This window comes from Anser cygnoides, chromosome 1 (assembly GCF_040182565.1).
Source record: "Anser cygnoides isolate HZ-2024a breed goose chromosome 1, Taihu_goose_T2T_genome, whole genome shotgun sequence".
NCBI lineage: Eukaryota > Metazoa > Chordata > Aves > Anseriformes > Anatidae > Anser > Anser cygnoides.
The window spans coordinates 99,675,069-99,884,480 of NC_089873.1; the positions used below are offsets into that span (position 1 = coordinate 99,675,069).

General features: G+C 42.8%; 2 protein-coding genes and 2 long non-coding RNA genes across 12 annotated transcripts; 1 reads left to right on the top strand and 3 right to left on the bottom strand.

The window, feature by feature from the left end:
• Positions 1–4,408: 4,408 nt before the first annotated feature.
• Positions 4,409–16,753, bottom strand: LOC106037428 (uncharacterized). Its single transcript, XR_007158114.2, has 4 exons — positions 15,129–16,753; positions 11,119–11,253; positions 6,042–6,213; positions 4,409–4,546 (listed from the first exon to the last, which is right to left on the bottom strand). It is a non-coding gene; the product is annotated as an uncharacterized lncRNA (long non-coding RNA).
• Positions 4,416–38,669, top strand: CFAP91 (cilia and flagella associated protein 91). 5 transcript variants are annotated; one of them, XM_067004014.1, is made up of 16 exons: positions 4,416–4,550; positions 7,248–7,331; positions 8,840–8,896; positions 9,787–9,968; positions 10,642–10,819; positions 11,141–11,298; positions 11,560–11,742; positions 11,853–11,995; positions 18,027–18,143; positions 21,813–21,884; positions 23,658–23,804; positions 26,872–27,093; positions 28,183–28,331; positions 29,564–29,655; positions 32,755–32,958; positions 37,193–38,669. In XM_067004014.1, the coding sequence occupies exons 1-15, from the start codon at positions 4,417–4,419 to the stop codon at positions 32,943–32,945; spliced, it is 2,109 nt and encodes a 702-aa protein (XP_066860115.1). In that variant the 5' UTR covers position 4,416; the 3' UTR covers positions 32,946–32,958; positions 37,193–38,669. The 5 variants fall into 5 exon arrangements, with proteins under 5 accessions (XP_066860115.1, XP_066860118.1, XP_066860122.1 ...); XM_067004017.1 differs by lacking the exon at positions 37,193–38,669 and adding an exon at positions 35,350–36,372; XM_067004021.1 differs by lacking the exon at positions 37,193–38,669 and adding an exon at positions 35,347–35,410.
• Positions 29,600–32,876, bottom strand: LOC136791723 (uncharacterized). The gene is made up of 3 exons (XR_010834294.1): positions 32,739–32,876; positions 31,612–32,135; positions 29,600–29,713 (listed from the first exon to the last, which is right to left on the bottom strand). It is a non-coding gene; the product is annotated as an uncharacterized lncRNA (long non-coding RNA).
• Positions 38,670–38,684: 15 nt separating the features above from the next.
• On the bottom strand, positions 38,685–192,353 carry GSK3B (glycogen synthase kinase 3 beta). 5 transcript variants are annotated; one of them, XM_048047669.2, is made up of 13 exons: positions 167,324–167,428; positions 156,890–156,971; positions 137,159–137,352; positions 110,522–110,605; positions 96,010–96,120; positions 93,091–93,221; positions 91,118–91,224; positions 81,616–81,713; positions 70,375–70,470; positions 60,168–60,206; positions 57,600–57,786; positions 51,422–51,520; positions 38,685–44,465 (listed from the first exon to the last, which is right to left on the bottom strand). In XM_048047669.2, exons 1-13 carry the CDS (start codon positions 167,411–167,413, stop codon positions 44,398–44,400), a joined length of 1,386 nt encoding a protein of 461 aa, XP_047903626.1. In that variant the 5' UTR covers positions 167,414–167,428; the 3' UTR covers positions 38,685–44,397. The 5 variants fall into 5 exon arrangements, with proteins under 5 accessions (XP_047903626.1, XP_066860142.1, XP_047903624.2 ...); XM_067004041.1 differs by lacking the exons at positions 156,890–156,971; positions 167,324–167,428 and adding an exon at positions 191,197–192,353; XM_048047667.2 differs by lacking the exon at positions 167,324–167,428 and having other exon boundaries at positions 156,890–157,199.
• Positions 192,354–209,412: the final 17,059 nt, after the last annotated feature.

Below are 209,412 nucleotides of genomic sequence, written 5' to 3' on the forward strand. Positions count from 1 at the left end.
TTCTTCACTCAGAGGGTAACGAGGCACTGGAACATGCTGCCCAGAGAAGCTGTGGGTGCCCCATCCCTGGAGGTGTTCAAGACCAGGTTGGACAGGGCTTTGGGCAACCTGGTCTGGTGGGAGGTGTCCCTGCCCAAAGCAGGGGGGTTGGAACTAGATGATCTTTAAGGTCCCTTCCAACCCAAGCCATTCTATGATTATAGCCAGCTGGTTATCTTTACAACATGAATCAATCCATTACGTAAAGCAGTGACAGCATTTCTTATTTCAGTCTTCAACTGACCCACTTTGACCTATTACCCTAAGAATTATGTTGCTGCTTCAAACAAGCATCAGGCCTTGAAGTAGAGTAAACCAGCATTGATTCATGAATTCATTGAGTCATGAAATTTGGAACTGTAGTCCTCATGTCTCTCTCCTGTGATAAAGCAGTGAGGGACCAAAATTTTCCATCAGACATACCATGTTGCAAATAATGATTTGGTATACAAAATAATGAATTCAATGAATAATGAATGCTACTTTAAGATTATAGGCAAAGGAGATGGCCCATTTGCAATTCCACTGCTTTTTGTGTCCTGTTCTGCCTAAAAGAATAGTCTCAGCAGCGTTGCTTCCAAATACCCTTAGACTGACAAAAGGAGAGCTCATCCCATTTAACAACACCAGTGTTTCTAGATTTGCTCCTCTGAGAAGGTGACAGCCATCCTCATTGCAAAAACATTAATGCATCTCAATAACAGAATAATGCTTATTTGTAATCCTTTGTGCATGTCTCTTCAGATGCTTTACAAATGCAAAAATACCTCCAGCTGCTCCACCTAGCCTATTTTCACCCCTTTATAGTAAGGGATGTCCTATAGTCATGAGTAGTGCCAGGAATAAGAATATCCAGGCTTGAGTCCAGTCCTCCAGCATAATTGCTAGACCAGTTTTTCTTAAGCACTAAGCAAGGATCCAGGGGAACTGGAGAGTATCATACAAAATAACTTGAGCAAGAGCTGTTGAAAAGCAAAACCACCCAGCCTGTCCCCCCTCCCTTTTCTCATCTGAGCACTCCCTGCCCTCCTCAAGCTACATACAAACCACATCTATGCCTGTTTCACCATGCAGCCCTTTACAACTGTGTAATGGGCCCACTTTGAGTGAGCAGTCACCACCTGGAAAGGGAGTGAAGGCTACCCCTCACACAGGGCCCTGAGGTGGTGGTACTGGTGAAGGACTTGTTGAGGTGATAGTGAAGGAGTTCTGGTGGTGAAGGACTTGTGGAGGTGGTGAAGGACTTGTGGTGGTGGTGAAGGAGTTGTGGTGGTGAAGGAGTTGTAGTGGCAGTGAAGGACTTGTGATTAAAGGGTGGTAGTGAAGGACTTGTGCTGGTGAAGGACTTGTGGTGGTGGTGAAGGACTTGTAGTGGTGAAGGAGTTGTAGCGGCAGTGAAGGACTTGTGGTGATTAAAGACTTGTGGTGGTGCTGAAAGAGTTGTGATGAAGGAGTTGTGGTGGTGAAGGACTTGAGGTTGTAGTTGAGGACTTGTGGTGGCGGTGAAGGACTTGTGGTGGTGAAAGACTCATGGTGACAGCGAAGGACTCGTGGTGGCAGTGAAAGACTCAGGGTGGCGGTGCCGGCACCGAAGGTCACCCAGCACTCTCCACCCCCCCGCGCCCACGTCACTCCGCCAGAGGCAAGTCCCCGCGGCCAGGCCCGCCCCTGTCGCTGCCGGTCGCCACGGTAACCGCTCACGGCGCGGTGCGTCCCAAATGGCTTCCGGCCGGCCCCTCGGCTGCCTCCACGGCACCGGCCCCGCGGCGGGGTCGCGGAGCCCCTGAGCTGCGAGGCGGGGCTAGAGGGGCATTGCGGGCCCGGGGCGGTGGGCTCCCGGCCCCGGGGGGGGAGCTGCGAAGCTGCTGGGGCTGGCTGCAGGTTGTGGGCGGGGAGGGATGGAGGGGAGCCGGGTCTTCCTCCACATCCCGCCGCGCTTGGTGGCATGAGGGCTTTCGAGGACTCACCGTTGTCCAGTCCTTTATTTCTGCTTCATCCTTTGTCTGTTTCACTGGCAGAGCTTGCAAAAAAAGTATTCTTTGCAGATTTGACTTCTTGCATGCGCATGCAGTTGCATGTCAGCGCTGAGGCTCCTTTGTGTGATAGCAGAGTTTAGTTACTATGGAGTCGTGTTTCAGTTCTTTCTTTCTTTCCTAGTTTGGTTTATAATCTCTTATGGACAGACTTAAAGAGAGAACTAGAGCCTAAGCAACACCTCATGCTGGTTCCTCCCGTATGTGACTGGTTCCATTTGTTTACTTATCTTTCAGACCCGCTGTACACTGTCAAGTGAGAAGGACCATCCAAAGGCAAATATCCAACTTGTCGGTGATAAATTGGTAGGTGTTGGCCAAAGACAGCTCACACATACACCTTATTTTTCTGTGTGTATGCATGCACATGGATAGAAGCTTGCTTACTTTCTCAGTTCTAAGCTACTCCATTAAACAGCAAAATACAAAGCAAAGGAAGCAGTTTTACCTGATACAAGAAAACGCTGGAAGCAACTGCAAGCACAGCTGTTAAAATGTGTTATTTCACAGTGCCCTCTCGCTTACCTTGGGATATACTTACACTACAGCTCAAGGTAGCATACTTAAACAGCTTAAAAACACCTAGATGCCACCAGCTACGCAGCCCGTAACAGGTTGCAAACCTATCCTCATTCTTCATACTAGATTAGAACAGTTTAACTTCCTAGCTAAGCTCTTGGCTAGTTAGCCCACGCTTAGCTCCCTGCTGGCTTTGCCCCCCTAATACCCGTACTCAGTCTAGGTAGTTTAAAACCAGCTAGGGCATGTCCCTAGGGAGTTACAGTCACACCTTTAGACAGTGATTGTTGTCTGGACAGGCTGCATATAGGTAGAATGCCAAAGAAAAACAGACTTGCTCCAACTGCACAATGAATTGGATTTTAAACAGAGTCTTGCTGAAACTACACACTTGACTGAGCCTGCAAGGCAGATATTCTGAAGTCTGAAAGTCTGTTCCTGTACAGCAATGAGACATTCCTTAGAAAGCATTCCAACAACGGGATCAAAAAACTTTTTTTGGGAGAATGTTTCTGGATGTCTCTTACATAGTTATCTCTGGCTCTTTTATATGTAAATACATATCTACATGAAAGAAATGCCTGTTTGTCTGCAACTCTGTGCTGAGACACGTGCAAGGAGCTGGAAATTGTCATCATAAAGATGCCTGCAGCGGTATGGCTGTTCTAACAGTTCAGGACAGACAAAGTAAGCAGACATACTGTTACTAAGGTTGTGAATGTCACCGATGTAATGTTGCAGAGGGGCATGGTGACGTACTCCGATTTGTATAGAACATGTTTTAAGCATATGAATCAACAACTGCGTAATCTGCAACACAAAACAATATGACTTTGAATTCTTGGTCTATAGCATCACAAAATGAGGCAGACAGAGGATGAAATAATACTAGTTTATAAGCTCTTCCAAAGTCTTAGAAATTTAATTCCCTTTCAAAAGAAGTAAAAAGAAAGTGCAGTCTCATGCACAGCGAGCAGTTACTCATAGTAGTTTGCCTAGGACTTCATAATCTGACACTCTTACACTACAGTGAGTTTGGGTGCTTGAAATGTCACTATAATCCTATATGCATTTGAGTTAGCACCCCCTGAAATGAAAAGAGTCAATGCACAATTCAAAACTGATTTCAGGCTTTACGGAAACTCAAGCCAGTATAGCTACATCACTTATAGTAGAGACACAATTCCAAAGATTTATTGGCAACCATAAATTTTGAGATTTAAGGCATGTCTATCCAGGGAAATCAATGCTCCAGAAGGAAGGGTGTGGATTTTTAACGTGATCGTTTTTGTGTGCTAACACCCATCAAGATATTTTTAGCACATGCTAAAATTGTTATAGTATAAAACAAAGTAACTTTACTCTGTAAGTGGAATGTGTTACTTCACTTCTAGAGCACATGAAATGGGAGGGAGTTACGTGGGATAAAGTGTTAGAAGTTCACATTACTGCATACTCACTGTTAATGCACACTAACCTCTTTATGTAATGAACTGTTAGACCCTTAGATATTAAGTATAAGTTTAGACACTGGAAAACAGCCACAAGACATATCTGCGCATCTGCTGCTAGTCTGGTATGCTCCACATCTTGAGAAGTACCATCTAACCAGCTGACATCATTAACATATGTATGCCACCTTCTTTCCTCATCCCAAATGTCCTGCAAATAACACCAAGCTTTTCTATGGGCTGCTCATATGCATATAGTTACCAGCATCAGCTGAAATTCTGATCTCTTTGATGCTATTTGAAATCACTAAATCACTGATCCTCCTTCTTTGTGTCCACACAAACACTAGGTAAAGGTACCAATTTTCACAAGTATGTTTAGTAGCTTGATACATTTCCCGGGCTACAGTCTGTGCTTGGACGGCAAAGATCCAGTGCCTCCATTCATTGACCGAAGATGGAGAGGGAGGGCTCAGCAGCGCCTGGAGGCTCTTCAGCAGCTTGCTGTGTAAGTGTTCCATGGTTGGATAATTTAAAATACACATGCAAACAAAAACAACAAAAACCCTTACACACTGAAGTGGAGATGACTGCAATTTGCTCCTACTTATATTTCCCTTGAAATTAAGAGATTGCAGCTGTTGTGGAGTATGTTTGCCCATCTGTTTCTTATAGGGTGGATGTTACACATTCCTTCATCCTTGTGCTATCTGCTCTGCAACGGTTGCCGGCAAAGTGGAGAGAGTTATTTCAATCTCTTATAGACCAGACAAGTTACAAAGACTTCAGTGGCTCATGTGTGTTACTTCAGTGGTAGCTGTTTCCTTTTAGTCCCATGAAGTTGCAGCTGGCTGGATTGCTTTTGCTGCACATTCAAGCGAGTATGGGTCTTTAACTAGGGCACCACATTTTTAGTTCAGGGGTTTCTTATATGAACTTTCTCCTGGCATTGCAATTTACGTTTCTGATTCAGCAAATATTTAAGCAATCATTTATGTGTTTTGCCACACCATGCATCTTTAGGAGTCCTCTTAGAGCTGTATTCAAGACTGCAGGCACCAGCCTAACTAGTTGTTTTCCGATTTTTTTTTTCTTGCCTAGCTAACTTTAGACCATGGACTTTTCATATGGTGTGTTCTCTGATATTGTTGTGAACTGAGTTTTACCATTTGCCAGACAATAATCAAGAATGTTTGAGTGATAACTAAGTATTTCACATGTGTTTCTGTTCAGTTTCAAAAGCATATGCTTTTTGTTTCTACGATAAATTAATAATTTTGGAATTTTTTTTCTTTGTTAATTTCAGCAGTTCAAACTGTCCCCAGCACATGCAAACCTCAGTGGCTTCTTCCATTTTGCCTGTTATTCTGTAACAGGAACTTAATTGACACCTTAGCTGCTTTAAAATTACATTTCAGCAACATGTATTTGCAAAGTATCTTGCAATTAACAAAAGGTGAGAAATACATCCCCTCTTTTTCAACCTGCACTGAGTGACAGTGTTGCTGATACAGAAGATAGAATATTTTCCAGCTGTCTTTGCAGTATTTGTATTGCTTCTGCAAGGTTATCATGAGTAAATGCTCATTTATTTCAGCAAAGTCAGCAAATACAAGTCAAGGACATGGAAGAGGCAGGATCTGAGGCAGGATCTGTGGAATAAAAGGGGCTGTTTCACTGGGTTCCCATTGTGCCTATAACTATATCATAATAGGATGAACAGCTTATGCTAATAAAGTTAGATCATAAAAATAAGTGCCCACCTGTGCTGAGTGAAACAAATCCATCTGGACAAAGGAACACTAATACCTAGAGACCACTACTGGAACAAGCCATCAGCTCAGTTAACTCATTTGAATTACAAACATGACTTTACAGTAATAGGTTAATTAGTGCTGAGCAAGTATCTCATGTTACTGCACCGCATCCCAAACCCTTCCCCTCTATTTTGTTACATGTTATGACGGAAAGTGCTGGGAAGAGATGACTTTAAGCTTACCTTGGCAGTAAACTGTCTGTCACATGAGGTTAAGGCTTATCTCTCTTCAGGCTCTGCTGTAGTTGGTAACCATACAGTTGGCTCCCCAAGTTCCACATCACAGCTCACAGGGCTTACATGAGGTCTTTGAAGGCAGTTGATCTCAGTATGTGGTCCTCTGTTTTCATCGCAGCTGTTGAGCAACATTATGTATTATTAACTTTATCTCTGTAAATATGCCTCTATTTAAAATCGGTCAACAGTAACAAACTCCAGTACACAGAATCCCATACATTTGAAGTCAGGATTCTTACAAGTTGCCAAGAATGGTCTTAGGAAAACATGACCTTCAGCACTGGCCTTATGTGCAACTTAAGGGAAGGATTTACCTTAATAGCATGACATGGACTTTTCTTTAAATAACTTTCTTGGTTTTAACGAGCTTGCAGGTTGAGAAGAGTAAGATTGTAGTATGAAGTAGTTGTGAAATCAAATAGCAGTCCTGATGCATAGCTTTCAACGAACTGAGTTCTACCCATTCTCTCACTGATTGCCTCTGTAGACCTCATGGTTATCCAAAAGTTTACAACAAAGAAATCCAAGATGTTATAGTGAAAAAATTAAACAGTCTACATGCTTTGTGGGGAAAGATGGGGAAAAAATGAAGACAGACTGTTCTTGGAAAAGATGCACTAGTCTCAGCATATTTTTTCCTCCTGTATTGGATAATTGAAATTGAAATTGCTGATTTTAAGTTTTTTCACAGTTGCTCAAAATCTTTTTAGCTACTTTTTGAAAGGTAGCAAATGGTGGTCTTCCACTTTGTTCACTATACTGCTTTCTGCATATTTTGTGTTATGGAAAGTTTTTCACTCTTATGGAAATGAGCTTGCCCCCCACAGTTCAAGTGGACAGTCCTTGGCATGCCAAGCACATAAGGAAGTTTTATTAAAGACAGACAATGACCATCTTTGCCCATGCACTGGAAGGAACATAAATAAAGTGTAAAACTGTCTTGCTATTTCTATAGCAAGTATGAAAAAAGCCAAATATAAGTGCTTGCATAGGTATGGGGATTTTGTAGAATTTGTAATGTGTATGTTTTGATTGTGCAACCAGAGAAGTAGAGATAAAAAATAAGTAATGAAGCATAAGAAAAAAAAAAACAAAACTGATCTGAATGTACTTCTTAAGTGATAGTAAAGAATCCTGTATTCTGACTTTTAGAGGTCAGCCTTCTCTTCAAATACCCCAAATCGTGTATGAAGATCCTGAAGTCAGTGGAAGGAATCGTTACAAATATTTTGCACGGTAAGGAATGACCAGATTTGAAACAGAGTTCAGAAGCTTGCTTTTTTGAAGTTTAAAATGCACCTAAATAAATGCCACAGCCTTTTTAAAAAAAAAAAAAAAAAGCAACCCTGAAAAGATCAAACCATAAATAAGTCAAATAATTAATAAAACATATACAAAATTTTGTGAGCACACTCAAAACTAACTTCTAATTACTGTCTTGTTTTGCAATTCCAATTGGAAGTGTAGCAAGACGTAAGCAGCAACCTCATGAGCATAAGGCTCTCAGGACATTTCTCTACAAGCAGCAAAGAATTCCAATCCCAAACACATTGAAATACCTGTTTCTAAATGTAGACTTCTCTGAAGCATCAAAACTCAGGCTAATAAACTCATCAAGAGTAATTCTGGCACAGTGAATTAACAGTCTTAGAGAAGTTTTACATCTTTATCTTATGTGACAACATACTATGTCTTTAAAAAAAGAGTTCACATGCAGAACTGAATGCTGCCAGGTACAATAGTAGGGTCTGATAGGTCAGCTCTAATAGGGTCCACTCCTGATGGGAGCTTGATGTTAGGTTGACTTATCTATGACATAGACATTTACTCTTTGGAGGAGGACAGGTAAAAGACCTTGAGAAACTGGACTAGGTCACTTGCAAAAAGTCTCATGCACAGCTTTTGTTATTTCAAAGTTTTTAGTTCATCTGGTTACTTTAGAAAAGGAAAATAAAGAATTATATGTTAAGGGGGGAATCAGAAGGAAAGTATTCCTACTCAATTAGTTGTTCTTTATAAATTCCATTCAATCTTGACTGTAAATACAAAGCATATCTCTTTTCTGAAAACTGTATGGTTAAAAACGTATTACAAAACATTGGTTTTCCACCTTTTCCAAATTGCAGACTTGTAAATTTTTCCAGTCGTAATATATTTTAAGTCTCTCAGAGACTAAGCAAAATTGACATGGAACAGCAATATACAAACCATAGGAATTCTTAAGGAGGAATTCTTAGTATGAATACTTTTCCTTTGTGTCCAGTCTTAGCGTAGATCATTGTACAACAAATACAGTAGGCCTACTTCTTAAGTTTCTTCTAATGGACCATTTGCAAGTAGTCTACTGGTGTCCAGGATCTCCATCCTGCTGAAAATCACTGAATTTAGTTTGCCTTATCTGTGACTCCCCACTTCTAGCACAGCACAGACTATTGTAATTGCTCTAATACCATAAGTAGACCAATATCAAAAGCTGAAGGGAAAATCAAGTTTTTAGAATGAGAAAATATATTTTTTTTTCCTTCTTTGTCAAAGGAATAGTACTCCTGCTGTTGAAGTGTTACCTGTGGCTCGTTATCTGTGAAATAATTCTTTAATATTCAGGCGCAACATGCAGGTACAGAACTTGAGTTGTGGAAAATCAATCCACTAATTTCAGTGAAGTTACACTGCAGTTTTTCTAAATTGTAACCATCTTTTGTGCCTCATGGCTGTTGTCTTACCTCTGTGTTCTCTCTTTTCAGACCTCTCATCCCTTCTAATAAGCTACTTCCACCAAACGTTTGTTATGCAATGGAAATGTAAGTACTGACTTATGGAACAACACTGTTGTAATGTGTCACATCTCACCAGAAAATGATTGCTTAACTATTTAGTTGGTGATCAACAGTTTTCATAATGAACAACAGGAAAACTCATTAAGAGGTAGAGTTTGTTCAGTGTTGAGAATTCCTGGAGAAACAGGTGACTGCATGGTTCAGAATTGGCTTGCAGCGGGTAAGTAGTGCTTTCTGGGTAAAAGAGGTGTGTGTCACGTATGTTATGATTACAAGGCCTGAAGCAGAAAGCCAAGAGAAGCTGATACAGATGATTCTCCAATACATCAATATAGTTGCAAATTCTTCTGACATTTTCTTACAATGCCTGTGATAGTTGCAATACTGTTCAATGATATAGAGCATCCAAGATATAGTCTAATGTGATAGCCTGATCCCCGTTTTCAGTGGGAATCAAATTTTAAGGAAACATAAGCACATGCAGTTTGTAGTAGGATCTATAGTTGCATGTGCTTAAGTCGGAACTGAGTTTTGTTCTGGAAATGTTGGAAAAGCAGACACGTAAGTTAAGTGAAACAGTCCTCCTTCATTTTATACTCAACCATTAGTTTTTTGTGCCTATTAAAAGCAATGCCTTATAATGGATACATAGGGAAGATTTGCATGTAAAAATTCAGGAGAGCTGAAGTAGGAAGATTTCTGGATTGCTTTCCTAAGGAGAGAGCTTTCAAAGGACTCAGTGTTGTCTCGGTCTGCTTTTACTAAAGATAATGGAGTTAACATCAATGAGAGCAATGATAAGATAAAACAGCACAACTGAATATCTTACCTTTAACTTAGTGCAACATTTCTGATTTGTTTTCTTCTTTTAAATGAATGTGACAAATGTTCTTCCATATTGCATTTCTTTTTAGGACAGAGCCCTTTATCCTTTCAGCTACAAGAGACAGCAAGATCTTTGGTCCCAAGTTACGAACTTTGGGCACACAGACAGATTACAGGGATGGTGAAGCCCAAACGGATCCCTATTCCCCTGAATATGTAGTTCCCAGTGGCTCAGTCCCTGAACTTCTGACACTTGCTACTCTCACTTGGGGTGAGTTGTGAAATCAAGATAAATTATAACAATTGCATGCCCGCTGTAGCAGGATGTGCTCTTTTATTCAGTGTCAGGTTTCAAGTCTATTGCTGGCTTTGGTAGACCATTGCTGTCTTCCTTTAGGGCAGATTATTTTAGCTATTTTTAAAATATGTGTGATATTTACCTGCTTAATAGTGCTATTCTGAGGCATTTCATAAAGAGTTTTGAGATCACTCAAAATTAAAAGATTGTATGTTTTACTAATAGCAGTTTTTCATTTATCTGATGTTCCTCAGCTGTTCTGAGTTCGACATCAGAAAGAAAACAGTAAGAACGCTGCTGCCCCAGAACACAGCCTGTGATCCTCATGTCCCAGGGTTCCACCTGCAATAGTGATGGGTACTGGACATGCCAAAGAAAGTGTCCATTCTCAGAAAATGTCCTCCTTTCCAGCCTGCTGTAGAGGAATGAAGAGCTAGTGTTAATGTCAGCTAAGCTATAGTAACTGTAGGTCCAACCTTCACTCATTTTGTAGAATTTCACCAGCCTTAGAAGTATTTACTTCTGATTATTGACCGTTCTGCATTGGTATAACATATGAGCATGTGCCCATGAAGCCCTCTAAAAGCTTAGTGTACTGGTGGATTCACAATTCTTCTAAAGAGCTACTACTTCTTGTCCTTGTAAGGTCGGGGGCTACCAGCAGGACTAGCCGAGGTGGAGATGATTGAACGTGCCCGGGAAAAACGTGCGTGGGAAGCAACTCTTCCAGCCATGGACAATGCCTCACAAATTGCGAAGAGGAGGAAAATGATGGATGATATGGAGAGGAAGGAGTGGGCCTTTAGAGAACAGGAAATAGAAAAGTAGGAGTCCAGCTATACACTATTTATTTTCGTTATCACCCCAACAGAGAATAAACAAGAAGGTTTAGGGGATTGGTCAGAGGGTACACACCTGTGATTTCTGTGAAAATCCCCTGATTTTCCCAAGGAATATTTTTGATAAATTCAATATTAGAGACTGCTACCACAACAGTTTTTCACTTTTCAAAATGAAAGATTAAATATGAAATATGCAGTATGAACTGTCTGTAAAGTAGTGGTATGTGGGATTTGATGATGACAGCATTGCACAGAACACTGCAAAATGCTTTAAATCATACCTGGCCTTTCTTTTCCTTGCAGGTTGCAGGAGATTCGACTGAGAGTCTTAAAGAAGCTGCTGCAGAGGCTACAGGAGAAACAGAATGAGCTAGATGCCAAACGCTTGGATGACCACTGGCAAAATCATCAGAAGGCTAAAAAAGAGAAAATGAAAAAGATTCAGCATGACTTTGTACGGAGTAAGTTTGAAAACCAGGGAGAGGGCAATACAAGACAGTTTTCAAACAAGCCCTTTCTATCTGTAGAAGACAGAAAGTTGCAGTCTTTATTGAAGATGAAACAGTTCGCAGCCACAATATAGATATGCATGGCCAGCATTTGTTCTGTCAAACAGCTTATATTTTGTATTACCCAGCAAGAACCTTTGTGAATTTCTGAAGATGAGGCTTTTAAGAATTATTTGTATGAAGAAACTTCTTAAATATGTGTTTCCTTTGTAGTGCTTAGGAAACTGATAGCTAAGAGGAAGAATGTGATGGGGAAACTGGAGAGACGAGATATCATCAAAGAGTATACTGACTTTGCATCGCAAACATATGCTCCTTTATCTAGGATTGGTTATTTCCCAGACAACCATTCTGAACGCTTTGTTGTAAAAAACTTCTATCTTAACACCTTTGCAGGTAAGGCATTTCGGAAGATTTAGTTTTTATGACTTATTTATTAAAAATGTTAACAGAACTGAAATTTTTCTCCATCGCTTCATTAGTTAGTCATTCTTTGTGTCTCTTAGGACTGTGTGAACTGGAAGCAGCTCTCCCACATTCTGTCACCCAGGCTGAGATTAAAGCTCCAAAGCCTAAGTACACTACTACTAAGACTGGATTTATTAAAAGATCAGCAAGACTAGAGGTGGAGCTGGCACAGGTTCACCAGGTATGGAGCTGTATCCAGCAGCAGAATGTCAGTTCCTCTCAGGTTTGAACTGTTCAGAGATGCTTTGGGGAAGATACACATGTAAGCTTTCTTCCAATTTGCTGTGCTAAATTCATATTTTCTGTAAGACAACTTGAAGGACAACACATCAGACTATCAGACTGTTGCAGGCATGAACAGCACTGCTCTGGAACACAGTCTGTCAGTACTCTGTCTCCCAAACATCTGTGCTTCTGTCCAGCCTTATAGAAAACAAGTATAGCTGTTTCTGTATCACTACAGATCAAGTATCTTGACTAGAACATACTACGTCACTTAGAAATTGTCTCCTGCCATTAGCTCATTCCCTTTTCTCCCATGCACGTGTGGTAGGCCTGCTTGTTGCACCGTCAAACTACTAATAAATAAGGAAATCAAATCTGGATTCATATTCAAAAACTCTTTACATTTTTAAAACATACATTCTAAGTACCTATTGTAAAAACACCTGCAGCAAAGAATTATTAAAATGACCCCACTCATGAAATTGGATCAGAATAGGGGCTGCATATCACTGTTGTTCCCTAACAACAGTATCTGATTTGCAAACATGACCATAATGTTTTGCATATCTTAATTTTTCACAACTGTTCATGCAGATGAGGTGCCCATATATGCAATTAACCACTGAGGAAAGAAGTGCCTCATTTGCATCTACAATCACAATATTTGTAAATTGCATGTATTTTTAAGTGTGCTCTTTATGATCCTGTTGAGGGTTACCTTTCTTTAAAATCAAGCCTATTCTTGCTCGATGATGCATCTCTGAAAAATACTAATTTCATTTGTAAAGCTGGGCAACTTTCACTTACACTTTCTTTAGTAAAGAAGTATTTCATAATTGGAAATTATGTGTATAGCTTTCTTGTTTTAGTGTAATTTAATAATACTCGATACAGACAGTGACTTTCTGCTAATGAATGTTAGATTTAAATCTTTTTCTGAAAACACAATATTATTTCAAATTTAAATTCCACTGGGTCTTGTAAAAGATGAAGCATTGCATCTGATTATTTTTCAGAAGGGAACTTTTCAAGGAAAATATTGAGTGCTACAGGAAGTGTTCAAGAACTAAGGATGTTGGTTCACTAAAGATTTAGAGAAGATGACACAGCACTATTGAAGCGCTTTGAGTTTGGGTGCTTTTCATGTAAAATCAAAGTAGTGACTATATATAGTCATGATCATGACACTTGTGGCAGCTCTCATAGGCAGCAGGATGTTAGCCTGTGCTTTCAGGGCTGAAATCCAATTACAACAATTGTATTTTGTTTGTCCAAAATACTTTTCATGGTTTGAAAGACCACAGTGGAGTGTCTAAACTGTAGTTACTGATAAGAAGTGTGCCCTAATGCTGGCTGTTTATGTAATAATGTCTCCTCAAAGAAAAATTGATAGCCAAAGAGAATGGAATGCTGAACAAAAGCAGACAATACTGGCTATTTTCTTCTGTAATCAATCATTTGGTTGGTATAAATCATACCTTGATTTATACCATCTGAGGGACTAGTATAACAAATACTCATTTCACCTCCACAAAAAGGCAAAACGTATGTTCTTTTAAAATTGCAAAACATTTCCTTTGCAGATAAAGATAATAAATCCACTGTGCAACATTTAACTACTAATTTTAGATATACAGAAGTAGTCACCAAACTGGTCAATTCAGAGATGCAGAAGGTAGTGACACTGCTGAAGACCCAAACTGCCTCAGCCATTGTTAGATTTAAACAGATTTTCTGCTCAGAGCAACAAGAAAAGAAACAGTTTTATCATAACAGTCAGCTTACAGGTCTGCAAGTATTACTGCCCTAGTTAGCTCTTAAGCTCTGTGGTTACGCTGCTGATTGCTTCTCTGGGCAGAGTCTTTTTCTTCTCAAGTTTGGCAGCTGTAGCACGTTCTGGCTTAGCTGAGCCTCTCTGACAGGTCCACCTCGTTAGCTACAGGTGCTGTCAAGAAGCGAGCAGTAAAGGCTGCAGAGTACTTGACTTAACAGAATTTACCACTTGAGAGGACAGCTGCCTGACCACTTGGCATAAGCAGTCCCAATCCTGCCAACAGCCTCCTCTGGCACAAACAGCATGAAAGAGGTTTAAAGCAGGCAATTAGAGATCATCTGAGAAGGGCTGTGTTGCTTTGCATTATTTCTGTAGCTTAGCAGCTAGACCAGTTATCTCTTCAAAAGCCTCTTTTGAGTACTGTCCTAGCACTCAATCTAGACATTTTCTCCCATAATGCTGGAAATGAAGCAGAACTCTAGAAAGTTCAGAGTGCACAGTCATCTGGCTTTGGAATGAGTTTCTTTTATTTTCCCTGGTTAATCTGTAGAAGAAGGTAGCAAACAGAGGAGGAATGCTAGACCTTAGCATCAGAAGAAATCATTTTAATACAGGAAATTTCCAAGGCATGCTTCTCTGGCAAAATGAGTGGCAAGATGGCCTAGTCCTCCTCATTGTTTACCTCTTGGTTTACCATACTGAGAGTTTCCCTGAGATTAGAGGCTGTAAAAAGGGACAAGAGATGATCCAGAGAACTACAAAAAGGATGTGTCCTCTTGAGAATAATAGCTTCTTCCAGACATGAAACTAATCAAAAAAGAAGTGATTTTAGAGGAGTATCCTGAATCCTTTTGCAGGAGTATTATGTATGCTCAGTATTCTTTGAATACTTCTCTAAAACAAGAGAACATGGCAGAAACAGGGGTGACTTATGATTTACAGTAAAAACAATGAGCTGTATCTTAAGCCAGATCTTTAAAAGGACAAGGAAAGCCAGTTCTTAGCCAGCACAGATTATAGTGATTAAAGCAGTATAAGTGAGCCATTATATAGACAGCCTTAAGTGAAAATCCAAGGCATTAATTTAGTTCAAGAAAGAGATAGCGTACTGATACAGCAAATTACTAGGAAAGAAAAGCAGCTAGGGAACTGAATACATCAAGGAACAGAGGAGCGACTAGAAGAAATCCCAGTGCAGAACAATACATGAGTTCAAGCCAACTCTGTGATGCTCTGGTGACTCAAGGTGGGGATGAAGTGTCAGGTGGTTTCAAAGTGCTGGATCCAAATGATGTCAGAACAAATAATCTCTCACCTCAGCATTAAGTGCAACTCTCATCACGTCTATGTTCTTCATCCTGTTGCTGGAAGGAGGCAGAGAAATAGGAGGGCCAAGAATATCTCTGAAGAAAATCTGTGCCAGCTTCAAAGAGCAGGAAAACCTGTTCAAGCAGTTACTTCATCAAGAACAGATCTCCAGCACAGTTTTAGTTGGCTCATGCTCAGACAAGCTCTAGGAGCTATTATGTCAGTCTCGATCAGCCAAGATGCAGCAGCCATGCTGCATTGCAAAGTAGGTACTCACTCTGTCCTTGGTGATCTCACCTTCCTCATTCACGGGCAAAAAGGAAGGAAGAGACACGTGTCCATATACTGTGTGCTATACATGAAAATATACACACTGTCCTGTGAAAAAGAAGATTAAAGAGAAGATAATGAAGAAATCTAAGGAATTATTTATGTGAACAGAGAGTTGTTTCTCAAGCCACTATCCTGTCAAGAGTTCTGCTTCCATCAGAAGCCAGCAGAAAAGCTAAAATGTATGGCCAAAAGCAGGGGTGCCATTTCCTGTTCACTGCTTTCACCAGGAAAATGAAAATAAGTTGGAAGATTTAGCTGGTCCTTCACTGTCCAATCCTATCAGATTATACCATGACTCTGAACCTACTACCTGAAAAAAAACAACATAGTCTGCCCTCAGAAAAATCAACGCATGATATGTAGGCAGTGCCATTTGAAGTGTGTTGTTCAGAAATTTAGCATCTTCTTTTTTAAGTTTTAAGAAAGTATTGTACAGCAGTTCTTCGGTTCTGGTCTCTCTGTTTGGAAAATGGTAATTTAAGTTACGTAGAAACAGTTACTGTAAAAAACATACTTTTGTTTTGTACGTTGAAGTTGTAAAATAACTTAAAACATCAGATTAGTGAAAGCAAATGGTAACCAGTTTTTAATTTATAAAGATAACAAAGCAGGCACAAGCTTGTGCTGACACGAATACTTACAACCACTTTTGGGAACTACAGTATTTCTCAAATCTGCTTTTATAAGAATTCCCTCTTGTCAGAAACGCTCATATATTTTTCTGCCTTTAAAAGTTGTAATTCTGGTTGCGTTTTGTTATTCTGGTTAACAAGAAGTATTTTTAGAGGATAAGGTATTAGAAAAATTCTTATGAATGCAACATTGTATTAATAAACATAGGAGCCACTGTTTTGAAAATAATCACAATTACAAGTGCTTTTTTCTCTTACTTTTCCCCTGTCATGCAAAACACCTTATAAATCATAGCAAGCAGTACTATAATCTTCATACCAGAGAGCCGTAAGGTCATTAAATACAAGAAACAGTTTAGAAAGTCTCGTAACATTTTTCAGCTATAATCATTCCACGTGGCTTATAAGCAGTTTATAGGCTTTGATTCTTGCATTATTAACATGGTCCATTTCAGAAGTCTTCAGTAATAAAGCATTTTACACCCTCCACCTAGAAATCTCTGTCCTTTTCTGGAGCCATTAATAATCCTAGCTGTAAAGTTCAGCTCCAATATACAAGAAGAGTTTTATACAATGACTACTGTAGTTTCAAAATTTCATTAATTTTGCAATTAAATTCAGTGCGAGTGCCATCAATTTTCCGTTACTGGAGAGAGAAATTCAACATGAGATTTTTTTCCTTACACTTTTCTCCAGTTTTCCTCCCCAATGAAATACTGTAGTTGAACATATATTTCTAGCATGCCTTCTCTGTTAAAAATAAAGAAAAAAAAAAGAGAAAATAAACTATTCCCTGCTGGAATACATTTGTCCTTTCAGTAATAAGGACTACAGATCCAACCGATGCAGTAGTAGGATTACATTTTTGAAGGAAGTTTAGATGCATGTACTCTCTTCCCTTTTTTCTTGCAAGCTGCAGTGAAATGTCCTACAGCAGCCAGGTGCTGCAATGCAGCTGGAAGAGATTATTTGATTATCTTGCTCTAAGCAGCTTGCAGCGGGCAGCTGGCAGGACTTTGGCTCTATAAGCACTTTGAAAATGTCTTAAAGTGGCCAAAGCCTAGGTGGCAATTTCAACTCCTTTGGCTGACAAGTTTTGTCATCTGACACCAAACAGCTGCAAGCAGGGTAAAATCTGCCTTTAATAGACTTGTGGATTTTCCCAGTAGAAGGAAGTTCTCAGGCCAGTTAGTCTCCCTTTCTCCCTCAGTCCACTTACGCAGTTGCTCTGGATGCCACGGGGCAGAGAAGAGTTTCGAAACATGTTCTGCAAGGAAGGGGTCCTGGATCATTTAGTTCAACCCTGTGCTGTAACAGTATATCATACAAAAATACCTCACTGAGGAAGGACCACAGAACCTTGACTCCCTTCGTAAAATCTCCTGACTCCACAACACTTTCAACCCACAAAAACAATCGTTACACCAACAGTTAAAGGCAAAAAGTTATAACCACTCTGTATTGATATGCAAACTGCAATTACACTGTGTTATTTCTACCTATTTTTCACATTTTGAAAGAATCTTACCTCTATCATAGGAAAATGATTAATGTTTTTATTGTTATATAAGGCAAGGACACCACTAACTCTGCTTGCAGGTGGGTCAGTGTTTAAGCGGTTCAATGAGAGTCCCATTTTAAAATGAAAAAAAACCAACAATCTGCTTTTAAAAATGTATTATTTTAGTTTGTACTAAATGAACAAGTAATGATCAAGTTTGTAGAACTTCTGGATTAATTTTAGGTGACTTGCCCTATGCAATTGTTCAGTTTTTCAACTGATATGCAAATGAGAAAATTGAAGGCATAAGCCTGCAAAATGCACATTACTTTCAACCCTCTAGAGTCAGTGTGATCAGGAGCAGTCGGCATCTGCAAGAGTGGCCTTGATGTCTTGTTCTATCTGGCCCAGTTCTGATTAAATTGTATGACTCTTGCAGGCACTATTGGAGAAGAAGAATAAAGTCAAAGAGCCAAAGAAGCCCCCTCGTTTCCTTGAAAAAATAGAAAAGCCTGTTCCTCGCCCCCCCACTCCAATTCTGGAAAAACCATCAGTTGTAAGTGAAATGATTGGAAATGATTCTAGCATTTTTTTTTTCTTCCTGTTGATCCTTGATTGTTCCTTACCGAGTTGTTAAAGGAATGTCCAGAAAAGGAAAAAAGTTAGTTTTATCTCTTTGTGTATCTGTATTTGTCGTAGAAATAGCCAGCCACCTTAAGACTCTCTTATTTGTGTATTCTTTAAGGATACTAATAACCAAAGAAATGAAAGTCTCTTTCATTATCTGTTGGCCAAATCCTTAAGTTAGCTTTATTTATAAAGAAATAAATTAGTAGACATGTTGTTCCCTTGTTCTTAGAGAACAAAAAGGCAGAATCATATACCTCTGCAAACATGGATTTATTCAGTGCCTTCCATCCTTCTGATCTGACAACACTATCATAATCCAGTGCGCAATTAAGTTTAGTCCCATTGAAGTCAGTGAGACTTTGGGTGCTTAGCACTGCACACGCACTTCATTAATTTGCTGGAGTGAAGCTCTAATCATTATGTAGGACTCAGTCTTTGATGAGCATGATCCATTTAATTGACAGTTCACAGAAAATGATTCTTTTGCAGAGATCAGAACAGCAGTAAATGGATGTTGTGATATGTTGTAGGAAAAAAAACAATTTTTAGAGGAGCTGCAACTTTTCCTTTCTTGAAATAGTGTGCTTAAGAGGTGTTTGCCCCAGTGGATTTCTTTGTCTGCTTATTAACACCATTTTCATGATGCAGTAAGAATCAGACACAATTGCTATTTAAACTTGTGAATTTAAGAGTCATACAACCATGAAAGCAAGAGAGGGAAAGTCTTATTAGACCATCCATGCCATCCTTGTGCAGTATGATTGTCTTACGTTTTATACACTCCATTTTAAGATGACTGAAACAACATCTCCTCAGGAAGAGCTTTTTACTAACACTAAAAAGCAGTTTTACTAACTCCTAAGTATTAGGTACTGTAATGCAGTGGCAGATTACACTATTTAGATAAAGCTGTTTGGCAGATTGCTACAATGAAAAAAAAACAGAAGGATTTATCCCCCCGCTTATAGTCATTTTGAGGCTATTTACAGACCACAGTTTGTGTGTTTTTTTTTTTTTGAAAGAGTTCCAACACAACAGAATTCCACCTAAGTTAAATCTGTCAATGTTTGGTTTATTTTCAAATATCTTTGTAAGTGAATACATAAAAGAGAGTATCTCTGCAGTGAGGCTCCATCTGTAAAATCAGGGGAACTTCAGCCACTGAAGAGCATCTCTGTAACATCTCCCACCTTGCAGAATCCAAGTAAGGTTTCTCCTACCAGCTGGCTGTGAGAAGCACTAATAGCAAGGCTTTTCTCTGTCATTAGTGCATCTCTTCCTGCCTTTTATGAATACTAGTGCCAACTGCTAACTTCACCAGCTTCTTCCTGCTGGAATTGAGGACCTCAAAAGGAAAGCATGCCAGAGTGACAGGCTGGTGACATGGACCACAAGGAATATGAAAGAAAGTAGAGAGAACAGAGGCACTACTGCAGGCCTCCTCAACACTTCTTCCCCAGTCATTTTTCATAGAATCATAGAATCATTCAGGTTGGAAAAGACCTCTAATATCACCTAGTCCAACCTTTAACCTAGTACTGACAAATCCACCACTAAACCATGCTACTAAGTTCATTCTAGATCTACACAATTTTTGAAGACCTCCAGGGATGTTGACTCAACCACTTCCCTGGGCAGCCTATTCCAATGCCACACAACCCTTTCGGTAAAGAAATTTCTCCTGTCATCCTACCTAAACCTCCCCTGGTGCAACTTGAAGCCATTTCCCCTTGTCTTATCACTTGATACTTGGGAGAAGAGCCTGATCCCTACCTTGTTACAACTTCTTTTAAGGTAATTGTAAATTACAGTAAGGTCTCTCCTGAGCCTTCTTTTCTCCACGCTAAACAAACAACCCCACCTCCCTTAGCCGCTCCTCATAAGACTTGTTCTCTAGACCCTTCACCAGCTTTGTTGCCCTTCTCCGGATACATTCCAGCACCTTGATGTCCTTCTTGTAACGAGGTGCCCAAAACTGAACACATTATTCAGGGCATGTCCTCACCAAAGCCAAATACAGAGGGACAGTCACTGCCCTAGACCTGCTGGCCACGCTATTTTTGATACAAGCCAGGATGCTGTTGGCCTTCTTGACCACCTGAGCACACTGCTGGCTCATGTTCAGCTGGCTATCAACCAACACCCCCAGGTCCCTTTCTGCCGGGCACCTTTCCAGCCACTCTTCCCCCAGCCTGTAGCGCTGCTTGGGGTTGTTGTGCCTCAAGTGCAGGACCTGGCACTTGGCCTTCGTGATCCTCATACAGTTGGCCTCAGCCCATGGATCCAGCCTATGAATACCCCTCTGCAGAGCCCTCCTCCATCATTTACATCACTGTACAATACAATGTACAGAAGATTGCACCCCACAAAAATTTAGACTAAATCTTGAAGTAGTTTGCCTTACCTGTCCAGTATATGTGCCAGTCTCCATGTCCAGAATTCTGTCCTGAAGGGGTTGTGGTCCTTACTTACCTCTGCTGCCAGGTGACATGGTATAGTTTAGCTTTCTAACTGGACTTCATCCCTTCTTTCCAGAGGAAAAAAAACACACTCTATCATAAGGCAGTCCTTTGGCTCGTTCTGCTTTGCTCCTCTTGGGTAGTGTTATGGAAAGGCAGGAATGCTTCCTTATGCTTTTGGAATACTTAATCTGCAACACCTAAGAAAAAGCAGAAAAAATCAAGCCTACACCATTTCTCTCATCCCACACTCTTCCTGGCACTTCTAAAATAGCACATTTCAATTCAGACCTTACATGCTTTTTATTAAAAAAACAACAACAACAACCTCCTTTCATTTTTTAGAATTTTTTTGTCTTTCCCAGGCAGCTGATGGACTTTCCTCTCCTGCTACTGTCAACTCAGCAAAACCCCCTCAGCAAGAAAAAATGCCAGTTGTTCCTCTATTTAAAATAAGCCCTTTTTTGATTGTTTTTCTTCTCATGTGGTCATGTTCTCTTTCTCACTACACTAAATCATTCTTCCAAGTTGGTATCAGTTACACAATGCTAGGCCAGTAAAATTCTCAAAGAGACAAATTGCAATATAATGTAATTTATTTTACTTCTAAACTATCACTTTCTGAGTCTTAAATTTACTGAGTTACTCTGATAAAGGTCACCACTGGCATAAATATCAGATGAAAAATTGTATATGTTGCCTTTTAATCCCTTTTTTTATGGTTAACAGCTCTCTTGCACCTCCTTAAATAATTCTTCTATCGTCTCAGTGTCTTGACCTGTAAATTCATGTAGTTGATGCTCATTTTGCCAACTCGGTCAAGCGACAAGTAGTACTTTTAATGCATACAGTCATTTTCTCCATCAATATCTCTTTACTGTTAGGTACTCCTCTAGTACCTTCTAAAATCTCGGATAGATTACATAGACTTACTTCCCCACCTTTTACAAAACATGGAAGTGTGTATTATTCTGACTTACCTTCTTTTCCCTAGAAATTAGAAGGATAGCGTTCAGAAACAATTGAGAAATTGGATACAAATTTGACTTTTTGATATTTAGGTGGGTGATTCATAGAACACTCAATCTCCAAAAGAATAATTAATTATTGTGTGGTTATTTGTTTTGTTTTGACAGAAGGAAGAGGAAATAGAACTGGCAGTGATCTGTCTGCAGAAGTTGCTCCGAGGAAGGGCTATTCAGAACTTGGTATTTTGTGTCTCTTTGTTGATGTCTGTCTTCAGAATGGTGGTGGGAATGATTGAAGGTGTGTTTGCAGTCTTTATTCCCCAGAACTAATCAAGGGTAATGAGGCTTATGCAGCATATCCTCCTGTATGTCCTCTGAAGTCGTTCAAGGCTGAAATCATTGCTCTCTAGCCCAAATTTGTTACAGGTCCTACACATTTGTGAGCATCTCCCTGTTCCTGCCATCCCCTACACTCAGATGTTTCATTAGATGCTTCATAGTAGAATTAATCAAATAGCAAATTCTAGACTAGATCTGGACTGTAAGTACATTTTGCCTTAATTATGCTTTATGCTTATTAATTAAGATCCCAGACATATAAAACTTCTCACATGCCAGCAGGACAGCTTGTATTTCACTCCATCTTCACAGTTACCTGTGATGGTGAGCTGATCATTCTTGGGTGTGGAGCAGTTGACACATACCACCATGATTTCCAGCAAGTGCAGGACGCATTGTTCTGCTTCCAGCAGAGTAGAATTGTGCCTAGGTAAAAATTAACTGAGTAGCCATGCCTCTTGGGTTTTCTTGGGGGGGGTTTACATTAAGCAAGCCTGTCACTTTTGATCAGACCAGTCCAGAGGGTTGGGTTTTCAAGCCTGCTGCTTCTTTCTGGCTCATTGATATTCTCTCTTGCACTAATTGTTTAATGTCTGTGAAGTGTTCCCATGTGGGACCCTGACCTGAGCTTTAGTAAACAATGCAATACCGTGAAAGTGGCTTGAGGTGGAGTTTAAGCTTCCCAAGACTTCTCCAGTTCTGCAGTGATCTGTGAGAAGGATGCTCGAGTCCATTACAAAGCTGTTGACTTCCACAAGGTTTTTGAGAGTCATGAAATGTCCCATAATTTTTAGGAATCTCCTAAAAAAAAACCTGTAATAGGGACAACAGCAGTTTAAACAACCTCCCCATCAACTTACTGCTTTGAACTGTTGCTGGACTCCCTCAGAACGAAGGTCGGAGACCATTAGATGTTGAAACAGGGGTTGTCTAACTTAAGTCTGAGGAAAAGGGGCAGTGCTCACACTGGGAAGGTTTGTCACTGAGGTTGGTATAACAGGATATCCAAAAGAATATTGCCCTGTTCTCTTGACATTGGTTTTGCTGTTCTGCATCCCAGCAGTCTGAGTTCTGGGTGAGTCCAAACAGAACAACAACAACAACAACAATCTTTTGTGATATTGTAGCAGGGCATCATCTATACCCCACGGCAGAAAGTCACAACTTTCATCTTCCATGCAGCAAGGCTTAGGCAAGCTTTACCTCACAGCTGTAGTGTAGGTTTTGGGAACAGGTGGCCCTGCAGCCTGGAGGCTGAGAGGCCACCCCATGGCTCTCTGCAACTCCCTGAGGAGGGGAAGCACAGAGGAGGTGCCGGCCTCTGCTCCTGTCACTGATGATGGGATGCATGGGAAGGGCACGACGCTGCACCAGGGAGGGTCAGACTGGACATTAGGGAAAATTTCTTTCCCGTGAGGGTGGTCAAACACTGGAGCAGGCTTCCGGGAGAGGTGGTTGATGCCCCATGGCTGTCAGTGTTCAAGAGGCATTTGGACAATGCCCTCAGCACTATGCTTTAACTTTTGGTTAGCCCTGAAATGGACTTAACTTTGTAGGTCCCTCCCACTGAGCAATTCTGTTGTATTCCTGGAGAAAAAGGGTGTGCTCTGCTGGCAAAACATGTTGAATATATTCTCCATTTAACATGCCCGGTTGCTTAACTTTATTTAAAAGATGTTTGAAGAGAAGGAGAAGCGGATGGAACTGATCCAAGAGCTGCGCACCACTCACGCACTCCAGGAAGATGGACAGCTGCTTCGGAAAGCAGAGGAGCAAATGACACGGGCCTTACAGCAACAGCGTGACTTGCAAATGCAGGAGGTTGGCATATAAACTGGGGAGGCTGATTCCCCACACTCCTCTAATGGGGTGCTCTTTGCTTGCAGCAGCACCAGTGCTCTAACATTTAATTCCTTTATGTTTTCTGTTATCCACAGTACAGAAAGCACTCCAAGTAACTCAAATACTTTGTTTGCACAGACCAAACATTGAACACCCGAGGGGCTAAAAATGTTTCTGAGATTCCCCAGAGCCTGCAGAGCAGCTCTGAGCAGATTGAGGCACCCTGACCACAGCTGCTGCCCAGGCTGTACTTGTTTATTTATATTTACAGGGCTCTGAACAAACTGCACTGTTAGATGAACCTCAGTTTACCCACATTTCAGTCCGTTTGTTGCTGTGACCTGGCATCACAGTACATGCTTGTCACTTGCACCTGTCAGATGTTTTACTGAATGTGTGTTTCTGCTGTGTCATTTCCCTGTTCTTTTTCTACCTTGGCACCCCTTCAAGCTCTTCCTCAGGCATAAAGCATCACAGAAGAAACCAATGTTGATTTAGTTTGTAAGTCTGGTAGGGACTGAGACTTCTAGACCTTAGCAGTGCTGCTGTAATGGTGTACTTGCCACTATTCTGGAAGGCAGGGAAATTCTGGGCCCCATCCTCTACCAAGAATCTTGTGAGAGTCGGCGACACGAATTCTTATCCTATTTCCTTGGAGGGCAACAGATTTCCAGAGCAAAATGAATCAAATGACAGGTGCTGGTCTGGAATGCATCATAAAGAAATTTTGTTAAGACTTGAATGCATCTCAGATATACAGTATCTCCCACGTTTCTGCAGGTTTACGTATTGTTTTTACCACTCTTACGGTGTTTCACTGACCACCTGTGAGGCAATTCTGCAGGCTGTTATGTTATGATAACAGCATCTACTAGCCACTGGCCTGGCAGAGATGATGTCAAATTACTGCTTCCTGCTGGGTGGACAGCAAAAAAATTTCTCCATAGATCTCGGTAAAAATGGAGTGGGGTGACTGTGTTTTGCTGTTTATCATTTCTAGATGTTCCCTCATACATAGGGAGCCCAAGTGTAGAATGCAAGAATACAGCATTAATCTGCTGAGAATATAAGAAAAAAAAATTAAATCCTTAGGCATTAGGAACTGGAAATTGCTCCCTCTCTTCTGGAAACACAGGTAGGAGTGAAGGAGAGAGCAGTTCAGACATCATAACACCATTCACAGAGAAGGGGAGAGAGCAAATGGTAAAAGATGCTGACCTCTGATCTCAGAATTTCCTTCTGGGAGAGCCACTATCCCCCTCTGCTGGTATCTACCTCCTCTGCTCTCGCTTTTTTTTTTCTTTTTTTTTAAAGAAAGAAACAAACAACAACAATAACAAAAACATCAAAAAACAGTCTGAAGGCACACAATCCAAGGCTCAAATCTAAATATTTTGAACTTTAAGACTCTGGAATGAATGTGCAGCAGTTTTCTATGTGTGTGCCTATTTTAGAGTCACTGATGTTTCACAATTCTTTAGTTCTTGTTGGTCACAGGTTTTTCAGTTTTTTGACATTACTAATATAAAAAGGGGCATTTTTCAAGAAATATTTTCTGTGTAAGGAAGACTAAAATTCTAGATAGAATAGGCAAAGATGAATGTTGCTAAGCTGAAGTATAGCAAAATCATAAGACAGGATTGTTCCTGGGTTGTTTTCCTCCATTTCACACAGGTTTTAGATACAGCACTTTAATCAATAAAGAGAAAGAAGCAGGTTAGTTCCTTGGTATCTCCTTGTGAGGGGATGCAGCGACTGCATTGCTGTCCTCCATCATAAACACCCATGGGCTAAGCACTGTCACTTCTAGGTGCACGCAACACTGACGGTCCCACTTCTTTTTGAAACATTGATTGAGCAAATGGCACAACAGTATAAGAAAGCTGATTTATTTCTATTTGTCAGGGATATTTCACCTCTGTTTTTCACCTCTTGCTTTGAGTTCTATGCTCAAGTCTGGTCTCTTATTGCCCTTTTATTCCAACAGAGGCACAGCATCCCAGCCAGCTCCAGAGATAATGAACGTACCATAGATCCTGTCATTTTCTGAATTGCAATCACACATACCAAACCCATAAAACATGATGTGCTTGGAGTAAGGTGTGAATGGCACAGCAATGCCAAACTCTGGTCTCAGTTCTGTCACAGACATGACGATTTTCCATTACCTGGAGTTTTGAGTTCTTGTTTGCACATCTGCAAACTCAATATAATTACTGTTGCTTTGAATTTGATAGCATCTAGTATGTAACTTGTACAGTTTTAGGTAATAACTCAATATCTAAATCAGCAGGGTCTCTCAATTCCTGTGTTACCTCAGCAAGTTATATCACTTTGGTTGCATCGTGAATGTCCAACCAAAAATGTACCATTTCACTGAGGTGGCTTTGAACTGTAACAAACATCGTGAATCTTCAAAATAGCATAAAAATGTGTCCGTACTCAAAACTGTAGTTTCCTAAACCTTTACTCAAGCTCCCTAGTCATAAGAATTGAGGCTTTACTTTCCAGATGTTAGAAACTGTATTTGCCACTTATGATCCTATTTTTCTATTCTGGTCTAGCTAAGCTTAGCACGGAAGGATGAAGGATATGTGGTTGAAATCATTTCATTGTCACTTTTGTACCTCCCCTTTCGTGGTCTGGGAAGTGGAGCAGTTCCCCAGTAACAAAAAGATGGCCTCAGTGACTATTCTGATTATACCCACAGACAAAAAAAGCAGCTCATAATAGCAGGAATACAGTGCATCTAGTGTTTTATCTCCTCCCACTCACTCAAGAGAGGCAGCTGCTTGTCCCAGTGCAACAGGATCAGGCCTATCCCCATACTGGCCAATTTTTGGCCCCTTTATGCTAGCAGAGCGTGTATGCAGGAACATTACATTATGCAGAATCCAAGCCTGTGCATGTAAAACAAGAATGCAAAACTCCCCACGATTGGTGTGAGGGGATGTTGCAGAGCTGTTTCACATGCCTGTGGCAGTCCTGGGACTCGGAGAAACATTCCTGAGGTTTGTAACGCAATTCTTTGCATTTTTTTTTAAAGCTGTCATCAATGGAAAGCCGCTTGGCCCAGGAAGAAGGAAGGGCACTGGCAAACATGTTTGATTTCCTGTCCAAAGAGCTGTTGAGGCTGCAGGAAGAGCGGAAGATCCACGCTTTTGTCATGCTGGCTGAGAGGCAGAGGCGGATGCGGGAGGCGGAAGAGAGCGGACGCCGTCAGGTGGAAGAGAGGCGTCGGCAGGAGGAAGATGAGATTTTCAGACAGGCAAGAGAAGGAGACTGGTGGGACAGCGGGCAGCCTGTGGGAACTACCTGCTGCTTGTGGGAAGGTCTGGATGGAAGGGAAGTGCTTCAGTTGTCACTGATGCTCCTAACTCATCTTTAGGATTAGTGTTTTGTCACAACTTGGTCTGCCCAGCAGAGCTGTTGGGTGCTCTCCCAGGAAGGGTGCCTTTAAACAAGTTTTTGGAAAGATTTCACCGTGCAGAAGTGGACTGCAATAACAATGGGTACCATTAGATGAATTGTTTTGAAGCAGTGATAATGGATAACATAACTGTGAAGTCTAGAAATTAGTCCTGAGATTACCCTATTCCGTAACTGCTGAATAGTCCTGCTCCTATTCCCTAGCTCCTGGCTGCATGAAGCCTATTTCTCCCAGCTGAAAAGAATGAGTGGGAGCCTAATTGACTAAACCAATAATTTTCAAACTTTGTGGGAGGAGGTTAATACCAGGAGAGTCTGAAATCACATTTATTTTTCTTTTAATTTTATCTTTTCCTCTTTTCTGTTTCTCTGAGTGGCAAGCAAGGTGGGTCAAAATGCAGTAAGCTTAGGCCCTTAATACTAGCAGAAAGAAAATACCTATTTCTAGAATCTCTGCTCTACATCCAATGTAAGGAAACCAATAATTTTACCTTGGTTTTATTCTTGCTACTTTATCTGGCTTGATGAATGTTTTTTCCTCCAGCTTAAATGAAAGCTGATTAATTTACTGAAGCCAATAATGACAATTGTCATTTGGCAGCTGTTGTTCATGAGAAATGAAGAAGCAACTGCTATAGGATTAACCTGCTGCAGAAGAATTGTATCTGCAGATAAGTTTTGTATCTCACACTGGTTCCTTCCTGAACTTGTTTCTATGAGTTTGTTCTCAGATAGAGTGATGAGAGAAGAGGCTTTTACACAAGTTATTCTTCACAGAAAGCACCTCTGAAACCAAACCTCAGGCTGGTCGGCCTGAAATTAAGAGCATCTGGTGAAAACCTGTTGTTCTTATTTCTCCAGAAATCTGGTTCCATCCTCTTAGCAAATCAGTAGGCAGTAAGAATAACAGCTTGGTGTTTTGTTCCAGGTGGTGAAGGTGCAGCAGAGCACTATTGACTCCTACTTGGAAGACATTATCCTGAGTACCATGGAGAACACAGCTGAAGAACAAGCCAGGGAAGAGATTCAGAGAATGGCCGTAGAAATCAATGACATTGCTTATGAAATGGAAAGTTGGTATGTTCTTAAAAGGCACATTGGAGGCCACTTGTAGCAGTGTAGAACCTGCCTAACTATCTGCATCTGTGGGTACATGTATAATTTAAGACATAGGAAGGGTAGAGCAATACTGTTCATGACCACCTCTTTAGTGTGACTGCTGTATGGGAACCACACCATTACTATCTGGTACACACATATAAATCCATCAGAGCTTTATTTCTATACAGCATGCGCCAGACTCCCTTTGCAAATCTCTTGTGGGATCTGTGAATCACCCTTTTTAGACTTCTCCATGCCAATGTGATGCTGTGACTGAGCTTTAAGTGAATCTGGGAACTGCCTAAAGCAATACCCCATTCATACTAGTCTTTTCATTTATTTACAGTACTACAGAAAATCAGTTTGAAAGAGATGCTAAAGATACAGCTGTACAGCAGTCTCATTCTGGGGTGGCTGTTCTTTAAGAAACTGCCAATTTCCATGGGGGTCAGTCATATTGATGGCTGCCTGACAAAGCGCTCTGGGTAGAGTAACTTGTTGAGAACACCACAGTCTTGTGTTTGGCTGGGGCATTAGCAGTGAATACTTTTTAGGACCTGCCAAACCTCCGATTCAGTTTCTATGCTCTTTTTTTTGGAACTGAGCCATAAAAATCCCAATGACACAGTGACTCTCCTCTGGTACAGCAGCTGTGTATTTTGTAACTAGATGAATACAACCAGAATGTTGAAATCCTTGGGGAGAATGAAGCGTAGATAATGCATGCAGCCCTTGGGCCAGTTGGGAACCCACCAAACACTGGCATGGAAAAGAACATGGGGACCAGCCAAATGCAAAGTCACAAAAGGGAAGAATTTAGCAAACTCAGCAAAGGGCCAAAAACTAAATTGTGAAAGACCCAAATCCTTGGAGCTATGTGTGTGTCTAACTCAGTTTGTCATCTGTGAGAGCTGGGCTCCTAAATACCTTGGAGGATGAGGAGTCTAGGGTGATCTTATCCCCAGAAATACTGCTTTCCCATTGCAGTATTGAACACATTGGCAGTGCAATGCAGAGGACAATAGTCACACTGTCATCGCAGTGCACCAGTTTATAGGATAAACAGAGACTCAGCTGACAATTACTGCCATGACAATGCACTCACTTGAAAATAGTGAGAATATTTACAAGGGAGTTGTGTGTTTGCAGAGGTAATCTGGAAAGAAAATTATAAAATACTAATATCACTCTATGTATCTGTTCTTTAGTCGAACTCACCTACAGTCAGAAGAGATTGTAGCAGAGCTGGTTTATGCTTTCCTGATCCCAGAGATTGAGAAAACCTCTATCAGAGAAAAAGGTAAGGAGTCCAGTTTTATGCTGTTCTCCAACTGCTTCAGCCTCCTCACTTTAGCTCACTGAAAGGAAAAATGCAGTGCCAAGGGTTATCTCAGTTCTCTGAGATACTTCTTTTGCACTCTGCAGTTAGAAAGTTAAGTCCTCTGATCCTTTTTCACCAATTTCTCATGGGCTTTAGTCTTTTAAAATGATGGCCTGAATTCAGATCTGATGCAATTTGATGTAACTGCAACAATAAAAGTACATGTGTTGAAAAAAAATCCATTGTACCTTCAAAAAACAAACTGAAAAAAGCCTGTAAGTGTAGCATGGTTGCAAATTGTCTATAATATGGCAATTTGTAAAATCTGTAGAATTCTTTACCAAGCAGATTACTTAAATATATTCCATCTGTGAAAGGAAGATTACATGCTTTCCCATGCTTTTTCCCCCGGTTGGTTGAGAACTAGAATCAAAAATAAGGTTTTAGAGTTGGCTATAGTGTCAAGTTTTAAGGAGATAATTTTGCAATTGTAAAGACTATTTCTGTTTAGTCAAAATGGAATAGTAGCTGTCAAAATAGAGAGGGGAAGACACTGGAAACCCATGTATTATATAGAGGATCATGAATGGATGGCTGTTTTTAACTCAGAGGCTTCCACTAACCAGCATACTCAGAAGACTGTGACTAAACCAGTCAAAGTGGATATAACTTATGAAAAGCAGTTGTATCACTGCAGAGTCTGAAGTGGTCCTTGCCTTATTATACTTCTCTGACTTGAGAACAAAGGCACTCAATTTATTGTTTTTTTTTTTTTTTTAATGAAAATACAAATCATGCAAACACTTTTTGTCACCAATGAATTGTGCAAACCTCTTTCTTCCTGGTTTGTGTATTTATCAGAACAACAGTATCTATTCAGCAGCTGGCAATTCTGTGTAAGCTTAAATCAGCTCTTTTCTCCTCAGCCTTGCTTCTGCAAGCCTACCAAGGCAGGATGATGTCATTTTAGTCAATGAAGCCTGCAGCTCAGGTACTAACACACACAGGTTAGCCTGCCAGAAACGAGAGCAGGCCACGCAGAGATGGCATGTGATTCTGGACATACAGAGCTACCATCACGGAAGGGAATACATACTGTGCTTAAATACAACAGCAGCTGATGGACAAAGCACCCCATAAGTGCTCCCAAGCTGCAGAGGAAAAAAATGTTCAAAATATGAGACAGCTAGAGTGGATCTGCCTGGAAAGGAGAGCTAGATACAGGCAAAATTAAAATGGAGTCTAAAAGAAGAGCAAGAACAATAGGTGATAAAGTACAAGAGCTCCTTCAAACGTGTTCAGGTGAAATTTGCCACAGTATTCTTGTGACAGAAGCCATCACAAGAGCTAGCTGAATGATACCAAATGTATTCTCTGATGAACAGGCCCTGCCATAAATCTCCTGCACAGTGAGACCTTCGGAGGAGCAGAATCAGTAACTATTCCGTACAAATCCAAAGGGAATATTATCAAAGAATGTCATTAGATCTCACGAGCCCATCAGTGTATTGCATTTCTGTGGCAGCTTTTAAAGCTTTCCCTGTAGTGAGCCAGATTATTCATTATGAAACTGTGTGTTTTATCAAGCTGGCACATTCTTGAGCGCACACCTTCCTTGGAACTAGCAGGGAGTGATCTGAGAACACAGTTCTCTGGCCTGCCAGAGGAGCAAGTTTATTTGTGTAACAAAGATCTGAGGGCCTCCATGTTCAGTCTTTGCCTACACTTTAGCTTTCCCTTAAGTATCTCTGTTTTGCTGTTACCTAGACTCTTCTCTCTTTTCCCCTTTCTTTCTCCTGTTCCTATGCATAAAAGCAGGAATTGCCCAATACTGGCTCATCCTGAGACACCTTTGCAGCTCACTTCTGAACCCTACCTCACTGGATGTCAAAGTGCTGATGTGAAAAAACTTGCTTTTAAAAGGACAAAACTCACCCAGCAGTTTGAGCCCTCTTTTTAGATGGAATTCACTGCGAATGGAGGAACAGACTGCAGCAATACCAGGAGAGTATTCCTGATATAGTTCATGCAGTACGTGCATACACAGCTGGAGCCAAAATGCCTTGGACAGAGGAAGCTCTCCTGGGAATCGAGAGCTGGCTGGTGACGGTCGGCTTATCGGATGCAAGTTAGATCCAGTTGTGTTCATGGTCAATGAAATGGACCTGGAAGATGGATAAACGTAAACAGGCTGGGTTAGAAACATTGAGCAACTGGGTCAGCAAGTGTGGGCTCTCTGAACAGTCACAGTGAGAGCATGCAGGACACCAGAGGTTCAGTGTCACAGTTAAAGTACAGCTGAGCCTTACAATGCAAACAGACCAAAACAAGGAAGTCTTGGGCTTTTTCAGGGAAGCGGCACGATGACAACCACGGAGCTCATTCCTGAAACATTCCCCATGTCCTCCTACAAGTACGCTGTATTTCAATCCCCCTGATTATTTAGCAGCATCTCAAATCTGGAGGGAGAAAGAGGGAACAACAAGAGTAAAGAGAAATGAAGAGAATTGTGGGGTCAATGATTTAGCTTGGGTAATTGTTTCCCAAGAGGTGGGCTGGAAATATATACAAATTAGATTGGCTGAAAAACATAAAACACAGTAAAGAACAATCCTGCAGTAGCAAAAGGGAGATGATAAGGCAGGTGGCTTAACGAATCTGTGCTGTCTCCAGGTCTAACTTGAACTCTTTCTCAGTACAGGCAAAATCATAACACAGGAGAGAACAGATTTCAGCTGTAGTCTTCTAGAAACCTGCTACAATTAATAGACGCTGAAAGAAGTTAATTTAAAGCCTGATAACCTGAGCAGTTATGCCCTAAGCTGGAAAAGGAAACACTTGCACAGTGCTTTACACTGGGGGGGCGGGGAGCTCATCTTCAAAGTGAAATGCAAAGTTGGTTGCTGCTATTAGGTGGCAGTAGAACGCTTTCAGCCAAAGTTAGCAGGGCGTTATTTTTTCCTGAAACAGGCTTTTCCGTAGCTGCAGAAAGGCTAAGAGCTACCCCTCCCATCTCCCCTACAGAGAACGCTTTGCAGTATATTTCCCAGTAAAAGCCTTACCTCTTTTTATGCACAGTGAGGCAGTCCCAAAGAAAGCACATCTATGCTGCTCATCAGATAATCCACAGAAGCACAGAAGAGTTATTGGCTGATCCAGCACTACATCAGGAGACGTCTGCCAGCAGGATAGAGGGAGATCCTCCAGCTGGGACAGGTGGTGGTCTGAGCCCTTCTGATGGGTCAGACAAGGATGGCACAGCCTCCTAGAGACACAAGCAAGGTGAGTTTCCCTTCCTTTCTGTGACCCGAGCTCAGAACATGGTGAAAGAGAGGGAAGCGCATTATATTTGCTTTTTTACAGGGCATCCAGAATGCAAAAGCACCTCTCTCTTCTTTGGTCTGTGCCTCCTGCTGCCCACCAGCAATATTGTCCTGGAACCACGCTCTGTATATTTCAGTGTGGCAGCCCCAGTCCAAGCCCAGCCCCCCAACTAGCTCTGGACCTCATAAGCTAATTCTCCTCTTCTAATTATTAAGAGAAGCTTGAGTGAGAGACCAGTGTTAGCACTCCTTGTTTGTCTTCCTGCCACAGGCCAACAGAGATCTGCACCCGAGCTTTTGATGGTATTTCCTTTTATCAATAACATTAAATGAAAAAATGTTCCAGCAGTGGGAAATTTTGCATTAAGACTGTACAGGGAGTCTTTTCTCAAGCATGTCCCACTGATTTCCTTAGTGGAGTAAAGCAAAGAGTGGATTGCTGTTTGAGCACCACTATTGATAAGCATTGTAGTTGAACGAAAACTGTCCTTGACAAGCTACTAATGGGGGTCAGGGCTTGCATCCTCTTCTCACATAGCTCGCCGTCACATAAAGAAAAGGTGCTCTTGCCCTCAGTAGAGTGGTTCCTGCCAACCAGGCAGTGTCTGTCACTAATAACCAAAGCTAGGTGACAGCAGAATGACACTGGGGCTGGTGTACCTTGGGTGAAGGACCCATTAACCAGTGTTTATGGCTTTTTCAAAGATTTTGCTCTTGGGGCTGACCTCTTTTTGCTTTTTCTTATCCCGAAGGAGAACAATTCTGGAAAGAATCTTATTTCTTAGAACAGCATTAGTCACTCTGGCTTTCCGTCTCCAGGGGGCTATGCAGAGAGGATGCTGGCTTTGCCTTGTTTGCAAGCATGGGGGTGCTCCAGCTCAGGATGTCAGAAACCAGCAGGCTGCAGACAAGCGCAGTGCATCTGATCAGAGAGCTGTCAGGGACTTGCTCAGCTCTCAAGTACTCACCTGTCAAAATTCCTCAGGTCTGTGGGTTTAGCATCTCAAAGGTACATTTACGCCAATACCAACATCAAATGCACCAGTTTTTGGAGGGGCAGGCATGGCCACAACTAAACACCCAAAATGCTTACTCACTGATGCTCTGGCTACAACTCATGCAATAAATAGCAGTGTTAGCTCTCAATGCTAATGTGATAACAGGCTGATATCTGTGTACTTCCATCATTTCTCTGAAACTGATAGCCCCTGCTTTGTGTGGGGTCTGTAAAGCTTCGGGTGTAGTCCAGCTAGCTAATTCTGAACATAGCTCTGGTCCTTCAAAAAACAGAAACCAGCAGCTGCTCAAAAATTCAGGTTCACTAGGGCATTCTGGGGAAAAAACGTGCATCACATTTGTTTTGTGGACTAGGGGGGCAAGGGTCAGATAGAAGAAAAAAAAAAAAAACAGTCTGAATACCCCTGTATTCCCCTGAGCTGTAAATGAGAACTGGGGAGAGGAAACAGAACTGTGCCATAAAACCATTGCTGGGCTCTCGGTCACTGAACCAGGGGCACTGGATGACTGGTGGGGGCAGGCAGCCTCTCCAAATGTTGCAAAATCCAGCAGGAGTCAGAGATGGGAGGTGAGTTTTGGTTAGGATTCTGTGAGGATGAGCCTGGTAGGTCTGGGGGATTTGGGAAAATGCCTCCGGCATACCTAGCTAGTCGCTAGAAGTGAAGGTAGCAAATGCAGAAACATAAAAAGAAACTCTCCGCAGCGTGGGAGGAGAAGCTGTGTAGGGTACTGGCTCTTTTGCCTCAGGCCACCTTGGACAAATTTAGCCTGGTTGAAAGAGAGGGGATAACATGAATCACAAGATCCAATGTAACAAGAGAGACATGGAAAACTTGATGCAGCAAAAGAGTAGAACAGGAAGACCAATCCAGTGAAGCATTTTCTGTATTTCTGAGGTTGCATGCAGAAATAAATATCCTCCTGGTGGCTTACTGCACAGTCTGACGTGGTTTTAAAAAGATAAGAAGTATTCTAACAGGTGTGGGAACGAACGTGGGTTGCAGCGTCCTGGTCTTCTCCAGGGAGTCAGCCCTCTGCCCGACAGCGAGGGGGCAGGGGACTCTGGGTGTTATGCACAGGCTGAGCTATAAATGTCTTGGCTCCTGTTATGATTTAAGGGACACTGTCAGGGTAAAGCCATCTCTTCCACATGACATTGCGTTGCATATAGACTGAAGGCCATGGCAGGGTTCCTGCGGGAAACTGCTTTCAATTGTCATGTGCGGGCTTTTCCAGGCTTTGCAGAATGTGCTTTGAGGAAGAAATGAGCACAGTGAGAGGGAATTGGGATCATAAATCAACAGCACAAGAATGCACTATTCCCTCCTAGCAGGAACCAGAACAACCCTGGGGAGGAGCCCGGATCCGAAACAAACACAGCAGATGCCTCCAGGGCTGCACCAATAAAGTGGAAACACTGGGGAAATTCTGCTCGTCCTGCTTTTCTTTCAGCAGCTGCCCACCGGGAGCCTGCCTGCTTCTGCATCCCGACAGGTGTGGGAGCCCGGCTGAACCGAGGGGGAGCGGGCAAAACGCAGCCTCTGGGGTCAGCTCGCAGGGGGCTGAGAATGGCTAAAAATTGGTCTCTTTGGAGTAAAAGAATGAATGCAGACTGGCTCAGGTCTTCCCTGCTGATACGGCTCTTGCCATGCGGAATGAGGAGATCCTTTTGCAGTAACTACAGTTCTGACCAGCAAAAAGGACTATTTATAGGATAACGTGAAGCCAGCACACCTTTTTCCCCAGACACATACTATCTCTTCATTTTTGTCAGCGTAGAAACACAACAAACCCCTACTCCTCTCTCTCTCCTGCCTCCTTTAAAAGCAACATGACCATCACAAAGTTGCTGCTGTTAAAAGAGCGTGCTCCTGCCACTCTCTGAGCACTGCTGTTTTCTCTGCTCCTGGTCTCACAATCACTCAGGCTTTACCTGCTGCATTATTGGGCTCGGTTCAGCCCTCTCACAACTGGGGAAAGCATAACCCTACGAGTGTGGTTCTCCCATGCCAAAGGCTTTTAGCAAGGTCCAAGTGTGCTGTTACCACTAACCCCTCCTCCCCGTCCTGTCTCCCTCCTTCAGCCCAAACCCTGCTCACGCAGCGCTCCCTGCGCTGTCCTGAGCGGTGTCAGTATCTGCTCAGCATCTGCCAGCTTCCTCATGTTGGTGCCTCCAGAGCCGGCTCTGGGCTTGGAAGAAGAGCTGTGGGTTCATACCTGTGCACTCCACCCCACCAGGGATGCAGGAATTGTTCTGCCGTAAATGCTAGCTTCCTGGGACAAGGCGTACAGCCAGACTAGTAAAGTCAATCTGCCTGGGACCGCTCTTCAGTGCTGAAACCAGTAGGCACACAGCGGCCTGAAGGGGTGCCTCTCTCCTGCCTTCTGAAACAGAAAGGCTGCACATGAAATGCCAACAGGCATTAAATAAAAAAAATATTAAATTTTATAAAAATAAAATCTCGAAATAAAATCTCAGGGGTCCGGTGTGAAGCGTTCATGCTGAAGCCTAGAGAGGAGAGGCCGCTGCATGGCCCAGCCCTCGTCCCGCCACCCGGGACTCAACACATCCAGTTCTGCTGACTTTTGCAGTACGCTGCTCTCCTGGTCTGTCCTGGAGCTCCCTGGTCAGTGCTGGGTGCGGGGATGCTCGTCCTCGTCCTCGGGGTGTAGGCAGGAAGCGCGGGGAGCTCCCTGCGCTGCCAATGGCACCGAGCTAACTGCAGCTGCGCAGCAAGGAGCCGGTGCTGTTGCTCTTGGTGACAACGTCAGCTCCGAGCGTGAACAACACCGGTGCTCTGAATACAGATGCAGTGAGAGGCTTGAAATATTTAATCAGTGCTTCTGCGTCCCTAAATGGTGAGAGCACCCACCCTTCCGCTCTCCTAAATATCCCGTTTGGCCAGCATCTTCTCACTCACCGCTTTACCTCTCTAGCATTTGGAAAGCAGCAGCTCTCACAGCATTGTGGAGCTGCATTCACTCCTCTCTCCTTAACTTGCTGCAGGACTGATCTAACAATGAATCTCTTTTTTTTTTTTTTCCTATGAGTCAGTAATAGCCAGCACTTGTAATTAAAGCCTTTTGCAAAAACCATGCTGGTCCCTCACCTATCGAATCCACCAGCCCACATAATTTTCCCACCTCTACCCAAACCTTTTTTCGTTGCTGTGCAGGCCCCAAATTTGTCATCTCCAGCAGAACCAGCTTCCATCGACCAACCCGTTCTCATGCATGAAAAAAAATCTTGAGAGGAAAGGAGTGCAACTTGGATGGTCCAAAGTCTCCCCACCTAGGGAGCCCCCTTTACGTCCCAAGACTGCAAGCAAACAGCAGCACCACAAATAACACCAATGATCCCCTTTGGGTCGCTAGCAAAAATACCCTCAAACAACCCGGGTTTTCCGATGTCCTGAGCACTGTCACCTGGCACGGGATTTGGACATATGTAGAAGGCGCTGAAGGGAAAAGGAAGGCATGGCAGGATTCGGACCCCACTGCCAGCAGCCTGAAAGCTGCCCCTTCCTGATAACAACCACTGCTGGTGGCCTTGGCTTGGACTTTTAATTTCACCCTCAATGGTTGGAAGTTTGGTTGATACAGACGATGTCAATGGAGCAGACTGCTGTAATGCAAGCAGCTTGGTGCCACTTCGCGTTTCAGTTAGCTTCTAAAAGGATTTGAAGGTGTCGTGGCCTACAAGGAAGTGGACTTGAACCCGTTTTATGGACAGGTAAACCTGGAAAAGTATTTCCAGACAAGGAATGGTGAGAGAATGACTGTTCCCTGGAGGGTCGTGCAGGGCCTGGTCCTTGACACTGAGGTTTTCTATTACTTCTTTTTAAAGAGCGATTGGGAAGAAACTATAAAAGTCCCATCGATAATGTTTGCAGGGATTGCAGTGGGAGAGAGCGATGGACAACTGCAGCCTTCCACACGGAAGGGTGAACGCAGTCCTCAGGTAAGGACACAGAGGTGCACTAGGTGAAACGTTTTCCAGTGTCTGCATTGGACACCGGGGAGACTCATAGGAAATCTCTGTCCAGTTTTGGCACCCACTGCTTAAGGAAAGTATTAAAAACAATTGTGGAGGTACAGAGGGAAAGATTGGAAGGAAGTAAAGGAGCTAAAGGTGCCCTTCCAGTCAGCAAGAAGTGACAAGGTGACTTGGTCCTTGTCAAGGGGCATTTGTGGTGACAGGAATTCAGAAAAGACGCGGTGCACCAGCTCATGCATCTACAAAGTGCTCAAGGACAACTATCCACGACCCCAAATGGCTGAAGATTGCAACAAATGACAAAATTCAAACCAACACGAACTCACCCAACAAGGCGCTGCAGGCCAAACAGCGATGTCCTGGAGATGCGATGGGCCGCCCTTGACGCCACCCTCGAACAGAGCGGCCCCGGTCCCAGCAGCTGATGTCCCGGCCTTGTCCCCTGCCACCTAGAAACCCTCCAGAGCACCAGAGACCACAGAACAGGACCACTGCCCCCGCTGGGGAGCTGGGGTGGCCCGCCACCGTGTCACCCCCTCAGCCGCCACCCTGGGGACCGGAGGCCACTGGGAGGCCGCGGCCGATGGGCGCAGGAGGCCGGTGGGCTCCGGTGGGCTCCGTCGGGCCCGGAGTGCACTCGCGTCCCAGGAACAAAGGAAGAGGAGCCTCTGTGCAATATAAATTTGTTTTTATTGAAGCAGCAGTCACATGACCTTGCATCTAGCCTTTAGGATAGCGACAGAATGGATTCGGCCAGGTCAGCCAGCCCAAAAAAGGATTTTTTTATTCTTTTTTTTTAATTTTTTTTTTTTTTTACTTTTGCGCTAATAGACATGTCATGTTTAATACATACATTATCCAGTACCGGAAACCCAACTCAGAGATAGCTACGTGCTGATTTGCTGGAGGAACGGTCCACTGGACGTGGTCTTGACAAACTTTACAGATCACCACCAAATAACATTACTAATGGGACCAAATTAAAAAAAATAATAATAATGAAACAAAATCAAAACAATGAGTGCAGTATTCAAAGCCAGCAGTTTACACAGGTTCTTAGGTTTGTATCTATAGGTGGACAGCAAAGGAAGATTGGTTGGTTTTAGTTTGAAATATCATGTCCCAGGGTTCCTCTCTCCATCAAATCAAACGGCATCAGAGACAACAAGCTGGCATCTCTTGGAAAAATATCATGGAATAACACAGCTCATTTAAGAAAACATGCTTATTTCTTGTGTTTTGTTTTTTTTTTTTTAATTTTTTATTTTTATCATTATTACAAAGATTCAATGTCCACCTATTCTTGCGGAGTGGAAAGAGGTGTGAGGGCAAGGAACAAGGGGCAGAGAAGGAAGAAAGGAGGAGGAAAGAAAGGGGCAAGATTTTGAAATAAAGACCACACACTTTGTAATTTTAAATTTCATTTCCAGGCTAACCTACTTTTTATTTAATGCAAATTACAGTACCAGTTAACTATTTCCGAACCGAGTCACACAGAACAAAACGTATTTACAAGGGGAATGGGGCGGGGGAAATAATAAAACATTAAGCATACTTTCCACAAAAAAAGTTTATATTTAAAATGAAAAAAAAAATCAGTCACAGAGGCATTCAAGTAGTAATAATGTTATACAGGTTTTGCTTTTCCTTTAAATCAAGACAGATTTGCACAAGTGTATGCAATAGTTTGTATACAACCCACAGTCCTTAATATATATATATATATTTTAGATTTCTGTTTTTAAGATGGAAGTGGTCACGCTAATTGGTGTGTACAGGCCCAAGTGATCCATCAGCAACACATTAATGAACGCAAATTTTACAGGCAAGCAAATTATATATATATAAATATATTTTATATATATATATATTAAAAATAAATTGAGAAAGACCAACACAAGGAAGCTACTTTTCTCAAGCTAACCCCTTAGGTACTGTTTTCCTTTCTGGTCGTTTTGCTGTTATTGCAGTGTTGCAAAACGAAACGAACTATGGACAAAACTGGCTAAAAGCCCCGTGGAAATACACTGGGACCCCAGGGATACCTTCTCACAGTCTCCGAAAGGTAGACCCCAGACTGAATACTCTACTGTGCTTTTCGGTATTGGCTTTTTTCTTTTTTAATCTTCAGTGGCTGAGGCCCCTCGCGCAGGCGAGTCCGTCAGACTGCTTTGCGTCTGCTTTTCGCAGGGAGCATTGAAAACCTGGGGGAAATTTTTTTTACGCGCTCACCAGTTGCACGCCGCAGGCACCTGCCGCTATACTTTTTAGGCAAAGCTTTGCTTAAAAAATAACTGGAAAAAGTGATCAGGGATCTTCGATTAGCCAATTTCCTTTTGTAGTTCGGTTTTTGTCCTAGTAAGGTAGGCGAGTTCGGTATTAAGAACAGCAGTGTCTCGGTCAGGCGTCCAGCGGGGGACGCCGACCGCCATCAGTTCCGTCTCAGAGACCTACGCAGCTGTGGCGTTGCCAAAGGACAGACCAAGACCATACTTCATTAAAAATGAGCCCGAAACAGAAGAAAGTAAGAGTAACAGCTCTGAGCGGACTGTCCAAAACCAACCTGACGTCACTGACCTTCGTGTCACCAGAAAAAGTGCAGCCTCTGCTTCACCGGAATGAACACGAGATGCTTCAAAATAAAACAGCAACCTTTGGTTTGGTAAAAGAGTTAAGTGTTTTCCCATTCAAGACAATCTTATGTGGAATACTAACAAGGTAGTAAACACAAGCGGACTAGTTTCAGAAACAAGGCCTTCGTGCTGGGCACAAGAAATCAAAGAAGTAATGCTAAATTCATCATCTCACGAAGAAAAACGTGACCAGGGAGGGGGGCGGGTGGGCGCGGGGAGCTCCCGTGGGGCTGCCTCGGCCTCGGGAGCCCACGCGCGGCACCACCGCGCCGGGGGGCCAAAGGACCGAGCCTCGCGGAAGCTGCTGCTGTCCAGAAGACTTCTGGGCGCAGGACTGGGGACAGACGAGCAAAGCCGAACTCAGCCGCTAGCCACTGGGCTAACTCCGGGCTGCCGCCGGAGGGGCGAGTGCAGAACGAAACCGGTCGCTGCTAGCAGGGGCGGGGGGGACGGGGCAGGGTGGGCAACTTCGGAACATCCAGAGCAAAGCCACGGCTCGAATGAAATGGGAGGGCGACGATGGTTTCCTTTCGTTCCACTACGGATCATGGTATCACTGAAACCTTACAGCACTCAAAGAGTTAGAAAGCGGGGGGAGCAAAGATGCGGCTGTGTGTGGGAGACGTTGTTAATCGAGGAGGGAAAAAAAAAGGGAAAAAAAATCCAAAAAATCATGGAAGCGAAGGCACTCCAAACTATATAGATACACTATACATCGCTAGAGTTATTGTTACAATAATACAGGCCGGTACCTACTGTACAGAGTTAAAACTATATGGCTTTAAAAAGCTCGTCTACATTTTGTCTGATTATTAAACAGAATCACTGCCCTGAACGGTAACTTTTTGCTCATTAATAACAGTTCCTGGGTCCACATATTTACATACAAAACAATAAAACTCAAAATTTAAAAACAACCAAAAATAATAATGTACAAGCTTGAATTTGGTGAGGAGCTTTGTGGTTTTTTGTTGTTGTTTTTTTTTCTTTTCTTCTTATTTACAAAAAAAGGTTATTCAAAGACCTGGATCTAACTTGTATAAAAGAGTTCGTGATCCTGCCATGATCCTTGAAAAAAATAAAACCACAGGGGCGCCCCGACCCTCCCCAGCTAACACCCACACAAGACACACAGACGCCTGCACAGTCACAAAATCAGAGAGAAAAGCTCTTCACTCTCCTCCGCTAGTCTTAAATGAAGATAAAATGACCAAAAATAAAATAAAAAAAGAAGAGAGAAGCCACAATTCCTGGAACAAGCAGTGATTTTTCTTCATTATTTTTGCTTTTTTAAAGACGTGGTAATCTACTGCCTCCAAATAACAGCATCTATGGCCGATGCTTCAGCAGTCTCGTCTACACAGCAGATCCATACCCTGCCTCTGTCCTACTTCGCGGGTCTCCTGCGTCTATCTGGATCACTGGGTCAACCAAGCCCCTGAACTTACCTTTCGGGACACTCGCTAGCTGTGTTCTTTCATTAAGCTGCTTCTCAGCCCTTTTAATTACATCGCGCGCGAGGGTTTTGAAAGCCTTCAGCTTTTTAAATGTCGGTGTGCTCTCTTTTTACAGTCAGCCAGAATTTAACGACAGCTGTTTTAAAGTATATATATATACATATGTGGTTTTTGTCCAACAGCAAACTGATGAGGAGCGTAACGTAAGGGCTTATCGGTTTCACGGTAGGCGTTCGCTCACCTCTTGAAACAGCTCCTCCCTCCCCAAAATCCACTGTTTATCAGGCAGGACAGGGAAGGCAGGGCTTGTTAACAGCTCCAGGGCTGCTAAGAGACAAGTTTCCAAAAAAAAAAAAAAAAACAAAAAAAGAAATCCCACACAAACAGGGTAAAATGTACAAGAGGAAATGCACCTGGCCTGTGAGCAAAACCCCTGCTGCCCTGCAGTGGCCGAGTTTGCCGAAGCCGCTACTGCCGGCTACTCCTGGGCCACACAAAGGTTCGCCCGTTCCCAACAGCTAACCGACTGCCTCAGAGATCCACAGGTCACAGAACGGCTCGTGAGCACCAAGGCGGCTGAAGTTTCTCTGAAGGAGCGTTAAGGCCCGGGCGGACGCCGGCCGCGAGCGCACGGCGAGATCGGGTCTCCAAAGCCTCTTCCTACGCGGCGGCCGCGCCCTGCCCTTCCCGAGGAGTATTGCTTTGACTTCAGAAACAGAGACGTGGACTCATACAGCACTCACCCTCACAGGGAGGAAACCCAGACCCTGGACAGATGGACTAGAACAAGCATTCACCTCATGCTTCAGTCAGACTGATTCGAGATCGTAGACAAAACAAAAAAGAACAGTATTGTATCTATGTATACATGTATATATTTATATAATATATATACACACACACTCATATGTAGCCAGCTTTCCTACAAGTCAGCAGGTACAAATTACTGTTGATAGCACTCTGATGTGTATTTTATTAATACTCTACCAATGTAAAAACATAATGGCAATGTGGCAACGCGCATCAATAAATAGAGATCAAAAAAGCAAGAGGTTAAAAAGATGAAATTTAAATACAGATTCTAGCTGTGGATTTAAAATCAGAGCTACCATAGCATGTGGCATCCTGCAAGTTAAAGCTGCAGTTAAAAAATATTACAAAATAAACCAGTAGACTGTTACAGTTCACATTATAAACCCTGGTGTCCTTTTCCTGTACGTATCTCGGGAAAGGGAAGCCTGTCCAAATTGAGAGACTTGGAAAAAACGCTTTTCACAGTGGCCACTTTCCAAAGAGTCCCTTACCACCCCCGGCTGGGCGCCCTCGTCCCCTCGGAGGGCTTTGTTCGCCCGCTCCTCCCTGCCCAAACGGGAGCCGAGCCGCCACCTGCCCTCTCGCACCACGCCAGGGGCAGGAGCTCCGAGCTCCGTCTGGGCAGCCGAGCCGCTGCAGCAAAGCCAACCGCTTGTGTTCGCGCATGTGTGTGTATTATATTATATATAACCCACCCGGCAGCCTCGTCCCGCAACGAAGCTGCGGGTGTCTTCGTTGCTAGCACTGATTTTTAAAAGGAAAGTCTGCCACTAGCAGTTCAAGCCGTAGACACACGGTAAACCCTCCCCCCCGACCCCTAGGCAACCTATTTCCTACCGCGCCGCCCGCGCCCCACGCCGAGCCGAGCCGGGGGCAGCTCTTCGGACAGCCCGGGATATGGATTCGCTGACACGAAACGCTGAGCTCTGTTGAATTACCCCTGCTAAGCTCCCGACCAAATTCAAGCTGTGCACTACATCAAAGTCCGAAACTTCACTTAAAAAGAAAATAAAAAAAGAGGTTAAAAAAAAAGAACTTCAGCAGAGAATGAGGTTTGGGGGTTCTTTTTTTTTTGTTTTGTTTTGTTTTTCCTTCTTTCCGTTGTGGGAGAGGGCATGAGGCAAGAGTCCTGGTTCTGAAGTACACAACAGCAAACTTCCAACATGAAGAGATTGTCGAGGGGAGAGACATTGGTGTGTTGTATTGCTCCACTTTCCCTCCTCCCCCCACCTAGTCCCCTGCCCCGGACACCCTGCAGAGTGAGAATACAATGAAACTGGTTTGTATTTATAGATATTTTACAAGGTTAAATAAGAACAACAATAATAATAATAAAAAATTGAACACTAAAATGAACAGGTTGGTTGGTTGGTTGTTTTTTTTTCCTCTTTTTAATTTTCTTTCCAAATGTGACCAGTGTTGCTGAGCAAGACTCAAATTACTGGTGATTTTTCCTGTGCAGCTGGCTGCTTGGTACCGGTTCAGGTGGAGTTGGAGGCTGATGCTGTAGCTACACTATTGGTCTGAACTCGTTCTCCTGCATTAACATCTGCAAATGACAGGCAAGAGGAAGGAAAGAAAGAACAACCAGGATTACCTCCAAAGCACAGACATTAGGAACAACAGCTATGACATTTTCCGCACAGGGAAACCCCCAACGCCCACCAACGTGCTCTTTGGTTATAGTGCTCTCCCGACTTCACTGGGTGCCGATGGAGCGGTTTGCTCTGGGGACAGGGTGGGAAGGCGACCTTTCAGCAGGAGAAAGGTGATTTCAACAGCTGGGGGTTGCAAACACCATGTGGGATTTAGCAGGTCTGGAGGGATGTAACCTTGCCCAGGCAGAGGCAGGTCACCCATCTTGCATCCCGGTAACGCCGGCTGCCAGATGAGGCTCACTAGCATCACCAAGGCTAACACACGAATATCCACGGCCACTACACGGTTGGTGCTGAAGTCTCGTATCGTTAGGCCTTCTTGTAACAAAGCCATCTGTTAATTGTGTGAACGAGCACAGACAATGAACGCAGCAAGCCCGCTTCCCTGGCAGAAACAGCTTGCGTGTTTGTGTGCAATTCACGCACTTGTTGCCTCAGAAAACGTCTTCCAAGTCTACTGCTTGGTTCTGTGTTGCTCAACCAAAGTTGGATCTGCCACCCTCTGAACTGCTGAAGCAGATTAACATCAAGGCCTGAAGCCAGGAATAAGGTTTACACAAGCAAAAGGCATTGTTACGGGATCAGGTCCCTGCAGTACATAATCTCCAGCTCCTCTTCTCTGGGAGGGACAGAGCTCCACGCAGAGGCAATTCGCAGGGCCACAGGCATGTGTCAAAGGGCATCCAAGAAAACACAGGGTTTGCAAAGAAACACCAAAAGGAAATTCACTGTGTTTTCAGGTGCCATTCAGGAGGGAAAAATGGAGTTGCTTCAGTCTGTAACAAAGGGTTAATTAATGCAGGAGAGTCTTCATTAATAACATGCAAAGGCCCTTCCAGAGCCCGTCAGGTGTTCTGTTACTGGGTATTTAAGAACAATCCAACTAACTGGGGCAGGCTTGTAGTAAGGCTGGAAATGGAGTAAAGTAAGAGCCATGCTGCTAATAAACATACTAACATACTGAGAACAACAGAACAGTTGGATGGCCAATTAACCTCATACATTTTGTATTTTCTCTAAAAAAAAATAAAAGCTTTCTGAACATCAGAAGAATTTATAGGGGAAAAAAGTACCGACTTCATCTGGAGCCATCCTATGTAGTATCTGATCAGCACAGTCACAAAAAGGAAAGTGGATGAAATGTTAAACACACAAAATACTTGCCACAATAAATACAGGACTGGAAAAAGATATTAAGTGAGGTTTTCTAAGAGGCAGCATCATGCATTTCTCCCAGTTAATTTAAGAAAGGTTAACTGCAAAGCTATCAATACCGCAACAAGAAAAAATGACTTATTATCTCAGTACAGAAGAGGGCAGACTGGGCAAACAGTGCATTTGAAAGACACGGGGAAAAGGGCTCATAAAAGGAAAGAACAGATTTACCAAGCTCAGACTCAAGGACAGTATGACTAGTATAAAAAATAGGTAAGATAAAATGAAACTGGGGGCGGTGGGGTGCATTAATACTTCTCCAGCAGAGAAGAGCTCGCAAGGCAACGTAGCTGGGCAATGCCCTGCATTCACCTGTTAATGCGACCCATCTCTCCAGCCACGTTGACCTGACCATAGCTGAAGTGCAGCCATGAGCAAAATGCAATGAGGTGAATGAGAGTCCAGGAATGGGCAGCACCAGTTGAGCGACAAATCAAGAAACATACACAGACTGAAACAAAAAAGGGCAATCAAACCAACAAGAGCATCCAGGAATAAAAGGGATAAGTGGGAAGAGGGGATGATGCCTCTTTGGAAAGGACAGGCTAGAAGGAGCACGGGGGAAGAAAGGGAAATCCTTCTGTGGGCAGAGGATCCTACATGACTGCTCTGGGAGTTTCCCATTCTCTTTCCCCTCACCTCAAAGTAACCTCCCAAAGGACTGACCACCAAAATAAAAAACAAAGCTCATGCAGCTAAAACACCAGGGCAACACAGTGACAGTAGCAGTATCAGTTGGAAAACTAGCCTCAAATGGGAGAAATGTCATCCTAGGAGGAGAAATTACTCTGGAGGAGCAGCTCCCAGACTACACATGCACGCAGACCGATGATGACCACAGAAATCGAAAGTGACCCAGCCAGACAGCTAATAGTTTCCACACTTTAAACTGTGCCTGTTGTAGATTAACTTTCAGGTACAGATAAACTCTACCTAAGGCAACATCTGCTGTGCCTGATGTGAACAGTGCAGCTGGAGTCTTTACTGTTGGCGGAGGATTTCTCCGTGAAAAAGTGCATGTATTTCATCTGCTGAAACCAAACATACCTTTTGATCTCCTATTCCTGAAGACAGCAGAGGCTGAAATCATTATCATTATATTGCTACTAACCAGAGATAAAGAAGAAAGAGGAGGGGATGGAGCTACTTCATGTAACATATGTAACATATGCTCCTTTTCTATCACCACTCCAATGGGGGAGTTCCTGAGATATATATACACCATATGGCAAGAGGAAATAAGGTGACGCAGCCCAAGCCCGTCTATGGAGGGCTTTTCACAACAGTAAGCAACAGTCCTCGGCTGGGATGGAGCACGGGCTGCTCAAGGCTGTGCTGGCTCCAAACCTGCAGGAAAACGCAGCGTTTTGACATTCCCACTTGTTCTGTGACTCCGCATTGATGGGACATTTAGGGAACAGAGAGGGGCTTGTTTCAGTGGCTCTTTGCTGGAGAGCTGGAAAAAGCGTGCAACTGGAGTACAAGGGTCTCTGGACATTCAGTTACTCCCTGTCACCATGAGGAACTGGTACTCGGGCATAAGAGAAGAAAATCTAGGCCTTCAGCAACACTGCTAAGATGTCTGCTTTGCTAAGCAGCTGCCTGTGCCACCAGTGAAGCTGTACTTGGGAGCGGAGCTACGAGCTCGCACTGAGCTTTCTGGTACGGGGCAGATGCGTACAGCAGGAAATCACATTAGGGCTCAAGTATCATCCATTTCTAAAACTTCTAACAAACAAAGGGAAGAAGCTATCTCTCATCAGAGTATTCTCCTTCAATTCAGCTTCTCCCTTTGAGGAATATCTCTGCTTTCTCAGAGGGTACAAGGTACTCCTTAGAAACTGCCCAGGAAGGAAATATGGGGCTATAGTTCAAAGACTGAGACACCAACTCAGCCACAGAAAGCCCATTAACACTAATGACAGCATTAGCTGATTGGATTTGTAGTGCTGACAGGCTGCGCAGCTCTCTGCAAAGACAGAGAAACGAAACTACAAGCAGTTCTGGAGTCCTCATAAGGCAATGGAGGAGACAAGTGGAAGTAGGAGAAAAGCCCACTTTTCCTATAGTGTCTATGGATGTAGAAATCCAGGGCTCAGCACAAAACCTGAAGCCTGGTAAGCCTGAAACGCACAAGTTGTACTCCTGTAACTGTCACGTTTGCATCTCTGTGCAGAGCCCTCTTCTCCTGCCAAAGGAATTAAATTTTTTCCAAAATTCCTTCAATAGGAACACCATGTACTTCCTAAATCTTATTTTACCGGAGTGCTGTGGGCTTTTTCAACTGCCCCACACTGGCAGGTGACACCAGCTCTAATCTGTTTTGTAGCTGAAAGTTCAGGCACACCATCTCGTTTGGGATTACACGGGATCATCACAGCAGGATGCCTAACACGACAACCCCAGCATCCCTGCTGGCACACCTCCCCTGCAGATGGCAATTACACCCTTCGCATCCTAGCACTGACTAACAGAGAGGTAACTACTGCTGCTGGCTGATCCAGGAAGAAAAACATGTAGTCACACAAGCAGATATCCATTCGTATTGGCACGCATGCTCCCCTCCGTGCATCCTGTGGGTGCACGGCTATGAAACAATACTTCTTCTCCAGCTAGATCAATTCAGCATCCATGCCAATGAAGCTGCACTGGCTTTTTTTTTTTTTCCTTAATAAATGACCAGTATAATTTGCAGAAAGCTAGCAAACCATTTCAAGCAGGGGACAATAACTTCAGTCCTCCTTTTCCTGCACTTTGCTTTAGACATGTCTCTAAAGTCACAGATAATTTTCTGTAAATGTTTAGGTGAGTTAACTGGTGCTGGAGCAGCAAGGCTTCACGTTCCCATTACAAAGCCAAGTTCCCTCAGTACAGGGAGTCCAGCTTTATGCCTCAAGAGAAGGGGAAACCTAAAACAAAAAAATTTTTAACACTAAAAATTACCTACAATAATTCCCCTGCACTTAACACCAGGATTGCTGGGGCATTGGTCTACTGAAATCACTGCTGTGCATCTATCAGTTAACAAATATTACCCATTTTGGGTAACTTTAAAAAATGCAGACCTGTGATATGTTAGTTAGCAAAAGGGCTTGCTTGTACTGCTTGGCTTGATGAAACCTGCACTGTAGAAGCAGTATGTGGAAAAGCTAATCTTTCCATCTCATAATACCACTGCTAAGTCTCCTGACAAATGTTACTTTGCTCGACTTGGAACAAACAGATCTCATTTCTCTACTGATGCTATAATTACGACTCTGCCTTGTGTACAAAAAAGAGGGGCATGATAAAAAGCAGTGCTTTACACCTTAGGAAAAAGTTGAGATTCTGACACTGCTGCATAGCAACATGACAGCTCCAAAAATGGAGTAACTGACCGTGAGCTGGCAGCAGCAGCCTAGCTGGATTATCTACAGTGAGAGACTAGGCCACTCCGTTTCAATGTCTGTGCACCTGTGCCTCAAGCTCATGGAGTAGGCAACTATGCCTGGCACAGCGCTGAACACTTCAGTATCAGTTCTGCTTGCTGGAGAGAAACAAAAGTTACACTATCAGTGTGAATTACAGTTGTGTAGAACTTGTTTTGCTCTTTTCCCCACTCAAAACACAGTTTCTGAATTTGTACTGCTCATTCAGAAGAGCAAACATTTTGCATAAAAAGCTTTCTGCTTATGAGGGTGCCCTGGAGTAGATGGGAGAGTTGCTCCCATGCTGCTTTAACAGTATTGAAGAACCGTAAATTCGCTGCTCTGGGACGTGCAGGGGGTAGGGAAAGAAGGGACTCCTTCTATGAAAACATCTTGCTAAGTGTAGCATCAGCAAGCAAAACAAAACAGATTAATATAATCTCAGATAGGACTTAATCCTAAAATCGTAACTCCGATGAAATTCCCACTGTCTGCTGTGACAACCCCATGTGAGTAAGAAACAACAAAACAGCTGTGCAGCAGAAGCACAAAGCTGCAAGTTGCCCAATACTTAATTTCATATTTTCTTTCCAAGATGTTTTTTGGTTTTGAACTACAAGTAAGATGCTCTATCCCAACTCAGCGCAGTGCTTGTGAACGGGGCGGGCGGGGGGGGGCTGGCTTACAAATGTTGATGTCAATAAGGTGTTTGTTGTTGTTGTTTTTGTTCTCTTTTAGTATACTTCACATTTAGGACACTTCTAGGACTCAGCCTAATGCATTCTTCCCCTACTGTGTACTTGGGGGAAGTAGTGGGTGAAAACAGACTTTTTCTTAACCCAATTCACTCCCTAAGACTGTTGCATCTTGGTAAAGAGAGCTCCTTAGCAAGGCATTCAAGTGACATTAAGTGAAAGTGTTTTTCAGAAGGGCTTAAAGTCATGTTCCATGTTTGCATTTCGTAGTTCTTCAATCACGTTTACTACTTTTTTTTCCCTCACTCGTTGAGCAACAGATGCACAAAAAAGGGAAACAGAGAACATGACTATTTGCAAAATACTGCCAAGTGTATGAAACAAACATACTAAATTTTAAAATAGCAAATTTGCTTCCTCCTAATTCAGAGCATATAAATTGTACGGGCTGTATCTTTTACCTACTGATATTACGTTTTCAGAGAGAAGCCTTATCTTTCAAGCCAGTTCCATCTGTCTATCCTGGACTATGAAAGTGCTTTCTGTACAGCAGCGGCTGGACAAAGCGCATCAGAATTAAAGTAACCGGCACATCAACCTGAAACCATTTTCCTGCACAACTGAGTAAGCGCCCTGCACCTCGAAAGGGGTCACAGTCCTTTTGAAATGGGACTGATGTGCTCGTGAGATACGTATGCAAGCACACCCATTTTACAGCCTGCCTCTGGTTGCACAAGCCCTGCGAGATAGCCTGTTGGCAATGCTGACTCAGGGCTGACTCAGAGTGCCATGCATGAATCACGGCTGCCACATCCTGCAGCACCTGGGGTTTGCTTTGGGAGTCTCCCAACTGATATTACCCAGCTTTTAAGCTTTCACTGGGAACATAACACAATATGGAGTGGCTCAGGCCAACAGTGAGCTTTTAAAAGGCTTCTGACAGAAACATGAGAGTGAGCAAGAGAGACAAGGAAGAAATTCACTCACTGCTGGCCAAAATCCAAAATGCCCAAAGATGACACAAGCAAACTCGCTAAGAAGCAACTGCAGCTACTTAGATGAGGCAGTGAACAAGCTGACCAAACTCCCTAACGCGGCTTTTCTAAATGTTAATGCCTTTCTCAGTGGGGAAAGAATCTCTTCATCCATGCTCCACAGAGGCTACGTGTACTAAGCTAGCCGTTTGTTCCCTCCCTAGGCATCACACGCTCAACGCTCAAATCAGTACTAACTTTAGACTGACTGAAAGCTCGGACGTTAGGTGCAAACCAATCCAAAAGGATTGCTAAAATAAAACAAAAACACAAAACCAAACAAGCAAACAAAAAAAAGAACAACGGGAGATAATTTAATAGAGGAAGTCTAGGTGGCCTGGGTTGGGATTTGGGTTAGTGGCCACAGCTGGCACCCAGGTGACCACCTACACAGACCGAGCAGACGGTGAGGCTGGAAGGAGCCCTCACCTGAGGGCCTCAGCAGAGGAAGGTGCCTGGGGGGAGCGAGGGCAGGGAGGCGGGCGCACGTTCTCACCTGAGGCTGCTGTAGCGTTTGTAGGGGTTGAAGCTGCTGCTTGGTTCCGAGCATGAGCAGGGATGAGGATCGAAGCCAGAGATGGGTTACTTGACAGTTCTGGAGGGGAGGTGGAACAAACAGAGTTAGCTCATCCTACAGAAAGGGCCCCCCATGCAGGTGCAGCCCCTCAGGCTCCCCCCAAGACCAGTAACCTCGGGCAAAATGCATGCCCTTACAGCCAAAGGTCACGTCACGTTTTTCTTCTCTGCTGACCAGTGGGAGGAAACCACGGCAATATTCAGCAGGCAGTCTCCAGAGCAAGACTGACAGGACTACAAGTAGTGATACAAGGGAATGATTTCCTAGAGAAAGAACGTGGCTTGGGAGTTAGCAAAGAACTGATCAAGCCTGTTGCATTTCAACAGCCTGATAATGTATTTTCCTTCCGAGACCTGGAAGGATTCCCTTCACAAACCCACTTGCAATCGGTCTGAAGGAGAAGGCTGATAACAGTGGCGCTGCTTTGGGCACTGGTTCAGCAAGCAAGCAGCTGTCACAGTTGCTCCAAGAGCTTCAGGGGTTCAGTTCTTTGGCTCACTCAACCTTCACTTCTCAAGGACCTGGAAACCTAAGACCAATCTCACAGCAGTCTCCTTGAGTGAGACCAAGGAGAGATGACATCTCCTTTAAAAGTACAGGAAAAGGCAAAGGGAGCGGAGTTGCTGGGTAATTTAAATGGGCAACAACACGACACAACCCTTCTTTCTGAAGACGTTAACCAAGGTAAAAAACAGTCATGGGTTTTAGGCTCCAAGTCTAATACAGCTTCAGTGTGCATCAGGATGAGAAATAGGCATCTTAAAGCCACAACTGTGGGAGGATTAAGGGCAACGCATTGCCAACAACTGACAATCTGCTGGCACCCTTTCAAGAGAATCCAGTGTCTCACAGAAGGTGGGACAGAGCCAAGACAAGACAGGTCCTGTTTGTTTCAGAAACGGGAGCGACTGTCTCTTGAGAAAGCAACATCCGGTGGAAAGGATGTGAACAGTCACCTCAAGGAAGGATGACTGGTGATTTCTGAAGCTCCAAGAGGTCATCTGGAGGAGAAATGGGAATAGGCAGCTTCTAAATAACATCTCCAGATAGCAAGGGCTGTACAGAAACCAGTCCAAATCACTCTGTGGGTTCGGTAAGGTGGTTTTGTACACAGTCATAAATTACCTGAGTTCCTTTTTAAGAGCCTATTGCTTTTCCTTAACAAAAGCTTTAAATTTAGGGCCTAAAAGGACTGGTAGTCTATTTGATTTTTTTTTCTCCTTTATGTTAATTTACTGCTGCAAAGGCAAGATGCAGAAGACTCTCACCTGCTTATAAGCTTCTTATTAATACCTATTTTGAGACTGTATTTAAGCACTTACAAAGACAAGTTGCCGTCCAGAACCCAACAGAAGCTGCTGCATTACCTGCAACCTATCCCATCTATCCCCTGTAATGCTACATTCAAGTCTAAGCAGACCTAGTCTTTCTTGAAAGCTTCAATACTCAAAACCTTTGTACAAATACCAATCCTCAAATTCATATGGGAATAATTTGGAATGTATACATTCATAACATAATTCAGAATTCAGAAGTCTCCATTTTATGGAAAAATAAACTGGCCAAACACAAAACCTCTGAATTAAAAGCTGAACACAAGTGATAAACCTACACTTTAATACTATCTTGGCTATTAGCTATTCTGTGTAAGAAAATATTGCTGCTTTAGTATTTTCTCCAAAGCTTTTTCTCGAATCTGTTGCTATAGGGAGTCTGCCATTCACCTCACTCTTTTTTAAGTTTCTGTCATCCACGCATTCTCTCCTGCCCATCACTGGCAGTAATATGGGACTAAGACCCAAACAAAAGCTGAGCTGAAACATCAAGGAAACCAAATGACATCTGCTACCTTTTGGTGCTAAGCAGCACCTCAAGGATGTGGCTACCCTCTGACAGCATCTCTGCAGCCAGATTGCCAGGGCCAAAAAGTCAGCTGATGTGACAGAAAAATACTGCTGCAATGGCACTTGGATCCCATTCTGACTGCTCCCATACCTTCACGTAATACTGTCAGAACACCTCCTTTCACAGCACCCGTTACGGAGAATATACTGTTTTTTTGTTGTTTTAAGGCAAGCACAAGTGTTTCTCTGAAGCTACCATGAAGAAGTTACATCGGGACTAAATGGCTGATATTGTTCCCTTCTTCAGAAACCTCACGTTATCTTAATTGGCATGAAGCTGCCTAAGCTCACCATGCTCCAAACATCTTGGTACTCTGCTTAGAGCAGCAGGCCAATCCAGACAAGAACTAATCAGAGCAAACTGAACTCTCTTGGCTGAAGTTTAATAATAGCTTTGCTTCAAAGCTTGTTTGAACTTCTGTTCTGCCATATCTTTGCGGCTATCACATCTGCGAGACTGAGATGTCAACACTGAGCAAAAGGCTTGGACCGTGGTACCAGCAGTCTATGAAGGACTGAGACTCTCTGTTCTCAGTGACTTCCACCACAGTATTTGGACAAGCTCTGGAACTATAACCTGCTTATCTAAATCAAATTTGTGTTAATCACAGCCAACACTGCTGCAAGAAGGTATTGCAATCAAGGCAATCCAGATAGAGCTTTTGATATTATCATGTGAACAGAGTAGTGATCTCAAGTCATTTAAGAGTCAACTCTGGTTCACATCAGCTGGGGGAACACCTCTGGCTTTCTCCTGATCAAATTGTGCCACTTGCATCCAGTGCACATCTCCAATAAGGAGCTCCAATGAAAATGTCCAGTTTTACCAGAACACCAGGTTATCTTCATTTCCCAAACACAATCAAATGCTTTGTGTTGGGAAATAACAATGCTGAAAAAGAGCACTGAACTAAGTTTGGTATGTCAGTGCTCCCAGAATGCCTTGGAAAAATTAGTCTTACTTCATTTACTTCGTCGGAATAACAAACTTTCCATGTTACTCAAGTTATTCCAGTAGTTTCTCTTCAAACCAGAAGAGTGCTGGAATCAGCACAGGCTTCATATTCTTTTCTTCACTGCTCCCTGAGCATGCCCTGAGCAGAAATACTGTCTAAAAAAAAATCAAACAAACAAACAAACAAAAAAAAAACCCTAGATGACTCTCAAATAGTCACACTAAGGATTTTTGGTCACATTGAAGCAATTTGGATAGAAATGAAGTTTTTGCTTTTGTTTTGTTTTGTTTTTTAAACTTCTGAAGAAAGGTCACAAGCCAGCCCCATTTTTTCTGATTAAAAACGCACTCTAGCACCAAGCATTTGTCATCAAAAAGCAATTATAGCCATTCCTAAGTGCTGAATCACAGGAGAATTTTACAATTTTCAATGGCTAACACGGAGCAATGGCAACATTTGTGATCCAGCAGAATCACTGACATGTTATAAGAAGTTTATTAAAACGTAGTAATTTTACAGATTGTTTGAAAATTCAGCTTCTAAGAGAAAAAAAATGCTTTCTGTGCTTCAGGTCTAACAGTCACTGAACTGCAGCACTGTGGCTACTACAAATACTTCCTTGGACAAAAATAATTTTTGCAAACTCCAATTAGCACATAGCATTTGTTTAAATACTAAGAAAAACTTCCAGCCAAGACAGTAAGAATGATCAGATAAAGTTCTCTTCAGCAGCTCTCATCTATAAAGTACAGTAAGCATTTATATGCCCCAGAACTACTGCTGGCAGCTGAAGACCATGATCTCTATCTTCCATATACTCTCAAAGATTTTTTTTTCTAGACCAGCGCCTAGATCAGCAGATTTTGTATGACACCTGGGTTCTTTCTGAAAATCAGTTCATGACAGTAATGATCAGATATATGTTATTTCGAACAGTTTTGCCTTCAAGCAGCTACCTCCTACTCCATGGGTTGCAGTCAACTGGCTATAGCCAAATGAAACTCTTCTTTTAAAATTTAATATTGTCTGTTGAAAACAAACGCTATTTAAAACAAAAGGATGTCTTTCATTACTTTCTCAGTAACCACAGATGACTTAACATGCATTATCATCACATCTGATTTCCAACGACCTGATCTGTTTCCCAGATGTGATTTCTGCTCTGCATTAGCCACTTTGATGGGGTCTTTGTGCAGTCTGGCTGAGGACTTCACAGTGGTCACAGGAGGAGCAGAAGCCCCTCAAATATCTTGAGGTCATACTCAGGACTGCTGCTACATGAGACTTATTACTGCACATTTATTACTTACAAAGGTCTGAAAATCACTAAGCTAAGCTATTTATTTATACTTAAAATTCTGGTTAGCTTTGTTTTGGCTGGTGACCTGCAACACAGCTCATGTGGAAGTGCATGAATGACCAGCCTCTGTCCTGTATTCTCTTTATAGATGCTAAAACTGGCACCTGCCAATGACATAAACCTGCTTTTTTGAATCTTAAGGACCTCACTCCATTGGAAGCAATTTCTCTTGCCATTCCCATGAGTCACTGTGCAAAGGGAGAACACATCAGCTCTCTACGATGGCAAATACGTAGCTATAAATTTGCTTGAGGATTAGCTTACCCAGCAGTTCCCACTTTGCCTGGGGGAAACCAGGGACAAATTCCCAATATATACATTTATTTTTTCCCTAAGGATTTTTGAAGGACTCGCTACAGAGCTTTCCAAGCCTTTTTAAAATTCTTGTTTTAATTATGTTAAGATTGGGCCTATCTACTACATGAAGATACAATTAATAATGAATACTTTTAGAAAGAACAAAGGCAAAGCTGTATTAAGACACTAGGATCAAAACTATCTTAGTGACTGAATATGGCCTTGCAATGGAAAGAAAACACAGTTCATGAATACTTTAATATGGAAGTATCTGTAACAACTCCAGGAGTCTCAGCAACAGCTGCAGTAGTCAGCATGGAGGCCAGAGACAGAAGCACAAGCTATTTTCACAATACTAGCAACACCTGGGCAATGCTGTGAGACTGCTGATGCTGTGGTGGCAGTCTGTTGAAAACACTGACTGCTCCAATGCTTTCTCCCCTCAAGTGCTAGTAAGGCCCTGTGTGTGCATTTATGAAAACTACTGTCAAAATACTTTAAGGTTCTCAGGCTCTGGAAATGCCTTAGTATATATTCAACAGATTTACCTTCTGCAAGGAAGCCATTCAAAACTAGTTAGAAGTTCATGTTTGGGCAGGTTTTTGTTTGTTGGTTTGTTATTGTTTTAGATTAAAGGGCTCCACAGGTTCAAGCAAAGGACTCTGTTCCACATTTTGACAGATGGACATCACATGCACTGAAGAGTTTGAAAAACTACATTGACGCTAACTGAGCCAAAAGGTGTTTTAGACTTCCAGCAGAAAAAGCACACAGATCTATTCTTGCTCAAAGGGTGAGAACTTGCAACTAATCACTTAACATTCAAAAAAATGCTGCAAAATTAATTACTAGTGTATTTGTATGCCATACTTCTCACATTCTTGCCATACTTCTCACATTCTCTGTCTTGGCAGGCAAAACTGTACTATAGGGATATCAGTTTTGTATTTCCAATTTCCATGGAAAAAATACATAAATGGTTTCAAAATTTTATAGTGGTCTGGGTTAAAAAAAGTTGTCTGTCATTTCTATAGTTACTAATTTACTGAGTCAATGTGATGCCAGATAAACCGTAGAGTACATAAAATCTCGATAGTAAGATCTCTGTATTTATCTCACATCCAGAACTAAAATGGGCTGCAACACTACGAACTTCCCTGCCAAACCTAATATCCGTTACTCCTCGGCATAGTGAGGAGTAGCATTTCAGGTACAAAGGAGCAGGAACATCTCCAAAATGACAAATTAATCTCCACAGTCCACTGACTGTGGTATTTCACACAAATACATCAGACACTGAACTGCAAACGTAAACCCTCCTGATGCAATCAGAGAATAATAGCCTTTGGTCACCCAGGCTAAATGTGAATCAGGATCTGAAAATCCCTTAACCCATTTCTACAAGTCCCTGTTCTCTCTTTCTGAAATGGATGGCTGGCCACACAATCAATTAATATCTCTAGTCCTACTTGGAGACTTTTTTATTTTTTTTAAAAAACTTTTGAAGGAGCAATGTCTGCATGACAAACATTTATCAGTGCTTCTTCCTAAAGCAGCGATCTTCAATGCTCACAGGCTACCTTGAGTGGTGAAATTGAAGAGTGCAGGTTTATCTCGCCCATTTGGTAACTTGACATTTGGGTCCCGTAGTTCATCAAAGAAAGAGTGTGCACAGGCCTCCAGGGGAGTCAGGCGGGCAGTGGGGGTGTACTCCAACAGGCGGCTACATAGCGCAATTGCTTCTGGTGGAGTGCGGGGCCGGAAGACCTGAAAGAAAGAAGCAAGGAAAAACAGGTTGTCTGGGTATGTTTCTTTTTCTTTGCTGACCAGCAGCAAGCCAGAGCAATTAAACCTCTCATTGCCCAATGCGTTGGAACAAACTTGTGTTTGTACTAATCAACGTCCTCCAGCGAGGATGGGAAAATCCAGTTCCTGGGGTTGAGAAAGGGTTAATTGCAAAGTCTTGCACTCGAGTGAAGGTGCAATGCCAGCAAGAGACTTCATGAGAGCGCACTCAGAAAAACAACTGGAAGAATGAAGGGGAAACTCATTCAAAAATCATGACAAACACACACAGGTGCTATCAGCCATGCACATGGGGTGGAGTGAAGGTGGGGAGAAGGGTTTAAATGAGCAGGAGTCACTGAATGTAAAAATTGAATGGGGTCCCACTACATTTATTTTATTTTATTTTATTTTTTTGCTAGTGAATGAAGTCTTACTAACATGGACTTTTGCAGGCAGCAGGTCAGATTGTTGCTATGGAGGCTGCTGTTCAACTTTGGAGAACAACAAGGAAAGCATGGGTGGGGTGCAGGAAATGTCTAGCTCTAATTTACAAGTTACTCCTTCCTTGACCTTATTCTGGCAAGTCATTCCCACAGATTTATTGGGATAATTCTTGCGTATTTGGTACATGTAAGGACAGCTGAAAGCTGTGTCAAGAGAACTGTTACTCTACCAGATTTTTACCTTGAGTGACTACAAAACAGAGCTCACAGCAGTTATTCACTGCAGCTTTCTTTAAAAACCTTTCAAGAACAGTTCTACACAACCTTAATCACATCCCCATCTTCCTTTCCCCTTACGTCAAAAGCAAAATAGAAGTTAATTATGTACTTGACCTGGATGGCCTCCTCAAGCACTTCTCTCTTGCTATGTTACAGGTGATGCACAGGCTGGGGAAAAGGCAGCGGGGTGGGTGCAAGCATTAAGTTTGGGTGCCAGCATTTTCTGATAAAAATTCAGCTAATCCAAAATGCTTTCGCACCAGGGCAGGCGGACCCAATCCACACAGCACTAAGGAGAAATAAATCAGTGTGTGACTAACTAACTGCACACTAGGAACTTGCACAGGCACTCCTTAGGTAGCTGTAAACCAAAGCCACTTGTGCTCTTGTGAATGGGAATCAGACACAAGCCAAGCTCTCCAGGGACCAGAGCTGTGTCCCCTGGGTACTCGTGGGCACCTGTGTGATTTCCAGTGCATGCTGTGCTAGCTCCTGTGGCTGGGAATCCCAGCTCATGGAGTCAACGGGTGAAGGACTGGAGGAGCAGAATTTATTTCTACTACCAGGTAGTGGCACAGTAAACCAAAAACGCTTAGTGTGAGACCTAGAGGGACAAAAGGGAGGACTTCATTTTAATGCTGACAAACTGCCGGCAGCAAACTCGTGCTGCCTGCTGTGCGTGAACATGCTTGTACATGGAGGGGCAGCAAAGGCTGCTCTGCTGCTTGGTGTCGAGGCCCGCTGCCTCCACAGCTGGGATTACTGCCCACAGTGCACAGTGGAGGCAAGCACCACTCCCAAGTCACCACTGACCAGAACAAAATGTAAGACTGTCTCCAATTAAAAAACCAAAAAGGTCTTTTTTTTTTTTTTAACCTTGTGGTGAGTAGAGTAAATGAGTGTGTCTTGAGGTAAAACCACAGAATTGAAGTGTTCTGATATTTACCAGGAGGTAAAACTACTGAGGTCTCCCTCTTGTACCTTCTTGATGGTGTTTTATCAGGCTTGATTTACCACAGCTTGAAACTACAGCACTTCACTCTTAGCTGTGTTTTACCCTCAGGACAGTTCACTTACCAGCCACTACACAGATTTAAAACAAAACAAAAAAAATCCCCTACTTAAGTTTTTTTCTTCTTCTTCCTTAAGGCAAAGACGACAAGCCCCTATCTTGAGCAAATCAGTGGCTGATGCAGGCAGAGCAACAAATCTGCCATCTATAAAAGTAGTAGACTCATTTGTCCACTCTTAAGCTCTTCATGTTTGAGTCGGTGAAACCCTGACAGCCGCTTCCTAAATTCTGCTGAGAACTGCTCCGCCTGCCTGTGGATCAGGAACCAGTCACTCGGGGCAGGCAGTTTCTGAGGGTGACCCTCACTGTTTCAGAATGAGGGACGGGAAAAAATCCAACTATTACAAGTCCTCACACAGCTTCCTTTCCCCTGCAAAAAGTGGCGTTTAACGCATGACATGAGTTAAAGGTCTAAGTCTATCTCCTCTATATCACCTTGTGTTAAAACAGTCACCTGGCTGCTGCCTCAAGGATGCTCTCTCAACTCAAGTATTCCAGTTCTAGCATTTTTTCTCCTTTTTTCAAAACTAGGCCTAGTAATTTGAAAAAACATTTTAAGTACATACCCGTACTCCTGAGGTGAAATGTCCTGTTCCTGACGAGTCCTAAAGATGATAATGCAGTGAAATAATCCAAACAGGGGGAGTCAATCCAAAAGAGAATAGTCCAGCAAGGAAAAATATATCCAATATTATAAGAAATCCACGGTGTGGGGGACATAGAAAATGTTTATACAATTAGAAACTTTAAACATCAGTCTCCATAGCAGCAAGTCCAACTTCACCACAGTGTATGCCAAAAAATTGATTGTGCAATGGTGAGGCATAGTACAGAAACATTTCTCTATTAAATTTATGTTCCAATGCCAGTGCATTTACTAAAAAAATAAAATAAAAAATTGAAATCAAAACTCTTAACTTGAACTAAAAGGGTAATTGAAATTCCCATCATAAAGAATTTTCAGTCCTGGGTCCTGGATATAATGTCAGAATATGGGGCCAAATTAGTTTGTCTCCAAAGGTGCATCCCACTTGTAAATCTGTCCCAGAGACACAATGCAAACTTTGTTGGTTTTTTTTTTTCAAAAAAAAAAAAAAAGGCAAACCAAAAACCAAAAAACCAACCCCCCTAGCAATTTATAATTGGTGCTGAAGACAAAATAAAAAAATCTGGGCTCTGTACTTTGAATTTGGATGCTTTAAATTTGCGTGAGCTACGAGTGCCTCAGGCCGCCGCGGATTATTCTCATTTTTGGATTGACTTCCCCCACCACTGGATTTTGTTTGCTGACGTGATCTCTTTAGGATTCTTCAAGAACTGGACAAACCACCTCAGGAGTGCGGGTATGGACTGAATTTCGTTCTATGGCGGGCTTTTCCCCCTCATACCGTCGCACCCCTTGCTTAAGAAATTTTCCCTCAATTTGTCTCCCTCCCCCCCACCCCCCGCTTTTGAATAACGCCCTAAAAATAAAAGCAACCCCCCTGCTTCTTTTAGCTCTTCTGATCCGACACATTTCCAACCGGGAAGGCTGCCGAATTCACCCACCGAGAACTACACCAGAGGCTGCCACCCTCCAGCGGGACACGAGCAGGGGACGGTCACAGGCCCATCACGCCGGCGCTCCGCCGTACGCACTGCGGTGGGAGGACGGACGGCAGGACTCCCCGTGAGCTGTGAAGCCTCCCCCCGGGCTCGGGCTGTGGTGAGAGCTTAAGGTCTAGGTAGTTCTCAGTGAGGGAATCGAGTTAGCAAATAATCCGCGGATTATTTTTTTAGTCTGCGGACTAAAATTTAGTGCACGGACTAAAATCCGGCCCGTCAGAGCAAGGTCTGTCTCAGTCTAAGATACATCTGGGTGAAAGCAAAAGGAAAAAAAAAAAAGGAAAGAAAAAAGGAGAAAGGAAATAAACGGAAAAAAAAAAAAAGCTAAGTGCACAAAGTAAAGTGTTTGGGCAGACTAACATTTAGTATGCAGACTAAATATGGCCGGGCAAAATGCACAGCAAGTCCACAAACGAAAACAAAAATAAAACACTGACAGGAACTTTTAAAGCAATCAAATACTACCCCACCGGCGCAGCAATTCATTTTTCTAAAATGAAACAAGACCTTTTGTAAGGCTATTTGTCCACAGGAGGGACCGAAGGCTCAAGTTTTCATTTTAAAAAATGAACCTGTTTTGGAGATAAACAAATGCAAAAGAAAGGCTTTACATACAGTATTACTCAAGGAAAATTTGCACTTGCATAACTCAAAACCTCTTGTTTCTGCAAAGCAAATGAATTTCAGGCTGAGACCCAGGTCGCTGTTTTTCTTTTATGTTTTTGGATGAGTTACAAAAATCTCTGAATGATCATGTAAAATGGAAATGCTGACTCATCCAAAACCGCAGCTTTTGGTGCTTTTGTTTTTCTTTCCTTCAGGTTCCAATAAATCCATACCTCACCAAAAAGCTGGGGGAGCAGTGCAAGTTCTTTCTTTGTTCAGGCATGCTGGTGATGCTCGAAGGCCAACAGCCTGTAACAGGCAGGCAGCGAGGCCAGACACATTGCCTGCCCTCTCTACGTTACACTGCCATCAGCGTGGATTTTTTCATGCAACTCCCTCTTCATTTTTTCAGGAACTACCACCATCTTCGACATTTCAAAAATGATTGCCAAGCCCCTGGTGCACTACTCGGCTCTCATCCCCAGATGACTTCAATTTAGATGAAGCCTTTTGTGCGCTAGCAGAGCAAGGCACATTTTTTCTTTCTGATTTGAAACGGTTCCTACCAGTGTAGTAGAGTTCACACCCTTTCTGAATTTCAATTCTTCCCCCCCCCCCGCAAGCACACACACATCGTAAGACGAAAGAAAAAGGATGGAAAGCATGGGGTGCTCCCACTGCACTTCACTGGCATCAGCATTCAGTCCTCAGAGAAAACCACATGGGGCAAGAGCTACGCATTGTTTTAGCAGAATGCCTGGTCTGACTTTCAGTTCATTGACTTTCCACGCACAACATGGAGCTCCGTCTTCTTGCTCTAATTAAGCGCCAAAGCCAAAGCTCCCCAATGTTACACCAAGGTGCTCTTCCAGCCAACGTGTGCGGAAAGGCATCGCTTCGTGCCATCAGCCACCGCGTTTTGCATGCAGACTGCAAGCCCTGTTAGCACGCTGCGCTCCCTAAGAGAGCAGAGGCTTATTAAAATGACATCTGTTGCTAACGCATCAAGTTTGTGACACCACGGTTAAAAATTTCCTCACCAGCCTCGGAGCCGCGTAGGCCGTGCCAAGAACCACCCACACCCCCGATTGAGGCTGACAGTCTGCGCACATCTCCTTGCAGTTTGTAAGCACATTTTGACGGCACATGCCCCAGACTGGGAAGGAGGGCGACCAAGCCTCTTTGGAAACACTTCAAGATTAGGTAACGGGGAAAGCTCCTCCCTTCAACAGAAAGCTCGCGCTGTTTGCGAGCCTTCAAAGTTGTCAGATGTAGGACACGACCATCAAGTCAACTCTTTAAATGCAGTCGCGCAATGCAATTACCACAACTTGACGACACGAAGCAGTGTTTCAGTCACGCAAGTTAAATGCGGCGTGTCCCTAAACAGAAGGAAAGGGAAGAAACACATCCAAGAGTGTCTGTACTGAACTTCACCTGACAAGGAAACCCAAAGCTAATGCTCAAGTCCTGCTCTGGGGATCAGCCTCGGCCCAAGACCCCGAGAATTTCCAAATGGCATTTCTGAAATATGCCGTTTTGCTATTTTTGAAGCACGTTAAACTACGTGATACAAATGAAGACTAAACAAGTCCACCAAAGAGGCACTGGTTTGGGGATTTACCTTAAAATATATATAACCTCCCTGACTTTCTTCTCTGATTGAATCCCTACATTTTTTCCTTAAAAGCATCTCAAAAATAGCAAATGCCTTAGTAGTCAAAAATCCCTGTCAGATGGCACTTCCGCAGGCAGGGAAATAAAGACAGAAGGGTTAAGTGGTTTACAAATGAGCCAACTCAGAACTGGGAACAGAACCAAAAACCTGTCTCCAAAGCTCCTTCGCGTTGAGACCACACACTTCTTACTGGGCTACTTCCACTGAGGGCCTGGCAAAACCAGAACCAACCAGCATTTATCACCCAGGGCATGCTCTGCTTCTACCAGGCTCTATGGGAGGGCAACACAAAGCAAAGCGGAACAAGACAGCTCCCCTTCCCAGAGAGAACCCAAAAAATCCCCCTCTGGAAAGGATCCCAGCCTCAGCAGGGCAGACACTATGAGCAGCTTAGACAGACATGCTGCAACGGGACAGCAGGACAGCCGGCACGTTACAGAAGCCTTGTTAAACTTAGTTTTTGATTTCTGTATTTGCACTGATGCAAAACATGTCTTAGTATTACAGACGTGCTCACTTATTTATTATTATATAGTCCTTTCTTTACTGCATACAAATTGGGCAGAGGCATGGTAATGTATCACCTGACAAACCTGGCTTCTGTTCTCATGCATTAGATGGAGATAAGGGATTTACACTGTCAGAAATCATTGCTCCTACAAAAGGAGAGAGGAAACATGAACTTGCCAGGAAAAGCTTGTTTTATTTCTTTAAGTTAGTCTCCAGCAGAACTGTTTTCAGTCTTTGCCTGAAAAGTCATCACCCAACAAGTGAAAAACAGAACTAGACTCTTCAGAAAGAAACAAGGGTATGGTTTCACACCAGGCAGTCACCTCCAGTTCGCATGGAAAAGACAGTTCTGCCCTTTCCTGGCCATGCATGTCTGCCCTGTTCTCTTGTCCCAGCACGTGTAGCTGGGTCTGTACAATCAGTCAGGTAAGAAAGATGGCCTAGATCCTGAATACTTTTTATTTTTTCCCCCTCAAGAACTTTTTAGTACTGTATAAACAAGAATGCAGAAGGGAGGCGTCAAGAATATGCAGGTGGGAACTAGAAAGAAGACCCCACTTACGATGAACTTAAGCTAATTATGAAATTGCACCCAAAGAAACATCTAGTCTCCATTGTACCTTCATGTCTTTACAAAAGATGAGACCCCAGTCTGAGAAGAGTTTGCAACTTCGATTGAAATGCAAGTCCACTAACAAGATTTCTCACTGGAGACTTTTCATTTTTCATTTTCTTTTGTCATCAGTTATAATTAGGAGTGACAAAACAAGCTATTTATCCATCTCACTGTTTTGTATTCTTCCTTGAATCTACAGTATGAGCAGTCACTTGGAAGCATTACAAGCAAAACAATCTGCTTAAAACCAGACAAGAACCAGGAGAGCAGGAGTAGGACAGGATGAGGACATGAGGCTGATTCTGGAGAGTGGAAAAAAACTGTCATGAGAGAGAGCAGACTCTTTATGTCCCAGTCCCACAGTGAGGACTGCCTGCTCCAAGTCCAGAAAAACTCAACACTCAAGGAGCAGTGAGTAGTATGGTAAAACATATACAAGGACACAAACAGACACACACACACAAAATATTTGGTCCGAAATATTTACCCAATATTTTATAATATTAGCAATTTATAATGTAGGCAGAAAAATGGATCATAAACTCAATATCCAAAGCTACTCTATAGTACAACACAACCATGTTTCCGTACAACTTCAAACTGTAACCAAGAGTGGCTGGTTGCTTCAGAAAAGGGTCAGAAGGAATATGAACCAGATCCTAAAATTTCATCTTAGACGCTGTTTTCTTCTGCAACAATATTTTGGCTTGAAGACATGGACAGAAGAGCATGCTTAATGGTGTAAATCACAAAAATGTAAGCGCTTATGAAGTTGGAAGGGACCCTGCCTTAATCTGCTGCAACTTTATTGTGATGGGAAGGTCTGTGGTGGGAGGAAGTCCTCCTATATTCATCCAGAAGAATACATTGCAGAAGGGGTGAGATGCACAAAACCTAGACATGACAATTTTTTCTTCCCTCTCTCTTCCACTGTTAGAGAAATGACTCCTGTCTTTTTCTGTTGCCATACTGTCTTGGAAATTACGATGCAGACACCTGCTACCTATAGATTTGGGGGTGGTGAATGAAGCCATTCTTTGTAGCACACTGAAGACTTACCTAACCAACTGTACATTGAAAAAGCACTTACATGTGTGAACAGTCTTGTATGTATCTTTAGATCAGGAGAAAAACAAGAGCCACTGAACTACAGCACACTAAAGAGCTGCACTGCCCATTTTAAAGAGTTCTCTGCAGTTGGCTCTGCTTCCATGTCTATCCAATGGAGACAAGGCTGAGAAGTTAATGATTTGACTAAAGGAAACAACCTTTGCTGATATAACCTGTTGAGTTGCTCGCCATCATGAACCACGTGCATGCTTCTAGCTCAGGAGATAAGTCACTTCACCATACTGCCCATTACAGGCAGGCAGGTGGAAGTATCCTTGGAAGGAAAAAAAAATCCAAACATGTCATCTTTCCATGTAGAAGTGGCCTCAAGTACATAATTCTATTATGTACTACAGTGCTACTCAGATAAGATCCTTTACCAGCTGGAGGTGGGAATGTGGTAGGACAGCCATCACGTACAGGCATTTTTCATATTTTTGGAAATAATCACAGAACAGTCTTTGTTTTTCATAACCCAAAGGGCTTGAGATATGAAGGTAGCATCTGATTCATGCCAGGATAAAGGCCAGCTGTAAAAGGGCCATGGCAAGCAATGCCAAGCTAATACAAGCTTATGAAGCACGCATTTATACCTTTCTTCAGCCGTGCCACTGCCCCTGGCCTCCTTCAAAAAGGCCGAAAGATTGAGAGACAACTAACAAAAGCTGAACTTCAACAACCCTATGACATACAATCTTGCATTTGATCTCAGATTTTCTTTTGGGCTTTCCGGTCACACAATTATGAAGTGTAGACGAAGCTTAGACAGAAGAAGATAAATGAGGATAAAGATTAGTAGCAGAGATCAGACTGTGCACTTTCAACAACAAGGCTCACAGAGCCAAGGTAGATGAAATACACAGAAGGGAAGTTCTGATCTTGTAAAAACAGCAGCAGCAAAGTCTCCAGAAAGGGAAAGAAACTTCTATTTGATGAGCTAATATATCTGAAAAAAATGGACAAGTTTTCTGACCCGTGACACACCTGAAGAGATGGTGTAGCCTGGCCATTTTCTCCCCAATTGTATCATTTTGTCAAGTAAAAGAAATTACCACTCCTGTAAAGCCTTGCTTCACTTATAACTTAATGCCCCTTACTCTTGGAAAAAGGCAGACAAGCAGTAGGACGCATTTCCATGAATACAAACTGTCCTACATTAAGAAAAAACAAAGGGAGGTCTGGACAAAAAGAACAGCTACGTTACTAAGTTAAATACTCCTGTATTCAGAAGAGGAACCCCCTACACCCTCACCCCCACCCCAAAAGAACTAAAATGCCCCACTTTGGATAGGGGAAGCAGTGGAAAGAAAGAGGCAAGTCCTGTGTTAGAAGAAAGATTTGATAGCTTGCTGGAAAGTTCAGATTCTTTTTTCTTTTGCTGGCTAGGGACACAGTAAACTCCAGTCATCTTCCACACCATACACACAACTGGCAGAAAAACATGCATGTGCTTGGATAACATAGGACTATATTGGAGAGAGGGGCTTTACATATTTTATATCCAGAGATTAAGGCTCTCAAGTTACAAAAGCATTTGAATCTCAAATTGTAAGACTGAAAAACCAGTCAGAACAGTCTGCACTGTAATCTCATGTTACTGATGCAGCACAGAAAAATATTTTTAGTGTTAGCTTGAATTCTCTCCTAAATTAAGACGACAGTCCCTTGTTAATGAGATGTCTGTCTTTATACTACTACATCATAGCGGTATGTATATGGATGATAGCAGTATGTATATGGATGATACCAATCCATTTCCACTGAAAACTCTAAGCTACGTCTATGAAGGCAGACTTCAAACTTTCATAAAACTTGTGCTCAAAATCCAGTTTAAGCCTGAAAATAGATGAATCTGAGAAATAGCATCGCTTCATGGACTCATCCTTATTCAGTCTCAAACAATTTACCCAGTCCTTTAAAAAAACTTGAAAGCTATTTCAATTTACTACAACACTAGCCACCACTCTTCCCCATCTAGTAGATAACCGCAAATTTAGCAGATCCCAACTCTACAATGATCCTCAGAAGGAAAACATGTCTAAGCCTGTCAGAAATATGCAGAGAGCAGACCATCAACAGGTACGTCCAACAGAAGTCCTCATCAGAGAATTTCAATTGCAACTTATACATACTACAGCATCCAAAGGAAATTCTTAATTGCAACCTACACATACTTTTGCAGACCAAAGAAAGCTCCCCGAACCATAACGAAACAACAAGGGGAATGCCCTTGTCTCAAAGAGCTTATACCAGGCAGTGATTATATTTTCACTCAAGCATGCTGAAAACCAGCTGCCTGGAAGCTTTTCCACACAGAAACTAACTGCTGAGTCCTCTGGTCCTAACTAGTCCACAAAAATAACAGCCTTATCACTCCTGCAGTCTGCAGCAGCTCTTTAGCTTAGATGACAAAGGTTTGTGGTTTTGAGGCTGAAACTGTCAAAGTCCTGCTTGCAACTAGCTGTGGCACTCTAGTTACACACAGTTATAACAAAAGCCATTTGCACTTTCCCCTTTTCTGTGTCATTCCTCTTCTGCTCATTAGACTGCATCTCTACAATCGTAGTTCAGAAGTACTTCTTCTCTTCTAGTCACTGTTCACAATTCTAACATCGAGAAACTCAAAGGATGTACACTTCCACTTCTGCGCCATCAGATGTTATACTGATACAACTGGGTAAGGAGGAACAAGCCAAAGTATTGCTGACACTTACTGAAATCTTTCATGGCGCAACATCAAAATGGTGAGAGGAAAGGATCTTTAGAAGTAAGAGAGGATGAGCATCACTGACAACACCATGCGGGATAATCCATTTTAGTAATTTAGCATATGGACAATAAGAAAAGTACAGATCTCATAAATGAAGCATCGTGTCATCCAATTGTAGTAGACTGCTTTAAATGCCGTTGTACACCCAGGTGATGTCAGGAAGAAGGTGTAGAATGAACTAAGAATGAGAAGCTATGTTGCAAGTCCAGCTCTCCAGAAGTAATTGTGCCCTAATGTGGAACACAGATTTGATCTCCTGACAAGCTCCTCTCAATTCTTTCTAATTAGCTTAGTTTCACCTGTGATCCTTTAGGAGGTCCAAACAACCATTCATTTATAACATATGTAAATAGAAGGAACTCTCATTTTTTTCTTGAAGCTTACATTTGCTGAAAGATCTCTGTTGTGATCATCAAATGCAGATAGATAATTCTTAAGACTATTCAGGCAGAAGATGAGTTGCATAGCTAGAGTAAATGCTCAACTCTATAAATACTACAGTAAATCTCAGCACCCCTGTTCCATTGCATATTGGTTTAACCCCTCAAATACAGAACACCTTCACTGCAGAAGTTCAGAAGCAACCCTAGAATTCCTTGCTATAAGGCTTTGGGGCTTATTCTTGTGACTTTTATCATGGTGCAATTTGAAGCAGAAGAGACCAACTCCCAGGGATTTCATTTTCCCTATTTTTTTCCTATTAATGTAAGATATTAAAAAGCATTGATGGATTTACTGGCCTCTCATTCTATTATAAATCACTTAATCAACCCACAGAAACTAGGTTACAGAAATACAAACCAGGCATTACTGGGGAAAAGGAGAACTATAGTGGTGCATAACACACTAGAGAATCTATCACAAAAATAGTGACTTAAGAGTACCTGGCTTGGTACGTACCTACCAGGTACATGGCCAGCTGTCACTAAGACCCACATTGAGCTCTAGCTAGTTTATCCAGAGTTTACACCACCACAGAGCATTAGGTCCTATAGAGTCTGACCTGGATATGTGCTGAGCTAGGAACAAGACCCTTTAATGCATAAAGCGCTATGCTCTTAGCAGAAGAAAATGTGAGCCATTAAGATATGATGAGAATATACTGCGATATCAGCCATTTCTCAGTCAGCAAAAAGAAAATCTTAACAACCAGGCTTCAGTTGCTTAAGACTTGACTTCTAACTTATACTACAACCTAGAGGCTAATTAAACTATCAGTTTTTACCCTTTCCCAAACCAAACATCCATCATTTGTCCATGTGGAAGATAGCTTAACTATGTGGCCATGTATTTACTGTAATGCTAGCGGTTTCTACTTTGATCATGGAGATTATAATATTGTCAGTATTACTGCAATAGCCCTTCCTTTTGAAGGCTAGATAGCAAAAACAGTCATAAGTAACTCCATGAAAAAAGCACCACTCTCAAGAGCACACCTATAGGAGCACAAGTATATTATTTTTGAGAGAACCAGTTAAGAATCTGACTGTCAACCTTCACTGTCAGATTACGTAGCAGCATTACAGAAGTGTCACACGTCAACGGAACGCTTTCTCATTTCTAAGTGACTTTTGTGCACATCAGGAGTTATAGCATGACAGGATTTAGATATATTGCAACCCACTACTAACACACGCACCACTGTTTAAAAAAATGCCTGTAGGCGACCTCAAAAAAAACCCACAACCAATATATATTACAATACACTGCTTCAATACCTTCTTTATCCTTACCTAAATCAGGAGTTACTGGGTCCCCAGAATAGTTAAAGGCACCTAGTTTAGACTGAAAGCCACAGACACTGAACAATCAAACTTAACTTCTTGAATTTTTAGTTTCAGCCCACATGTTGTTATTATCCAATTTGTATAGACTCACCTTAGTCCATGGATGTGCCTTAATCTGAGGGAATTTGAATTCAGTATAGTTTGGATTCATTTCTCTAATTTGCTCCCTTGTAGGCGTTCCCAGAACCTAGGAAGGAAAGAAGAAAGGATAAGTTGTTTACGTATGCTTGAGATTCACGTGGATCTGGAAGAGTCCAGTATAACGTCTTACACGGTGAGAAAACTTAACTGAAGTCAGTCTGTACAACTAGTAAATTAATACAGCATTGAGAACAGAATAACAAAAATTTCAGTTGGAAGGGACCTCCTCTCCTGATTCCACCAGGTCCAAGCCCCCTGCTCAAGCAGAGTCAGATACAGCAGGCTGCCCAGGACCATGTCCTGTTGGGTTTTGAGTGAGATTGATGTGATCCTCCCTGAGCCTTCTCTGCGCCAGGCTGAACAGCCCCATCCCTCACCACTTCTGATCATACGACACATGATCTAGTCTAATTGTCTGTGACACTTGCTCCAATATAAGTCTCTTGGTGGCATTTCATTCGTGACCCAAAGCCCAGTGTCAAAAATTTTATTCTCTTGTAGAATTTTTCACAAAATTCAACATTTTTTCTGAAACTCAGTGATATTTCAGTGGGGAATAGAGTTTACTATAATTTTAATGTTATAAAACAGTACTGCTGAACTTATTCAGAGATTGCAGCTCATCGCATGCGGCTGATTAAGGATCAGACCAGTAAAACAAAATGCATTTTAAGTCAGGAACAACAGCCCTCTGACGAGCTTAAAAGACAAGCCAATTACTGCCTAGAGGAGCTGAAGTTTCCTTCTTTCCTCATTAGAAATGGTTTTTTTCCATAGTCCAATGCAAAAGATGAACTTAGTTTAAACCTAGCCTGGAAACATCTACAGCGTGTACTTCCTGTTTACTTTCACAATTTATACTTCTCATTCCCAGAATGTGCACAACTGTTATTTGTGCATGCAAATTGGTAGTCGTGTAAGGAATAATACACAATCACACACCTCCTTCTGGGGCTGGACAGATTTTGAAGGGATCCTGGAAATCCCCTCAGGGACTAAGCAGGACAATGCGGTGTTAGTGCGTTACCATTACTAATCCTAAGAGTACATTCAATTCTACCCATATAAAAGAGCTGCAAAGCAAGTGCAAGGAGTCCCACTGTTTTCTGTTCTGCGCTGGTGCTCTGCAGGGGAAGCGAGGAGGGCAGAAGGCAGAGTTGGTCCTTTATGCTGAGCTCAGGTTTACCTTCCTGCAGGAGCCCTGTAGCCACACTGCTCCAGCCCTGCAGCAAATCTCTTGCCATACGGATTGCTCTGATGTCCTCACCTCGTCGTGAGACTGTCACCATCAGGAAATGGCCTAAAACCTGATGTTAGCACTCTACCTTACTGCTCGATAAAGAAGTGGTTTGTCATATGTTCTGGTACCTGTGACTACTTTCCTTCTGCTACAGGAGTGGAAATGGCACAAGCATGCTCAAGTGCAGGCAAAGGGGACAAGGACAAGTGTCGCCATTCAGCTAATCTATACAACAGAAAAACTAGCAGGTACTATGAAAGGAGCCTGGTTTCTCTTTATGATTTAAAATACATCTGTGCAAAACAAGTTAAAATACCTACCCAACAAAGCAATCTTTCAAATAAACAGCAGGCCAAAGAGGAAATAACCCCCCACAACTCGTTCAGGCAATTAATTGCTTCTTGGACAATAGATGTATCTGACAAGTCACATGAAAGAAGGATCACAGAACACCTACCTCCCGAGCCTAACCAGGACTTAAATCCCACCACCTCTACAAGCCAAACGTTACACTCAAAACTGACAAGAGGATTTTTCTGTGTGCATCTGAAAACGCCTCTTTTGCTCAGGGGGTAGCAAAGAGGCTGTTTACGGGATCCCGTATGTTTTACTAAACTTTGGAAGGAAAAAAAGGGCTGCCAGAAAACATGCCCTTTCCCCACTGGCCTGCTCCCCCAGCTACCAGCCAGCAAGGTCCCCCCGAGGCCGCTCTCCATGCTTTGATGACGTTGCTGGTTCTAAAAAGATGATGGAATTTCACATCTGCAAATAGCATTTTCATTCCAATTCAGGGTAAAAACCATTTTCAAAACCCTGGAAGTTTCTCGGATCAGTTAACTTCCTGAAAAATTATAGATAATTCTCATTGCTTTCCCATCATTTCTAGAGGCTCACTATGTTTTAAGGCCTTCCTTGCATAAGGGGAACTTGTTTAAAAGCTTACCTTCTTTCACCTCCCCACCCCCTCAAAAACAAAACTTTAATAGCATTCCTAAGAGAAGGCAAGAATTACATTTTTATATAGCCAAAATTCAGGAATCTGGCTCAGTTCCCAAGGCTGCTCAGAACGAGAGCCTACACAGTGCCAGTATCTTCAAGTAAAGACTGTTTATAGTATGGGAGAGATTTTGGATTAGATAGGCAAGGACAGCTTCATGGGAGGACCCAAGGACAACGCCCAGCCACACGTTTCACAAAAAGCCACATCTGTAACTGCAAATAGTGGGAGGGAGCAACTCCCTAAGCTCAAGCCCTGGTGACAAAGATAGTGAAGCATTTAATCAACAGTGCTTAAGGTCTCATGAAAGATTAGAAAAGGTATTGAAGAGGGATAATGCCATATGAAAGAAGGGAAAGCCTGACCTTTTGATTATATAGCCTCTGACACACAAAATAACTGTACAAAAGGAAAAGTGACTTACATTAACTACCCAGTGTATTTACTTTGTTCTCTCTAGATTGCAGAGCCACGCCACTGGTGTCTAGGTGCTTTCGATTCGTACTGCGAGTAGGCAGATTAAGGCAGAAAACGAAGAGGAAAGTACACAGGAAGAAAAATGGCAGCTTCTAAGACTGTCAAATTCAAGTCACAATCCAGAAAAAAAAAAAAAAAAGGAAGCGGGATGAATGAAATGATAACCTACAAAATTGTACAGGTAACTTGACATGTCTGGAAGAGGCCCTGTAGCAAAGGATGGAAACACCCCAACCCCTATAGCCTAGAAGATGGTTTGCTGCACAATTTTAAAATCATGCCTTATTGATTTACACTGTGTTTTAGGTACATCAGGAATACAACTGAGTAACCTTGATGAGTAGTAGCAATCATTTATGTTATCACAAAAACTGGATAACTTTTTTTTTTTTTTAAAGTCATGCATATGACTTATTTCTGTTTGAAATGCGAAGGAGAAGCATAAATTACTTGGTACGTTTTTGGCAGAATTACTCTGTGAAACAACTGCTCTTGCTATACCAGCTCTGCAAATGCTGTGGAGCAGATGTTCCTTGCAGAGAGGTTTCACAGAAAACGGAGGTTGGAAGGGACCTCTAGAAGTCATCTGGTCCAACCCCCTGCTCGGGCAGTGACCGTCAGCAAGAGCCAGTTGCTCAGGGTTGTGTCCAGGCAGATTTTGAAGATCTCCAAGGATGCAGACACCACAGCCTCTCTGATTGCTCCAGTATTTGACCACTCCCACGATAAAAAAACTGTTTTCTTGTGTTCAGACTGAATTCCATGTGTCCAGTTTGTGCCTACTGCCTCTCGTCCTGGCACTGGGCGGCAGTGAAAAGAGCCTGGCTCCAGCTTCTTTGCACCCTCCCTTCAGGTATTTTTATACATGGATAAGATCCCTCCCCAATCTTGCCTACATCAGAAAGCTTTTAAGAAATATTGAGACCAATACTTAATTATTCAGGTCTATGCAGATTAGTACATGTTATTCTACTTCTGTTTCTTGGGGACAGTCTTGTGAAAGGTGGTATTTTCAAAGAAAAGGATGGTTTTTTCCGACTGTACCTAGAATGCAGACTTAACATTTGAATGAATGAACGGGGACTATGCAAGACTTGTAAGAAGAGATCTTGCAAGTGAAGGCAACAGGCTAGCAGCCAAATGCTGTTACTCTTCATCCCCAATAGTCACCATCATCTCTTAAATAAAAATACATGGAAAAAGAAACTATCTAATAAGAGTAACCAAGGAATACATTTGTTGACAAGACAAATGCTGGTTTAATTCTCTCAGGACAAAAATTGAACACTGGAGCTTTTACAAGTATTTTCTGGAAAGTTATTCCTTAACATTCACATGTAATAGATGAAGAACCCTAAATACTTTTTCTTCCAGGAATAGGGTTCATGAAGATAGCATAATGGTATATATCTTAAGAAATTAAAGAAAATCTATAACCACATCTCTAACAAACAACATCAAGAAAATTCTGTATCTGAAATAAGTCCTGAATTTGATTACAAATAGCATAATGATCTTCATTTTATGCACTTGCAACTGAATGTGCACATAAGGATGAATAATATTCAGCTCCAAAGGATGCCTTAGTTACACCCTAGTACTGAAGACAGAGGCTGTCCACACCTGGCTTCACTGCACAAAAATGTGCAGGGTTATTTAAGACCAAAACCACACTGCTGCAACATATGAAAAAGAGGAAACTGTAAGTTTTGCACAAACCCCAGTGAAATAAAGACCTTTTCTGACAGTCATTGTTACTGCTAAATGTTTGCCAAAATATCAAAATCAATTAAATGCATAGGTAGATGGAGAGTTTAGAGACTCTGGCTGGTGAGGACTGAAGTGAACTCGAGAGGGAAGAAGATGGTTATTTAATTCAGTCCTCCAGAAAGCCACAGTTACAGTGGTACACTGCCCTCCCTGTGTAAACTGTGCAATCTTACAAGGAAATGTCCTCCAGAAAATCTGGTGTGTGTGGTTTACCAGATGGCATAATTAATACTTCTGTGAACATGTCTGCACCTCTTCAGAAAGTCGTTAGAGGTATGCCAAATTGTTACTTAAATTCAGTGCTAGAATCTCAAGCAGTAAACACAGGTCAGAGAAATAATGCTTCAAGAGGTCTATGGTAAAAAATAAACTTGTACATTTTATATACACAGTCTTTCAAAAGCATGCTCTTGTCAAAGAAAAAGGAAAGCCAACTAAATATAGAGATTTCTTCTATTCACAAACTCAAGAACAGCCACACAACAGGAATAGGAAGAAACCCATTGTCACTGCTGACATGAGTATAATTGTTCATCAACTTTTTATACTGCCTGCCAGCAAGCACTGCAAGTGTGGAATAGCACTAGGCACAGGAACAGCCAAGTTGTGATGTGGTGCAGGGTGGAAAATGCCAGAAGACTTCCTTTATGGGAGAGGACCCAGACGAAAGCCCGCAGCAGAGACGAGCGGGTGCTGCGTAGCGCTGACAGACGGTCCCAGTGCCACACATTCGCTCAGTGCAGGACCACGTTTGATAACAAGAAGCCTCCTCTCCGACTGCTTATTCTCCTGGAAGAGACAGCTCCACTCTCCCCATTAACTACTGTGAGTTAATTTATTTTATTTCAAAAACTGAGCCCAAAATAGTACCCTGACATTTGAGTGTGAGCCATATATTATAATTGCAGTCTATACTTAGCGTTCAGCTCAGTAAAACTGTCAGAGACCAAAAAGTTACACATGGTTAGGATTCCTGATACTATTGAGGTTGTCTTTTAATAAATCTTTTCCTCTTGCCCTCCTCCTAACTATGGGAAGATGATTTTATTATTCTTCGGTGCAAGGAATAATCATGTAAGTCCAGAGGAACCAAAAAAACCAAACCCAAACCAAAAAACCTGCAACCCTTTCCTACAATCACAAGTTAGTCGATGCACCTCACCCTCAAGACTGCAGCACGGACAGGGGAAAAAGTATTTCTGGGAAAGACAACGAAAAGCAGATTAGCAGATGTGGTCCTCCCAGTTTGCCAGGGCTGCTCAGATGAGTATTGCTGTTTCATTCTTCTGACAAAGATTTTTCTCCCCCATTTTTTGAGGGGAGTAGGGAGGGTAAACTAAACAGACCCTTCCAGAAAGTAAATACGCATATAAGTATTTATCTTAAAAAGAAAACCATGATGTTTCAGAAATTCCCTTTTTGCAAGGGGAACACAGAATAACCCTGTTCTGCGGGAGCTATGGTTGAAGATGGGTCAGTCGGGGGGATATCCCAGCCAGTTTTCCTTTGATGGTTTCAACGCTCTGCAGCACCACGAGAGAGTGTGGGGGAGGACCAGGAATTCCCCCATCCAAGCTTGTATGGCAGGCATGGCCGTCCTGCAGGCACCACGGCTGCATTCCTTGCTGTGTGCACAATGAAGGGGAATTAGGTAGCAGCCCACACCGACAGCATCTCCAAAAATTCCCTCTTGCAGGCTGAGAGCAATTCTTTTGAGCTGTATTCAGCAATATCCCTCTTGTGCTGCAGATTCTAGCTAGGCAGCAACTGCAACCATCCTGGGCTGCTGCAAGGAGCAGTTTCACCTTTCCAGCTGTGAAGGGACCGCTGCTCTCTCAGGTGTGGCATTTGCGCTGATGTAATTTCTTTACCTGACCACTGATGCAGCCCAAAGTGCTGCTGTGCCTGCTTCAGGAACTAGCACATTTCTGAAGGAGATGTCACTCGAAAGCCAGCAGGGGCATGAATTACAACAGATATATCGGGTTACCCACTTGAGATATTCCTAGCGATGGGATAACCTAACATTTAGAGTAGCCAGCAAGAGCTAAAAATAATAAGGAAGAGTCACCATCCAAGATAAAACCTTGGAAAAAGCACACCATGTAATTTCTCTCCTGTAATGGTGAAAGTACTCAAGAAGAATGTGCTGAGATTAATTATTTCTTCAGACGGAGCTCCGAGACAGTATTTCCCCATATCAAATATCCTTTTGTCAGGGGTAAGTGGTCAAATATCTCTTTCTCCCAGCCAGACTTAGAACATCTGGAAAGACTGAAGAACTATTAAAGAAACAAGGAAGGAAAGAAAGAAGTATTACTATGGAAAGACTGAAGACTAAGGAAATACGAACAAGAGAGAAAGAAGCTAAAAATAAGGACGCTGTCTTTTGATTCATATGAACATGATGCTGTGGTTCTAGAGGGGCACAGGTTTTTGGAACAGTTGGCGAACAGGCCTTGAGAAATTCCAAGCACAAGTGGCTGGAGAAGACCTCAAAAACTGCACGAAATGAAGTAAGGCTGCTGAAAGTGAATCAAAGTCTGACAAAAGCCAAAAATGTTTCTGACAAAGCAAGGGACTGAGGATGTTGAGCACGCAGCCTGTGGGAAGGACAAGCCATGCTGGATGGACACATCTCAGAAATACTGCCTTCATGACCACCACTACCGAGGGGATGTCATTGGTGCTGCGTGAGACAGGAAGACTTGTTTAACGTGGTGGCATTTCAAAGTCATTCTCCAGTCTAATGCAGAAACTTCATATCCAGATGCAGCATCCAATTGCTGTATTGTGAAATGAACTCTGAATAATCACAGTTGAGTAAGCAAGTGAAAAATTCATCTTGGCCTGAAGCATGCTACAAGACTGATTGTTGCTCTTAGTCATTCTGAACTGATAGGAACCCGCATAAAAGTTTCTAAGCTGACCTCTTGCAGGGGATTCAAGTATATTTAATGGATCAAAGTCAGATGCATTTCCAGATGCGTGGATAAATATGTTTTACTCTAGTCCTTTTGGGGAACTGAAAATACTCCATTTTCTCTGTCCCTCAATTTCAGACATACATTCCAAGGAAGCCATCTGAAATGTGATGCTCCAAGATGGTCACAGTGCAACAAGAAGCACTGCTCCCAAGCTGCAACTTTGTAGAAAGTTCATGGCTGTTCTAGAATCACAGAATGGTTTGGGTTGGAAGGGACCTTAAAGCCCATCCAGTTCCAACCCCCTGCCATGGGCAGGGACACCTCCCACCAGACCAGGTTGCCCAAAGCCCCATCCAGCCTGGCCTTGAAAAACTCCAGGGATGGGGCATCCACAGCTTCTCTAAGCAACCTGTTCCAGTGCCTCACTACCCTCAGAATAAAGAGTTTTTCCCAAATATCCTCCATTTCAAGCCATTACTGCTTGTCCTATCAATACACTTGCTCATAAAGAATCCCTCCCCAGCTTTGCTGTAGGTCCTGTTAAGGTACTGGAAGTACCCCAGTACTGGCCTCCCTGGAGCCTCCTCTTCTCCAGGCTAAACAACCCTGTCTGTTTTCGTAGGAGAGGTGCTCCAGCCCTCTGATCACCCTGATGGCCCTCCTCTGGACCTGCTCCAACAGCTCCATGTCCTTTGTGTACTGGGGGGCCCCAAACCTGAGCACAGGGCTCCAGGTGGGGTCTCACAAGAGACACCCTACAACTGGTGGATCCCATAGCTCTGCTTTTCCTACAGCCAGCAAACATTAAAATAAGTCTGTGTTACAACGTAAGCTTTAGATAAAAACATTCTATGGCATCAAATGGAAGTGGTGGATGCCATATGTAAAAAAAAAATAGTTAAATGAACCCTATTCTAAATGAAATCTTAAATAACCTCATGTTTCACATTTTGTTGGCTGTGCTATCCTCAAGTACAATTCTTTCTATTCTCACCTCAGCCTTTTGCCAGTGCTTTTATGAATAGCTGATACACAAATTCACAACACGAGATGTGGTACAGGGGCATTGAAAAACAGTTCCCTTAGGCAGTTTACATTCATTTTCCCTTCTATTGTTGCCTTGAGAATCTGTGTTTTCTCTGTAACAAATATATGGGCAGAAAATTATTCATGGCATCCACCCATTCTAATTTACATTTTCCATTGTATTTTATTTAAGGATCCAGTGAACACCCTTTTTCATAACTTCTACTTAAAGATTTACAGCATTTGTTCTCTCAGACTTTCCTAAAACATTCTCTGAACAGTAACCTTTTAATTGAACAGACTAGGCTTCCTCTAAAATGGAGTTATTCCTATATTAAAGCTGTTTCACTTAATTTCTGTGTGCAAAGGGGTATGTATCTAAGAGGAGATGAGACATCTCCAAAAAAACCCCATAGGTCTGGATGATCACTCAGAATCAACCTTTCTAGTTTAAAGAAATTCAGTAATCTGTTTCTTCTGAGGTGAAAATCATCATGTCAAGCTATTATTTACCGAAGATCAAGCCTTTACACCAGACACTCCTCTTGCATCATGCAACATGACATTAGTTTGCCAGTACTATATATTCAACTATGAATTGGACTCGGTCTTTGCGGGTCCCTTCCAACTCGGGATATTCTATGAATTGGTCAATAAAAATTACTACAATTTATGGTAGCAGTATTTAAAGAAACCGTAGACTGTACACAGACCAACAGCAATTTTATTAAAGTATTCCTTTGCTTCAGTATAATTTCACACAAGTGTAAATGAAGCAGAATCATCACAATCAGAGCACATATATGCTATAAAATTATTAGTTTACAGATGTTTTCTTCCAATATTGCAGAACTGAAAACATCCAGCTAATGAAAGCTGCTTCTAGTAAACTTCAAACAAAACCACAATCTCTGCTTGGCAAACATCCTCAACAATGAGAGGACATCCATTTCCTAATTATTGTACTTGGATATTGTTTAAGTCAGAGCAATGCCAGAGCACTACGGTTTTGTTGATAAGGCCTCTCTACTCTCAGATTTCTAACTGAGCCACGAAGGACTTACAGGACTTTCACAGTGATATAAACAGTAGTTTTCACAAAAACTCATTAGATATAGTTTCTTGGGAATGCAGACATTAATTAAACCAAACAGAACTTTTTGCAAACTTCTGATGGCAAGCAGCACAGTTTATCGTACGAATTCCTCAGGAACTCTAGCACTCTGAAGTGTTTAGAGGGGCCGATTTACTTCTCACAAAAGCTGTGCAATGGAAAGCACTGCACTGCTCCAAGTTGCTTCTCAAGAGGATAAAATTATCATTTGTGTCATCATCAGCACTGCTTGTGACAGCAACTTTATTTTTCCACGGATGTTTCCCGTGTAAACTGACCCAACATGATCTTACTGGGTTTGAGATACACTAGGCAGAAAGACAATAATAAGAAACCAAGGAAGTCTTAGGAGAAGGAGGTGCAGGAAGCCTCTGGAGGAAAGGAATCGACTGGATGACTTCCAGCAGTACAGACATAAAACCACTGCAGCAGTAGCTAGGTTTACGTAGTCAAACACTGGAGGAGACGTGACAAGAGCCTAGAAAGGTCAGGACACATCTGACTGAGACCAGAGAGCAGGCCACAGAAACACTGAGCCTCACATTCTCCATGCAGCAGGATGACAACTTGGAGCTGGCTGGCATCAGATGTTGTGTTAACACAGGGACAAAGACACCAGCAACAGACAGATTTTACAGTTCTAGTGAATAATCGGTACAAGGAGGAAGTTGACACAAACATGTATGTATCAAGGTAGCTGTTAAGCGGCAAAACCAAGAAGGAAGTTCTTTTAGTACAGTCCCCTTGTGGTGATGAAATAAAGCCAAAAAGCACACGCATACATCTTATCCTTTGTAATGCTCCCATTTTACTACGTGCATAGTACAGATGCACTGCAGGCGTTGAATGAGGAGGGTTATACTAGGGAAAAGAACATTTCAAAGGTACCAAAGCTGAACTGGATAGATGCTGGGAAGTCAGGCACCAATCTTTTAAGCTATGAATTATTTTTTCCATGCCTCTAATTTGAGAATCACAGAATATTCACAGCTTACCAAATTAAATCAATCAAGATGTGTTTGAACTTAAGCGATATATAAATGTTATATATTTTGAAATATTAGGTCTTTTTCACTTCAAAAATAAGACTTTTCAGATGGAAGGTATTCTCCCCTACATTTGATTAGGTCCCAATTCTCCAGCTGCAAAAAGGAGTGCACGTTTTCACCCCTTACCTCAAAGAACTGGTAGGAAGGAGGAAGAGAAGATGGCTACATATGTGAAGAATCTGGCACAAAGAAATTTAATAACACTCTTTTCCAAGCCAAGTACTAACTGCGTGCAACAAAGAAAAAAGAGCCAGATTCTTAAAGAATGAGAATCACACATGCATAAATATTGGCTCAGTATGGAAGCACCATTTCCAAGCACACTGAAAGTGCAATCCTTTAACGGGACAAAACCCTATGTAATTAAAAGATAATATATCATTACACATGATTACAAGAGGGACAAATAAAGATCATCAAGTTCTCAAAAACACGAGAAGTGCTTTCAGTCACGGTTTACACACAACTCATTGTACAATAGTGACTGAAAATATATGTTGCCAAGCTCATAACAATGAACATTTTCATACTGATTCCAAAGGAGTTGGGGAAAAAAAAAAAAGCACACACACTTTAAATTCCATTCCATACCTTGATTATTTCCACCAACTGATCCACACCACTGTCACCTGGAAAGATTGGTTGTCCTAGTAACAGTTCAGCCAATACACAGCCTGCTGACCACACATCTGAAAAGGGTGAAAAAAAGCAGAGGACAAGAGAAGGTATCAGTAAAAGGTATGTACTGAGCCATTTATAGATGTGTATATATATATATAAAACCACAGAAATTTTAAGCTACTAATTTTATCACTTGCCAGGTTTCATACTGCATATAACACAGCTAAAAACCAAAAACATTCCTCTCCTAAATTTACAGCTAGGAAACAAAGATATGTGGCATAAAGCAATAGGGGGGCAGGTATTCTAGAGTCAAACAATGAGACAATATGAACTGGAAAATAATGTTGAACACCGCATATCTTGACATTAAAACTTATACACATAGGGAAAAGAACAGTATATCTGCCATGGGAAAATTAGGAACTTCCCCAAGCCCTGTGTGGTTCTTAAATCACAATGATCATGAACTACTCATAGTTATCATCTACCACAACAGCTGATGTTTTTGCTGTTTCTGAATGTTGAATGGATTAATTTTTCATCTATGTACTGAAAGCATATATACATTAGCAGACAAGCCAGTACTGCAAATATTACTAGTAATATGTAGTACGTAATAATTTAGACAGCCTCAGAGTCACATCAAGACCTAATCTTTATCCCAGTTCCATTTGCAAACTTGGCTGAACACCAGCGCTGCAAGACATAGGTCAACAGCATCCGTAAAAGATGCCATAAATTAATTTTCATTCATATACCATAAACCAAATCTAGCCACTAGAAGCTGCTCCTCAATGTAAGACAATCTTCATCATCTATTACAGGTGTATCTTTTTATATAGAAATAAGACAATTCAATACTACAACAGTAACTTAAGAATGCATCTACATGTACTACAGGATTTAGCTTTTGTCCTCCAAAACAATCATTCTGAACAAAAACTTAACCAAGCAGTTTCAGTGAACACTTGACAGAAGATACTTGTGAGAATTTGCTACAACTGCACACCAAATACTGAAGTTTGAACTGCTCAATAGACTACAAGTATGACAGAGATGCAACAAACTTTCTCCAAAAAATAGGTTGCCTGTAAGGTTTTCTAGAAAAGTCATGATTTATTCAACGTACATCTGAAACCTCACACAAAAATCTTAAAAAAGTAATCAATACCAAAAGATTTATAAAGCCTACAAGACTGTAATGCCCCAAAAGAGAAAAAAACAAAACCAGTCACTTTCCTCCCATGCTTCTTTGAGCTCTTGCATACTCTTATAAGAGAATATTCCTCCAGCAAGCAACAGTAGCACCACCACAACTCAAAACCCAGATAATTGCCCCATCCCTGGAAGTGTTCAAGGCCAGGCTGGATGGGGCTTTGAGCAACCTGGTCTGGTGGGAGGTGTCCCTGCCCATGGCAGGGGGTTGGAACTGGATGGGCTTTAAGGTCCCTTCCAACCCAAACCATTCTGTGATTCTATGAATTTACCTCCTGAGACGTTTTCCAGCTGGAGATATTCCATGCTGAAGATCCTTACTCCCCATGTGTATTCAAGTAACACCACTGGGAAGTAGGATACATGCAACACACAAATATTTAGCTATAACTGACACCTGATAGTCCTCTAACAGTTGACTATTACTTTGTCAAAACCACTAGAGACTGATACAAAAATAAAAACATCAGGAATTCAAGATTGATAACAATAACTGGGAAGCAAGAACAGACTTCTCCTTCCCGTGTCCATATTAAAAAGAGAGAGTGGGATAATGTAGAAGTATTTTCCCCTCTTCTCAAGAAAGATACAGTTCAATCATAACACATGGCAGACAAAAAATTACTGCAGCTTTCAACATAATGCCTCTCCAAGTCAAATTGATGGACTGTCACATAATGCCTTAGGACAAAATTTGCATCAGTGCTTACCCTAAAAAGTAATGACTTGCAATGCAAACGGCAATCAGAACTAATCACAAGTTTAAGCCAAATTTCAGCAAGCAAACAAGCCACACGCTTTGTGAACGTTTAGCAATATTTAGTAGAAGCTGATAAAGACACCAAGGTGCCAAGATCTCTTTTGGGCAAAGGCATCAAATAAAGAATAATTAATTGCATCTGACTGCTCAGCAGCTGATAACTGATAACTACAGCCATGAGACCAATATATACAACAAAAGGATGATGCAAAGTATTACTTCTGTCACATACCAAGAGCCTGTCAAAAATGTGGTTGGGTTTCTAGGAACTTACACAACAGTTCAATAGATAACAGATTTCTTCAGAAGCAGTGAAGAAACAGATTAAATGTATTAAGCTGAGCACTGTAACCTAACAGTCCACGTAAAGGCACCTTAAGGGGTTTTGAGAAAGCAGAGTCCTTTCCATGTGAATACACGAAGCAAGTGGCACCCCAAAGCTGTAATCATTATTGACTATTCCAACACTTACTTTGGACTGAGAAAGAAACAATATATGGGAAGGAAAAGACAGAACATGCACAAAACCAAAGCTGGTATTTGAGTAAGTCAGCACTCAGAACTCAGTTCCTTTTAAAATCTGGAAACTAAGTTAGCATATTTTTTTTTTGAATTGGACTGTGGTTTTGTAAAACTGTTCTTAAATAACCTGGCTGGCTTCTCTGTGAAATTGGCTTTGTGCTGTTTTATCCCTTCCTGGGCTCCCTTCTCCCTCCCCCAGCCAATTTCAGACCAGTCTGAAAGGCAGAGGTCTTGAATCCATTTCAGAAGTTTTGTAAAAACCAGAGGGAGAGCATGCACCAGCGCCACCGCTGCGAAAGGAGAGCTCAGTCCCTGCGGGACCTGCCTGGCTTGTCCAGAACACAAATGCAGCCGCAGACAAGCCAAAGGAGGTGCAAACAGAAAAAGGCTGGATGCAGGAGAAAGCTGAGGGCACTGCAGTGGGAAAGAGAATAAAAAGGATGTAGGTCATGAGGGAACAGCTGGTGAAGTCTAAGGAATGCTTGTGGCATTTGTGCCGGGGGAATCCATCAAACACAGCAAATCCACTGGAAACCTACGCAGTTGTTCCTTGTGCAGTGAAGTTCATCAAATCAGGTGATTTAATGCCTCGTTAAAAGGTGGTTTAATTTTCCTTGATTTATTTGCTTTAATACTTTAAATTAATCAACACACACCACAGATGCTCTGAAATCCACAACTTTTTCCAGGAGTGTCATTTCACACTCTTCCAAATTCGGACTTGGGCAACATCCTCTCTTCAAAGAAATGAGCAAATCTTCGAAGTATTCTCAATTAAAGCCAGAGATCTGAAGCCAACTTCAGCAGCTTGAAAGCAGGGATGGTAACAAATACAATTTACATAGGTGTTTATACAACTCTGCTGAATAATGTACAATAAGGAAGAAAATGGTAAGTTTTGACTCTGCTGAAATTTAATGAAATTTTTGCCACTGACTTTAAGAGGACTGAAATTTCATTCCACAATGATTTACTTTTTTTTTTTTTTTTATTACTACTCTTTTGAATCTGTCCTTTTGGAATTTATCTTCCAAATTTGAATGGTAACATTTTCTGCAATCCTGAAGTAGAAAATGTACTAAAACCGTACTAAATTCTGTAAAGAGATGTGCTAAAAAGCAAGTAAAATGTACTAAATGCTGTATTTTAAAATGTACTAAGTTCTATATTTAGAAAAATAAAACTGTACTGAATTCTGTACTTAAAGATATATAACTTAAGAGAAGTGATAAGGCAGGTCGTATTAGTTTTTGATAGCTTCTTAACAGACCATGTTTGGCCGTGTTCTACAGTCAAAGCTAACTGTTAAGAGTTTAATCTTTCAGAGTACATTTGCAGTGTAAGTACTGGCTCCCATGGGAAGAGATGTATATTCTTTTTAATATATGCAATCTAATTAAGGCAAAACATGACTATTATTCTAATGCTTTAAATTGGTTAATAAATAAGAGAGGATGTTAATAGAAAAACGAGAATGAAATTTAATGAATTATCCTTATGCCAAACATGTTGGGATGATGTGAAATTTTAAGAAAAAATACTGAAATCTATTGATTTTATGTAGAAGAAAGTGAGCAAAGCTACTTTCTTGATACCTTTAGTAGAATGCAGTCTAAACAATACAGGCAGTAAATGCAGCTAGTTTTCACAAGTAACAAAAGCAGCTTATGTCGTATCTTCTATAGACTGAAAACACTGTCCTGGTTTTAGCTGGGATAGAGTTAATTTTCTTCCTACTAGTTGGTATGGTGCTGTATTTAAGATTTAGGATGAGAATAAAGCTGATAACACACCAATGTTCTAGTTGTTGCAGAGCAGTGCTTGCACTGAGTCGAGGACTTGTTAGCTCCTCGTGCTGCCCTGCCAGCGAGGGACTCGGGGTGCACAAGGAGCTGGGAGAGGACAGAACCAGGACAGCTGACCCCAAATGGCCAAAGGAATATTCCACGCCATATGGCGCCATACTCCTCAGTAAAATGAGGAGTAGGCTGCTGCTCGGGGTCTGTCAGGGCATCGGTTAGCTGGTGGTAAGCAACTGCATCGTGCATCACTTGCTTTGCGTATTCCTTATATTAATAGGACAGAAAAGGAAGGAAAAATAATAAACTGTATTTACCTCAACCCACAAGTTTTACCTTTCTCTCCCCCATTCCAAAGAGGTGGGGGAGTGAGTGAATGGCTGTGTACTCTCAGGTTAATCCAAAAGAAACAGACAAATACCATTATCTGAATGACCTGTAGTAATTTAAGCACTCAAAAACTCACATAGCCTCTTATACTACAAAGCTTTTATTAAATTAATATACATTTCTATTACTTTATTGATCTTCACAGTTATAAGGTGATCATAAACTTGTCTAATAATATGATCTGGGTACTCACCTTGCTTTTTATGCCATTCCAGCACTAGAGAAGGTAAAAGAACCTATATTTCTCTTTAATTCAAGACAAACCATCATGCGTGACAACCTGCAAAATACTAGCTTGAATTCTGCAAGTGGACAATGACCATTTCTAACCAAGGCTGGCTGCGACAGCATACTTTGTGCACATATTTCAACGTTGTGATCTCAAACTCTGCCTTCCCAAGCTGAAAAGTTAGTTCCCATCTTCACTGCATGAGCAGCATTCATTGCATCATGTCCTAGCTCCCCAAACTTGTTATTTTTTTCAAGAAGAAAAAGTTCATACTGAATGGATGAGAAAAGGCTCAAACTAAGAACTTTCCTCCTTCTGAACCTCTGTGGGGCACATTTGCCTTCCTACATTTTTTTCCTCATCCAGTCATCTCTGCCCCACTATCCCTTAATCCGTCTTGATGGATTTCCTCCATCTCAGAGGTGACTCAAGGTTGTTTCGCTGGAAACCAACCATCTGTAGAAACTAACAGGGAAGAAAGTCAGAAAAGTAGCCCTAGGAGGCTGTAAAATCAGCAGCTTCTAGTAGCCAAATGCCAAAGCACAAAGTACTTTTCATCGCTACTTAATTGGAACACTTTTTGGAATGTCAGAACAAGAGCAAAATTGAGGATTACGGGCATGCGTGCCATGTCAGTGCAAGTTTTGGACACTGAGCCAGCACACATCATCAGACTCGATGATGCAGAGTACGGCTGAAACATGAAATGCTTCGAAAGTCATCAGGAACAAATTCAACACCGGTATCTCTCTTTTTCTGCACCGAAGAGATGAAACTGAATCAGAGATGAAAGAGTAGTTCAGTAAATTAACACCCATGCTTATTTTCAGCGCTGGGAGTCACCACCTGAGATAGAGAGGCAAATCCCTTTCACTGGCTGGAAACAGGTTTGGGACACACCTCACGATGGTTCTTCCCAAGGAATTATGAGACAGCCCCGCTGCACGTGCCTCCAGAGGGAATTCTGCTCTGATGAACTACTCTCTTCCTTGGTCCTAGTGCTTGCTAGGAAAGTGAATGAATAACTTCATGGCGCTTATTTTTGGACAGCCCAACAGCAGCCAGCGATACAGCCATACAGATCAATCTTTCCCTGCCAGGGGCTATAAATGTTGCCTCTGGAATGCTCTCGATTCCTGCCAGCACCGTGTCGGAGAAAACACGCTGGAGACCAGCAGACCCTCGCTATCCAGAAGCACCACCAGGACCTGATGGGCACTCCTCTGTCCCATCACCTCACCTAGCAAAAATGCATGTTCTGCGGGTAAAAGCAGCAGTGCTTCTTTTTATAAAACCAGAATCATGTAGTGACAAGTATCTACGTCTATCCCTGCTCCAGTGCCAGTCTATGTTTGTCCCAGGACATTCGAGGGGAATGTGGGCAGCAATCCCACGGTTTTTCAGCCGGCAGCAGCACCCAGGCGACAAGTGCTTGAGTGCAGCCAGCAGCATGTGGGAAATGTACTCTGGGATGGCATCACACACAGACCTGCAAGGAAGAAAACTTCAGCCAAAACTGTCAAGGGACAGCTGAAGGGCTTGGTTTGCAAAAAAGGGAAACTCCTACAAAATAGCTCTGCGCAAACAAAACTAGGAACACATTCATACAAAGGTGAAAACACTACCTTTAATTTACGTTATTTTAAAATTATAATTCAGAAGGCCCCTTTAAATCATGAGCTTTCATAAAATAATTAAGGTCACATAAATCAGAGCCAGTTTACAGCTCTGTTGCAACTTCTAGGATTAAAAGACACGATCCTAGAGCCATATTCAGTTTCTGCTACATCTAAGATCTAGCTATGTCATAATGACAAATTCCTGTGTTAATGTACAAACTAGATAAACCAGGCAGGATAATGCAACTCCTGGTCACACTTCTGAACAGCACGACTGACTATGGACATGGTCACGATGCATTCTGGCTCTGCTGCCAGTCTTGGGCCACCAGTGTCACTGCTTGTTTGTGTAGTTTGACATGTGAAACAACATAAGTTTAAAAAGTACTTCTTGCTCGGAAAGACTGCTAGTGATCCCTGTATTGCATAATGTTACAATCACAAGCCGTGCGGTAAGGTTATCAAGTAACAAAAAGCTCATAAAAACAGCCAGATGCCTTGTGGACAACCTAAAAGAAAGTTCTACTTTGAGCACTTTTTGGCTTCATATTCTTCACCTATTTTATTTCCATGTAGTTTTAAGACAGCGCGTTTAAACAGAAGAGTACAGATCCCTACATCACGTTTAAGTTCAGTTTTTGTTACCACACACACACTGGAACTTCCAGCAGGAAGACTGTTGAGCTACCAATTCAGAAGAATACAGGAATTAGAAAACACATGTCCGCCTTTAAAAAAAATGGTTAAAAATCCAGTATTACAATAATGAAGCATTTCAGGGTTTCCTATACTTTGAATTATGGATGAATTACTGATAATTAAATGTTCTTTCCTTTCTCTCAAAAAGAAACCTATCTGTGCTTGCTGCGTGTTGCACAAAGAATGTCGGTTCCGCTTGGATGACTAATCCTACGTCGGCGAAGTAAGGAAGAGTGCTCACTAAGCACTGCTACTGCCTATCTAGCAAGAGCCAAGGATGAACATGGCATTTATTACCACTGGAAAAAGCTGAATAACATACCTACAACCATAGAACTCCCAACACATTGCAGAGTGCTGGGAAACTGCAAAATAAGTTTGTAAAAGCATCTTATTACTTCTCAGCTCCCAGATGCAAAGATTCTGTTGAAAAGGAAGCTGAAGGAGGAAAGGGAAGGAAGGAAAAGTATTTGCTGAGCTTCATTTTCAAGCTATTCTGTGCAAATTTCATCTCAATTCATTTTTTAGAAGAGGCTTGGGGTGATAGTTTTCTGGAGGCATGAGAGAAGTCTGAACCACAACGGTTTAAAATCATGATGCTTTTGGCATGTGGGAAATGGACTCCTCACTTTATCATGATATTTTTATTAGAATTATTGTAGAGACTGGCAGGTAAGAAAAAAATTGAAACAACAACTTTTAAAGTTTCTGCAAAAAATTGCAATATTAAAGTCACTCTACAGTTGGAGCAGGAGACATTTCACAGACATATCTACAAAGCAGTCTCTTCTGGTGACACCTAAAATATTTGTTTTATGCAGTTATCCTCTGAAACAAGTTGTGTCCGTGCATTCTGATAACACAGCTGAGTCAATCTATTAGCTCTCGGCTGGCAAACAGATGTCAGCTGGGATCAGCTGCCTTCCTCTCACTCATGAGCTCCTGCCACTTCGCTTTTACCTGGGCTCTGGTGCTTATTGGACTACACAGTGATGTTGACTCAACTCCCTAACCCAGCAGAAAGTTAACCTAGCCAAAATGAAGCCTCCTGCCAATTGAAGCTGAGTCAGCATATTGAAGAGCAAACTGCGGGAGCTAGCTGTGTCCAAGGGCAGGAAGGGCAGGGCTGGGGCTGACATTTTTGGCTTGCCCAACCATTAGAAAAGTTCTGCCGCTTTATCTTTACTGTGCCATTATTTTCCCCAGACTGCTACTTTTCTATACCAAGAGAGATAAGTGAGTGTTGCTATAATACAATACACGAGAATAACTAATGGAAAAAAATAATAATGAAAGCAAGTAAGTCTTTGGGAATACTTCTATTTTCAAAGAAGTGAAGATGTGAAATGAGCTAGCCAGCCAATGAGTTTAACCAGTTAGAACTTACAATGGAGAACTTGAGAGCCAAATCCCTGCCTTTTCAGCACAGCCTTCAAAAAGACCCCAGGGAGTACCTTGACTAAAGAACTGAAGGTATTACCCACAATGAGCCAACCCACTGCTGTTCACTTTGAGAAACCATCTATGATTGCTGTATGAAAACCTGGCTATTCCCTGCCCTTTGCCAAAACCTCTGGTTTCCCCAATATTGCCATGATGCAGCTATGTGCCAGGTATTAAAAAGAAGTTTTCTTTATGTTCAAAATTAATGACTAAGGGGAAGAAAGAGCTAACAGAATAAGCAGAATCAGAAATGCTGCTGTACACATTACGTTAAACCTTTCAAGAGAGTTTAAAGCTAAACATCACACCACATTTTCTCTGCCATTAAAAACACTTCACAAAAAGCCAAGCAAACAAGCAACAGAATTATTCAGGTCTAAAACACAGCATACCAGAAGCAGTGTTATAATTGATATTTCTACAGTCTTTCTTTATAGTTATTTTAACTCAACAAAATGAGGTTTCTGTTTGAGGTTTCATACCTACTTTAATACTAAATAGAAAAATTACCTGGAGAACTGGGAAATGTTTTATTTGAATCAGATTATTCAATCAGATTACATCCCATATACTAAAAAAACAAGCAGAACCACCACCCTTTTCTAATGTAACTGACACTGAAACCTCAAAAGGTATAGAAATCACAGCAGCCACCTATGAAATGTGCATCCTTTGTAAATAACTGGTATCTGACCATTTACAACAAAATTCTGCCTTTTGCAAGCCTTTACGCTTACCTACAGAATAAAAACACATGCAGCTGGTATAGATTTCAACAAATACACATACATACCTATACTGGAGGTATAATCGGTGGCTCCAAAGATCAACTCTGGTGCCCTGTAGTACCGAGAGCAGATGTATGAGACATTAGGTTCTCCACGAACCAGCTGTTTTGCACTGAAGAGGAAACAAAACAATAATCTTTTAGTAATGAGAAGTTTTACGATATTTCAACACAGACCAGTGTTAAGCTTCGGCACTCTTCACCACCCCCAATTCCTAAATGCTAAAATACTGCATTCTTCTAAGCTGACACAAGCCACAGACTCAATTTACTGTGAAATCAGTTCAATCCATCAAGCAGCTACCCTATAGTGTACAAAGCAAAGGAAATTCTGACTGCAATCTGGAGGATAAATAGTGTCAGATTTTTGGCTGGCAGTTGTCAGTATGTTTTGCAGGGTACAGAGTTTTGTTTACAAAGTAAAAGAGGACAGAATACAGCTCAGTCAAATGTAGTTACCTTTTAAGGTTCAAAAGGCCTGGGTGCTCACCAGAACTGAGTACTTGACTTTTTTTTTCCTCTTTTTTTTTTTTTAAAAAAAAACTTGATCAGAATATTCTCTCTCTTTGCTGTTTAAGGGAGTATGGCATGAGGCTAAACGAATATGAGAAGGGTAAAAAAAACAACCACAAAACTTTGCCAGTGTAGGCACATGCTAATAGTCCGAGATTAACATGTAAAGTCTTCATTTACACTGCCACAAAGGATCTAGCCTACAGTATTGCCCCAACCACAAGTGCATGTACCTTTGGAAACATCTAAGAAAATAAAGTGACACAAGAGCATGTTACTTTTTTGTTCATGAGTCTATGAACATGTTATACTTCTTAATTAGTACCACGTTAGATGGAAAGGATCTGGAAGACTAAACAGCCCTTTCAGACGCATGATATATTCAATTAAGTATCAACAAACCCAGCTGAGTGGCAAGCCAGCTAAATCCAACATCCAGCTTTTGAGATGCACCACTCAGTCTTCAGGAAAGGAGTGTTCCCACCACTCATTTAGCCTGTTTTGAAAAGCCTCAGTTTTCCCTACAGCTTTTCTGCACAGAAACTATAATTGCCAATTCCACATTTTTAACAAAGTGAAGTACCACCTTTTTATGCATTGTTACTTCAAGTTTCAGCATGACTCCTATTTTGCTGCTATGCTTGTGAGGTAGAGCTGAGAAGGAGATTCCCAAGCCACCAGGCGTGACGATGCACTGCTTGGGTAATCACCATCTGACATTCCCACTCACTACGGGCAAGCAAATTTAGCAACAGCAGCTTCGGTGACCTCTCACACATATGACCTACCTATTTTAGTCTGCAAAGCTACAGCACAATCTAAAGACTAAACTTTACCAGGAAGAAATCAATCTCCTGTCTCAGTGTGGATTTCCACAACTTCTGTATCAGTTTTACTTTGTAGATGAGGGCTGGACTGTAAAGGTGATTCACTTGAACAGATACTAGAAAAAAATGTGTCATGGAAAACTAGAATACAGATGTATACTAAGAGCTACAGTCTGAAGCGTTACTGCGGATCCTGACCTTCTACAGTATTTGAAATACTAAATGGATTGGTAGACTAATACACATAGGCTCATAAAGTGTAGCATTAGCCTTTCATGTTACTATGCTGTTCTGCCTGTTTTTTCTTCCACAAACACATTTCACCCTATTATTTGGTGTTATTTTTCCATGGCACAATATTTTCCCTATGCAATGGCATCTTTACTTTTATTTTTTGAATACCTGCACAAACAACAGGCTTTAATTTTAGTTCCCTCCCATTTGATACCATTTTCCAGCTCAATTTTTTTTAATATGAAATCATTTTAAATATAAAACAAAGTATTAGTAATTTCCCTTCCAAAGCTACAAACAATAAACTTCTGAGGAACACTGAGAGCTTCTTTGCAAAATTTCACTAGTTTCTGTCTGAAAGAAATGGGCTTTACCATCCAGGCTTCAGGCCATAGACAAACTTACCTTCCGAAGTCGCAGAGTTTTAGGACAGCTGTATCAGGGTCCAGCAAGAGGTTCTGTGGTTTTATATCCCGGTGGCAGATCCCAAAGGAATGGATATAGGCTAAACTCCGGAACAGCTGATACATGTACAACTGGAACAGAGAAATACTGCATAAGGCATGGTTTCCCAGTCAAAACATGCTAAACAATTCATCTAGCACAAACTCTTATTAGAATAAAAAACAGAATCACTCCAAAAACAACCCTACTGAATTTATGTTAGTGCTGTGAAGATGCCCAGAAACTGGCGTATCTTTTCACCTCCTGCCACATACCGACACAGGAGGTTCAAATTCATTCATTTGTTCTTTTGAAAATGAGCACACTTCCAAAGAAGTAATTATACCAGCTTTCCAACATTTAAAATATAACCACAGAGCATACAATGATGGAAGTCACAGAAAACATACACAAAATAAAGTCTCAGTTTGCTTTGCAGTCTTTTCAGTCTCTTCATAAAAATGAAGTACATGTATGATAGTATCTCAACTTGTCACCAGAACGAATCTCTCAGTTTCTTTTGGTGAAGGGACAGATTCATTTTAATTTCAAACATTTGGGCAAAAAGAGAGGGCCTATGAAGACAATTGTTCTGAAAAAAAAATTACAGAAGGCACAAAGTAGTATGCTAAGAGAGGGTTTGTTCTTGTCCCCCTTTCAAAGCTGGCCATCTCTTTAGCAATGAGGAATACAGCAAGGGGAGATGTTACAAAGTCAAGAGCATCACACAGCAAAAATACAGGACAACGCAGGAATGTCCAGCTGCTGCAGCTACACACATGGGGCTACAAAGAATAAGAAGCTGCTGGACATACTTAGGGCTGTGTAGCATATAGAATCATAACGGCATGGGAAAACCCAGGATCAGGTCTTGACAACAGGCAGCCAACGATTTGAAATTAGCCTTAAGGCTGGACACTACTGGAGTTGCACCTTCACATTTTCCTTTTCTAAAAGCACATTCTCCACACATCAGCTTTAAGAGTCTGTAAAACCAGGTGCAACTACTTGATATTGGTATCAAGCCATGTTTGCCTCACTCCCACCATTATCTTTGTCTTTACACTCCCTCTCTCTCATTTTTGTTTGGTGGGAAGATACAAGCAAAAGAAGAATAGCCTGACTTCTGGCTCTGTTTTTAGTTTTTGTATTTGTTTGTCAAAACCACAACTCTGCACAAAGAAAAGAAAACAAACGTTTTCTGAATTGACTGTTCTAGACACATTAAGTTTTTATTGTGCAAGTGTATTGCAAAATAATCCAGCAGATTGCTCTAAGTTGAGGAGTCAAGTCAACGCATGTGGAATTCATAAAGCATGCCTTCCATCTCAACATGGCAAACCCAAAATTTCCATGAATTTCCTACAGACTGTTAGAGGTTACAAATAAAATTTAATAAAAAGATTACTAGAAAAAATTCCCTGCAGTTCCTTAGCAGCTTCTTTGTTACCCAGGAAAGAGAAGCTCATCAAATAGGCATGGCCTGACCTTTGTTCTGTCAATGTATTTTCCAATTGCAAAAGCTTTAATGGCATCAAAGTCATGTGATCTCCTTTAAAACATAAGATTATGACAAAGGCTTGCTTTGTCAGAAAAACAAGGTAAGAACAGTCTTGCTGACTGTTCTACCTGGAATGGGAAGTCCCAAATATCCAGCAAGATGAAACAGCTGAAGCAGAACTTTCTCTCAAAAGATAAGACTTTTTCCCCCTCCAAAGTCCTCATAATGAACAGCAATTGGCACAAAAATATATAAATAAATTACTAAAACCTAAGCTAACAAGCTTTGGGAAGCATATAACCTGAGGGCATGTTCCACCAACAGGCCAAACACAGGAGTGACCTCGCAGCAGAAATTCTTGTTGCTGAATGATAAGATTCTGTGCTTTCTTAAAAACAGGCAACAGTGCAGGCTATTGCCAAAGCATGCAATTTACAATTTCTTCACATATAGTTATGGCACAACACTTTGTTATCAGAATAATTACTTTTTGCAACTTTCATCTTCTTTCAATCATATTAAAGCTTATTATTCTGCCCACCTTAATGTTAAATGTTACATATTTAAAGATGAGTCTGGAGAAATCAATGCTAGTCAGAAACATTTGTTGCTAACTTCCATTTAGTGTTATCTGGATGCCATGTTAACAAGCTGATACAAAGTTAGCAACATGATCATTCACCAGCATGTGGACTGTGGTCACCACAATATATGAAATAGAATTACGAGACCCAGATGTGCCTCATGCTTGACAAAAAAATTAGATTTTATTCATTGTAAACCACTTTGTAAAAGACAATGAAAGATGCAGACAGCTCAAGTGCGGTTTTGAGGCTACAATTTGCATACAAACATCTTGCCCCATGTAGCTCTTCAAGCTGAGTGGTGAAGCCAATGAGCTCCAAGTGCAGGGTAAGAGAAAAATGCACCTTTCATTCCCTCAGAAGCACATGTAATCTTACCCATACGCCAGGAAAAGGGGAAGGTAACAGTTAAGAGAACGCTATTCTTCCTGATATCCTCTTTGAATTCTTGACCTTTGTACTATTTTGTCTTCATCATCTCAGGATGCTGAAGCTGGTAACCTGGCTGGTGTCAGTCTCTAAACTGCTTGAAAACAAAACACCCCTCACTCCCTGGCCTCCCCCCAGCCCTTTCTGAGATGTCTGTAAAGTGAGAAATCAACTGCTGAAACTTAAGCCTTTTGTTCCTATTCTTCCTTCTCCATAGCATGAATTGTTCTCATCTTTTTTTTCCTTGCCTCAAGATGTATGTGCTTCTAAAAATTTCAGAAAACTAATTATGTGAGAAGAGAGGTATCCAGAGAGTCTGTTCCCGTAATATACTTCTTCATCTAACCACAGCTATTAGTTACCTACCTTGACATAAATCATAGGGAGTGTCTGTTTGGCCCGACTATAATGTCTGGCAACTCTGTATACTGTTTCAGGAACATAGTCCAGCACCAAGTTGAGGTACACCTCATCTTTCTGAAAAAGAATAGAAGAGAAAAAGAAAATCAATAATAGTTTTGAAGCATGAAGTACAATAAAAGCATTCAGAAAAACTGACAGGTTGAGAAATCTGTGGACCTTCTAAGTACATCTTCAGTGGGCGTGTGAGCTGCCACCAAACTGTTTTTCCTCTAGGCTTAGGACCTATGCTCTAATACCGCAGTCAAATTTATGTTTAAGGTCACATGAATCAGTGTGGTTCTACCATAAGGCATTTTCTGATTATCAATGAGGACAAAGATTTAAATGTTCTGCCCACTCAATATTTTCATTAGGAGATATCACCTTGAAATATTTTCCTCATTATAAAAAGCAGGCTAACCAGCCCATTAGTCCCTACCCTGTCAAAACCCAAGAAGTGCAAACTTGGAATTCTCCAACTCACACCCCACAGCTACACATAAAAAAAAAAGTTTAAAAATCCTCTTTTAGAAATGTTACTTTATTTTTACTGAACTGTTAAGAGGTTAATAATTACCAGCCATTAATATTACCTATTCACAGACAGCAACCCAATGTTAATATTCATAAGCATTCTGTTTACAAGTATTTTGAAGCCCCAGTTTTGTCCAACTTAAGCTTACAAACTCATTCTGGGTAAAACAGAACAAGACAGAAGCAAAGATTTGAGAATCATTTTTATTATCTGGAATCAGGTTAGAGGTCTGTGTGAATGTAATAGAAAGAAACAACAGAAGTAGCTTTATAATAAAGTACTTTGTTACAGAATATATTAGCAAAGGAAAGCAGGAACAAAGAGGAATTAAATGACACAGTGCTATAATCACATAGTGCCTAATTGTGGAAGAGATCATTTCAGTGGTAAAACAGGTCTTAAAAAGACTTCTGATATTTTAATGCAGTCTTCTGTGCAAATTATCAGGACTGCAAATAGATTTAATTATACCCTCCTCCCCCCAACATTAATTATATCAACCTGAAAATTTATTTTTGAAAGCTAGGTGAATTGAGCAGAAGTAACCTCTTCTGCACTTGCTGCATTAACAACTGGGTCTTTCTACAGGAAAGGTGATACAGAGAGATACGCCATGGATGGGAGCTCCCAGGTCTTCAGCTGGAGCCCCCTTGTCAGCAGGTCCACTGCCTATGTGTCGTAACGCTTTTCAACTTGAAAACAAACCTCATTTAGCTGCAATTTAATAATATTACTGGGACTTAATTAGTCACTTAGAGCACAGTGTGGTGTTACTCTCACAGCTTTCCGTGTGCCTGAGCTGTCCCGATCCTGCCTGGGCAAGTAGCAGCAATCTCCGCTGGGTACATAAATGGCATGTAGTAACACACACACAAACACCTCGAGTGCGTGATGTGTGAACAGCTGCTGGCTTTTGCATCGTTTTCAAGATCTCTGTTCATTGTTATTTGACAACACATGCTTGTAGTTTCAGGACATCTCAGCAGCTCTTGCCAGTACCTCCTAACAGGCCAAGTCACCTTGCAAGGACCTGCCTGCATCACTCTTCCCTACAAAAAGATGCTCTTCTTTAAACACCGCTGCTTAAATAACAGTGGTAACAGCACCGGCACTATGTGAATGCCAAAGGCCTGCTAGCTTGTGACTGCTCTTACTGAAATTTTCGCACTTTCTCTTCTGCAGAAACAATTCTTCTTTCCCTTTCCCTTCAAGCCAACAAAAATCCACCACCACCCCCTACACTTAGGTTAGAATTTTCAAGGAATTATTTATAATAAAATACACACCCTGAAAAATCAAGTTAACTTATGCCTGGTAAGGCAGCCTGTATACCAAGAGAGCAAACAGTCTCATGAAAATGAGAATGTTTGATTCAGTGTAGATAAAACGCGATGAATGATTGCCTCTCAGAGAGCAGTGCAGTCGTACTGGTAACAAGTCAATGTGCAAAGCACTCTGTTACTAAGGTTGATTAATTTCTTTCAAAGAATTCATGTTCCATGTATCAAAAAAGATTTACGAGACATTAGACAAAAAACGAGTAAAAATGGAATTATAGTGATTTCATTATCCTCTCACAATACAAGGAAAAGGAGACATAAAACTAATACACATGATTATTAAACTCTTTCTACGCTACTTCACAGCAGTGAGTTTCAAGAAATAAAGAACTCTGCTTAGTTTGTACCATCTTTTTCACTTCTCTCCTCCACTTTGATTTTCATTTTTGCATTGTTTTGGAAATAAGACTAATTCAATAGTGTAACATGACAAGCACAAAGAGACGAGGACACCTCAGTTGCAGAGGTGGAGATCTTGCACCCACCAGTCCCTGAGAGTTTTCATGCCAGCCACAGCACTTGAACAAACTACATGGGCTTTGCATGGTGTTCCTGTGTAAATGTCTATCATGTTATCACCTACAACATGTGATGGCACATGAACACCTTTTCCCCCAGCCAATGAACAAATTGTCTAGATTTATATATCTGATGGACCCAAAACTTTAATACACAACTATAAAGGCCAGCCTTCTGCTGTTGGCTACGTAAGAAGCAACATACTCCACTCCTACCACAAGCAACTGACACTTCAGAAGTGCCCTAAATAGCTACTTTCATGAATTAAAGATGATTCAAGTGTTCTGACCTACCTCCTCCTGATGTCACCTGGTACAACTCTGATAAACACTTTGAGTACAGTTTTCAAGAGTTTTCAAGAACTATCACCCTTCTCTGTGAGCATGATCTGGATGAAAATAACATCCAAATTACCAGGATTCCCCCAAACAAGGTTCAGTATGAGCTAGAAAGCAGTCATGGCCTGACAAGCTCCGAGGATGATGTAACCTGGTGTGCCTACCTCATGCATTCCTCCTCAACACATATTTTTCCAGTGACCCAGATGTATTACAACAGGAAACAGGGCGAGCTCAAAGAGCTTGCCAAATGAGGGCAACTGCTTCAGGATCAGGAGAAAGGATCGGGGCTTATCTTTCCATTACAGGAAGCCTTCTTCAGACCTCACCAAGTATTCCACATCTGACTTGTTTCCACGCTAATGTTTTGAAATTGCTGGGCTGGGAGCCAGCCAAGGTAACCTAACCATCAGGAGCACATCTGAAACACCTCTACAGAGCCCAGAAGGATCAGGAGTAGACTGCATCATGTAAGTGGCAGAAATCTAACATAAAACATCATTAAATAACACACTCTTCCTTACAGACGTTGGGATTGAATAGATTATTAGCCTTCTTCCACAGCTCAAATGTTTAAGTGCATCCGTGTTTTCCTGTGCTTGCTGCTCAGGTGATCACCACGAACGCTTTAAAAAGAAAAAGGGGGTGGGCAGGGAGCCAGATCCTGAAATACAGGATCAATGCATTTCATTAGGATTTTGACTTTAGCCCTGCTACTCATTTCTGGTCAGTTGCCTCAAATGTTAGAAGCTGCTTTTTGTCACTTGGCAGACAAACTCTCAGCTGACACACGCTGCGCTTCTAAACACCTAAAGGCGCCAGAGCAAAATAACCACGGCCTTGTCATTGAACCAGCATGCATCTCTCAAGAACCAATAATTCAAGCACTATTTCACTTTGGAAACACTTCATAGAAATAAATACCATTACAGACTGTGCCACAGTGAGAGGCATGAGTAGGGCACAGGAGCCAAAGCATTCTTGCAGCTTATTTTTTGTTGCGTCAGAAATCAGAGATTAAACAGGCTGCAAGTACAGGCTCCAGCACATGAACGTTAAACACTGCAAGGCTGAAGACCCAGTGAAAATAAAAACATTACTGACATAGAAAAGGCTGCATGGAGGTCACAAACCCCAGTTTTAGAACTCTCCTGGCCTTCAGTCCACACAAGCAAACATGTTCTAAGCACCATCCAGTTGAGGCTCAGTATGGCAAATATAAACCATTAGCCAGTGAATTAAAGGATTCACTCTTACGGATTGTCCCTTGCAGGAAAAGGACAAATATCCCTTCTCAACAAACCTCAGATTAATCCTGAGTGGTTTCTATCAGCTTTTCATTATTTTTTCCACAAATCACGCACTGTATCTACAACTTACAAAACTGCAATCAACATCAGCCAGTCACAGGACAACTACCTCCCCTGCTCACCACTGACACAATGATAGAAGCCAGTCAGTTCATAAATGCCAAAGGACAGGCCGAAGGCAAAAGGAGGGAGGATCACAGGGCATGCTCTGAAGAATACATCAGCATCTAGGATGATGTCAAAACTTCTTGTCAACTGTCACTCCTACTCTGAGGAGGATTTCTCTAAGCACCATGTAATACGATAAAAAGGCTATGAAACTGTTCTGGGTGTTCTTCTAGGGTGACCAAACTTACTGGTCAGCATCTGGAAAGAGTGGTGAATATTTTCATTTCAGTTTTCATCTGTCATGTCAGCAACAGCGTGGAGGCAATTGTAATGTTTGCAAGTGGTGTTTTTTTAATTTGTTTGTTTGATTTTTAAATCCCAGCCCATTTCCCTGAGTTAGTTGGACTCCATATGATCAATTAAAGATAAGGATTCACAGATTCACAGATTTCTCTAGGTTGGAAGAGACCTCAAGATCATCGAGTCCAACCTCCGACCTAACACTAAGTACTCCACTAAACCATATCCCTAAGCTCTACATCTAAACGTCTTTTAAAGACCTCCAGGGATGGTGACTCCACCACCTCCCTGGGCAGCCCGTTCCAATGCTTAATAACCCTTTCGGTAAAGAAGTACTTCCTAACATCCAACCTAAAACTCCCCTGTCGCAACTTTAGCCCATTCCCCCTCGTCCTGTCACCAGGCACGTGGGAGAATAGACCAACCCCCACCTCTCTACAGCCTCCTTTAAGGTAACTGTAGAGAGCGATGAGGTCGCCCCTGAGCCTCCTCTTCTCCAGGCTGAACAAGCCCAGCTCCCTCAGCCGCTCCTCGTAAGACTTGTTCTCCAGACCCCTCACAAGCTTGGTCGCCCTTTTCTGGACTCGCTCGAGCACGTCCATGTCCTTCCTGTAGCGAGGGGCCCAAAACTGAACACAGTACTCGAGGTGCGGCCTCACCAGAGCCGAGTACAGGGGCACAATCACTTCCCTAGACCTGCTGGCCACACTGCTTCTTATACAGGCCAGGATGCCGTTGGCCTTCTTGGCCACCTGAGCACACTGCTGGCTCATATTCAGCCGACTATCCACCAATACTCCCAGGTCCTTCTCGGCCAGGCAGCTTTCCAGCCACTCATCTCCCAGCCTGTAGCTCTGCTTGGGGTTGTTGCAGCCCAGGTGCAGGACCCGGCACTTGGCCTTGTTGAACTTCATGCAGTTGACCTCAGCCCATCGCTCCAGCCTATCCAGATCCTCCTGCAGAGCCTTCCTGCCCTCGAGCAGATCGACACACGCACTTAGCTTGGTGTCGTCTGCAAACTTACTGAGGGTGCACTGGACGCCCTCATCCAGATCATCAATAAAGATATTAAAGAGGACCGGCCCCAGTACCGAGCCCTGGGGGACTCCACTAGTGACCGGCCTCCAACCAGATTTGACTCCATTCACCACAACTCTCTGGGCCCGGCCATCCAGCCAGTTTCTAACCCAGCGAAGCGTACGCCAGTCCAAGCCCCGAGCAGCCAGTTTCTCGAGGAGAATGTTGTGGGGAACGGTGTCAAAAGCCTTACTGAGGTCAAGGTAGACCACGTCCACAGCCTTTCCCTCATCCACCAAGCGCGTCACTTGGTCATAGAAGGAGATCAGGTTCGTCAAGCAGGACCTGCCTTTCATAAACCCATGCTGACTGGGCCTGATCGCCTGCTTGCCCTGCAAGTGCCGCGTGATGACCCTCAAGATAATCTGCTCCATGAGCTTCCCCGGCACTGAGGTCAAACTGACAGGCCTATAGTTCCCCGGGTCTGCCCTCCGGCCCTTCTTATAGATGGGCGTCACATTGGCTAGCCGCCAGTCAACCGGGACCTCCCCCGATAGCCAGGACTGCCGATAAATGATGGAAAGCGGCTCGGCCAGCTCCTCCGCCAGTTCTCTCAGTACCCTTGGGTGGATCCCATCCGGCCCCATCGACTTGCGCACATCCAAGCTCCGTAGCAGGTCGCCAACCATTTCCTCATGGATAGCGAAGGCCACATCCTGCTCCCCATCCCCTTCCACCAGCTCAGGGCACTGGGTGTCCGGAGAACAACCGGTATTGCCGCTAAAGACTGAGGCAAAGGCGGCATTAAGCACCTCAGCCTTTTCCTCATCCTTAGTAACTAGGTTTCCCCTCGCATCCAGTAAAGGATGGAGATTCTCCCTAGTCCTCCGTTTCGCGTTGATGTATTTGTAAAAGGATTTTTTGTTGTCTTTAACGGCAGTAGCCAGATTGAGCTCCAGATGAGCTTTGGCCTTTCTAATTTTCTCCCTGCACAGCCTCGCTACATCCTTGTAGTCCTCCTCAGTGGCCCGCCCTTTTTTCCAAAGATTATAAACCCTCTTTTTTCTGCTAAGCTCCAGCCGCAACTCTCTGTTGAGCCAGGCCGGTCTTCTTCCACGCCGGCTCATCTTTGGGCACGTGGGGACGGACCGCTCCTGTGCCATCACGATTTCCTTCTTGAGGAGCGCCCAGCCTTCCTGGACTCCTCTGCCCTTCAGAACCGCCTCCCAAGGGACTCGGCCAACCAGCGTCCTGAGCAGCTCAAAGTCAGCCCTCCGGAAGTCCAAGACAGCAGTTTTACTGGTCCCCTTCCTGGCCTCGCCAAGAATAGAGAACTCTACCATTTTGTGGTCACTCTGCCCCAGACAGCTTCCGACCACCACATCTCCCACCAGTCCTTCTCTGTTTGTGAAGAGAAGGTCTAGCGGGGCACCACCCCTGGTAGAATAGGAATATGCCTCAAGAATGCACTTCTTATTGAAATTATCCCAAGGCATCACTATTGGGACTATACGAGGTTAGTAAGCCTTCATTTTACTCAAATGGATCCCATTTTCTTTATGGTATGAAAGAACTCCATCAATGCTGGGAAGATATGTGCTATGCATGTGGACTGTCAGTGTCAGGATGGCAGCTACACCAAGGGTTCTGTCAGAAAGCGCTGAAGGATTTAACTCGGATTTTGAAAGCCAGAAAACTGATTTTAGCATCTCACGTGGATTAAGCCTTCTTTCAGAGTGCATTACTTAAACACCAGAGTGTCAGCGTTAGGTAAGATACGCCCTTCACCCTGGTTACGTTTAGACAACGTAAAAGGTTCAAAGTCATGCTGGTTTTGCCCTCAATATAAAAAAAGAAAAAAGCTTTTACTTCTTAAAGCTACAACCAACACATACTTCAAACTCTTATCAGACACAGTAAGACGTACCTTCCTTCTCTTATCTTGAAGGCTGACGTGGTACTTTAAAGATACAACGCCTTTGGTGCTGCTTTTGAAGACAAAGCAAGAATTCGCAGCCTTCCTTCTCTAACTACTTAGTAGCCATGACAAATGGAAAAATTTAAAAATGCAAAAAATGCTGGAACTGACCTTATTTGTATGAAGGAATGGTGACATCCAGTGGCCACATGTGCGTGTTTATACTTACAGTTTACAACCACATCTATTTCCAAACAGAACCATGGCTGCCACCAAAGTAAAGGAGTCCTAAGACTAGATGTGCAGCTGCAGCTTTACCCAGGTAACTCCAAGGGAGTAAGAGCAGTCGAAGAATCAACTTAATACAACACTTAACACAATCGTTAAGTGTTCAGAAAGATACTGTTTTCTATTGGTACCACAAACATTGGGTAAAATACTTCCTTCTCTGTTCCCTCAGTGCCTATGACAGAGTCTGAAGAAATTACATGGGTCTCAAGCTTACTGCTCCTATACCTACCTGTCAAAAGATTCCCGAACTGGCCCATAATACTCATTATTTTTTCAGCATAAAATATATTTTTAATTTTTAATATATTTTTTTATAAAATATATTTTTCAGTCTGAGGTAGAAGCTGCCTATCAGAGCTACTGTGATAGCTGCATAAGGACAAAAGTAAAGCCAACCAATGTAATTTTATATTTAAGATCTTTCCTGTGTCTGGCTCTAAAATATTTATTTGCATCTCATATCTTCAATCACTGAAAGAGGCTACAGTACTAGGTGATGCACTAAGCCTTGTGTTCTAATACAATACTTTTCCCTTCATTAAAAAAATAGTTTTTCCCTCCAAACAAGACTACAGTAAGGAAAAAGGTCCTTCCTTAAGACAATTTAGGAATGCCTGCCTATCTCATTTATTCTACGCCCTGTCAAGTCCTCAAGCTTTTAGCTGTATTTCCAAGGAGAACTATTTCTACGAGGTTGGAAGCAGTCTCCCAACATCTGAAAGCTGGAATCGATCTGTGATCTTTGACACAGGTGATCTATGGATATTTGAACAACATCTTTCAAGCAGAGACTATGCCATCAGCTGGCAACAAACCTGTGGGAAGATGAAAATCAGCAGAGAAAGTTGGGATGATGGGGCTGTCCTGCATACCTTGCCATGAAGGCAAGAAGCAGAGCTGTTGGACATGCATTATCTTCTTGCCTGTGTGCTACTTCCAGGCTGAGTGGAAATGTCTGAATCAGGATATACTCATTACAGCAACCTAGGCAAGACAGCATACAGTGTGTTTCCAAATTGCACCTGCCTCAGCACAAAAAATACTAGCTGCTCTCCTAACAGCCATCCAAGAAGATCACAGAAGTGGCTAGAACTGGTAGAGCACTGGTTTGAGAAGACAAAAGTGACTCAACCAGACATATGGGACAGGTCAGGAACCTACAGAAATCACGGAGCCTTCCACTTCCACAGCGTGCATCGACCACAGAGGACCCACTGCTGCCTACTCCAAAGCCCTGCTGCAGGCAGGCATAACTGCTATTTCTGCTAACAAAACCTACTCAAAATCAGAGACCACTCATAGCTGCAGCTGAGGAAGTTCCCAGCATGTTGCTAGCACTAGCAGCAGTAACTGATAATCGTTATCTGATGACTGGTGCCTTTTTTGAAATGAGCTTGGCAGACCTCAGGCAAGGACTACAGAGCTACCAACATCACAAACTCATCATAATTGGCATTAATTGCTCCTTTGTTGACAGCACAGCAGATCTGCCAAGGATTAAATGGATCGTAGTGACTAAATTCATCTGTAGTAATGGCCGTTCAGCACTTTACTAGGCCACTGCAAAACATTCACATAGGCTGTGTCAATCTGGAATTGGGATCAAGGCTGTGTCATCAGTGGAGTATTTTGTGCAAAAACTGTCTTTCTGGGTGTGTGGGGTGGGTGTCACTCCTGCAAGAGAGAATGGTGATGCTCATGCCTCTGAAGGTGGAGGATGTACCTCTTCCTAACAGGGATATGATCCTGGAGAAACGCTAGCTGTTCAGCAAAGCCTGTATTTCCCACTGGCCAGTCGCTCCCTTCTTCCAAAGTTCTTCATTGCAGCTTAGTACATTGCTGCCAAAGCGCCTCTGAGCTGCACACTGAGCTGCATCTATGAACTGCTGTGCGCTCTCTCCTGCGCATTTATTTTAAACCTCAGTCTAAGTCTATGGGAGTAAATTTCTACCCTGAGTCTGCATGGACTTTTGGCTGCACGCCCTCACAGCTGAGGCTAAATAAAACTAAAAATCAATTAAAGCATGCAGAAAGGCCAGCTCAGCCTCCACAAAAAAGTCAGCGTATTGCCTATTTGTGAGCTTTCATACGTTTTCTTTGACTACTCTGAATACCAAGCCACCTTAAAGAGAAAAAAACGTTACATAACTGGAGTCATGATTACTCAACTAAAACAGTATTTACTTCACTTTTATACAGTTTGATGCAGGAACAAATCTCTCCAGTGACCTCTCTTCCTCTTCTGGGCACGGATCAGGATCAGATCAGACTATTAAACACTCAAAAACATCCACACAAGAAAACCTGACGGTTATGAAATACCACAAAGATGTATCCAAACCAGAAACGCAGAGAAATAAAATGGGGATTAGGAAACCTTATTTCAGGTTTTACATAGCTGAATAATTTCATTCAGCAGCCACTGATTTAAGATGATAGCTCAGGCTGCAAAACATTGGGGATTACTCTCAGCACAGGAGCCAAAGAGAGTGCTATTCAGTCTGTCCACGTCCAGCCTCCCTTGGAGCATGGTTCAAAAGGTCCTCAGCAGAACTGAGCTAAAAAGGACAGGCAGAAAGACTATCCCCTGCCCCTACATGCTTCACTACATCAACATCTACATTTTTGTATCATGTTGCAGTCCCTGAAATTAAGGAAAAGTAGCAAAACCAAACCAGAAGAGTATGACTGCCTAATACAGTCTGACCTCCTGGAGGTAAGCTGACCAGCCAAGTGGGCAACTTGGTCAAGACCCTACCATGAGGCAGAATACCAAAATTATCACTACACACAGCAGAGTTGTCTAGCCCTACAATCCTGCCCATTTTTGCCATGGATTACCTGGTAAACCACTAATCAGAGAACTACGCGTGGAAAAGACTTGCAACTACTTCCATCAAGAGATTATTCCACACACAAATCAACCTACTAGTTGGTTCTTCTTTCTTCCCCTGTTTCTTTCCACTAGTCATAATTACAGGTTTCGGACTACTGAAAAGCACATTAGAACTACAAAAGTCAGTGTCCTGCTATCAGTCATCTCATAAAGCCTCGGAAAAAAAGGAAATCGGAATCTACTCTGGCAAACTCATTAAGGAAATCCTTTGGAAGAACCGAGTTACTCAGCAGGTCTGACAAACGTCTGTAAATTTAGAGAAAGACAGAACTGAGGAGGATATAGTTTATAGAAGCAAGCTGAATGCCAAGCCCGTCAACTGTCTTATTAACATATATTACATGCTCTCTGTGAGCTCTCTTAAACTGAAACTTATTAGTCAAACATGATTAATACATAGTCAGTATGTAAAACAATATATGTAATATATAGAAAGGTATAAATGTGTGCATATAAATGCATATATATATATATACACAAATACATACATGCACATATCTATGTAAGATATACCTATATAAAGGTAATATAAATTCAAAGATGCTCAGAAATGGGGGATTCACAGAGTCACAGAAAACAAAGGAGAAGGAATCAGTCAAAGCCATGTTTGATATAAGAATTCCCTGCTGCTAATGCTGGATTGCTTTTGGTGAAGGCAGAAAAGAAGCTTAAATAAATGGAAGAAATAAAAATGAGAAGTTTATCTCAAGAAAAGAATATAGGGCATTCAAACACTTTAACCAATCCTATGGAAAGCCCCTGAAAGGGTGAACAGAGCACTTCAAATCTCTACAAACTAACTACAACTTTAATGCAGCTAAAGAAGAGTCTCACTATCAAGTGTTATTTAGAATTGATTTTTGCTGTTGTTTCCAGATTTCTATCACAGAATTGAACTCTGTCTTGCCAGAATAAAACCAGTTTTAAGGTTGCTCAATGCCTAAAAATGCCTAATGCTTAAAATGAACTAACATGACTATTAGGCACACAGCTTTCAAAGAACACCAATCTAAATGACTGGATTTGGAGAAACCCTTTGAGGCACCTAGAAATCAAGACAAATTTAAGCTTCTCAGATATTAACAGAAAAAAAAAATAAAATATATATATATATATATATATATATATGGGCTTAGAGACACTGGTGTCAAGCACCAGATAACAGGAGAGAAGTCCAAGGAATGCTTCAGCTGGGACCAACACGTGGAGTGAACATGGCAGCATGAAAACGTTTGTGCAAGAGAATCTTTGATATGTAGGGAACAAAATTAAGTTCAGTTTGAAACCATTTTATTAAAGGAATCAGCAGCATAATAGTTACTTCTGAAGCGTTCCCGTCATTGCTTGACTTTAGTTAATTAACAATCCACTGTTATTAATCTGTGTTTACTTTATGCTGAATTCTACATGAAGACAGTAAACTATTTAAGTTCCACTTATGCTGCTAGGATTTTCTGCTATACTTTCCTTGGATTTTCACACTACTCTTCCCACTGGACTCGGCTTCAAGAATTACTTTACAAAAAGCCCTGTGTTATCTAGCATCAAAATCTGCAACTGCTTCCTGTGTGCCCTTCCTGGTTACCCGATGGGACTCGAATGGGACCACCTTACACTTTTCTCCTTTTCTTCCACTCTCCAAAGAGCCAGCTTGATCATGAGGGTAACATGAAGGAAAAGATGCTATTCCTTCCCAAGCTGACAGAAACATGAGAAAAGAGGCTATTTTTCCTCCCCAGCAGATGAGCTTCAGAACCCCAACTTGCTACTATCTAGAGCTTTTCCCAAACAGCAGCTGACAAACTAATTTGCAGTTAGCTGCACATGCTGCTGCCAACGTGGAAATACAAGCCAATTATGCATCGTTCTGTGCAGAACTGCAGAGAGACCTTGCAACCTGAATAGGAACATTATCGCTGCTGACGCTGGGCTGAGTGCACCTTTGCCCTAGGGACTGGTTCACATTTGTCCCACTTTGCAACAAGGTGGTAGTGGAAGTCTCAAAGGCACAAAGCAGAGGCACGAACAGAGAGGAGCAAAAGGAACTTGAAAGAAAACTTCTCCCTGAAGCATTAAGATTCACTTGTTGTGGGACAGAGGCTGCATTTTTAAAAACAAACCCAGCTCTGCCAAGAATTAGCCACGTGGAGTTGAAGCAGCTAAGTGGAAAATCTAGTCAACAAGCTCAACATCAAGTTAAAGATTTCCAAAAGAGTTTTACTTAAATTATTGTTAGAGAAGAACTCCTGGAACACTGTTCTCAAGTTTTAACACTTCCACTGTTTGCAGAAGATTTCTGAAAGCTGTTAGATAAGGCAGTTGCCTTCTGCTTGTTCCCTGAAGTTCTACCTCCCACTGGCCAAGTTACAAACTGCTTTAAAAAATAAATATATTAAGAATCCATAATCAAGCCCTCCTTCTCAGTATTTCTATTCTTACAATTTCTGGTTACATGCTAAATGATCGCAATATAACATCAATAAAACACCTCTACTGCACTACCACCAAAAGAACAGACATATCAAACTGTAAGTGCTCGCCAAAGAATTGTAGGGGAGAGAAAGATGAAGGCATGATTTCCCCCACCCAAAAAAGAGGTTGAAAAGAGACATATTTCTCCTCGATTCCTGCAAGCCGGTTCTGCAAGCTTTCTATGGACACAGGCACGGCACAGGGCCAGGCGTCCTCCAGGCGCTCTCAGAGAGGTAACAACAGGGCTCCTCCAATTCTCCCTCTGTGCGCTGCACAGGGCTGCAGCGACCTGCCACCGACGACTCATCTTGGAGGCATCAGCTCCTTTCCTAGCTCCTGGAGACAAGGGGCAATGGCCATGGAGTGGTTTGCCTCTCCCATTCTGTCAACCCACAACACTGTGGCAGCCGCAGTTAATGGCCTTCCTACTGCTATCAGCTCAGGTACACAGTCCTTTTTAGCACTGCAGGTGTACTGGCATCTGAAGGCAACTAAGGATATGATCTGCTTATAAAATGGTAAATTACAACATTCATACAAATTATTTTAATAATTTATATAAATATTTATAGCTATATACATATACAAAAGAGACCAGAGGTATTTCAGAAGGTCATCTAGCCTCACTCCCTACCTCTCAGTGTTAATAACCTAACTCCCACGTAAGCCAGACAGACTTTTTTTTTTGTGGGGGGAGGGAGGGAGAGGAAAGGGGGATGACCTTAAGGGTAACCCTGCTTTATGAATGAGGTTGGACCAGATGCCAGCTTGATGCCCACTCCATCCTGAACTCTCCTGTAACTTCACATTAAAACAAAATCTTGTACTCCCTTTCAAAGAAAAAAAAAAAAAGGAACATTTTGAAAGAAAACACATGGCAGCACCTACTTCTTGAGATTTATTAAATCTTGCTATCTGCTCCTCCCTGTGGTGTATAAACATTCTGATAAATGCTGCAATCACGTGATCATACTTTTTTTTTTCCCCCTCTGATTTTGAAGCTTAGTTTCTATATGGTAGAGACACAAGGAAGGGGGATAGAGATATATAGAGACTGGGTTTGGGAAACATCACATAGTTGCTATAAATCTGGTGAGCTTAACGTTAAATCCTAGAAAACGTATCTGTTCTTACAGAAAGGTAGTGCTAGAATGTGCGGATGAAGCCCTGCTGTGTTTAACTGAATTCAAGAAGAGGGAGAGTGTATCCAAATCTGTTTTGTTCTGCTACAATAACAACACTATTCCTCATGGACCACCACACTGCTACAAAGAAAGAGATCTGCTCCAAAACAACCTGTTTAGTACCACTAGTGTTTTCTCAGCGTTAGCACATCTACTATCTTCACACTCTTTCTTGTCTCTATAAATTGAAATAGCTCAGTTTGGCCCAGATTGTTACTAGGAGGCATTTTCCAGTTTTTTGTTCTTACCTTCTCACCACTGGAGTAGAAGAAATAACGCAATCGGACAATGTTACAATGATCCAGCTTTCTCATAATCTGGAGCTCTCGGTTCTGAAAAATAAAAAAGAGAAAACCAAACAATTAGGAAAACTCTTGTGCTGGTTTTGGCTAGCTGGTATGGTGCTGTGCTTTGGATTGAGGATGAGAATAAAGCTGATAACACACCCATGTTTTACTCGTTGCAGAGCAGTGCTTGTGCTGAGTCGAGGACTTTTCAACTCCTCGTGCTGCCCTGCCAGTGAGGGGCTGGGGGTGCACAAGGAGCTGGGATGGGGCAGAACCAGGACAGCTGACCCCAAGTGGCCAAAGGGACATCCCATACCAGGTGGTGTTGTGCTCCTCAATAAACCCACGGGAGCTGGTCAGAGGGAGCTGCCGCAGCGTGGGGTCCGTCTGGGCATCAGTTAGTTGGTGGTGAGAAACTGCATCATGCATCACTTGCTTTGTGATTCTTTATTATTTTCCCTTCCTTTTCTGTCCCATTAAACTGTCTTTATAGCAGCCCACGAGTTTTACCTTTCTCCGGTGCTCTCCCCCATCCCAAACTGGGGGAGTGAGTGAATGGCTGTGTTGTGCTTATCTGCCTGCTGGGTTAAACCACAACTCTTCTCTCAAGAAGCTAGAGTACTGCAATTAATACCTTAAACTTCAGATGTAGAAGCTGACAAACTAAGGAGCCGAAGAACAACAGGAAGGTGGAAAGATGCAACAGCTTTCTTGTTGTAAGAATCACAGTTGATTAGTCTTCCAATTACTTTACCACTGAGAGTATCAACATCTTTGAGTTCATTTTCTCTCTAAAATACAGGCCCACAAATCCACTGCAAAACCCAGTAGTTACCTACTCACATTATCAAAGCTTCAGTGGCAAAAGCCAAGGAAACATTAACTTTGCATTTTTGTTTTCTGATCTTACAGTAATACAAGGTATCAGAATAGTTAGAAGCCTTTCTCCTTGAATGCTGTAAAAATAATGTAAAAGCAAACATAACGTTTCCACCTACACAACTCTCCTCCACCCTGAAAAACAGGTTTGTGATGGAAGAGCACTTCCCTTACCATATTCTTTGCAGTATCAACAAAAAGACATGTAATTGAGAAGGGAACTCCATTCTCACTTTTGTTCAACCAAGGTTTAACTAGATGTGGGCAGAGAAAATAACACTATTTTCCCATTTTATATCAATCTGAAAAAAAACGTTAAAATAAAATCAGTTCATTACGTACATAATCAACTGGCAACTTTACTCCAATATCCACTGCAACTGAGCCCTAAACAAATCAGGGAGCCTCTAGCCTAACCAACAAAAATGAGTGAAACTTTGGACTGCAAGTATGAGTAAAAACAAGTAAAATCAACCCAGCTATGTTTGTTACACTTTATTCCACAGCTGTTGCTACTCCTTTCTCCTATCGCCACACTTGCACATCACTTCCTCAATGCCTATATAATCTTCAGTTTCAAAACCAGAAGGTATTCTGAATTTAATTTGGATCACAGGGTTGCTAATCGTGCATCCTAACTAGCTAGGATCAGTAATACACAGGTCTTAATAGCTTCATTAACGCTGACAACTTCAGGAATATTTGGGAAGAAAACTGTTTAGCCATGACACATTCGCATACTTTGATGCGCCAAAGTAACACCTACTTCGTGAGGTGCTGCTGTTGGAATACTGATGTCATGCTCTTTGTATCCGAGGGTCACATATAGTGCCTATCACTACTAGCGAAGCTTAGGGAGCTCTGCAAGAACCACAGAGAGCTTCTCCTGTGAACATAGCCACAAAGTCTGCTTTTAATTCCTCTAAGCCACGTCGCCTTAAAAAAGAGGTGTTAGATAGGCTGGAATATCATTAATCCTTTCATCCTGCCACCAGCTTACTGAAAAAAAATACTTCAGTATTATTCAGCTCTTTACAAACATGAGTGACATCTCACACAGCTCCCAGTTGGCAATTACCCAGCCAGTCGTTAAGGGGAGAGCAAGGCCCCAAGCTTGTCTGGCTTGTGAACTAAAGCCCAGGTCCGTTAGGCGCGCACCAAGACAGACCTGTTCTGACCTGAAGGATGGAAAGAGAAAATAAGAAGAAATCAGGTAGAGATCTCAGCGGCTTTCACGTGCCTCCTGAAATCCCATGGGGTGGATTTGCAAAGAGGAATACAGGCTTCATCACGTAACCTCACCAACATACCTTACATCTATAACAGAGTTCTTCTGGTAGGAACAGGAGCTCAAAACTTCTCCGCTTACTCATTCTTTATTAGATATTACCAAGAAGAAATCAACTTGGAGAGCCGTGGTTGGCGTTCCTGTGACGCATGGTATCACTCACACTTCTGACACAAAGACCTTAGCTTCGCTCCTCATCCGAACCGCACACACCACCGCTCAGGCAGTGGTATCACCCTGGAACCTTAAAACCTAGGGCAGATTTTAGCTAGTGAGATGAAGCAGGGGTGGATCTAGATCCTATCAGTCATGGAAACACCTCTTGCGACAAGAGACTAATTTCTCCAATCGGATTTTACAGTGCTTGACTGTTCCTGCAGGACTGAGCCTAACCCTGGGAGTTCCCACACCTCCACTCAATTCCACCAGCAACTCATGGCATGACATAAGACAAACGATTTATTTCTCCCTATCTCACAGTGAGGTGGTAATAATACCTTCTATCTCAGGGAATTACTGGAGGAAACATGAATGTACTAAGCACGTAGGTGTAAATAATATTTTAGCAATCCCTCTACTAGCTTCTTAAAATACACGTATACACTCGAAGTCAAGTTATGGCTTCATGTTCTTAAGATAGAACGTATATGCTGATTGGATCTGCTGGAAAGAATCAGGAGGAGTTATTTTAACGAGAGGCTGAAGTTATATTTACACTCTGGTATCTCATCCTAGCAGAAGTACAATCTGTGCCCACTTTGATGCCTTCCACTCGGATCCATCTCCTTGGGCTCCTACCCAGTCCATCTGCGGCAGACTGACGAGCAGTGCTTCAACCGGTGCTAATATCAGGGGTAGCTCATAAACCAGTTACACAGTGACCTAGATCTTACGTCCCAGAACTAGACAGAATGAAACAACTGTCATCTTAGCCAAACAGTCACCTCAGCCACGTCAAAACCAAGCTGACTTTTAATCATCACTCATGATGGAGTTACAACTGGAAGTAACGTCAGTGGTCACAAAAGCTCGATTGGATGTGGCAGGGAGAAGAGACACTGATGTTTGTGTCACAGACGGATGCTTTTAAGAACTATTTTTCTCCAATTAACGCTTCAAGAACTCTCACATTACTACACATTACTTCACTGTGTACCTCTTAAGTAAGTACTAGCGATTTCACATCATAAAGCGTGCCATTAATTACCAGTGCACAAATACACCGAGGAAAAAATCAGATTATAAGCAGGGAACCCTCAGCGAAGAGAACAGTGACAGATGTCCTACACTGAGTACAAGAGAGAAATGGCACGTCTAAATATAATGCAGACTAAAACCATTTCAAAACACACTGAAGAGAAAGGCTGACAGTGCACGATCAAAATGCAGGGTGGATGAAAACATCAAGCTCATGCTTGTCCTTAACTCCTCATCTTTGTCTTCCAAGAGCGACATAGGTGAAAAGTCAGGCTCAAAGAGGAAGTAATTCTTCCTCCCCCTTCTCCCAACACTACTCACACAGAAAAAAGGTTTCGTTTTCATACCAATTGTGAATTTCAGGCTGGGAGGCACTGACGGCAACATCACCCTTCAGCACCAGCCTCGCCACAAGAGACGATCCATCAGACTCCCGCTTATCCGAAACACAGCTCCTGCAGCGTGCCTTCCTTTGAGAAGAAGCAAAACTAACAGCACCGCGAACAGATCACTCAGCGGGTTTCTGCTGGGGTTGGATTTCTTTATCTAAAATACATGGCTTTATTCAGAATGCACAGGGCTGCTGATGTGCAGATCCAGAAGACTGCTTTACAACCTGTGCACTTCAGCCTTTCACTAGCTACTGAAGCAAACCTAATGTGACAAAAACCTGTTCATCTCTTCTGTAGACTTACCTAGCCCTTACTGTGTGTTATATTCATTGTATCAAATTATATATTCATTAAATTGAATTATATATTCATTATATTAGATACTCATTATATTGAATAAGTCTGGTTGCTCAAAGTTAAAGATTTGGTTAAAGATTGCCAAGATATCATCAGATTTATAACTTCAAACAATAGCCAGTAAAGCTGATGCATGAAGACTCATGCCTCCTCTCCAAGGTTACACCCCAGTTCCTCATAATTTGCTAATGCTGCAGTTGATGTAAAACCACCAAATCGAGATTATTTCTGCCTCACTACCTTAATCTGCTATAATGGACTAGGATAACCATCTTCCCCACATGCACTTCATTCTGTCCCCATCCAGAGATTTCTAGGGCTATGTCAGTTTGTATTTATCACCCCCTAATCTGGATTTGTTTTTTTAAATAATACCACAAAATGACTGAATCTTCAGAGGTGACGATGTGTTATGGATTTGCAGCTTCCTGAACTGGACCACAGCAAATGAAGGTGAAAAGTTTTGTAGAGCCTCTGTCAACATGACACGATCAATATATACCCAACGACATGTAGAAATATCATCTGGGCCCAGTTCAGAGAAGAATTCCTCAGAGCTTCCTTAGCTAAAGGGCATGCATTATTTTTCTCCCCTTTTTTTTTTTTTTTTCCTTTTCAAAGTAACTGTTTGAAGTCTCAGCAAGGTTCTTTGAGGAAGATGCTCAAAGCAGATGAAATGGGGAAAACTATAAACTTGAATTTTTGCCTTGTGTCACACCAAGGATATGACCTGGTTCTTGTGACCGCTTAAGACTGCATACCTCTTGTCCTCTTGAGAGAAGATGGAAAGGCTTTCATTTTTCAGGTATAAAATACTAACCCATTTCAACAAACAACTTCAACAACATCCTTCTTGCTTAAAATAAGACCAGCAACTAAAACTAATTCTCATTTTTGCACTTTTTGAACTAGTTTTTGTTTTTTTGGGGGCAATGCCTTTGAATATTCAAGCTCAATATGCCTCATCTTTCTCTTAGGCTGTTGGAAACATAAAATGGAGGGCAACTGTCACATGAAGTCTGGCATTACACACAGAGAGAAGCAGCACAGGTAGATCCAGATTTCTCAGCATACATAACCTTCCTCTTATGTCTTTCACATTAGCAGCTTTGTCATTTCTTCTGCTTCCTCCATGATTTTCTCCATTCTCCCATGCTTCTTGTTCTTCTGTAAAGGTTTTTGAAGTGATGCGCTGGAGCAGGGGGGTCATGAGCAAAGCAGAGGAAGGAACTAGTTTCCAGCAGGAGGCATGAAGGCAATGATGAAGCCTCGAGGCTTTTTTTCTTCTTCTTTTTCCCCTGCCTTTTTTCCTGTTCCACTTGAACAGCCTGAATGGCTAGTCACCTCCACTCATGTTCACCTGCTGCACTGCTGAACCTGCCTAGAGAACAGGATCAGGCTGAGACCCTGAGAGATGTAAAGCATTTTCACAGAGCTGAAAGAAGCCCCACTACCCTGTCCATCTCCCCCAAAAGGGAAAAGGCTGGACTCCAAGCACAGAGGCGTCCCAACGTGATCCTAGTCAGCCACGCTCGATGCCTGGCAGATACGACTGCACAACATTTAAGCCATACCTCCTAGGCTCAGCTTCCTAAGACATCCCAAGACAAAACACCCACAGGGGAAGCTGTCGTGCTTCACAGAAGCCTCCTGTGGTACAGAGGTAGTACCACAGAGGTTACCAAGAGGAAGTTGGATCATCAAGATCAGCATGTTTTCACTAATATCCTTAGTAAATCTCCAATCATACTACGTCTGGTGCACCATAAGCTTGTCTGGACTGACTGCAAATTAAAAGGTGCACCTCTTCTTCTCTAAAAATTCCTGAAGCTGCCTGGGCCATTCCTCAAACATGCATTTCAAACACTGCCAGTCACAAGGCTCCTTTTAACACTGTCTTTCTGTTACCAAAATAGTGACAGAAATTATTCTGGGGCTCACAGAATTATCTTCCTTCTACAAACAGATGATGGAATCTGCCCATGCCAGCCATCAGTAGCTAGACACCCACGAAAAGTCCATTTTGTGGTCAAGCAATTTCAAGCAGTGAGAAACGCCAGCAGGGATCACAGTTTTCCTCTCTTACATTTGAATCATGGATTAAGACAATTCCCCAGCCTTCCTCTTCCTGCTGGTCACAGCATATTTCCAGCGTGGGCAGACCTATGTTCGAAAGAAACCCTTTTGCCACAACCACCATCCCCCGTAAGTGCTGGTCCACTGGTGATTGTGAAAGGCTTGCAGCCCAGCAGCCCTAACGCATGGGCTGGAAAGTCCAGGTGCCACGTCCTGCTCCAACCTCTACCAATGAATAACACAAGCACATGCAGTTAGAGAATTAGTGTTTGTTAAAACACTGTGAATTTTATCATCCAGAAAGGCCTAGAGACAAAGATATCTCACTCATTAGTATACTGTTAGCGTTCAAGGCCTCCCTAAGGAAAAAAATAGAAATCAGTGATAGCAACCAGCAGTTTATAGCATAAATATAAACTTGCTGCTTTAAACACCACCACCACCCCATGCAGACACACTCCTTCCTTGTATCTCTTCCTGCCTCCATTCACAGGAATCCCAACCCTTCCCACAAGGGAAAACCCAAACACTAAGCACCTGTGCAACGTGAGAATAATGAATTCAATTCATCTGCAAGCGTGATGAACGGATGAACGAGGGGGTCCAAGACAGAGAGTGCTTGTGCACGTCCTTCTGTGTTACTACCCAACTGCAAGCAACGCAAGCTTCCTTTCCCTACCGAATTCCACAACGCTGCCAAACTTTCCACTGTTTGTCCTCATGTAAAAATCTAGTAATTAAGATCCCGAAGCAACAAAAGACAGAGAGACACAGCGGGGCTGCGGAGCAAAACGTTTCTGAAATGCTGGCCTGAGAGCTGTTAGTGCAGAACACCCAGGAAGAGTCAGAGGCACAAAACGCGCGTGTCAGCTCTATTCTAGCCAAAAATTACTACCGAGCGCAGCGACCTTCAGCCCTGGCATGGGCATAGAGCAGGGCAAAAAGCGGCGGCTGGGAGCGAGGCGAGAGGCGTGCTCTGCCGCGGGAGGTCGGCGTGCACAGCGTGGCCGGGGCTCCGCACGTGGACGCGGGGCGGGCAGCGAGCTGCTGACGTGCACGCCCAGGATTTACTGCAGCCTGATGGAAACTGAAGAAGCAAAAAGCAGCACGGGTACCTCAAATACGGGCTAGATTTCATCAACCTGCCAAAAGCGAGGCGGATTACACCACCACCACGTGGTAATGAGGGAGCTGCCAGAAAGCATGCTGGATGAAAAGCTGAGACACTAACACACACCTCGCTTCCACCCTGCCTGATATCTTCACTGCATTACTGCCCCTCGAAAAACTCAGGCATTGCATCCCTTCTTGCAAAGGGTCAGCCTGCCTATTGCCCATCTTCTGTATCTAGTCGGAAGTGGGAAGTGCCATTTCATGTCATCTCCAGCCTGCTCTTGCCACCACAAGACAGTCCCTAGATGGAGAGCTTGGCTATTGCACTTTTTCCTGCAACTGGAAACAGAAAAGGCTTATTTTTGTTCTTCAGAGAGCACACAACAGGCCTCAGTCCCTTGGGAGAACAGAAGAAAAATTCTGACTCTTCCTTCATTTCCTGCCCGCATCTCAGCGGTTAATTGAAGGGCAGAAGCCAAATTCTTCGTTAGCTCATTGCGGCCCCCTCTGAATGGAAGCAGAGTTTGAGAGCCTCTCAGAGGCTTAATACCATTTCTAAATTCCTGCCAGCTCAGGAAGCTCGAGACCAAACTTGGAACAGAAACTGATTTACAGCCCCATGTCCCTTTTAGACCACAACCTGAAATTCAATTAATCATTTTCAAGTGGTTGTTTCAAATCCTGTGACCTGATGAACGGCTTAGTTCTAAATTTCAATCCTACAGCATCTATTGTGCCCTGCCAGGGGTGATGCAGCAGGAATTACAGTGTACCCCCGACAAAAGTTGGGAAAATAGAACTAGCTCTGAAATTCAGAGACCTGGTTCAAGCCCATTATAACACTGAAATAAGAAAGTGCAGGAAGGAGAATAATTGAAAGAGAACGTACTTTCTAAAAGGCAGCCCTATGCTTTCAGAGATAATAGCCATTCTTTTTCAGAGATAGCACAGAGCATCTCTTGTTGAAAAACTGACAGTAAAAATCATCTTAGTTTCACAGAAACAGTACATGGATTTTTCTCATATTTTGATTTTTAACTCTTCAACTAGTAGGAGAAACAAAACTTAAGTATGCCTATAACATCAGTCCTCAGGGAGTCTGCAACATCCATGGCAAGTTACACCTGCAATCAGAACCGGAACAGGTTGCAATTAATCTATTAATCAAATAAGTTTCAATCTCCCACGGGCATAAGACATTTGCTGAGTTGCTAATCACTATGCTATTAAACATTAATGAAATGTTTTATTACTCTTGGCCTTCTCTTACATATGATGCAGCAGATGTTTCATGCAAACAGATTTCAAAGGACTTGCAAAACAAAAAAATTCTCATGGTCGTTATTTTTATTTTTTTAGGGAACAGGTAAGTGCTGCCTCCAATGTTTACTTGTGCTTTGTCTCAGACTATTTCTACATGGCAGAAGATGTCTGACATTAGAAGTGCTTAGGGATTTTAAACTTCAACCCACATGAAAATTTCTGACTCCCTAAGAACGTGGAGGAAGCATCCAAATATAAGGACAGAAGAAAGGGAAGCAAGGGGTGACGACCAGCTGAGAGCAAAGAGGGAGTTTAACTGGTGAGTGGAATTAGCTGCCTTCAGATGATTATTTGCCAAGCAGAATTAAATCTTTCAGAAGTGCAAGTCGTAATAATGAGCTCCCAGATGACCGAGCATTGGAAAGGTTAACCATTCGCCGCTAAACTCAAAGGGAGACTGGGCAGCTCCTCCTCCGGGGGGGAAACCAGGTCACTGCTCCAGCAGTGAAGCTAAAACAGGGACTTACAGCCCGTGCCTCACACACATATACAAAACAACTCTTCTCCCAAACTCCTGGAGGGCTCCCCAGCCCCTTGTTTGGTAAATTTGTCATCAGCAAATATCGGCACTTGTTAGTTACTGCTATATTTTAAACCTCCACCCGTGAGTATCAGGTCTGAGATAAGCATGCCTAAGATAACACATACCCTACCAAATTTTGGATGGCAGCAACATATGTATAAGAACGTTTCAAAACCAGTTCTTCATAGTTTTATATACAAAAGCAAATACGTATTTGAGGAAGCTTGAATTTTCATCCTAAACGGCAGCAGTACATTCCTCCTGTAGCTGTGAAACAATTTCATGGGTTGACCTTTTGCTAGATGCAAGAAATCTATCGCATAAAAGAGAAAGCCAACTATGTCAAAGTACAAATCCACTACAAGCTCCTAGACAAGTTAGCCTTCACGTTTGGTAAAAATGGGTTATCAGATTTCTGGCTTTGGAATTTCTTCCTCAGTCAGCACTAGCGCCCTTCCAGCTGTCGCGTTTTTCAAGAAATCATTTCCTTAGGTGAAAGGGCATCGCAGCACCGAAATACAAATATTAGGAAATCTTTGCATTCGCTTCTAGTCTAAATTCCTCCCAAAAGAAGCAGTATAGAGAAGAGGAATAGTTTTTGGTAACTACTTGCATAGCAAAGTATGCTTTTTATAAGAAGCACAAAGCCGCAGCGCCACAGCTAGATTCACCACTCAGCACATTAGAAAACAGTAAGAACCCCCAACAGAAAGAAAGGAGCAGGTAAAAATGGTTTGACCCATCGCTCTGAATGTGGAGCAGCACACTTTCTACACCATCACCTTATGGGAACCCAAATTAAAAATCCCCCAAGGGCCAGGTCCACAGAGCTGGAGCAACAAACGCAGGAAGTCTATCGGCTCGGTTGCTCCCTTTCCTCCTGAGCGTGAGGAGGCAACTCTGAATTTAAGCCTGCCCCGGGGCGAGTGTCACAAGCCATGTCTGAGCAGCATGTTGCAACGGCCGGGCAGCCTACAGGCCCTGATTCACGGCCGGCAGCCGCTCAGGCTCCCCACGCCAGCCGCCCACCTCGCCCAGGTCCCTGCCCTGCGGCCAGGCCGGGGAGCGCGCGGCGCGTCAGACGCCGCCTGACTCACCAGCTCCAAGCTTCCTGCCTGGCGAGCTGAGCTCGGTGCACACACACCGGGCTGCAAGCTGTGGCAGGGCAGGAGACGGGCCCCAGGCCGCAGGGCCGGCAGTGCCACAGCCATCCCACCTGCTGGGCCTCCCTCTCCAGCTCTTTCAGGCCTCCGCTGGCTGGCATCGCTGTTAAGGTGCCTGGGCACGACCACAGAGTTGGTACCAGAGCAGCAAGTTTTCAAGAAAGGAACAGCAAAAAGCTGAAGTCACAGCTGGGAATTAGGCAGTAGTGATGCTACCGCTGTAGGAGAGAGGAGCAGCATCAGCAGCGTCCTGGACCCCCATCTTGCTTCTAAAATGAACAGAGAATTTGCACGAAACCCTGTAGCAAATACAGGTGAACTGGTGAATCCAAGGGACTAAGGAAACAAAGACAGCATGGGCACCACATCACACCATCTCAACAGCAGCTATCATCAGATGCTTCCGAGGAAGACTCAAAGAAGTAGTTCCCAGTCACCTGGGACCCGAAAACCTGAAGATACACAAGTTTAACTTCCCATACTAAGCCCGTTAGCTGTTTTCAAAAATGCGTCTGTGAAACACGGAGCCTCAATAACATTGTGACATTGTGTAATGGTCAGTCACATCAATCACGTAGGGAAGTGTTTCCTAAACCACCTGCCACCTTTTCAATGGACAATGCATCCTCTTGTGTTTATCCTACAACATAAGAGGAGATTCTCATGAGGTAACTTCACTAAAAAATCCACTGTTATCAGTAGTGCAAGTTGCAAAACCCTACACTGACCTTGCCGTACACTTCCCACTGTAAGATCTCAGTTTCCATTGTTCCTTTGTTCAGGAGACAATCATTCATGTTTTCTGTTTCTCATGTCAACCTTCTTCTCAGGCAAATTAGAAGCATGTTCTACCTTTACAGTCCCTATTAGTAACAGTTCTTCCAAAGACTTAAGAGACGGCTTTCTCCTTTGAAATTTGTGTCATGGAAATGCCTCTTCCCACCTCTGTGAATGTTACTTTTAACCAATTTATTAGAAGGCTACAAAATACTGCTAAGAGAGAGTCTAGCAGTTCCTACTTTGCCAAATGCTGATGGCCAAACCCATGTCACGCTCCTGATAACCCAAAAACTACACAGGCAAGACAGAAGTTGTTAACACTGCTCCCAGCTTTTGATATTGTATTGCATAACCTCATACCAACCCTTACACATACACATGATCTAGCCTCCGCTAGATGACTACCTGCAGGTCTCCCACGTAGAAACGACATGCTGCGGGGATGAACTGGTGCTGGGTAATGAGAGAAGGCTCATCTTTCAGACCCTTGCCTCACTAGTTACAAAAGGGAAAAGCTCTGCAATGAGTAAGTCAGTGAACTGCAGAAACAGCAAGAATGGTCTTCTCTCAGTCTTGGCACTTCATAAAGCCGCATTGTGAAAAATGCACTTGAATCTACCTGTAGCATACAGAACAATCCACACAAATGTGTTTTTCCAGGAAGCCGCAGCATGTGTTTTACTCTGCCCAGCTCCATATTCTGAAGCACTGAACGATCAAATACACGTGAGAGATCAATAGGAGCACAGATGTTTATGCCTACCCCAAAAACCAAAACCGTCCTGCATCCATTACACAGACAAAAAAAAACTTCCGTTGTCTGCATTTTAGATATCGCATCAGGAAACTGAACATGCGACAACCAAGCCAGACAGAGCACCTGTCCTGGCCCGAGATATCTTGCAAACACCATGGGTAACCATATTAGATTGGCTTGTCTAGGCAAGGCAAATGCCCCCACCATGCTACAAATTTCTCACCAGCTGCCCTGCTCGTTTTCCTTAACCATGAACTTTTTATTTGCTCAAAATTCACAGTATGCACAGTCAGGTAGAAAACATGCAGTTCTGAGTAAGTGGAAAAACCCATTAAGTATTTCTGCTCTGTATTCAAAAAGCTATATATACTCAGAGGTATGAAGAGCATGGAGCTTGGTGACATCCAGCTGCAAAACAAGATACACCCATTGCTTCTCTCAGACTAAGTTTCTGAAGCAGAACCCTGAAAAAACTACCAAGCATCTCCTGAACACTCGATAGCTTCCAATGAAACCAAAAGTCTTTTAAGGACTGTTATATACCAGCAGCAAGATCACAACGCTCCAACAAGGGAGGGAATCCAACAGTGATTCACCCTACAGGGAAGTCCTTCCTGTCTTAGCAATGCTATGGTATACCTAAGCATGACAAAACTCATTCAAAAAGAGGATGACTGGAAAGGGTAAACACAAAATTCTTAAGCTACCAGCTACTGCTACAAGAAGCACTCAAGATAATCAAAAAATAGAGATGTTTAGTTCCAAATATAATAGTGCATCTTCATGCTAAAGCTTTATTCTTCAAGACAAACTCTCTGCTTGACACATTACCCTTCAGTACCAGGGCAGTAAAGAGATGAAGAGCAGCATCTCTGTTTATCTCCTTGCATCATCTTTTTTCTTTTTTTTTTCTGAGAAACAGTACATTAGAACAACCACAGCATTAACATCTAGATTAGTAACAGCAAAATTCACTCTGGACCTGTTGAAGCGGGTCCAGAGGAGGGCCACGAGGATGATCAGAGGGCTGGAGCACCTTTCTTATGAAGACAGGGTAAGAGAGAGCTGAGGATGTTCAGCCTGAAGAGGAGAAGTGTCCAAGGAGACCTCATTGCAGCCTTTCAATACTTAAAGGGGGCTTATAAAAAAGATGGGGACCAACTTTTTACTTGGGCAGATAATGATAGATAAGGGGGAATGGTTTTAAACTAAAAAAGGGGAGATTTAGATTGGATGTTAGGAAGAATTCTTTACTGTGAGGGTAGTGAGGCACTGGAAGAGGATGCCCAGAGAAGCTGTGGCTGCCCCATCCCTGGAGGTGTTCAAGGCCAGGCTAGACAAGGCCCTGGGCAACCCGATCCAGTGGGAACTGTCCTTCCCCATGGCAAGGGAAGTGAACTAGATGATCTTTAAGGTCCCTTCCAACCCAAACCATTCTATGATTCTACAAAAATTCAGTTTATGTAACCCCCTTTACTGGACTAGAAGTTTAGGCCTACTTTGTTCTGCAGCACCCCTTAAAACTACAGTGTGGGTGTTATTCAATAATTGTATGAGAAATCACAAAAAAGGCACTGAATTCAATCTGCAACAGCACCTCCCACAAGTTACCTGGCTAGGGCAAGTCTTTACTTGATATAGAAAGCACTGTGCAGGTTTCCAAGGTAGTACAGACCAATCAGGATGCACACAAGTTACAACATTTTCCTGAAAACCATCTGTCTTCAAAGCCAGCCTGAAACACCTACCTAGGTAAAGCGATGGGACCTGCATGAGCCCATCTCTTATATTATCCTCCTCTTCCTAGGCTCAGGAAGATGACAACTTTATCCAGTGATAATCAGCCAGTGATAATGAAGCAGGGCTGCCACACAGAAAGGTGAACCTAGTGTGTATCAAGATGGGCCCTATGCTGTTCCTGAGAAGCCGAAATTTCTCCTGAATTGCTTCCACCGTGCAAGAGAAAAGCTTATACAAGTTGCTCTACTACCCACCTTCTGTACCAAATGCTTTCTATTGACAGTTTTATGAGATAGAAAAAATAAACTTGCTCCATAATGTTTTATGTGTATTCTTCTGGAACGTATTAAAATACAGTTCTGAAGGTTTTGAAAAATTACAGAATTGGCCTCCGAAAAATAACTACAATCCAACGTAAACATAACTTGTTTCAAAGTCTCTGTAAGATTTTGTTTTATTTTATTTCATGGACTATTTATAATGGTGTGTTAGAAGCAAGGAAGTAAGATATGAAACCTCTTTGCCCTGTAAGCAGTAATTTAATACATTTTTAAGAAATTGAAGATATCTTCTACTTTACAATGCCTTATGTCATAGGAGCTGCAGGTGCTAAAAGTTGGTGCTCAAGCATGAGCATGCTATAGAAGAGTCTCTTGGTTATCAGAAGCGAAGAGACCAAAGATCAAAAGCCATCAACTTCACCTGCCTAGAGGTTGCCTCTAGATCGACAGTCATGGGAACAAGGTTTGCAATATTGTTCTTCATAGCCAGAGCAGAGACAGCCTTTAGCAGCAGCTCTCAGGATAGCCCCTTCTGATAGTAGCATTAAGCAGCAACATGTTCACTGCAGATGCAAAGAAATACTATCAGCTGCCTCACTGAAGCAGGATTGTGCCTAAAGTTCATTTCCTCACCCCATCCCTGCACACTGAACTTTTCCACTTTTTTTTTTTTTTTTAAACCAAGCTTCAGGCAAAATAGGGCCCTGAGACTCTTCTGCATTCAAAACCCCTTCAGCACAAAAGATTGAAGAGGTGCTTCGCTCTGAAGACGTGGCACTACCTGCTTGTGTAGGCAAGACAGCGCTGCTCCCAACACACTAGTGTTTACAGTGCACAAGGTCTGATAAGGGCATAGCCACCATATTGTGCGTTATGATTGTTTGGGACAATCTAATTCAAATAAACCTTAAAGGTAGGTTAAGCTTCCAACGGTTTAGGTGGACAACTGAATTCAGAGAGGTCTCACTTGAACTTAATTCCCCGTGAAAGCACATAATCTACTCACAAAGTCACCTACGGATTCATTACCTATACAAAGATCCATGTAGACGAGCCAGTAGGACAGGATGCCACAGCTCAGTGCTCCACCAGGAAGGGACTTTCTACACTGCCTGCACACAGCACAGTGCATGTGTGCTGGGTACGGGATGTTCTCACCAGCAAGGCGGACCCTTTCCCAGAGATACTCATCAGGTGAACCCAAAACAAGAGTCCTTGCACTGCTTATCCTTCCTGTTAATTGATGGCCTTCATGCTGCCACAAAAATTGCTCAACGAGTACACAGAGCCTGTTATGCCTCCAACACTCCAGGCAACCCTCAGCTTGCCCTAGTTTTCCTGCATTTCATACTACTTTCTTGTCCTACTAGAGCTGTTAGCCCTACGTGAAAGCAGATAACCTTTATGCCTGTTATGCACTGTTACAGATGCAGAGTCATTGCCTATGAGGAAATCAATCATATTATCTGCAAACCACGTCCTTTTCTGCCCTTTCCCAAGTTATGTTGACTTTTCAGAAAAAAAGAAAAAAGCATGCATTGTACCAAGTCCTTGACTATTTGCTCTGGCTCTTCAAACGCTCACTCCAATCACCTACTGTGGTTTCTAGCACTCTGGGGAAAGAGCATTTTTATTTCCTATGCTCTCATGCTGTTGCTTTTTGCAGGTACCTAAATGACAAGTGAGGAGTGTTAATAACCCTAGTGTAATCAAGGAAGCCCCTAGGTCTCACAGAAATGTAATTCTAGTACAGTTTACTGTGATGTTGCACTAACACAAGAATCTAACCTAAAAATAATAAAGCGCACACACACACATATATATATAAAGTTTGTAGGTTAAAAATATATAATGTCATTGCCTTAACTACAAATTATCAGCTCTTACCACCTTATAATTTTATAACTCAGAATTGCTCACTATTAAAAAAGTATGTCCAACAGGGCACCACAAAGGAAAACAGTAAGTATTTGTCCTTAGGAATTCTTCAGAAATTGGTGCTCACCCCAGATTCCCTGCTCTACATCCTGTTGCTCCCGGTCAGACTCAATCTGAAATATGCTCACACAGTTGCTCAAGGTCAGAAAGGAAAAACAAGTACATCTATGTACAACACTGAACTCAATCTTCCTACCATTACCTAGCCCATGCACTAGGTTTTGGAGCAGCAAACTTTACTGTGCCAGTTTCCACATTTGCACGCTTGGTTCTTACTAATTGCCCTTCTAAAAGAAATCAGCAACACATCTTTTTAAAGCTTCCCTATTACTCACCAGAAACACCAAACTTCCCCACTAAGGTGCCTTACTGGGTTCACACAAGCAACATGAATGTCCACTATGAATTTCAACTTTAAAAAAAATACAGTTGGGATGGGAGGAGAGGGAAGAAAAAAATTCCTCTGTACACTTGCAAAGGGAGCAACACGACTGGCAAACAGCGTGGCTTGGAGCTCAGGAAGCAGCCTGCCCCACCAAAGCCTCCAGATAAATAGCTAAGTTGCACTGTCCCATTTCAGGGACTAAGTAGCCTGCAACAAATGATTTCATTTACAATCAATCAACATGCTTGCATTGCTACAGCCATCTAGTATAAATGAGATGCCTGTTTTCAAGTCCAAAAAACTTGGTACAACCTTTATGACTCATTTTTCTGGTGACATTACACTCAAATGAATGCACAAGGGCCAGCGAGCTCAGTCTGATAAACAGATCCTCAGACGTATCTTCAAATGAGTAACACAGAAGCAGACAGATCCTAAAAAGACATCAAGTCAGATATTCTGTCCTCCTTCTCATTTGGCAAAATTTAGAGGGGAAAAAAAAGGTAAGTACAATCTAGCTCTCTGACATCAGAGTGCCTCTCGAATTAAAAAAATCAAAATTAGATCCAGCTGTTCTTTTACATATGCATTATTATGCTTCAATGACTCAGACAGGCTGTTTGTATTTTGACTGTTTAGCTGAGTACTCAGCACTCTAATCACCAGGCCTGGGCTTTCAAAGGAACATCACAAACCAAGAGGTGGAATGAACACCTTTGTTGGGTCTGTAACAATTAGGTTGGGCTTCAAATTTTAGAAGAACTTTGGAATATAGATGTATATAGTCCAGGTATTTGCATCATGACACATGTAGGAGCCTTGATTACTCATCCCAGTTCACTCTTACAGGCACCACAAACAAAAACCCACCCTGAAAAAAGGAGACTGCATTCTACTTAGTTAAGAGTTTGTAACATGTATTTAAAAATATGATACACCGCACCTTGAATCTCACTCCAAAGAAGCAGAACTGGATTTTGAGTGGGTATTTTCCTTTCACCTGCCCAAAAAACAGTAGAATTCATGATGACCTCTTTACTGGCATCACTCCTTATATTTTAAAACAAGTATCAATGCAACACAAAAGCATCAATAAATAGGATTTTCCTTAGTGGAGTAAGTTTCTCATTATCTTTCCATGAGTACTTCTTATTTTGGGTTATTACATGATCCTATCTTACAAAGTCCTTCAAATACAATTCAGATCCAGCTTAACTTGCTGCAGTAGATCATACAGAAGTCAAGGCCGTCCAACAAAACCTCATTGTCTTCACCATCCTTAAATTTAGCCTTGGACTTGCCAAACTTCACTGCATAATGCAGACAGAAAACATGCGGGAATGACCTCAGGAGGACACAAAACCAAGATGAGGTTTTCTCAAAAAAGCGCTACGTAAAATAGCAGAAAAGTGATTCCTTGTATCACGCAGCCTAAAAATAAGCCTGTTTGTCACTCACATCTCATCTTCTCAGTTGTACCCAGGAACAGGAAGCATCCAAGTCACAGGAAAAACTGGCAGGGTTGCTAATTCCAGAATATGCCCTACAGAGTCTGAAGCGCCTCTGTCTCTGCATTACAGAGGCCTGACAAAACATTTTAAATAGTTTCCTTTCATTATTTTCTCATGTCTTGGTGCTAACTTTTCAGAGCAGCAGTGGGCACTGCCTATTGCCTTTAGTAGCAAAGGAAACGCTCACCAGTTAGTTACATGGCTCCTAAAGCTTTGCAAGCTTCCTAGGAGGAGCACGTCGGTTTGCTCTAAAATGTCAGATCTATGCAAGAAAACGAAGCGGCAATCAAAAATTATTCTGATTTCCATGTTTCCTGAAACCCTCCTCATTTTGTTTGCTTTATTTGAGTTATCCCTCTTCAAGGAGGGACCTAGGGATAAAAGGCAGTTCATTTACAAGGTTTTAAATAAAGCTGAATGGACTGAGCTAGCAGACAGTGCTGGGCGGTACAGCTCAGTGGCCTGGGAGCTCCATGCACAAAAGACCTGTCCCATCTCCTTACTTTAGGAAACCTCTACTGAGCAGCCCATGGGTCTCTTCTGTCCCTCCTGTCTCTCACACTTCATCAGTTATCCCTTCTCCCCCATAAACTGTACAGTTACCACAGTAGAATACTGGAAAAAATAAAAGTACTGAGTTCTAGTAGCCTAGTATTTTAAAGGTAAAAATCTGTGTTCACTAGCAAAAAAAACGAAGACAAATCATTTGACAACATACTCCAAGCACACCTTAAGAAGGGCACATTGCACCAAAGATAATTTAACCAAATAAGAATGAAAGTCAGCAAGTGAGAGCCACAGGTACGTAACACTGTTGGACGTGAAAAGCGTTTAAGCTAAATCTTCTGCGACCAGGCAATCTCACGCTGTGTGACTTCTATAAGAGAATACACAATGGTACAATACAAAGCCTTGAAGTAACTGCATGCACCAAACATCTAAGCGGTCTCAAAAGCACCATTTTGATCTCAACAAGGATCAGCTAATCCTCTATTTATATCCTACAAAATACTTTTCTTCTCAACTGGGAGACAGGTGTAGAAGGTTCCCACTGGGACACCATTTCCACCCCACGCCTGTTTCAATACCCGAGCTCTGCACAACAGCAGCGTTATCCAGCTCTCAGGAGCATTACGCATGCCTACACTCCGCCTTGTTGTCTTAGCTAGAACGGCAAGATGGAAAAAAAATAGCTTAGAATTTAGATGAAACCACAAGCAGCAGTGAATCACTGAACTTCAAAAGGAGAGATGCATAGTATTCATGGTGGTAGTCCTGAAAGGCTATCACAGATCTTTTCCATAAATACACGGAAGAGACATACGTATTTTACAACCGCTTTTGAACACCATTCCGGCACCCAAAAACCAGGGAATTTTAAAGTTCCCTTTCACCTTGGCTACCTACGAACACGTGCCCTGAACAAAGCTCCCTGCTGGCAGAAGGTGTGACTCAGAAGAACACACCTTCAGGAGTTACAAATAAGAATGAAAAACAGCTTATGCCTACTGCGTGCGGGGCTTTCTTTTTTCCATACCATTCCTTCTCAGGCACTTAAGTGGCATGGTTGGAAAGGACAAAAAAAAAAGTGTCTTGCAGAATGGAATTTAAAGTGACCAAGATCAGGCATTTTGAAGCATCTTTAACTGCAGTCACATAGCTACGGTATGCTGTCAGTACGTGGCAGAGTTACAGCTATTTCCGAGCTTGAAACTACACGTTTCCATACCTTAATACGTTTGGAATTCTTTTAAACTTTAATCTCCGCTCTTGGTCTCATGATTTCAGTATAGCATCCTGACCATGGTATTTTTCGTCTTTTTTTAACCTCTCTGTCTCAAGGCAGTCTCCAGCTTAATTTAAGAATATATATATATATACACACACGTGTGTGTGTATAATATATAATGTATTTTATATATATAGAATACACACACATATATATGTATACATGCATATATACACATACATATCATATTATACATACACTTAGAATATAATTTTATGGAATATATATTTCATGGAATATATACACATATATATATTTCATGAACAACAGACGTATAAACCCACTTTTTGTTAGACATGAGAGACAATAAAAAAACCACAATCATAACTACAGCAGCTACATAAAGTATCTGGACCATGAGGTAAAAGACTTTATAAAAAGCTAATATATCTTAATGACCTTTTTTCAGTCAGCATATACACAAAGGACAGATAGGTTTACATTTGATCTCAAGATACGGATTAGGTGTGGAAGAGAGGGTAGAAAGTTGACCTCAAATGGCTATCTTGTTTTAAATCATGTGTTTGGCCCCAGCCTAGGGTGCGACACAGGAAAAACTGTGGAAATATAAAAGCTCAAAATCCAAAATAAATGAAGCATACGAACTGCAGTGTATCTATAGAGATGCTTCATGCTAGCATCCATGAAGTGGGGGAAAAAAAACAACCACCACCTAACCTTTGAGGATTGACTCCTCCCTTCCCAAAGAACACATTCTCATGGCAGGTATTTCTCTCCTTGTATCGGTTTCCACCTGAATACACATTTCTACATGCACACACAACCACGTCTACAGATGAAGAACACTTCCTCTTCTTCCGCCAGGGAAACTGCAGCTGGCTGATGCTGCATTCCCAGAGCAGCAATTTTCAGTCCAACAGACCGGCTAAGAAAGAAAACTGAAATCAGTGCCCTTCATACAAACTCCAATTCATCTCCATGTGCCAAACTCAACATCTATCTTGCCTTAACACCTACTACGCATCCAATTCGTCAGATTAGAAAACATCTGTAGAAACAGTCCTAACACAACTACAAATAATTTTATGATACAGACTTAAATACAACACCTACTGAAGGAGATGTTTCTGAGGTCTCTTAGGGCCATACGATTATCAGCTGGAACATCCCTGGCCATACAAGGAGCAGTACACTGCTCACTTCAAAACTTGCCAAAGGCAGGGTACAAACTGGTTTTTGCTTTTGCTAGCAATACTCGATGTTTGTGAAAATTGGGAAATGGAACGAAATACAAAGTCGTGAGCAAGAGTTTAGGTATCTATCCAGCCTCTTCAGTGCACTGTGAACAAGAAAGTGAACAAGAAAGCAATGCAACCACAATTACAGCCAAATAACAGAATCGGCTCAGATAAGCTAGCTTTCGAGAGACAGATCCAGCGCTGCTGTAAGAAATGCTATTATCTTTGTAAACATCTCTGCTAATCTGGCTAAAGTAAGCTGGACTACAGCTACAAATTTGGCCTCCATACAAGAGTTAAAGTACAGACTTGAAGAAACACTCTGGAACTGAACACAGCCCTCCAGCTCTTCAGAACATGGAAAAATATCCTGAACACATGCCCAGGCATCTCTGATTCTGCAAATCATATCTGATGGCCCCAGTCTTTAAAAGGGACAGCAACCCTTCAGATGGAGATAGGAAGGGCTTGAGGGATAGTTTTGAAAAGGCTTCCAGTCAAGCTCAATTATCTTCCTTCTGCCAGTTTTACAGACGTTTGTAATATTAGTTAATGTCACAGGAAAATATTTTCAGCCTTCCTTCCCCCCTTTGTGATATAAACAGAAGACATCACATTAAAGTAGTCAGAAAAGTGAACTGTTGTTCACATTGCTCTTTCTAGCTACTTAACGAAATTAAGACATCCATTTAAAAGTGCCACCTCCATAATGGTCTTATGAACAGTGATTCATTATCCCTCAGATCTTCAAAGTAGCTAAGATGTGCAAGTCCTCAAAGACTTAGAAGAAAGGCGTTTAAATGTTATTATTTTCATCACCATGTCTTGCCTTGGTGATTTTTCATCACATGGATGCTTCCAACTTCAACTAGGAAGTCTTTGGAAATGAGATAGCGTAAATTAAAAAAATATATTCTGTTGAGAGAAGGCCTTCATATTAATGTTTAAATATTCAGCAGTCTTTAGATGGAGATATGAGAGTGCTAGACTGGCTCACACACAAATTAACAAAAAAAAAGTACCACCTTTAATTCTGTGGAAACCTAGGCACATGACAAGAGGTCACCGAGAAACATGATCACGAGGACACCAGAGCAGGTCCAACCACTACATTGTGTTTTACCCTAATTTGAGAGTTAAAGAACTGACTGAAGATGAAGACAGTGTCCATTCTACAACTTCTGTGATCACATCCCAGTTCCTAGAAAGGCATGAAGTACTTCACCCAAACCCCGTGTGCTTGAAAGGGTCGACAGCTCTGGCACATATAGATGAAGCAACGCAGAGTCCTACATGGTATCTCAAGTTTCAGCAGCAGAGATGGCTTCTCTTCAGCTATACGTTTCATATTCTCATGGCACAGCTACAGTACATAGGAATAGGACTTGCTAAAGAAGATGGACTTGCTAAAATATTAAAAAGGGAAGATGATTCGTGCATCCTGTCTGAACCTGGCAAATGGTGACCAAACCTGCACTGAAGAGAAAATGATCTCTCCTCCTTTAAAACTTTCCAACTGGGTTTCCCAACAAGTATCAGGGAGCTGGCTGTCAAGCCCTCGTTCGTCAGTCTGTAGACAGGACTGTCTGCAGCCCAGGCTTACAGACCATAGAAAAGACTTGTTTTAACTCGATCAGATCACTGTGCACAACCCTTGTCAAGAGAAATCAACTACATTAACAGTGACCTCAGTAGACTGAAGCCCTCAGAAAATGCAGCATATTTTCCAATATAACGCTGCTATCTGCTGTATCTTAAACAGCCAAGGATAATGGAGAGCCAGGGAGGGTAGCCAGGAGTGGAACCAATTAAACTTGATTTGAAGCTGGACTCACAGTGGTCTGTTAACCACTGGGATTCTGAGAGCAAAAGATACAAATCTCATTAGTCAACAGGTCCACATTTTTGTACATGCATGTCTACAGAATGACATCCTCAACCACAAGCAGAAACAAAACCTATTAAAAACTGGATCAATGTTAGATTTTTTTAACGTTTTAAACAGAAAAAGTCTCCTCAGAAGTTAACACAACTTAAGAACCTAAACACTTAGTCATTTTTAAATGGGAATTCTTCCTCGTGGTTTTACATTTTTCATGTGAGATGCTACGATCAAAGTTGCTGTAATTAAGTTAACACAAACAGTGGATACAGAGTACTTTGAAAAATGATCTTTTTATACTTAGCAGCTTGATATATTTGAGGCCAGAACTGAAATAAAACTGTTTTTCTTTCAGAAGCATTTCAAACAGCTCACAGAAGTACACACACCCAGCAGAGAAAGAGAGAAACCAGAACCCCAACATATACTTATTTTTCCATCCTGCTGCTTTAGTGGGCTGCGAGACTCAGGTTAACATTGAAATTTTACATAATTAACAAAAAAAACAATGTGTAAATGGTCACAACATATATTATTCCCAAAGATAAACAGAAGAAAGAGCGCTGACCACTATTCAGTGGCTTTATCAACACAGGCCTTCATGTTTCAGGACTGACTGGGACCTAGTTCGATGTTCTCTCAAATAGCCAGGTCTTCCAGAGCTTGAGAAATTCAGTCAACTAAGCCAAGGGCAGATGCAGGTCGAGTGCTAGACCTAAGTAGTGACTTGAAAGGCTGCACTGCATGAGTGGTTCTTGTACAGAATGTGGCTTTCTCTTACTGCAGACTTGAGGTCCACGTCCATGAAATGTGAAGCCCAATCTAGATTGCCCGAAAAGGTGAAGAGTTCTTAATAATCCTGCATCATTTTGAGGGTGACAGCCTAGTACTAAAGCAGAAGCCTTAAGCACTGGAATCCAGATATGCAGAGTTTAGGTACTTATTCTCCATCAACAGGCAGATATTTCTATCAGTTCATGCATCTATCCACAGAAATCACAAAAATCAGACTAAGAATTTCCTATCTGTGCTAACACCTGCTGCTTTATTATTGACTTTTGTAGAAGTAAGAGTCAGTCGTTGCTCTCTCATCTGAAGAATATTCCAAAGAATATACCAACAAAAGCAGTGCAAGAAAATTTATGCTACCAGCTTTTTTCTCCCAAGCATCATAATTAGACTATGTCAGTTAAGGGCCTGCAGAGAGGTGTGGATGAAAGCACTTGCAAAGATTACAAATAATTTAACTGCACCTATCTTTACCAATGTTTTGTATGAAGACCTATTCTTACATATCTACAGGACAGAGGCAGAAACACAGCACTAGTCTATGAAAGACAGGACACAGCCCTTCAGAAATTCGGCCATTTGAGACCATTTATACCCAAAAGCTTGTTAACAACAACTGTCTCATGCCGTTCTTCAAGCAGAAATCTCCATTGCTTAGTCCTGTCAAACTGTTAACTTAAAATTAAATAAATAGATCTGATTTTCCATACTGACTACAGATAACCTCAACGGCCTTGCAGATGAGCGGCAGTCAGCATTTAGTCTTGTGAGCCACTCACTAAGTATGATGTAGTTGTCCAAAACGATTAAGTTTTCATGCTTAAGTAGATACCAGCTGAAGCACAAGCATACAGCTGAAAATCTCACTGATGATCTAAACTTCAGAAATTAATTTTTATACACTACTCTTTTCCTGATGCATCTCCAACACCGCGACTAGTGCAGAAGCGTCTCTAAAGCACTTCCTTTCTTCCCTCTGAAGCTGAGGAAGTTGATTTAAAACTGGCAAACAAACAACTACCAACCTTCCACTGCCTACAATAGGGTTTTCCTCATGGCTATCGAAGCAGGGGTGTCCATCAATGACAGTGAAGTGGATGCTTTCTTAAGGAACTCCAGTCACCAGAGCTGAGACCACAATGCAGGCTGCCATGCTGAGGCAGCCGCATCCCAGCTAAGGTGCACACCACAACTGAGCTCTCTGAATGGAAGCAATGGTCTGCTTCTAAGATGTGATCAAACCGTATGGGCACCAGGCATTCACAGTTCCCTGGCAAAATATTTAGTCCAGCATTCACAACCTAGATGAGATGTTCCCAAAGAGTAGCATACTCTGAAGTAATTGTATGCTATTCTTGATATAAGATACATGTCTCCAGCTTCCAAATCTGTCCAGGCAGAGGCTTTCATCCAACCTGCAGGAACGCACACCTTCAGCCAACAGAACATGCACTTCCAGATCAGAATGTAAAAAGTAAAGGGAGGACTACACTGATGAATGATGGGGAAAAACTAGGGAGCTGAAAGCAAAGGTACATGATAATGTACGGTTGGGCTAATATTCAAGACACGCCTTTTTTCTTCCTAATCAATTCAAGAAACATTATGTAATAGTAAGATAGCAAAATGCCACTGAATCAACTACTAAAAGAAAACCAAAGACATTTGTTTATAAATCTGTATTAGGCATTAAAAAAAATTATCTTTTTGACACTCTACCCAACCTCAAAGTCCAGAGATTAAAAAAGCTATAAAATCAAAGACTGCGGTCCAAAGCACTAGTTGACATCCACCAAGCATGACAGGGCAAGGGAAATGTACTGGCCTTCTATCTAAAACTATACAATGGTAAGAGATGAAATAACTTCTTATAGCATGACTAGGTTTAGACCTTCTGTTATTCTTCTACCTCTTCCATTCTTATAAAATAATCTGCTCTTACACCATACTGCACGCTTCCCCAGTACTAATTGCCTCTAACATATAATACAAGCCGGAAATAAATCTGACAGATGTAAGAACAATGCAAGAACTTTACACACCTCTCTCAATTAGAAGTTAAACAATGCCACATGATTAGGTTAATTTAAAAATAGCTTTCCTCTTCCACACTTTAGCTGACGTATCTGTGATATGCTGATGCCTGTGGTGGTGACAGCATCAATTTCAAGACTCAAGGAAGAGGCATACACTAGTTAATTCAAAACACATCAAAAGAATGATTCTGCTACCCAAACAGGATACAAATTACAAACACAACCAGTGAAGCTAGCTGGGCATTAAATGTTACTGAAAAAAAATGAGACAACTGTGAAGGAGACGGTAAAAACGTCATCTACTAGCCTTCAGAAGTATTTATAAAATTTTTGCTGCCGTATGCTTCTGTAGCCATGAAAGCTGCGTCCTCCAGATGCTAAAACCTGTGCCTTTGATTTCAGATGGTAAAACCAGTTACCTTTGCTATCATTCACTCTTGCACAAGTTTATCTGCTGGCTACTTAGATATAAGGGAAAGCAGTCAAGCACACCAAGCATCTAGCAGGGGAAGTAACAGTAGCAATGAGGCTGCTAATGGTCCTTAACTTTTATTTGGTTTAAGTATCACCCAGAGATGGACTTTTTGAAAAACTACTTATCGTTTAGAACAACGATTCACTAGTCTGGAAACCTTCACAACAGATCACATTTATCAATCAGATAAAGGGAAGTAACTCTCCTTGAGTCCAAACTGCCCTCAGCTCAGTATTTGTTACCTTCTTGCTTGGTCTGCAGACTTCTTGGTTTACTCAAGTACAGCCTTCTATTTTAGAGATGCAACAACCAAGAACAAAGCCCAAAGGCTTCCGTTCCTTCCAGCAGATTAATTACTAATGACTGGAGGAGAGTCTAAGCGAGAAAAAAGTAAGTATAAGACAAGCTTTTCCCTTGTTTCCCCAGTTCATTGTCTACAGAACACAGTCTGCAACCAGGGAACAGCACCACAACATCAAATCAAGATTTTTAGCTTCCTGTTTTGCACTAATGCAAATAATAACAGCAATGACTCACTGAATTTCAAGTTAAACTATATTCCTTTATCATAAACCATGTGTTTAATCTTTAGTCTTGGAAATTTTTTTGTGTGTTTATGTGCTCCAATGAAAACAAATTAAAAAAAATCAAAAAGATTGTCATCAAAGAAATGGAAAACAAGATAAGATTCACGAAAAATATTCTGAAGTTATGCATATTCTTACCTTAAATCTTTTATCCTGCAGGACTTTCTTAATGGCCACAAGCTCTCCCGAATCACAAAGTTTGGCTTGATACACAACACCAAAAGATCCATTTCCAATCACCTTGGTGTCTGTGTAGCTAACTTCTTGTGGTCGGTCTGGACCTTGTCCAGGAGTTGCCACTACTGTAGTCACTTTGCTGCCATCTTTGTCTCCTGGGAAGCAAGAGATATGAAAATAATTAAAATACATTCATAAGAAAGGTCACCAATAAGAATGATACAGAAAAGGGTAAAGACTTAAATCAGCATGTATATTTCAATATCACAGAGGAAGAAAAAACTATGAAAATACATAGAAAACACTGAGCATGTTTGGGGTTTTTTGACACAAAATTGCCAACAATTTTTCATTTAGATCATTGTTAACAGAAATATTCCCTTCCAGATGCAAACAGCTCAGCAATAAAATGTGCTGCATGACCAGAACAAGTACTTATTCCTACATCTGATTAACTTAAGTGGCATTACACGCAGCGTTCTTCGTATTACCAGAATCAAGCATTCCCCCGTATTTTCCCGTAACTGAAGAAACAAAACTGCCTGTACAGCCTGCAGAGCAGCAAACGGATATTTAGGCGCACACCCGGCAAGAAAAAAAAGCCAGCAGCAGTGACAAAGTGTGCTACAAACCAACCCACGCGGAATGCTTCTGCTCGCGTGCATGCAGAAGCAAAGCCTTTGCCGGGGCTGGGACAACCGAGGTGAAACGTGGGCTGGCCTCATGCGGCAGGGTCCTGCTGCCAGGAGGCTCAGCGGCAGAGCCTCCTGCAGCCCCGCGCGCAGAAAAGAAACCCTCTTGTTCAAAGTCTGGTTTTGTTTGCCATAGGACCAAAGTTTTAGCCATTTTGCAAGCGCACGCCGGTATTTATTGTCCTTTGGCTCCGATAGCTCGGGTTGCAGCTCAAATAGGCCTGCAAAGAAAAGCCAGAAGGAACCTGCTGATCCACAGCAATCATTCACCAACTCCGCATAAACTGCGCTTGAGGTGCCCATCACATCTGCTTATCAAGAAAGCTTCCTTCCACGACTTCCTCAGGGACTGTCTTCCAGTCCTTCACTGCTCATGCCTCGAGAAAGAATTTTCTAATAGGTAACCTGGATCACCTTTACTGCAGTTTAAGCCATACCTCCCCTCCTGCCCTCTCTCACCCCACTCCACCCTCAAATACAGGAAGGGCTTTTGCAAAGCCAGTTACCCCCACGGAGATGCTACTTCTCTTTGGGGACCTGTCCCACCACCGTGGGCGGCCAAAAGTAGACACTCCAGGGGGAGCTTACCTGAGCTCTGCCCAGCGAGCTCGTACCTCCTTGTGTCCGACTTGCAACACACTTGTTTGTACACCCCGGCACAATGTTTGCAGCTTTTGCAACGCAGGAACCTGGCTGACTCATGACCCGGTTGTGTGCTCAACTCCTCTCTGCGGAGCCGCCGCCTGCCCAATCCCTGTCCACTTTCCACTTACACACCTGGTTGCTCTTATCGACAGCGAATACCCTGCACTTGCCCCAGATGAACTTCAGCCAAGGTTTCCTAACAGTATTCTGCCAGCTTGTCACATCCTTCAAACACGGAGTGACCACCATGAGGAGATCCATTTCACAGTGCTACACGGAGCTTATCTAACAAAGTGGGAAACCTGCAAGCCTGCTGAAAGACTTCACAGAAACCTGTTAAATATATCAGTCTGATTTTATCTTAAACCTCCAGTTAAGCTCTAACAACCAAACAACCGTGTTCGCCTTTCAGGGGATTGATTCCTAGCAGTTCATCATTTTCCAAGGCTGCCCATGAGAAAATCAGTTTGAAAATTTCCAAGTCAAGATGCACACATCTGCTGCTATGCCATCCCCACAAGATGCAGAAAAGTAAGTTGGGTTGACGTGATTTGCTCCTGAAAAATCCACCTTAACTGTTACTCATCTCTTATGTTATCTTTCAGAGCCTTACAAACTGTTTGCTTTTATGCATTTAACTGCTCCATGAAACAAGTATACAAATTTAAAAATAAGTAAAGCACATTACTGCAAAGGGTGACAATTATGTGCCAAGCACTGCACAGCAGGTATATCTCTTCCCCCAGAAACATTCACAAGAAGGTGAGATGCAGATTTACACATCTGAAGAGAAAACAGAGAAACGACAAAAAAGCAAAAAAAAAAAAAAAAAAGGTGGGGAGGGGAGGAAGAGATGAACATCTGCTTAGAGAGGCGAAAAAAGAGAACCAGAATAAAGCTGCATGGAAAATTCACCCTCCTCTCTGATAACTGTAAGAAATACATGGAACGAAGCCAGCAAGAGAAAGAACATTAAAATTCTTTTTTTGGTAAACAAGTTGAAAGTGCAATTCTGATAACAGCCCTGCATTTTATTTGCCTGACTTTCTATCATTAGCATTCTAACTCAGCACATATAAATAGGTGACATCTGCTTTCCTGCAGCAATCCTCGTTATCTAAAAGGTAACCTCCTTGCTGTCCTCACCTGTTTTTTCCAGCTTTGCTCACAAGGCCAGAGTCTTGAGATTCCAGGTAATGAGGCTCATCCCCCACCCTCCCAAAAATCAGACTCCTGGAGTCTTAGAGGTAGAACCAAACTTGTCTCTGGCCAACACCTGAAGTGCTCCGTCTCAGATCTGCTCGAAGAGCACTCTTCAGAGCTGGAAGCCACTTCAGGATCTCCTCAACCACAAGGGCAAGCCCTGCATCTGAGGCCATGCTGGGTGATTCTTCCCCACTTGGCACTGCTGCTGCCAGGCCAGCATCTCCAGAGCTCTGGTGAGAAGTCAGTCAGCTTTACTCCATTTCCTTTAAGCACAATGGAAAACAGCTCCTAACAAAACTTGTTGAAGACATTAATTGGCTAAACCAAGAACCACTTGGTTTCTTTACCAGCACATCACAGAGCATTAAGCCTCCCAGATGTTTCTCTCCATTTCCCACTTCCAACCAACATTTCTTGTCACCCCTTCCACCAAGAAACACCCTAAGGACTCCCAACAGAATAAACCCCCTGGAGTTTCAGTTGTATTCCATTAGAGAACGGTTGAAACTGAGCGGCTGTAGAGGGAAAATTCGCCTTGCACCTTTGAGAGCTTTGATCTTGCCCAGTGAACACCCACCTGGGTACTTTACAAAGCGTGCAAACAACATGTATTATTCGTATTAGTATCACAGCAGCATCCAGGGGCCCCAAGCCGGTTTTGCTGCTCGCTGGGCTACATACATACCCACGCTGTTCAGAAGACTGTACCCGGTTCAGCACGGTTATCCCAGTTTTTAGTGTCTGGACAGCAAGAATTGACTTGCCAGCCAAACAGCATACCAATGTGTTCACTCGAACAGCTCTGGGAAATAGAGTTTTAGCCCTAGCATGCCAAAAGCTACTGGAAGCATCCTCTTCCAGCAATCCTTGCTAGCTGCAAACTGGGAGTCCCAACAGCAAACACCAGGAGTCATTATACCACAGCAAGTCTTAATGAGAAGCTGAGAGTTTTCATCTCATCTGTTTTACCTTCACCTGGTTTCAGACTGTCAGACCTGGTGGCCCCAGCAGATAGGCGGGCACTGTCCAACACACAACTCTCTCACTGCCTTTGCTTGCAGAAGGTCTACAACAGAACTGCAACACAAACTTGAAAAACTAAGGAAGGACCAAACACCAAAATACTAAACAGCTCTTCAAGCTCACATGAGAACAGTCACTACTGTTTGTCCAAAAGAAGCTGACTTCTGGTGCTGATGGCTCTAACAAAACAGCAGATTCATGTGACCGTCCAACCACCATCTAAGAAAAGCACCTTTTTAACACCCAAGATAGAAGCACAAGTAAGAACAAACAGCTATCGCTAACACGCTGGTATCTGCTCTTGATACATCCAAACCCTTAAACCACTTCCCCGTGCTGTTCTCATGCTTAACATGTGAACATCAGTATTCGGGGGCGTTCTTGACAAAGAAGATAATCCAGAGGGCTGATGTGCAACTGAAAACAAAATCCAGACATTTTAATTCCCAAATGCTCTGATCTTTCCAGCTCACTTTCCATCTTCCAGCACATGATTTCTAAACAGGACAAACCACAAGAATTAGGTAAAGTTAGTGGTTTGAGAGCAGAGAATACTAATCAGTTTCTGGGAAGAAAAGAACGTATTCCACTCACAAGACTACAGTTTATTAAAGCACCATAGCAAGCTCTGTTTTCCACTATCTTGGTAAAACTTTAGCATGGCTCAAGTCATCATTTTACCTAATGCCAATGCCACTTACCCTTTCAAGATGAGTATTAGTTACATTTTGTGCACTCAAAAAAAGCTGAACATAGTTCCATGCTCTATTCACACAATTCACCAATTAAACCAAAATGAATTTGGATCAGTGTTGTTTTAATGAAATATTCATATTGTTTTGGAACAAGAGGCACATTCTCAAAAAAAACAACACGTCAGCAAATGTTTACCCAGGTGAGACAATGGATCCTACTCCTGGACAAGCATTTCCTCACATAAATACCCCACCAGCTGCAGATTCCTATCGCCAGCTCTAAGCTGACCCTTCTGCAAGCGCACCGCACGTATACTTTTCGCTAGTGCCTAAATGTAGCTGTCAGTCAATAAAATTCACTCCAACCCGTAGAGACCATGAAAGACTTCCTTTGCTATTGATCACAACTCCCACCATACATTCTAATGAATGGGCCTGGAGAACATCCAAAATTATGTCTGTCCTACATCCCTTCAGCTGTTTAGCTTCTGACTGAGCAGTACAAATGCACATTAACTCACATATAGTCAGAGATCTATGATTCTTTACTTCTTTCAACTACATATAAACCCCGTTCCTCCTCTTTCATACGTTTGGAAGGGCAGAAACAAAGAATAGGATGTTTACTTCTGCTTTCTTCGTATTTCGAATGCAACCTCAATCCTTTGTGCTGTCTACAAAATCCTCCATTTGTTCTTCCTTTTGACTTCACCTACTACCTCCTCTTCCTTCCCACCTCCAATTAATACACTGCTCCTTGCTAGCATGCACACAGGTCATCCCACCAGATGTTAACTAGGTTTTAGGCCTTACGTCCTAAAAGAAAGGCCTACAACAAGTTCTCTAGAGCATCTGAGGTCATGTAGCTCTGTCTTCACTTCGTTCGAATATCTTCATTGATCTGTTTTAATTCTCATTGCCACCTCCTATGAAGATATTGCTCAATATTAAGTCAATATTGATTACTTCTCCCTGAGTCTGAGGCTCCTCTGTGCTCTTTCACCTTTATTTGCTGAATGTTCGATACAGTCAACCAGTTACTTCCATGGAAACCCTACACGGCAGGATGTAGCTCCTGCCAAGTGAAACAGGTAACAACCAGCTACTGTCACAGCTACCTATGGAGAAATGAGTGACCAGAAGGTGATGGAAGTCTATCAGAACCGCACTGGTGTTTTTCACTCATCTATAACTGAGGTCACAGGATCTGAATAATCTATTAAACAAATGCCTTAACAGAAAGCACATGAGAAGTTATCTGCCAGGATGTGATGCAGCCCATCAGATTAAACTACAGAACAAAACACCTGGCTTCCAAAATACCTGTTAATGACATCTAAAAGAAGAAAGAGGTCTGGAAGTCCTCAGCTGCTTCATGTGTAAGCAACACATGCTTGAGGTAACATGCTGTCAGCAGCAGAAAGCACAGCTCTAGATGACAGTTTTCTAATTATTCCCCTGCACACAGTAAGGGAAATTTTGGGGAACTTCATTAACAAAGAGCAGCTGATCAAGTTGGCAGTTGTGTGTCATGATTACACTGTTCGTACATAAATAGGTAAATTTGAATGAGTAACATGGATTCCTCATGTAATTTTCTGAAAGATTAATTTCACTAAAAGTTAATCATTAAGAGCCAGGGGGAACAAGGGACAAAATCCAAAAATTTATGAACTGGTTTACTAGGCAGTTTCCCTTTTTCACCAGTGAACTGAATGAACATTACCTACTGGGAGATAACAGAAGACAGAAATAAAATTACAAGGACAGAATTAGAAAGACTCGGGGAATCAAAGCAAGGAGCCTAAAATACATTTTTAAAAAAATAAAATAAATTTACCCCAAACAAAAGGAAACCTTTGCATTTCAAAAATAGCTCAGGTCAAACCCTGAACAAAAACCCACGCGTCAATCACCACCCAGAGAAGGCAGAAGCATTCAGTAAATGCGCATACTGGTTTTGGCACAGGAAATGTCATCTGACTTCTTGACTGAAACTGAATACCGTCATAAAAGAGCCATCATCAGACGTTACTTAAGATCAGAAGAATCTCACAATTTGTATCCAAGGATTTTAGAAGAGCTAGCTGAGAAGCGGTGTTGATTTTTGAAAGCAATCAGAACACCAGGATGATTTCAAAGGCAAATATAAAAAAAATAGCCAGGTAATTATGATCCTATAAATTTGACGACAATTCCAAAGTACCACATTAGCTCATTTGATAATTAACACAGAAGCAGTAACATGGTTTATGGAGATTAGATTGTTGGGTTCCGTATTTTCAAAGAGATTACAGGCTCATTTGGAAGGGAGCAAAAAGCGCACTGATGAAAAAGCACTTCTGTAGGGTTTCTGACTTACCACCTCCTACATTAACAAAGAAATGAGTATAAGCAAAGAAGCACAATTATTAATCAAGTTACAATAAACTAGGCCATAAGTTTCAACATAACTATGATCTAAGAAGAACAAGTCGGAGGCCCCACGGGCACTAATTTTTGGCCTTCTACTTGCTACTCCTATCAACAGCCTGAAAGAAGAGCAACAAAGTTCTCAGACAGAAGCCTTAGATCTGTGCACAGAGGAAATCAATGAAAAAAGCAGCTGCCCTCCCTCCGTCAGCAGGCACAGAAGGGATCTAGGAACCGAGGCGATAGGCCATGTAGCCAAACCCAAGGAGTGCAGTCATCTGTGCTGACTTGAAAGGCACCCTGGCAAGAAGCGCGAGGAACAAACAATTGCCTAAGTGCAGCATTGCTACTGAGAACTGAAGCAATCCTTAAGATGTCCAAGCAGGGGAATATCGGCCAGGAAAAAAAAACAAACAAAAAGTTCTCTCCCCTATTTGGCATCAATGCAGCGGTGTGTGCGCTCTCTTCTGGTATCTAAAATTCAGAAGTGATCACTCAAAACACTAGAGGTTCAGAAAGAAGCTGCAAACATTTTCAGAAGAGGTCAGAAAGATGCATTACTTGGAGCGAGACTTTAAGAGCTCAGTCAATTTAAGTCTGAGAGAGAAAGATGAATGAAGGTTTATCCCTAAAAGCTACCCACTTCAGGAACAGAAATTTCAGCGAGGGCTCTGGTCTGTAGGTGGGGAAGATATCACACATAATGACTAGAAATAGAAATAACAAGAATTTGGGACTGAACTGGGAAGGGAAGAAGTCAAGTAATAAGGAAATCTTTTGTCCTAAAAATTCTGAAAGTTATGGTGATTTTTGTGGTTTTGGTGTTTTATTTTAGATTGGAATCTTTTCTAAAGCTTACCAGATAGCTGAGCTACAACTAGTTGGCTTGAAGTAGGAGAGGCTACAGAGGATGAACATGATGATCTCTCTAGGTCTGAAAAATGTCAGAAAGGTTCGACACTTACATAAACCAGATTTTCCTACATAGCCCAAAGGCAACGGTGGCATCGCTCAATACTGAATATGCTGCTTACCACAACAGGCAAAATCTGCTTTCAGTTTAAAGAAAAACATAGTTAAGTGACAAGTGATGAAAGGTGAAACAAGTCATTCTTTTACTTTATTGTCATTGGCCAAACGACAGCTACGATTAATTATGTGTCAATTCACTTCTGTTCAATACAGAGACAAATAATCAGGATCAATTTCAGCATCAACTGACAAGATCCTCAAAGGTCACTAAGGTTTTTAAAACACTCCATCCCAAATTCAAAGTCATCTTTGCTTTTATCAGGAGACACAGGAGTGAAGAAAAAAAAAAATCACTCCACTTGCACCTAATGTGAAGTAAAGCCTTTCAGATGACAATTAATCTCAAAACCTCCCAGGAGGCAAAAGCTGTAATGCAGTGCAAAAGAACTGTTGGTCCATCTGTATTTTGCTCAACAGCTTCTAGAATGGCCATGCAAATTCAAAGTACCAAGTGCTAAATTTCTGCAGGAAACAGCTAGAAAACGTAGGAAAAAGTGGATACTCAGTAGAAGTCACTGCCTCTGTAAAACAAACTATGCCATTGCTAAAAAGTAAGTGGTAACAGCTCAGAAAGGCAAAGTGACTTTATTATAAAAAAAATGAACAAGTGTATAACAACTGATCTTTGTGTTTCGTGCCTTTTTGAGGTCAGTAGGTCACAATGAACAGAAAGAAATTGAATATACTTCCAGGAAATGGGGATAGATAATGATGTGCCTGATATATCTGCATTTGATGTAATAAACATATATAAAGCTCCATTGAGATGCAGGGACAGTTTTTCTGCTATTATTTACCCGTTGATAAAACCCTAAAATTTAACTAAGGGAACAGCATCCAGATTTACTGCATCTCAGTTCAATCATTCCAAATGCCACAGGAGTTTTAAGTCTCCCTTTAGAGGGAGTCGCATAGTGTTATAGAGGGGCCATTCAATTTACTGTCTTTGAAAGCTTAATGCTGAAGATGGTAAACAAGCCTTTAAAAAATAACACGATACTCAGCAGCTCCAGGAACATTCACATGATAGACTTGTTAAACATCTACGACAAGGTCATGTCAAGCTCTAAAGGCATTTACTTTCTACCATCTTTTAGGTCTTATCCAAGGCCAACAGAGCACAACGCTCGCCGTGCAGATGTACTAGTCATCCCCAGCATAAACTTGATCCAGAACAATGTCTGAGAAAATAAAAATCTCAAGAGGAAAAAGGATGGGAAGAGCCCTGTTTGCGCTAGCTTGGACGCTTATCACTTTGGCCATCGGACAACATCTGGATCCAACCGTGGCAGGTGGGCTTACAGCAGCCGGCTGCTCAAGTCGGCCACCACCAAGTCCCAGCAGGTTGCCGTCCCACGTCTTGTAAACCAAGTAGTCGAACTCAAAAGGGATGTTTGCTTGCAGCGTTGAAGAGATAAAACATCGTACTAAAGCCTTCCTTCCTACCACTGTGTGAGCTGGTGCCCACACCTCTCCGAGGCACATTGAGATGTGCCTGTGCCAACCATCTCTGAGCGCTCCTCCTGCCATGGGAAACGCGCCGCCACCTACATGTCTAAGCAAAAGAGCTTTGTCGAGCTACAATTAACACCGAGGTGGTGGTGGGGGGGGGGAACCAAACCCAGTATCTCAGGGAGCAGCACTAAGAGAAAAATTTTGTTCCATGACTAAACAAAACATTCACCTGAATGCTCGTACTTAAATTTCTGCTTTGGAAAAAATATAGAGAACATACAATTAAGGTAATCCAAACACTGGCTGCTGGTGGCGTTTCATAAGCAGTCTCGTAGTCGTTAAGAACTATTTTTAGGAGGCACTCTCTCCGCTCTCTTCTCTCCCCACCCAGCTCACACACACACACAGACAAGCCCACTCCACAGAAGTTACTTAGCTCCATAAATCAACTTGAGACGTAGATAAGGTGATTCCACCGATTACGCAGTGAGTGCTGAAGAGATCATAGCAGCATTTGTTTTAATAATCTCAGGGCAGGTCATTCCTTCCCAAAGAGCTTAGAGATTACACACACAACTGGAGACATGAGGACAGAGACAGGGAGTATGTGGAAAGAGCACGACGGCACTGTTACCAGGAGATCATGGCCTCACTCTACCCTGTTGCTGCATAGCTAGCTGAGAAATTCAGACTAAGCTCAAGAAGCACACAGGACTAGGATTTCTTACTTGATGTTTCCTTTAGTTGTTCTTCCCTCTTACATCATCAGGGAACATGATTTAGCAAACACTACTAGCCGAAGACGACTAGCGCAGTTCAGCTGACACGTAATAACTTATAACACCCCTGTAACCGAGCCCTGACAGGGCACCGGAGAACCCCAAGTTACAAACGGATCGTATTTACCCACTTGCTCGTGCCATTCAACAGTTGACCCTCAACAAGTCTATTAGCAGTGTCCAGCGTGGCTGACACGGTAAATCCGTCACGGGGCGCCCACTCACACTCACTTTCAGAGCATTGGCAGAGGCTCTGAACCTCCCCACTCTTCCCTGAAAGACTTAGCAAATGATAAATAGCACACATCTTCTGGGAATTCCTGAAAGACCTACCATCTTCCCCTCTACATACCTGGTATGAACTGTGAACCTTTGGCAGTAATAGCTCCCTGTAAACTGCTTAAGTAGGAGGCTCGCTTCTTGCCGCAGGCTCTTCTAGATATATTTTAACTGCATTTGTTGTAAGCATTTGATTCTGATTAAATGCAGGTATGTCACCTAGCCAAATACATCTGTGATCCCTGAGAACAGGCATCATCATAATTTGTTTGTTTTCCCCTTTTCATTACCCCTCAGCATCCATTAAAAGGTTTCTAATGCACAAGGCTGTACCGCTAAGCAAAAACCCCAGCAGAGCTGTCTGCAGTAGCTGCGAGTTACCAGGACCCTTTCTACTACACACTCACATGAATTAAAAGCATCTTAACGCGTCTTAGAGGCAGTCCCCGTTCCTCTGCTGGGGGTTTACATAAGAAATATTTCAATCATGTTTGTTACAGCAGTGCTTACGTACCAGCCATGAATCGGACCCCACCGTGCTGGGCACAGCAGCGGCAATAAGACAGCTCCTGCCCCAGCGTGCCTGCAGCCTGGCCGACAGAGCAGACAGACAGACAGACGGACCTAGGCTGAGGCGGTAGATCTCACAGAGGAAATGATATAATGGCCAGTTGTCACAGGCCACAGTTATTTGAGAAGGAAGGAAGGAAGAAAAGACCTAAAACGAGATAGGCTAAAAAAGGAAGAAAAAAAGTGAAGGTAAAGAGCAGCCAAAAAAAAAAAAAAGAAAAACCTAAAAGCCAAAAACATTAGAACCGCATTAACAAGAGACAATTGGAAGGAAGCAGAAGCAGGAACAGAGACCCAAGGAGAGAAAAGAAATGGGAGCAGGAGTGGCGTAAGGACACCAGGCAGAGCCCCCGGAGCAAGGGAGCTCCCCAGAGCGCTGGCTGCCGCTGCTGCCAAAAGCAGCCCGGGTACCAGGGCCCTCAGGTGCTCCCTGCAGCCCTGCCAGGCCGGGGGCTGTGGAGGAAGGAGCGGGGCAGGCAGAGGAGGGAGCCCGGGCAGGCGGAAGAAGGAGCAGGGCAGAACGCAGGCGGTTCTGCCGCTGCTCCAGTCTCTGCAGCAGCGTCCCTCTTATTGCACAGCTGCGGTTGTCTGCCACAGCATCCGATCCTCGTCACAAGCCTGCACCAACAAACCTCAATTTATTTTTCTTTTACATCTTCAAGACAGCTATTTCTTTCTTTATCAAAGAACATCGACAGCCTTGAAAACCCAGGTGCAATGAAAAGCAGCATCAGCTTGAGCCTGCAGACCCTTCACAGGAAGGCAAAGCACCAAGCTCTTCCCCCAGCCAGCCCCAGCTTTTTCATTTTGCAAAACCTCTCTTTTTCCAAGTACCCCACGATTTGGTTTCTGCCCAGCTAGGACTTGGGATGTTTTCTTTCTCTCCAACATTACCCAAACCGGGAGGGTAATACAGTCCCGTAAAGCCAGGAAACAGCACCGCAGAAGCAGAGACCAACCTATAGAGTGAATCAGACTCAGGGTGAAATCACAGTGAGAAACAGATTGTCTGGAAAGCGATACAGCAGCCAAAATCCAAACAGAAAGACAGATGAAGCCAGTTATGAAAGGCATTCATTTGATACCTTTTAACTCTGGAGGAGGAGTAAGAAAACGGCCAGCTGTTCGGAACTAACATCCATCGTGGGTGGCAAGTGCAGTGGAAAAAGAGTGAAAAAGCAAAGCGAACAAGGAGCTAATCTGAATTCCCCGTGCCGAACTGTGACCCGCAGCTGAACGCCATCCCAAGAGTTAAAAGGACGCTGACATTACAGTCATTTCTGCAGGGAGCGACATCAAGCCACGCAGCACTGCACGGCTCCTGCTGCACGACGCAGACCAGCCCCAAGAGACCGCCCAGCCTCGGTCACCAGTACACCACAGAAATGAAACGAGTCAGTTTAGGTTAAAGAAGGCTTTGAATTCAAGGAGGACACGATCTCAATTAACATTAAGAAAGTGTAGGCATGCCGTTGGTGTAACGCAGATATTCTCCGGGCAGGAATAGCTAGCTGGGGGAAGGAGCTCCTATTACAGATGAGGCAGCACTTTAGCAGCTAGATGCAAAAGCTCTCCATCATTGGCAATCCTGCTTTTTTTTTCATTAAGTAATAAAAATAGTAGGGCAAGACGAGCAAGCAAACTCAACATCAGATGTTTCTAAAACCATTTAAGTAGATAAATTACAGTCCATTTTTTCATTATACATAATCTAACCAAAGTGGGGGCTACTGTCAGAAGTGTGGTCGCAATTCACCCTCCTGCCATAGCAAGCATGGCCATCTCGTAGCCTCAGGATGAGTCAGGTTAGCATACTCATTTTCAACTGAAACAAGCCTCAAGTCAGCAAGCTGAACCACCTCTCACGCTGAGGACAGGCGACTATCAGATCTGGCAGGGGGGAGAAGGGTGAGAAGGACTATTCCCTACTGCCTGTGCTACAAAACCCTATACAAGGAGAATCCCTTTTCTCCACAAAGAAAAGTCATGAACAAAAGGAGTATTTCTCCTCATAAGAATGACTCCAGACATCTGGAGATTCAGTTCCCTTCTGCCGGCACGTGAGCATATAGAGGTTTTTGGGGACAAGCTCTACACATACAGCTGAAGTTCTCAGAACTGTTCCTGTAATTGTTTGTTAAGGAAGAATGCTGGAGCTTGAAATCCTAAAATAGAGGCAGGTTTCTGGAAACAGGGAGAGGAGAGCAGCACTGTTTTAGCAAAACTTCCTCTCAATTATGAAAGCAAGAAGAAAAATGAGCAATAACACATTTTTCCTCAGTTCTACTTCCCACATCAGACAAAAAGAAATATCACTTTTCAATATAAGGTGAAGCAGAAAATAAGTGATACTTAGTAGAAAATTAACCTAAAAACTCAGGAGAGCATATGTTGAGAAATTATACGTAGGCCTGTGCAAGAGTTGCATACTTATCCAGAAGTGAAGGTTTTTGAAGTTTTTTTGAAGTGTTGCTATTCCAAATCTACACAGGATCGAAAGATCCTAAGGTTTTCTTGCCAACAATGCAAGTTTTCTTAAGAAGTTTGATCATCTTTGAGGAAAGAGAAAATACATTTTGAGGTCTTGACACTGCTTGCTCTTCCTTTTCTTCTTACATTCCTCTTCCTAGGAATCCCAAGCAAGACGAGACAGGCATTACGAGGCACAGATTCTGGGTACATGCAAAAGACTCCCATTTCTAGAAGGAGATAACAGAGCCTATTATTTCTTTAGTGCTGCTAAGACTGGCGATTAATGACAATGCTTTATCTTGGTCCAAGTAAGGAGGTTACTTTCAGTACAACAGTAGACACCCATGTGAGAGTAAAGATAAGAAGAACAGTCTGATGTTCTTCAGCAGACAAGGGTTCATTTACCTACCTCAGAAGACAGTAAGTAGCAAACAAATAAAGCACATTAAGGAATACAATTCCTTTATTAGGAAGGTTCATTAGATACGTTGTTTGAGTATCTGTCATCTATCAAGATACAGGACGCACATAACAAAGCACCCATCTCTTATGGCAGCAAACAGTAAGCGTTTAAGGAAGAGTATAAAACAGGACAAGCTTGTAGGGACAGCATACTCTCCCAGACCCCAGATATGTGTGGCTTGGGAACTCCCCAAGCCAGAGGCAGTATCTCTGGATTTTCTTTTCCTGCTTTGCATACTCATCCCTAGGCCTGAAGATACAGTAAGACAACCAACCATTTGTGAACAGGCACAAGTGACAACTCTAAAGCACATTAGTGTCAACATTATCTGGTAGAAACCTGAAATTTTATCTAAACATCTACAATTTTGTTGTAGTGACAATTTTGTTCCAGAAGTTCATGGCGGTTAAAGCATGAGCATGCCAGGAGGCATCCAGACACCCTTCACTACACAGGATTAGTCTTCACTGTGTTCAGAAAGACATCTCTCATCTTGGGGTTAGACAGGACCAATATCATATAAAACTGGCTGAGGTCTTCAAACAGACTAAGTGAAGTAAGACCAGAAACACTTAGCACGAGTTTGGGAACAGGAGAAGAACCCCATGACATAAGATAAAGTAGAGTTTGATCTCAAAGAGTTGAGAAGAAAGTAATTCTCACTAAAAGAAGATTGAAAAGGAGTGTATAGAATATGCCTGGATGCTTGCATTTTGGCTGAGACAGGAAGTAAAGAGGACTTCAATAGAGGTTTTTTGCTACAGTAGCAGCTACTCATCTACAAACCCACAAGGAAATTGCACTGCGACATCACAGCCTGGCACTACAGCTAAGAGAATGACTGCAAAATCAAACTTTTCACAAAAAGATTTTGGCAAAGGCACGGTGAAACTTGTCATGTTAAATAGCTATGGCAAAAAAAAGAAGGCAGAAATTTTTTCTTGTGTCTCACCTTAGATATAAAGTTATTTACAAACTATACTCTTCCTTTAGAAAGAGCATTCTTCTGAATAAAGATTTTTTCTTTTTCTCCTTTTTTCTTTTTTTTTAAATCAAATGACCAATTGCCTTTATCTGCTAATAGCTGAACCGGGGATTCAGTTTCCCTTTATGTTCACACGTAAGGAAACTTCTAATATTTCACTTTAGATCCTTGATAAGTCAAACAGCACTGCAATTCAGAATGCGAGTAAGGAGAAACAGTAAGTACTCTTCTACAAGTATTTTCCTTGAAACCGTGAAATGCAATTGAGTTGGTATACAATTTCAGATTTGGTAATAATTTTTCAAAGGACTCATTTCTTCCGTAAGATGACCTGAAAATGATATACTTTTTAATCTAATTATTGTCCTTCTCATTTTGTCATATCCAAAGTCTGACAGCTGATACAGAAGATACGAACTACTGGAAAGTAACACATGCTGCCTGAAGATGCTGCCTGCATCCCAAATGAAGTAACAAAAAAAAAAATCCTTAGACTTTTATTTTTAAACATATTGCTCATCAAAGCAGGGGGAGGGGTAGTGTGTGGGTTCATCAAAATTAGATGGTTGGGGAATATTCAAACTCAAACGCATCGCTTTTCCAACTCCAAAGATTATGGCAATACTGAAATTACTCAAAGACAAGGCTTTAATGATTGATCATCATCTATCCCAATGATGGATCTTCATCTATTTTTACCCTTAGTTCATTTGCCCAGGCAGCAGAATTACTCCCCAGAAAGTGAGAATTAGACGAAGGAATGAACAGTCATCATACTTGCATAATATGAATATAGATTGGTTTATTCCATAATTTCACGTAATTTGGAATGCCTCTTCATCACTAAAGAATCTAAACGTGAAATTATGCCAGAAGAGTAGAAAGCCAGGATATTTTATTACAACATTAGAATTATTATCCTGAGGAAAAAATGCTTTTGGTCATTGCAGTGGCCTAGGGCCTTCAAGACTCAGAAGCAGGAAGTTGCTTATGCAAAAGCCAAAAGAGCACTGCCAAATTAACTGACTTTTCTGAAAACCAAGAAGTGAATTATTTTCTTAAGATATTAAAACAAAGACCTACGGCCAAGATAAGAATATATTCCTTGAACGTAGGCTTTGCAAACTCACAGTAAACAAGAAAAGTGAAGTGTCTAGCTATCTGCACTAATGTGAGAAACATCACTAGATAAAACATCTGTTACCAGGATTATTTCAACATTAACAGATTTTCACACAATTAAGAAAATGCATCCTGGGAATACCACTTTGGTGGTTTTAAACATAAGAAATAAATTATGCATATATAGTGTTTTTTAATAGTTTTAAATTACTCCTTTCAATTTTGCAATTCATCCCCCTACTATTTGCCCCACAGAAGTCCCCACAGAAGCCACAGTCAGGACAGATCAATGCAACATTGTCTGCAAAATACATTCAGATTGAGAGAAATATCTGTATCCGTGTTCAATAACAAAATATTAACCCAGACAATCCATCTTTCAAAAGAGCCACCATGCAGTATTTTATCACACCCTAAGCCAGTCTGATTATGGGAAATAAAACATTTGATAGGATTTTTGTTGTTACAGCAAGAATTTTTTAATATACAGGTTCTTTAATATACAGGTGCCAAGATTACTTGCAAGCTTCCTACAGCCATGCTGGGCTCCAGGCTTTTATGGCCATTAACCCCACCTCCAACACGAAGGCTCTGCTTCGGTACTGCAACATCCCTGCAGGTACAGAGTTGCAAGCTGGCTCAATGTATTTCAGGTTTACAAGCACATATTCTTTTACTGTCCATTCTTTCACCTTTAGCATCAATGGGGACAGATCTGAATGTAACAAAGGTCAGTTCAAGCAGATAAGAATTTGCTATCTTCTAAACTTCCTACTAGGATACAAAAATGACTTAGCATCATCAATACAAGTCTTTCTAAAGCAACACAATGCTACAAGAGTGCAATACTCTAAAACCCTATGGCAACAAGTTAATATTTACTGCATATTGTATATTCACACTTAATGAAACTGTACCAAAAAGGCTAGCACTGTGCTTCACAAAAGTAATGCAACAACCTGCTGCTGTCACTGTAGCCACAGTTGCAACGTATTTTTGACTGAAAACACAAGGCCAGGGCTCCCAACTTATCGGTTTTACGCACAGTTGACTGCATAGTTGCATGTTGCTTTTCTCTGGTAGCAAAGTCAGATTACAAAGTCTCCCACACACCGCAGCAGCTTATTCCTGTTCTTACTACTGTAATTCATCGCTCACTAAATCATGCTGCTGAAACTGTTTGTGTGGCTATGCTATAAACATCAATGAAGTAATCTGGGAAGGAAACCAAGCTATGTTTTTTATTAAAAAGCGTACACTTTCAAGTCTGGATCATCTCACTGATTGGGTTCACAGCACAGCTGAGGAAGAAACTAGCGTGGGGGACCGACAAGATCAGGGTCAGGCAGGAAAATGAAACCAGCTTTGCCACTAAAACGTCACTCAAAACCAAAAAGCGGAAAGGGGTGAGAGGTTCGTCAGCCCTAACGCAGGGAACTCCCACTGTTCAGAACAGAGTTACCTCTAAGCCAAGCGCTGGGAACAGATCAGGGTTTGCTTCGTGTGTTTTCTTCTTCAAAGAAAACATGCAGTATTAGTTTAATAGAACTGTAAATCACACAGATGTACATGAAGCCACGTGCCTTACTGGGGTCACATGCGCTATATAACACAATAGAGTAATGCCTGCAGAACTACTCTGGATATAACCAGCGTTTTCACTTCCCACTACCCAAACCCGTGCTCTTTGGCATACCAACTCAGGAGAGGAAACTTGACTGGTTTCTTTCAAGTTCTTTGAAAATTAGCCTGGTGGGCTCCCAAGGGAATATTAAAAGCTACAGACTGGTAAAATGTGACCTTTGTCCATGGCAAGACTGCAGAGAGAAGGGCACAGCAAACAATCTGCTGGAGGAAGGTGAATATGGTCTTGGCAAACGCAAACCCTGCCCTACTAGACTGCTGGCACTCCAAGCAGACAGATATGAGTGATCCAATGAAAACATATTTGGACTTTCAAAAAACCCAGACTGCTTCTTTAATAGCGTATGGCAAGAAATCAGGCAAGGAAAGGTCCATCTATGGGCAGACGTGTGAAACAATACATACCAGGAAAAATAAATTGTGCTTCCATATTGAATGTATGGATGGAATTTACAATTCAAGAAGCGATGTTAGAGTCACTGTTGACAGTTCTCTGAAATTACTGGCTCAATGTGCAACATTTTCAGCAAATGTCATCTAGATAGAGGCCACAGAGAATGAGGCAGAAATTTATTTTGCTGCCATGTAAAGACTTAGTGGACTGAGATCTTAAGTAGCAAGATGGAGACAAAAAGAGCACACAAACAGGACACGAAAGAATTCAAAAAGATAAAGATTGAAGGATTCAAGACAGGGCAGTTAACTTGCAAGAAGACTGAAGAGGCTCAGGCTCTTCAATTCAGGTGCATGATGGGGGGTGGAACTCATTCAAAGCTCACAAAAACCTGATGGCAGTAGATGATATCAACGTAGCTAGCAAGAAACTTCTACAGTCTGTTACCTCAGGGTCATGAGCAGATACTGAAGGAACACACAAGGATGCAGTCCCTAACACTGCCAAATCTAATGTCTGGATGCTAGAAAAGTAGGAGGACAGTGAGCCAGAAAATGGCCACACTCACATGTTCTCCCTAAGTAGTCATGTCACTGCTGCTGCTGAAGACCAAATATTTGGTGATATGAACTACCGATATGACCCAGTATGGTATCTTCTAGCTTCTAAATCAAAACAGAGGAGGGGGATTGTTAATTGTGAAAAGTTTCCTGACTTAATACCAGGAAAACTTCAGAAAATACAATTTAAGGATCTAATTTAAATTATAATCTTGCAGGGAGACCCAATTCAGAGAAAAAAAGGACAGATACTAAGTTAGATGTGATGAGGAGTTTGGCTGTTGGACTGGGGGAGAGAAAACAAAAAGAAAAAGCTTAGCTGCCTCAATTATACCTTACTCCAGGCACTTACAGTTATGAAAAACTTACTTCGAAGACAGCTACCCACACCTCTGTTCCACAGGTTCTGTCTCGAAATGCTTCCATGTCAGCAGAGGCAGTCCAGGTTAAAAGTGGGCTGCCTCCCACCGGCTGTGTGACCAGCCATAGTTATGACTCCTTGATGTCATCTCAAGGGAATTCCACCCCGAGTAAAACACACCTTTAAAAGGCAACATTTTTTTCTCCATGAAGGCCCGTCCCCTTCAGGCAAGTGTCTTAAAGGAGGAGGGACAGAAAAACAGGCATAAAAACTGAGTCACTGCCCAGTATTTCAGACGCAGAAGTTTCTTCCAAAGAGATAAGGCCACATTAAGCAACCGCGTACACGGCTAGTTCCAAACACCAGCAGGTACAGCAGTCCCACAGGTATTCTTCTCTACCTTGCAAAGCCCATGAAAGCAGGGAGGCAGCGAGGCTCTCACTGTAACTTCTGATGCTGAATGGCTCTACTGCCTGCTCCTCTGATCTGCACCTAAAACACTGGTAGCTTTCATCCTTCACGTGTCTTCCTGAAAGCAGTCACGTACACTGCTTCAATGCTTTCTGCTCCCACCATGGGGAATGGCAGAAGAGAAGCAGGCAGACAGACTGGCTCTGAAAGCACTGGGACCGACACGATCCCCGGAGAAATATCTTGAGGTGATGAGAGACATCCTCTAGGATCTGGTCCTCCACAGCCAGGCAGAGCTGTCTCCACCTGGGCTAAGCCTGGGGACAGCAGGGGCTGTGTGTACAGAGCCAGTACTCCTGGAGAATACACCTTAATATCGCTTTGTTCGCTTGTTCCTTACAGATGTTCTGGAAACGGCCTTCAGAGCTACGTGAGATTATGATGGATGACTTCTAAGACAGGCCCAGAGCACACCACCTCTTCTTACCTTACCTTGAGATGGGGCTAGATACTCTGAATCACAGTCGTAGCATACGAGGCAAAACGGTTCCGAAGCACTGCACCAAGCTGAGATCTGGCAACACAAACAGACCCTGAACTGGTATCTGACATGCCTGCTCTGGTTAGCCACGCTGGCCACGAAAGCAGCGGCGCATGCTGGCCCCAAGGGATTCAATGCAAGCCTTGCCTTGGGTTGGCACCCCAAGACCCACTGCACCTGGGGCTCAGCATCACGTCCCGAGGCCCTGGGAGACTGCAGGGAGAGGAAAGCAGGCAGAAAAACCATGCCCCTCTCCCTCCACTTGAATGCCACGAGGAACCAGCATCCGTGAACACACTACAGAGGAACACCAAGAAAAATTATCTGGGGCTTTTCCATGTCTTCAGGTCCTGATGAAAGAAAATTACCCATTTAAATGGTAACAAAGACAAGAACCCAGCTTGAAGCACTACAATCACAAAGAACGAGTAAAGGTGCTTAGTAACAACAACACTTGATCAATCCTGTGTACAGGAGCCTCCTAAACACTACAAGAGCACTACAAAAACACCAGCAATTTTATCCCCACTTAAACATCTCAAATGTCATTTTAAATAGCTTAGAACACATCCCCACAGCTTACAAGCAAGTAAAAGTAACAAATTTTGTTTTATTAATGAATTAGAAGTGAATTTGAGAGTATTTTTTAAAAAAAAAGATTAGTTTCTGCTCTTGTAGTTAAAGTATCTGAAAAGCCAACACTTCTCAAATATTTCACTTACTGTAAATAAGACAAACATACTTTTAAATGTCTCTGCTCAGCTTCTGCTTTAGTTGTAAAAATAAAAGTAAGGAAAAGTTAAGCTGACCCTAGAGTTTAAAAATCCTAAATGACACATTAAGATACACCAAGTGGTATCACTTTCATTCGTTACATCCCAACACTCCACAGCAGAACACAGATTGAAAATTTTTTGAAGACTATTTCAAACCCAAACAGAAAGAATTAGCAGTACTAAGGTTTGGCAGAACAGGACACAGCACTCCCAACTCTTTAACAAGGATGCTGATGAGACTACCATGTCGTAGTAGACAAAAAACAAAAGTGATACGCTGTTCATCAGTCAGATTTGTAGCCATTAAATGCACCATGAAAAGATTTGCCATTTTTTATTTGCTCTACAGATTATGTAGTTCTTCAGATTCACAGGCTGTTAAAACCTCAATGTGCTGGCGGATAAGCATTAAGGGCACATTAAAACCAAGGCTTTTGCAGCGTACCCCAATCGATTTCAACTATGTAATTGAACATTATATTAGCAAAGGGTTTTTCATACACTAACACTAAACGCTGACATGTTAACACATTACTACACCTCATGCAAATTTTTGTTCTTTAAACGTAGTTTGCTGAAAATAGCATTTACAATATTGCAATACTGAAAAGGCACTGGATGCTTTCCTAGAAGGACACTTGTGTGTTATGCTTGCTTGACTTACACTGATTTTTTGTCTTGCTTTACTTACGTCTGACCACATATCCTTTAACATTTTAGTATTTTTTTTATTAATCCCCAACACTTAAAAGCAAGTACTTTCTAATAAATTGAGATGAAGTATGAACAATATTACAAGTCCGAATGACATAGTAATTTGTTCTTTTTCATGAAACACCAACTGTGTTTGTCCAGTCACTTGACAGCAAATACAAAGCAGTAAGAATCTATTTCTGCAGTATTTTCATCTTCAACTATTCAGCTTGAGGAAGCGGGAAGGAAAGGTTTCCGTGCTTGCTTTAGTTGTGTGGCAGTCTATCTATAGACCCCTTATTTTAGTAAAGTTTAACATATTTTGGGGGAACTTTGGGGACTGGAAATTTGCTGACCTTTCCAAAGAGAAATCAAAGTAACAAAAATAAATAACTTTTAATGTTTTCCTTTCTATCTTTGTATTGGGCAGACACAACAGAACAGTAGTGAAGTCCAGGAAGTAACATGAACACTGGGCTTTGGTCAGTTACCTAACACAGCTAAGGGAAGGGAAAAATAGTGATAACATCTCTCAAGTATAGTAAGTACTGAGTCTACAGGCCATAAATTTATTAGTGCCACCTTAAATAGCTAGTATTCTTTTTATGGATTTGCTTCTGGAGTCACTTGATCCCTTAAAAGCAACCCACATCTCTCATGTTATGTTTATATCCAAACCCTGAGGAATATGAAGAGACATAACCCTAAAGACAAAAACTTCTTTCTCCCATCTCAAGCTAGGAGCGTGCTGTAACTCTGAATAGCACTGTTTGTGAACAGCTGACAATTACAAAATTAGGTACAACAGGCAGTTTTTATTTGCTTTAATGCAAAACACAGCAAATCAGAGCTCAGCACATTTGGTTTACTCAGAAGGCAAGAACAAGTTCAAATACCTATAAAACTGCATCACACTTGCTTCACAATTACTACATTTTTTTTCAATTTTTTTTTTTCAAACACACTTGCACAGCGTTCCAGATCAGTTACTTCCAACTGCAAGAATCTTATTTTGACTAGTTTCACTCCATCTCTTCCCTAAGTAGTATTTCCATTTCCTGGTTACTCTCATTTCCCCTTCAGATCTATTTTGCTTCTTCCAGCTCCTCTCCTGCCCTGCTTCTTCCTCATCCATGACTCAAAACTAGAGCAGGAACCTCCAGTTTGCCCCCTTCAATTCCCTCAAATTTGGAGGGGTATCTTTCATCACGTCCTACCATCATCCTGACCTGTATCGAGGTCAATGACAAAGCCCCTGGCATTACTTCAGGCTTCCTTGCAGCCATACAGCCTCCCTGCGATTAGAAGCAAAGCTGAATTTGTGTACACATCATCACTGTCCAAGTACACGCACAACAAAACGCTGCTCTACGTGGTGTTTATTCAGCTGGGAAGGAACCGATCACAACTCACGCTCCCATACTTCGGCACACAGGTGCGTGTGCAAACAGCTGAATCCTTTCCTAGAAAAGTTATTTAATACCTGCCCTGCTTTACTGAAAATGAATCAAGCTATCACGGGTAAAACGTTTTCCTGGATATCAAGGTGTGGGGACACTAATTACTCCTCCTAGGCTTTAAATTCTCCTCGAACCACTTAAGAGAGCTGGACTCAATTTTAGCCTCTGGCTACCTCTGAAAAGGTGCTTCCAGCCCTTGAAGGCAAGCAGCTAGGGCCTGACAGCTGACAACCCATTCGTACAGGTGAGACTGGTGCCTTCTCAAAATGGTGGTTATCTCCAGGTACATCGTCACTGGGTGACTTTGCTATTTGAATGTGTTTACTGCTCTAGAGAACGCATTTTGCAATGTATTCTTCCTCCAGAGGTTGAGCAAGGGCTTGTAAAGTTCCCAGAACCTATAGGATACTTAAAAACTCCTAATCCAAGTTTATGGAAGCAATTATAGCAGCTTTCAAATACTGCTTTCATTGCCTTCAGCGTGTACGCTTTTTGAGAGGACAGACAGACTAGAAAGCATTGAGTAAACTATTTCTCTACATAAGATGTGGACTGAAAGCAACTCAAAATATTTCTTATTCTTGCGTAGCAAAACTATTATCTTCTCCCAAAAGGAATACTGAGCTCTACAAGTATTTACCCAAAGTACTGCTATAATTGTATATACTTTTCACTTGGTCCTGTAATTTATATGACCATTTGAGATGTCTTTATAATACAGATCAATTTTTAGAAAGATACAGCCTCCAACACCAGACTTTTTGTCGTTTCACAGCAGCAGATCTCCTTCCCACTCATCACAGCATTCAACATTATGTAAAGTGTATACAAACATACATTTTATAGATTTAAGAATATCCGGAAAACACATTTTAATGGATTTTTAAAGTGACTGGGGAGAAAGTAGAAACTAGGACTGTGCAAGGCCATAGCCCTGAGCAGCGCCCAAGCTGTGCAGAGAGCTCAGTCAAATCAACTGACTTCATGCTGCAAATTTTATGTAGGTAGAGTCAAGAAGTTGCTGTGATATTACCACCATTATATGCTACGTACAATAAATATGCTCTGTATTACCCCCCATTGATAAGTTCTCCACTTCCTAGCCACTCTTGTGGAACAAATGCTACTACGTACAGAGAAACGCTTAACTTTCATGTTTGCCTCGAAACTATGACAGCTTTGCACTTTTAATTGGATTCCCACATCTCCAAATGCCAATTTGGAACAGATAAGTTGTTTACTTTGATGATGGCAAACAGCAGAACTGATTGTGCATAATTTTTGGAACTGCTTGCTTTATTTCCGAAATCAGTTGCTTTCGACCAATTTTTCCAAAAGCTGAGTATATTTACAGGAAATACTAGAATAACACTTTCACGGGCTTAGAAGCTAAAAAAAAAAAAGCTTCCAGAAAGGTAAGCTTCCAAATTCCTCCCTTAAAGTGTAAGTTTCAGCTGATGAGGCAAACCCCTCATGTGACTACAACTGCTCTAAATGCTAACTCAGTACCCATCTCTACTAGGCTAGGCACCCATCTCACAACTCAAAAGCTAAAAAATCCGAAATGCTCATAAACACCAAAAACACTTCTTCCACAAAAACCAACCACAAGAATTATTTGCACTGTTATAAAAAAAAATACTGCCATGCCAAATGTCTATTAAACTTCAAAAACACTTAACCTCACCTTTAAAGTAGTCAGAAGCATACATGAGATTAATATCAGCCATGTATTTTTCTCATGTCGTATATACAGACAGCAGTATCTTACTAGACATCATGTCTGCATTTAAGAATCCCTAAATACAAGAACTGAGCAGATGTTTCTACACTCAACAAGTGAATTTGTATATCAGAATAACTCTTCTTTCAAGTAAACTCCAAGTGTAAGTAATGAAACTTCCAAGAACAGCTCCCCACATACCAGGACTTGTCTGAAGCTTGTTTACCTATTCCATTATCTGAAAATGCTACGGTAGGGCCAACAGCAAATACATTTTGGCGTAACAACTGCCGGTATCTCCTTAGCTAGTCCACCCATTTCCCATCCTCTCTTTTCCTTATATTTGACACTATCTACAACACAAGTGAAGGCTTCGTGGGTACCCAAGACAAGCACCTCATCCTTCACAGCTTCTTGTCTGTCTGTGGAGGAGAGAGGGAAGGTAAAGGCACACCAAAAAAAGAAGTGTTAAGGGGATGAAACCAAAGACTTGCTGGTTTTGAGTCAGAATTATACAATTTTAATTAAAAAAAGAAAAAAACTTTTGCTTCCCCCCCCCCCTCCAATTAACTACCAGTAGGAATGCAACAGTGAGTGAAATGTTTCAGCAGTGTTTCCAGCCCCGTCAAGGTAAACTTTAATCCTAAGCAAAGAGCTTCCACCAGCTCTGTCCACATCCTAAGGCTCATCATCTGTACGCAGACCTGCAACTGAGAACTGCGATGACAGGTTTCCATCTTAGGAAGGAAACTGCTACTTGGGGAAGGATGTCTGCCAGCCACGGGACAAACATGCGAGAGCCTTCAGCCTTCATCAGACAAGTGACCTCATACTCTGCTGTCATCAGGAGGGGCACTCCTTTTTGCTCCCTCCTCTTCCCCAGCCATACAGTCCATCCCATCCCTTGTCATCATGGCTACAAAATAAGCCAATTCCAGTCACTAAGCTGGTGGAAAACTGTTTGCTTGCTCGTTGAGTTCGCTTTCTGATGAATAAGCAAGTTCAGCTGGCTCGCCGTGTGGTCATGCAAGCTCCAGTGAGACCACATGTAGAACAGGAAGACGGTGGGTGAATGGTTGAACCCCATTTTGATACCAACAAGACAACTCTGCTGAAACTGATGCTGAACTAAATGCTACTTGCACTCCAAAGTTATATTAAAATGATATTCAAGAGGAGCATCAAATGTGAGTAGAACCCAGGGCTTCCATGCAAAAATCAAGGCCTTGCCAAACCCGAACATGTACATACACACATTACACAGGGGTGCAAATAAAACCAAAATATAAATATACATATATAGATACAGATTTTACTTCAAAGGGTTTAGAAGACATGTAAGGTCAATTCTTGGCCTCTTGGCAACTTACTGCTACCGTTATTTGTTGTTCAGAAAAACAATCACTCAAAAAGATGATTCAATACCTGTTGCAGAATGTAAATAATTTAGAAGAGTTACTTTTAAGGGCAAACTCAAACAAACCTCTGATCTGGGTGCTTCTGTTAGAAAAGTAATTTCTAGGCCCCAAATCCACTGGAGGTGTGAAATCTTGAGTAGAAACGCACTAAGGAAACGTTGACTTCTAACTCCAATGCTTTCTTGAAGGCATTCACTTACTTGATCAACACTCTTCAAAAAAAAAAAAAAAGGCAGGCTGAGCAGAACAACCTGCTGGCTCTCCCCTGCCTCGTGAGCAAGGTGCTGACAGAGAGAAGTAACTAATTATTTCATTATAATTCACTGATTTCCTGTGGGATCTGGTTCACCAAAACTGACTTCATCAGAAGTTTCACATCAGGTGTTTTGTTACAGATATTATGACCAAAATTCATTAGTTCTAATCACGCAAAAACTGCCTGTATGTTAGGTGTGAGAATGACTCATCCTTCAAGTCAGTCAGGCTAGACACCATTTCTCATAATCTTTACTTGCAGGGGTAAACAGGCAGCAACAAAAATAGAAATTGCAGCCAATGCATGAAAACAGGCTGCCCTGAAAGAATGGCATCCTACACACCTTACGAATGGAAGGGAGGAAGGAAGAAAGCTGCATTAGTATCAACATAACCTGATGTGCAAGATGACAGGCCAAGGAGGGAAAGCAAAGTAGCAACAGAAGACAACAACACCTGAAGAAAGATACCGAAAATGAAAAAAGTGATCCATCCTGAAAGGGAAAAAGGAGCTTTTTTGTTAAAATGAGGCAGAGAACGGTAAAGAAAAAATGGAAAGTAAATGCACCAAAAAGGAAAATGAAAGTATGCTTGCAAAAGGAAGTGGAGAAAAATAAAATGCCACATCCTTTACTATGAAAGTAAATACTTAAGTACATAAATGAAATTACTTCCAATCAACCGGTGAGAGAGTCATCTATACAAAGTGGATCTTGAAAAAAAAAAACAGAAATAAAGTTCTATAATCTCGTCTCTTGAAGAGATTTATCCTGCCTCAAACATATGTCTGAAACCAAGGAGCAGGCGAGAGACCAAGCAGAGTATGAGTTAGCTGCTTCCTCTTTGACAATCTGAGCAGGCAGCTCCTTTGGCTTTAAAGCAAGTCACCCAAACTTCTCAGAAGCGCATTCAAAAGACTTCTCCGCTTCCATAAACAGACTTCAACTAACAACTGTGAGGGAGAGGACGGGAGGAGACCAGAGACATGGAATATGAATTGTGCTCAGCAGGGATGAGGCAGGAGGAAGAGGATGTTTAGTCAGCACCTCCCAGAGCTACTGACATGGAACTGCCCTACCTCTTCCTAACTACATTATTTCAAACTCACGTAGAACAATGCGGACTGCGGTACAGATTCGCAGTACTTGATTAAAAAGGCCCAAACTAAAAATTTAGTTACCAGGTTCACAGTATTTATAAGCAATTTGCCAGCTGTGTCATAACCATTAGCGAAAGGCAGATGCGCGCACATGTTAAGCCAGCAGTGGTGGCATCCCCCCTGGCTGCACAGCGAGGTCCTGAGCAGCAAAGCGCGTTGCAGCCAACACCTCTGCTTACGGGGAGGAACGGGGGCTCTGTGCCGAAAGGGGTAGGGCCTGGGAGGTACCAGCGGTGCTTCGGTGCCCCAGGTCTGGCTAGGTACAAAGGAGACCCTCATGGGTAAAGCGCTTGCAATCTGTGCGATGGCAAAGGAATAATCGCAGGCAGACCGACTCCGTCCCTCTGAACACGGGCACATAAACAAGGCACTGCATGGAAAACATGAGTGAACTCACTACAGAATTAATTACTACGCTGCAGCTTTCCACCTGAGGTTATTTCGCTGCAGCTTCTTTTCCTCGTATAGGCTCACAACGAACACACAGGTGGCTATCAAAACCAGAGTTTCACTCAGTTATCCTGCGATGACTGGTTGTGCCCATACCTATGGGTCCCTCGTCCCACTCTACACAAAGCCTTCATATTCTGTAATTGCCCTCAAAATATCTGATTATTAATCACATTTTTTTGAGCTGGGACGCTGCACAAAGCCATATTTGCCTACATCAGAGACCAACATTGACTGAACAGTAAGAACCCTACCGTGGACACAATTGTGAGGTTATGAAGGCATCTTGTTTTGGTCAAGCCATTTCCACATGGAGTAAGAATTGCACGGAACGATATGAAGTTCCCCTCTGCCGGCATGCTCCCAGCACACCACACCAAAGCTTTCAACTGAGGCAGCACAGCTAGCAGGCTGGAAGCCAGGCATGCTCAGCTCACGCACGTTCTCCCAACATCAGCAATAAGAGAAGGCAACTCAGTCCCAACCTGCCAGCTTTCGCATCCTCTTCATCTGTAAGATATTGCTGGTACTCCTCACCCCGTTTTCTTTATTCTGTACCCTTCCAGCAGGGACAGAAGTGAAGCCTGCAGGAGCTCCACAGCCAGGTGCTTGTTTAACAATTCAATAAATACAAGACGTCGTAATACAGTACTATGACAAGGTAAGTGTTGCTGCCACCAACGAAAAAGCACCCCGTGACTAAAGCAGAGTAAAACTAAAAACTGCAACAGAGCTGGGGACTGAACTGAAAGCCTCACGTAGTGGACAAGTCCTTCTGGCTGACTGTGTCTTTAGAAGTCAACACTCCATGATAGCTTCATTAGGCAATGCCTGCAAAGCACTCAGTGTAATGACAGGGATTAAAACATGACTTGCAAATTGATATGCTGGGGAAAAATGAAACTTTTGCCTGAAGGGACAAATTATCAGCAAAAATTATCTCTGTCTGATTTGTACTCTGTTTCCACTGTACATTCTCTGTCTTGGCTACCACTGTTTTTCAAACAGTGCCCTGAGTTTATTAGGCTTATGTGGTCACTATTTTGCCCATTTGTTTTTCCTCACCACCACCAAAAGACCCAGAACTCACTGGCCATTATCGACGTGGTGTTGAAGAGCAGAAATCTCAGAGACATTTTGGAGCCCCTGTCAAATCAGCAACCAGGGTAACACTTCCACAAAGCAAGGCAGTCAGGACCAGCTCCTGCACACTGGCTGGTAGCTGGAAGCCAACTGATCAGCATACACATACCAGGCACCAGCAAAAACATGCTGTGCTCCTGATGAGCCAAAACAAATGCCTTCTCTGCCTGCAAGGAGGAAACTAAGGTCACTGAGTTACAGCACATATATAAATAAATGGACAAATCCATAAGAAAGCAGGCATCATTAGCTGCACAGCTCAGAAGTCTGCGCCATGTGTGTCCACAAACTCCTCAACCTCTGCTTTAAAGCATTCCAGAGCTCTGCTTCCACCTACATTTGACCTCATTTCTTTACCCACCCTGTCTCACCCAACTTGCTTTAAAATCTTGACAACACACCCTTAGGAAACTTGTAATAGCGAGAGCTACATCTTGTGGAGTAAGGTCATTCTGTGTTTACACCTATGTACTTGTGTATCAAGTACATACTTTATTTGTACTATGGATATTCAGACTGCAAACTGAATTATAACCACAACCCATGCGTGCTTTTATTGTATCAGTGGGCGTCTCTGCCACCAGCTATTACCTACACAGAATCTAAGCATGACAGGCCATAACACAAGTGGTGATAGATAAAATATGCTAAAACCCTCTAAAGGTGTGAGGCCTGAAAGTCTTAGTAACGGGCAGGTGCCAAAGGTGCACAGTAAATGTAACTCTAACATGAGAATTTCTTTCCAAACCATAGCCTGTAATGTGGTCTAGTAACCTTGGCTTTCTTTTTAAATTTTTGGCAACGAGCTGGTAACAGCTCAAAACAGACCCCATCTACATTAACCAGATTCATGACAAAACTACCACAATTCTACATCCTACAGAGAATTCAAAAAATATCCTCAGTTGCTGAGGGCTGACTACTTCCATTTTCTTAATTCTACTGCCATCTAACAGGCTTCAACACGGAAGCCACTAACCCACCAATGCTTATGCTTTTCTGGGAGACAGGCAGGGACCAACCCACACACAGCATGGGACATCAGTATTCAGACACAATCTGGCTCAACACCGCTAGGCAGGAAGTAGCTTTAGATGAGAGAAGGAAATCTTTAGCAACAAATCTCTAAAAACATCATTCAATTGCTCTTAATCAAGAAGACAGTAAGCAGAATGAGTAATTTTCTAACCTTTACATTCAGTTCAGAACAGACTGCTGCTTTAAGCAAGCAAAATTTAAGCCAACACGTTTAAAAGTGCTCAAGATCTACAGAACTGACAATTTGGTTTTCTATTTCTGGCTGCTTACCCTGCTGCTCCTGTCTGTAAACATTTTGTAGGAGGATGTGAAATTCAACAGAGAGGACTCTGAACTATGAATGACTCCACAGTGGCACATTCTTAGAAGTGCGTGGTGCCTATGAGCTCACGCATGCTAACGTCACCGCTCAGGGTCAGTTCCAGGCAGCTCCGGCACTACGTGGCTGCAGCTGAATGCGAGCTCGCTAATGAGAAAGTGCCCTTTCCCCAGCTCCCGTGGTAATTTGAAGACAGAACGGGGGAGGGAAAGGAAAAAAATGTCAATGTTTTAGGGAAACTGGGTTATTAGGACACCTGGTAATACCTTCAATTCTTTGCCAGTCTTCAACTTCTAGTGAAACACCCACTGAACCTCTTATCTCATCAGTCCTAATCATCGCATTTACCATACTCATTTTGTCCAACTCGATGACTTGGAAACTTCTGTATGCATTGCGTAATTTACTCCAAACGCTTTTATTCTCGATTCCTCACTTGCGATGCAGGTATGCAAGAGGTATGACAACCTCTTCCATTTACTCCCTGGCTTGCATTAAGACCATAAGCAGCTGCCCGAGGTAGTAAAATATAATATAGAAACCATCCTAAGGGCTTATCTACACAAGGCTGAGAAATGAGGAAATTAGATAAGATTAAATTGAGACACGTTACGCACAGGTATTCTTACATCAAATTAGATATGCACAACTCACCTTTAATATACCTTGACCTGATCAACCAAGGTCAATCAATGCATCTGCTTTACCTCCTCAGCAAGGAAAAGGTTGAGTTTATAATTACACTTAAAGAACAGAACTTGATTTACTTCTCCAAAGCAGAAGACAAAAGTCTTAACAGTTGAGTAGAACATTGTCTAATAAAAATATCAGAACTACTTATTTCATAAACATGCTGTTCAAGAATTTCTCCCTACTTCAAGTCAGATATATATATATATATTTAGTTGATTCAACCATTTAGCTGTATCATATTTAAAACTAGCAGAAGAACCTACTATGTCACATTATTAAGCGTCTGAGGAAAAAGGATGGATGTAGATTTCTCCACAACCACATTTTTTCCATCAGCTAAAGTACACGTACAGGCCTGCCCTTCCCAGAACAAACTAACAAGGGGATCAAAACTTCACCATCCCAAAGATGGTAAAATTGCATCTTCCGTCTTATAGTAGCGTACCTGAACAGATGGAGGAAAAAAAAAAAAAGCCATAAAGGGAACCAACATCTGTTTTTAAATAAAGATGCAATTTTACCCAATTTCAAGTCAAATAAGCTTTGTTTAATTAAAGGAGAAGGAAAAAAATAATTACTTAATCTCTGAATTCCAAGTATAACCATCGTACCAATTTCAGTATGCCTTCTGGTTGGGATAAGATGTGTATCTGCCACATCTGTATTACACCATATATATAAAAGCAATATAAAAACGTACACTGTGTGGCATGAAAAGCCAAAACAGTACAAAACACAGCATCACAGAAAACCTCGCAGTCTTTAGCCAACCAGAAGCATATGTGCACAAGCAGGGAGGCTGAAAACTCCCGTGTTCCTATCTGTGAAATGAAACCAAGATAGAAAATGTGAGAAGCTACTCAAGCAACACAAGGTGATTTTACCACAAACTCAAGCAAAGCACTGGGTTGTGGTTCCTCCCTCCACCACCACCACCAAAATGCAAAAAATGACTAGGCACACGGAGGCTTACAGGAGCTGGAACCTCCCCAGCATGAGTGCTCTGCCAACCACACATCCATCAAGAGAGCACGATTTGGGAATAACTAGCGTAGACTCAGCATCTCCAAGTTCCCCTGCTGTAGCAAGGCTTGATCAAGATGAAATAACACCGGCGCTGCTGAAGTACAGAACGTTTATACAAAAAATTTACAGACCGGAGCCTCTTCAAAAAGGGAATACTTTCCACTACTTATGAATAAGGTGTTTGCTCTCTACACAGCCTCCAACTTTTATAAACTCTATTTTCAGCCTCCAAATGTGTACTACCACAGGGAAGCAACATAACTTCTGCCAAAGAGAGCCCATTCCTGCTGGCTCCATGGCAGCAAGCAACACGTTTGGCTCTCCAGTGTCATCCGAAGGCTTGCAGCCACTGCACAGCAACCCTATAGACAAAGACTAAGGAGTCATCAGGCTACAGGGCTGCTCTCTGAAGAAAAAAGTTCCACATTTGACTTTTGATCTTAGTCTTCCACATATAGAGAACTAAATCAAGAGACAGCTAGCTAACAGGGCAAACAGGAGAATGGAAGTCAAGGTTTTAATCAACCATTTGATGCTGTACATAGGTTGCTATAGAGAGGCTCAAAGAAAATTGTGCAACCCTCTGACAACTCCAAAGACAATGTCTTTAGAGCTGTCACCGCAATGCAAGAAACAAGTCTTAAATAGCAGCAAGGAGAAAATTCATGTGAATTCATGGGAAGAATGAAGTGCCTCATTATTTCAATATTCCAAACATAACAGGAAGCTCTACTCCAGCAATAAACATGGTGAGTTTCTAAGGACAAGCTAAATATACTGAAGATATTTTTAAAATTTAGAGAAGCAACATTTGTTAATCCACACATTTTAGCTAAGTATATAGCCAATTTTTTACTGCTAAAGCAAGGTTTCAACCACTTTGCTGTGTAAATAAACTAGTGTTTCCTCAACAAATAACAGTGGCTTTCCCTAAGCACACTGTCGTCTGAGTTGTAAGTGGATCTATTATACACACAAAAGCAAAGGAGCCCTCTGACAGCCCTCTAAAAAGCCTAATATCTCGTGTCAGCCAAAAATCCCAACCATCTCAACTGTTTAAGACAGTTTATGGAGTTCAAATGCACTCAAGTACGTTGCTAGATGCACTGAAAGACCTGATAGCCTTCACGCAGTAATTATGTCCATTATTTTAAACATCAACATTTCAGACAAAATAATTTCTTCATAGAGAATTCTGCAGGTAATAATTCACTTTCAAAATGGCTATTTTTGCCGGAAAATTAAAGTTTACCATGTCAGGGACCAATGAGGATTGTACAAGGGCAACCTAACTGTACTTCATTTGGGAAGAGAAGAAAATGGGACGTCTTGAAAGCAGGCATTTTTATTTAAGCATCAGCCTCATGTTCAGAACAATTGATGGTAGTCACGTTTTATTTTAGGGAATTGTGTAGAAAAAAAAAAAGATTTTTCTGCTAAACAAATTCGGAGCTCTGGATCACAGCCAAAAATAACAACTGTAACTAGGGTGCGTACTGGAGGAAGTATGGAGGCAAAACAGAGGAGTTTGAGCACACATGGAGAAATATGAAAGCCAAGACCTGGAGGTAGAGAGACATAAGCTCCATGTCCTTTGTGCTGTTTCCAACCGAGAAAGCAGCTAGCTCATATTGCAGAGCTTTAAAAAAATAGAAGCTGTTTATTTTATATTTTAAAATACTAGCTAATAAAACTAGAACTCATATTTAACTATGATTTTGACATAAAAATCAGATTGAGAGTCCAATTTGCTAGCAAAGAAAGGGTAAAGCAAATCTACAAAAATTAGGCCAAAATAAACATTTCAGTTCCTAGAGTGTAGATGAGTATTTAATTTGAATCCACATGTTCACGAGACACAGATAAAACAACCAGAATTCCATTTTTTTGGACAAAACCAGCGGGATATGTGCTAGCAATTAGAGGAAACCAAGAAGATCCTTGGTGGGCCACATGCAAAATTCACACGCAGTGTTTTACACCTTGGCCATAACTGTGGTTATTTTATGGCCTCCCTACAAGGTGGAACATCACCCCCAAACCTATCCAGCACCTTACGTGCCTCAGCACCTCAGATTCCACTCGCAGGTCTGGTGAGCTAGCTCGGCCCAAAGCTCAAACCAGACGGTTTTGCATCAAAAAGGCCGAGTACTTTGGTATTTTGGTTCCACGGAAAATAAAAAAAATACAAAACCACAACAAACAAAGAAGCATTTAAGCCAGAGTTTAGAAGTTCAAGCCTGTTTACATCCGGTTATAAACTGTATGTATGTGACAACACTGGAAGAGACTGACAGACACCTCATAGCCAGAAGACATGAGTTGCCGGGCTTTCAAGAAGTTGTTGCAGGGCTGTGCCAAGGCTTGAGTGTGCTTCTTATAAACCCTGAAGTGATCGAGCTACCGAATACAGAGGAAGCTACTCCAAATGACCAAGTGCTTACTTTGTAAATATAATTAATTTCACTGCTGGCTGCAAAAAGGCTTCAAAATAACAAAGAACAGCAGAAACACCCTCAAAACAGCACATGAAACTGTTACTTCATTTTTAAGTATCATAGTATCTTTTTATCTGCTATATACAAAGTGCAGACAAATGCTGGACTTCTGAATATGAAGAAGAAAGTGTTATTTTCACAGAACAGCCACACATGGTCAGCTGGAGCTCAATGTGCTTCTGGAGATCCTTGTGACATTGATGTCCTGGTAGTATCAGGTAGGATCAGAGAGAATTGTGCAGGCCTCCCTTTTGGCAATGGGCACCATGGTCCTCAGACCAGATAAAGCAAGCATAAAGCTCAACTGACCAGGGACAATATAATCCACAGCAGTAATTATAAAAAAAAAAAAAAAAAAAAAAAAAGAAAAGTAAAGATTCCTTTAAAGCTGTGATTGTCCAGGCAAGAAACGTCAGCCTTTAGCAAAAATGGCCACTGTATAAGAAGAGTCAACAAGGGAGGGAAAAAAAAAAAAAAGAAGAGAAACAAGTGGCACACCTCAACAGCACATTAAAAATAAATCGTGATACACAGACACTTGTGCACGCTTTTATCAAAGTCAAACACGACCTCAAATACAGAAAAGGCTACAGAGGATAGAAAGTCACCATCCAAATAAAAGCTGATCAGAGCCACCTGTGCTTGGAAACATAGCAAAAACTGTAGCAACCATGTGTTACTACCTGATTAGATGTGACTCCTTGGCTAAATGGAGTGCTTGTTCTACTGTGGACGTACATGATGGTGAACCCTCTCACTTGCAGAAGGCCTTAGAAAACAAATTTTGACAGTCAAATCCTGTTCAGCCCTAGCAGCCTTAACTTGTCTAAAATTCTTCCCTAACACTGAAACAAAAAGCTGTGAAGAAAAGGTTTTGCTGTTAGTAGGTCAGGGACTTGAACAGTAATTCAAAACACTTGTGGCATTCTGACCAAAAACTTTTTTTTTCTTTTGAATTTTCTACATAAAAACCTTTGAGAAAAGTGATTGAGATGAGCAGAGAAATAATTTTTCTGTCCACAACTAAATACAATGGTTTTGCTAAATGTCAAAAAACAAGCACTTAGAAGACTGATTTAGGGAAAAAAGAAAAAAAAAAGGAGAAAACTGCATGGAGGAGTAAAAAGGCACGTCAAATATAACTTGAGAAAGTTTATCTATCTACCTTCATTATAAGGTTGATGTTTAAAGGATCTTCTGCACAAAACTTGACATAGGCACCTTCTCCTCATTAAAAAGAAAAAATAATCCATGACTTTACTAGTACTCCCACTTTCTTTTCCAATGTATTGACTTTGTACATAAATACTGTAAAACACTGAATTTAAGTCTCTATGCTGTCACAAGACTGTTACATCGGTGTAACCCTGTTCATCACAAACTCCAAAGAAATTTAACTGTACCTTAAGTTACAGAAGTGAATATTTTAACCTCCAATATCTTCCTATCAACTTGGTTTCCACTACATCTCATGATGTAGGACCAGCTACTACTCTCCCTCACGTCCGGAACTGCATCCAACTCCAAGCCAGGCTGTGACAGTTAAGAGCAATCTGAAACCTAAGTGAGACGTAATGCATTGTGCAATACTCTGTCAGTCCCTGAACTTGGATTACAACCAGACCATAGGTAGTTATGGACTTTAAAATGAGAAGGGAAATCCCCTAAATAGTCTGTGAGCATGCCCAACATGCTAGAGGCAGCCAAAAATTAGTAATGCCTCTTAAATAAGTCAAAGAATTGCTCAAGTGTACCAAGTGGGATGGTAAAAAACTTCAACAAATTGGAAAGTGGAACTCAATATGGGATGAGTCTCATTATTATTTTTCCTCACAGAAAACGTTGTGGGGAGGCAGAGGGGGGAGTCATCATTATCATCTGGACAAAATGTTTTTTTGAAACCAGCCTCAAGTCTTAGAGAGAGCCTGGAAAACAAGTCTGCTGGTGTAGAAAGCTCCTACACTCAATGCAAGTCGAGACAACTCCACATCTGATAAAGTTATATGGCTGCCCTAGTTACTACTAACCACAGGAACGTCCCCTGCATGTCTATGAACAACTAAATTAGTATGTTTCTATTTATTCATTTTAGCTTTATTCCAGCCGTTTTAGTGGTCTGGGCAAGGGCACACGACTGTTCATTATTAAAAGCAAGCAAGGCTTTCTCTTCAAGCCACAACAAAAAAAGTCTCCAGCTCCATATATGCCAGAACATCCCCCTTCAGCATGGCTTTTTTTTTTTTTTTTGAGAGAGAGAGGTTTGTTGGTGGCATTTTAAAATCATGAAAGGCTCTCAGCTTTACCTTCTCTTACACAGGAACTGGAGATTTAAGATTTAAAAAAATGTATTTTTTAACAGTGTTCTTGCTTTTTGCACAAGCACTGTACTCAAGGGGAATAAACATAAGTTAATGCTTGCTCACTCCGCCCTTCAAGTACTTACATAGACAAAAACAATCCAAGCATCCTCTCTGATCATTTCGCTACAGTGAAGACAAACACCATCAGTTTCACTTCCACGTTTGCCTTTCTCCTGATAATCCCTGCTTCTGCTTCCCACTTGCGGAGCCCAAGTAACCAGACTGGTGTGTGGTATTCCATGTGCGGCCCCAGCATCAGCAGCAACTCCATTGGATTTCCCTGTCTCCGCTAGAACGCACTACCCACAAGCACTTACCACACCTCCAGCTATGCTGTTCAGATGTCCCAGTCATACCAACACCCTTGTGCAAGACCTTGTCCATGCATGTTTCCAATTGACAGGCTTTCAGCAGAAGAGTTTTCCACATTACATTCAACTTCCACAGCATTCGTGTTCATGGCCACCAAAGTATTTCTGTATGTTATTCTACTCTCATATTAGTGAAAGTAAGAATAAAATGCGATAGGGAAGTGTTTAAGAACAAAAAAAGGCAAGATGCACTGAAATAAGAATATAAGTTTCACTGCTGTTCCTGAGGTTTTCTTGAATGACTTGAGACTTCACGTTCTCTTCCCACTGGCAGGAATTTGAAAGGTGAACACTGAAGAATTTCACTTTCACATACAGGCAAAGGAATTGTTCTTTTCCACTAAAATCAAGCAGTGCTTTTGGGTACACTGCATGCATTAATTACCACTTGCTGACAATACTGAACTGGGAGGTGCTGTTGACCCTCTGGATGGATGAGACTCCTTGCAAAAGGATCTAAACACACTAGAGTATTGGACAGCCATCAACAGCATGAAATTTAACATGGGTAAGTATCGGGTTTTGCAGCGGGAACGGAGTAAAGCTGGTAGAAGGGCTGGACACATGTCCTGTGAGGAGAGGCTGAGGACACCTGGATTGCCCAGTCTGGAGAAAAGGAGGCTGAGAGGCAACCCCACAACTTTCTACAACTCCCCGAGGAGGGGAAACGCAGAGGAGGTGCCGGCCTCTGCTCCTGTCACTGATGATGGGATGCATGGGAAGGGCACAACGCTGCACCAGGGGAGGGTCAGACTGGACATTAGGGAAAATTTCTTTCCCATGAGGGTGGTCAAACACTGGAGCAGGCTTCCTGGAGAGGTGGTTGATGCCCCATGGCTGCCAGTGTTCAAGAGGCATTTGAACAATGCCCTGTGTAATATGCTTTAACTTCTGGTTAGCCCTGAAGTGGTCAGGCAGTTGGACTCGAAGATAGTGGTAGGTCCCATTCAACTGAGCTATTCTATTCAAAAACTTCCTGGCTGGATGAGCTCATCTGCACATCAATTTTAGTCCAAACCTGGAAACTTAGTCGATTTGCATATGTGTCTACTGCCACCTCTAAAGAGCTTTGAAAGCCAATTATCCCAAAAAAGTTCTGAAGCATTTAAAAAACATCTAAGATGTCAGTAAGATCTGAAACATTAAATTACCATTGCTTTTTTTTAATCCAAAGGTACATCGCTGTGTTCTTTAAACCAGACCCATTTTCAAGCTTGCCCTTCCACTTACCCTTTACCTTCAAAAATCTTGCAGTTTTTTTTTTTGTACTTGAAAAGCATACTTGCTTAAAACTAAAACCCATAAAAATGTTAAGAGTAACATCAACTAAACTAAACCATGGCATTACAAACAATAAATACAATATTTTCCAAAGAAATTCCACTTCAAGAGCTGTGGTTCCATATGACTCCAAGCAAAAATACAAACTGTAACAAAGGTAAAGGAACAAGAAAGTGATACATGACCATTTAAACCAACAGAGTCTTTATACATCAAGAGAAATTCCTAGTATTTTGACAAATACAGAAGATGAGGTATGAGTGCTTCTCTCTGATTTCTGTTCTCCACGAGGAGGTTATTTCAGTAATACAAGTGCATTAACTTACAATTTCAGTTAGGTACCAACTATCTCATACTCACCTACTGCACTCCTGAACTCAACAACAAGCTCAGGGAAGGGAGTGGGTTTTGGTGGGTTTTTTTTTTGGTTTTATTTCCTTGTGTTTTAAACCTTGTCGGTTTTCAGAAAACTCAATCTGAATGACTCCAACAAGAAAAAAAGACCGCTTGGCTAGGCTCTCCAATACGTCTTCCCTAGTGGCTGTTCCTGACGCCAGGTTCCTCTGCCTTCTTGTCACCATCACAGCACCGAAGCTGAAGAATGTCAACAGAAGCGCCCCAGTCTCTCACAGCTATCAGCAGGGAAGAGGAACAAATTTTCCACAATACCGAAGTTGTAAACTATTCCATCATTCAGATGATGACAGCTGCAGACAAAAAAAAGATCTGTACGCCCCTGCAAGTCTAAGCCATCTAAGAGACGGACAATTTTGTTCATGTCAGAGTCAGAGCAAACGCTCTGCTCAGCCTTAAGCAAAGTGCTGCATAGAAATGGAGAACAGCAAGTCTCCAGCAAGCCCCTCTTACAGCTAAAGGTTTAATGCTTTCATCAGCCAAAGATTTAAAAGGTGAAAAAATAAAAGGCATTCTGGACTATTATTGTACCTTAGGAGGAGTCTGGCATAAGGCTTCAGGGTTATCACTTCTTCTCTCCCATTTGAGCAGATAAGAAAAAGAGTTGAGCTTGACATCTGCCTGCTTTTGAATACTCAAAATCACTTGAAATAAGGAAGCAAGGCTTCAAAAGAATTAAAAAAAAAATAAGTAGTTGTAGAAGTTATATCAGCAGTAATTCAGGATTTCAGCCTTGCAGTAGCCTCATACGTACACCGAATGACTGAAGCTTTGTGAGGTACAGAAAAGGAAGTATTGCTTAGTACTACTCCTCAGAGTTTCAGCACCAAATTGGAAACCACTTATCAGCGGAGACGATCATTTTTGCTCTGAAGCATCTTTAGTTCTCATGTGAGAACTCCAGTTTCACAAATTCTTCTTATTTCTATATCAAGAAGTTAGGTAAGTCAATTAAAACCCCTAAAAATTTCAGGATTAACATGACAACGCTTTGATTTTCAAGGTCCACATAGAATCTTCCAGTTCTGAACTAGAGCACTAATAAAATTAGAAGAAGGTATCTATCAACACTCCGCATACGCAGCAGACCAACAAATTATTTTCTTTCTTGGCTCATATTCTATGCAACATCTGGTTTCTACACACGTTCTTCAGACGCTTGCCCATTTATTAAACAGAAGCTCATGTGACTACTCTGATTAGAAAGTTATATATTAAGGGACAAATATTCTTCAGAAACTGGCATTATACACCAAGAACATCTACTTGAAGCTCTTTTGGGCAGACACCCCCTGTCATAAGGTTGGACCTTACACTGCTACTCCAACATGGTCCTGAGTCTACACTTGAAGTTCTGAGCAGTTCTTCACTTGCGCTAAATTCTTTTGTGTTGAAGTAAAAACCACAGGATCAAAAATTGAAGGAAAGAATTGTTTTTCTTAGGACCCATACAAAGAAAGCCGTGGAGATCCCCCACAGAAATTCTGTGATTCTCAACTGCAGAACAGGACTCACAAATTACAGCAAGCTTTCATTTGAACAGCACTTGTGTCAAAAACAAAATTCAGAGCTGATTTAAACCTCTAACTAAAATAAAAACCTCCCCAGCCAGACTAAGCCCTTCTAAATACAGTACGTTTACCTAAACACCAAGGCTAAGGAGGTTCTTTCAGAAATCAGAGCTATGCGCCAAGGGTAGGACAACCACTGCATCCAGTAAATTCCCAAACTGAAGCGAGCTCTCTGGGATGACCTAGCCTGTAAGTCTGAAAGCTGCAGCAGGTTTCACATACCCTCATCTTCACGCCCACCAACTTCCAGCAAGCTGCCAACAGCACCGGGCTATTCCATTCCAGCGGGTGAAAGAAACAAGAGCAGGATCAGTGTGCTACAACTGAAACTCATCCCAAGACCATGCAGAACTAACCAGAACAACAGAAAATAAAGCTGGAAGGGGCCACAGGCTGTCTTAATTTAAACTTTTACAAACTTCTAGATCTAAACTACCTGGCAAATTTCTAAAACAGCCACTGCTGGGAAACTGACAGCCTTCCTAATCTATTCCAGTGCTCCTGTTTTTCTTAGAAGCTGAATCAACTAACTGAAAGCATGTTTGCTGCTTAAGTTTAAGCCCACAACTTGTTTCAGCTCCAGTGGAAAAGAGAACAGCTTAGTCTTTTCTTTCCAGCTAACGTATTTAGAGAATGTTATCAAAAGAAAACTCCCTTCAATCTCTTGTAAAAGAAATCATCCTAAATGCTTTCAGCTTCCCCTGAGAGCACGTGTTCTAAATCCCTGATGATTCCCCTTCGCCCACAGACTGTTCCTCTCCCAGAACAATACCAAAGCTAGGTGCTGCACTTCAACGCAGGCTTATTAGCGTGCTATGAAGTAAGAAGGCTAACTTCATGTATTTCACGTGACATTTCTGTCAATACACCCTGTAAAACATTTGCTGTTTTTGCAACACTAACCAATGCATGGCTACTGTGCAAGCATCTACCTGTAGGTTCTTCACAGATCTCCCTGCCTTCCCAGTCGCCCCCCACCCTGTAATCTGCACAGCTGAGCCTTACCAAAACCTAATAGGCCACGTCTGCCCCTGCTGAACTGCATCTCATTCATGTACCACTGCTTTGTCCATTTGTCAAGAACATTTTGAACGTATTCTCTGATGTCCTTGGAGCTCCTCTGAATGCAGCCTACAAATCTAGAAAGTCTACTAAGATCAGCTGCAAAAAAAAAAAAAATAGTACTACAGAAAACTCTGCAGAACCCCCTTGACTCACCCTCCTGGTTTGACCATGAGTCTGGTCTAACTTCAAAGGAATGTTTATTTTATAATTGTTACAGACCCCTGTTATACAACAAAGGCCTAAGTCTCTGCCAGAATATATAAAATAGTTAACACCATGGCAGTGAGCACAGCCAACAGAAAGCCTACGTTTCACGTATAGGAATAGACATATTGAGTCAGATCAAGGCCATGTCTGGTCTCCTTTCCTACCTTCAAGTGCAGCCATAAGCAAACACCTAGGAAGGAGTAACAACCAATAGTTTATATGACGCATACACACAAAAATATATGTATGTATTATTGTACTATTATATTATATATTATGTTTAAAGCGCATCAGTAGCTTTATCTAAAAAAAATTGTTTTCCAGCAGTGCACCTTGTTGCCCATGCCCAACATCAGTTTATGGGAAAACAGAGCTCTGAGCTGCATAAAACCAAAAAAATGAAAATGATGCTGTGACTGGATTACTGGAGGAAAAATTAACAGTCTTCCATAAAAGTACACATTTGAAGTTTTTAGCAGATGGTGCATTTTTAAACAAGCACTTTCATGCTACGCAGTTGACTCCATTTACCAGCACGTTCCATGGCTGATCCCCTTTTAAGAGGTTTTAGTTATGTGGTCTGCATATCCTCTTCTTCAAAGAACAGCCGCGGGGTGGGTCACTCTGTAAGAATCTGAACAGTACTGTATTTTTTAAAAGAGCAGTTCTGAACAACTTCTAAAGGATTTCAGCTATTTCTCTTTTAGTAGCACAAAAGGATATTTTCCTAAATACTATGCCAAGATGAAGCAGAAGTGATTCATAACTGCACCAGCCTTACTGCGTTCTACAGAAGAAAATACACTCTTGAACTTTCAGGAGCAGCTTCTAATACGTCACCATCGCTCAGCTCCATTTTTCACACCACTTGGGGAGTTACGTATTACGTACTCTACTGCAGGACAGCCAAGGAGGTACAGTTTACACAGGAGGCCATTTCATGTGTAATTTAGAAATTTGGTGGAATGATAGTTATTATTGCACTAGCTCTTTGAATTTTTAGTTAAAAACAGAGGGAAAGGTACTATGTGGTAGTTGCATACTTAACATTTAATGACTTATTTTCCACTAAAGCACAAAAACTAGCAATTAATGGCAGAGCTACTTCCATACACGGAGTAATTCCATACAGCAGGCTTTAAGCAAGTGTTAAAAAACAGCAGCCAAATTATCATTACCTAACTCACTGCATATTTTATATACTGATAGAACTAGGATTCAAAGCAAATCAGCATAATAGATGCCCAGAGCACTTACTAGAATTCAAGGGATTTCAACCAACAAGTATCCAGGAGTTTCGTTGCGTCTGCTCTCTTAAGGGTCAGACGAAAACTAACTTTTCTTCTTCTTGAGTAGACAAATTCCAAGCCCCTTTATTAACTAATTTTCCAGACAAAATGCAGGACACTACCTGAATTTTTAGAAATGTTTGCCTTTGTTCTACTATTCTCCGAAATAAAAGGTCTTTCAAACATACTACATCCAGTCACAATTCAAAACTGTAATATGTTACGCACAGCACAAAACCAACCTACCCAAAATTTAGAACAAGAGCCCACAGCATTGGAGCATTTCTGTGACAGTGTATGTTATATGAGCAGAAACCTAACTTAAAATATTAACAGCACTGTCAAATCCTCATACTTTTTCCACATCAGTGAAGCATTCTTACCGTGGTGTTACCATCAATGTAATGGTTGAAGCGTCTAGTGAAAGCAGTGACATGAACTATCATTTCCTAAAAGACAACTATACCTACTACAGGTTTAAGTTTATAATTGGTTTGGGATTTTTGTTAACCTCCCTACACATTCCCCCAAACATATCCTGAAAAACCCATAGGTGTTGAATCCCAGCCCTCGGTACATATTGTTATAGGATCACTAAACAGCGCTGCAAATACTTGCAAAATTGTTTTTCCAGCCTCTCCCTATACCAAAAATCTTTTAAACTTGCCAAATGAAAATAAAATTCCATTTTAAAGTCACATAGTGACTATGTCCTTGAAAACTAATTTCTTATGAGTTTTAAAAAGACTCAATTTTATAGCCATACACATACAGAAGAAACCTGACAACTTCTCAAAGTGAGGAATCCAATTTCCTATCTTATCAGTATGTTCTTTAAAGAATGGCTTGCTGACAACCTGAAAGCAAAATTTGCAAACAGGTGAAAAGCCTCCCATAGTCATAACACTCAAAGGGAAAAAAAGACATTTGGAGTCATAGAAGACAGTGCATTAAGTTGCAATGCAGTTTCTTCCAGAGCTCCCTTAGCAGCATCAAAATTAAATGTTAATGCCAGTGGAATAGGACATTACGAAGTCTCAAAACATATCATGCGAAGTAAAATGAGAAACCAGTTCACTATTTCTGACAAAACAATTATTGTTCAAATATTAAAACATTGCTCCCAAGTTTGGTCTAAAGAAATGTACTTAGTCAACCCAGATTTGGCAGGATGTTTTAAAGCAGTCTTTAAAGGCTTAAAGCTGAAGCTCTAAAGCAAAACCTTCACACATGGTCTAGCTTTAAATTCCAGATCCCAGAAGCCTAAATCATCATCTCCCCTTCATATAAGGTTTCTGACAATGCAAACACGTCCCTCTTCTCTCACCCTCTCTTTACTCTCAGAAAGACATGTAAATAAAGTAAAAGGGGCTGTTAAAGAATATTTCATGATTTGTTCTTATCTAGAAGCGGCTGACTTTGACCCGGTCTGCCAGGAACCTCTTCCTGATTCCAGCTGCTTTCAAAACAAAAAAGCAAAAAACAAAAAAGCCGTAACACAAGGCCAAAAAAACAATGCCTCCACAATGTCTGAATAAACTAAAAGGCGTATGTTGCTACTACATGTTCTAAAGTAACTCTAAAAGAAACTCACGCTCACTAATTATACCAACATGTAGGAATGAAAATTGGGCTTTTACCATACATTTTGAAATGCAGTAGGCATCACTGTCTTGATATGAGAATCTCTGAAGTATCCTAATTATGAAAAGTTCTGGACGTGGCATAAACATACCTGCAGTATTCCCTTTTAGAGTTGTTGGCCCACTACAACCAATATTTACAGTTGACAACTGACGGCTCAGACATTACCAGGGCAGAAAGAATCCAGCGGATTATAAAAAATCCACAGGCTATTGCATAAAGCCAAAGCACTGTCACCACACAAAAGGTGTTGTTTCTTGCCTCATGAATATCTGGCTTCTGTAAATATGAGGGCTACTTCATGCATATGGACTTGAGGTTTCTGTACCTGTCTCCAAAATCCCAGAAGCATTTCACATGTGCTACAGGGAAAAAAGCCACAATTCTTCAGCTGTCATAGATCCCAGCAACACCCTTTACCACATCCAGACAAAGACAGTAACTCCAGAAAAAGAGAAGTTTTGGTCCACTGAAGTGAAGTCTACCAGGAAAAACAAGAGACTTGCAAACTTGGTGGTATTCATTACCCAAAGACGACCTTCTATCAAGCCGATTGCGTTTCTAAACCACTCCGATCGGATGACATTCAGAGAATTCGCTGGAGAACTCGACTGTTCAGACACGTCGGGAATCCAACAAACCCGCACGACCGCCACCCCCACGCCACTTGCGTAACAGCATCCACACGTCTCCAACCTCGCTCACGCCGACCGCAGCAGGCAAGGAACAGCAATCTCCAAGATGGTTGAGCTCAACCGAGAACAACTCCAGCTCCTTCACTTCTGGGAGCCATGGCCAAAGCGCTCCCCAGCCTCCCACCACAAATACAGTCTGCTGTCCTGAAGCTCAGACCCCCAATTTCTGGAATAGTAAAGCTCAAACTTCATGCTTTTGGCTCAGGTACGTTCACCAGCTCATCCACCAAAACCAAACAAAAGACAGAAAAAAAGAAAAACCAACACCTAGCCTTTAAAGAATTTCCCCAAGACTCAAATCAACTCTGTAGTCCGTTGTGGTTACTAATATATGTACTCCAAAAATCAACAGTTTGGGGAAACCTATTCCAAAGTCACTAAAGCAGAAATTTGATTACTAAGATTTCTCTGTTTTTCAAGAGAAACACAGAAAAACTGTCAACTTGCAACTACTACACGGCGTTACGCTACCTACAGTGGCAGCTCCCAGACCCGCACACACAGTTGTGAGCAAGGTTGCGAGACTGGAAGTGAAACGGCCAACAGATACGATCTTCTCACGGACAACATCATTTTCCGCTTCTGCAAGTTTCAATTGAGCAATTGTACGGGTAAAGAAAAACCATTCCAGAAGCCTTACATCTACTCACCTGCCAGAAAGTTTTCGTTCTCCCAGCAAAGCACAAAACATTCTTTCTGATGCTGATACTCAACCTCCCACAAACGTGTGGAAATTCATTTATGGCCCTAGACTTCATGCACGGGGATACAGATCTGTGCCAAATGATTCATGTTTATTTGGCCAACAATCAAATATTCTGTTTATTTAGGCTGATGAATTTGTGTCCCCTTCCTCCCTCAGGGAAACCCACTCATACAGGTCAATTCATGGTGTTACCATTTTTTTTTAAATACTTAAACTATCTTAATCATATGAGACAGGATACCAAGAATAATATAGGTTCTGTGCAACCGTTTGCAGCAGGGTGCGAATCAAGAAAACCAGATTGGCCCTATCAACCACAACTACGTAGCTTTTCTCTTTCTGCACTGCACAGAAAATCAAGGTTTGCTCTGAAGCAGTCAAATTTTAGTTTATCTTTCCACAAAACATATTCTTGGCCTGCCTGAAAATTAAACAATTGCCTGCATTCCTGGCAAAAGATACTTCTTTGAACTACAGGGCTTGTAGCCGACAAGAATTATATTCCTACTAAAAAAGTCAAAACAGACGATGTTCTATAGTTGTGGCTGTAAGAAGACTGTCTTGGTTGGAAAAATTCAGCTGCTGCTTCCCTTCTGGTTATAACTTCGGAGCCAACACCCAACTTCTCTCCGTCTGAGCGCTCTGATCCAAAAGCCTGTGGCGACTTTTGGAGCTACACTCAGACACTCATCTTCACACAGGCAGAACTGTAGGGTATCCTGAAGTCCCATACACCCTCTTGGGTATTTCTTATCCAGTGGCATCAGTCTGGAGTGTCTTTCTGTCCTGATCAGGACTCCTTCAACAAGATGCAGACTTTCTCCTGTCAGGCACTGGACCACTAACAGGTTCCTTCCAACCTGCCCAACTGCCTGAAGAGACATGTCGAGCAATGCAACTGTACCAATTCACATTCCTGCGATACATTACGTCCAAGAGTTGCTTTCCAGGCTCAAACGCAATCAACAAAAGCTACCTAAACCAAAAAAAAAACATTAGCACCTCTCCAAGTAATGCAGCTCAACCTTACCGTTAACACCAGGGTAACATAATAGCAGCCCACTACTTTCAGTGCTACTTCCACCTTGGTCTTTATAACCTACGAAGCAGAAGACACTCGGCCCTCGTCACGCCAATTACAAAGTTACGAAACTCTATTTTTCTTAGCCTCAAGTTCTTGCTTACAAGCAAGAAAGAGTGATTTTCTATTGCAGGCACCAAAGCGCCCTGCAGCCCCGCAGTGCCACTCCTCCGGCTAAGTTAATTCCACATTACTGATGCGCAAACCCAGCAAAATATCAAGAGCTCGATCAAGTGGAAGACACCTGGCAATGGACTTTGCTTCGGTTAATGGCAACTCACACGCCAAGTGCAGGTGCTCAACGCACGCTTAAATGCGGAAAGCACCAATGGTGCACGGCCCCTAAGGTGATGGGGGAGAATCAGGAAATATGGGATCTGCTGCTTCGGAGAAGTGGCGATGCTTTTAAGGAGGACAGGTGCCATCCCTTCAGCTGGTGGTGCTTGACTTTGAAAAGCTGTCGTATGACTGTCCTTTCTCCAATTACAAGAAAGGCGAGGGTGAGAATCTAAATTGCCTTAAATGCTTAGATCTGCTTCCTGTCTGCAAGAGATGAAAGTACAGAATGAACTGCTTTATTTCCTTCTCAGAGCAACAGGCAACTCATCTGTGGCAAGAGCACCCAAAGAAGAGATTCTTTGACAGCACTCATCATACAAAGCCACCGTCTACTTCTTTTAGAGGCATATCAGAGTGACTTCAAGGTATCCACACTTTCGCTAACTCTGAGGGCAATACAAAAATGCTGCCGGTATGATCTCCAACACAGGGATTTCCATTGAGATTCTCCTACTGCATGGCCACAGCATTACAGAGTACCACCGCTGGATCAAGCTGAATGTGTGCCGTCTCACGGACTACACCTAGATGTCTCACCCTCCTTCTCCATAGCACAGCAAGCCAAAACCAATGCGAGCAGGAAGGATTCTGAAGATTTGGTGAAAATAGTTCTTCTACCTATAGGTGTTATCCAAATCTTGTCTGCAAAAGGGTTTGAGTAGAGCGAGCTTCTCTTGAATGAGCTAGAGCAACTGGGAACACTTCATCTGCAGAAGACTGATGCTGCAGCTGCTTCTCGCAGCGGCTACAAAAAGGAAATGGGAATGGGATTTGACCTGTGCAGTACCAAATGGGGTAGAGCCTTCTTCATGTTTGAGGGAGTACCTCTTCTCGCCACCTCGTAAAAGCTGCAATTAGCATTTATTTTCAACATGCATAAAGGGGAATCTGTATGTGCAGCTTACTGAAGGAAGTGCTGACAACATTAATTTTGGATTTTATATGGACTTGGGTGAAAGAAAATTGGAGAGAGCTGTTTGCGAGGCTTTTAAGCTTTCAGTAAGCTCCTTTTCATTGCTGCTTCGCTTCAAAAGTTTGTGTCTCTCGAAGCTGCGCTGGGCTGGTGCTGGCTGAATCCTGGAAGCAGCCAAGTGCCTCCACCAGCCACGAGAAGTTCTGCAGGAGATGGCCACCTTGGCACTTCCCACACTCGCTACAGCCAACTAAAAGTCCTCAGAGAAAAGACTTTATCAAAAACAGAGGAAAGAAGTCCAGAAAAACGTACAGTGAGGAAGTCCATAGAAATTTCTGGAAACCTCAAGATAGCAGACCTTCCAATTTAAAATGGGACTCGAGAAAACGTTGAAAACAAAGACTCCAGCAGCTCCAACAACGAGGCTGCACGCGTTCTCCAACCACCTTGCGTATTATCGGCTCACGAGTTCAAATAACCAAGGGATTTGGCATCGAGTCAGTTTAGAAAACGCTAGAGCCGTGCGCAGCTCTGAGCTTTAACTGGGGCCGAAAAGCCCCCAGACAAAGCAGACACGGGCACCCTGCAGGCCTTCCGGGCCTGTATCGTTCATCCCTTTGGACCAGGAAGAGTACAGCGCTGCGTTGTTATGACACTGGGCATCAATACTGGAAACCCATTTATGTTCTCTCTAAAATAGCACTTACAGATAGAGTACATCAGAATTAGAGAACTCTTGGGGCAGCAGAGGAAAACCCTTCGGCCTGAGGAGGTATTTAGTGATACATGTCAAGGAACTACTTTTCTTATCCGTCACAGAAAAGACCGAAGTACATAAACCTTTACTGCGCGATACCTACAAGACCATACCAAGTTAAGGGATGAAGGGACCTAACTTCCAGAACCAGGGCAGGTAGGGAACATATTTCTTAAGTGGTATGGGCTTCTACATCTGCGCAAGTAGGCGAACAAGATGGTTCAAGTATTGCTAAAAAACAGAACGGGCTAATCAAATGATAATACAAGAGAGGATCACCTCCAGGAAACCGAATACGGAAGAAGAAACGTGCAGATCGGTGACAGAACAATAAAAGGTTCAGGATAGCTCCCAGTATGTCTTAGAGGAAAAAATAAAATGAACCCTCGAAGTAAGACATGGGTGACACAGAAGAAGAATGTGAAATTATCATTTGACAGGTTCCAATGGCAGACCTCATCTTCTTACTAGATATTTTTCTGCTCAACTACCACTAATGACAGGAATAAAGAGAAAACAGTTTGCCAGCATTAGAAATAAGTACGGCAGAGAGCTGTTTTGCTCCTTTTCAGACTGCAAGGCATGACTTTGGGTCACCGTAGTGCGAGACGCTCTCCTGCAGCACACATGGCCATTAACTGATCCCAGTTAGTCCATTCTTTCATTATCATTATTATTATTTATTTCAGGCACAAGGAAAGCCGTTCACCCAGCAGCAGCCAGAAAGCTGGACAGGGCTAGGCTCAGCGAAGGGCAGACAACAGCTCTCAGCAGGCTCCTGGAAGGGAGTGATCTTCCTCTCTCCAGCAAGGAGAGCAGGATGGGCGGCTTCCAGTTTCAGAAACCAATTAGGCAGAAACTGCTATCAAAGCAACAGAGAGGGCCCTACCCTAACGGAGTTGGGAAACAGAAGGTAGCACTGGCCCAGTCACTACGCCAGGTCCGTCAGCCCCGCTCCTTCCCTCTTACTGAGGTTGCCCGGGGTGCTCTTTTCCAGCCTGCCAGAGGCTCTTCCTACAGATCAACCTGGACATCACGCAGCGTTATTCAGTGCTGCATTCCACCTGAAAAGCGGTCAAACCTTTATGCCGTGGCTTACGAGCGGAGCAACCAACTCCCAGACTTTACCCCTTCAAGAACCACTTTTTAAAGAGCCCTTATACTAATGAGGGATGCATCAAGTTCATGTGCCAGCAGATGTACCGCGTGCGAACACAGCAACGGATGGCCACCTACCACCCTACTGGGCTTCTGGAGGATAACACAGTGCAAAAACAGTGGATCTAAAAAGAAAAAGACAAAATTCAACAAAAGGCAAGTTTGGCACCAGCATAACATTCTTCCAAAGAGTCCAAAATGAGTTATTACAAGATTGGCCTTTAGATTTTGCAACCAAGATTGTGTACAACACGAGAACTAGCTAAAGCAAATAAAAGTGCCTTCCTCACCCTCTACGTTATCAAATTCTGCACAACCTATTACGAAGCCGTGATACTCACAGAGCAAAAAGCTCCTCACAGAAAGCATTAGCCATGACATTGTTTACGGCAGACCAACAACATAATTCGCTGCAGTTACAACAAGTACTGTTGTCTGCGAGGGCTTGGTGTTACTTAAAACACTTTCCAGAGGAGGAAAAAAAAATAAATCAATTCCACAGTCATTAGACGAAAATTCTCAAACTGCAAACTTTGGGCTTCTATTTTTATACAGATATTTTTGGTCATGTGTTGCATGACTACCCTTTATTTCTCAGGATTATTTTTGTCCCATTCGGGAAACAACACACGTCTGGAAGCAACGCGGGAACAACTAGGTGAAGAACAAAAGAAACCCTTAAGCCCATGCCTCTTCTCTCATGCCACGAGCAGGTAGATGGTATCAGCATGTGGAAAACCGGAAGCCCTTGACTTGGACATTCATCACCTGATTTTGAAGTTCAAGAATTCAGGTGGAATTGTAACCATCAGACGTTGAGATTACAGCTCAAGTCTCACAACCGTGACCTTTGTTACACCGTGCGCTTCCCACAGGCGCAACGTAAGGAGCACACACGTGGGTTTTGTGCATGGAAAACCTACAAACTCAGCAACAAAGACCAGCTACTTGGGTAGTACTTCATCCTTATGACGGGGTGGAAAGAACAGTAGAATGATTTCAAAACCACCAAAATAGAAATACGGACAAATAAACTCAGATCTCAAAGTGACTCTCAATGGTGGTATGGCTTGAGAGAGATAAAGAAAGGCCACGGTGTTCCCCCTCTTAGAGGGACGTTAAAACCCTTGTAACCAGCACCTATTGCAGCGCACTGAGAGCACCGTGCGTGAGAAGTCATCTTTTCCCAACAGCCAGAGGAGAAGCAGCTGTCGAGAATCTCCTTTCATTCAAGGCTCCGGCTTTCTTATCAACTTGTGAGAACAAAGTCTAATAAATTACGCAGGGAGCGAGATGAAAAGCCCGCTCATTCTTTCTCCCCTGCGCACCCTGCACAGAAGAGCAATCACCCTACCATTGTACTCCTCCTCGGCAACACGAGATCCAGAAAGCCACGACTTTTATCAACCCTTTCACCCCATCATTCGAGTCCCTCCTTCCTTCCTAGATAACTGTTGCTGGGCCCAGCCAGCAGCAGCAATAGCTGGAGAGACACCAGAGCAAGAGTGACTTCATCGTTTAATTTCACCACTACTCCAGGCTTCCAAATTAAAACAACAAGGCTGACACCAAGCAGGTCAGGTTTGGCTTCCTGGTGACTTGGAGAAGGCCTGCACCAAGACAGGGGTACTAAAGTTGTCTGCAAGGCTCGGAAAACAAAGCTCCGTCAATTTTCACCTGCTTTACAAGGAATCTTTTGTCCTGGCCTTCAGTCAAAAGGGCTCAAAATGTCATTAAGTATCAGTCTGCAAATACACAGCAAAACGAAGGAGCCCAGCAAACTCCCTGTTCACCACATAATTGATTTTTTTTTTCTCTCCAAGCACTCAACAGTGGTAATAGATGGCTTGCTACATCATGCCATAAGGTGATGCTAAAACTCATGGGAACCAGAAAAATATTACCCTTTCTGGCAACCTGCTGCTGTCCTCTCACAAAGAGAGGAGGAGAAAAAAAAAAAAAGTTTTAACTTCCTGGACCGTCTTCCACGGGTGGATTAATTGAAAATATGAACTGCATTTCCCACAGAGCCCTCGTATGTGGTTCTCCTGCTTTGTTCTGACATTTTTTTCCAGACAGCAGAAGGACCAGAAGCACATGACTAGAGCGACTGGGGGGGTTATCACAAGTGCGTGTGCTTTATGCTACGGCCTTTGTTTCTCCCTCCGTGTTATACACTTGGGATTGAATCATATTTGCAAACTTGTTAGTCTGCATCAGTTAGCACTCTCTTCACAGGCAAGCATCTGTCTAGTCTCTGACCTCGAATAAACGGGAAAGGAGCATCAATGACCTTTCAAGAATCAAGCTGTAGAGCTTGAATAAGACAAATTTAGTTTCCGAGCATGACAGGGCTAGGTCTCGCTTGAATTAGATGGCCACCTGCAGAAATCCTGGCCAACAAAACCTGCTCCTTATTCCGCACGCACATAAAGTGAATCAATAAATTAAAATGGAGTCACCCACGGCTTTTCCCCACGTAAATTAAGATCCTAAATACGCGTCAATGTTGAATCTGATCGAACATATACCCTTACGCTGCTAATGTGGGTTAACTGCACTCCTGTTTTTTGAAGTGCTGCAGGCACTCTGATCATGCAGATACAAGGTAGGTTACAGACCCCAAGCCCGACGCTCTCTTCAAGGCTTCAACCGCAGTGGAAGACATTTCAGTGCAGAGAGACCCATCAGAAAACCCGATCCGTCAAAAAGCCCACGATCACGCAGAGCTTTGGCACGAAACGCGTCGAACAATATGAAACACACATGCACACACAGAGCGGTGTCAGGTGTGGCTACACGCAAGTATTGAATGGATCAATCAAACGGCAACGCACGGCAAGCCTTCCAGGTCCCATAAAGACCCTACCCTCCATTTCCATCAGAAAACGGAAAATATTCTTTGAGAACCAGGCTGGCAGCACAAACCGGCAACAATTTAGTCGTTCATACGCACGTATTCAAATGAGGAGTCAAGAAATTGCCTATTATAACCATAGTGCTCATCTTTGGCGACTCAGAGCAGGGCCTTTTTCCATTCACACCGTGGATTTGCTGAGACGTAATTAATTCGCATGAAACAGCCGATCCCCCAGGCCGGGGGGATACGAAGGATGGGCACACATCCGACACTTTGCCAATTCCCAACGTGCCCGTGCAGCATAAAGCCTAGGCCTCGTTCCGAACAATATTCCCCCGATCAGCAAGCTGGGAAAGGCGTACCGAGCTGGAAATAACCCCTCGGTATACTCACATGCGGCGGTAAGGATGTTCTTATTCCCTGTATCGAGCGTTTTTACCGCTGCCTGAATCGCGAAAGAGGCACCTTTTGTAACCCCCTTCCCCCCCCCCCCTTTTTTTTTTTTTAAATGGGCTGGACTAGGAGGTGCTCACACCCGATCTCCGGGCGTTGGGAGAGGGGGGAAAAAAAAAAAAAAAAAAGGAAAAAAAGACCCCACATCGGGAGATCGGGAGCAGGGGGGTACCTGCGTGCCCGTCATTCATTTCGGGGGGCGGTGGGGAAGGAGAAAGGGGAGGGGGGGGATACACACACACACACACAGACACACACACACAAAACCCCGGCCCTGGGAGCCCGCTTCACAAAGGGAAGGGCTGCCAGCGGGCAGAGGGGCCGAGCCCAGGGGCAGGGCGGCTTTTTTGGGAGCCGGGCGCCCACCCCCAGGGCAGGCTGAGGGGCTTCAGGGGAGGGCCGGGGGGTGCCGGAGCCTTCCTCCCCCCCACCCCGATACTCACGGCTGACTTTCATGCTGCCGAAGGCCGAGGGCTGCTGCACCGGCTTGCAGCTCTCCGCGAAGGACGTGGTCCTGGGCCGCCCGGACATGGTCTCCCGCTGCGGCTGCGCCCCGCCGCCCTCTGCCCGGCTGCTGCTGCTGCTCCTCTTCCTCCTCCTCCTCCTCCTCCTCCTCGGCCTCTCCCGGCGCTCAGGCGGCTCGGGGCGAGCCCTGCCTCATCAACCGCGGCCCCTCGCCGGAGGGGGGGGGGGGGGGGGGGGGGAGAGGGGGGGGGGCCTTCCCCTGGCGGTGCTGCCGGCCTCGCGGCCCCGCTGTCGGTCGGTCGGTCCGTCCGTCCGTCCGTCGGTCTGTCCGTCCGTCTGTCGGTCGGTCGGTCCGCCCGCCGGCCCGCTCACAGCGCCATCCCCTCCCCGCAGCGCCCTGGCTGCCGGAGCCGCCCCCGCCCGCCGCGGGGCTGCGCTAGGCCTCGCTGCCCCCACCCTCAGCGCCAGTCACATGGGGCGGAGGCTCGGGACGGCCTCCTCCGACGGCCTCGTCTCCTCTTCCCCCTTCCCTTTTTTTTTTTTTCTCCTCTTTTCTTATTATTTTTTTTTTTTCCTCCTCTTCCTTCCCCCTCTCCTCGCCTTCCCCCCTGCCCTCTGCGGGAGGCGGCGCGGGCAGCGGGACTATTTCTCCCTCCTCCCCCCCCCCCTTCTGCGGAGGGATCCTCCGGCGGGAGGTGAGGCGGCCGCTCGCGAAGGGAATCCGGCGAAGGCGGCGGAGGGATCCGCGGCGGGCGGAGCGGTGATGCGGCCGGCGGCGGGGCCTCTCCCTCGCTGCGCTCCCCTCCCTCACAGCGGCGCTGAGGCGGCGGCGGCGGCCGGGCGGCTCCTCATTGCCCCCGCACGGGCGCCTGGCGGCGGCTCAGCCTGCGCAGGCTGCAGCGCGGGCGCCGGCCGGCGGCGGCGGGGCAGGCCATGGCGGCGGCTCCTTCCTCAGAGCGCTGGTGCTCGCTGCTGCTGCTGCTTCTCCGAGCACCCCCCCCCCCGGTCCCCGCTGCTAAAGCCGCGCAGCCGCCTATGCCCGTCGCCGCCCTACGCTGCGCAACGGCCGTAGGCGCCGTCTGTGAATAGCCAGCCGAAGGGCCCGACGCGCTCGCTGGCCCCCCCCTCACGGAAACAGCCGAGCCTCGTCGGGGCCAATCCCCAGGCCGCTACGGGGACGGCTGTGGCGGCTCGTAGCCAATCGCGGGGCCCCGACGGGCGCGGCCGAGTCCCCCCGAAGCGAGGCGAGGGCCCAATGGCAAAGCGCCGCCGCCGCCCTAGCAGCGCGGTCGGGCAGCCAATGGGAGGCGGCCGCCTCTTCCGGGAGGAGCCGAAGGGAGCCGAAGCGGCGCAGCCAATCAGAGGGCGCGCTGCCTCGGTTACACGGCCCTGGGACGGCTTCGAGCCGCAGCCCGAGGCGGAGAGCGGGCGCGGGCTGCGATTGGCTGCCGCGGCGGCGCGCTGCGATTGGCTCAGGGGGATGAGGCGGCCCGAAGACGCCAGCCAGCTGTCTGCCTCCGACCAATCCCCGGGCCGCACCGGCGGGCAGCGCCCGCTCCCATTGGGCGGTGGGGGACGGAGGGCGGGGCCTGTGGGCCACGCTTCGCCGCGGTGGGGCCTCGCGCGCCGCCTCGCTCACCTTTATGACCTCACCGGCTGCGCAGGGCGGGGCCGGCAGGGAGCGCGCATGCGCAGTGCGGCGGGGCGGGCCCGGTGCCGCCCTGGGGCCGGGGCCGTGGCCCTGGGGTGGGGGGTTGGCCGGGGCCGGGAGCCCCCGGGAGCCGGCATGGCCGCCACGGCTCCCCCCGGAGCGGTCCCCAAACGGCCCCGGGGCTGTTAAGGCCCGTTTGAAGAAACCCCCCCCGGTCTGTCGTCTCAGGGCGGGGCAGCCCCCGGTGGAGCCGTTACAACCGTTGCAACCGTTAAAACCGTTACCTGGCCCGTTACAGCCGTTACAACCGTTCAAACCGTTACCCGGCCTGTTACAGCCGTTACAACCGTTAAAACCGTTACCCAGCTGGTTACAGCCGTTAAAACCGTTACCTGGTCCGTTACAACCGTTAAAACTGTTACCCGGCTGGCCGTTACAGCCCGGCTGGTTACAAAAACCGTTACTTGGCCCATTACAACAGTTAAAACTGTTACCTGGCCGGTTACAGCTGTTAGAACTGTTAAAACCGTTGCAACCGTTAGGGCCCGGTACCCCTTTTTGCCCCTGGCCTGTTCCGTGGGGTCCCCCCCTCAGTGACCTTGTGGCCGTCAGGGGCCGCTTCCCTAGGGGTGTGCAGGCCTGCACCCCGTGGAAGCACAAAGGTTTAATAATTCCTGTTAAAAATGCAAGGTTCCGTTCCTGTTAATGTAAAATAAAAGGGTTTAAACGGATCGCTGCTGTCGCACAAAGTGGTGTGGCTGTGGAAATGAAATAGCGATGTGGCGAGGTGGCTTTTTAAAAAGCACGGCTGTGTAGTGCCGGCGATCACCGTGAGGAGCAGAGGGGACGGGGACAGGGTGATAAACCTACTGCAGAAACCAGCCTGAGTGAAGGGGGAACAGACAAAGGCTCACAAAGTTCTCTCAGTTCAGCTCTCGCTAGCAAACTATAGGAAACACAGCTTATATTAGAGCCACTAAAACGGCCTTCGTATCCAGGTCTTGGTGCCACCATGAGTGGATTTTGCTTGGCCCTGGCCAGCGTCCAGACCGTTCTTGTGACTTCTGGAAGAGCCTGTACTTCTCCAGGGTTCTTAAATATCCGTGGGGACAACTCATCTGGCAGAGCAGGAGCTGGAGAACTGCTCCCTGCCGTGACCTCGGTAACATTACTCAGCAGCCCTCTGCAAAAGTTGAGTACTGCTTGCTTATACCATTTAAAGAAAAAAAAAATGTTCTCGCCAGAGTAGTTTATACCACAAACAAAGTAACTTGGACTAGCAGCAGCACTTTTTGCCAGCGCTAGAGTCTAAGAGCTGCTGCTTTCTTTTCAAGGCATCAAAATATTGCCTGTTTATCCTTTTTTTCTTCTTGTGTCCCATTCCAAGCAACACTGCTATGTGAGCAATGAAAGATCTGGCCAAAGGCAGCTAAGATTTACCCTGTACAACAGCTTTGTTCCAAAGCAGAAAACCAACTCAGTCTCTCAAAACGGTCCTGTTCGGCACTGCACTCGCCCCAGGGCGCTTGATCTTCTGGAAACCTTTTCCCTGCCTGATAAATGATGAATGATTTTACCTACTACAAAGGACTTCGCATTGTTTAAGGTCTGACTCATTGTGCAGCCTGTGCAGCTGGGAAACTGGAAGCTGAGTGCTGCACCCTAGCAGGGGCTGAACAGCCTGAAGTGACAGTAACCACGCCGCACTCGTCATGTTGGATTTGCTCTGATTCACCGCTTTATCAAACGTCCCTGAGATACAATCTCAATAAACTGCCAACCACCAGAAGGACATTTTTGCCTCTTTTGCTAAAACAACTTTCCTCTACCTGAAATGCATCACCAGACATTCCAGTCGTCTTGTAGAGTTGCACTTGAAATTGGATTCATTTTTTTTTTTGGCCTTGAGCACTTGATGCCAGCACAAATCAAATTTTCGTATTTTCTGATGAAGTTTTTTTCTAAAAGCTGCATAAACGGTGGCACCAACTTAAGAGAGATGGTTGAGCATTGTGACTTGACAAAGTGGATGGCCTGGCATGGGTAGGGGGAACTCTTTGTGACAGCAGTAAATACAAATCACACCAATGCATAATTTATCCTGATGGTATCCACTTGAAAAATGTCCTTTATGATGAGTCTGCAAGTTGATAATACCAATGGAGAACCAACTTCATTTGTATACAGAGAACAAGGCTAATTCAGGAGAACAGCCTCACGCTTATGCTCCTGTGTGAGGCTTAGCCTTTTGCTGTTGTCCCCCCAGTTCCCTCGCCAGTACCCAAACAATCTGTATCAACCCCAAAACTCCCAGATACTGGCACTCCTGCTTTTCTAAATGTCAGTCCTCTCCATCCTCTTGGGGAATGAACGCTACAGATCTCCCAGCTGCTCTGTTTCCCATCGGGCAATCCTGCCTGTATTTCCAAGTAATAATTAACCAATGAACTCTCCAAAACCTGTCCATTTCAATCACAGTGTCTTCTCCGCTACTAGAAAACCACACAAGTATACTTAAAGGAGGGCTATTATTCGTTTGAAGGGACAGAAAGCTATTAACCACCTCCAATTTCTGTTAGTCTTTTCATAGATTATTTTCCTAGCTAGGGCCACTGTCAGAAAACCCATTAGCATATAAGAAGGGCATCTGTTAAGCTTTCATCCTCAATGTCAAAAATGCACCAAATTAAACTCATTTGAGGAAATCATGAGTGAGCTAGTTGCTTTTTTAGAGTGAAAAATTCTCTTTTGACAACATTGCAAAGTTCGTATTTATTTTTGGCCTCTTGGCTGAAGAAATGACCTCCCTTTAGACTCCGCAAATATAAATAGAATTGACACTTTAATGATCAGTTTTCACAGGCAAGAATGATCCAGTATCTCGGGCATTAATATTGTTCCAAATCTGGATGCAAAGGACGGTTTTACATCTTCTGTGATTCAAAATTAAAGCGTCCCTGTCACATCTAAGATCTTAGGGAGGGTGCCTGAAAATAAGAAGCATCTGATGGGAATTACTGAAGTGTTATCTCTCTGAAATGCCATAAGGTGGCAGTGAATTAGAAAATTGGTGCTATTTCTGGGTAGAACAAAGCTTTTAAAAGCTCAGTAGCGGTGGTAAGGAGGCTTTATTTTTTTTTTGTTTGTCTGGGGGCTCGCATTTGTCTGCTTACATTTCACCCTGAACGTCAAATCCAATCGTCTTAATACACTGAATAAGTCTGCTCTAACGTGCACGAGCAGTAAGTAGACATGCTCCTGCACAGGGAACTCCTGATTTTCTTTCTCCTTTGCTTCCTCTCTGGGTAATCAGCAGGAAGATTTTCTGTTGCCTTTTTGTTTGCTTACCTCGCAGCTATTACTGGGTCATTCCAACATAAGCCGTGGTAAAGAGGGCAGGAGGGTAGTGTGTTATGCCTCAGTTAGGCTGATAAGGATGATCGTGCAAGGCTGCTGTGAACTTTGATACACTAGTGCATCAAACTAAGATTAATGGATCTACCAGTTTTGCATCTAATTCCTTAATATTGCCAAGGGAATTATCCAAGAAACAACACAGTGAGGTACTGTAATGGCTTGTCTCGTGGATAATTGGCATGGGCAGACTCAATGGCTGTGGTTGAACTTTAACTTTTCCTTTTTTTTTTTTTCCAGTGGAAAATCAGAGATTGTAACAGTAACAAATTTACTGACTGCTCAGGCGTTAATGATTAGACAATAAATCCTGAAAAGTGGTTTTGATTTTTATCCCAGAACAAAATCCACACGAATCTTTGTTTAGAATGCACCAATTGCGTTTATTTTTCTGAGCAGGACAGAAGTTTTTAATCCTGAGAACCCAGGCATTTTGCAACGATTTCCTGTCACAAAACATGTCATCACCGACAATTGCTTCAGAGAACAGCTGATGTTTTGCTGATCTGGATGTGCGTGGGCGCACCTAGGCCTTGCAGGACACCAGGTAGGTTCGCCAGAACCATCAGAGCCAGGTGGTCCGAGCAGTTTAATGTAACGGGAGCTACGAACAACTTCCGCTTCCTGGTTTTGCAGTGCATCAGAAGAAGCCAAGACACCCGGTGCAGGTTCATGGGGACATTGCGACACACAGAAAACATCAGTGACTCACTCAGCAGGCAATGCAACCTTCTATGGAAGTCCTCCCCAATGACGATCTGGAGAGGTTTATGGTGGCTCCTGCCCACAGACTCTTGAGAGAAACATCGGCTTTCACACTGCGCCGGGAGAACATGTTACTAAGTTTGACGGCTTCCCTTGCTCCAGCATTTGTCAGACCACACCTCATTCATAAATAACCCTGGAAAAACAGCACCCAGAGCCAGAGAAGCTGTGTCAGTCTAGTGGTCCTTTGACAAGCCTTCCAGATATTTGTGCTCCTGAAAGCAAAAACGATGCCCGTTTCTGCAGGAGTTTGAAAAGGTTTAAATCTATAAAATTGTTGGGCTCTTCTGTGTGTATCATCTATCTCCCTCACATCAGATTCACTCAAGCAGACCAAGACAGACATCTATCTGCTTTCTGTTGTACTTCCCAGTGCTCCCAGAAGGCCTGTCTGTTTCTGCAAATGGGATACCAAGGAGCAGACGGGTCACTCTCTCAGCAAGAAATTAAAACAATCCCAATGGGGTTGTGTTATCAATGGTCCCCAGAGCTTACTGGGGCTCTCTATACTACAATATTAGAGGAAGGGCCCAAGTGTGTCCCATGCTCACTATTTTCACACCTCCCCAGTCGACTTCCAACCTGTCTGTCCAAATAAAAAGAGTTAAAGCCAGCCTGATCCCAGAGGCCATCAGTCCCTTCAAGAAAATCTTGTAGGTCTAGAAAGCCTTGGCTTGAGACACGGGGAGCCAGGCCCAACAGCCAACGAAGGAGATTTTTCTTCACTTCCCCCTTCAAACAGCGGGGGGATGTTGCACCAATGTAATGAGACTTGCTGTGCCTTCTCACAAACACAGGAAGGGGATTCACTTGTCCCTACTGAAAGAGTTTTCAGAAATTAAGCACTGCTTACAGTGCAAGGTGCCAACAGAAGGAGAAAGGGCCTTCGGGAATAGATGTCTGCATCGTGAAAGAAGCAAAGAAAGCCATCCTGCGCCTGGCACAGCCTGCCTGGGATGCTGGCCTCGCCGCAAGGGCTCCCTGCAGGCTGAGATTACCATCCATGGCTGCAATGAAATGCTCATCCAGCCCTCGCTGTAGCATCTGCTCTTACTCTAGCTGAAAATAACTGCATGGTCATGGGTCTCCCTGGGGGAGAAAGGAGAAGATAGCTCTTGGTGGGTTACAGCCACACTTGATATCCACGAGGCAGACTGTGGGAAGCATGATGCACTCGTGTCTGCAGAGGGACGATTGCTTTGCAGTATGCGTTGAGCATAGCAATATTCAACATCTAGCAAAATGTGTGAGTAGGGCTATGAGAACTTGGTCATACGTCAGCCACAGCAGTGAACCTGCCGTGTTTTTACATGGGGTCTGGGGTCTTTAGTTCGCAGCCTGGAATTAACGGTGGTGATTCTCCTCAGTTTTGTCCTATTTTTAGTGGTGACGGAATGGAAAGTAAGCGGAACCCGGGAGACAACGCGTAGATAATTACGAAGTGGCCAAAAGTGTAACAGTATTTTCATTTTACTCATTGAGTTTTTGCCAAGCAATCTAATTAATTTAATGATCCCTGTCCCTGGCTGCTCGCTAATCACCATCACACACTACTTCCTTCATATTTGGCTTGCGAACGGTTACTAATTGTTGCTGCATCTTGCGTTGTACATCTGGTGACGACAGCTGCCATGGCCCTGAGATGGAGAGACAGCTGTTTTTAAAAGGAGACTTCCCTCACAGAGCTCTAAAACATCTGGAAAAGTGTGGCATTGAAACTGAGTTACTGAATATGAAGACTTACCAGATATGTGCACAGGCTAAAGGGAAGGGGTCTGCAAACACAAAGCTTAAAAGCAATCGGGATGGAAGAGACTCACTACTGTGTCTTTAAAACTTGAGTCCTGGATGTTTGCCATAAAAAATGCCTATTTCCCCTAATTCCCTGTTGACCGCTTGGCATGGCAAAATCTTTTACGCTCTGCACAGCAGAGCACACCTCCTAATTTGATCAAACTAACAACTCATATTACTTTTGCTTCAGCGTGTTAAACGTAATTAAAAAACCTTTCTACGAGAAAGGGTTCAGGATCAGCCAGCAAGATCTAGCTGGCTGCAGACAAGAAACCAGTAGCACAAAAGCACCAAAAAGCCTTAGAAATCCATGGAAACAATTGCAATACTTAAAAAAAAATATAATAATAATAAAAAAAATCAGAATCTCATTTCCTCCTGAACATTTTGTGACTGTGATTGTTACAAGCAACCTATTTTTTTTTCCCCTCCGTGTTTGTTTAGTGTATTTAACAGCACCGAGCGTACAGGCCATTGTTTTGCTAGTGGTCAGCAATGCTTATCTCCTGATCTCGCCCAACGCTATCGCTGGCAGGCTGCTCTGCAGTCCTTGGATTAGCACTCATCTTGGCCTCTGTGAGAGGCTGCAAACCAGCAGCAGCAGCAGCAAAGCTGGACTCAACAGGCAGCACTGAGCAGGCATGTAAGGACACAGAAAGGAAATGGCTGAGCTCAAACAAGGTTAGTGCAATTGAAGCAGCAGTCACTCCAAATGAGTCCTGAGAAAGGAGCCTACGAGCAGAAAAAAAAAAACTGGTAAGATTAACAACGCCTTCTTATAAAGGAGTCATTTCAGGACAACTGACATAAGGGAAGTGCTACATTTATTTATTTTTAATTGGACTGGATTCAAGCCATATCAAGCTGATGATGCCATGCCAGGTTCACAGGGATTTTCTCATTGCCTGATAGTACAGGTGCAAGGGGACAATGCAATTAACAGGAGATATGGCACTTTTAAAAGCAGGAGTAGGAAATCTTTTTAAATTAAGAAGTTGTTGTGCATGCTGGGAGTTTTTTTTCTAGTCCTTGGAAGGTGAGAGATGCCTCTAGGAGATGATTCGAGTTCTCAAGTGGGGTTGCCCTGGAACTTCACCTGGAGGATCTTCTCTTTTCTCCACATGTATGGAAGGACCCTAAAGACACCTGTCTTGTAAGGGGGCTCTGGGGTAAGAAGCCTCCCATGAGATGACAGGAAGATGGCTATTTTTCTAACAAGGCTTTGAAATCACTGGTGCAAGATACCACTGATGCAGAAAAGCTGGTAGAATCTGGGCAACTGCCTGGATAATACTGACCTCTGAAGGAGGTAATGCTAAAAACTTCTCGTTGCTGTTGTTGTTGTTGTTGTTGTTTTGATAGGTGATGTGAAATCCGCTGTTTGAACGCAACTTTCTAACTCTGTAGAGATGGATAAATACCCTCCTCCCAGTATGGAAAGGTTTGCAAAAGACTCTGAAACACCCTGCCCTGACCATGATCAGGAACAAGATATTGGACTACAAACAAGGGCCTGAGCTATTTAATGTTCGAGGATTCCCTTCTCCAAGCTCATGGCTGATTCATGTTGACAAGAAGGAAATCAAGCAAGTGTGGCAGGACTGTCCTGTGTGGACAAACAAGGAGCCTCTGACTAAATTCTGACATAAAAAGGAGGTGTCCAAAAGGTGGAAGCAGGGGAATGTGACTCAGGAAAAAGTTTACTGGTAACACTGTTCTTTAGTAATCCCAGGCCTCTGAGATTGGGCCCCACAAGTGCAGAGTTAGCTGGCTAATGTAATTGCAAGGCCACTCTTTGAACAATCATGGTGATCAGGAGAAGTTCCTGAGGCCTGGAGGCAAGCAAATATCACTCCTATCTTCAGGAAGGGCGAGAAGGAGGATCTGGGGAACTACAGGCTGGTCTGCCTCATCTCCATTCATGAAAAGGTGATGGAGCACCAAATCATGGAAGCCTTTTCCAATCACATGAAGAGCAGAAGGTGATTGGAAGTAGTCAGCATGGAGTTACAAAGGTGAAATCAGGCTTAATCCACCTGAGAGCCTTCTATAAGGAGATGACTGGCTTGGTGGACCGTTGGAGACTAGTGCATGTCATCAACCTCAGGTTTAATAAGCCCTTTTACACGGTCTCCTGTAACACCTCTGTAGACAAGCCAATGAAGTATAGCCTAGATTAGTGGACAGTGAGGTAGATCAAAAACTGGCTGAATGTCCAGACCCAGAGCATCATGATAAGTGGCACAAAGTCCAGCTGGAGGCCAGTCGTTAGTGGCATATCATAGGGGTCAGTATTAGTTCTTTTACTGTTTAACATCTTCAGTAATGATCTGAATGATGGGGCAGAGTACACCTTTGGCAAGTTTGTACATTATACAAAGTTGTGAGGAGTGACAAATACACCAGAGGTATGTGTTGCTATTAAGAGGGAACTCAACAGGCTGGCGAACTGGGCAGAGGGGAATCTCGTGAAGTTCAACAAAGGGAAGTGCACAGTCCTGCACCTGAATAGGAGCACCAGTACTTGCTGGGTACCAAAAGTCTGGAAGAAAGCTCTACAGGGAAGGACCTGGAGGTTCTCATGGACACCAAACTGGTCATGAGCTAGCAGCGTTCCTTCGTGGCAAAGGCCAGCAACATCCTGGGCTGTATTAGGCAAAGCGTTGCCAGCAGGTTGAGAGAGATGATCCTTCCCCTCTACTCAGCTCTGGGGAGGCCACACCTGGAGCACCGTGTCCCCCCAGCGGAAGACATGGACTTACTGGGGCAAGGCCAATGAACGGCCAAAAAGATCATGAAGGGGGTGGAGCACCTCTCTAGTGAGGAAAGGCCGAGAGAGCTGGGACTGCTCAGCGTGGAGAAGAGAAGGCTCAGGAAGGATCTTATCTACTTGTATAAGTATCTGGTGGGAGGGAATGAAGAAGAGGAAGCGAAGCCAGGCTCTTCTTAATGGTGCCCACTGACAGGACAAGAAGCAGTGGGTACAAATTAAAACACATGAAACTCCACCTGAACACAAGAAAATGCTCTTTTTTACTGTGAGAGTGGTCAAAGACAGGAACAAGTTGGCCAGAGAGATTGTGGGGTCTCCACCCCTGGAAATATTCAAAACCCAACTAGTCATGGTCCTGGGCACCCTGCTGTAGCTGACACCACTTGAGCAAGGGGGGGTGGGCCAGGTGATCTTTGGAGAACCCTTCCAGCCTCAATCATCCTGTGATCCACTACAGCAGTTCTTGGAGCACTACATGCTGTCAGCTCTTACAAATTTTGGTAAACCCGATTTTTCCTTGAGGTAATTCCAGGCATTACTAATATAATTAGTTGTACAGGGTGCATGTGCCTCTGAGGACGAGGTGTCTATGGAGAAATGTAAACTCAACGAAATAGTCAGAGGAACCGTACTTAAACAAAACACAAGAATCGGGGATCATCGCTCATGACTGAGACTTGGTACATGTGCTTTCAGCGGAATAAGCAAAGTGTGGGCAGACAGAGGCTGACAGAGCACACAGGGCAAGGTCAGACGAGAAGTGGGAGATGAGTGACTTATGACAGCCAGTGCTGAGCACCACACGTAAGAATTTCAGTTGGATTTCCCACTCTATGGCAACCGATGCAATGTGGGCTGGGCTGTTTGTATGATGGAGGTGGTAAAATTAAAGCACTAGCACCGAACCAAGTCAGGGCGCCAAGCAGCAGCAATTAAATCGGAGGCAATATTTTCAAGCCAAGCACCCAGAAAACAGAGAAAACACAATTAATGACCGCCTGGGAGAAGTCTGACTTAAATGACCACCCAGGAACTCTGAAGCAGAGGCAGTTCTCCAGGGCAGCAGTCAGCAAGCTGAGCCACAAGCCTGTCCTTTCTGCAGCTGTGTTCCCAGTCTCCTCCGCAGCACAGTCCTGGCTTATTTTATGCACTGAGCCAGGATCCCATTAAGAAAACGTATGTGGTCATGCCATTAACATCTGTCTCGCAAGAGAAGATTAGAAAAACATTTGTCAAAAATGGTCTAGGGATAATTGGTCCTGCCTTGGGGCAAGGAGATGGGCTGGAATACCCAGATGGCTCCTTATGGTCCCTTCTAGGCCTGTTTTCCACAAAATCATACGTGCCGTAGAAAACCAAATTAAGTTTTCATAAATTGTTTTAATTCTAGCCTTCCCTAAGTCCTGAATTTTTGATTTTAGAGACTTTTTGGCACAGATTACAGCATGCTCCTTTTTAGGGTCATGGTTGATTGGTTTGAAAACAAATTCAGCCTAGCAAGGATGCCATGATATGGACATCCACAGGCTCAAAAGCTTGTAAGTTAGATCCACCACTGGGACCTCTTGCAGGGACTGGCAGAGGCAGCCTTGGTCACTGTGCCCTCTCCAGCTGATCAGGGTAAGGGTGGCTGTAGGAAGAGGTCACTGTGCTGCTGGCCAGTCTTGGGGGCTCACTTGTCAAACCCACATGCTGGCAGCTGATGAGATGAGAGACTCAAGATGACTGAGTTTCCTACCAAACTCTGGTGAGCAACATATGCCAGCAGGAGCTTTTTATCTTTTTCTGTCCATGTTATCTCCTATCCTATTTTTCCCAGACACTACTCCCTACCTTATTTTTTGCCCAACAGCTGCTCCTAGCCCCTGAAACTTTGGTGGTTTAATCCCACGCTCCATTCTCACTCAGAAAATGAAGCTCCCCATCCTCCCTCCTCCACCCCAGTCACACCATCTCTCCCTCCTCCCCCAGATATTCCAGCTCCAGTCACAACAAGTTCTTCAAATGGATTTACCCTTTTCCTGCCGTGACTGGCTTTCACATCCACTTCTTCTGCCTTGTTGCTTCAGCACCAGCATGGTGATCACCACACAGCTGAGAGAAACACGGCTTTGCTCCCAGCTCAGTGCCCCATCCCAATGTGGGAACTGCAACAACTTGGAGGTGGAGCGTGCTTGGCCACCACCTGGAGAAAGCCCAGCAGCTGCACAGAGATGGAGCACATCTGGTCAGAGTGGACTTTCGAGGGATGATTTGGAGATGGCTTTTTGCCTGGTAAACACAAAGACTCATAAAAATGTCAAGAGACATAAAAGCTAGATTTCCAGTTTTTGTGGCATGAGGCAGGTGAAGTGTCTCAGACACCAAAAAAAAAAAAAAAAAAAAAAAAAAAAGTAGAGGTGCTCAAAATGAAGAAAAATGCATCTTTGTTAGACTTGGTCTTGGGAATGTCCTGAATCACATTCACTTTAGCTCTTCCAGAACATTCTGCGTGAAAAATTTTGGTGTAATATTCAGATTTCAAGAAAATGATAAGCAAGTGAATCCAAGATATTTTTACAGGAAATGCAGCCTTAGTATTCATAGGGATGTTAGCTCTTAGATGATGCAATAATAAAGTATTTCACCTCCTTTCACTTTTGTTTTTCTCCTTTCCCTTCTCACCAATTATCAAAAATCTGCTAATTGCTTCATACTCCGAGCCTCTAACATTTCACTCTTCATTGGAGACCTTTTTGCTGCAGGACAAAGTCCTCATTATCTGGAACATTTCCTAAATTAATTGATTCCACTGGTTACTGCAGAGTCATAAAAACAGTGGTATTAAACTGGGGACAAAAGTCACAGGCAGAGGTAAAGTAGCAATACGCTTGAGCAGCTAAAGTGGTCTGAGCACCGTCCTTCCCAGCACAGTGTCATGGACTTCTATTAAAAAGATCGCTTTGTTTTGCAGAGATGATATTCAGGCTTATTAAATTAATTGATGTTATCTTGGGCTTGGGCACGCTTGCCAAATTGCTGAGAAATGTCACCAGATTTATCTTACAGGTGGAAATTCCTGTGCTCTGTCCAACAGAAATGGCCTTCAGGAAGACAGCTATTGCTGCCTAAATGACATGAGCAAATCCATGTCTTATATCTGTTTTGGTCAGCCTAGCATTTCCTTTAAACTCTACAGGTAGATTGCAAACTTGCAAAAAAACAATGAGACAGTGGAAATTTTGCTGTAATGAAAGCGTGTCTCTCAATACTTCCAGACACGTTGCAGCAGAACAAAGCTGTGACCTGTTCTTTCATCTGCCACCCTAAGGGCAGGAAGATCTTTAAAAGTCAATGCCTCATTTCTGACTGTGCATTAGAGCAGCCTAGACTGGTCACAGAGGGAAATTATTTTCTAACATCCTGTTAAGAGACAAAAACTCAGTTGCTCAGCTTTCAGCCACACGGAGCTTGGCACCAATCTCGAAACCCAATGAACAGTTTTTGAAACAATATTGTTCCTAGATTTCCAGCTGCACCGGAAGGTAGGTGGTCAGTGCAAAACCTACCTTATCTCCTGCTGCTTCTTCAAGGTTGATGGCTGTCTGGAACAGGAGGAGGACAGCCCAATTCTGCTAAGTAAATAGGCCCCTGCTGTGTCCAGCATAGAGGCATCGTCCCTCCTTGTAGGACAGTGCCCCCGAGCAGCCCAGGTTCTGATTACATAGCACTCATTTTTCCCAGGGGAAAGCTGCAAAAAGATTTTTTTATTTTTTTAAGCACTTTAGCAGATTTATCTCACTTGCTTTTGGTGTTGTTTCTAATGTTGTCATTATCTAGAATTTCCACTTAGTGGTAGAAATCTTAGGCTTGTTTCAGCAGATGCTTGAATTTCTGATGGGGAGATGAATTCTTGGCTCTTCCTAATCTGTGATTGTCAAATTCCAATTAATTCCTGGTGTTGGGGGTGATTCCGAGAAATTGGTATGTTTCCTCTTTGTGTAAGGACACAAATATATGCAAGAGCAGGCACAGAAACATGACTTGATTCACTAAAACCAGCTGTTTGAACAAATCGTCCAAATACAGCAAATACTGGTTACTCAACTGCAACATCAGTCTCCACTGCGAATACCCTGGTCTGCTGCTTGAACTGCTTCCCCATGGTCCCTGGCCTCTTACTCATGTTTTCCAGAGGATGTCTGGGATTTGCACTGAGGTCCAAGCCTTGCTGGCTAAGAAAGGCACCAGGGCTGGGAGCATCGGCTCTCATTTTCCTGTTCCTTGATTGATTGACCCATCTCTCAGGCCCTCCTTGTGAAGCACTCAAAGACTTTTTTTTGCAAATATATATTAAGAAAGCCTGAGTATATCTCAGGGAGGTGGCCTTGCATTCACTTGAATGACAGGTGAATGAGACAGTGGGAGAGAAGAGAGGCTGGGATTTTTCTCTCTGGGGTTAATGCAGCAGCCAGTTGAACAGGTGAGGCTCTTGACTCCCAAGCCTTCCCCAAGGGAAATTAGACTCCACGTCATCCTCAGGTACTCCTTGTCGTTGCTGGGTTTGTCTGCTTTAAAGGCTAAATTTGGATGCTCTCAAGCAGCTGTTCCTGGAGGCAGCGGGGGCTGAGAGGTTCTGCATCACAGGGTGGATTTCAGCCCAAAGGTTTCACACGGGGGCGTTAGGAGACATTAGGAGAACTAGGGAAAAGACCACTCCATCAGGGAGCTGCAAAAAATGGGTTACAGGAGCATGAGAGCATGACATATGTTTTTCTTACTGGTATGAAAAATGCTGTAATAGCAAGAAAATGAGCTGATACCCACAAAAGAATAACCCACCGTCAAATGAAAGATTCACCTGTCAGAGGAAAAGTCTTTATCCAGCACCTGTACTTGGGAACTGTTTGTAGAAACACAGCTGCTTTCAAACAAGGACTTGAATGTGCTGTAACTGTGTACAGCATATCCTACTGCTCATGGATCTGCCTAGCAGCGCTGTAAATTCAAGGTGCGATTGCATCAGCTAATGCTATCCCTGCCGTTCTCTTTGGTTTGAAATACCGCCCTGCTCATTTGGGTTAGATAGGAGATGTAATTGCCTGGAAACCAGCACACACCTCCAGGAGGGTGCCCTGCTGGTTGTATTCACCTCGTTCAATAAAATGTGTGTGACATTCCTGCATTGAATCACATCATCGGGACACTCTGCGTGGTGTGACTTCATTTTCACCTCCTGTGGGCACCTTGGTGGATACTGGGGGCTTCCTAAGGAACTGGGCTTCCTATGGATGACCTAAGTGATGGGAAGCTCTGACAAGGAAAGGCTCGTCAGGGTTTCTGCACTGGCCAGGCACAGGTGCACCTCTCATCCTGCAGGAGATGTGCTGGGAGGAAACATCAGAACATGAGGGATGAACAGGCCTTGCCCTGTGAGCGTACTGAAGTACGGCTGGTAAACCCAGCACCCGATGAGTACTGGGAACCCCTGGCCTGTTGCAGGCTTTCAGAGAAAACATTCAGTTCCCCCTGACTCCCAGGATAGTCGCCTTTCCGATGTCCTGACTACCGATGAATATTTCTACTCATCTGCTTTTCGAGACTGTGGACTGAATCTAGCACTTCACAAACTCTTTCAAGTAGGCCTCGGAGGTCCTTTGTCCGAGTAGGCCAGTGATCCTGGGAAGAAAAGGCCACACTCTTCACCAGCACAAAAAGAGAGTAGGTTAAAGAAGGAAGAACAGCTCTTGACAAGAAGACAGCACTGGCATGAGAACAAGTAGATAAAAATAGGCTATGAAAAGACGTGGGCTGGAAATCACAAATAAGTTTCCTCCCCGTCAGAATGAGGTTCTGGAATAACCTGCCAAGAAAACTCCTAGTGACTCCCAGGATGGACTGTGATAAATTAACAAGGGGAACTTCATGACTCACTGCCTGTCATAGCCAGGGAATACGACGATGACTAGGAGATCCCTCCTAGCCCCGCATTCCTGCTGATATGATAACAGGAGTCTGTGTACGGTGCAGTAAATGCTGAATCACTGGGCACTTTTTATAGCTGGGTGCAAAGTATCTTGCAACCGTTCTGTCTGCAAGAACCTCCAGGGGAAAAAAAAAAAAAAAAAAAAGAAAGAAAGAAAGAAAGAAAGAAAGAAAGAAAGAAAGAAAGAAAGAAAGGAAGAAAGGAAGGAAGGAAGAAGGAAGGAAAAGGAAGGAAGGAAGGAAGGAAGGAAGGAAGGAAGAAGGAAAAGGAAGGAAGGAAGGAAGGAAGGAAGGAAGGAAGGAAGGAAGGAAGGAAGGAAGGAAGGAAGGAAGGAAGGAAGGAAGGAAGGAAGGAAGGAAGGAAGGAAGGAAGGAAGGAAGGAAGGAAGGAAGGAAGGAAGGAAGGAAGGAAGGAAAGGAAGGAAGGAAGGAAGGAAGGAAGGAAGGAAGGAAGGAAGGAAGGAAGGAAGGAAGAAAGAAAGAAAGAAAGAAAATAAAATAAAATAAAAATAAAATAAAATAAAATAAAATAAAATAAAATAAAATAAAATAAAATAAAATAAAATAAAATAAAATAAATCCTTATGTAAAGGATAGCACCCTGGCAGCAAAAAACATAAAGCTGCAGATGCCTGAGACAGAAGGAGACCAGCTCAGCTAGAGGCGCCTCCACACAGGGGAGAGGTGGTAGTGTGGGCATGAAAGCGAGAGCCCTCGCTGTGAGCACTGAGAGGTGCGTGCCTGGAGGTGAGCGTGCTCCAGAGTCTTTGATCCACAACTTTAATGCAGGAAAGACACTTAACTTAGAGCCGTGTTTGCATGCCCCATGCACTCACCCTGCCATGTGTGTGGGGAGATTGTTTCCACAGTGCACGGTCATAAAATATAGCAGGAAGTTATTTCACATCTACTGCTAAAACAGCCACATTTCTCCTACCTTCTCAGGACCCATAGGGGTTTTTTATTTTTTTTTTATTATTTTTTTTTTTCTGTCCCCCAAGGACGAGACCACTTTCTGCAGCACAAGGCTGTGACCAGGGTGCAGTTTGCACTGATGAGTTTGGTGCCTCACAACTGGAGACCTAGAGCTTTGCAGTCCCAGCTTTAAGTGCAGACTTTGGGGTAACAGCAGCGGCTGGAGGAGTACCTAGAGGTAGAGGCCAAGGAGGAGGCACACGTGAAGAACTGGATAAGGTAAGAAAGAGACTGGCCAGGTATCTGGGCTCAGGAGAACAACGTTGCTCAGGAGGAGAGCAGTTCACTGCAGCCCTCATGGCTGTTGGGCTTTAGGACAACTCTTACAAAGCTTCTTCCAGACCTGTAAAGGTCCCATATTGATGTGGGCGCTCCCTCACCTCCCCAAAACCCGCAACCCACATCATCTAGAGACCCAGAGCCACCAACTGCTGCTCCCCACATTGCCACATCCCACAGCTAGCAATGCTCTTTCTTATCTCTGTGAACTGGGGAGAGGCCCTTCACAGGCCATCTGGGGAGCATCTCCTGTCGCACCGTACATGGCAGGGCTCAAGTACACTGTCTGAGGTGGCTTTGTCATCTCCTCCTATGAGCCTGTTTGCAAACAGTAGCTGGAATCCGAAGAGGTGCAGGGCCAGAAGGGAAAGAATGCATTGGAGATGCAGCTCGCAAAGCTGGAAACGTTCAGAGGACCTCATTGCTTGTATGGGATGTTGATACTACAGGACCCCCAGGTGAGAGACAGCTCTCTTTGAGCTATCTCTGTAGCCAACAGCAAGAAAATACAGATTGGGGCACTCATGGTCCTGCTGCCACAGCTCTCATGGTCTGCCTTTCTGCCATGGCAGAATGTGC

Excerpts from the sequence above, each read along its gene's own strand:
- GSK3B (XM_048047667.2), bottom strand. The coding sequence starts at position 157,184 with ATGGTTTTTCTGCCTGCTTTCCTCTCCCTGCAGTCTCCCAGGGCCTCG. Across the intron at positions 91,225-93,090 it reads AAACTCTGCGACTTCGGAAG|TGCAAAACAGCTGGTTCGTG; the intron begins GTAAGTTTGTCT and ends TTTCCTCTTCAG. Across the intron at positions 51,521-57,599 it reads CTTCAATTTCACCACTCAAG|AACTGTCAAGTAACCCATCT; the intron begins GTAGCCTGTGAG and ends CCTCCCCTCCAG.
- CFAP91 (XM_067004014.1), top strand. The coding sequence starts at position 4,417 with ATGTTTAGTAGCTTGATACATTTCCCGGGCTACAGTCTGTGCTTGGAC. Across the intron at positions 9,969-10,641 it reads ACTTGCTACTCTCACTTGGG|GTCGGGGGCTACCAGCAGGA; the intron begins GTGAGTTGTGAA and ends TGTCCTTGTAAG. Across the intron at positions 11,299-11,559 it reads TCAGCATGACTTTGTACGGA|TGCTTAGGAAACTGATAGCT; the intron begins GTAAGTTTGAAA and ends TTTCCTTTGTAG.